General features: G+C 47.1%; 10 protein-coding genes, 4 long non-coding RNA genes and 1 pseudogene across 52 annotated transcripts in view; 9 read left to right on the plus strand and 6 right to left on the minus strand.

The window, feature by feature from the left end:
* Nucleotides 1-11,212: 11,212 nt before the first annotated feature.
* Nucleotides 11,213-100,732, plus strand: GPATCH8 (G-patch domain containing 8). 8 transcript variants are annotated; one of them, XM_070479660.1, is made up of 13 exons: nucleotides 11,213-11,453; nucleotides 24,094-24,230; nucleotides 32,124-32,198; nucleotides 33,156-33,190; nucleotides 38,130-38,147; nucleotides 40,233-40,305; nucleotides 59,256-59,323; nucleotides 60,715-60,801; nucleotides 80,059-80,202; nucleotides 82,878-82,914; nucleotides 91,483-91,532; nucleotides 92,687-92,817; nucleotides 95,881-100,732. In XM_070479660.1, the coding sequence occupies exons 7-13, from the start codon at nucleotides 59,297-59,299 to the stop codon at nucleotides 99,794-99,796; spliced, it is 4,392 nt and encodes a 1,463-aa protein (XP_070335761.1). In that variant the 5' UTR covers nucleotides 11,213-11,453; nucleotides 24,094-24,230; nucleotides 32,124-32,198; nucleotides 33,156-33,190; nucleotides 38,130-38,147; nucleotides 40,233-40,305; nucleotides 59,256-59,296; the 3' UTR covers nucleotides 99,797-100,732. The 8 variants fall into 8 exon arrangements, with proteins under 8 accessions (XP_070335761.1, XP_070335762.1, XP_070335760.1 ...); XM_070479661.1 differs by lacking the exon at nucleotides 33,156-33,190 and adding an exon at nucleotides 57,165-57,209; XM_070479659.1 differs by lacking the exon at nucleotides 33,156-33,190.
* On the plus strand, nucleotides 60,809-75,987 carry LOC139039145 (large ribosomal subunit protein eL33 pseudogene; annotated as a pseudogene).
* A 5,864-nt stretch (nucleotides 100,733-106,596) lies between the features above and the next one.
* ITGA2B (integrin subunit alpha 2b) lies at nucleotides 106,597-119,742 on the plus strand. The gene is made up of 30 exons (XM_020873389.2): nucleotides 106,597-106,794; nucleotides 108,219-108,340; nucleotides 108,430-108,527; nucleotides 108,634-108,802; nucleotides 109,056-109,105; nucleotides 109,182-109,227; nucleotides 109,321-109,446; nucleotides 109,813-109,860; nucleotides 110,014-110,057; nucleotides 110,184-110,237; nucleotides 110,372-110,424; nucleotides 110,634-110,845; nucleotides 113,029-113,211; nucleotides 113,453-113,498; nucleotides 113,596-113,700; nucleotides 113,788-113,843; nucleotides 113,939-114,090; nucleotides 114,248-114,373; nucleotides 114,944-115,011; nucleotides 115,213-115,360; nucleotides 115,919-116,011; nucleotides 116,252-116,331; nucleotides 116,644-116,724; nucleotides 116,849-116,945; nucleotides 117,045-117,197; nucleotides 117,299-117,415; nucleotides 117,884-117,997; nucleotides 118,220-118,321; nucleotides 118,515-118,631; nucleotides 119,434-119,742. The coding sequence occupies exons 1-30, from the start codon at nucleotides 106,607-106,609 to the stop codon at nucleotides 119,488-119,490; spliced, it is 3,105 nt and encodes a 1,034-aa protein (XP_020729048.2). The 5' UTR covers nucleotides 106,597-106,606; the 3' UTR covers nucleotides 119,491-119,742.
* A 5,213-nt stretch (nucleotides 119,743-124,955) lies between these two features.
* Nucleotides 124,956-135,124, plus strand: FAM171A2 (family with sequence similarity 171 member A2). 2 transcript variants are annotated; one of them, XM_070479666.1, is made up of 9 exons: nucleotides 125,172-125,238; nucleotides 127,996-128,107; nucleotides 128,577-128,804; nucleotides 129,031-129,123; nucleotides 131,602-131,760; nucleotides 131,855-132,034; nucleotides 132,137-132,253; nucleotides 132,381-132,507; nucleotides 133,118-135,124. In XM_070479666.1, exons 3-9 carry the CDS (start codon nucleotides 128,660-128,662, stop codon nucleotides 134,589-134,591), a joined length of 2,295 nt encoding a protein of 764 aa, XP_070335767.1. In that variant the 5' UTR covers nucleotides 125,172-125,238; nucleotides 127,996-128,107; nucleotides 128,577-128,659; the 3' UTR covers nucleotides 134,592-135,124. The 2 variants fall into 2 exon arrangements, with proteins under 2 accessions (XP_020729098.2, XP_070335767.1); XM_020873439.2 differs by lacking the exon at nucleotides 127,996-128,107 and having other exon boundaries at nucleotides 124,956-125,238.
* Nucleotides 135,125-135,235: 111 nt separating this feature from the next.
* On the minus strand, nucleotides 135,236-142,181 carry GRN (granulin precursor). Of its 2 annotated transcripts, XM_020873473.2 has the most exons (14): nucleotides 142,074-142,166; nucleotides 141,778-141,872; nucleotides 139,189-139,333; nucleotides 138,942-139,067; nucleotides 138,740-138,824; nucleotides 138,081-138,193; nucleotides 137,847-137,982; nucleotides 137,638-137,732; nucleotides 137,273-137,396; nucleotides 136,919-137,016; nucleotides 136,581-136,826; nucleotides 136,123-136,356; nucleotides 135,787-136,017; nucleotides 135,236-135,697 (listed from the first exon to the last, which is right to left on the minus strand). In XM_020873473.2, exons 3-14 carry the CDS (start codon nucleotides 139,324-139,326, stop codon nucleotides 135,560-135,562), a joined length of 1,764 nt encoding a protein of 587 aa, XP_020729132.1. In that variant the 5' UTR covers nucleotides 139,327-139,333; nucleotides 141,778-141,872; nucleotides 142,074-142,166; the 3' UTR covers nucleotides 135,236-135,559. The 2 variants fall into 2 exon arrangements, with proteins under 2 accessions (XP_020729132.1, XP_020729131.1); XM_020873472.2 differs by lacking the exon at nucleotides 141,778-141,872 and having other exon boundaries at nucleotides 142,074-142,181.
* A 17,208-nt stretch (nucleotides 142,182-159,389) lies between these two features.
* SLC25A39 (solute carrier family 25 member 39) lies at nucleotides 159,390-163,940 on the plus strand. 4 transcript variants are annotated; one of them, XM_020873421.2, is made up of 12 exons: nucleotides 159,390-159,506; nucleotides 160,367-160,466; nucleotides 160,599-160,658; nucleotides 160,767-160,811; nucleotides 161,062-161,195; nucleotides 161,762-161,829; nucleotides 161,978-162,102; nucleotides 162,277-162,450; nucleotides 162,762-162,871; nucleotides 163,087-163,168; nucleotides 163,255-163,335; nucleotides 163,427-163,940. In XM_020873421.2, the coding sequence occupies exons 2-12, from the start codon at nucleotides 160,382-160,384 to the stop codon at nucleotides 163,540-163,542; spliced, it is 1,080 nt and encodes a 359-aa protein (XP_020729080.1). In that variant the 5' UTR covers nucleotides 159,390-159,506; nucleotides 160,367-160,381; the 3' UTR covers nucleotides 163,543-163,940. The 4 variants fall into 4 exon arrangements, with proteins under 4 accessions (XP_020729080.1, XP_020729083.1, XP_020729084.1 ...); XM_020873424.2 differs by having other exon boundaries at nucleotides 161,086-161,195; XM_020873422.2 differs by lacking the exon at nucleotides 159,390-159,506 and adding an exon at nucleotides 159,580-159,689.
* Nucleotides 163,941-164,551: 611 nt separating this feature from the next.
* Nucleotides 164,552-173,952, minus strand: RUNDC3A (RUN domain containing 3A). 6 transcript variants are annotated; one of them, XM_020873431.2, is made up of 11 exons: nucleotides 173,846-173,952; nucleotides 170,133-170,248; nucleotides 169,656-169,789; nucleotides 169,384-169,469; nucleotides 168,145-168,234; nucleotides 167,940-168,020; nucleotides 167,589-167,754; nucleotides 167,317-167,474; nucleotides 166,409-166,546; nucleotides 166,181-166,287; nucleotides 164,552-165,141 (listed from the first exon to the last, which is right to left on the minus strand). In XM_020873431.2, exons 1-11 carry the CDS (start codon nucleotides 173,950-173,952, stop codon nucleotides 164,999-165,001), a joined length of 1,326 nt encoding a protein of 441 aa, XP_020729090.1. In that variant the 3' UTR covers nucleotides 164,552-164,998. The 6 variants fall into 6 exon arrangements, with proteins under 6 accessions (XP_020729090.1, XP_020729088.1, XP_020729094.1 ...); XM_020873429.2 differs by having other exon boundaries at nucleotides 169,656-169,804; XM_020873433.2 differs by lacking the exon at nucleotides 164,552-165,141 and adding an exon at nucleotides 165,347-165,763.
* On the plus strand, nucleotides 168,234-174,129 carry LOC110124773 (uncharacterized). Of its 2 annotated transcripts, none has more exons than XR_011492372.1 (3): nucleotides 168,234-168,336; nucleotides 171,365-171,434; nucleotides 173,791-174,129. It is a non-coding gene; the product is annotated as an uncharacterized lncRNA (long non-coding RNA). The 2 variants fall into 2 exon arrangements; XR_002309881.2 differs by lacking the exon at nucleotides 173,791-174,129 and adding an exon at nucleotides 172,313-172,861.
* Nucleotides 174,130-205,842: 31,713 nt separating this feature from the next.
* LOC139039146 (uncharacterized) lies at nucleotides 205,843-214,003 on the minus strand. Its single transcript, XR_011492379.1, has 3 exons — nucleotides 213,916-214,003; nucleotides 209,831-212,723; nucleotides 205,843-209,323 (listed from the first exon to the last, which is right to left on the minus strand). It is a non-coding gene; the product is annotated as an uncharacterized lncRNA (long non-coding RNA).
* Nucleotides 209,684-220,598, plus strand: SLC4A1 (solute carrier family 4 member 1 (Diego blood group)). Its single transcript, XM_020873440.2, has 19 exons — nucleotides 209,684-209,762; nucleotides 209,876-209,993; nucleotides 210,970-211,034; nucleotides 211,886-212,066; nucleotides 212,146-212,281; nucleotides 212,702-212,825; nucleotides 212,979-213,060; nucleotides 213,231-213,427; nucleotides 213,895-214,105; nucleotides 214,313-214,519; nucleotides 214,668-214,816; nucleotides 214,931-215,125; nucleotides 216,237-216,410; nucleotides 216,851-216,940; nucleotides 217,446-217,612; nucleotides 218,104-218,357; nucleotides 219,394-219,563; nucleotides 219,656-219,832; nucleotides 220,518-220,598. Exons 1-19 carry the CDS (start codon nucleotides 209,748-209,750, stop codon nucleotides 220,596-220,598), a joined length of 2,793 nt encoding a protein of 930 aa, XP_020729099.2. The 5' UTR covers nucleotides 209,684-209,747.
* On the minus strand, nucleotides 218,339-248,017 carry LOC110124777 (uncharacterized). 6 transcript variants are annotated; one of them, XR_011492376.1, is made up of 8 exons: nucleotides 246,904-248,017; nucleotides 239,430-239,551; nucleotides 222,576-222,728; nucleotides 221,591-221,734; nucleotides 220,493-221,301; nucleotides 219,866-220,092; nucleotides 219,023-219,124; nucleotides 218,339-218,913 (listed from the first exon to the last, which is right to left on the minus strand). It is a non-coding gene; the product is annotated as an uncharacterized lncRNA (long non-coding RNA). The 6 variants fall into 6 exon arrangements; XR_011492375.1 differs by lacking the exons at nucleotides 221,591-221,734; nucleotides 222,576-222,728 and having other exon boundaries at nucleotides 220,493-220,614; nucleotides 221,212-221,301; XR_011492378.1 differs by lacking the exon at nucleotides 222,576-222,728.
* Nucleotides 248,018-248,253: 236 nt separating this feature from the next.
* On the plus strand, nucleotides 248,254-264,993 carry UBTF (upstream binding transcription factor). 7 transcript variants are annotated; one of them, XM_070479671.1, is made up of 21 exons: nucleotides 248,254-248,342; nucleotides 251,944-252,068; nucleotides 253,577-253,752; nucleotides 254,318-254,401; nucleotides 254,493-254,648; nucleotides 257,028-257,092; nucleotides 257,363-257,483; nucleotides 257,840-257,950; nucleotides 258,296-258,429; nucleotides 258,596-258,737; nucleotides 259,028-259,069; nucleotides 259,208-259,321; nucleotides 259,424-259,579; nucleotides 259,983-260,117; nucleotides 260,276-260,386; nucleotides 260,802-260,890; nucleotides 260,993-261,182; nucleotides 261,942-261,989; nucleotides 262,311-262,382; nucleotides 262,478-262,621; nucleotides 262,708-264,993. In XM_070479671.1, the coding sequence occupies exons 2-21, from the start codon at nucleotides 252,011-252,013 to the stop codon at nucleotides 262,831-262,833; spliced, it is 2,274 nt and encodes a 757-aa protein (XP_070335772.1). In that variant the 5' UTR covers nucleotides 248,254-248,342; nucleotides 251,944-252,010; the 3' UTR covers nucleotides 262,834-264,993. The 7 variants fall into 7 exon arrangements, with proteins under 7 accessions (XP_070335772.1, XP_020729076.1, XP_020729077.1 ...); XM_020873417.2 differs by lacking the exon at nucleotides 248,254-248,342 and adding an exon at nucleotides 248,626-249,028; XM_020873418.2 differs by lacking the exon at nucleotides 248,254-248,342 and adding an exon at nucleotides 249,337-249,493.
* Nucleotides 264,994-268,671: 3,678 nt separating this feature from the next.
* On the minus strand, nucleotides 268,672-271,398 carry LOC139039147 (uncharacterized). Its single transcript, XR_011492380.1, has 3 exons — nucleotides 271,061-271,398; nucleotides 270,884-270,978; nucleotides 268,672-269,102 (listed from the first exon to the last, which is right to left on the minus strand). It is a non-coding gene; the product is annotated as an uncharacterized lncRNA (long non-coding RNA).
* ATXN7L3 (ataxin 7 like 3) lies at nucleotides 269,652-277,720 on the plus strand. 8 transcript variants are annotated; one of them, XM_070479673.1, is made up of 13 exons: nucleotides 269,652-270,313; nucleotides 271,670-271,780; nucleotides 272,080-272,212; nucleotides 272,416-272,587; nucleotides 272,784-272,881; nucleotides 273,069-273,091; nucleotides 273,411-273,477; nucleotides 273,621-273,706; nucleotides 274,007-274,075; nucleotides 274,331-274,392; nucleotides 274,656-274,727; nucleotides 274,820-274,977; nucleotides 275,091-277,720. In XM_070479673.1, exons 2-13 carry the CDS (start codon nucleotides 271,730-271,732, stop codon nucleotides 275,237-275,239), a joined length of 1,140 nt encoding a protein of 379 aa, XP_070335774.1. In that variant the 5' UTR covers nucleotides 269,652-270,313; nucleotides 271,670-271,729; the 3' UTR covers nucleotides 275,240-277,720. The 8 variants fall into 8 exon arrangements, with proteins under 8 accessions (XP_070335774.1, XP_070335776.1, XP_070335775.1 ...); XM_070479675.1 differs by having other exon boundaries at nucleotides 269,653-270,313; nucleotides 273,432-273,477; XM_070479674.1 differs by having other exon boundaries at nucleotides 269,827-270,313; nucleotides 274,349-274,392.
* Nucleotides 277,721-277,800: 80 nt separating this feature from the next.
* The window catches only part of TMUB2 (transmembrane and ubiquitin like domain containing 2), a 4,002-nt gene continuing 1,728 nt past the window's right edge, over nucleotides 277,801-280,074 (minus strand). For all 3 annotated transcript variants that reach the window (XM_020873411.2, XM_020873412.2, XM_020873409.2), the window contains exons 2-3: nucleotides 279,218-279,784; nucleotides 277,801-279,062 (exon numbers count right to left, since the gene is read on the minus strand). In XM_020873411.2, coding sequence (XP_020729070.1) covers nucleotides 278,699-279,062; nucleotides 279,218-279,759 — 906 coding nt within the window. In that variant the 5' untranslated portion in view covers nucleotides 279,760-279,784 and the 3' untranslated portion in view covers nucleotides 277,801-278,698. The remainder of the gene's footprint in view (nucleotides 279,063-279,217; nucleotides 279,785-280,074) is intronic.

The raw sequence follows: 280,074 nt of genomic DNA on the forward strand, positions 1-280,074 counted from the left end.
TGCTATGGCCTCTGGCCTCATAGAATCTCTTATAGAGTAGCAGGCTTCAGATTTTCATGGTCATCAGAATCATGTTTTGGGGGGTAGAGGTGCTGTTCGGATTTGGCAGAACGGGAGACAGGGGACACCGTAATCTGCATTTTAAACAGCACTCTTGCATTATTCTGACCCCATTTTGAGAATCTCCTCTAAACTCAAGATCCACATAGACAATTTCTTTTCATCTCCATTTTAATTCTTAGAGACATCTCAGGCTTATCACATCCAAAATGCAACTCTTGATACCCTCTAAATTTGTCTGCCACCCACCCAACCTTCCCAATCTCAGCAAATGACTCCACATTCCATTGGTTATTCATACCAGGAAACTGGAAGCCATTCTTGATTCCCTCCTTTTCTTATTAGCAACATCTAATCCATTATCTTACCAAATCTTTCTTCAAAATGCACCTTAAGTTGCCTTCTCTCCATATCTGTTGTTCTGTCAGTTGCTCAGTCGTGTCTGACTCTTTGCAACCCCAAGGACCGCAACTGGCACCTTAGTCCAGGCCATCACCATGTATCATCGCTCATGGAATTTACTGCAGTAGATGCATTTCTGTTCTTCCCACTTCCATTCTTGCCCCCTTACAAGCCATACTCCTTACAGGCAATGACGGAGCTTTTGAAAATGTCAATAGGGTCACACTGCTTTTTCCCTCCAGATCTGTCAAAGACCCTGCCCCATGTGGAGCTCCAGCTTCTTGCCATGACTTTGAGGTCCTCCTAGGTAAGACAGTCCCTGCCTCCCTTTCTGTTAAGAGGACCCTTGACTGAAACCACTGCCTTGGCCAGGCTTGATGATAACCACTTGCTTGAGTTGTCTCACAATTAGAGGTTTCTCCTTCCCTGGTGGCCCAGGCAGTAAAGAATCTGCCTGCAGTGCAGGAGATGTGGGTTTGATCCCTGGGTTGGGAAGATTCTCTGGAGAAGGGAATGACAACCCACTCCAATATTCTTGCCTGAGAAATCCCATGGACAGAGGAGCCTGGCAGGCTATAGTCCATGGGGTCACAAAGAGTCGGAAACGACTGAGCGACTCTTTCACTTCACATAAGTAACGTGGTGCTGCCACCCGAAACTAACCAGGAGGACTTGGGAGGGGCCCAAAGGAGGGAGCCCATAATATTGTCCTACCAACCTCCCAGACTCCTTTGTGCTGGAATCCATGTTGGCTGAGAGATATGCACACCACCAGGAAGGACCCTGAGTCAGACCAATATGGGCCAAGTGAGATGACTGGCCAGAGACAACCCAGAAACTAATGCCATTACCATAAAACCTCAGACTGTGAGCCATGTGGCAGAGCAGTTCACCTGGGTTCCCTTACCTTTCTGCTCGCTGCCTGGGAGCCTCTTCCCAATAGTCTTTTGCTTTATCAGCATGTGTGTCTCCTTGGACAGTTCATTTCTGAGTGTAAAACAAGAGTCTGTTCTTGAGCCTGGGGTCCCCCTTCCTGCCACATTTCCATTTCACCTCTGAAACCTGTTTCCCCACTTCTTGCAGTACCTCTAACCAGCCCTGGCTAGCTAACATGCAGGGCCCAGTGAAAAATGAAAATGTAGGGCCCTTATTTAAAAATTGTTAAGAATTTCAAGATGTGTTAGCAGAGCATTAAACCAAGCAAAGAGCCCTTCTGAGTACAGATCCTTGTGCGACTGGCCCTGTCTCTGTCTGGAACTGTCTGCCCCAGTTTATAACAGCCAGCTCTCAGCTCAAATGTCACCTCATCAGAGGTGTCACCTGATTGTCACTGAATTTAAAGTAGGCTCATCCAGTTCTTCTCTATCACATCACTGGGTATAATTTTCTTCCCAGCACCTGGCCATATCTGAAATGATCTCATTTGTTTACTTGAGTATTGTCTGTCTCTCCCCACCTTCTCCCCATGACCAGAATATAAGGTCAATGAAGGATCTTTCCTGCTGCACTCAGCTCTGCGTCTCCAGCAGATAGAGCAGGGCTACTTCAGACTAGGTACAGGATAAATATTTGATGAATAAAGGAATGAATATGCTAAGACACTCCAGGAAGCTGGTCTAGCATTGACCACCTATCATGGGGGAATCCAAAGGCCAACAGTGTTTCTTTATATATATATTTATATACATATATATATATAAATACATACACACACACATATATATATATAATTTTATTTATTTATATATTTTTGGCTGTGCTGGGTCTGTTTTGCTGCACAGGCTTTTCTCTGGTTGTGGAGAGCAGGGGGCCACTCTCGAGTTGTGATGCGTGGGCTTCTCATTGTGATGGCTTCCCTTGTTATGGAGCACAGGTCCTAGGGTTCATGAGCCTAAGTAGTTGTGACTCCAAGACTCTAGAGCACAGGCTCAATAGTTGTAGTGCACCAGCTTAGTTGCTCCGCAACATGTGGGATCTTCCTGGATCAGGGATCGAACCCGTGTCTCCTGCCTTGGCAGGTGGATTCTTTACCACTGAGCCATCAGGGAAGCCCCCGGCGTTTTCTTTTTATCCTTTGGGTATTGCGAATACCATAGGCTCTTTTTCTCCCACTGCCTTAATTCTATCCCAAGTCTCACACTTACGTTCCTATCTTTCCTCTGAGTGAGCAGGGATGAACAGACTGTGTTTGAATCTGATTAGCTGTGAGACCAAGAACAAATGATTTGACCTTTCTGAGCCTTGCCTTTTCATCCACCCAATGAGGATTTTGTTTTCATTTTAAAATTTTATAATATATATATAATTAAGTATAGTTGACTTACAAAGTTTCAGGTGTACACAAAGGTGATTCAGTTATACATATACATATATATAATTTTTCAGATTATTTTCCATTATAGGTTATTACAAGATATTGACTATAGTTCATAGTTCCCTGTGCTACACAGTACATCTTTGTTGCTTGTTGCATATATATTTATTAAATTAAAAATCTAGCATTCTACTCATGCTAAGTCAAACAAGTAGAGTCAAAATATCATAAAGTTTTCTAAGATGTATAATATGCATACTATTTATATTATGTACACAAAACTTTTCTACTATGCTTGATAAAGGCTTGAGAAAGAATTTTTTAAAAAAAGAAGAGATGGAGAAATTGGAAAGCAAACTAAATGAAATGGGAGCACTGAATATGAAATAGAAAAAATGGAACAAACTAGATAAAAGTAAACGATCATCATACAGTCCAGTTGTTTTTAAACATGGCTGCTCATTAGAAATATATCTGGAACTCTGGAGGAAAAAAGCAATAATTGAGCATTTGTATTTTTAAAAAAATTTCAAGGTAATTCTGATATGCATCTGGATTTTCAAAAGTGATTACAGGTTTTTCTATTAGATCCTAGTTTTGGTGCTATAGGGGCTTCCCAGGTGACGCTAGTGGTAAAGAACCTGCCTGCCAACGCAGGAGATGTGAGAGACACAGGTTCGATCCCTGGGTCAGGAAGATCCCCTGGAGGAGGGCATGGCAACCCACTCCAGTGTTCCTGGGCTTCCCTGGTGGCTCAGGCAGTAAAGAATCTGCCTGCAATGCAGGAGACCTGGGTTCGATCCCTGGGTTGGGAAGATGCCCTGGAGAAAGGAACAGATACCCATGCAGTATTCTTGCCAGGAGAATTCCATGGACAAAGGAGCCTGGCAGGTTACAGTCCATGGGGTCGCAAAGAGTCAGGCATGACTGAACAACTTTCACTTCACTTGTTGATACAGAGTTCTATCATTCTTCTGTTGACCAATCATGATACAATGGTATTAAGTGAGTAATAGTCACATAATCACAATAGTAAAAGATGTTTGCCAGTTTTCACAATCAGTAGCCAGACCCCCCCCCAAAAAAAAAGATAATTACAGTTGCAAGCCATAATGGGAACATGATTAACCTAACAATATAAAGTAATTACATACTTGGGGGCGTCAAGCAGAGTGATGTAGTAAGTGGAAGTGCATACAGGCACATGTTTTCATTTGCCCAGCCAGTCTATGTCTTTTGGTTGGTGCATTTAACCCATTTACATTTAAGGTAATTATCAATATGTAAATTCTCCAAGCCAGGCTTCAACAATATGTGAACTTCCAGATGTTCAAGCTGGTTTTAGAAAAGGCAGAGGAACCAGAGATCAAATTCCCAACATCTGTTGGATCATCGAAAAAGCAAGAGAGAGAGTTCCAGAAAAACATCTATTTCTGTTTTATTGACTATGCCAAAGCCTTTGACTGTGTGGATCACAGTAAACTGTAGAAAATTCTGAAAGAGATGGGAATACCAGATCACCTGACCTGCCTCGAGAAATCTGTATGCAGGTCAGGAAGCAACAGTTAGAACACGACATGGAAAAACAGACTGGTTCCAAACTGGGAAAGGAGTACGTCAAGGCTATATATTGTCACCCTGCTTAGTTAACTTATATGCAGAGTACATCATGAGAAACGCTGGGCTGGATGAAACACAAGCTGGAATCAAGATTTCTGGGAGAAATATCGATAACCTCAGATGTGCAGATGACACCACCCTTATGGGAGAAAGTGAAGAACTAAAGAGCCTCTTGATGAAAGTGAAAGAGGAGAGTGAAAAAGTTGACTTAAAACTCAACATTCAGAAAACTAAGATCATGGCATCCGGTCCCATCACTTCATGGCAAATAGATGGGGAAACAGTGGAAACAGTGGCTGACTTCGTTTTTTTGGGGCTCCAAAATCACTGCAGATGGTGATTACAGCCATGAAATTAAATGACGCTTACTGCAGTCCATGAGGTCGCAAAGAGTCGGACACGACTGAGCGACTTCACTTTCACTACTCCTTGGAAGGAAAGTTATGACCAACCTAAACAGCATATTAAAAAGCAGAGGCATTATTTTGCCAATAATGTTTGTCAATATTTTGACTAGCTTTGCTAGTCAAAGCTATGGTTTTTCCAGCAGTCATGTATGGATGTGAAAGTTGGACTATAAAGAAAGCTGAGCGCCAAAGAACTGATGCTTTTGAACTGGGTTGTTGGAGAAGACTCTTGAGAGTCCTTTGGACTGCAAGGAGATCCAACCAGTCCATCCTAAAGGAGATCAGTCCTGAGTGTTCATTGGAAGGACTAATGTTGAAGCTGAAACTCCAATACTTTGGTCACCAGATGCGAAGAACTGACTCATTTGAAAAGACCCTGATGCTGGGAAAGATTGAAGACAGGAGGAGAAGGGGATGACAGAGGATGAGATGGTTGGATGGCATCCCGGACTCAATGGACATGAGTTTAAGTAAACTCCGGGAGTTGGTGATGGACAGGGAGGCCTGGTGTGCTGCAGTCCATGCGATCACAAAGAGTTGGACATGACTGAGTGAATGAACTGAAACTGAACTGAACTGATGGTCCTGTTACCATTTTCTTAATTGTTTTGGGTTTGTTTTCTGTGGGTCTTTTCTTTGTCTTGTGTTTCCTGCCTAGAGAAGTTCCTTTGGCATTTGTTGTAAAGCTGGTTTGGTGGTGCCGAATTCTCTTAACTTTCGCTTGTCTGGAAAGCTTTTGATTTCTTCATCAGATTTGAATGAGAGTCTTGCTGGGTAGAGTATCCTTGGCTGTAGGTTCTTCCCTTTCATCACTTTAAGTATATCATGCCATTCTCTTCTGGCTTGTTGAGTTTCTGTTGAGAAATCAGCCGATAACCTGATGGGAGTTCCTTGGTATGTTATTTGTCGTTTTTCCCTTGTTGCTTTTTATATTTTATCTTTGTCTTTAATTTTTGTCAGTTTGATTACTATGTATCTTGGGGGGGTTCCTCCTTGCATTTATCCTGCCTGGAACTCTCTGTGCTTTCTGGACTTGAAGGACTATTTCCTTTTCCATGTTAGGGAAGTTTTCAATTATTATCTCTTTGAATATTTTCTCAGGTCCTTTCTCTCTTCTCCTTCTGGGACTCCTATAATGCGATTTTTGGTGTGTTTAGTGTTGTCCCAGAGGTTTCTTAGGCTGTCTTCATTTTTTTTCATTCTTTTTTTCTATATTCTGTCCTACAGAAGTGATTTCTACCATTGTTTCCTCCAGGTCATTTATCTGTTCTTCTACTTCTGTTATTCTGCTATTGATTCCTTATAGTGTATTATTCATCTGTTCTTTTGTTCTTATAGGTCTTTGGTAAACATTTCTTGCATCTTCTCCATTGTTTTCCCAAGATCCTGGATCATCTTTACTATCATTGTTCTAAATTCTTTTTCTGGAAGGTTACTATCTCCACTTCATTTAGTTGTTTTTCAGAGGTTTTACCTTGTCCCTTCATCTGGGTCATAACTTTCTGCTTTTTCATCCCGATTAACTTTCTGTAATGTGGTTTTTGTTCTAGATGTGAGATTGTGGTTCTTCTTGCTTCTTCTCTCTGCCCTCTAAAGAAGGAGGCTAAGAGGCTTGTGTAAGCTTCCTGATTGGAGGGACTGGCAGTGGGAAACCTAGGTTTTGCTCTGGTGAGCAGGGCCTTGCTTGGTAAAGCTTTAATCCAATTATCTGCTGATGGGTGGGGTGGCATTCCCTCCCTATTTTTTGGCCTGAGGTCACCCAGCCCTGGGGTCTATAGGTTCTATAGTAGGGTTAAAGGCAACCTCCAAGAGGGCTTATGCCAAAAGGGGCCTTCCAGGACTGCTGCCGCCAGTGCCACTGTCCCTGTGGTGAGCCCCTGCCAACCCTCACCTCCACAGGAGACCCTCCAACACTAGTAGGTAGTTTTGGTTCAGTCTCCTGTGGGGTCACTGCTCCTTTCCTCTGGGTCTTGGCATACACAAGATTTCGTTTGTGCACTCCACGACTGGAGTCTCTGTTACCCAGAGTCCTGTGGAAGTCCTATAATCAAATCCTGCTGACCTTCAAGGTCAGAGTCCCTGGGGATTCCCAGGCCCTTTGTCAGATCTCCAGGTTGGGAAGCCTGATGTGGGGTTCAGAATCTTCACAACAGTGGGAGAACTTCTTTGGTATTATTGTTCTCCAGTTTGTGGGCCACCCATCCAGCGGGTAAGGGGTTTGATTTTATTGTGACTGTGCTCCTCCTACCATCACTGCAGGTTCTTCTCTGTCTTTGGATGTGGGATATCTTTTTTTGGTAGGTTCCAGCATCCTTCTGTTGATGGTTATTCAACAGCTAGTTGCAATCTTGGTGCTGATATTTATGTTATCAGCTATTTAGATGATTTTGAGATTAAATGTGTGAAAATTAATGAAAGGTTGTTGTTATTGTGCAGTTGGTAAGTCATGTCTGAGTCTTTGCAACCCCATGGACTGCAGCACTCCAGACTTCCCTGTCCTTCACTATCTCTCATTGTTTTCTCAGACTCACGTCCATTGTGTCAATGATGCCATCCAACCACCTCATCCTGTCACCCCCTCCTCCTGCTCTCATTCTTTCCAGCATCACGGTCTTTTCCAGTGAGTCGGCTCTTTGAATCAGGTAGCCAAATACTGGAGCTTCAGTTTCAGCATCAGTCCTTCCAAAGAATACTCAGGGTTGATTTCCTTTAGAACTGACTGGTTTGATCTCCTGGCAGTCCAAGGGTGCAGTCTCCAGCACCACAATTTGAAAGCATCAATTCTTCGGTGCTCAACCTTTTTATGGTCCAACTCTCACATCAGTACATGACTATTGGAAAAACCATAGCTTTGACTATATGGACCTTTGTCAGCAAAGTGATACTTCTGCTTTTTAGTAAGCTGTCTAGATTTGTCACAGCTTTTCTTCCAAGGAGAAAGCATCTTTCAAGTTCATGGCTGCAGTCTCCATCCACAGTGATTTTGGAGTCCAGGAAAATAAAGTCTGTCACTGTTTCCATTTTTTCCCCATCCATTTGCCATGAAGTGATGGGACCACATGCCATGATCTTCAGTTTTTTGAATGTTGAGTTTTAAGCCAGCTTTTTTACTCTCTTCTTTCACCCTCATCAAGAGGTTCTTTAGTTCCTCTTGGTTTTCTGCTGTTAAAGTGGTATCATCTGCATATCTGAGGTTGTTGGTACTTCTCCTGACAATCTTGATTCCAGCTTCAGATTCATCCAGCCTGGCATTTTGTATGATGTATTCTGCATATAAGTTAAATTAGCAGGGTGACAATACACAGCCTTGATGAACTCTTTTCTCCATTTTCCATGTTTCCAATTGCCCACTGTTCCATGTCTGGTTCTAATTGTTGCTTCTTGACCTGCACACAGGTTTCTCAGGAGACAGATAACATGGTCTGGTATTCCCATCTCTTTAAGAATTTTCCAGTTTGTTGTGATCCACACAGTCAGAGGCTTTAGCACAGTCACTGAAGCAGAAGCAGATGTTTTCCTAGAATTCTCTTACTTTCTCTACAATCCAATGGATGTTGGCAATTTGATTTCTGGTTCCTCTGTCTTTTCTAAATCCCTTCAGGGCTCACCTAGGGGGGATGTAGTGGCTTGAGGGCTGCATTATCTTTTACCTGATATGGCAGGCAACGTTTTTCATTCACAATATGAACAAGGATCCCAACAGGAAGAGATGTACAGTAAACAAAGGATGTTGCATCCGTCAAGCCCACATTATAACCCCTAACAGTGAGCCCTAAGGGAATTCATGTTGTAACAGAATGTCCATGGCTGCAGCCATGCCCAAGGGTTCACCCTCAGGAAACTCAGGATGAGAAAGCACAGGATACTGGTGCCAGAAAGCTGAGGTGCATTATCAGTGAGCCCAGACTCTAGCATCTTCCCATACAAAGAAAAGTGCTAAATTCTTTAACTTGAGATATCTGGTTTTCTTTAATTAATGGTAATCTTTTGATGTCCTGACCACCTGGTCTTTACTGCAAAAACTTCTATAGATCCTGGCTCCTCCCTTCCCCCTCTCTTCAGAGAAGTTCCTCAGAGTGACCTGAGAGTCTTATCTCCCAGGCTTGAAGTCCTCAGAATATCTGCTGAAAAAAACACGCTGTGCTTGGTTACTCAGTTGTGTCTGACTGTTTGTGACCATAGATCATAGACCATAGACCATGGACCATAGCACGCCATGTTCCTCTGTCCATCGGGATTCTCCAGGCAAGAATACTGGAGTGGGTTGCCATGCCCTCCTCCAGAGGATCTTCCCAACCCAGGGAGCGAACACAGGTCTCCCACAATGCAGGCAGATTCTTTACCCTCTGAGCCACCAGGGAAGCCAGAATAAAGCATTAACTCTTAACTTTTAGGCTGTGCTTTTTTTTTTTTTCCAGCCTACAGATGGTATAGTCTCTCACTGGGAGAAGCCCAACTCTGTGATCAGAATGTTGCCATCTACCAAAACTTCCCATTTTCAGCATATCTCACTCTTTTGCTATCACATGAAGCCTCACTGGTTCAGTCTTTTCAGAGAAGAACCCTCCAGTTGTTACCTGGGTGGGAAAGGGATTTACAGTCTAACTGCTCCCTGAACTGCTTTGTAACCAGTCCTCTTGTTTTTAACCCCATTTACGCCCTCACCTTCAGTGGTACCTGGCAATTCCAATTCTTGAGCTTTTCTGCTACACCTTAGCCTCAATCAATTTGTTTCATTACTTCCCTACTCCAGGACTTTGTTTTCTCCATTCTGCTAAAGCCATTTCCATTTATCTATGCTCTCCAGCTTCCAAATGTTGTTGACATCGCTTGCTTGTTATTGTCCCTTCTTCAGATCTGTTTGTTCGTGGGAGCTTATGCCCTTCTCATCCTTTTAACTGTCATTTCAGTGGGGTTGGCAGAGGGAGAAGAGGTAAATGTGTCTTGTGACTGCATGAAATTCAATCTACCCTATTTACCCTCAAGTCTCTATAAACTTTCAGTTACGTGTGTTCTGCCTCTCCTTAAATAGGGAGCTCTTTTCACTGCTTAGCACTGTATTCTGCTTGGACTGGGGGTAACGTGAGGCAGAGGGTAATAACAAAGGAATAGAAGATACACACGTTCTCAAAACATTTCATTTGACTCTCTCAGGGTAGGGTAAGAGCCATTTTTCCAACGTGTGGTTTCTGTCAACTACTCTTTTCAAGGTGGCGCTAGTGGTAAAGACCCTGCCTGCCAATGCAAGAGATGTGGGTTCTATCCCTGGGTCGGGAAGATCCCATGCAGGAGGGTACTGGCAACCCACTCCTGTATTCTTGCCTGGAGAATCTCATGGGCATAGCAGCCTGGCAGGCTACAATCCATAGGGTTGCACAGAGTTGGACAAAACTAAAGCGACTTAGCACATCACACTCTTCTTTTAAAAGTCCTGCCACCTCTCCTGTTTTATGTATTTTGGTTAAGGGGGCTGGAGGCCTAGGTGGGGTGCTCAGGAAGTTCAAAGGATGGAAAAATCTGATTCATGAACCATACAAAGTCAGTGCTGGGCAGGGGCAGTAGAGATTACCGAATTCAATTTCCTTATTGTTTTTTCTTATAGATTTATTCATTTTAATTGGAGGCTAATTACAATATTGTAGTGGTTTTGCCATATATTGCCATGAATCAGCCATGGGTGTACATGTGTTCCCCATCCTGAACTCCCCTCCCACCTCCCTCCCCATCCCATGCCTCTGGGTCATTCCAGTGCACCAGCCCCAAGCACCCTAATTTCCTTATTTTTAAAAACGAAGTCCAGAGAGCTGTAGTTTATTTGGATCAACTGTGGTCTCTTGAGAAATACTCTCAAGCGATCGCTTGAAAATGCCAATGTTATTAGCAGTCTTGGTCCCAAAGTAGCAGGTCCCTTGCTGCTTCTTGGATCAAAGGTCGTTTCAGAGGTCGTTGCTCTCAACACCCTGTTCTTGTTTTTTTTTCCCCTAACACTCGTTAATTTTTAAAATTATGTAATTATTTTATTATTTATCTCATTTCCCAACTGGAATGTAGCCCTTGTGAAAAAAGGGATTTTTCCTGTCGCCTTCGACGATTAATCTTCAAGATAAACCAGGATTCTAAACTAAGAAGTCTGGCTCCAAAATCTGCGCTTTCGGCCACTACATTATGCTGTTGTTTGGTGAAGAAAGCAGTGGGTGGGCTTCTGTGTATTCAGGCAAACAAGCGGACAAAAAGGGATAAACCAGTAACAGAAGCGAGCTGAAGGAAAACATCCGGATCCAGGCGCTCAGCGTCCCCTGGTGACCTTTCTCTCCGGAAGCGCTTGCGGCCCTCTAGCGCGAGTACGCATGCGCGGCGCCGGGGTCGCTTTGGGTCGCGCGCGAAGCCGAGACGCGAGGGAAGGTTCCGCCTCCAGGACAGAAAGGCGCCTGCGCCGTCTGGGCTCTGGTCGGGATACGCATTCTCGCTTCCTCCCTCCCTCGCCTGCGCGCGCGGGTGGGCGTGGGAGGAGGCGGGGAACACAGAAGGAGAGCGAGGGGGCGGGTGTCGCGGGAGGGAAGGAACGAACCGGAGAGCGTCGTTCTGAGAGGAGTGAAGGCGGCAAAATGGCGGACCGCTTCTCCCGCTTCAACGAGGACCGAGACTTTCAGGTAAACACGGGCGTCGCCGAGGTCCGGGGAAGGCGCTGGCCGAACCAGAACCTCCTCATTCCCCACTCCCAGTTCTCTTTCTCTCGGGGCTCTGCTGTGGCTTCCGAACCTGCTCCCTTTTCTCCCGCCTCCGATTCCTCTAGGGGCCTCCGGGTTTGAGGCGAGGCCGCATCTTTTCTCACTCTATATCTTACGTCTTTACCTCAGGCCGCTGGGTTTGCGGCCTCGTCTTGTTTGGTCCGCGGCTTTGGGAGCCCCAGCCTGGCCGCTGGGTGGGGTGGCTGTGCTGCCCTCGGGTGTGCCCAGCGTGTGCGGGCGCTGGGCTGGCTCCCAGGGGAAAGCGGGGCGGAGGGGGGGGGCGGGGTGGGAGGTTTGGGGGCGAGTGTTGCTGAGACTGGGGCTCCTAAACCCCTGGATTTTGCTCGCACGGCTCTAAATGGGGTCCTTCTCCCTCTTTGCTCACTGTAACAAATCGCTTTCATTGTCTGTTTTTCCATTTCCTCACCCGGAAAAAGGGGGCTTTAGTTATCAGACGCCTCCATGGTTAGTCAAACATTTGAGATTTCCCTCAGCGTAAATGTTGCTGTTGTCATTACGTCGTTAAATGGGCTTGGAAAAAACAGTAAGTTACAGGAGGATGGTCGCTGTAAGCTTAGCCCCAAATCCTACCTTGAGAGCTTTGTAAAAAGCATCATGATAATGGACTTTACAAGCAGGTGATGACTGCTACCAACAGCTTGATTTTTCTTTCTTCAGTTGCAAACGTTTTATGGAAAAATGTCCTTGCCGTGGCCAGCATGATTGAGGAAAAAATTAAGGCCAAATTAGAACAACACGTCTTTCGGCTGTTTCGAGTACCTTCCTGTTGAGCATTGTTACCGCAGAAATCTCAGCGACTAAAAGGGATTTAGTAGAAATGGGCTATTTCTAGGGTAAAGGACGTCCTTAGTCTCAAAGAAACCCCAGCATTACTACCGCAGACCCTGGCAACAGCAGTTTAGGTCAAGGGATGAACGTCCGAACTCAAGTTATTATCCCGCTGCAGCTCTTTCTCAAAGTTACATAGGAATACTCTAGATAGGTTTAGGAAGGCAGTTTGAAGGTTTTGAATTCCCCTGGATGTTTGGTTTGGTAACTAAACAGGTAAAGCATTGAAGGCAACAATGTAACAATCTAGCACCTAGAACGCTGAAGAGAAGTTTTGCCAACAGACGATCCTAAGGCTGCTGAAAAGCCTTGTGATCATGCGCCTGCTGAATAGCTGCAGCACAATACAGGTTCTCAAGGTGTTTAAGGATAGAATGCAGGTCCTGGGAAGTTTAAAGTAGTTCTTATTAGCTATTTGATCCTTGGGAAAGGTGAAGTTTTTTCGTTTGTTTTTTAGGGAGCACTATAAAATAATACTAGGCTGCAAAATGGGGTTTTATTGGTAGTTTTTAAGGAAACGTTGATAATTAAAATCTAGTGCTTTTCAGAGAGAATTTGAAAGTCACTTAAATTTGAAAATAGATAATACGGACAAATAAGTTTTGTGGGAAAATGTTAACCACAGGATGTCAGCAGTGTTGAACAGGCAGGATTTTCAGGACCTTAAAAGATTTGAAAACGAGAGCAGAAGATGAATGCAGTCACCTGAATAAATTGAGGAAAACTCCTTTTTCAAGTAAAATGACTTTCTCTTCTCATGCTTTAGTTGTGTATATGATGTGCTTTTGGTTGCTTGGTAGGCCTTTGAAGACATTACCTATGTTTTACCTACTGCTTCTATATTGGTACAGCCAATTTCTGCTGTATTGTGTCAGCCAGGTAAATGTCCCAGCATTATGGATAAATAGGATATTAGTAATAAAAACCTATTAGACAATTACAGGATGTTAGAACTTCTGTAAATTATTGTGCTAACATTTTTTTAAATTATTCGTTTTAAAATATTTTAAGTACTATTTTTTCTGGGCGTTTCAGTAAAGGGGAAAATGTAGTTGAATTTTCATTAATGGTGTCATTTGATTTAAAGTTATTGGAGAGAAAACGCCCTAGGAAACCCCTGCATATAGCATATCTGAAACATTGTTCAAGGTCAGGTTATTCAAAATTAACTTGGCCTTTTAAGGCTTTAAGTGATAAATGAGGTGAAGCTACTGAGTGCTCTTGAAAACAAATCCAAAGTAGGTTTCCAGATACAGTACATAGATCCTGTTTCTTTAAACAGATCTAGCAGTGGAAATTTTTCTGTGCACCTTCTCTGGTAAGTTCTAGATGACTATCATTTTCTTTGCCTTTAATTTGGCAAGAGAATTTAGAGTTGTAGAATTTCATTCTTTACCAATTTACCATTAGGTGCAAATTTGGGGGCGTTTAAGTGTTGTCTCTTGAATGTAGTATGGAGTCAGAGGAGGCTTCACTATTAGATTTTGTGAACACTTAAAAGTTTCAAAGGTGTTTTATATAATATAGAGAGGAGCCTAATTGGCATATTACTTGAAGCACTTATGAATATAAAGAGTAATCATTATTATCAGGGACATGTTTGAAAACATTTGATAACTTTGTTTTAATGATAAACAGGTACTATTCTGTGGACTTTATATGTCTTGTCTCCTCATCTTCCAGTAACTCTATGAGGTGCGTAGTGTTACTCTTAGACTTTCAAATGAGGCAGCTCAGGTAAGATAGTTAAATAACTTGGCCAAGTATCCGCAGCTGGGAATGGCAGAAGCAGGATTTAGACTCCTGCTTTTTGACTTTTGAACCTGTGCTCATGACCAGTAACTTTACTGGCCATTGTATATTTTATATAACTGTAACTGAGTCATCAAATATGGGGGATAAACTTATAGGTCACAGAGAATAACAGAGGTTTCAGAGAGGTGATAAAATTACAGTTTCTACTCTGTTGCAGATTGTCCAGATCTGTTTCTTGTTGGTCTCCCAAGGGCTTCTAGGGAGGCTTCTGACAGTGATAAGTTACCCTTTGTCATAGAGGATATATTGTTAACTCTTAGTTCTGACATTATTTTAAAATACCCTCTTTAAGTGGTGTTTTATCTTTGGAAATCTTTGTGGTTTGGGCTCATGTATTTATTTTTAAAAGGTTTTAAGAGTTTTAACTACTTCTTTAAGAATCTGACCTCAATTTCTGAATGAGACATGACTTCTGCCTACATTTACCAGATTAAGGCATATTTGTTCACAGATTGAAATGTTACAGAAAGTAGTGGAAAATAGCATGATATAATTTGCAAATACAGATATATTTTCAACACTCTGAATTCCAAGTTCACCAAAGAAAGTATTTTTTTGTACTGTGATGTTCAGCGATGAGGTATATATACACACTGCTTAGCATTTAGTGGTTGCGCAGCTATTAATGATGATGCAGCTGAATGTTAGTGAGGAAATGTTCTTTAGCTTATGTGCTTGCAGAGGACTGGTGATTTTGAGTAGCTTCTCATTTCCTCTTGTTCTGAATGCATTCTGCCTGAGATTGCTAATGAAAAGGAGCTACAGTAATAGATCAGTGAGTGATAAAGTAATGAAAAAAACTATCTTAAAGGTCATAATAAAAGTGTAAAAATTACCCAAGAACTTTCTGTAACATATATAGTAATCATAGTGGTACACAGCAATAAGCTGTATTACTTTTATGTAGTATGTTTCTTATCTTTCATATGTGACACCAGGATGTGACTTTCAGATAATTCTTAATTGAGACCATTGTCAGGAGGTTTACAGTTTTAAAATATTTAGGTCATAGAAGTATATTAATATATTTTCTATGTGGGACTGTGTAATACAGTTGGCATTCTAATGCAGACATGCCAGAGATCACACATGGGCAAATGTTCTAACCTCTGTTTCCTATCATCTGAAAGATACCACTAGCTGTGAAAATCATTGTCAGCTTTGCTTAGAATATTGAAACTTACACAAAATCATTACTGTTTTGATTCCCATACACATGATGATAGGTGGAAAGGACTGGAATCAAGGCTGTACAAACTTCAGTGTACTCATGATGAATTGGTATGGTTATTAGCAAATGCACAATTACTGGTTAGTATATTCTCAAGGGATTAAGAGTGACCAAAGTCAAGTCAACATAAAGGAAGTCTCCCTGCTTGTGATTTGAAGGGTACAGGGTATATATTTAAGGCAAAAGGCATTTAAAAACATGAGACATATTAAGAAATAACATTTCTTAATGTTATTTCTCTTCTTAATAAGAGACATTGATTATAACCTGCCTCGAAGGGAGGATGGGGTTGGCAAGAACTGTGATCATAGGGCTTCATTTGATGGCAGCCTTACTTACTTCATTTTAAAGTAGGTATGGAAGACCAAGAAGAAAGAGACCTGGATAAATATATCATTAGGCTGAGTGCCAATAAAATTATGGAAAAATAAGTGTTCCTGGTGTAGTCCTTCCTTTTATTCTGTATGTGTCACAAAATTCTCATTAAAGTACTGCTAGAGATTTTTTTATCACATTTTCTCAAGTCTGTTTATAAGTTGAATAACCAGAACTATGTTTGTGACTTAAAACAATTTTAAAAGCATATATAACTGGCTACCTCTATTGTGCTGCTTCATCGCTGGGATAATTTACATATCAATTCAATCTATTTGGATAACATGATAAAATGAATAAAGGACAGTTTGTTTTCTTGATGTGGTCAAGATTACCATTTTCGGAAAAAAAGCAAAAGTTCATGAAATCTTGAACCCCCCCCCCCCCCCCCCAGTAGAGGTTTCACCTTTGCTCTTGTGACTTTAGAAGTTTTAGTATTTTATTAATGAAAATGAATTCCAGTTTGGGGTAGACATCCAGTTCTTGGATTCTGTTAAAATTCCTTCCCTGAAACTGCTTGATCCTTGTATGTCTGGCATTCTCTTTTCATACTAGCATTGCCATTTAGTGCTAAGTGAAAGCTGACTCATGGCAGTTACCAAAGGCAGTACAAATGACCACCACAAATACTGAAAGAAGGCATTGATTTGATATTGCAGTGAATACCAGAAGATGTTGTAATGATTTTCCAGTTATAAAAAGTGAATTGTCCATTTAACTGTGGAAGGCTAACCAGATGTGCTTAATACATATTGTATTAATCAGTGCAAAAATTAAATATGCCAAAGCTGAATATACTGTATTGTTATGCCTATACAAAATGATTTCTTTGAGATTGAACATACACTTAGTATTTTATATCTAATTTAAGAATGTGTGAAAAAAAAGTATAACTAAAGTTACTTTGGCATTGTACACAAGTTAATAGCACGTAATGTTTTAGTAAGTGCCATAGTGAGTAAGAAATTAAAATTTGAGCCCCAGAGTTTCCTGTTATTTGCCTTAATTCTTTTTACCAACAGTGTTAGAGTAGGGTACATCTTGTATTTTGTGTCACTCAAGCGACCAGAAAGTTACCTTTGTAATACTATGTTTACTCTTGCTTCATGAGTTTCCAATTATTTTCCTGATCCTTGCTAAAGCAATTACATTGATTTCAAGGAGGGATTTCAATTTATGTCTCTGTTTATTAGAACTGGAATACAAAATAGCTCTCCAGGTTTAAAGTTGTTATAGAGAAAAGTCATTGATCATGTTTTGTATCTGACATTTTAAATAATGATTGTTGGAAAAGTCAGTATTCCTATCTCATGGTTCATTCGATATTATTTTTCCAGAGCTGATGAGAGAGAGAGGCTTAATTTTTCACCCTTTTTATAGGCAGTACTGATAAAATCAATAAATTATTTTGATACTTTAGGTCTTGACTATAGAAGAAACTAAAGCTGATGCTTGTGGATTATATGCTGTAGTGTCAATAATTTATCTTGTTGCTATGAGTAAAATTATGGAGTATAAAAGGGACAAAAGTAGTTGAAAATCTAATTAATACTACTTTAGGGATTCATCTGCACAAGAAATACAAAAAGGTATATTTACTTCAGAAATATTTTTTAGAATATAAGTTAATTTTTTGAAAAGTTGTTAAAACAGTATTTGAAGTGTTTGTTTTAAGAATAGTATGTATGATTATGTCTCTGGGGGAGTTGATTAGGAAGTGGTGTTTTTCAGGGAGCTATTGTTAAAGCTGGAGAGATACCAAAAGTAAAAACAGTATGTATTATACACAAGACTAACATGATTATCAGGTAAATAGTATTACAGTAAATAAATGCAAAACCCTAAGGGAGAAAGAAAACCCTTAAAGTGGGATGAATAAGTGTGCCTTTAAGAAACATTTAAACTGGGTCTTGAAAGTTGGGTTTGCATCCTTGCAAAGGAAAAGATTGGGAGGCATTCAGCTGGAGAAAATAGCCAGGGTAAAAGTGTAGAGGTGAAACTAGCAGAATTGGTTGTGGTGGGGTTTTTTTTGTTTTTTTTTTAAAGGACAATGAATAAACCATTGGGAACAGGAAAAGGAAAAACTAGGGCTGCAAAAGTTTTATTTTAATGCTGTAAGCAGGCATGTACTAGCTATTTAAGGTGTTAAGCAGGGGAATAGACGTAGGAAGACTGATTTAGATACAGTTGTGTTCGATATGCTACACATACAGTTAAAGCTGTGATGACCGGTCTCTATTAATCAGAATTAATGTGAATGGGGGCAAGGGAGTAGAGTAGAGGGTGTATACAAGGGAATGATTATAATAGTGGGCTATGTGATTTTAAGCTTGGCAGAGAGACAAGTGAGGCCTTTGAGGGTGAAGGGTAGAGAAAGTTGGATCAATGGGTTGTAGGTTCTGATGAGCCTGAAGGATTCTTGGAGTGGAGGTTCTAGAGGAATTGAGTTGGAAAGACAGAAGGTTGTGGCTAGAGAGCACAGTGTTTGAAATAGAGATAACGGAGGAGTTGAAATCATGACCATGAGAGTGAAATGGCTACAGTAGAATGGTGGTCAGGATCAATTTAGGAAAGGAAGTTAGGAAACTGAGGCACCAGGATGTTGTAAAATCATGTAACTTGAATATTAGAATGGTAATATTGTGTATTAGCATACTGTCATGACAGTTTAATAACTTAATAACTGCCCTTGTATTCAGTCTTGTCTAATTCTCCCAGTAATTCAGCAAGGTAAATAGAGTAGGTAGTAAGTCTTTTATAGATGAGGAAACTGAGACTAAATTTAGTATTTGTCTAGTACAGACCTGAGTTTTGAACTTTAATCTTCTGATTTCTTTTGTAGCATTCTTTCTGCTGTTACTTATAGATTGGCCTCTTTGAGGTGATGAGTGTTGGTATCGTCTACATTATGCAAAGCATTGTTACTCTTTAACACTTGGCAACATTTTCTATCAGTTAACTAACTGGTAGGAAATAGTTGGTATGCTTATCGTTAATTTTTCCCCCCCAGGAATATCTCACCTTTATAAGCTTAATTGGTCATTTATGACTTTTTGCCTGCCTTTTTGCAAGAAATTACATTCCATCTCCCAATCATTTATTGAGTTCCTGTTTGTTGGCACAGCATCATAAAATATAAGAAAGGATAAGAAAAGGTTTTTAAAAAATTAGCCTCTTTTTTCATTTATTCCAGTAGAAGAGTAGATGGCAGAGAAGAGTGGTACTTCTACTGGATACTGTCAAAATAAGGTGTCAAAACATATCCATGACCATTATAGCATCAGAAGTTGACTGCTGTGGAAACTATCAGCTCCTGTTTGTTGAATAGTATTAAATGACATGCTGTGTGCCAAGGTGTTTTGGAGATATTTATCTAAGTACCATCCTAGCGAGGTGGTAGTATCCTTCACTTACAGAAAAGAAAACAGGAATTGAGGCCACACAGTAAACTCAGATTTGAACCTTGTTCTCTCCTAAAATATGACTTTTCCTGTAGTTCCTGATTGTTTCAAGAATAAAATCCAAATGCACTAACTTGGCTTTTGAGATTGTTAAGCATCTGGTGCCATTGTAACAGATGTATTTCTTTTCTTGCCCTGTCATTGTCTTGCCATCGTGTAGATTCTGTTTTTATCTGGACCTGCTAGGCTTTTTTGTTGTTTTTGTTTTTGCGTATGCTCCTACTTGTCTGGAATTCTTACACTCATTCTTCAAGACTCAATTTGTTGTGTCTCTGACGTCTTACCTAGGCAGTTAGTTGCTTATTTTCTTTGGTCATATTTCAGTAACAGCACTTTTATTAGTAATAGTAGCAGCTAACAGTACAGAGTGCTCTCTGTTGGGCACTGTTATGCTTATTATCTCATCCCAGTTAGGTAGGTTCTATTTTTATCCCCATTTTATAAATGAAAAACTTACCCACTTCACACAGCTAGTGAGTCAAAGAGATAGCTTTCAAGTAGTTTGGACAAGTCTCAGCCTTTAACCACTGTATTGTTTTTCTCTCTCCTACTGTATACTTTATGGTACTTATTATTTTATTATAATACTTAATAATTTATCTCATCTCCCTGAATGTAGAACTCCTTGAATGCAGATTCTTTCTTGTTTTATTCATTTTTCTAGAATTGGTTCAGGGTCTGGCATCTACAAGTTGCTCAGATACTTGAATGGTTAAGTAGAGGCACATATGTAGGAAGGAAAGACTTTGTAGAGTCTGAGGATTATGTCCATCTTGGGGAATCAACTTCCTGCTGTGCTGTGGATTATCTAGGTTGAGCTGTTCTGTGATATCCTGTAAAGCCAATTGAAGGATATTTCAGGAATGGAGGTTGTCTTATGGAGAGTTGTAATCTCACTTTATTTTATATTGTATATATTATAGCAGTCTTAGTTGTCAGTTTTCTTTTGTGTGACATATTGTATATACACATTATTTTTCTGTGGACTAGTGCAGAATTTTTGTCACACATCTAAATAGACATTTATCATACCAGTGAGTGGTGAAAGAAATAATAAGCATTTATGTGGATCCCACAGGACTTCTTAACTACTGTCTCCATATCTTTTTTTTTTTTTCTTTGTCTCCATATCTTTTGAACGCCTCAGAAATTGTTTCCTGATTTTGCTTGCATTTCTGAAAAAGGTCGATTTCTCCTGTGGGGTTTTTAAAAGTTACTAATTTTTCAGTGTAGTGAGTTTTTGGAAACCAGTCCTTTCTTGGTTTAGTCCAATTATCCACAAAATTTGATATGTCAAACAGATGTACATGTATTTTTAGACGAGGGTGTGATAAGCTCATACCCTTGACTCAGTGTAATGTGTTTTCAGGTTCTTAGATACTTACTGAGACTGCTTAGCCAATTATCTCTCCTACCAAATTACATAGAATTAAATTTAGTAAGTGGATTTATTTTTCTGGGTTACTGACTGGCCTCAACAATGTCTTGAAATAATAATTAATTACCTTTTTTTTTAACTCTTTAAATCTTAAAACCTGTGTAGTAATACTGTAGTGTCATCATCTGGATTTGATAGCTGGTGAAATAGGCCTAAGCCCAGGGAGTGGTTTGGTAATCTGCCTAAGGTTATAGATGGCTCAGCAGGTAAAGAATCTGCCTGCAATGCAGGAGGCAGAAGAGACACAAGTTCAATTCCTGGGTTGGGAAGATCCCCTGGAGAAGGAAAATGGCAACACTCTCCAGTATTTTTGCCTTAAAAAGCCCATGAGCAGAGGGGCCTGGTGGGCTACAGCCCAGGGTCACATAATTGGGCACAACTGAGTGACCACGTACGCACACACACACACACACACACACACACACACACACACACACACACCCCTAGCACATAATTGGGCACAACTGAGTGACCATGTACGCAGACACACACACACACACACACACACACACACACACACACACACACCCCTAGCACATAATTGGGCACAACTGAGTGACCACGTACGCAGACACACACACACACACACACACACACACACCCCTAGCACATAATTGGGCACAACTGAGTGACCACGTACGCACACACACACACACACACCCCTAGCACATAATTGGGCACAACTGAGTGACCACGTACGCAGACACACACACACACACACACACACACACACACACCCCTAGCACATAATTGGGCACAACTGAGTGACCACGTACGCAGACACACACACACACACACACACACACACACACACACACCCCTAGCACATAATTGGGCACAACTGAGTGACCACGTACGCAGACACACACACACACACACACACACACACACACCCCTAGCACATAATTGGGCACAACTGAGTGACCACGTACGCAGACACACACACACACACACACACACACACACCCCTAGCACATAATTGGGCACAACTGAGTGACCACGTACGCAGACACACACACACACACACACACACACACCCCTAGCACAACTGAGTGACCACGTACACACACACACACACACACACACACACCCCTAGCACATAATTGGGCACAACTGAGTGACCACGTACGCAGACACACACACACACACACACACCCCTAGCACAACTGAGTGACCACGTACACACACACACACACACACACACACACACACACACACACACACACACACACACACACACACACCAGCAGACAGTAATGATTTGTTTTCTGGTGTCTCTGACTTCAGAGATCTTTGGCTTTATAGTAATGTACTGAATGAAGGTCATTGGAAATCATACTATATGATGATGAAAACAATAGTGAAGAATTTGGGTTTTTGAGGAATTGACCACAGTGGTGTTTCTAAATTTAAATATAACTTTATTATACTAATAAAATGACATCAGTAATCCCCGAGGATGTTCATTTCCATGTAGCTTGTGGGATCTTAGTTCCCCGACCAGTGATTGAACCTGGGCCCTCAGCAGTGAAAGCCAGGGTCCTGACTACTGGACCACTAAGGGTTTCCCTGAATGTCTGTTACTTTTTGGGTATGTTTTTCATCCTGAGATGTTTTCTTTCTGATTTGAGACTATACTAGAATTAGTTTATTTGGCAGGGGTAAGGGAGAGGGAGACAGATGAATTCTCATTATTTGTTGTCAGAGGAGGATGGGTTTTGTTTATAGGCGAGATATGAAGCTGTTCTGTATGGCTCTATATGCTAAACAAAACCATTTTTAATCCATGGCAGGTGAAAGCAGCATCATTATATGTTTTGAATTTAGAAAGCCCATATTATAAACAAGTATATTATCTGAGTTGTGACGTAGGGCTATGATTAATGTGTCCACTTTGTGACTTTAGACATTCTCTAAGGGGGAAATGGTAAATACAGTAGAAAAGATAAATTTTGATTGCAGAGATTTGGAGCAGAGACAGGAACATCTACAATAGGCAGCTTAATAGCCAGAGCCAAGTGCTAAGATGGGTTTGCATGAGTGGTACAATAAAGCTGACAAAGATAAAACTTTAAACTTGGCTCATACCTAGTTTAGATAGGAAAGCCAGACAATATTTAAATTTTCAGTCTATATAATCCTCCTGTTAATAATGGATTTGATTCAAATTGGGAACTTTGGATATGCCGACTTTTACTATGAGTAATATTTTTTCATCAAAAAAAAAAATTTTTTTTTAGAAATGGTATGAAATTTTAATAACTATAGGAAGATGGAAGAAGTTCACCTCTTCAGGGTCTTAAATATTTTGTTTTGCTATTTGAAATTATGGGTTGTTGGTTGTGATCCTTAAAGAATGGTCCCACGCTTTTATTTCTCATTTTCCGTATTAATTACCATGTAGTTAATTACTGGAAAAGCTGTGGGATCATGTAGATTCCAAAATTAGCACTGCTTAGCAAATAACAAGATTCATTTATATGGATAAATTTAGAGTAACCTTTGTCTCTATTTATATTGAAATGATCACTACAGCTAAATTTGTAATAGAAAATTTCCACCTTTGTTCTGTGCTTGGAAGCAGAATCCTTGACCTGTAAGGAACTAGAGCTACTGTGTACTTCAGTAATAATGCAGGTCAGCCAGGTTCTATTTATTTGTAGTTAAGACCTACCCCAAGTTGATCCTTTTTTGAGAGAAGAGGCAGTTAAAAGAAAGTCAGCTGGCTGTATGTATACGTGGGTGTGCGTTTAAAAGTCTTTGACACATTGTGTGTGTGTCTTGACCTTTTTGAACTTATATTTCTGATCAGCATAAATGAAAAGCTATATTTCACTCTAAAAGATAATATTTAGAAAGAAAGAATTGATTTGGACAATGGAATAACTGTTCAAAGCAGTGATCATTGAAATCAAATTTTAAGAATGCCTTAATATTCACAGGATCTGTGGCTTTTCACCAGGATGACTGTGTGTTTAGTTTATACCTCTTGTCTAGGGGTAATTATGATGAGCACACCCTCTTCTCTCAGTGTGCCCTGGTTTGTATGATACAGTCATCCTAGGTCTAATGGGATTTCAGAGATCTAAATGTGGTTTTGAAAGCAGGGTAAAGCAGAAAAAATGACTTCTCTTCAAATCTCTGTTGAGGCCATCAGATAATCAGATGCTTTGCTGATTATTTTTAGAAAGAAGAATCTTACTAAATTCATCAGAATGACTTGAAAAAAATTTTTGTGGGGGAGAACAGCAAGAAATATTTTCATCAAAAAAAATAACAACAACAAAAAAAGAAATATTTTCATCATCACCACCGCTGCTGCTGCTATAGTTTGTGCCCTGGGAGTTTGAAATCACTTTTTATATTCCACCCTTCTTCATTTTGCTTTTCTAGTACAACATTCAGAAGGGACAGAAGGATTCAGAGTGAAAAGTTAAACCACTTCTTCTCAAAGACAACCACTGTTTAATTATACGTGGATTCTTTCAGAGTTAATATATACAAGCAGTCTCCATTCTACCTTTCCAAAGGTACATTTTTTAGCTCTTTGATTTTTTTCTCATAATATGCTTTCAATAATAATGATAACTAAAAGGTTTTTGTTTTTACTTTTAACTAATTTTAGACCTACAGAATAGTCCCCAAAATAGTGTAGAGGGTTTTGGTATACTACACACTCAAATTCTTCTGCTATAATATTTGTATAATAACCATAACATAATTATCAAAACTAGGAAATTATCATTGGTAAGATAATATTAACTAAACCATAGACCTTATTTGAATTTTACCAGTTTTTCCACTGATGTCCTTTTTCTGTTCCAGGATCCCATCCAAGTCTCCACATTGTTTACATTTAGCTGCTGCTTGGTTGTCTTCTCTCATCTGTAATACATCCTCAGTCTTTCCATGTCTTTTATGATAACTAAATTTTTAAAAATTTATTGGAGTATAGTTGACTTACAGTGTTGTTGGTTTCAAATGTACAGCAAAGTGAGCCAGTTATATATATATATCTCCCTCCACTGTTTTTTTTTTTTAAAGATTTCTTTTCCCATATAGGCCATTGCAAAGTATTGAATAGAGTTCCCTATGCTGTACATCCATCCATCTATACAGCAGGTTATTAGTTATCTGTTTTATATATTGATACTAAGTTTTGACTGTTTATGCTTTCTATAGAGAATATCATTTCAGAATTATGGAGGCAAGGTTATTGTTTTTTTAATCTTTGGGTTTTGTATAGTAGAATACAGTGGCAGGAATATGGGACTAAGAAGCCTTTGTGAATTTGTGACAATCTCTGTATCAGTTTCTGTATCAGTTCTCTTGTTTGTAAAATAGAGATGATAAAAAAAAAAAATCCCCTAAATTCAACTGGTGCCCAAATCCTGTATTGATTATAACAAGAGCTTATTAGGGTAAGGTTTCAGGATTTTATAAAGCTAAAGAAAGCTGTACATGTCTCTGTGTGTGGAATGGTATTGATCCTTCCCAAAACTTTAAAAAATAAACCTTTTATTTTAGAACAGTTTTAGATTTACAGAAAGTTTGCTAAGGTAGTACAGAGTTTCTTTTATACACCATACCTCTCATATACTCTGTGCCTGTTTCCCCCCTTATTAACATCTTACATTAGTACGGCACATTTATTTCTGCATTAATGAATGTCTGTCTAATCACCATGACCATCATGATGAATTTTGCCTTATGCCTTGACCCCTGCCATTTCCCATGAGATTAATACTGTGATTCTTTCCCTTTGTATTTTCTTGATAAGCCTTTACTGATCCATTTGCTATGAACCTTTTGTAATTTCCATGTGTCAGATGTTACCAGCTTCTAATTGGACATTGCCTTGGTACCCAGTCTAGGTTTCTGTCAACAGTATAGCTTCACCCGTTTGCATAGAAAAATGTAAAGTTAAAGCAATTAAAAAGCAAAAAGCAGAAAAAAACCCCCACTAGAACAAAGCAAGTAGTACAAATATAAAAGTGGATATTGTTAAAAGTTCAGGGTACATTGTAACAAAGGAAAAAGTGAAAGTGCTAACTTTATTTCATTTCTTAGAAATAATCATTGTTATCAATTTTACAATTTTGTAGTCAAGTTTTAAAATGAACACATTATTTTGAAGAAATGCCTTGGAAATTTCAACTACGGGTTCACTCAGATTATTAACTTTTTTGTTGTTTACTTTTTAAAAAATACATAGGTTTTATTTTTTAGGTCAATTTTAACTTGAGGTCAGCGTTCAGTTTCCATACATCCATTCCCTCCTTCACATCAACTGTAATCAACAATTCCCACCAGAGTGGTACATTTGTTACAAGAGGTGAACCAGCATTGACACCTAATTACCACCCCAGGTCCTAGTGTATCTTAGGCTTCCCTCTTGGTGCAGTTCTGTAGTTTTGACAAATGTAGTACAATGACATGTATCTGCCATCACAGCATCATAGAGGATAGCTGACTGTCCTAAACCTCTGTGTTCCATCGTTTGTCCCTGTTTTACTTTAAGCCCAACAGTCACACACTGTATGTGTATGTACCTGTAACTGTTGCCATTGTATTGCTTCTTCCAGAGTGTTGCTCACTTGGAGTCAAAATATGTTATCTTTTCACATTGACATCTCTCACTTAGTAATATGTTTTCAGGACTCCTCTGTGTCTTTCTGTGACTTGCTAGCTCATCTTTTTAGTGCTGAATAATATTCTGTTGCATAGATGTATCATGGTCAGTTAATCTGTTCATCTCTTCAGCATCTTGGTTGTTTCCAAATTCTAGCAGTTGTGAATAAAACTACTGTAACTGTCATGTACAAGATTTTGTTTGATGTAAATTTTAAACTCATTTGGATAAATACCAAGGAATTCAATTGCTGGATGGTATGGTAAGAGTATGTTTAGTATTGCAAGAAACTGCAAAACTGTCTTCAGAAGCAGTATTTTGCTTTCCCACCAGCAGTGAGTGAGAATTCCTGTTGCTTCCACATCCTTGCTCGCATTTGATGATGTCAGTATCTTGGATGTTAACTATTCTCATATGTAGTGGCATTTCATTTTAACTTGCAGTTCTCTAATGAAATAAATTGTTGAGCATCTTTTCATATAGTATGCGTTAACATGTATATTTTCTTTGGTGAGGTGTAAGTTTAGATCTTTTGCCCATTTTTAAATTGAGTTGTTTGTTTTCTTATTGTTTGAGTTCTTTGTGTATTTTAGATAACAGCTGTTTGTCCAATGTGGTTTTTTGCAATATTTTCTCCTGATTTGTGGCTTATCCTCTTATTCTCTTGACAGTGACTTTCACAGAGCAGAAGTTTTACATTTTAATAAAGTCCTTAGCAATTATTTTTTTTATGCATCATGCCTTTTGTGTACTGTGCTGTGCTAAGTCACTTCAGTCATGTCCGACTGTGACCCTGTGGACCATAGCATGCCAGGCTCCTGTCTATAGGATTGATTCTCCAGGCAAGAATACTGGAATGGGTTGCCATTTCCTCCTCTAGGGAATCTTCCCTACCCAGGGATCAAACCCATGTCTCCTGCATTGGCAAGTGGGTTCCTTACCACTAGTGCCACCTGGGAAGTCCCATGCCTTTTGGTATTGTATCTGAAAAGTCAGCACCAAACCCAGGGTCGCTTAGTTTATTTATTGCTTGCTTTTACTAGATTTTCATGTCATTATATTTATTTTGGTGTAGATGAAAAATGTTTTATGCTTTACCACTAGGGATTATTAGCTTTGTGGTTAACATTTTACTTTTGATAGTAATTAGGTGTTTGTAGTGGCAAATTTTAAATGTCAGTTTTTTTTTTCCCCTGTAGGATACGTTTAATTCACTTTAAATCTGCAAATTCATAGAATTTTAGGCCAAGAAATGACATGAGTGTCTAGTTCATTTTGTAAATTAGTACAGAGTGGATGAAAACTATAACATTTGTATGAGGCCAAATAGCAAGATAGTGATAAAAACAGGACGCTAATTGTTTGGTTTATTATGGCAAATCAGATACTCAGAATGTTGAGAAGTGATCTCTCTCAATTCTCTTAAGTTAGTTATGATAATTTGTAGGATATTTCTTTTCAGGCTGTTTAAATTCAAGTGCTATCACTAAAGTCAGCAGATACTTAAAAAAAAAAAAAAAACAACTAAAAACTTTAGATGTTGGTTGGGAGAAGGCAATGGCAACCCACTCCAGTTCTCTTGCCTGGAAAATCTCATGGACAGAGGAACCTGGTGGGCTGCAGTCCATGGGGTCGCTAAGAGTCGGACATGACTGAGCGACTTCACTTTCACTTTTCACTTTCATGCATTGGAGAAGGAAATGGCAACCCACTCCAGTATTCTTGCCTGGAGAATCCCAGGGATGGGGGAGCCCACTGGGCTGCTGTCTGTGGGGTTGCACAGAGTCAGACACGACTGAAGCGACTTAGCAGCATCAGATGTTGGTTAGTTTTTTTTTTTCCCAGAAATATTTGCCAGCTCCTGTCACATTTACATAACATTGCTTGTTTAATTTTTGTCCACATAGTTTCACACAATCTTTGTGAGTTCTTCCCTCCCATTTAACTTCAAGTTAATATACTTTTACATAGTTTTAAAACTTTTAAATGACTCCCTAATTGCATTAATAAAATAGAATTAAACTCTTCCCCTGTTGGACATTGGTCTCTACTTTTTAAAACAAAAGAGAAATGCTGCAGTATCATCTGCATTTTAAATTTGTAATAGCTGTGGAAAATGTGATATTCTTCTCTCAGTGTTCCCCCCATTACCTTTTACTTCTGGGAGAAAAACTCCCAAAGTAACACAGCATAATACGTAACTGTGTATTTTTGAATCAACACCATTTAAAATTTCTGGGGAAATATTTTAAAATTTAAAGTGATGTTGATTCGAAAATACATACAGTTTTCATTTTAAATATTCAGAGATAAAACACAAAGTGATTGTGATTTCTATTAGGATATTTGAGTATTGGGTAGTTAAGTATAAAATTCAAAAGAAAAAAGCATGTGCAGTTAAAAATGGCCTCCGTCTCATCTTTTGTCTCTTAAACAGTTAGGTTTCTGAGTTAACTTCTAGAATCAACCAGTTTTTAGGGGGCTGAAAAAACAACTAGTTGGTGTTTTCCTTTAGTTTTGCTTTTTTCGGAATGCTATGTAAATAGGATCAGGTAACTTCTTCAGCATGACTTCTTTCACGTAGCATAATGTGTTTGAAATTCATACATATGTTGCTTATATGAGTAGTTTATTCCTTTTATTGCTGAATATTTGTCCATGTGTGGGTGTACTATAGTTTTTAAATTCCTTTCCCAGTTGAGGGACATTTGAGTAATTTCCAAACATTAACAGGCAGGTTTTGCTTGAACATAAGTTTTTCGTTTTACTTGTGTGAATACCTAGTGACAGTATTGATGAGTTATTTGGATAAGTGTGTGTAAAGAAACTGCCAGACTATTTTCTTAAGTGGCTGTACAATTTTACATTCCTACCAACAAACTTTTGCCTACTTTAGAACTAGGTTTTCTTAATATTGTGTTTTGTGACTTCTTTATATATTTTGGATACAAATCTTTTGAGATTTGTGAATATTTTCTCTCAATTTTTCAATTTTTTCTTTTGTAAGTTGTGCTTTTAGGGTTGTATCTTAAATCCTTGTCTCACCCAAGGTCTAATTTTAGGTCTGTGATACTTTTTTTGAGTTATATTTTTATTATGGTGTACAGTGTGGATTGAGACTTTTTTGCATATGAGTACCTAGTTCTAGCGCCATATATTGAAAATACTTATTTCTCTAGTTGTTTTTGAACCTTTGTTGAAGGTCAGTTAATCGGTTGTCCTAAGTTAAAGATTTAGCTGCTTTAAAAAATAGTAGCCAACTATTGAAATTATTCTTTTATAATTAAATTATATCAAGCTATAGAGTAAAAGGACCCACTCAATGAACATGAGTTTGAGTAAACTCCGGGAGTTTGTGATGGACAGGGAGGCCTGGCGTGCTGCAGTCTATGGGGTCGCAAAGAGTCAGACACATCTGAGTGACTGAACTGACTGACTGACAGAGTAAAAGAGTATTATGAAATTTGGCCGGACATTGGTGTCCTATGGGCTTCCCTTGTAGCTCAGCTGGTAAAGAATCCGCCTGCAATGTGGGAGACTGTGTTCGATCCCTGGGTTGGGAAGATACCCTGGAGGAGGGAAAACTACACACTCCAGTATTCTGGCCTGGAGAATTGCATGGACTTTATAGTCCGTGGGGACGCAAAGAGTTGAACACAACTGAGCGACTGTCACTTTCACTTTGGTGTCCTATACTGTGAGATTTGGGTTAATCTAGTTTATCCGAATATTTATTATTTAGTAATTTAGATGTAGTTTGCAGTTAACAACTTTTAAGTAGCTGTTAAACTTAAAAAATAAATTTATTTATTTATTTATTTTTGCCTGTGCTGAGTCTTTGTTCGTGCGCAGTTTTCTCTAGTTGCTGTGTGTGGGCTTTAGTAGTTGTGGTGCTTGGGCTCAGTAGTTGTGGTTCCTAGGCTTACTTGCTCTGCAGCATGTGAGGTCTTCCCAGATCAGGGATCAGACCTGTGTCTTCTGCATTGGCAGGTGGATTCCTTACCAGTGAACCACCAAGGAAACCCCAACTATTAAACTTTTAAATGCTAGAGTAGAAGTTAAATGCCAAGAGGCAGGTGTTACTTTAAAGAGACCATTGGACGAAATATTGGAAATTAAGACAGACTGAAGATTAATGGCTATTTTTTTTTACATTATTTGTTGATGGTGGTTTTTTCTTCTTTTTTTGATGGTTGTTTTTTCATCATTCTGGGAAGGGAGAGTGGTAGTGTTCGTTGCTTAGTCGTGTCCTACTCTTTGTGACCCCATGGACTGTATGTAGCCTACCAGGCTCCTTCGTCCATGGGATTCTCCAGTCAAGAATAGTGGAGTGGGTTGCCATTCCCTTCTCAAGGGGATCTTTCCAACCCAGGAGTCGAAAGCAGGTCTCCTGCATCGCAGGCGGATCCTTTTACCATCTGAGCCCCATTGCTCTTAAATCCTGTTCCATTTTTAAGATTAGCTTTTATCTTTGGAAACCCCACTCCTATCCTATTACTCCTTTCTTCTTTCGGATAGACTCTGCCATACAGTTTTCTTATCTTTAACCTGGTAAAAACAAATAACATAACATTTTTCATTTTAATTAAAGCGCATAGTCCAGTGGCGTTAAATACATGGCCAGTGTTACACAGCCGTTATCACCACTGTCTAGGTCAGAACTTTTCGTCACCACGAGACCCATTCTAGTCCTTAAGGACTTCACAGTCTGGGGAGGAAACAGGCGGCCTAATGTTTACCATGTGGCGTGGCCGGTTACACGTCAGAGCTTGCTGTAATTAAGCTGTATTCGTTCAGCTAAAATTTTACTTTGAAAGAGCAAAGGAATTTTTGGTTAGGTTAACATCCAGGTTGTCCTACCACTCCATACCTGAATTAAATTTAGGCTAGACTGAAATCTTTAGTTTTTTTGGCTTAAATAAATTCAGGACGCACAAATCCTTGTGCCCTCTACTTTGTAAGATCATTTGAGGAATAGCTCTATTTGGGATGGTGAAAGAATTTGCCTGCAGTGCAGGAGACCCAGTTACTTTGTAACAAGAAGGAAACTGAAAAATTGATACTCTGATTTAAAGCTAAATTATGAACTCTTCCTTTTCTCATGGAGCAGAAAAAAACAGAATTAGAACTTTCTAGTTATCTGTTTCTATCCTCAATTGAGCTGTTTTGACTTAATCTAGTTGTAGTGACAGCTTCCTTGATTATGGTCAAATATGGCATTATACAGGCATGCTTGTGTCTATTGGCAGATCATTTGAGGAATAGCTGTATTTAGGATACTGTGTCAAGAGATTGTGTTTCTGAACTCCTTGAAGCTTTGGAGTTGGAAATTGATGATTTAAAGTTGAATATTTTAGCAGTGTTAGTGAAAGACAGTGTTAGCGACATTGAACAGTGTTGTAATACAGATTTTATTTGCATTCTGCTGTCAGGGTTTGTTTGCTGTAGCACAAGGTTGTTTTGGAAAAATAAAACACAATACAGCCCTTTGTTTTTAAGATTCTTCTGTCTTCCTAATATAGTCAGTCTCAGAAAGAGTTGCTATGCCAAATGATGGTTAATGTTTTAGTTAGCAATTTCAGTGTTTATCATAGGAAAACAAGTTCATATTACTAGATCTAGACTTCTAATAAATTGTGTTTACAGATTTAAGAAAGCCTGAATTTGTGACAGTTTTTGTTTTTTATTCAAAAAGAAGGAAAAATTAAAAACAACCCCCTAGTTTGATTAGTTTTACTAATAATTCTGGCATTTGCTTTCAGGAAAAATAACTGTAGTCTTGTTTTTTCAGGGTAATCACTTTGATCAATATGAAGAAGGACATTTGGAAATTGAACAAGCATCCCTTGACAAGCCTATAGAATCGGTAAGATCAGTGCTTAATTTGGGGTCATAGATAGATAGATAGGTAGTGTTCGTGTGACACTTGATGTGAATGAAGTTAAACTTATTAATTAACTTACAGTACAGTTTAGAGCTGTTTTCTTGCATGCCCTACAGTAATCAAGTAGAGTTTGAGTTGTAATCTAATATTCAATATGTTAGGAAATCAGTGAAAAAAATCTAGAAACATTTTTGAATTTGATGGAAAAATATCATTTTTGGCCCATACTGATATTTTGTTAAAGATAACAAGTTTAAGTTTAGTTGAAGTTTCTGTATAAATTGAATAAAGGAGTAAAATGTATTTTGATCCTTTAAAAAACCTTCACCTTTCCTGGCAACACAATCATGTGCGAAATGTTCCATTAGGAACAGTTAGGGGCTAATGTTTTTATTTACCAGACTCTTGTGAGACATGGTAACTTCGATCTCTATGGTTTAAGAGATGTCTGGTTTTTGTCAAAAGTTGATTGTATCTATTCACATGACTTAATTTTAAATATTGATACAACACAACAAAGAGATTTGTTTTCCTGACTCTCAATTTTTTGAACATTATTTTTATTTTGAAAAGCCCTTTATTTTCAGATTACACAGTCCATTGTTAAAATGTCTAAATTTGTCAGTATTGTCAGTATTTAATATTTGTTCCTAAGTGTATGTATGGAGTCATCGGAGAGAGAGTCTCTATAACAGTCAAAAGACGTTCCCCTTCTCCCTTTAAGAAATACTAGCTGCTTCTCCTCCCTCAGGAAAATAAGGCAATTTAGAGAATACAGATATTTTAACTTATAGCTTTTATTTTTATAGCTGTAGCATAGTAAAGGATCAACATATATTTATGTTCCTAACTAGGTTGGTGTTGTGTGTGTTTGTGTGTGTGTTTAGATGTTTACAGAAATTTACACAACTTGGGGTGTTCGACATTTTTCTTCCACAGCAGTTGGCCCATATTAGCTAAGCAGCCATGATCTGGTTTGTATTGCACGGTCTGCCTTTTTTTAATTTCTTCTCTAGGGTTTCTTTCTCCCCCACCTCCCCTTCTTATTTCTGTTCTTCTGGTCCAGTGAACACTGCATATAGTACCTTCTGTCTTAATGTGCTGGCATGATGCTAGACTTAGGCATGGCAGTAATTGATGACGCATGTGATAATGCTGCAGAGGGAGAATTCACATCTGATGTTGTGCTGAAAGCCCAGTCTTGTGTTTTGACTTAAGGATGAAATGCCAGGCCCACTTTGATGAGTTAAAAAATCTTTGAAGTTTTTGTCTTATTTTATATCGTCTTGGGAATTATCACAAGGTGGAATTTTACAGTGAAATCTATGGGCTAGCTAGGTCAGTATTTTATACTTGAAAAAGAACTTTTCCATATCATTTAAATGTTTCTTTGGGTCAGAGTTTAAGAATAGATAGCTGTCAGCAGAAAGACCCAGGTGGCATATTCTACAAGGTACAAGGTTGATTAATATTATACAAGCTATAATTCAGTGGGTACTCTGACTCAACAGTAGCAGGAAATTTAGCTGAACTAAATTTGCGGCCTAGTATTCATTATGACTATACTCAAGAAAGTTTTAATAAAAGCACGAAATTAAATGATATTTAACATTTTAAAAGCCTTCTTTTAGGACTGCATTTAAAGGTTTTTGGAAAGTTTGTTCCTTTGGCATGTGGGACTAGTGCTCTTTTTCCTCTCACAATGTCCAGGAATTTTCCCAGCATATATCATTGAGAGAACACTGTCAGAAGGCAGTCTGACTGAGTAATCTCAGCGAGTAGGAGTGGAATTGATATATGCCTTACTTATTAAATAGTATTATCTTCTCCACTAAAAATAGCAAGTGTCCTCGGACTGGATATTTAATTTTTTATGAATAAGTATATATTAAGAGATGTATAGTAGTAAATTGTACTTCTAGTGAACATTTACTCCTGAAACACATTAAAATATGCATTATTTGTGATGTGGTAGTTTAGGTAGTAATAGTAAGGTGCTTCATAGCCAACGTGGTGTTAGAAGTGGGGCGAAAAGAGAGGGGTTTTATTTCTGTTCCCCAGTCATTTGGGGGTAAATTTAAAGTTTTAAAAGAAACTAAATGCCTAAAATGATTGGCATAAAAATGGTGTAGTAACTTCCAAGAGCCCTATCACCTTGGGAATGCCCACCAAGTAAGTGTATATTAGTTACACGGCTGGCTGGCTATCTTGTTGAGCTATTGAGCTATCTTATTCTTAGGGGGAAATAGCAGTTGCTTCTAACACACAGAAAGAGTCTCTGCTGAATTAAAATCTTTCTCTGCAGCAATATCTATTGAGAGGTGCTGACTGTTTTGCTACAGCATGCAACTCAAAAGTGGCTGGAAATATGCAGCTTTGGGAGTCTACAGATCATTGCAGGAGCTAAAGGTCTAGTCATTTTTTTTTTTAAACAAAGGTAATCTGCAGCAGCTGGTAACCGAGGAAGTCTCTGCACAGGTTTGTGCCAAGAATATGCCCATGTGAAGGGTTATTGTGAGTATAGGATTAAGGGCTTTTTGTTTTGTAACAGGGTTAATGTGTTGCAAACTAGCAAGATGGGAAATGAGATACAAAGATGTGATAATACATTATGATTTTGATAAACTTGCGAAGCTTAGATTTGTTCCTGAGATGATACAGGTACTTCAGTTTCAATCTGGAAATGTTGAAAATACATCAAAATCCAACATTAATGAAATAGTTGGTTATCTTTGGTATAAATTTTTATTTTCCCTGGTTTATTTCAACCAACCAGATATCTTTCAGTGAAGTTTCTGGTCGACAATAAAAAACTGTTCCAAGAAAATTATTAAAGAATTGCCAGATAACTTGTTATCTGAATTAAAGAGAAGGTGGAAAGTATAAACATTTTGCTCTTATTACAAAAAACTTTTTAAAATTTATGTTTTAATGTAGCTGCTTTATGAGATTTTTAGGTCCCAGCTATAATTATGATCTCCACTTTATACTGAAAAATAAAGCATTTAAAAAACAAAAATCTTAAAACCATGACCCAGTCTAGAATTCCACCATAGATCCAAAAATTGGTTGATCTGACTTAAGGTATATGGTTCTTTGTGATCTTTACCATAGAAAGAAGATGAGAAATCAGATGGGAGAGTGATTATAAGCTATACAAAGGCAAAATCCCTGCACCATAGACTTAAAATATGTTGTCATTGTTGCAGTTGGAAGTGAAACTGCCCGTCAGCCAGTACTTGGTCTTTGTTCTACCTGACTGATTAAAATTCTGTCTTTATAGTTGTCAGGTTGACTGAGCAGTTTTAAAAAATTAATGTAAGTTTTCAAATTCCAGTTGCTGATGTTTACTTTGCATATCTAAGGATTTAGAAGTATATGTATAAGTGGGTTTTGTTATGTTGCATATCTGTTTAGATCTGTGGACTCCACTAGTTCCAAACTGTAATTCTATAAGACTGCTGATTTGATATTTAGCAGTGACCATATGTGGACTGCACTATAAATAATGTGCTTCTTGGAGCTGAATGGTGTAGCATTACTATATGGCTTTTCTCTCTAGTCTTCATTGTGTCATCTGTAGTGAGCTATAGATTTTTTTGTTTGGGGAATTTTTACAACTTGTTGTTTGCATGGGTTCACCTAGTAGCACTTGGTTTTTGCTTATAGAGTCTTTAATACACAATCAGCAAAGCTTACAATCCACTCAAGAGATTTGCCATTTTTGTCACTGTTGAAAATGAGCTAAATGGTGTAAATTGAATGTGGCTGTCGACTAAAAGAAAATTCAGTGTGGAATTAGTATTCATCTAGTCACTGCCATAATTGTAGTATAGTTTTCTCTTGAGACTTGGTATTCTGTTTCCTACTATTAAAAAACTTAGAATCAACCCCACACAATGAAGTGAATTTTAGTCTATATTTTGGCAGACTCCCATTATACAGATTGGTGGGGCTGTTTCCCAAATTGTTATTGTTTCTTTGACGGTATACAGTTTCAGGGAACAGAGGGAAGTTCCTAGGAAAGTTTTCTACTTGGTATTTAATTAAATTGTTGAGGAATGGCTGAAACAATAATGAGATGGTTTTTTGTTTTTGTGTTTTGGCTGGTATTGTGTTTTTAGCATATTGGTAGTTGTTTCTAATACACATTTCTTGCTATTACTGATGTTCCCATTTAAAAATTATATCCTCCTTTCTTGCACATTTAGTACAGAAGATTAAAATATAGCACTTTAATTTACATTTAAGTTTAGAAATAGAAAAACCATAAAGGCCAATTTAGGTAATCTAGATGAAAAAAGTTTTGAGTTTTTAGCTCAGCTTCATAGTTTAACCAGAATTAAGAAGAACTTCATTCCTAACCAAATAAAATGCCAGACTGCCACCATTTTTGAATGTTAAGGACAGAGAGTAATAAATAGGTCATGGGAAGAATTCCCTGGCAGTCCAGTGGTTAGGACTGCACTTTAACTGCCAAGAACTCAGGTTCAATCCCTCATCAGGGTACTGACACCCCACAGGCCGTGTGGCTCGGCCAAACAACAACAACAAATGGGTTGTGGGAACTCTTTATAAATGATCTGGAAAACCACCTTTTTGCTTACCTCCCTTGGGCAAAGTTAGTTGCTTTATTAATTGTTTAAAATTAGTGTTTTCCTGCATTTCTTCCATGTGTATTTAAATTATAAACAGCCTATCTCACTATACATGCCCCTTTTGTCAGTCACAAACCAGTCTGTGTTAAAAAAAATACATTTTCAGTTCTATAAGATTATAACTAAACTTCAAATGATTTATTTTGCTTAAAAATAAAAATGAAGTTTTTTTAAGTAACCATAATAATAAATTGTTATTTCAGGAGTTAAATAGTGCTCATTGCCCTTGTTATGTCTAGATTACCAGTTGAGGCTACAGATTACTGCAGCTTACTGTTACAAATGACATTTAGTTCTGTTAATACTTTGTTATGAGGTATTTTGACGTGCCTTTCTTGTGTTACCCATCATCCTTAAGCCTACTGGATTTTTGACTAGTCTTTATAAAACTTTTTTCTTTTGGTAGGAAAAGGTACCATAGTGAATACTAGTCCTTTCTGCAGAGTTGCAGAACTGCCATTTTTCCTCCAAAAACAGATATAATCTGAAATTATAGGAAAGGTTCAGATTTTCTGTAATCTAGGAGGTTCGTGAGTGGAAGACTTTCTGGGAGATATGCCTATTATTTTTGTTGCTTTTTGTTATAATTGCAAGGACATGGAGTGGCATATTAATAATATTAATACATAACCACTGACATTTCATTCCCTGTTCATACTTGGGGAAAGTGAAAGAAAGTGAAGTCACTCAAGTTGTCTCCGACTCTTTGCGACCCCATGGACTACCAGGTTCCTCTGTCCATGGGATTTTCCAGGCAAGAGTACTAGAGTGAGTTGCCATTTCCTTCTCCAGGAGATCTTCCCAACCCAGGGATTGAACCTGGGTCTTCCGCATTGTAGGCAGACGCTTTACTGTCTCAACCACCAGGGAAGTAGATTTAATTAAAGAACAGTTTTCGTTTAAAGATTTAGAAGAGAAGTACCACTGCCATTTTGTATCAATAGCTTTTTTTGAGAAGGTGACAGCCATCTTGAGTGGTTTTGTAAAAGTGATGCTAATGTGTATAACCCTAAATTTTTCTTTTTTCTCCCTCTCCCTTTAACATTTGCTTTTCCTTTCACTGTTGTCAGTCACAACACGCTGCTCTTGAATCTCTCAGCTGGTCTTGACTCGTGAATTTACTTATGCTTTCACTCTTCTTTAATAAATACATTAATTGCAAGCAGTGAATTGAAAACAAGACAAAAAAAAAAAACGACCATTAGTGATTGGACAGTTTCTTACTTTGTGTTACATTTAACTGTTCTTTTGACAGCCCAGTTTTTAAAGCCAGGTTCGTATGGAAATGCTTTCACTCCACTTGCACTGCTTTTGGAAATAGCATACTGCTTCATCTGTCTGTTTATTTTAGTGCATTCATAATATAACACTGTCAGCATAATGTCTCATCTCCACTTAGCCAAAAGATAGTTTTCTTAATTTAAAAAAAGGGACAACAGTTTTTGTCAGCATGGTTTTAATACCCTAAATCTGTGCCTAGTCATAAAATTAGCCTATTAAAAGATTTAACAATACTTTATTCAGCTACATAATCTTAGAGTCATTCTGCTATCCTTGTCCTTTCTGTAGTTAATTTAGTTGTAGGAGTTATGATATAAAACAAGGATTTTATGTACAGGTAAGTTTATTTCCACAGTAGTACTATAAAGGCCTCTCTCTTGATCTTCATTTTCTGCTAACATTAGTTGTATTAAGACTTAACAAAAGTGTTGTTTTTTTTGTTTTTACAATAAAGTTATTTATAAATAGTTAGGCATTCAGTACTTGGATTACATATAACCATAGCATTTTCTCATTCTCTCAATTCCTAGCAAAAAATAATCTCTAGTGACCTTTTGTGCACAGTAGTTACTGTGTATATGTATGTTTAAAATAATTGCATGTTTTGTTATAGAAACAGTTTTCATTATCATTTGCCCCATTTTTTCAAGTATCCTGATCTCCATTCCTCTAATCAATAAAATAATAAGCTGCTCAGTCCAGTTTTCTAGTTGGCATCCTGTCATAAACTCATAGAAGGAAGTTGAGCCTTTTTTTTTTTTTAAGCAGAGCATTGAAGAGACCTAATCTTCCTCTTGTAACTTACTATCAGAGAATATACTAGTAACATAATTTTTTCTATAATTCTAGAGCATTTTACCATTGAATATGTAGCTGGAAGATAAAAATCAATTTAATCTGAGATGTTTGTTTTTAATTCAGAAATTTATGGTTTAGTTGACTTCATAATTTCATTTCGAGAAATATGAGATTATTTTCAAGTGGTGATACACAATTAATATTATAAATTACATCTTAATGCATACAGAACACTTTCTGTTTACAATTTTTAAATGTTTTCCTTTTGATAAGTAACATCATTTTATCAGGTACAGTTAAGTGATTATTTTAGTGTTCTTTCTGTATTTGTAAAAAGCAAAGAACTGGACAAAGGTCTGCAGAGGTTTCTAAGATCTTGAAACCTTATGCAAAAGCTGACATTTAATTGTTGTTTCTAGTGTCTTTACATGTGGTTTCCATTGAAAGATCTTTTCCACTGTGCTCCTAGGAAGATGAGACATTATGTATATTGGTTTTTTTCCCCTACATGCACTAATGGTTCTTTACTGTTAACTTATTGCTAGGCCTGTTTCATTCTAACATTTTAGCATTTTTGTTAGATTACATGTTGAAATGCATCACTCAGTCTGTGCTTGAGCTCATTTTATTTTTCTGTTTAATCAATTTAATTTCTTGTTTTACTAACCTCACTGTTTTTTCAGTTTAATATTGGCTGCATGCTAGTTAAATATTTATATTTTATATATATGTATTAAAAAACCAATCAAGTCTAGCCTGGATTTTGCTCTGATTGTGTTTTCGTTTCTAGTGGTGGGGCAGTCTTACACTTACAACTTACTTTATATCATGAAAGCCTGACACATAAGCAAAATAACTAAACAGAATGTAGATTTTCTTTAAAAAAAAACAAACTCTTAAAGTGGTGCTGTCTAGGTGGTGGATATGATTGTATAAGTACTTTGATTTTATGCTTTTTAATGTTAGTTTTAAACTTCATAAGTGTATTCTTCCCCCTTTCCCCTTCCCTTTTTTCTCTTTTTAAAAGTGTTGTGTATAAAAATTGCCCAACACACCATCAGAAAGGACCCTTACCCTCTTTGGTCTTCTGTATAAAATACTAGCCAGTATTTCTTTTTACATTGATGCCCCCTTTATTGGGCACAGTTCCCCTATTAGCACCTTTTTTGCATGCATATATGTAGAATTATCTCTTGTTCATCACCTGTTAAATATCACTAGGAAGGGAAGAATATATTATTGGAATATTTTTGGTTTGTCTCTCTGTTCTGTCTGTCAGGATAATATTGGACATCGCTTACTCCAGAAACATGGGTGGAAGCTGGGCCAGGGATTGGGAAAATCTCTTCAGGGTAAGTTTTTTAAATATACCAAGAAAAAAGAAAGAAAAAATGTTTCTGATGCAGATCTTATGTCTGAATATATTTGTTGTCTTTCTTTAAAAAGTGTTTGGGCTCCCCCCCCCCCTTTTATCCCCTAGAGTAGTCTGTTTTTCCTATAACTGTATGTGAAATCACTATTAAGCTAATAATTTGCAAGAGTAAGCTGCTGTGTCATGAATACTTTCAGGTCAAACATACTGTGTATGGCTCAATCTGTTTTTAATTTCTTTTGGTGGAAGTGATGGGTGGGTAAAGTAAATGAAATACATAGTATCAGAATGTACTTTCTTTGTATCACTTAGTGATGTATTGTGGCTGCTGTATTTTAAAGAGGATTAATTTCAACAGCAGAGTTTAATTTTTGCCCTCCTGAATTCTTCCTGAAGCTGGTGATTGCCCTGGTTCTTTGTCTCTAATCAGACTCCATGCAATAGTAGAGAGAATAATTAATCTATATGAAACATAAAATGGAAACAGAGATTTCCTAGGGTTCTCTGAGAGGCCATTTCTCAAGTTCAGGTCAGTCTGTGGGAAATGTATGGTTTAAAGTTTACATTGCATGAATTTTTTTCTTTTTAACTATACTAATCATTTGGATAACAAACAATGTTAACATTTCTGCTTCTGAGTTCTTGCTAGTTGAAAACCAGTCAACCAACTCCATTCACTTATTAGCTCCCTCGTATTCAAGGGCTGCTGTTATCTGCAAATGTGAACAGTACCTCAGAAACGATGGAAATCATTGTACGTCTACATTTGGTCATGAAGGGTCTTGTTGTATAAAGGGATCTTTGGGGAGAGGTGCACTACTGTTGACTTAATTTTTTGAATTTGGGAAATGAATTTCCATAATACGAGTGGGCAGTCTATAATCAGTTCAAGTGTCTGTATTAACGGGCACAACAGGACGGGGCAAGAAACAGGATGTTTCAGTCTTTACATCCTTTGCTTTTTAAAGTATACATCCGCAGATTCTATTCAGTGCTGACATGAGAAATGCTCAGAAATACATTTCAAATTAATATTTATTACTAAGCATTAACCTGTCCTTTGGGGAGGTAGAAAGATTTGATCACCACTAAACTTGTTTTCCACTGGTGCAAGAACTCATTGTACACAGTATAAAGAATACTCAACAACTGAGAGCAATTTATATGGCATAGACCATAGATTTTGTAAGAGACCAGAAAAGAGCAGGGGTCATCAGGACTAAAGTAGAAATGACTTCTTGAGAGATTTAGTCCCAGTGGTTTGCACAGTTAAATGTTGGGTTGGGTTGAATGGAGGTAATAGTTCAGAATAAGGTCTGAAGATTGGATTTGATCTTTCCCCCTACTATTTGAAACCTCTCTTCCTATTCAGAGATTCCCAGGAGCATTGTTGATTGTTACTGTTTTTGTTCAGGTACACAGGGGAGTAGAATTTGGGGACATCACATGGGGGCTAGCAAATCTGTTTGAATCCCAGAGTTTTGCATTGTAAGCATTGGAGACTTCAGAGTTCAACTAGAACTGGCAGAGAATAAGAGTGAGAGAGACATATAGCAAGCGAGTTTCAGAAAGGTGCTCTGTGATGGTCTAAAGAGGTGGGATGGGGAGGGAGGTGGGAGGCCGGTTTAGGAGGGGAGGGACCTGTGTATACCTGTGACTGATTCATGTTGATGTATGGCAGAAACCATCACAATATTGTAGAGTAATTATCCTCCAATTAAAAATAAAATAAAATTTTAAAAAAGATTAGGTAAATGGGTACTTAACTATTTTTGGGTGATGGAAAATTATTGTTTCATTTTAAGAATACTTTCATTTTGGGTCTCTTTAAACTTTGAACTTCTCCTTGAAAAGAGAAATCAGATTTTATTTTTTTCTTTTTAATTGTGGCAAAGCCCACGTAACATATAATTGCCATTGTAACCATTTTTAAGTGTACATTTTGGTAGTGTTTACTAAATTCACATTGTTTTTCAAAGCCCATCTGTCTTGAATGGCTAGTACGGTCTCTACCCTTCAAAAAGAATGGGACCTTATTCTCCTGCCAGCATTAAGGGGTGACTTTAATTGTCTTGGAAATGGCTCTTTTATTTTTTTAGTGTCACATTCAACATTGTACAGACATTGAGTTGATTTCTTTTACATAGCTCTTTCTGTAATACCCACATAGTTTGACTAGAATATAGCCACATTTATGACATACTGAGATAATTCATGACAAATTTTTTTCATTGTACCAAACCTTTGCTACAAATAACCACTGAAGAAAGCCCTATTGCTTTGCAGAAAATCATAATGCCTTCTTACTACTGCATAGACTAATCACTGCAAATAATTTCTAGGTTCATGGCTTTGTAAGTTCTTTGTATTTACTTGTTTATTGTCAACTTTTAGTTGCTTTTGTTTGATTTTAGGCTCTAACATTTTTTAACATGCAGTCATCCACTGAATTTAAACCTGATCTTTTCAAGATTTTGTTAACATTTAAAAATTATTGCAAGCCCTGCGAGACTTTATAGAGTGCTAGTCTTTGGGGCTGCAGTGTATATAACTTGTCACTGGATAGGTTGGAGAATAGGGCATGCTAACTCTGAAACAGAATTCTTTGTGGCATGATAGAAAATTCAGCTTTATTAGGTGGGTTTAATTTTGTACTTGAATTTCCCTTATTCACCTTTTGTTCTCCCTTAATATTTATTAGGGCTTCCATAGTGGTGCTAGTGGTAAAAGAACCCGCCTGCCAATGTGAGTTAGACATAAGAGACACCAGTTGGATCCCTTTTGGGAAGATCCCCTAGAGAAGGGAATGGTAACCCATACTGGTATTCTTGCCTGGAGAGTCCCATGGACAGAGGAGCCTGGAGGGCTTCAGTCTATGGGGTTGCAAAGTTGGACATGACTGAAGCAATTTAGCACACATCACAGTGCTTATAAAAATATTTCAAAAGTTAAGATTTGTGTGTGGCAGATAAGTGATCGTTAGTATTAAGAAAAATAAAAGACTTGTAGGAAAGGTTTTTGACAAGATGCCTGAAGGAAACAACAATAAAGAAAGGCCTGCTGATGAGAAATACTATAAACGGTTGTGTGGTTTTTTTCTTAATGGAAGCAGAGAGTGTATTTAATTTGATAGTTGTATTTTGTGGGTGTTGAATTTGGTTCTTGAAATTGTTTTATGACCTTCTGGCAGCTTTGAAATAGAATGGAATGTAGCTCAAAATCTTTATTTTGTTATGAAATAGGTAAGTAGATGTAGCCCAGAAGTGGTTCCTAAACTTTCTTTGTTATATTGTCTAAGAGCTGTTTCATGATTTGACTGATTTTTTGTCACAAACAAAAGTTCATCCCCTGAGACAAATGAAGAGGTATGATATATTTCCTTTAGCGGGTTCAGTCAGTAACAGTCAACCAGCATTAGCTCAGCTATGAGATAATAATGTATTATTCTAGTTATACCAGTTGTAAGTCTTGCTTTTTAAACTTACGGTACACTTTTGAAGGTTTTTTGAGGCCAGGGACTGTGTTTTATATTTTTTAGTATGTGATCAATTGGATACTTAATTGACAAATGGCTTTAAGTTCCTTGAGAGTAGGGATTCTCTCTCAGATGTATAGAACAGACTTGTGGACTCTGGGAGAAGGCGAGGGTGGGATGTTTCAAGAGAACAGCATTGGAACATGTATATTATCTAGGGTGAAACAGATAACCAGCCCAGGTTGGGTACATGAGACAAGTGCTCGGGCCTGGTGCACTGGGAAGACCCAGAGGGATCGGGTGGAGAGGGAGGTGGGAGGGGGGACTGGGATGGGGAATACATGTAAATCCATGGCTAATTCATTTCAATGTATAACAAAAACTACTGTAATGATGTAAAGTAATTAGCCTCCAACTAATAAAAATTTAAAAAAAAAAGAGAGAGAGTAGGGATTCTCTTATTTTTGTTTAGAAGCACTTGGTATAGGGTATGAAGCAGTGTGAACAGCATTTGGAAACTTAGGGTTTAGGTTTGAGTTTGTCTCTGCCACTTACTTTAAGTAAAGGGACAAGTTGAATTATTTGTTTCAGCAATAAATGAGGATTAAAATCTTTGCCTATATTCTTGCAGTGATTATGAGGATAAAGTAATTAAGTGAAGTTACTTTATGCAAACTGTAAAACACTATATAAATGCTAATTGTTATTAACACCTCAATGTATGGTGTATATTTAGACATTTAACTGAATTTGAGTTAATCTTTAGGTATTCATCAAAAGCCTAAGTGTCAGAAAAATCATAGAGAAGCCTCTATCTTACTACTCTCTATCTCCCAGAATTTGTAGCAGTGGTAGCTAAGATACTAATATGTGCTGTTATTGGTTGGGTGGCATCACCAACTCTATGGACATGAGTTTGAGCAAGCCCTGGGAGTTGGTGATGGACAGGAAAGCTTGGTGTGCTCTTCCTCAGGGTCGCAAAGAGTCAGACACGACTGAGTAACTGAACTGAACTGAATATGTGCTAGATATTTGACTCCCAGCTCTGTGCCTTTAAATGCTATGTATGTTTTAGGGTCCTAAGTCCTTAATTTTGCTATTTGTTTCAGTAATTCTGAGCTCTTCAGTTCACTTCAGTCACTCAGTCGTGTCTGACTCTTTGCGACCCCTTGAACCGCAGCACGCCAGGCCTCCCTGTCCATCACCAACTCCCGGAGTCCACCCAAACCCATGTCCATTGAGTCGGTGATGCCATCCAGCCATCTCATCCTCTGTTGTCCCCTTCTGCTCCTGCCCTCAATCTTTCCCAGCATCAGGGTCTTTTTCAAATGAGTCAGCTCTTTGCATCCAGTGGCTAAAGTATTGGAGTTTCAGCTTCAACATCAGTCCTTCCAATGAACACCCAGGATTGGTTGGATCTCCTTGTAGTCCAAGGGACTCTCAAGAGTCTTCTCCAGCACCATAGTTCAAAAGCATTAATTCTTCTGCGCTCAGCTTTCTTCACAGTCCAACTCTCACATCCATACATGACTACTGGAAAAACCATAGCCTTGACTAGCTGGACCTTTGTTGACAAAGTAATGTCTCTGCTTTTTAATATGCTGTTTAGGTTGGTCATAACTTTCCTTCCAAGGAGTAAGTGTGTCTTTTAATTTCATGGCTGCAATCTCCATCTGCAGTGATTTTGGAGCCCAGAAAAATAAAGTCAGCCACTGTTTCCACTGTTTGCCCATCTATTTCCCATGAAGTGATGGGACCAGATGCCATGATCTTAGTTTTCTGAATGTTGAGCTTTAAGCCAACTTTTTCACTCTCCTCTTTCACTTTCATCAAGAGGCCCTTTAGTTCTTCTTCACTTTCTGCCATAAGGGTGGTGTCATCTGCGTATCGGAGGTTATTGATATTTCTCCTGGCAATCCTGATTCCAGCTTGTGCTTATTTCTCATGATGATGATGTACTGAGCTCTTGAAGTGAAGTGAAGTGAAGTCACTCAGTCGTGGCCGACTCTTTGTGACCCCGTGGGTTGCAGCCTAAGAGGCTCCTCTGTCCATGGGATTTTCCGGGCGAGGATACTGGAGTGGGTTGCCATTTCCTTCTCCAGCTGAGCTCTTAGTTACATCTAAAAGAGGTCACTAAGCAGTGGGGTTGGGACAACTGTATAGTAACCTAAAAAAAGAAGTTGGATCCCCACTGTCATACCTTACCCCAAAACATATTCCAGATGAATAAAATATTTAAATGTAAAAAATAAAATCATAAAATCGTTAAGATGAACAATAGGATAATTATTAAAGATAATCTTATAATAAGGAGAACTTTTCTAAGTTCAGCTCCAAACCCAGAAATCCTTAAAAGAAGGATTAATTTGACTATATTTTATCATAATAAGGTAAAAGAACAATAACTGAGCAAACTGGGGGAAATATCTGTAATATCTCACTGTAGACAGAGGATAGATTTTTTTTATGTATTTATAGGTATGTGAAATGCTTGTAACCTAAATAGAAAGGGGGAAATGCTATGAACACTGTTTACAGAAAAGTATTGCAGATGACCTTTAGGAATATGAAAATATTCTCATTTCTGTTCATATTAGAGATAATGCATATTAAACTATGAGATATCATTTTTTTACTTGTTGGCTTGGAAAAGGCTTTAAAAAAGACTAGCCTGGGTCAGATTTGGGGAAAATGGGTTCTTATAGCCAGTGAGACTGTAAACTGATAAAACCACTATAGAGAACAATTTGAATTACTTAAAGATTAAAATGCATGTACCCTTAAATCCAATAATTCTGTTTCTGTCTAACTTATTCATGAAATGCACAAAATAATGTATGATTGAAATTATTCATTATATCACTGTGATAAAAGATTGGAAATAGTCTACCATATTTCCTTCATCCTAAGACATTTTTTCATATTTTAATAAAGGTAAAATCAGATGTACCTTATTAATGGCATTAAAGTTATAATGGCAGCTCATAAAATTTCTTAGTGGCACATAAAACAGTGTGTTTCTATTTTCCATTATTTTAAATGGAATACACATCAACCCAGCTGCTAACCAGCTTCTAAAACATAGCTGCCTGTTTATTGATTTTTTTAAAAAAATTAAGATCAAAGTGTACATTTCTTCCTGATTACCAAATAATTACTATGGTTCTTGACAGTTGCTTTCTCTGTTGTAACATGTCCGTAGCTTTTGTTGATACTTAACGCAACTTTCCCAAGGTCCTACTAGTTGTATGTGAAATGTATTATATCTCCAGGTTTCTCACATATCTTTTTCTTTAAAATGTTGAATTAGATTTTTGAGACTGAAGCATAAAAATTTGATTGTATGAAATTGTTGGCTGGAAAATGTGTCAAGAAAGATGAACTGAAGCATTTCACTGTGAAACATTAAAAGGGTACATTCTGTGGGGTTTGTGCATATATTTGTTTCTTATTTGCTTGACTGTGCAGAGAAAAATCATTGTTAAGGCAGACTGTGAAGGGAAAGTGAGTTGCTTTTTACTGTATCCCTTTTAAAATTTGATATGATATACTATTATTACTTAAAAAAATGTAGAAAGAAAAGAATTGTTTTGAAAAAGACTCACAGTAGACAGAATTCAAGCAAAGTAGAGTTGGTTTCTTTAGTGTTTCTTTGGTTTTATGTATGTATCCCTCCTCCCACTCTAGTTTCAGTTAGCAAACAAATGGTAAATATTGTTGGGTAAACCCTGCATTAGATAAGCCCCAGCAGTGCTTATATTAATACATTTTATGACTAAAGAAAAGCTAGATTTGAATTCCATACAGTAGAAATATGTAGTGTTAAAGTTTGGGCTTTATTGTTAAGTTAGAATGTTGATTTTTAAAACCATACTAACTTCTAAGAAAAATCATTCTTTGGCTGGAGAAAAATAGGTTTCCTTTAATACTATGGTGACATAGATAAATGTTCTGGATAGGATATTTGTAAAAAGCTGAGTTGTTCTACTTCCTTAGTTTCCCTTTGAAATTTGTTTTCATGGATTATGTGCCAAGTCTAGAATCCAAACATTCTGCATGTCATTATGGATTGTCAGAAAGGCTTAGTTACACTTGCTGGTCTAGCTGAAGGAGCCTGGAATGATCTTTGTTCCCTGGTTATTAAATGAGCTGTGCAGTCTTTATGCGTTTCCAAAGGTAAGCATAATTTTTGTAATTCAGGTATCAAATTTAGTAAGATAGAGATTATATATAACCTCTGACTATCTTAATGGAATTTAGTTAATATAAACAAATGAGTTGAATCCAGTTAGTAAACAAAATTAGAATTGACAGTCTGTAGTAAAAAGTCTAGATTTTAGGGCTAGAGTAGAAATGAAAAGGGATTGGGGGAGATGAGAAGGGGAAATGGTGAACTCACATGCTGTATAGACTACTTGTTTCTCAGTATAGAGATTGTTGCATTTAAAGACAGACATTAAATATATGTTAAGGTGTTGTTTAATCAGAAGACATTAAATATATATCAAGTTCATGCAAAATAATTAGGAAGTAGCAAATTTTTCTAAATTTAGATCAGATTTTTTTTTTTTACTAAGAAAAGAGTAGACCAGTTATAGAAGCAGTTTGGACATTATCAAGGTAGATTACTTTAAAAGAAGCACTCAATAGTTGCACTTTTATTAAATACTATGTTCAGGAGAACATAATAAAGAGTATACATGCCATTGTGAGATACTACCCTTACTCTCATGAGTTTGCCATTTATTTTAGGAGATAAGTGGAAGAAACTGTAAGAGTAAATAAACTCTAAGGATAAATGACTAGGGAAGACCTCACAATGAAGTCTTAAGGAGGGAGGAATAGGTATTACCAAAGAAAGAGATACTGATATATACAAGGTGATTACAGTTGACGAAGAGTAGGCGTGGCTGGCTAGAGCAGAAAATGTCCATTGGGCAGTGAATGTCACACTTTAAACGCAGAAGAACTTATCAAGATACATATTTTTTAAATGTTGAACTTTAATATATAAAAGAAAGGATGGAAAAAACCACAATTATTTGGTTGAAGCAGGGTTCTGGGTGTCCAAGAGCAGTTGAGAAACCATAACTAGAAAGCAGTAATGGGAAATTGGTTCATACAGGCACACATCTAATATTATCTTAACTTAATAACTCATTTAATTCTTTTTTAAAATATTTTTAATTGGAGGATAATTGCTTTACTATGTTATGGTGGCTTCTGCCATACAACAACATGAATCAGCCACAAGTATATGTATGTCCCCTCCCTCCTGAATCTCCTCCCACTGCCTACCTCATCCCACCCCTCTAGTTTGTCACAGAGCATTGGGTTGAGTTTCCTGTCCCCATATAGCAGCTTCTCCCATTGTCTGTCTGTTTAACACATTTAATTCTTAAAGCAGGACTAGGTTATTCTGGCTTTGCAGAGGAAGAAACTGAGGCTTAAAGAAGTTGAGCAAGCTGCTCAAGAATAAACCGTCAGTAAATGACAATATCAAAATTCAAACCTTGGTCTTTCTGACTCCAAAACCCATGCTGCTAACTAACTGCCACACTGAATGTAGAAGGCTGCTCCAGTTTGGAACTTTATTTTGCAAACCAAAGGCAGTTTTTGATAAGAAGAGAGGTATAGACTTATCTAGCAGATAGAAATATTAAAGCTAATTTAATCAGAAATTCATTTTACAGATGAAGATATATAGGTTTAGGGTTCCACAATGTTGAAAGGCAGTCCCTAGTTCTCTTGATTTGTGATCTATTTTTCTTTCCATTATACCAGTTAGCACCTTGGTGGTAGAAGTTAAGTACGAATCTAGCCAAAGTATGACTGAAGATGAAGATGTAAAACCATTTAGAAAGTTGTCTAGATATGAGTTGATAAGGGCATAGAATAAAATGATAGCAGTGGAACTGGAAAGGAAAGTGTAGTTATGAAGGATGATAAATTAACTATGAAGCATAATATACAGTTGATTCATGTGTCTTGCTAGCAAGCCTTTGTTTACTGGATTTAGTGTTAATCCTTTATAATAGCTAGCACTTAAGTGTTTACAAAGTGCTTGCCACATGTATAGTCTAATTTAAGTCCTCTCTGGGGTAGTTACTCCTTTTTTACAGATAAGGAGATTGACATTTTAAGCAATTCTTTGCCCAGAATCTTACAGCACATAAGTAGTAGAATCATGTTGCCAAAAACCTATGCTTCTAATCAGTATGCTATCTGTAATGTACTTAAATGCTGTGTGGTGGCTTACTTCTGTCTTCTGGAGAAATGTGATGGTGGTGAGAAATAGTGTACTGCATAATTGAAATGTACAGTTGTTACTCTGGTTGGAAAAAAAGTAGGTAGCTTTGAATGTGATATTTTTTCTTAGAGCACTTGAAGTGGTCATTTATCTTCTTGATGATAAAATATAAATTTGTGTAAATTCACTGGAAACTTGAGGCTAGATGGAGTAGTAAGAACCTTGGCCACAGTTTTAAGAGTGATACATATTGATCTCCAAGGGTAAAGAGAATACTGTAATTTCTTGTCTCATACTATAATTTCCCCCTTTATTTTTTCTTACTATATTTCTCTTGTGGTATTTTTAACATTCTACCTTGAATAATTTGTATTTATGTGTCTCTTAACTCTCGTTAGACTATAAACTCCTAAATGATAACAATTACTAGGCATTTATGTGTTTTCTGTTGTTGCTTTTCAGTATGTTTTTTTATTCTGTATACAGTTAACTGAATCTGTAGAATGTGCCAGATCTGTACTGTCTTAAGAGTTAAGGAATGAATAAGATGTAGTTCTTGTCTCCAGAGGTTTATGTCTAATACAGACACAAGTGTAACAAATAAATGTAGTGCAGTATAATACCGTAGTTGTGAAGTTAAAGGTACAGTGGGGGCTTAATAGAGAATGAAAAACGTAACTTAGAATTTTAACTTATTTCTTGAATGATTTAATAAGTGAAAGATCTCATTGTGAAAATAAGGAGGCAAACAACTGTATTAGCATCTGCCCAACTATACTTGTTAGTTAATTGATACATGGAATCATCACATTCTTCCATAAGAAGCACTGGTATTTAAAAGTAGGACCAAATATAAACATGATAAGGACACAAAGTTTAAAAGTACAATTTGTGAGAAATATATTTTGATAAAGAAAAAAGCTAAAAACAAAAATATTTATTAAAATGGCTACCAAAATTTGAAGTAATGGATTGTACATTTAGAAAAGGGAACAAAATAATATTATCTTACATGTATAAATGTGGTTTATTAATTCAAAATTCAGCCTTTTCTATCTTACTGAGTCTTTTGAAATCTGTGATGTAGATAACTCTGTAACCAAATAAGTTAGAGAGAAAATCTAGCTGGAGCTTTGAAGGAAAGAGCAGAGGACAGTCTCAGGAGTAGGACTTGGAAGCTCCGATGCCTGTTGGGGCCAGGTGGTGACACACGCAGTTGAAGCCCACTGAACTTGAGACAGTAGGTAGGAAGTAGTGTGAGTTGTGCCGTGTCTGGAGGGGAATAACCACCACTCAGCTAGACCCTGCTCGTTGTTACTGTGTAGGAATATAGTCTCATGTGTTGCCAGACCTGAATAGGGCAAAACCAGAAATCCAGATATTCTGGTGAAACTTAATAATTGATAAATGTTGGCTCAAAGTTTAAAATAATCTGAGATAAGCAAACATATGTAAGGCCTGTATTTGATTCACAGGTTACTACTTTATTACCTCATTTGAAATTTGACCTGGGTTTAAATTCAAGCTCTGCAATCAGTAAGTGGTGTGACCTTTCCTCAGTATACTCAAATCTTTAAAAGATTTCAGAATTATTTGGGGAATTAAACATGATAGCATATAAGCTTTATACCTGTATCTTATCTCATTTTCCTCTCCAATAGTAGGGTGGGAGATAATGCCACTTTAAATAGATTGAGAAACTTAAGTGTTTATGCATAGTCAAACTGCTGAGGATAGTAGCTGTGTTTATAACATAAATCTTCTGACCTCTACTCTAGTACTTTTACCATTAGACTGGTGATTCTCAAGCTTTAGTGAGCAGTAGAATCACTTTGGGTGCTTGTTAAAAATGTAGATTCCCAACCAGTACAACTCAGCAGATCTGCAGTAGGGTTCAGGAAATTACATTTTAAATAAGCTCCCCAAGTAATTTGCTTTAGATCATATGAATAAAATAAGCTTCTGAGAATGTTACCCTCACTGTGCCAAGTAGGGGTAGACAATTGGTTCTTCTGCTCATCCAAAATAGATTAGTGATTTTTAGTCTGATTTAGTAAAATGCTATTTATTTTTCTTATAATCTTATCTTTATCCTGATTTACACTGTTTCCTACATTATTATTTATGGACTTCTTGCCCTAGATTAGTTTGCATGATTAAAATGAAACTGGTTTGTGTGGAAACTGGTTTCTCATATTTCTTACGAGAGTGGCATGTCCTAGAAACTTAAAATTAGCAATATATAAAATATACCAATATATAAAATTAGTATATAATCATCATGATTTCATTGTAATTAGAGTAGTCCAATCAGGTGGAAACAGTTGAAAAATATAAAATTTCACTGGTTAGCCAATATTTGAAAAATCAAAACTAAGAGGAGACAAAAATGCCTTTGAAGTTGTGTGGATTCATAGACTTTAGAACTGGAAAAGAAAATTTCTATGGATAACCTAGGATCTCTGGACTGTTTAGAAGAGACTCCAGAGGAAATAAAGGAGATTTTTCAGTAATTTCAATCTGTTTAACTTTCTGAATTTACTTCTACATTCAATGTGGACTTCATCTATTACAAATTTGGCATACAGTGGATTAATAACTTACTATTCAGTACACATTCATAGGTGTCAGTGTATTTCTTGGGTGACAGAAATAGTAAAGTAGTAATCATTTTGACAGTGTTCAAGTTTTTCTGTTTTGTTTAGGCTTAATTAATTTTCTTAGGTGATTTGTACCTAAGAAAATTGTTTGTACCTGATAAATGTACCTGAGAAATTTCTTAGGTGATCTGTTTTAATTTGGAGAAAGTCTTGCTAAAGTGTACTTGGTTCTTTTGCTGCTGCTGCCAAGTTGCCTCAGTCGTGTCCGACTCTGTGCAACCCCGTAGACGGCAGCCCACCAGGCTCCCCCGCCCCTGGGATTCTCCAGGCAAGAACACTGGAGTGGGTTGCCATTTCCTTCTCCAATGCATGAAAGTGAAAAGTGAAAGTGAAGTCACTCAGTCGTGTCCGACTCTTAGCGACCCCATGGACTGCAGCCCACCAGGCTCCTCTGTCCATGGGATTTTCCCAGGCAGGAGTACTGGAGTGGGTTGCCATTGCCTTCTCTGTCATTATTTTGGCTTAGATTTAGTATTTGTGTAATCTTTTCAAACTCAGTGGTCTCTCTTGTTAATGGAATGATAATATGGGAAGGATTTGGGGTAGATGATAATTTTCTCCTTCAGTAAATAGGACTGTTTCATTATCACCAAGTTGTTGGTAGAACATTAGAATCTACCACAGTTTCTTAGAGTATTTTTAATTTTAAGGTATTTTAAACTGCCAGTTTTGGAAATGAAAGAACAAATTGATTTTTTAATTTTCTGAGGCCTTAAGACAACAGTGTTAGAGTTTAGCAGCATCATAGTGAAATGTTAGGGTTTACAAAGCATCTTCTATTTGTTGTCTGTTTTGATCTACATGCCAGTCCTGAAAGTGGAGATAATGTCTCCATTTTGCTGGAGAGGCTGCAGAGACTCACGGGCTAGTTGTCCAGAGTGACACAAGTGTTTAGAAGTTACCTCTTACTAGAGAACTGAGATTTCGTAGCCACCTTTTTTAGGGACTACCTAGAAAAATATAGAAAGAAAATAAAAGTGAGTTGAGAAGGGTTTGAGGTGTATGGTTAAGGAAGAGCAGTTTAAATGGAGCTGGAAAACATTTTGGGGTTTAAGAGTGATCTTGGAATATTAAGGAATTCTCAGTGTAGTTATCTAATAACTTAATAAAGTGAATACAACTCTAAGAAAACACTGGGTTGTTGGATTATTACAATACCATAGGACTTGCTACTATACTATCTACATTGTTGTTTAGCCACTGAGTTGTGTCTGACTCTTTTGTGACCCCATGGACTATAGCCCGCCAAGCTTCTCTGTCCATGGGATTTACCAGGCAAAAATACTGGAGTGGGTTGCCATTTCCTTCTTCAGAGGATCTTCGTGACCCAGGGATCAAACCTACGTCTCCTGCATTGGCAGGCAGATTCTTTACCATTGAGCCACCAGGGGATTGTTTTGAGGCCCTGTCAACTGATAAAACAATGAAATAAATATATGTATGCTTAACCAAGAGAAGCAAAACAAAACTAACCTTTTCTTAATATATTAGATTACATGATTAAAATTGAACTACTTTGTCCTAGAAAGTAGCTCTGATTCTTTGGGAAGATGGAAGGATTTTTAGGTCATAGTTTTTTAAACTTGTGCCCTTAAAAAAAAAAACACCTGTGCCTGAAAATAAAAAAACCTGGTTGTTGTATACATCATTAAACAGTCTGTGGCAAGAATATGGTTAGTTTTTGTAGCACTAGAGAATTTGGATTCTATTTTGAGTAGAAATTCTTTAAAAAAAAAAACTTAAAGGGTATATTCATAGGGTATAATTAATATACTTGGTGTTTACTAAGAAGTAGGTATCTAAGTGATGCTGAAAGTGATCATTATTTTTATGCTGCTGAAGACTTATTTTAAGGAGAAATTTGCAGAAGTAAACCTTTGGTTCGGAAATAATATACCACTTTTTACCCAGGAAGTATTTCTGAAAGTTGTATGTAATCACTGTTTTTTTAAATGAATGAAATTATATTTAAACACACTAACATAGCTTACTATAGAGTCTTTTTTGAGTAGTTTTACAAATTAGAAAATAGTCACCATCCTAATTTTGTATTATTCTTGATTTTCACATATATATTTGAGTTGCTTAAAGTAAGAAATAAATTTAAGATGTTGGGTCAGATTCTTGGCTTTTATCAATTTAGTGGCCTTTTAGAAATAGAACTTGTGACTTTCTGATGGCTTTTATATTTACTTCTGCCTTATTAGGGTCAGTCTTTAAAAACAATTTTAGATTTCTTTGAAAGACATTAGACATTTTAAAGCTTTTTGAACCATACATGCATTGGGTCCACAATGTTATTTTCTACTCCCTCATGCCATAAGTTTATATTGGTAAGATTATCTTGCCTAATTATAGATAATCCATGGGGTATAGGACTTTGTTTTAACTACTGTCATAAAAATATGCCCAAAGCCTTCCAGTAATGCCTGGTATGTAGAAACAACTCAATAATTATTTGTTGTTGGATGAATCTCAGCAAAGGAACAGGCAGCAGAGGTAAATTGTAGCGTTATCTTATCTGCTGACTGTCCAGAAACGGTTTTAATCACTTTGGAAGCTTCTTCATTTCTAATTTGTTTCTGTAGAGAAGTCATGTGTCTTCTGTTTGTGAAATGTGCTGTTTACCAGATTATGGTTCTTCAATATTTTTACCCAGTTGTCCTTTTCCTGGAGTTTGTTTAAAAAAAAAGAAAGAAAATTTTCTCTATAGCCCAGTTCTTTGGGCCAGTTTTGTAGATTGGAGTATCCTAAAGTGTTTCAAAATCAAAACTGATTAATGGAAGGGCTCATTCTCAGAAACTGTGGTTGTAAGCAATCAGTGAATTTTCATATTTGGCCTTATTCTCTCTTCAGTTAAGATAAGTTATAATACTTTTACGTTTTAGCAAGAGATGTGTACATGAGTATTTTAGCACATGTGTCATTGTAGAAGTAAGCCTACCTTCTAAAATATAGAGTGTACAGTACCATTTGATCAATGAAACCTCATTAAAAGTTTTTTCCATCTCTTCAAAAAAATTTTTATTGAGGTGCAGTTGATATAGAATATTATTTTGGTTTCAGGTATACAGCATAATGATTCAATACTTGTATATATATATATTTAAAGTTTTTATTTAGAAAATATGAATATCAATTTTCCCCCCTCACATGAATACATTGATAGTAGAATTTTATATGAGTAATATGTTTTTTCTCCCACCCATGTCCCCTGTCAGCTAGATCAGTCAGAGTATCTATATATAGATCTTTGGCTGAAGAGGACAGTTTCTTCTAAGGAAAGTATTTAGTGTTCTGGTTGAAGTTGCTTCCTTTGAAATGAAATAAACAACAAAATGTTCTTATTTTAATGTATTTTAAGAAATACTTGTCCCTGTTAAGAGAAACCAAGAAATAAGAGAAACTGGATTTAGTTCAATTTGTATTAAAAAAGAAGTTGAGTTTTCTAGGGGATTATTAAATTAGCAAACATTCTTCTGCTCTTTACCATTGAAAGTCACCAGTATAGGTTGTTACTCAGGTATTCCACAGTAGTGTTCTTTATGATAGGATTTATCATTGGTCACAAATGAATAAATGAGGGGTTTTTTGTTTTTTAATACTGCAGCCTCTTCATGTATGTATTCTTCAGTATCTTTTCCCAGTGGGATTTTTCCTTGGTCTGGAACCTCTAATGAAAAAAAATTACTACTTGGCAGAAGCAGCAATGTTACCTTCAGATTGTTTTTAAAGCCAGACTTTTCTCTGAGTGGACTAATTGTAAATGTGACAGGCCTTTCGATGTCAATTTCTCTGGAGTTCTGGTGTTTTTCAAAGTTTGGCTTTATTGTGTGCAGAAAGATGTTGGTGGGCTTGGGAAGAGTTCGTTAAAAGGAAACTTAGTTCTAAGGAAGTCTACCTCAGAAGTTTTATTCATTCATAACAGAACTCAAATGTGCATGTTTTCCAAGCACTGAAAATCTAAGGTTATTTTCCAGACCTTTTATTTATTATAGTGAGGTCTTGATGATCCCCTCCACGAGACAGTCCTCTTAGAGTTCTTTTAGTGCAGCCAATGACTTGATAATCACTTGATGATCTGTTTTTGATGTTATTTCCTTAAGGATCAAGTCCCACCTTGGGCCTTGAGTATTGATTTAACAGAATGAGTAGTTAAATGAGAGATTGGAAGCGAGAGATAGTTCTCTCACTTTCTCCCACCTTCCCCCCAACCCCTGCATTGTTGTAGAAGAGGTTGTTCATGTTCTCAAGTAGCAGTACAAAAATCTCATACCCTGATTCAACAGGTTTGAAAATTGCGGTAGCACAAAGTGTCCTTCTTGCGTCCCCAGCTGAAATTGGGGGAGGGACAAAGCCCAATTTGTTACTTTACCCCATCCTGTCTGCCTGCTAGAAGGCCTGTTTCCTACCCTAATGGTTTCTGCCTAACAAATGGTGTTTCTTTTTTACAGCATTATGATCCTGGACTTGTTGTGGTGATGGTAAACTTAGCAGTGGTAATTTTTTATTTTCAGACTGAATTACTCCTTTGTCATCAGTGCACCAATATGTTAGGCTTACTTTCTCTGTTGTAGCCTTCATCCTTCTGCTTGGTCTTTTTCATTTTCCTTTCCTTTCCTTATGCAACTTGTCTGATCCTTGTTCATTAAAGGGTAATGTTAAGAAGGGATGTATCTGTTTGTGTTAGAATTGCCAAAAAAAAAAAAAAAAAATCAGTTAAAACATTAAATTCTGATACTGTAAAAACTTGATTTCCCCACAATATAATGGGCACTAGCACTTGCTACTGCAATTTATAAATAAATTAAAACAAACTTTGACTGCCTTAGAAGGCAAAAGTACTAATGCAGAGTTTATAACAGGGGTTTACAGAGGTAATGAATTTCTACCAAAATTTTCTTGATTCTTAAAGCAAATTCTGACAGATCAAAAAATATATCAAAACAAAAAAATAACTTTGACATTTCTTTTCAATTCTTTCATTGGACTGTTTGTTTTTACCAGTAAATCCCTGATTGAGACGTTATGAAAGTGATATTGCACCTAGGAAGTCATTTTTATAACCTGTCTTAATTTGGTCCTTTTGCTAAAGATTGCAGTCACTGCTTATTTATTATACCATTGGGCATAAGGTAGTAGTGCATTTTTATTTTGTTTAACTGGCAGTTTTCGATAGTATCTGAAATAAGACTGTTTACAACTTTGTTCTCTTTTCTCGTGTGAGATGTTCTTTATTTAGTTAAATTTTTTTTATGTGATAATTCTCGATTAGCTGCTTATTGTTTAAAAGCAATAATGGGAGATTGGTGATAAGTAATTAAACTTCTGAATTTGTTCTTCATTTCTTTTTGAAACAAAAATCAATCCCACAAATACAGAGCAACTGGATTCAAGTGGTTGCTGGTCACTTTGGAAACAGTTTTTTTTCCCTCTGGGACTAATCCTAGTCATGGGTGTGGCATTTACTGCTTTTTTTTTTTTACCCCCCAAATTCAGTTTTGCTAATATCTCAGATTTAGCCTGACAAAACTCAACTTTTAGCCCAAAGGTATAATATATATGTGTGTATAACCCAAAAAAAAACCAAAAATAAAAAAACAATTGTTTACACCAGCCTGAGTGAAATGATGAGGGAAGTAAACATTGTGTTTTTTCACTAAAGGTATGCAACGGATAAGGTAAGTCCTCTTTTCAGTGGGCTTACATCACAATAAACAGCGCAAGTTGTGATGTAAAACAGCTGTGGTAGTAAAGTGCTTGTCTGCCCCATTTTGCTTTGTTTGGCTGGTTATGAGTGGATTAAATATACATTTTAAAAAATCTCCAGCATAGATCAATTAGTTGAAAGTCAATTTTCTTCGCAACTAGTCCTTTTCACAGCTTACTGATTGCGCAGTCAGTGTTAAATCCACTCTGGAAAAATGGGACCTTAGAGCACCAGTTTAAAAGTAAAACTATTTTTTCCTCAGGGCAACTAACTGTTGCGTTCCTTTTAATTATTTTCACCCCTTCATTTAATTGTAAAGCATCTTTTGAATACAAAGAAATATTAAACACGCTGAGTTGCAGTTATTGAATTTTCCTGTGTCATATTTGAAACTATCCTCTTCCGATTTAAACATGTCAGTTGACATATTTATTACCAGTTTTAAAAGTGTGTGTGGGAAAATGTCAGTGAACAGTAAGCGTGAAGGGATTCTTGATGGAAAGTTATTTGGGAGTCTTTTTAAAAAGGAATTTCAGGTGTTTTTTATTTTAAATTTCCTGGTGCCGTTGCGTAGAAATGCTTTGCATTACTTATTTAATTTTGCTTTAGTAATCTGGAATCATCCCCCACTGGAAGGTCAGCCAAGATTCTTAGTTGGGCTTAAACTGGAGAGGTAGGTTTGGTTGTAAGCTGTGAGAATGGCTTGTGTTTGGTTCACTGTAGCTTTCTGGTCTCTGCACTCCAAGGCAAGATCTCTAACCACCCAAACCCAATGTGTAAAGTGAAATGTTGGCTTAGCCTTACATCTCACCTTGATTATATGTTCCTGTTACAGGGAGAACAGATCCCATTCCAATCGTCGTCAAGTATGATGTCATGGGCATGGGTCGCATGGAAATGGAGGTAAATTGATCTCATTGGTTGACTTGTTTTATGGGGTATTTAAAATGGATACTAATTCCAAAATTCAGGTGCAATATTAATATTTTTGAGGGAAAATTAAGATTTATTTTATATTCTCATGTAGTGCTGTCTTTGAGGTAGGTAGGTGGCAAATAATGCCCCTCTTATAAAGAAGTGAGTGATTGCCCCAGCATTATGCCACAGGACAAGATCAGACTTAAACCCAGGCCCTTATGCTCATTTCAGTAGGCTCTGTAGCTCAAATCTTAAAATATTTGTTGTGGTAGAAGCTTTGTCCCTACAGAGCTGTGTCAACAACCTCAGATACGCAGATGATACCACTCTAGTGGCAGAATGGAAGAGGAACTAAAGAGCCTTTTGATGAAGGTGAAAGAGGAGAGTGAAAAAGCTGGCTTAAAACTCACAGTCAAAAAACTTAAGATCATGGCATCTGGTCCCATCACTTCATGGCAAATAGATGGGGAAAAAATGGAAACAGTGGCAGATTTTATTTTCAGTGGGCGGTGACGGCAGCCATGAAGTTAAGAGAAGCTTGCTCCTTGAAAGGAAAGCTATGACAAACCTAAACAGCATATTAAAAAGAAGAGACATCACTTTGCCAACAAAGGTGCATGTAGTCAAAGTTATAGTTTTTCCTGTAGTCATGTAAAGATGTGAGCTGGACCATGAAGAAGGCTGCACGCTGAAGAATTGATGCTTTCCAACTGTGGTGCTGGACTCTTGAGAGTCCCTTGAACAGCACGGAGATCAAACCAACCAATCCTAAAGGATATCAACCCTGAATATTCATTGGAAGGACTGATGCTGAAGCTCCAGTACTTTGGCCATCTGATGTGAAGAGCCGACTCATTGGAAAAGACCCTGATGCTGAGAAAGATTGAGGGCAAAGGGAGAAGAGGGCGACAGAGGGTGGGATGGTTGGATGACATCATCAACTCAGTGGACATGAGTTGGAGCAAACTCGGGGAGATAGGGAAGGACAAGAAAGCCTGGCTTGCTGCAGTTCTTGGGGTTGCAAAGAGTTGGACAATGCTTAGTGATTGAACAACAATAGAGCTGTGTACTGCTCTCATCTGTGATACCTTCTTTTCATTGCTTGAAATATGCTCCATTTACTGCTAAGTCTTTGGCATTGAACGTTGAAGTAAAGTCTGTTATTATCAACTATGCCTGTTGAGAACCACCAGCATGAAAGGATTAATGAACTATTTTGCATGTTTTTTCTCTGTGGTGTGACAATAAAGCAAGAGGTAGTTGAGCAAATTGCAGTTTTTTATTTGCATATAGTACTGTAGTTGTATAAATGACTTTTTTATGGCTAGATGGGAGTACTGTGGCAATTAAGACTAATTGTACCTACTTTTGTTAAGCTTGATTATGCTGAAGATGCTACCGAACGGCGCCGTGTCCTAGAAGTAGAAAAAGAAGACACGGAAGAACTGAGGCAGAAGTACAAGGTACTTAAATGAAACCATTCTTGCCAGTGGGGCTTTCGCACTGAGATACTCATTTTGGTGAAAACAGTCCTTTGACAACAATATTTGTTTGCCATTTGGTATTGATTAGCCTTAGTCCTCAGGTTTCTGTTATTTATTGCTTCTGTAAAAACTATAGAGATAATAATAACAACCACTTTGTATGTCTGTTGTGGAGATTACATTAGTGTTTGAAAATGCCTAGAATACATTAGGTAATAATAGTAAGAATTGGTGAGTCCTTTGAGAGCTTGGTACCTATTGATAAGCCTTTTTTTCCTTTTTTAATGGATGAGGTGTTTAAACAATAACAATTGAGAACTTTAGTATCTTCCTTTTTAAGCTGATAGTAATAGAAAACTGTAGCTTAGAATATAAGTTAGCTTTCAAAATGACTCACCAAGGCATCCCCCTTCCCTTCTCTACCAGGAGGACAGAAATTAATCACCAGAGACAATTCTAGACCATAATCAGCCCAGAGATGGGCACCAGAGAGATCTACGTAGCAAACCTCTATCGTGCTGTGTGCTCAGTTGCTTCAGTCATGTCCTACTTTGTGCAACCCTGTGGACTGTAGCCTGCTAGACTCCTCTGTCCTTGGGATTCGCCAGGCAAAGATACTGGAGTTTGTTGCCATTTTTTCCTCCAGAGGATCTTCCTGACCCAGGGACTGAACCTGCATCTCATGTCTCCTGCGTTGGCAGGCAGGTTCTTTACCACTAGCACCAACAGGGAAGCAAACCTTTACTAACCCTTATCTTCCATTAGTTCCCCCATTTGCTGCTCTAGAAACTCAAAGTCCTTTTCCTTTGTCTTCTCACTTCTCTAAAAAGTTATTGTTATTTTGTTAAGATGCATATAAGCTCAAGTTCTAACCACCTCTTTTGAGTTAGCCAGCACATGCTCGGATGTGTATGCATGATGCCCCTGGTAATAAATTTCTGATTGTTTTTCTCTTGGAAATAAAAGACCAAGGTATTTGCCTTTTAAGATGTTTTAGTAAGTTCAGTCTCTGCTATGAAATAGGTAAATTTGAAGGTAAGAAGCAGATTTAGTGACAATTAAAATATATATAAACTGATTTTGGTCTTGGTATTTAAAGTGAGCAGAAAGAAAAGAGATTCATTTTTAAAAACCTGTTCTACCATTTAATAAAGTATAAAACAAAAACTGACAGAACTACAAATAGAAATGTTAAATCTATCACAGCAATGGGAGATTTTAATATATATCTCTCAGTAATTGATAAAAGTAGAGGAAAGAAATATCTGCAAGGATGTTTGGAAGATTGGAACAACACATTTAACAAATTTCACCTAATGCTTTTATAGAGCTGTGTATCTAATCACTTTGAAAATAGCAACTTTCAAATGTATATGAAACATTTATTTAAACAAAAAAAAAATTTTCTACCATGTTTAGTGTCATAAAGTATGAACAGATTTCAGAGAACTGAAGTCAAGTTTTGTTTGTGTGTGCGCTTTTTTTCTCATGTCCAGCACTTTGTGGCCCCACAGACTGTAGCCCTCCAGGCTCTTCTCATGGAATTTTGCAGTCAGGAATACTGGAGTAGGGTGCCATTTCCTCCTCTAGGGGATCTTGTGGACCCAGGGATCAAACCCACCTCTCTTGTGTCTCCTGCATTGGCAGGTGGATTCTTTACCACTAGCACCACCTGGAAAATCAAGTTATCAAGCCACAAAACAATTAGCTTTTAAAAGTTTTTTAAAACCTTTCAAAATTAAGATACACATTTTTATTTATCCTGCCAGTAGAAGCAGCAATCACAATAGTAATTGCAAAATATTTTGGACTGAAAGATAGAAATGTTACACATCAAAATTTGTAAGGTAAGCTAAAGCAATATGATATCTTATAGCAAATACATGCCCTTAAATGCTTACCTTAGAAAAAAGAAAGGCAGGAAATAAATGAAGTAAATGTTTCTCTTGGGAGGTTAGCAAAAGAATAGCAAAATAACCCAAAGAATGTTAAAAAAAAAGAAGTAATGAAGATAATGATAAGAACAAAAAAAGAATGAAACAGAAAACAAATATACAACAAATCCAAAAGTTTGTTCTTTGACATACTTGTGGTGATATTAAGAAAGAAAAGAACATAGAAAATCAATATCAATAATGAAAAGAGAGGATATCATTGTAGATGTGGCAGGCAGTAAAACATAAAAATAGTATGGATAACTATGCTTTGAATGTAAAGATAGTTTTAAGTAGACAAATTCTTAAAATATATAACTCCCTAAAATAGACTTGAATAGAAATGGAAAACCTCAGTAATCTTATAACATGTGTAAATTATATAAGTTAAATATGTAGTGAAAAACCTTTCCATACAGCCTAAATAACCACTACTGCATTCTATCAAAAATCGTAAAAGAAATAACTTCAGCATTGAACAGCAGCTATTCCTGATCTTCCAGGGAATTGAGAATGAAGAAAAAATCCTAGCTCGTTTAATGAAAGAGACTAGTACCATAGATCCCCTGGAGAAAGAAATGGCAGTTCACTCCAGTATTCTTGCCTGGGAAATCCCATGGACAGAAGAGCCTAGCAGATTGTAGCCCATGGGGATTACAAAAGAGTCGGACATGACTTAGTGACTATAAAAAACAACAGAAAGTACCACCTTGAAGATAAATCCTGACAAGGACAGTTAATTATATGACATATAACACAAATGCAGGTTTTTTAAATTGTTTTTCTTTTTTTAAACTTTTTTTAATTGGAGGATAATTGCTTTACAGTGTTGGTTGGTTTATACCATACAACAACATGAATCAGCCATAGGTACACGTTTGTCCCCTCCCTCTTGAACCTCCCTCCTACCTCTCACCCCATCTGACACCCTCTGGTTTGTCACAAAACACTAGACTGAACTCCCTGTGATACACAGCAACTTCCCATTAGCTAGCTATTTTGCACGTGGTAGTGTTTATCCTAAAGGAAATCAGTCCAGAATGTTCATTGGAAGGACTGATGCTGAAGCTGAAACTCCAATACTTTGGCCACCTGATGTGAAGAGTTGACTCATTTGAAAAGACCCTGATGCTGGGAAAGGTTGAAGGCAGGAGGAGAAGGGGACAACAGAGGATGAGATGGTTGGATGGCATCACCGACTCAATGGACATGAGTTTAAGTAAACTCCGGAAGTTGGTGATGGACAGGGAAGCCTGGCGTGCTGCAGTCCATGGGGTCGCAAAGAGTCGGACATGACTGAGTGACTGAACTGAATTGAATGTATATATCTCAGTGTTACCCTCAACTCGTCCCACCCTCTCCTTCCTCCACTGTGTCCATAAGACTGTTCTGTATGTCTGAGTTTCTATTCCTGATTCCTGCCCTGCACATAGGTTACAGATGCATATCTTAAAATACCAGAACTAATTTAGGATTATACCATAACTAAGTTATCCCAGGAATGTGAGATTGATTTAATGTTAAAATCAGTTTATATAGTCAACCATGTTAAGTGACTAAAGAGAAAAAATTATGTTATCATCTTAATAGATCATTCGTTCATGATGTAACGTCTTGTCTACCTGACCAAGAAAGGACCTTTTTTAACCAGATGGAATGCCTACAAAAACTATACAGGAGACATCATACTTAATATTGAAAAGTTGAGAACTTTCCTTTTGAGATAGGGAAACATGACAGGGATGCCTGTTGTCATTGTTTCCATTAAATATTGTGCTTGAAGTCTTAAGCAGCAAGGCAGTAAGGCAGACAGGTAGAAACAAAGATATAAGATGAAAGGGAGAGACAACTGTCTTTTGTTTGTAGCTATGACTATATTCAGAGATATCCAAGAGAATTTACAGATGAGTTACAAATAACAGAGTTTAGCGGTGGCTTGATACAAAATCAAATTTGAATTTGCATATGGACTCTAGCCTGCCAGGCTCCTCTGTCCCTGGGACTCCCAGGCAAGAGTACTGGAGTGGGTAGCCATTTCCTTGTCCAGGGGATCTTTCCGACCCAGGGATTGAACCTGGGTCTCCTGCATTGCAGGCACATTCTTTACCAAGAATCTGAGCCACCAAGGGGTGGCATCTGTCTATCAACAATGGAGAATTAGAAGCTGGAGATAACGAAATGTCATCAATTGTAATAGCAAAGAAGTATATGAAGCATTTGAGTATAGATCTAATGAGATATGGGAGACTTAAGAGAAAAATTCTGAAGCATTATTTTCAATGAGGCATTAAAGAAAATAGATTTTAAAAATGAGATTTTTTATTATAGTCATGAATTAAAAGATCCAGTATTATAAAGGCATTTGTTTCCCCTCAATCTTCCTATATATTCAAATCAGTCAAATAGAAATCCCAACAGAATTTTGTATGGAATTTGATAAGCTGATTCCAGAATTTATATGGAAGTGTAAAGGCTCAAGAATAGTCAAAGCATTCTTAAAGTATAAAATAGAAAGCTACAGTAATTAAGATGTGATATTGGCACAAGGATAGGCCAATGGAACAGAAAAGAGAGCCCAGATGCTGACCCTTACATATTAGACCATTTAATAAGAGAAAGGTGATATTGCAAATAAGTGGGGAAAAGAATGAATTTTTCAGTAGATGATTCTGAGACAGTTGGTTATCCATATGGGAAATAGTGACTTTGAACTTCTACCCCCATCAGTGTAGTTCACTCCAGTTGCTCAGTTGTGTCTGACTCTTTGCGACCCTGTGGATTGCAGCATGCCAGGCTTGGCTTCCCTGTCCATCACCAACTCCTGGGGTTTACTCAAACTCATGTCCATTGAGTTGGTGATGCCATCCAACCATTTCATCCTCTTTCCTCTTCCCCTCCTGCCCTCAATCCTTCCCAGCATCAGGGTCTTTTCAAATGAGTCAGTTCTTTTCATCAGGTGGGCAAAGTATTGGAGTTTCAGCTTCAGCATCAGTACTTCCAATGAATAGTCAGGACTGATCCTTTTGGATAGACTGGTTGCATCTCCTTGCAGTCCAAGGGACCCTCGAAAGAGTCTTCTCCAACACCACAGTTCAAAACCATCAGTTCTTCAGTACTCAGCTTTCTTTATGTCCAACTCTCAAATCCATGCATGACCACTGGAAAAACCATAGCTTTGACTAGATGGACCTTTGTTGGCAAAGTAATGTCTCTGCTTTTTAATATGCTGTCTAGGTTGGTCATAACTTTCCTTCCAAGGAGTAAGCGTCTTCTAATTTCACGGCTGCAGTCACCATCTGCAGCGATTTTTGAGCCCAAGAAAATAAAGTCTGTCACTGTTTCCATTGTCTCCCCATCTGTTTGCCACAAAGTGATAGGACTGGATGCCATGATCTTACTTTTCTGAATGTTGAGTTCTCAAGAGGCAGGTCAGGTGGTCTGGTATTCCCATCTCTTTAAGAATTTTCCACAGTTTGTTGTGATCCACACAGTCAAAGGCTTTGGCATAGTCAATAAAGTAGAAGTAAATATTTCTCTGAAACTCTCTTGCTTTTTCGATAATCCAGCGGATGTTGGCAATTTGATCTCTGGTTCCTCTGCCTTTTCTAAATCCAGCTTGAATGTCTGAAAGTTCACAGTTCATGTACTGTTGAAGCCTGGCTTGGAGAATTTTGAGCATTAGTTAGTGTGTGAGATGAGTGCAATTGTGTGGTAGTTTGAACATTCTTTGGCATTGGCTTTCTTTGGGATTAGGATGAAAACTGACCTTTTCCAGTCTGGCCACTACTGAGTTTTCCAAATTTGCTGGCATATTGAGTGTAGCACTTGGACAGCATCATCTTTTAAGATTTGAAATAGCTCAACTGGAATTCCATCACCTCCACTAGCTTTGTTTGTAGTGATGCTTCCTAAGTCCCACTTGACTTTGCATTCCAGAATGTCTGGCTGTAGGTGAGTGATCATACCATTGTGATTATCTGAGTCATGAAGATCTTTTTTATATAGTTCTTCTGTGTATTCTTGTCACTTCTTTTTTTTTTTCCATTGGAGGCTAATTACTTTACAATGTTATAGTGGTTTTTGTCATATATTGACATGAATCAGCCATGGATTTACATGTGTTCCCCATCCCGATCCCCCCTCCCACCTCCCTCTCCACCCGATCCCTCTGGGTCTTCCCAGTTGCACCAGGCTGGAGCACTTGTCTCATGCATCCAACTTGGGCTGATGATCTGTTTCACCCTAGATAATATACATGTTTCGATGCTGTTCTCTTGAAACCTCCCACCCTCGCCTTCCCCCACAGAGTCCAAAAGTCTGTTCTGTACATCTGTGTCTCTTTTTCTGTTTTGCATATGGAGTTATCGTTACCATCTTTCTAAATTCCATATGTGTGTGTTAGTATACTGTATTGGTCTTTATCTTTCTGGCTTACTTCACTCTGTATAATGGGCTCCAGTTTCATCCATCTCATTAGAACTGATTCAAATGAATTCTTTTTAACGGCTGAGTAATATTCCATGGTGTATATGTACCACAGCTTCCTTATCCATTCGTCTGCTGATGGGCATCTAGGTTTCTTGTCACTTCTTAATGTCTTCTGCTTCTGTTAGGTCCATACCATTTCTGTCCTTTATTGTGCCCATCTTTGCATGAAATGTTCCTTTGGTATCTTTAATTTTCTTGAAGAGATCTCTAGTCTTTCCCATTCTATTGTTTTCCTCTATTTCTTTGCATTGATCGCTGAGGAAGGCTTTCTTATCTCTCTCCTCACTATTCTTTGGAACTCTGCATTCAAATGGGTATATCTTTCCTTTTCTTCTTTGCTTTTTGCTTCTGTTTTCTCAGGTATTTGTAAGGCCTCCTCAGACAGCTGTTTTGCTTTTTTGCATTTCTTTTTCTTGGGGATGGTCTTGCTCCCTGTCTCCTGTACAGTGTCACGAACCTCCGCTCCATAGTTCTTCGGGCACTCTGTCTATCAGATCTAATCCCTTGAATCTATTTCTCACTTCCGCTGTATAATCAAGGGATTTGATTTAGGTCATACCTGAATGGTCTAGTGGTTTTCCCTACTTTCTTCAATTTAAGTCTGAATTTGGAAATAAGGAATTCATGATCTGAGCCACAGTCAGCTCCCAGTCTTGTTTTTGCTGACTGTGTAGAGTTTCTCCATCTTTGGCTGCAGAGAATATAATCAGTCTGATTTTGGTGTTGGCTATCTGGTGACGTCCATGTGTAGAGTCTTCTCTTGTGTTGTTGGAAGAGGCTGTACCCCCATACTGTACAGTAATCAACTACAGATGGATTAAAGATTTAAATGTAAAAAGGGAAAAACATAGAGTTTAGAAGACAGAATAGAGGATTTTCTCTTCTAGTTATACCTAATTTATCATTTACTTATTTTTATTTCAGTGACACTTTATAATGAAAATTGTTGAGCATACAGGAAAATTGAAAGATCTCTACACTGAATACTTATATACCTACTGTGTATATTCTAAAATTAATATTTATAAATAGTTTTATTATATTTCAATGACCTCTTTAAAAACAACTGTATTGAGAATCCATGCCTTTTAAAATATCTTTTTGATTCTTCTCCCCCAAAATTGCCAATTTTTTGGAAAATGAAACTTTTGCCTTTTGGTTACTATTTTTGCCTTTTTTTCTTAAAGCATTATAAATTTTCTTTATTTTATAATTTCTTTCAAGTCTCTATTATCTGTAGTACTTCATAAATGTTTTTGTAATTTGCTGTTTCTAACTTTCTCACAGTGATTTGTTTCCTTGTGTAGTTTGCAGTTTTGATTGTCATCTCATTTGATACACTGTCAGGAATATAAACATTCTAGAGAATGCATTTTTATTGTTTTTCAAGTAAAAGTTATCAAGTAACTATTACATGAAATATCGAGTAGTACACAACCTCCTTAAATTTTACATTATATTTTGAGACTCTTTCTCTCCTGACCAAGAAATTATTTCACTTTTGAACTTTGTGGAGATAGAACAGGAATTACTTATTCTCATTTTATTGATCAGATTTTTTTTACTCAGAAATCTGATCAACTTTGAATTATACAGCTCCTGAAACCCTCTCCCTTTCTTGATGTTTCACTCCTTTATTTCATATTTGTTCTTCACCTTCACATGACCTTGGAACCTTTACTTTAATAACTTAGCCACTCCTTAGTTTATAGTTCTTGAACACCACAGATTGATTTTTACCTCCTCTCAACACTTCAATTCCAGCTTCCTTTCTTCCTAATCCTTTTTGTCATGCCTGCTTACCAAGAACCTATCTCCACTCAGTACAAATACTTGCATCCTTCATTTCTCCATTATTGCAGTAGTATAGTCTGGGACTAGTGCCAACTCAGTGGACTCTCAGAACTGCCAAGGAATCCTGTCATGCTTTATCTTCCTCTTAGTCTGTTCGACTGTCATTCTCAAACATTGATCCTCAAGCTCTCACCTTCCCTCAGCTACCCTTGTCCTTCTTGCATCTTTTCTTACCCCTAGTAGGAAGCGTAGAGACAATTTAGACTATCAAATGAGAGTGCCTTCTTCTACCTATAAATCTGCCGTCAAACTTTGGTCTATCTGCTCCCATCCTTAAATGTTTTTCCCTTGTTTTCATCGTTTGTCAAATGAAGTTCTTACCTACATCTGAATTCTGGATCCTAATCCTCTCTGTCTTATCAAGAAGTCTACATCTTTTTTCTTATGTTGGCAAACTTACTCACTCATTTCCTATCACCAGTAAACATACTCACACATTCTTAGGGGAAAGGAACCACTAAAACCAAAATAAACTTCACTCTATTGACTCTTAGTCACTGCAGCTACTATTTTTTAGTCTACACTCACTGCCTTCTATTCTTTTTTTGTGTGTGTGTGAAAGTTGTACGTAGTTTTAAAGCCAAATAGCTCTACCACATTTTAAAGCCAAATACCTCTACTACATTTCTAATGGGGAAAAAAAAATGCTGTCCTATTTTGATACCCTTAGTATCAATATTGATAAGATTTAGCAAATATGTGTAAGATATAAAAAGCAACTATAGACACTTGGGTTTAACATTCTGCTCTATTTAAGAAAAAGGACATTATCAATAACTTTATGATCCCATCCCATTTCCTTCCTCTTCCTGAGGTAAGTACTATTCTGAATTTTGTGTTTATCATTCAGTTATGTTGTTTCAGGTAGATTTTTTTTGCTGCTGTTCACCCATATGTAATATATAGTTTAGTAACTTCGCTTATTCCCAGTGTTGTACAACTATCACCATTAATTCTAGAACATTTACTTTACTCCCAAAAGAAACCTTGTATTCTTCAGCAGTCATTCCTCATTCTTCCCCCCACCCCACCAGTTCTCCTTCCCCTGGCAACAACTTTTTGTCACTATAGATTTGCCTATTCTGTTCATTTCATGTAAATTATTAATAAATCATTCATTATGTGGTCTTTTGTATCTGACTTCTTTTACTTAGCATTATGTTTCCCAAGTTCATCCATGTAAATAAATAATATATATCAAAACACCATTCCCTTTTAAATAATAAATAATAATTATTATGTTTAATATTAAATTAATAATTTAATAATTAAATTATTTGATTTAACAACAGTAAAATGTTAAATTTAATTATGACTGAATAATATTACATTGTATGAGTATACTGCAGTTTGTTTAGTTATTCATCAATTAATGGCCATATGAGTTGTTTCCACTTTTTTGGCTATTGTGATAATGCTGCTTTGAACATCTTGTACAAGTTTTTGTGTGAATATATTTTTCAATTCTCTTTTGTGTATACCTAGGAATGAAATTGTTAAATAGTAAGTCAGTGTTTAACTTTTTAAGGAACCACCACTCTTTTCCACAAATGGTTGCACCATTTTGCATTCCCACCAGTACTATGTGAGAGTTACAATTTCTCTACATTCTCTTCAACACTCATTTTCTTTTTTATTATAGTCATTGTAGCAGGTATGAAGTAGCAGTATCTTCTTGTGGTTTTGGTTGAGCACTTTTTCATGTGCTTATTGACCTTTTAATGATGTTTTTTTGAGAAATGTCTATTCATATCTTTTGTGCATTTTTTAAAAATAACACTATTTCTTAAAATTTTAAAAAAAGTGTTTAGTTTGTTTTGTTTTTGGCTGTGCTGGGTCTGAGTGGGGGCTGCTCTGTAGTTGCAGTGGAAGGGCTTCTCATTGTGGTGGCTTCTCTTGTTGTGGAGCACCAGCTCTAGGGTGTGTGAGCTTCAGTAGTTGTGCCACACAGGCTTAGTTGCCCTGTGGCATGTGGAATCTGCCTAGACCAGGAATCAAATCTGTGTTGCCTGCATTGGCAGGATTATTAATCACTGGACTACCAGGGAGGTCTGTCTTTTGACTGTGTTTTATTAATTGTCATTTTATTGTGTTATAAGAATTCTGGAATGAGACCTTTGTCACATGTATGATTTGCAGGTATTTTCTTCCTTTTTTTATTGTCATTTCACTTGATAATGTCCTTTGTTGTTCATAGTTTTAAATTGTGGTGAAGTCCATTTTATCTTTGTTTCTTCCGTTGCTTGTGTTTTTTATATCATATTTAAGAACCCATTGCCTAATCCAAGGCCATGAAAAGTTACACCTATGTTTTACACCTTCCAAGAGTTTTATAGTTTTAGCTCTTACAGCTTTGGGTCTTTGGTATATTTTGAATTAATTTTTGCATGTCGAGATTAACAGGAAAGGGTCCAAATTCAGTCTTTTGCCTGTGCCTACACAGTTGTCCCAGCATTATTTGTTGAAAAGACTATTTTTTCCCCATTGAATGGCCTTGGCACCTCATCAAAAATCAGTTGACCATAAATATATGGGGTTTTTCCTCTCAATTATATTACATTGATCTACATGCCTTTGGAGAAACACAGTTATTGCTGTTGCTTTGTAGCAAGTTTTGCAATTGAGAAGTGTCAGCCTTTCTACTTTATTCATTTTTAGGATTGTTTTGGCTGTTCTTGGTCCCTTGCAGTTCTGTGTGAATTTTAGAATAAGCTTGTCACTTTCTACAAAGAAGGCAGTTGCCGTTCTTTCATTATTTATTTATTAAATCTTTTTACTTATTCTGTTTTTGGCTGCACCTTGCAGCATGTGGCATCTTAGTTCCCTGACCATGGATTGAACCCGTGCCCCCTGCATTGGAAGTGCAGTCTTTTTTTTTTTTTTTTTTTAATTAAAAAAAATTTATTATGTGTTTATTTATGGCTGTGCTGGGTCTTCTAGTTGCGGTGTGTGGGCTTCTCATTGTGGTGGCTTCTCTTGTTTCAGACCACGGGCTCTAGGGTGCACTGGCTCCAGTAGTTGTGGCACTGACTCATGGGCCCAGTTGCCCCATAGCATGTGGAATTTTCCTGGACCAGGGATTGAACCCATGTCCCCTGCATTGGCAGGCAGATTCTTAACTGCTGGACCATCAGGGAAGTCTGGAAGCACAGAGTCTTAACCATTCGACTGCCATGGAAATCCCCCATCTGGGATTCTGATAAGGATTATGTTGAATCTGTAGATTGGTTTGGGGGGTATTGCCATCTTGACATTGCTAAGTCTTCCAATCCATGAACACAGGATGTTTTTTCATTTATTTCGATCTTCTTTCTTTCAGTTTTTAAAAACTGAAGTATAATTGCTTTATATTCCACATGTATGCACTAATATATGGTGTTTTTCTCTTTCTGATTAATTTCAGTCAGTATGACAGACTGTAGGTCCATCCACATCTCTACAGATGACTCAATTTTGTTCTTTTTTATGGCTGAGTAATATTCACTTGTATATATGTACCACCTCTTTATCCATTCATCTATCTTTGGACTTTTAGGTTGTTTCCATGTCCTGCCTGGCTTTTGTAAATAGGGCTGCAGTGAACACGTGTCACTTTGGATTTAGATTTTCTCAGGGTATATGCCTAGTAGTGGAATTGCTGGGTCATATGGTAGTTCTGTTTTTAGTCTTTTAAGGAATCTCCATACTCTTCTCCACAGAGGCTATATCAATTTACATTCCCACCAACATGTAATAGGGTTCCCTTTTCTCCACTCTCCAGCATTTATTATTTGTAGATTTTTTGATGATGGTCGTTCTGACCTGTGTGAGATGATACTTCATTGTAATTTTTATTTGTATTTGTCTAATAATTAATGATATTGAGCATCTTTTCATGTGCCTTTTGGCCATCTGTATGTCTCCCCTGGAGAGATGTCTGTTTAGGTCTTCCACTCATTTTTTGATTGGATTGTTTGTTCGTTTTTTGATATTGAGCTCCATGAGTTGCTTATGTATTTTGGAGATTAGTCCTTTGTCTGTTGCTTCATTTGGAAATATTTTCTCCCATTCTCTGGGTTGTCTTTTTGTCTTGTTTATGATTTCCTTTGTCGTGCAAAAACTTTTAAGTTTAATTAGATCCCATTTGTTTATTTTAATTTTCATTGCTTTAGGAGGTGGGTCAAAAAGGTCTTGCTGTGGTTTATGTCAAATAATGTTTTCCCTGTATTTTCCTCTAAGAGTTTTATAGTGTCTGATTTTACATTTAGGTCTTTAATCCATTTTGAGTTTATTTTTGTGTAGGGTGTTAAATAGTGTTCTTATTTCATTCTTTTACCTAGAGTCGTCCAGTTTTCCCAGCACCACTTACTGAAGAGGCTGTCTTTTCTCCCTTGTATATTCTTGCCTCCTTTGTCATAGATTAGGTGACTGTAGGTGCTTGGGTTTATCTCTGGGCTTTCTATCTTGTATCATTGATCTATATTTCTGTTTTTATGCCAGTACCATAGTGTCTTGATTACTCTAGTTTTGTAGTATAGTCTGAACTCAGGGACTCTTGATTCCTCCAGTTGTTTTTCTTTCTCAAGAGTGCTATGGCTGTTTGGGATCTTTTGTGTTTCCATACACATTCAACGTTTAAGTTCTCTGTTTGGGGTCCTTTGTGTTTCCATACAAATTCAGTGTTTTAAGTTCTTTATTTCGCTTGTTAATTTAATCCTATGTATTGTGGTTTTTTGGGCTTCCCATGTAGCTCAGCTGGTAAAGTATCTGCCTGTAACGCAGGAGACCCTGGTTTGATTCCTTGCTTGGGAAGTTTCCCTGGAGAAGGGATAGGCTACCCACTCCAGTATTCTTGGGCTTCCCTGGTGGCTAAGATGGTAAAGAATCTGCCTGCAGTGTGGGAAACCTGGGTTCAGTTCCTGGGTTGAGAAGATCCCCTGGAGGAGGGCTTGGCAACCCATTCTAATATTCTTGCCTGGAGAATCCCAATGGACAGAGGAGCCTGGTGGGCTACAGTCCATGTGGTCACAAAGAGTGGACACGACTGAGTGGCTAGGCACACACACACACATTCTAGTTTTTTATGATGTTGTTATTTTTTATGTTGATCTTGTATCCTATCTTGTATCCTACAACTTTGCTAAACTCATTTAGCAGTGAAATGGCAAAAGCAGATAACTGTCTTAGAAGGGAACAGATGTCTCTTTCCTGATTTTAGGGGGCAAGCTTTTAGTCTTTAAGTGTGATGTTAGCTGGCATTTTTCATAGATAGCGTTATCAGATTGAGGAAGTTTCCTTCTATTCATAGGGAATGCATCTTTTTTCACCCTTTTTCTGTTAACTTTTGTAATCAGTGTTTAATTAGATTATTTAGGGGTGTTTTATCTAGTCAGTTTATCTTCTAATTTCTTTTTTCCTCCTAGACTGTCTTAATTGGAATATTGAATCTAGTAATAGATAAAGTGATTTCAAGTATACTTGGATTTAAATCTGCCATCTTTTTTTTGTCTTCTCTTTTTTCCCACCTTCCCTTCCCCTACTTCTTTTCCTCTTTATAGCTGCATTCTTTTGTTGGTCTCAGCACAAAATGTTGGACTGGAGATTTATAGCATATTGATGATGTTATTGTCATGAAAATGAATTAAATACCCAGGGAGAAAGGAAAAATACAGTATCAGAGATGAAGATTGAACTTAGCAGCAGACTAAACACAGCAGAGGATACAATCTGTAAAATTGAAAGCCAGTCCGTAGAAATTATCCAAACTGAAATTGAAAGAAAACATTAAAAAAAAAAAAAAAAAACAAAACAGAGTATCTAAGATCAATGGGGTAATATCCTAACAGTTTAATGCATATTTTCAAAATCCTAATAGGAGAAAGTAGAGATAATGACTGAGAAGTTTTTTTCTTTTTTAGTGGGACATAAAATAAAAAGTGGGACATTTTGAAAACAAATGAAATAAATGATAAAGTGATCTTAGGCCCTTGGGAAGAAGAAAATTCAAACTTCTCTGGAACAACTTAGGCCTCAAAGAACTCCTGTAAAGGAATTTACCTGATGGTGCAGTGGCGCTTTCACTGCTATAACCCAGATTCAGTCCCTGAATGGGGAACTAAAATCCTGCTAGTCACACACTTGAAAAAAGAACTCCTAGATAAAGCTTCCCCAAATAAGAGATCATAGTCAGACCATAAATCCAACTGAGAAACTAGACACTGTGGGATTGAACTAATGGAGGAAAAAAGAGAGACAAGTCAGACCTCTTAAGACTTAAGATACTAAAATTGTCAGCACAGATTAAAACATGTAAGACAAGCATATTTAGTATGTTTAAGAATAAATTGGGCTCTTTAAACCATCTTGGACTCTGGAGGCTTGCTGGGAATAGGACTTCTAAAACAACAAATACGTCTGGAAGGTTGTGGTCCGAGGCCATTTTTGCTGGCTGTAAGCGGGATCTATGGAACCAGAGGGAACCACACAACTCTCCTGAAAATTGAAGGTGTATATGCTTGAGATGAAACTGAATTCTGTCTAGGCAAGAGATGTGTTTATGTGTGCAAAGCGAAGAACAACTCACTGACTCCTGGTGAAAAACCTACCAAAACCAGAGTAATCTGGGGAAGGATAACTCACGCTCAAGGAGACAGTGACATGGTTCATACCAATTCCGAAACAATCTTTCCTGCTAAGGCCATTGGATCCAGAATCAGTGTGATGCTGCTACTCTTCGAGGATTTAAACTTACTGAAAAATAAATAAAGTATGGATTTGTTTAAAAAAAATTTTTTTTTAAGGAATTGAGATTATGAATAAGGAAGGGCACAAGACTTATGGGGAAGATTTAATAGCATTTTGCACAAAGTTGAATTTTGAATTGTAACACATCTGAAGAATGTAGCAAAAAGTGGAAAGAGGGAGGGCAAGAAAAAAGAGAAATGGAAAATACATGAAAAAAATGAGTTACATGGTAAAGAATGTAAAACTAATGTGTTTAGATAGAGTTCCAGAATGAAAGAAAAATGGCAGAGGCAGTGTTCAAAGAAGAGATCCCAGAATTGGATGAAAGACACAACTTACATATTCAGGAAGCCTAATGAATCTCTCGAGCAAGATACAAAGGAAGTGTACACATAGACACATCCTGGTAAAACTGTACAATAGCAAACAAAAGACAATCTTTGAAGAACTGTTACAAGGAAATCAGAATACGGTGTCAGTTCTGTTATTGATGCAATCTAATGGAATGTTGAATATGCTCAGAACAACCATCAACCTGTAATTGTACACCCAGCAAAAATATCTTTAAGAATAAAGATTAAAAATAAATTTTCAGATTAAAAAAATCAATTTGCCAGCAAAAGACTCATCTAAAAGAAATTTCAAAGAAATTACTTAGGAAAGAAGGAATGTGGTTCCCATTGAAAGACTTGAGATACAATAAGGAATCTCTTGTAATCAATATGCTTTTGCAGCCACCATTGTTAGAAGATGGATTCCACTTGGCACTTCTTTTTGTACGGCTCACTTTTGAATCAAAGTCTCATGAAAATACATTTCACAGGAAGAGATGGTAGATCATATATCTGCACCTTAGTTTTCAGGCAAATTGGGCATCATAATGTGCCACATATTCATTTTTCAATCTTAACTAGTCTGTCCAAACTTGTTCAGTACTGGCCTTCCACAAAATACAGCAACCTTTTCTTGCTTACTAATTAAGTAGCTCAACTTGAGAAGTGGTAGAGAGATGTTAGATGATAGAGACGCTTTGAAAGTGTCCAAAAGATACTAAACTGAATAAAAAACCGATTGTAGAATCTTTGCAGTGAGATTTATCTTTAGGTCTGTTAACTAGAAGGAGCTGCTCATGAGAGTAATGGCACCTACTCTGGTATAAAAGGCTAGCAAAGCAATCATGTATCATTCCTTTCCCCTTCTCACCCTTCTGTGTTGTTCAGTTCAGTTCAGTTGCTCAGTCGTGTCCGACTCTTTGCGACCCCGTGAATCGCAGCACGCCAGGCCTCCCTGTCCATCACCAACTCCCAGAGCTTACTCAAACTCATGTCCATCGAGTCGGTGATGCCATCCAGCCATTTCATCCTCTGTCATCCCCTTCTCCTCCTGCCCCCAATCCCTCCCAACATCAGGGTCTTTTCCAATGAGTCAACTCTTCGCATGAGGTGGCCAAACTATTGGAGTTTCAGCTTCAGCATCAGTCCTTCCAATGAACACCCAGAACTGATCTCCTCTAGGATGGACTGGTTGGATCTCCTTGCAGTCCAAGGGACTCTCAAAAGAGTCTTCTCCAACACCATAGTTCAAAAGCATCATTTCTTCAGCACTCAGCTTTCTTCACAGTCCAACTCACATCCATACATGACCACTGGAAAAACCATAGCCTTGACTAGACGGACCTTTGTTGGCAAAGTAATGTCTCTGCTTTTCAATATGCTGTTTAGGTTGGTCATAACTTTCCTTCCAAGGAGTAAGCGTCTTTTAATTTCATGGCTTGCAATCACCATCTGCAGTGATTTTGGAGCCCCCAAAAATAAAGTCTGACACTGCTTCCGCTGTTTCCCTGTCTATTTTCCATAAAGTGATGGACCGGATGCCATGATCTTAGTTTTCTGAATGTTGAGCTTTAAGCCAACTTTTTCACTCTCCTCTTTCACTTTCATCAAGAGGCTTTTTAGTTCCTTTTCACTTTCTGCCATAAGGGTGGTGTCATCTGCATATCTGAGGTTATTGATATTTCTCCCAGCAATCTTGATTCCAGCTTGTGCTTCTTCCAGCCCAGCGTTTCTCATGATATACTCTGCATACAAGTTAAATAAGCAGCGTGACAACATACAGCCTTGACATACTCCTTTTCCTATTTGGAACCAGTCTGTTGGTCCATGTCCAGTTCTAACTGTTGCTTCCTGACCTGCATATAGGTTTCTCAAGAGGCAGGTCAGGTGGTCTGGTATTCCCATCTCTTTAAGAATTTTCCACAGTTTGTTGTGATCCACACAGTCAAAGGCTTTGGCATAGTCAATAAAGCAGAAGTAGATGTTTCTCTGGAGCTCTCTTGCTTTTTCGATGATTCAGCGGATGTTGGATCTTTCTAACTCCAGCTTGAACATCTGGCAGTTCATGGTTCACGTACTGTTGAAGCCTAGCTTGGAGAATGTTGAGCTTTACTTTGTTAGTGTGTGCTGCTGCTGCTGCTGCTAAGTCACTTTCGTCATGTGTGTGAGATGAATGCAGTTGTGCAATAGTTTGAACGTTCTTTGGCATTGGCTTTCTTTGGGATTAGGATGAAAACTGACCTTTTCCAGTCCTGTGGCCACTGCTGAGTTTTCCAAACTTTCTGGCATATTGAGTTGCAGCAGTTCCACAGCATGATATTTCTATTTGTTACAGTCTACTAAATCAATGTCATGACCCACTAGTGGGTCACAACCTATGATTTCGAAAATTCTGCTTTAGGAAGGTCCTTTTTAATGAATCTGTTGGTAAATTCTCTTTTTATCTAGAAATGCCTTTATGTCATCTTTTCTCAACAAATTTTCTTTTGATATACAATTAAAAATGTTTTCTCTCACACCGAAGCATACTATTTTCTATCTTTTTTTTAATTGCTTTTGAATCTGCTATCAGTCTGATTATGGGTGATCCTTAATTTTTTTCTGTGTAGTTTTATGATTTCATTGTCTTTGATCCCATAACTTACAGTTTCACTAGTGTGTATTAGGTGCTTATTTTTTATTTAACCTGTGTGATTTACCTTGTGCTTCGTGTACTTGTGAAATCCTGTTTTTTATCACTTCTGAAAAGTTTTCAGCCATTGTATCAGTTGAGATATGGTTCACCTACCATGAAACTCATCCTTTTAAAATTGTACAGTTCAGTAGTTTTTAGTATATTCCACAAGGTCATACAGCTATTGCTGCAGTCTAATTCCAAAACATTTTCACCACCCCTGCTATATCTAATTTGAGCTGTTTCTTGACTCTCTTTTAGACCATCCCCTAAATAGTTAATTCATTAAAAAACTTTTTACAATTAGGTTTTTCAGTTATAAAAGTCTCATTTGGTTCTTTCTGCAATTTGCATAGCTTTTTGGTCTTGTTTTGTTTTTTATAATAGTGTTTTTGCTCATATTTGTAATTCCATTTTATATTTTAAACATTTTATAGTTACTTTATATTCTATAATAAAATATTCCAAAATCTGAGTTCTTGGGGGCTTAAATCTGTTACTTATTTTTTGTGACTCTTGCTTGTGATAGATTTATTTCCTTTTATGTGTGTAGTAATCTTTGATTATAACTCCTGTTTTGCTGATCCTAATCTAGGGAAAAATTTGGGACCAAAATTGAAGATGCTTTCTGAGAACAATTTTTATCCCTTCTGCCAAGACCCAGAGACGCTGAAGTTTCCAGCCCACTTCCAGGTTCTTTTTCTTGTTAGTGAGGCTTCTCAGGTTTAGCTGCACCACCTTGCTCAAACCTTAAGCACCATTGTCACACATGTGTCTTAAGGCAAGCCCTTGCCCATCACAGCTCTAATTTCAGTTTCAGGTCATAGCTGATTTTTAAATTTTGTTTTGTTTTTTTTTCTTCTTTGATTGCCCCTCTTGGGATTTACTTTTCTTTCTATGGTTCCTGCAATACAGTGAAAATTGTGTTTTATAATATCTGGTTGGTTGAGGGGCTTTTAGCCAGGGATAGGAGTAGGGGATGCCACAGTATCTAGTCCACCAGACTGCCAAAAGCGAAGGTGAAGTTAAGGTCTTTCAACTTTTGTTTATTTGAAGACAGCTCTTAGTATAACCACACACTAATTACCCCACCAAATTGCTACTTGTGTTCTATCTGACTTTAACCGGTACCATTAAATGTTACGAAAAGCCCTTTTTCTCTCTTCCATTAAGATGCTTTTTTATAACATTCACCAAGTTCATTTTTTTGTTTATTTTGTGGTTCCTGTAGGATTATGTTGACAAAGAGAAGGCCATTGCCAAAGCATTGGAAGACCTTAGAGCCAACTTTTACTGTGAACTCTGTGATAAGCAGTATCAGAAACACCAGGAATTTGACAACCATATCAACTCCTATGATCATGCACACAAGCAGGTGAGGAATAGTTATGAGTATACTCCCCAAAACTTGTTGACTGTGGTTTCTTGTATCTGCCTGTCTTTATCTGAGATTGTCTGACTGACTTGAATTTTTTTCAGTGACAGAAGTCCTGACATAGACCTCATCCTTCTAAGATTGTAAAGTGAAGAATTGTGAGCTTCATGCACAGAATTTTTGGCTTTGAATGGTTTCTAAATTTGCATTTAGTTTGATAATTCAGCTGAGGATCACTGGGAGATTTGTTTCCCTTTCACCCTGTTCCTGAATTTGTTCAACTTTGAACAGTTATCTCAGGCTTTGGTCATTTCATCTTCTGTTATCTAAGAATTCATGCTGTGTTGAGTATTTCCTATCAGTAAGTCATTTTGTTACTTGGTATACCTTGTAAGATAGATAAATCTTGAGAAGGGAAATAAAGTTAGATGCTATTTTAATTTTAACAAAAAATTCTGATGCTGCATGTTGAAGAGCTTGCTGAAAAATGAATTACACCTTCTTTATGGCCTTTTTTTCTTTCTTCCCATTCATTGATTTAGAAAAGTAAATTGTTCCTAACTAGTTACCAGCATAAAGAAGGTGCAATAATTTCCTTGGAGGATTTTAGAAAGAGGAAATGAGTCTTTAAACCTGTAGGACAATTCTGGCTTATTAAAGAATTTTGAGACATTTGATCGTAGGTGACTTCAGCAGAACTTGCCAGGTCTTTGGGGGCACAGTGGTTATATTTGATAAATTTGTAAGATTTATGAGCATTGATTGCTGAAGTGCTCTTATAAGCTGGACAGTTTGAACCGTTTTTCTGATCTTTGCTTCATCTTCCAACCAACCATTTCAGTGCATGTAAAAGGAAAGTTTTGACCAAGTTTTCTTTTACTAGCATAGGAATAGTTTATAAGTTTATAATGGTTGTGGTCTTCCACTTTTTTGCAGCAATCTGTTCTATAGTTAACCACACCTAACCAGTTTAAGATTTAAGAATCTGCCATTAATAGAGTTGTATTGAAGACAACTTTTCAACTTTATATGCAACTTTGGACATTGTTTTAATATATTGTCAGCTCTGCTTGATTTGAGGAAGAGAAACAGAGAGAGCATATATATGAACAAGACATATTAGCAATTACCGTACTATTTCAAAGACTCATATATCAGGAAAGACAAATGCTACAGTGACTGTTGCATCCAATTTATTGCATCCAAATTATTGTATCCAATAGTGTTTTTTTAGCTTTTTGGTGTGTGTAAGTCAAATTTGGGAGGTTTTTTTGTTTTTGTTTCATTTTCTGGAATTAACAAAGATATTTAGCATCTAAGTATATGTCTACCATTTTGGGCTCATGAGAATTTCTTTAAGAGATTTCTTTAAGAATTGTATTTGATAAATTAAAAGAATAGTTACATGTATATGTGTAACTAAATCATTTTGCTGTATACTTAAAACTAACGCATTACAAATTAACTATATTCCAATATAAAATAAAAATTTTTTTTAAAGTTAAGACTCCAGAAGAAACTTTAGACACCAAAAGAACATTAAGAAAGGTTACATTTCTAGTTGATAAGAAGTTTCTTGACTTCCCTTTCTTAGAAAAAAATGAACGAGGAAGTGTAATTCAAACTTGAATCTTGTGTTGACTTGCTTTCAGCAGGAAAAAAATTCTGTCAGAGCAAAACAGATTGGCAAAGTAAATCTGAGAAAACTTCAAAACTAATAAAATTCACATTGACAATAATTAATGTGATGGATGATGATTTTTAGTGATATGCTCTCAGTTTGAGAGTAGTAAAATTATTATAGCTCTGGTTCATTTGAATTTCACACGTTTGTTCTCCTGTGCACCTTGTGTGGACTCAGTTCTCTCACCACTTTTCTCTTCTGTAGTGATTCTTCACCTGGGAAGGTTTTGTCTCCCAGGGGACACTTGGCAATGTCTGGAGACATCTTTGATTATCACAACCAGATAGATGGTGCTAATGGTACCTAGTGAGTAGAGACTAAGGATGCTGCTAAACATCCTATAATTCACAGAAAAGCTCCTTGCAACAAAGAGCTACCTGGCTCAGAATATTGATCAGTAGTGCTGAGATTGAGAAACTCACTTCTCTTAAAACTATTGAAAAACTTTCAAGTACCCATGAAACTGTGTGGCTTTTGTTTGCTACAGACCAGTTTCTGTCATTTTAAGCCCCCAGCTGTAAACATTTATACTGTGCTCATCTAAATGATCTCAGATATTGATGTATTACTCTGTTAGAATATCATCAAAATGAAAATAAAAAATTAAGGATTTCTTATTTGAATTACCTTATCCATTAGTATAAAATATATCTGTGATTCCTGGTCTGGCAAAAAAAAATCTTTAGCTGGTGTGATTAATGAATTCATGTAAGTTGATTTCTTCATCTTGATCAAAAGCCCATCTTAGATATTAAACAAAGAACAGATGCAGTATAAGTTTGTTATTACAGTTCTACTTTTTCCTGCCTTTAGGATTTCTAAGGAGACTTTAATTGACCTTAGTACAAAACAGCTAGATAACTTCTGAGAAGAGGAGATAGGTCCTATTTTTCATTCCTCTTTGATGGACATGAACTTACCATACAAATGGACCTACCATTTTCCAAATTTATGCTCTAAAATCATAAAGACACCCTGTCTTGTCTTCCAGGCAGGCACACAGGATTATTATGAATCTGAGATAATAGGTAAGTACATTCAACCCTATATTAGTAATCCACAGTTTGCATCTTCTATCAAAGTTTCACCATTAAAACTTTCCAGAGAAATAATCTATTATGTTAGTGGTAAACTTCCTAGTATAGGTAGGATCCTGAACACGCCCTTATCTTTATTAAGCACAAATAATTGCTAGTGGTAAAGAACCTGCCTGCCAGTGCAGGAGACATAAGAGACATGGGCTTGACCCTTGGGTTGGGAAGATCCCCTGGAGAAGAATGGCTGTCCACTCCAGTATTCTGGCCTGGAGAATCCCATGAACAGAGGAGCCTTGTGGGCTACAGTCCATAGGGTCGTGAAAAGTTGGAGATGACTGAAGCAATTTAGTGTGCACATATACAATCTCTCAAAAAGGATCTATTTGGTCACCTTCATTTGTGGTGATTTTTTTAATCTTCCCCACCTCCTTGGTGCTATGTACATCTCACTATTTACTATTCACTAGTTTTTCTCAGTTTTCTAAGATAATCTTGTGAAGAGAGTCATTAATTCGTAAGTATTAAGACCCAGCTTGATTTTCAGAGATGAAAATCCTACTTAGACATTTTGGCTGTTTTTAGCAGTTTAACACTCTTTAATAGTGATAATTTTGTACATTTTGAGATCTCCAAGGATAAGCCTTCCATTTCTCAAGAGGTAATCCAATCTGTGATTCATTTTTAGGTAAGTTAGTTTAATATGCCTGAGTGTTCAATAAACATTAGTATTCATCTTCTACCTTTGTTGGCTTAGTTGTAAAAGTTAAAGTTGACTGTGAAGCAAAACATTTCTCCATCTCTACCTCTGTATGCCTTTTTATTTTACATAGCTTTTAAAAACACATATCTGCTAATGGATATACAGTGGAAACCATTTTCTTTAGCCTTGCAAGGTTTAAATTCCAAACTCCAAAGAATAGTCTCTTTCCCAGAGGTAAATTTGTAGCAGCACAGTGGTTGGTGCATTATTTTAACACTGATGTGTTTTAGTTTTGCTTTCTTAGTGCCTTGTTACTTATTCAGGATTCTTCCAGTCTTACTCTTTTATTTGTGCCACTAAGGGGCCCTCCTCACTAGCTTCCAGTACATAAGCTAGAGATCACAAATTCCCCCAGATGCATGCACAGTTGTCCCTTGAACAGCATGGGGTTACCCTCCATGCAGTCGAAAATCTGTGTAGGATTTGTTGTTGGCCCTTCATATCTGAGATTTTTCTCCCTATCGATGGTTCCATATCTTTGGATTCAACCAACCCCAGATCTGTAGTATTTATTATTGTACTATAGTATTTGCTATTGAGGAAAATCCTGTCATATACTACTGTAGTATTTACTATTGAAAAAAATCCACGTATCAGTGTATCTGCACAATTCAAACCCATGTTATTCAAGGGTCAGCTGTGTTTTGTCTGGTATTTGTGGTGGTAGTTCTTTCTCCTTTAATTTCAGTTGATTCCCAACTTTTTAAAATGAGATGTTATATAATTCAGGTTTTGACTTATCTTGAAAAATTGAAGCTTCTGAGAACACTGGGCCTACATAATCAACATAACAGTTGGCTAAAGCTGAAAGCTTACCTTCTCTTTAGAAACGCATGTGCTCCTTCTCCAATTATATGTGGTTTCCACTTCATCTTCTCTTACCCCAACCTGTATGACTCATTATGTTACCTGCCAAATCCCTCTAAACATTTAAGTTTGTGACCCAGGCCTATACCTTTCCCTCATCTTCACACAAGCTTCCACAGGTTGTAGTTGATGCTAGGAAAAGTAGCACATTGAAAAGATGCCTGCTTGTTCCTGCTTAGTTAGTGTTGGTATAGCTTCCTTGCAGTTTCAAAACCATGCGGTAGTACAATCCAATTATCAAAATCTGGTACTGTAAAGCAGCCTTGAGAAATTCCTTTAACTTGTTCAAAGAATCAGTATCTTCATCAGAGTAAAGAATGCTTTCAGCCCGCCTCTTCTTCTTGCTAAAATAGCTTCAGTATGAAAACCCCTGTACAATTCTACTTTTTTAAAAAAAGAAATACCGAGGTCTGTTTTAGCTGTAAAAATAATGGTTTCCTGAACTTTTTAAATGACTGAACTAAATTACTAAACCATTTAAGCCTGTAACAGGTATTAGTGACTTCACTATTCTGAACTGTACAGAGTAGACTCTATAACTGCTACATGATTTAAATTAACTTTGTCTAAACTGTTGACTTTCTGACAGCAGTGCTTGTTTTTAGTTAACTAGCACCGGTAATGTGTACCAAAATACAGAAATGTTAAAAGAGTTTTCCTCATCTCTCAAAAATAAAATAGGTTCTGAATTGAAGTATTTTCTGAGAAATTGTTTGGTGATGGAAGGAATGATCATTTTTGGACTTCACATGGGCTTCATTCAAGTTTGGTATACTCTCCACTTGAAATTTCACTACTTACTGGTCCAGTTTTTGCCAAGATACATTCAATCCTCTGTGCTTGACACTTATTACATCAGGTCAGTAAGCACACCAAAGCCAGTTGAACCTCTGGCAAGACACTACAGATTTGATGAAATGTAACTGTATTCCTTTTTCAGTGCAACTTATGATATTGAATGCAGGGGTCATGGTGGATGGGACACAGAAAAGTATCAATAAAAACAAAACTAAAAAGGCAAGGTGACAAAAGATAATTCTCGGACTAAAGTAAAAAGAAAAAGATCGTTCTAAGTGAAACCACTAAGATTAGCTACCATGAAGATAATTCATAGCTGCTGTGTATTTGAAGTGTTTATAGAAAATTAATTATTATAAAAATGTGAAAAAGGTTAGGAAAATCATACAGTATTCATGAATGCCAAAGCTTTATAAATATTGACTTAAAGAGCACAGTTCACTTCTGAAGAGATTTTTCTCTGAGAAGCAAAAGCAAATGTGATGAGAGGAATATATCTCAGAACTTAAGCGTATGGTAGTTGTATTTTAATAACCTACAGCAGAGAGGTGAAAGTTTTAGGTTCAGTTGTGTATTGTACTGCTGTGGATGCCATTTTCTTTGGGACTGTTTTAGTTAATAAAAGAATGACTTCATTTGGCCAGTCTCCCCAAAATTGAGCATGATTTGAGCCTTTTCACCTGTTAAATCTTAGCCACCACCTCTGCTTTTGTTGAAAATACTTCTTAAACCCTGCTATCACAGCATAGTTAATCTTGGAAAACTCTGTGTCTCTTCAGAGAATGTATCTGCTTTTGTGATCAGGGGTAACCCTAAGCAGACCTTTTAGGAGCTAAGGTTACTGGTAAACTCTGTATTCTAATACTGTTAGTATGTATTTCTAAGTCTGTTCTTCCTTTTGGCACTCAGTTCCAAAGTGAATAGAAGTGATTCTGCCTTATTTACATTCTGTAGCTTTAAACTGGTTTTCTGCTCCTGTAAACATACATTCATCACAGTGGTGCACCATGGGAGATTCCGGCATATGAGGCTGTATGTTCTGTTGTAGTCTGAAAAGTTAAAGCAACTTTAGGAATGATAAGTTTGTGAAAAATATTACTGAAAAGAGAACACTGAACTAGGATGTTGCTGTTTCATTTGCTTTGGGCCTAACCAGCTCTTCTGAATTATGCTCCCTTCAAATTTTACATAGAGGGCAGATCTTTGTTTTCAGCTATGATCTCGAGGATTACATAGATGTTCTTAAAACTTGTTATCTGCAAAACTGCAATGGTATACCATTTCATACCTACTCAGGTTGCCGAAATGAAAGAGAGAAAGTGCTAGAGAAGATATGGAGAAATTAGAAATTTTCTACACTGCTAGAGGGGTTATAAATGGTGCAGCCCCTGTGGAAAGCGGTTGATAGTTCCTCAAAATGTTAAATATAAAGCTACCATATGACCAATACATACTCCAGAGAAATAAAATGTGCACACGAAAACTTGTACAGGTTTGTTTCCAGCAACACAACATGAGCAAAACATGGAAACAATTGAAATATCCATTAAGTGATGGATGTACAAGATATGGCACAGCCATGCAATGAAATGTTATTCAGCAATAAAATAGAATGACTTACTGATAAATACAGCATGCATGAATCTTGAAAATATGCTAAGTGGAAGAAGGCAGTCACAAAAAAACCTTATATTGTATGAGTTTGTTTATATGAGAAGTTTAGAATAAGCAAATCTATGGAGAATGTAGTTTAGGTTTCCACAGACTGGGTAGAAAGGGACAATGAGGAATGAATGCTAATGATTGGGTTTTCCTTTGGGGATAATGGAAATATTCTAAAATTCATGCTACTAGTTGCACAACTCTGAAAATATGCTAATAAACCCACTAAATTTTACACTTTAAATGGATGAATGTTATGACATGTGAAATACATATTAATAGAATTATTTTTTAAAACTTCATTATCAAAGTTAACTTTTGGTAGTGATGATGGTGACTTCATGTACATAGATGTGTGTGTTTAGGTATGGGTGTGTGGAAAATACCTTAAAGCAGTATACACATGATGCTATTAATACCATACTTTTAAGGTTTTTGCTGAATTTCAGAGCATAAATATAATGCAGTGATTTTATTACAGATTAATTTGACATTACCAAATGATATTAAGTTACTGTGTTTCAGAGTAATTGTGCACAAATTACGTATTACCATAAATGACTAATTAGAATTATTTACTTAGCCAAAAAAATGTATAGTTTCTTTCCCCTCTGATGTTTTTTCAGTATCTGTAATCAGCCTTAGTTTTAGTTTTCTGTTACAAAACATTTGGGTTTCTGTGTTACTGAATAAAACTCATTTTCATCACTTACTGATACGCACGTGCTAAAAGAAGAATTACACCTAATGCCCAGTAACTTGGATTTCCTTAACCTTTCAACTCGAATCTTTTCTCCCTGAGTGGTTTACTGCTGAGGCGCTTTATGTTCTCTGCCGGGTCTTTTCTCTTCCTCACTGCACGGTGATTTCCTGGACTGGCTTATCCAGAGGCATCACACACACTGAATCTTGAGTTGGCCAAGTAACTGCAGCATGACTGCTCCAGTTTGGGAGAGGAGAGACGTTCTTCATTAATGTTCTGTCATTGGAGAGAGGCTGGGAACAGTGGGGAGAAGAGCCATGGAATTAGGGGTATGTGGGATCGTTGACAAAATGGAAAGGGAGTAGTTGAAGCTCAAAAAAGGCTGAATTATGTTTGGGCAAAAAACCAGATTGAGTTACAAACAACCACTGCTTCTTTGCTCACTATTTTCCATCTCTGTTCATGAACCAACAAATAACATATGAAAGTATGTGTTTATGTTCCCTTTCCCAGGAACTAATTTTAAAACTGAAGCCAGGTTGATAAGTGTTTATTGAGCATGTCTTCTGTACCATACATACGGTGTGTGTGTTGGAGGGTTAGTTATGAAGGAAGACTAAGAGCAGTCTGTCTTCTTGGAGAGCGGGGTTGCTGTCTGGTGAGAGAAAGAAATCACAGATAATCATCTTACCCCAAAACAGTTTCTCTAGAATTGCATGTGTATTGGAACATAAGATGTTTAGTGGCAATAGAAAATACTCTCTGCCTATTTTTTTTTTTTAATACTCTGCCTATTTTCTAATGCCTGAAATTCTCTTCACATGGAAATAATGGTTTTATTCTTTTAAAGTGCAATAATTTTAAATACTTGAGAAAGATAATAGATACATTCCTAGTGAAGTATACTCAATCAAATATACGCTTCTAGCATCGAATTTTGTTGTGGTTCAAGAGAGAAGTGTAGCATCAAAAGATATAAAAAGTATTTTATTAGATTGAGGTCCTTACTATCTTTTGTTGGTAGGGAAAACAGTGTGCAGAAGTATGTGGCTCATTCATTCCTGGCTCACATGCATCACCACTCCTTACTGTTGACACTCCACACTATTAATAATGTGGGCAAGTTTATCACCTGCACTAAAAACCTGGTAAGATACCAGATTCTCATTTCCCTGGTTTAATTGTTCAGAGTTGAAAGGTGGAGCAGGATTTTGTGTCTGGAGCAGATCGTTTTCTGCCAGTACACTGCGGTTTAGCCGGTTTTAAGAACTGGAAATGTCATTTACATTTGAAGTAGTCTTTAGCCCAACTGTGGATGGATATTTTAAGTACTGGGTTATTTGTTAAGTTCGTCCCTCTACTGGTCTTTTGGGAAATTTAATGGAAACGCCAGCTACCATGTTATTGAAATCAATGAGAAATTATGTGCTCTGCCACAAGTGTATATACTTTTTTGGACATTTGCTGTTGATTTTTTAGAAAAACAGGATCTTCAAACCCTTTCATTATGAATGGGGTTTGGTCTCCTTTATTTTGAATCAAATATTTTCCAGCTAAAATTGTGTTATATGGCTTAAATTTATATTAATAAGCATTAACAGTTCAATAAATAAGTAAATTTATTAGCAATTTTCTTCAGAAATTATACTTTATAATTTTAAGAGATAATATATAGGACATAGTAGCTTTGGAATCATCTAAATGATTAATTAGATCCATTCAGATTAAACTGTGTGCTAGTTTGAAGGTTTTAACTTGAATTTGTGTGTACAGTATGGAATTGCTCAGCCTTTGAAAATAGTTTTGGATTGATGACACATCTGTACTTTTTGGTTTCCTTACCTGAAACTCTGTCTTCTTTGACAGACAGGTATGTTGCTCCTCTTTGTTTAAAAAAAGGTTATCTAAAGTTGAGTCCCCCCTCAGAATTCAAATGGAAAGTAAAAATACAGGTCACAGGGGGAATTTCATATGGGTATTCAGTGACAAATGAACCAAGCTTGGTAGCCTTTTGAAATAAAATAGGCAACTTTGGAAAACTGACTCCGAATTAGGGTCTTATACCTTTATAAAAAATTACTTTTTGGATTGGAAATTGAGAAGTTTCTGGTCAATACCTTTTTTTGCCATTGGTCCAATTCTGTTCAGAAGTTAAGGGGCTTAAAATTCTGACCTTTTGGTTCTCTAAAGATTGAGATTCACCTGCCACAGATGCAGTCTATGGGTTTAGTGCTGCTCCTTAACAATGCAGGGTTGATTATAAAGATAAGCCATAGTTCCTGCCCCAAATACAGGGGAAGGGGCAGAATTGAACAGTTTAGACGTAAATAAGTGCTTTACATGTATTTATGTTGACACTTAATCTTGTTAATCTATTGCTATGCAGCCCTGTTTTTCTAATGAGGGATTTTGAGCTCAGAGAGGTGAAACTGAAATTTTATGCATACTGCCCTTCTGAAAGACAGGAATAAGTAGTCAGACAAAATGATAGTTGCTAGGTGAGCGCTGTAACAAAGTGCTAATAAGACAGTTCAGGAAGAAAAAGAATCCTGTCTTGTGTAGGGAACAATAGAAACTTTGTGAGGGGAATTCAGTTTGACCCTGAATAGAAAGAAGAGACTTGGGGTTAGGAATCCATTTTTACCATCGGAACACCCTTATCTAAGAGAGACCTCAAATACACATTTTGGGTTTGGAAAAGTTGCCAAGTCTTGCCTGTAAGATTTGGGTTAGAATTCTAGGGTTCCCAATTCTCATTTTAAAGCCCCAGACTTGACCATAGAGTTTATAGAGGTGATCTAGGAGTGTTGCCTATACCTTGTATAGGATTGGGATTTGCACTTGTTTTATTGATATCATTCTATTTTCTTCCTTCCCTACTTATAATTATTGTGGTGGGTGGGAATTTGAGATGGGATGTCTTCTTGATGATGTTGAAATAGTCTGTCCCTTCAAGTTTGTACCAAGTGGCTGCTGAATGACCGGAAATCATTGACTTGGCCTGGAGACTCAAGACTTGATAAAATGCTTATTTTTTTAGACAGGGTCCTGTAGTTTGGGAAATAACTCCTAAAAGTGTAAGAGGGAAGGGAATGATTGGGCATGGGGAGATTTTTCCAGGCCTATGAGGTGGCTGGAGAAAAAACAGTAGAAATAAGAAAACATACGACATTCTATTTAAATCTTGGCCAGAGAACCTGTTAAGTGTTTGGGTCAGGAAAAAACCTAGGTTTGTGGCCTAAAATAATCATTCAGTAGACCTGACAGATTGACTCTCTCTGCCCCTTTCTCCTTGGAAAGAGAAATTTGGAATTCATGTTTATTTAAAATAGTTGCTCCTTCATCTTGAAGTTTTTTTTTATAAAAAGCTTAATTCTGAGCAGCCAGCCTCGGTAAAACAATTTTGCCAGCTGTCAGTTACTTGAACATCCCCCAAATAAAGGTAAATGAAATAAGACTAACTACTTTTAGACTGCAGTGGTCTCTCCTAAAGTTCTATAACCATTTTTCCCAAAGGAATGGAGACGGTTCCATTTATCTAGAAGGCACTATTACTGTGTCAGTCTGTGTGTATGTACACATACATGTTTTGTGCAGGTGCTTCCCTCTCAGACGTTTTAGAGTTGATGGCTTTGTCCCTGATTGTTCAGTATAATAGTTTGCAGATTCACTAAGAGAGCTTGTGTAGTAATGCTTGCTTTATTTTTTTTCTCTTCCACTCTTGTTTTATTTTTTACTTTTTTTTTTCTTTGTGATGTGACATTTTCAGCTGATGTATTGAAAGCAAATCCTTCTAATTTGGGAGCCCAGATCACAAGAGTGAGTTTTTCTACTAGTGTCTCTAGCTGTATATCTTTTTCTGTGTGTGTCTTTCCACCCTTTTCCCTCTCCCAATTCAAAAATACTCAAAACACATTTCATAAATATTAGATAAGAAAATTCCTCTGTCTGTTCAGCATCATGCCTTTCCACAAAGCAATGTCCACTTTATATTGGGTCAGATTTCTTTTCTCAATGCTGTTGTAAAAAGCATAGGTCAATGTATGTGTTCTGTTTTGGTTTGTTTGCCTTTCTATTACCTCGTATATTGGAACTCACTTTAGTTCTGTCTTCACTGCGGATACGTCTGGACTCCTGTCATCAGTGTGTCATAACACTGTTAGTATTTTTTGGTGGTGGTTTTTGTTTTAAGGATAATTACATATAGTATCTTCTGAGAATAAAAGACCCATTCTTTCATCAGGATTTTAAGTAATAAATTCTTTGGCTTATCTATTCTCCCACCTCATTCCCTGGTTGTTCCTCTTGGGGCCATAAAGGAATGAAAAGCCACACCTATTACTTTCTAATTTCAGCAGACTGACCAGATGAAAGTGGTCAGACTGGTGAGCTCTGAACATGCAAGCATTGGAAGACGGTTTGATTAATTCACAGGAAAACTGTTCATGATGAAAAGAATAGCACCTTTTTATGGTGAAATCAAAGTAGGCTTTCTATTTGTTAGTCTGATTCAGATAACCTTCCCATGTAAGCTGTACATTGCTTTTTAAGATCTTACACCTGGGTAATTTTCTGTACTGGCTTAACCCCTTTCTGTTCTCTCTGGCTTGTGTTATTACAATTTAACTCATATTCTATTTGTCTAGTTTTGCATCCTGAAAAAGCAGGTGATTAAATAGTCCCTTTTCTTTTCTCCTAGTGTTCTAAAATTTGTTTGTTGCTTCTGAAATTATTTAATTTTGGCCAATAAAGCAAATGGTGTGCTGTCCTAATTAGGAATGCAGATACTCCAGGTGCTTTACCCAGAGTAATCAGCCATTGTGTTTTCAATTACCATGAGAGAGTACAACAATGTATACTCTACACTATGCTATAACCATTGATTATGGATAAAAATTCTGAAAGCCTTGCTTTCAGGATCCCTAGGTTATTCTAAAACACCCACTCCCTGTTCCTTTCTTTTGTTACCTCAGAGATTGAAAGATCTCAAGCAGAGAGAGTTTGCTCGAAATGTCTCCTCAAGATCCCGCAAGGATGAGAAGAAACAGGAGAAAGCCCTACGGCGGCTCCACGAGTTGGCAGAGCAAAGAAAACAAGCTGAATGGTGAGGACATTGTCTCTCTGAGGGCTTACAAATAATTAATAATCATTAAGATTTAAGAATTTAATAATCCTTTTTTTAAAAATTAAGGTATAATTGATATATAATCCTTAAATTTTAAATAGATCCTTCTTTCAAACTAAAAGAATATCTATACTTGGAGTATAATATACTGATTAAGAATATGCACTCCTGGAACTTCCCTGATGGTCCAGTGGTTAAGAATCTGCCTTGCAATGCAGGGGATATGGGTTCGATCCCTCATAGGGGAACTAAGATCCCACATAGATCAGAGCAGTTAAGCCTGCATGCTGCAACTAAGACCCAAGGCAGCCAAATTAAAAAAAAAAAAATGCTCCTGAGGCCGTATCCTATGATCTGTGTGACCTTAATTATCTAAGTTCTGTGCCTCAGTTTCCTTATCTGTAAGGTGGAAATGATAATAATAACTTAATTCTTACAGTTGTTGTGAAAAGTCATTAAGTTGTTACATCAAAGTGCTTACAAAAGTGTTCCTAGCACATAGAAGATGCTCAGTAAATCAGTAAATTATGCAACTGTTATTCCCATTCTCCATCTTTTTTTGCCTCTCTGCTTGTGGGATCTCAGTTCCCAACCAGGGATTGAACCCCGGGCCATGACAGTGAAAGCCCTAACCACTAGATCACCAGGGAATTCCCCTCCCACATTATTCTTATGTAGAAAAGCACATACCTTACAGTATTCTACTGGAGCACATATTTAAGTATTCTGTCTTTCCAAGTACTGTAGAGTTAGTACTAAGCAATAAAGCCTAGGAAATTCTATTCATTTCTCTACAGATTCCTTCCTTCTTGAGTTTTGTTTTTAATGTTCCTTCATGGTTCTTGATGATAAGTATGGAACTGGTATTTAGCCTTAGGTGAAATTAGCCCGCCTTAGCCCACCTCGGGCTGCATTCCCAAGCAACTAGTCTTTGGTGGAGATAGTCTTTGAGCATCTGAGAATTCATGAGGTATGTGCCTCAATCTGAAGGATTTAGGTCCCTCTGTTTGTTTTTAATGGCTGGCCAGGAACAAGAGGAATTAGTTACAGTGGAAAGAAAAACTGTGACTTTTAAAAGTTTATGGTGAGGTTGAGGCCAGAGTTTTCAAGATTGTGACCTTTCTAGATTTTGGGGTACTTGCTTACTTATTAACTTCTCTTGTGTTTTGGAAGAAGGAGGAAGGAGGAGAACACATATAAGTGTAAGTTTTGAAACAGAATTAACCCGTAAGCTCTAATATTGAGTTACAATGCCTGTAAACTGATTCTGATTCCTTCTTTAGCAGTTCTTTATGTAATAAATGCATTCCTCTCGGACTTGTTGAAAGGCTACTTCCTTAAAAAATACATACCAGACCACTTTTTAGTTCCAGACATATTTTAATACATGTTTTTCTTCATTGGTGACTTTTAGTTCTGTTTTATTTATTTATTTAGTCACACTGTGCAGCATTAGTTCTGTTTTAGAAATAAACAGTTAAAAGATGACCAAGTAAACTCTTGGGGAAAAGAAGGTTTTGACCCACCAATCAGGTATATTTCATCGTCCTAGGAGTAATGCATGACCCCATAGTATTGTTGGAGTTGCATGACAAATACTAAGCAAAAAGTCACAATAAATCCCTTATTTCAGTTTGAACGTTTCTTTGCCATGGCGGAGGGGGGGGGTTGTGACACAGTGAGAGTATCTCTTGCTACCCCAGTCGGGTGGGTTCCATCTTCCAATAACAAGAGTTCAGGTAGCAAAGGGGGGTTACCATATTATCTGACTATATTTGGTCCCTGACTTTAGGACAGCCAGTAGTTAGGGTTTAGATTAAGAGGACTTCATCCAAATAATTGTCTTCAGTTCTTGAGTTTGGCTTGAGAGATACCTGTATAACCCACACACTAAAAGTTTCAGACATGACAGGAGTTTAAAACACTGGCTCTGAGGCTCCTTGATGTTTCTGTTTTCAAAGCTGAGAAAGTACTTGGTAGAATAATGATCGTTGTATGGAGTGCCCAGAAGGTGTCACAAAACCAAAGCAAATTCTTGGACATGGTGCCAGGAGATAGACACAGACTGTTCGTTTCTGTAATAGACATGCTAACCTAACCGCAGACCATCAGAGAGCAGCACAGTGGAGATTTCTGACTGTGTTCAACTCAAGGAATAGGCACATTTTAAAAAATTGAAATTTGAAAGCAGAGAAGAAATTGAGGGTTGTGTTTTTGTTTTGTTTTGTTTTTTAGCTGTACAAAGTACAGTTGATCCTTGAACAATGTGAAAGTTAGGGGTGCTGATGACCCCAGCCCCCACACAAACTCATACACCTACACAGTCAGAAATTGTGTATAACTTTATAGTCAGTCTTTTGTATTTGCAGTTCCACATCCAAAGATTCAGTCAGCTGCAAATTGTGTGACATGTATATACTAAAAAAATATCTGTATAAGTGGGCCCTTGCATTTCAAACCTGCATACCCATATCATTCAAGGGTGAACTGTGCAGCCTTTGGGAATAAATTTTCAGCCGTATGTTTGGTAGCATACTGATGGGTAGGATGGTACAGTAAAGACATGTAAAGGATGGAACAGATACAGGACAGGTGGGCTATGCCAAATGGTAATGATCATGTATTCAAATTGTGAGGTAAAACTCAGTATTTAGACAGCTTAGGAAGAAACAGCAGTAACTGGCTATCCCTATGAATGTAACTTAGTAGATTAGCAGTATGAGACTTTGCCTTACCTTAACTGAGCAAGTTCCTTTCGTTAGCATAGGGCTGAGGAAGGACTACCATTCAGTGTCTTTAAGATCTGCCTGTGATGAATGGCCAAACATAAGAGATAAGAGTTTTAGAAGTATGAGGAACTTCCCTGGTGGTCCAGTGGTTAAGACTCTGCACCTCCACTGCAGGGAGCATGGGTTTGATCCCTCCTCAGAGAACTAAGATCCTGCATGCTTCATGGCACAGCCGAAAAAATAAAGTAGTATGAAATGTACCCCTAAACCTGTTTTTTTGTTTGTTTCTCATTTTTCTAAACCCATTGTGTAGTGCACCTGGAAGTGGTCCCATGTTCAGACCAACCACAGTGGCTGTAGATGAAGAAGGTGGAGATGATGAGAAAGAAGAATCAGCAACAAACAGTGGCGCAAGTACCACTGCCACTTGTGGCCTGGGATCTGAATTCTCCACAGATAAAGGAGGCCCATTCACTGCAGTACAAATCACTAATACCACTGGGCTGGCACAGGCTCCTGGGCCAGCCTCTCAAGGCATCAGCTTTGGCATTAAGAATAATCTAGGGACCCCACTGCAAAAATTGGGAGTGTCATTTTCCTTTGCCAAGAAGGCTCCTGTCAAACTCGAATCAATAGCATCAGTTTTCAAGGACCACGCAGAGGAAGGGACCTCTGAAGATGGAACAAAAGCTGATGAAAAGGGTACAGACCAGGGACTGCAGAAGGTGGGAGATTCTGATGGTAGCAGTAATCTTGATGGTAAAAAAGAGGATGAAGACCCTCAGGACGGAGGGTCCCTTGCCTCAACATTATCTAAGTTGAAAAGAATGAAGCGAGAAGAAGGAGCTGGGGCTACAGAACCAGAGTATTACCACTACATCCCCCCAGCACACTGCAAAGTAAAACCTAATTTTCCTTTTCTACTCTTTATGAGAGCCAGTGAACAAATGGAAGGTGATACTAGTACACACCCAAAGAATGCCCTAGACAGCAAAAAAAGTAGTTCTCCCAAGCCTAAAGTCTGCATCAAGGTGACAGCAAGCCAAGGAGCAGAAAAGACAGTTAGTGAAATCTCCGAACAGCAGATGGAAACCAGTGCGACTGAGCCCTCAGAGCCTGGAAGCAAAGCTGAGACAAAGAAGCCCTCAGTGGGGGATGTAAGTGAGCATAGTTTAGAGAGTCAGAGTCAGAGTCAGAAGGATTCAGAGATCCAAATGCGTGAGTCTGACCCTCCTAAAGAAACTTCTCAGCCTACTCCAGCAGGGAAAGAAAGTCGGGAGGGACCCAAACATCCAACCGGTCCTTTCTTTCCTGTTTTAAGCAAAGATGAAAGCACTGCCCTCCAGTGGCCATCAGAACTGTTAATTTTCACGAAGGCAGAACCCTCCATTTCGTACAGTTGTAACCCTTTGTATTTTGACTTCAAGCTTTCAAGGAACAAAGATGCCAGAGCAAAAGGGATGGAAAAGCCGAAGGACATAGGAGGCTCCTCAAAGGACCATCTCCAAGGCCTTGATCCTAGTGAGCTACATAAAAGCCAGGAGGAGGAAGAGAGTGTTCAACATTCTTCAGGAGGCAGAATCGATGCACCTGCTTCAGGGGCTGCCTGTAGTGGCCTAAATAAGCAGGAGCCTGGGGGTAGCCATGGATCAGAGACAGAAGACACAGGGAGAAGCCTTCCTAGCAAGAAAGAACGATCTGGGAAGTCCCACCGACACAAAAAGAAAAAGAAGCACAAAAAGTCCAGCAAACATAAACGGAAACACAGGGCTGACCCAGAAGAGAAAAGCTCTAAGGCAGAATCTGGGGAGAAGTCTAAGAAGCGCAAGAAGCGAAAACGAAAAAAGAATAAGTCATCAGCCCCAGCAGATTCTGAACGGGGGCCCAAACCAGAACCCCCTGGTAGTGGTAGCCCTGCACCACCAAGAAGACGGCGGCGAGCCCAGGATGATTCCCAGCGGAGATCCCTTCCAGCTGAAGAAGGAAGCAGTGGCAAGAAGGATGAAGGTGGAGGTAGTGGGAGCGCCCAGGATCATGGTGGGAGGAAACACAGGGGTGAACCTCCCACGTCATCCTGCCAACGAAGAGCTAGCACCAAACGGAGCAGCCGATCCAGCCATCGAAGTCGACCCAGTAGTGGAGATGAGGACAGTGATGACGCGTCATCACGCCGGCTGCACCAGAAGTCTCCATCCCAGTACAGTGAGGAGGAGGAGGAAGAGGAGGAAGAGGAAGAGGAGGAGTCAGGCAGTGAGCATTCCCGAAGCCGCTCACGGTCTGGCCGGCACCATTCCTCTCGCCATTCCTCCCGGCGCTCTTACTCCAGTAGCTCAGATGCTTCTTCAGACCAGAGCTGCTATAGTAGACAACACAGTTACTCTGATGACAGCTACAGTGACTATAGTGACCGGTCACGAAGGCACTCCAAGCGCTCCCACGACTCTGATGACTCAGACTATGCCAGCTCCAAGCACCGGTCCAAGCGGCACAAATATTCATCTTCTGATGATGACTATAGCCTCAGTGGCAGCCAGTCCCGAAGCCGATCTCGGAGTCATACCAGAGAGCGCTCAAGATCCAGGGGCCGCAGCCGCAGCAGTAGCTGTAGTCGCAGCCGGAGCAAAAGGAGAAGCCGCAGCACCACCGCCCACAGCTGGCAGCGGAGTCGGAGCTACAGCCGGGACCGCAGCCGCAGCACCCGGAGCCCTTCACAGAGGTCAGGCTCCAGGAAGGGGTCGTGGGGGCACGAGAGCCCCGAAGAGAGGCGTTCTGGTCGTCGAGACTTCATTCGCTCTAAAATCTACCGCTCCCAGTCTCCCCACTACTTCCGATCAGGCCGGGGAGAAGGTCCTGGGGAGAAGAAGAAAGAAGACAGCAGAGGAGATGATGGTAAGGGGATAGGCCCACCCTCCCAGAGCAGCAGCGTTGGCCCAGGAAGAGGGTCAGAAGGTGACTGCAGCCCTGAAGACAAGAACTCTGTCACCGCCAAGCTGCTACTGGAAAAGATTCAGTCAAGGAAAGTGGAGAGGAAACCCAGTGTGAATGAGGAGGTGCTGGCCACACCTAATAAGACCGGGCTCAAGCTCAAGGACCCCCCACAAGGTTATTTTGGACCCAAGCTCCCCCCTTCTCTTGGCAACAAGCCTGTCCTCCCTCTGATAGGGAAGCTCCCAGCTACCCGAAAGCCCAACGCCAAGAAATGTGAAGAGTCTGGCTTAGAAAGGGGAGAAGAGCAAGAACAGTCGGAGACAGAAGAAGGGCCTCCAGGGAATAGTGATGCCCCATTTGGACATCAGTTCCCCTCAGAGGAAACAGCTGGCCCCTTATCAGACCCACCCCCAGAAGAGCCAAAGTCTGAAGAAGCTGCTGCTGATCATCCTGTGGCTCCGCTAGGCACCCCAGTGCACTCTGACTGCTATCCTGGGGACCCATCCATCTCCCATAACTACCTCCCTGACCCCAGTGATGGGGACACCCTTGAATCCCTGGATAGTGGCAGTCAGCCAGGCCCTGTGGAGTCCAGCTTGCTGCCTATAGCATCAGACCTTGAGCCCTTCCCCGGTTACGCACCGCCCAGTGGGGAACCCAGTATTGAGTCAGTTGATGGAGCCGAGGATGCATCCCTCGCCCCCCTGGAGAGCCAGCCCATCACCTTCACTCCCGAGGAGATGGAGAAGTACAGCAAGCTCCAGCAGGCCGCACAGCAGCACATCCAGCAGCAGCTTCTGGCCAAGCAGGTGAAGGCCTTCCCCGCTTCGGCTGCCCTGGCCCCAGCCACTCCAGCCTTGCAGCCCATCCACATTCAGCAGCCGGCCACGGCCTCTGCCACGTCCATCACAACTGTGCAGCACGCCATCCTACAGCATCATGCCGCAGCAGCTGCTGCTGCCATTGGCATTCACCCCCACCCTCACCCCCAGCCACTAGCCCAAGTGCATCATATCCCCCAGCCCCACCTGACCCCCATCTCCTTGTCCCACCTCACTCACTCCATCATCCCTGGTCATCCCGCCACCTTTCTGGCTAGCCACCCCATCCACATCATTCCCGCTTCGGCCATCCATCCCGGGCCCTTCACCTTCCACCCTGTTCCACACGCTGCCCTCTACCCTACCCTGCTGGCTCCCCGGCCTGCTGCAGCAGCTGCCACTGCCCTACACCTTCACCCACTGCTTCACCCCATCTTCTCAGGTCAGGACCTGCAGCACCCTCCCAGCCATGGCACATGAGTTAGGGGGTAGGAGCCTAGATGGGGCCAGGGAAGGTGACCCATGCATCTTCCTTTGGGGTGTCGAGCCATTAATACCAGCAAGTAGAAGCTGGAATGGGCAGTGTCTGACAGCCAAAGAATTGAGTTTTGGCTTGCAGGGGTGGTTTTAGATTTGAGGTTTGCTTTGGGTTTACTATCAGGGATTTTTTTCCCTTTTTCCTTTTCTGTTTGTCCCTCCCTCTCCTGTGTTTCTAGGCTGGGAACACAGTAAGTGCTGCCCACCCCTCTTCGGCAACACCCCCAAACTGTTGAGTTTAGATTCTCCCCTCCTCCCTCTACTTTTTATCCTCTGCACTTCTGTGTATAAATTTTAAAACATTTTCCTCCTCTCTGGCTGGCGGGTTGTCCATCCGGTCCTGCCTTCTCAGTGTCTTTGACCTTGGTGACCTTATTTATCCCGGGTGAGGTGGAAAGGGAGTCTGACCTGGAACCAGATGCCACTCAGCCTGTCATTTGATCCACTTCCCACACAAACAGAGCCACACATTTGGCACTGTTGTCCTTGTGTCCCTCATCCCAGAAGAGACATCTGCATATCCCAGAAAAGAAGATCGTATCATGAATAGAAGCTGCGGAACAGAGAGGAGCTCATGTGTCTGAAGGGTGTATTTTCTTCTGTCATGTTGATGTTTCCTTCTTAATTTATAGGATTTTTTTAATGTAAAAAATTGCACTGAACTCTATAAACGTAAATGCTGCTTTTTGTAGCTCATATAAAAAAGGTTCCATATTTGTAGTATACTGCAATAATATTTTTTACATCCGGCTCTTTAAGTGATCCTTGTTCTGGTGGCTTTGTGTAAATATGTTTGCCCTAGTTGAATTAAGAAACTTTAAAGGTTATCAAATGAAAACAAACAAAAATAAAGTATTTGTTTTCTGCTAGATGCAAAAATGACTAAGCATGTATATTTTATCAAGCTCATGTATTTTTTGAAGTTATGAACCATAAAATGTTAAAAAGAGGAACATTGCTTAACATTTTTTTTTTTTTTGCTGAGACATAATTTGCAGTAAGTGGTGCTGCCAGTACTGGGAGTTTTGAACTAATGGGCTGCAGTCAGCTAGGAGTGTTGAGGAATAGTTTTGACAGTCTCCCTTATGTGGTTTGCATTTCATACAGAGAAACTGGTGGGCCCCACAGAGGAGGAGAGAGATTCAAGAGCTTTATTCTCTGGAAGCAGTGAGATTCAAAGTGATTGTCCTGGGGGATTCCTGGGTTTCCGCGGCGCCGTCCCAGGCAGTCCATTTGCCTTCCTAGTACTTAGCCCCCTCTGACAACAATTTTTAATGTGCCTTTTGGGTTGGCTAGAAACTGAAGTAGAAGTAAACCGGAGTGTGGCAGAGCTGGGACGGTCTTCCTCCTCCTCTTACTGAGAGGTGAGCACATTTTTAGATTCTGCAGATTTTTTTGCTTCATGGTTTCCATGCCTCTACCCAACTTGGTTTAAGCAGTAAAGATTCCTTTTTTCTTTTCTCCATGACCCTTAGCAGAGGAAGTACCACCTGAATTCCTCTTCCTCCTTATCGTTCACCTGGCTCTCAGTCCTAATTAATACAGTGACCCAAAGGTGTTCATCTTGTAGATCTCATCTTCTTTGATGTAGTTAGAACTTCCCTGTTGGGCATTTCCCTACCTACTCCTGTGGCTAGAATTGGTTGGGTGGTCACCTGACAGAAAAAACAAAACCCTATGTATGTGGGCCAGGGCTCCGTGTTCTGCCTTTCTTCAGTTTCCAAGACAGAAAGGCTTTGCATTCATGTCAAGCAAGTGCTGGGCAAATGAAGACTCTGTTGAGCCTTCTACCTGTTCAGTGCTCCTCATCTGATTCAGAAGCATCACTTTTTTGATAAATAGCACTGGAAAATGAAATCATCTGTTTGTGAAGTGAAGGGGCTCATTTTTTTTGCTTTCAGCCCATGTAAATATTTAAATAATACAGTATTAACATTTTTGTGCTGCTTCCCGTTAGCTTGTAGATTGAGCCATACTCTGGCTGCCTCTCTACCTTCCTGGGGGCAGTTTCCTTTAATTTCCACAATAGTGATTTTAAAACTAAAAAAAAGGAAAAACAAAATAATCTATCCTTACTTACAAGCATAACAGATTGTATTTAACTTTATCACATATGATAGAGACATATATGCTGTAAAATTAGGGAAAGGAACTTTCTAATAAACCAATGATTTGTGGAAACTTTAGAGTTTGTCGTGATTGTTGCCCCATCCACTCTGTGGGGAAGGGGTGGAGTTATGGGTCACAAATAACATCTTGTATGAAGTGGTCAAAGGGTAGATTTTTATGAACCAGCTGTTTATGATGTTTAGATTGTGCTTCTCAAAGCTCACCCTGCGCAAGTAGAGGGGAAAGGTTATGTTGTGGGAGGAAGTGATGGTTAAGTTTCTGTCACTTTTATGTAGATGTCTTGGAATGTATACCTCCTTTCCACCAACTCTCCCAGATTATTTTTTTTCCTTTTTGGCTGCATTGGGTGGCATGCAGGATCTTAGTTCCCTGACCAAGGATTGAACCTGTGTCTCCTACAGTGGAAGCACGGAATCTTAATCACGGCTACCAGGGAAATCCCTATTTGGGGGCTTTTGAGTGGACTTCAGGGCAGTGAGTTGAGTCACCTGCCTAGCCTTCCCCTCCAGAGTCCTGAGTCCTCCAGTACCAGTCCTGAGTTATTCTCAACCCTTTACTATGAGTACAGTGCTAGAGAGCTACCTGGTAAAAGGAAGCATGTGCCAATTGTTACTGAGCAGTTAAAATTCTCTATCTGCTCTTCTGTATGCAAAAGGCAGGGGAAATTGTGCAGCAAATGCTGACCATAGTCCTGTAGTGATGAATTAGTTTCCTCTTTTCTTCAGCCTTTCTGGAAGGAACGGCACAATGTGTATTTCTATTTTCCTACTCTTACATAGTTGTATTCTCCCTTTGACAAGCTGTTCAACTTGAACCTTGGGTTGGATGCTCAGATCTGCCAATTTCTCTAAAATAGCAAAATCCCCGCCCCCAAATAAAGGATGTTAGAAAATGAAAAGTGGAAATTCCCTGGTGGTTAGGACTCTGCATGTTCACCACCATGGCTTGGGTTCAGTCCCTAGTCAGGAAACTAAGATCACCCCCCAAGTCTTGTGGCACAGCCAAAAAAAGAAAAGTGGTGTTCTGAGCAGGCAAGGTATCAGCAAAGAGGCAGACTGACCTGTAGAGATCCTCCATGTGAAAGTCTGTGCGGCTGCCTGATTGCAGGCGGGGTTCTGCTACCTGCCTCAGCCACCTGGGCTTCACCATGGAAGTTCCTCCTCCTCTCCGCCCTCAGTGACTAATTCAGGCCTGTCAACCCTTGCCACTCTTGTTTGCCAGGGGTACCATCGCCTCCTTATCATGTGTCTGAATTATTGCAGCCTTTTCCTGGCTGGCCTCCCTGACTCAGATCTACTGGATTTTCAGCATTGTGGTTCATTTAGTACTCACTGCTTCCCAGTAAAATAGTAAACTCTTGAGAGGGCAGAGACCAGTTCTTATACTTAGATTTTTTTTCTTAATCCCTTAGACTAGTGTTTTATATAGGGAGTTGAACACTTTCAGTAACACTTTATGTGTTCAAGAAAGATAAAAGCAAAGCAAAATACTATTAATAACAGGATTATGCATCAGGATTTAGCAAGGAAGCATCAAAGATGAAGATTTTTCTCTATATCCTCCACATTGCCTAGCTCACTGCCAGACCCATGGTAGTTTAGTAATTGTTGACTTTATGAAGCCTTGACGTTCATTGAGAGATTCAAAGACTTAGGCTGATGAGATGGAAAAGTGAGAGCAGTGTGTCAGCCCTCCTCTGCCTACTGTCAGCCCAGCTGTGTCCCCAACAGAACTCCCACAAGGAATAGAATATTGAATATCAAAACTGTCCCGGAGTCTGATCCTATTTGAGTTAATGAGACTACCATCCTACCAGCCAGCCACCATAGCTCTTGAATTACTTTTGACAGCTCCCTACCACATGGCAGTTACTGATCATGTAAATCTCTGCCCTCTCCTTTGCTCCTGCCACCAGTACCCTGGTTCAGGCCTCATCACCTTTAACTCAGAGGATGGTAGGCACCATCCATCTGATCTTCCCACTAAGTCCTGCCTTTTTCAGTCCCGTCTACCCATAGGCAGCTAGTATAATTCTGATTAGAGCACCATTGATCATGTATCTTCTCTGATTTATTAAAGATATATGATTCTCCATCTCCTATGGATTAAAGTTCAGATTTCTCAGACATTCAAGGACCTGCAGCGATGAGACCCCAGCCTGCATTCCACCCTCATGCCCTGGCCCTCACCTGTGTTGACTACTTACCTTTCTCTATAACTGACCTCTGTGTTCTTCTCTCTCTTATTTCCTGTGTTGAAAAACCCCTCATTCTCTGACAAAAGGCAATATAGTACAATGGTTAAGAACATGAATTCAAGCACAAATGTGTTTGACACAGTTTTTGCCACTCTGTGTACACTTGGACTACCTAAAACTCTGTGCCACAGTTTTAGCATTTCTAAAATGGACATAAGTAAGTGAAGTTGCTCAGTCGTGTCCGACTCTTTGCGACCCCATGGACTGTAGCCCACCAGGCTTCTCTGTCCATGGGTTCTCCAGGCAAAAATACTGGAGTGGGTTGTCATTTCCTTCTCCAGGGGATCTTCCCAACCCAGGGATTGAACCCAGGTCTCCCGCATTGCAGACAGATGCTTTAAACTCTGAGCCACCAGGGAAGCCCAAAATGGACATAATAGTAGCTAATTCATAGGGTTGTTATGAAGAAGCTGATAATATAAATGACCTCAGCTAGGCATCAACCCTACCTTTTCCAAGGCATTTACTATTCTACTGCAGTTATATGTGTTCATGTCACGTCTTAACTTTCTCCGGGCTAAGTTTTTTAAGGACCCTTGACAATTGTCTTTATATCTCTTACCACTCAATGCCTTGAACAGAATGAGAATTTATTAAAAACCTTGGTGAAGTGTGAGTTAATTTGGGGCTACACCAGGTACACCAGTAATACAGTTCTACTCAGTTGAGGACGGGGAGGGTGGAAGGTTAAGTACAGGACTGAGTATTACGTGCCTGCCGTGAGCTTGGCACTGGGAATTCAGCAGTGAAGGAGGCCCAGGCTAAAGTTCAAGGTGCTTCTAACCTAGAAAGTGATAGGATTTTGAGCTGTGTGAATTTTGAGGAGGTGAATTATGAGGACAAAGGTAGTGCTGAAGGGATGCCAGAATAGCCTGGGGGAGTTGGGCAGGATAAGATGATGGTTATGTTTGATCAGAAAATGTAACAGCCCTGGTAGTCCAGTGGAATCCGCCTTGCAATGCAGAGAACTTGGGTTCGATCCCTGGATGGGAAACTTAAGATCCCACACGCCGAAGAGCAACAGTTCCCACACCGCAACTACAGAATCCGTGCACAAGGAAAGATCCCAGATGATGCAACTAAGACCCATCGCAGCCAAATAAATAAAATATTTAAAAAGAAAATATGAGCAAAAGCAATGTGACTATGTTCTTTACCCCATCAGATCTCTTAAATTTCCTTCTTGACAGCCTGCTTTTTTGGGAAGACAATGCAGCGCCAGTAAGACTTGCTTGGCACTCCTCTTCCTCTGAACATCCGTTTAAAAAATGCCCTTTCTGCTCAAAACTATTCCTTTTCTTTTCACTGTGTGAGCCTGCATTTGCATCTTCCAATCCTCAGTGCCTGCTGCTATTCAGTCTGTCAGCAATGCCTACAGTATGTATGCTGGGCTCTTGGCAAGGTCCTGGGACACCAGAAAGGAACCTCATTCTCAAGGGACCCGTGGACAAAATCCAGTGAACAGACCATGACTAAGCAGTGTGATCAGTGCTGCACCCCTGTGTGTTAACCCCAGAGTGCCAGCCCGAGGAATTGAGGGAGGCATCCCCTAGGTAATGACCCCACTAGAATCAAGTCTTAGTGATTGGACAAGAGCTCTGTCACCCAAGAAGGAGTTAGACCTGCCTTCACCTGAACAGCTGGTGCAAATCTCAGAGCCTGTGAGCCAGAAAACCCTGGGATGACTCCACTTTACCCCCATCTCCTCCCTTCAGCCAGGATCCATTCACCACCCCTCCCCCAGCACTGGCTACATTGCTGTGGCCGCATTAAGACTTGGCCCCAGATGAAGGATGAGTGAGGAAGCTGTTGTGCCAATATGACTGAGTGAAGCTGCCAAAGGTCCTAGAAGGAGGAAGTGGATAAGTGCCTTATCCTTTTAAGGATACAGCAGCCTCAGGTCTTATCAGGGGCCAGGACCTTCCTCACTCCTTCCCCCACTTCTGACCAAGTCACAGCGTGCCTTGGCAGCGCAGGGAACTGTGTGGGGGTAGGAGGACCTATAGAACTGGGCTAGAGTGGAGGCGTGTTGCACTATCCCAAGCAGGAAGCAATGGTGGTTTAGACTAGCATGGTGGTAGGAGAAACAGAATGAAGATTCAAGAGACATTGTTGAAGAGCAGAACCAGCAGGACTTGATGATAAAATATGTTCAAGAAAAGGGAAGAATTGGCTTTCAGCCATGAGCATCCACCCCCCAGGGTGGACTTACTCTCTTCCCAGCAACCCTAGAAACCATATGGCCCAGGACTCTGCCTACTGCTCAGCAAGTGGGTTTCAGCTTGATAAGAAAAGACTTCCTGTGGTGGAACTGAAAGAGGAAGCCACCAACCCATTAGTGCCTAGGAGGCTGTGGGAGGAGGACGATGGCCAGAGCTCTGCGTCTGCTTCGTGCCCTCTGGCTTCTGGAGTGGGTGCAGCTGCTCTTGGGACCTGGTGCTGTGCCTCCAACCTGGGCCTTGAACCTGGACCCAGTGCAGCTCACTGTCTACACAGGCCCTAATGGCAGCCACTTTGGGTTTTCACTGGACTTCTACAAGAAGAGCAATGGGAGGTGAGCCCTGGGAAACCCCCACCGTCGCTGCTTCTGTGGGTCTTGAGTTCCACATTTGTGATAGAGGTTGAGCAAAGTGATTTCCAGGGTCTATTTGGGCTGAATTCTTGTTAGGAATACTGGGGTGTCAGCGAGAGGCACCAGTGGGGAGCTGGGCAGAGCAAAGACAAAGGGGAGACCCATGTTGATACCTTATTTTTTCCTCAAGGGTCAGTTTTATGACCCACTCCACCCTTATCCCCTTGAAATACAGAAAGGAACACATGTCTTAAGTTGACCTGCAGAACTGTGAAATTGTCTATCTACTCCCACTTTGCTTTTCTATTCCAGTCCCCTCAACCCAGCAAAATGATTGATATTTGAAAAGAAGCAATAGAGCATTATTGGTTGGCATTGATCAGGCTGCAAATTCAGACTGCTAAAATTAGAGTCCTGACTCTTTCTCTCTATAGGAACAACCCTGAGCTATTCCTTATTGAGATGGACACTAAAGTCCAGCTTCAGAGTATCAGCACCTTGGGGAGTTGCCTCTGCTGAAGAGGGCCACCTCCCTCAAAGCTCCCCTCCTTCCAAATGTGGCCCAGGAACAATGACTAGTCAATGAGGAGTGTGGAGGGAGGGGAGAGGTTAAGAGTCTGACTCTCTCATCTCAACTCCAGACAGTTCTGAGGGTCTTTCTAACTCCATAGTTCCCAGGACATTGACCCATGGCTGTTACTCGGTCTGAATCTCAACTCAATGCCTCCTGCCCGATCCTGCTTCTTTCTCCTCCTTTTCACAGATACTGGTCTCATGGGCACTACTTAGTAAACATCCTGCAAACTAAAAAGATAAAAAAATTACAGCATTTTTGGAGCCCTCATTATGTAGTATTTGGCTGGCATTGGCATAAATGTTTCTCATGCGTTTATTTCATTTACTTCTGACAGCACTGAATCTAGATCTACTAGAGTCCTTAGAAATGTCAGCACCCCACCACCCACTTTAGAGGTGCCCACTAGCTTAATATTTCCTGGTTAAAATTGGTTCTCAGAAAGAGATCTGATGACAGTTCAGACAGGATTACGGTGCATGGCTCTTTGTGGAAAGTGTTGGGGAATGTAGACTGTGTACAGAGTTTAGGTCTCTTTTAGCAAGGCTATCAAACCCCTCGTGTTCAAATCAAACCTAATGGTTATATTCTCAGTTTTATCCTTAATTCCCTCGGTTACTGATGGGTATGTGACTTTCCTCGCTGGGAGTCAGTTTCACTGACCATAAAATGAAAAGGTTGGCCTCTATGGTCTGTGTCGTCTGACTGAGAAAAGATGATCCAGTGACCCTCGAGGCACACCGCCCTTCCGAGGAGGAGTGCTCCCACCACAAGCACTGGGACACGAGGTACCCCAGAATCCACGGAGCGCTCACCCAGCTTTCTTATGCAGTGTGTTCGTCGTGGTGGGCGCCCCACGGACCCTGGGCCGCAGCGAGGAGGAGACCGGCGGCGTTTTCCTGTGCCCCTGGAAGGCCGAGGGCGGCCAGTGCAGCTCGCTGCCCTTCGACCTCAGTGAGTCTCGCACAAGAAGAGAAAGGGAGGGGCTACGAGGAGAGCGGGCAGCCGGGCTTCAGCATCCTACCCCTTCTTCTGCCCTCCAGATGATGAAACGCGAAGCATAGGCACCCAAACTTTCCAAACCTTCAAGGCCGGGCAAGGACTCGGGGCGTCGGTCGTTAGTTGGAGAGACAGCATTGTGGTGGGCGCTACCGGACCGGGATCAGGGAGCAGACGGAGGGCGGGGACACATGGAGGGAGGAACCCGAGTCCCGCCCCTTCCCCATTCTCCTGTGGCTCTGCTTCAGGCCTGCGCCCCCTGGCAGCACTGGAACGTCCTCGATAGGAACGAGGAGGAGGCTCAGAAGACGCCCGTAGGTGGCTGCTTCGTGGCTCAGCTCCAAAACGGCGACCGCACAGAGTACTCGCCCTGCCGGGCCAACAAAATGAGCCAATTTTACGAGAGAAATAATTTCAGTGAGCTCCGTTTTGGCTCCTCCCACTCGCGGCCGTTATCCATTAGCCCCACCCTTCACCCGATCTCTCTTGGCCTCCAGCTATCCCAAATCCTGCTTGCAGTCTGGGGTCTCCCAGATGGCCCAGTTCTTGACTCCGCCCCCGCGCCCTGCCTACTGGATGTCAATGCTAAACCACGCCCCCATATTATCCTGTGACCCCCCACCCCGCAAAGCGGGCTTCTTCGCTGACCCTTCCATTTCGCCTCCTCTAGGGGAAGACAAGCGTTACTGCGAGGCCGGCTTCAGCTCGGCAGTCACTCAGGCGAGTAGGGAGCATAAACGGCGTGGGGGTGGCCCCCAACTAGGACCCCCTCTCACCTCCAGAGCTTCTATTTCAGGCTGGGGAGCTGGTGCTTGGGGCTCCTGGCGGCTACTATTTCGTAGGTACGTGCCCATCCATACACCTCCCTCCCTTCACTCGACTCGGACAGACCCCAGACTCCTGGGCGCCCACACCAACTGTCCCACGCGCCCTAGGTCTCCTGGCGCGGGCTCCAATCGCCAATATCATCTCGAGTTACCGCCCGGGCACCCTCTTGTGGCACGTGCGCACCCAGTTCACCTACGACCACAGTCACTTCCAGTACTACGACGGCTACCGGGGTAATGTGGCACCTCCCTTCGAGGCTTCCCAGCACTCAAGTGTCACCGCCGGCCCGGCCCTACCCCTGCAGGAACGCCCCATTGTCAACTCTGGCTGGCCAGCCCCAGGACTAAGGCGCCCCCAGTCTGCTCAAGCAGCTCCCTCTCCCTACCCTCTGCAGACCGCCCAGCTCCCAAAGGCGAGCACGTCGACTTCTCGCACTGAATTCGCTTCGTGGCCTCGGGCAGGTCTAGTCCTCTCGGTGGCCTCGATTTCCCCGTCTTCGCAATGCAGAGTTTGAACTGGGTGGTCTCTGAGTCCCCTCTCATTCAGGCCCCTTCCCTGCTTCACCCTCCCGGAAGGACTAACTCTCACTGTGCCTTCAGGGTACTCGGTGGCCGTGGGCGACTTCGACGGAAATCCCAAAACTACAGGCAAGAAATCACTTAGGGGTGCGGTTTGGGGAGTCCTGCCCAGAAAGGAGCACTTCCAAGACCCGCATTGAAATCTCCCTGGGATGCGGAACGGCGGGCGGGAGGCAGGTGGGGGTTCCAGAGACCTCACTTTCTGGGCCCGGCTCTCCCCAGAGTATGTCTTCGGTGCCCCCACCTGGAGTTGGACCCTGGGAGCGGTGAGTGCCCTCTGTCCACCCCTCACCGATTTCACTCTTCGCCTGAACCGCGCCCCGCCCCCCCGAACTTCCTGCCCTTCTGCGGTGGGCTCAGCTGTGACATGCTCCTGTATGTTTTCTGAGCAGGTAGAAATTTTGGACTCCTACCACCAGACGCTGCACCGGCTGCATGGAGAGCAGGTGAGGATCAGGTGGGGGAAGGATCAGAAGGGGCCAAGGCCAGGGAATTGAGACCCTGGAATATTCCACGAGACATGGTGGGATGGAAGTGTGAGTATGAGGACAGAAATTAAGGTGTGCCCCATTTCCTGCAGATGGCTTCGTACTTTGGGCACTCAGTGGCCATCACTGACGTCAATGGGGATGGGTGAGAAGCCAGGCGCCCCCACCCCTACCCACTTGGGTCCCAAATTACCAGAGGTGTTGACTGCCCTCGGTCTCTGGTCTCTTCCTTTCCCAGTCCTCACTCACACATGACCACCGAGGGGAGCGGGAGGGCAAGGATGGGTAAGCCTGGGCTCAGGCCCACAGCATCCCCCTAACCCATCCCCACATAACCGCCCGTTGGGCCTGCAGGAGGCATGACCTCTTAGTGGGCGCACCACTGTACATGGAGAGCCGTGCTGACCGCAAGCTGGCCGAGGTGGGGCGTGTGTACTTGTTCCTGCAGACTCGAGGCGCCCGAATGCTGGGGGCCCCCAACCTCCTGCTGACTGGCACACAGCTCTATGGGCGATTTGGCTCAGCCATCGCACCTCTGGGCGACCTCAACCGGGATGGCTACAATGGTAAGGCAAGAGAGAAGGGGTTTATAGCCATGACAAAGATCGTGGATTTGACCTGAGGGTAGCGGGAGCCAGGAAGGGCTTTGAGCAGGAGAGAGTTAAAGGAGACCAGTTGGGATTTGTTTGCATTAGTCCAGGCAAGATATAGTGACCACTGGGATGTGGGCTTTGGCAGCAGAGTTAAGAGATGAGGGTGATTTCTAGATAGTTATTACTTAGATTATTAGAACTTGATCGGTGACTGGAGGTGGGGCTAAGAGAGAGGAGTTGGGTGGGTGGTGGTGCCCTTCACTGCCTGAAACTCAAGTCTTGCCACAGGCCTGGAGGGAGATCAGCAGATCAGCTCTGCTCTCATTTTGATCATTTTCTTTTTCTTTTTTTGGCCACACCACACAACTTGCTGGATCTTAGTTCCCCAATCAGGGATCGAACCCCATACCCCTGGCAGTGAAAGTACGGAGTCCTAACCAGTGGACCGCCAGGGAATTCCCTGGACTTGTTTGATCATGAAAGGCTTGGGAGCCTTAGGCAGACATCCAGGGAACAGTTGGGTGTGACTTCCCCCATTTCCAGCAGAGAGGTCTGAATGGGAGACAGGGGCTTGGGGAGGGTTGATGAGGTCCTGGGAGCTTGCAGAGTGGGAAGAGGCCCAGGAGAGAGCCCTGGGGAACAAGAGCATTTAGGGGACTCCAAGAAAAAGTGGGTCTAGAAAGGAGACAGAGGGATGTTCAGAGGGGTAGGAGGGAAACTAGGAGATCTGATGGCCCAGAACTCAAAGGAAGAGTGCTGGAAGCAGAAGGAAGCTGGGTCGGTGGCTCCAGATGCTGCTGAAAGGTACAATTAGATGGGGCTGAAGAAGTAAGTATTCCTGGGCTTTAGCAAGAAGGAAGTCATTGGTGACTGACAAGAACCAATTCAGGGCTAGCTAGGGACCAAAGCCAGAATGTCATGGTGCAAGGTATGAATGAAGGTGAAGAATTGATGGCAGCCAGAGTAGACTGCTTTTTCTACCGGTTTGTGAAAGGAGAAAGAGAAAGGTGATTACTGAAAGGAGATGAGGATTAAAGGAAGGCTATTTTAATTGTAAAGACTATTAGTAGGTGGAATGTGGAGGAAAATGATCTTGTGGGGAAATAAGGGCAGGGAGTGAGCTGGAGGTGGGTCCCTGCAATGCCTGAGAGATGCAGGGCTGGAATGCTCAGGCTAGTGGCAGGTGTAGGAGGGAACTGTTCTAGGGTCAAGAGGGGAGAAGAGCAAAAAGCACAACAGTTTGGTTGCTTCTCTTTGTGAAGGAAGTGAGAGGCGGGGAGCTTGATTGAATGGAGAAGGTTTGAAACAGGTGCTGAGCAGAAAACTCTGAGGAACTGCTAGGCATACACTGAGGCCCGTGGTGATGGCTGGAGGTCAGAAATTCCCGGTGCCCAATGTGGTGGGGTCTGGCTAGGACTGGCCATGGGGCGGAATGGCTGAGGATATGGCGAGGGTAATCGAATGTTTAGAAAATAGGTGGAGAGATGGGGAAGCCAAAGATCAGGTGACTGGGTGAGACTGTGTTCTGAGCCTATCAGAAAAGTCAGTGCATCTTTAAAAGAAAAAACTGCACAGAAAACATACCATAAAGTCAGAAGGCAAGGGAAAGACAGTTACAACATATATATCAAAGATCTTAATTGCCATCACAAGCAAAGAATTCTTACAGGTTAGTAAGATTATTAATGATTGTTATTAATGATGACTACATTTTCAAGACTGGTCATTAAAGTTATGAGTGATGACAAGCCCATGGTGTGACCCTGGGTTTACATGGTGGGAGTAGAATACCCCAGCTGAAGAGGGGGCAAATATTTAGCAGGTCTTGGTTAGTTAATCTTCTGGGACTCTATTTTCTCCTTTAAAATGGGAATAATAATGCCTAGTTTTCAGGATTAAAAGAAATCATGACAATATATTGTCCTCAATAGATAGTGAGGGCTGTTAGACTGTTTTTACAATAATCTGACTTGATGGGTCTTCCTCCCACCCAATTGTAAACTCCTGGAGAGTGGGGCAGATGCTTCCTTGCCAGGACCCCTGCATTCCTCTCCTGCTCCCCTGGGGTCTGCCCAGAGAAGGAGCTCAGGGAAGTGTTATAGGGCCTGGAGCGACTGGATAAGAGATAGCCACTCCCTTTCTGTTGTTCTTTCCAGATGTTGCGGTAGCTGCCCCCTACGGGGGTCCCAGCGGTCAAGGCCAAGTGTTGGTGTACCTGGGTCAGAGTGAGGGGCTTAACCCATCCCCCTCCCAGGTCCTGGACAGCCCCTTCCCCACAGGCTCTGGCTTTGGCTTCTCCCTTCGAGGTGCCACAGATATCGATGACAACGGATACCCAGGTGCCCCTGGACTGCCTCCAGCTAGACAGGAAGGGGCCTTGGGCATTAGCTGGAGATACTGAGAGACACAGCAAGGGGCTTGAACCTGACCTGGTGCCCCCCTGAGAACTCTGTGGGGTGGGGGGCCAGATCAAACCTCCTATGGGGAAGGTAGTGTGGGAAACCCCTGAGAAAATGAGATGAAGACCCCATAAGTCTCTAACGATTCTGACACCACCCCTCCTTCTCACAATGTCTATAGACCTGCTTGTGGGAGCTTACGGGGCCAGCAAGGTCGTGGTATACAGGTGAGCGCTGGCTCCAGGGACGGGATGGGGAAGAACCCACCCCATCAGAGACTAGGTCAGGAGGGGCCACCAAGGCAAGCCTCCCAATTCCCACCAGGGCTCAGCCAGTGGTGATGGTCACTGTCCAGCTGATGGTGCAAGATTCACTAAACCCTGCCGTGAAGACTTGTGTCCTGTCCCAGACCAAGACCCCAGTGAGCTGGTGAGGAAACGGAGGGTGTGGGCCAGGCAGGATCTGGGACCTCAGCCAGGCGACCCTAGCCCCTGAGCCCCATTCATCTCCCTGCAGCTTTAACATCCAGATGTGTGTGGGAGCCAGTGGGCACAACATTCCCGAGAAGCTGCGTGAGTGGCACCCCGGGGAACAGGAGGCAGGTGGGCCTGGGCTCCCCTGGAGGCTGGCCCAGGAGACTCTGACGCACCCCGCTTGCCTGGGTCAGACCTGAAGGCTGAGCTGCAGCTGGACCGGCAGAAGCCCCGCCAGGGCCGGCGGGTCCTACTGTTGGACTCTCAGCAGGCGGGCACCATCCGGGACCTGGAACTGAGAAGCAGACACAGCCGCAGCTGCTACAATGCCACAGCCTTCCTCCGAGTATGCCCAGGCTGGGGGTGGGCAGGCCTGGGTATGCAGAGCCTGTTAATCCAGCCTCGGGGCGTGGGGCCGGGCGCTGCAGGGGTGGTCAGCGGGACACACAAGGTAGGTAGGGTACGTGGTAGCAAGACAGCCCGTCTCTTGCCCCCTTCCCTAGGATGAGGCCGACTTCCGGGACAAGCTAAGTCCTATCGTGCTCAGCTTTAGTGTGTCCCTGCCGCCCGAGAAGGATGGAGGAGCCCCTGCTCTCGTGTTGCACGGAGACACCCACATCCAGGAACAGGTAGGGGTGCGCAGGTGCAGGCAGGGGAGGGGGAGGACCCCTGCAAGATTGTCAAGGTTTGGGCTAGTGTCCATATTGACATCCGAATAGACATCCAAACCTGGATGTCACCTCTAATCTCTAATGTTTACTCTAAACCCTAATGAAAACTGCCAAATCTCAATACCCCCAAACCCTCATACAAACCTCAGATGTTGACATCACCTCTAAACTCTCATTTAAACCCTGATGTCTACCTGCTCATCTCCCACCTGAGAGCTTCCATTTCTCCACACTTTCGTTTAAGAGCCGTGATTTTTTTTCCCTCTTAATTTGGAAGAGGAGTATTTGCTGATGGCATCCAGTTCAAGAACTGAATTATAAAATCTGGAGATACATGTTAACAGGAAACTTCGCTAACGTTTGATGGATTTCCTTGTATCATCAAAGCCCTGACATCATCCCAAACCCTGAGGCAAACCCCAAAGCTCTGATATCATCACCAACCTTCTTTTTCTTCTCAGACCTTCTAATTCCCCAAACCCACTGTGACCCCCAAACCTACCCACCCACATGACGTGTCCCCTCTAGACCCGCATCATTCTGGACTGTGGGGACGATGACCTGTGTGTGCCACAGCTGCAGCTCACTGCCAGCGTGTGAGAAGACCGCCCACTGCCCCCCCACACCGCCCACTGCCCCCCAACACCACCCACTGCCCTCCCACTTCGCCCTGTCTACCCTGATGACAGCCCCTCCCCACCTGGATCCTGATACTCTGGCCTCAGCCCGTCTCCTCGTCCCAGACCCTGGGCTTGGACCCGGCCTCCTTGGCTTTACTCCCTTCTCAACTGCCACAGGAAGGGCTCCCCACTCCTAATTGGAGCCGACAACGTGCTGGAGCTGCAAATGGATGCGGCCAATGAGGGTGAGGGAGCCTACGAGGCCGAGCTGGCCGTGTACCTGCCCCCAGGCGCCCACTACATGCGGGCTGTCAGCAATATGGAGGTGAGCCCCCACCCGGGCGTCGATGGGGACCTGGGGAGTACGGGAGCCTTGATTCTCATCTCCCACCTGAGAGCTCCCATTTCTCTATGCTTTCCTTCAAGAGCTGTGATTTTTTTTTCCCCTCTAATTTGGAAGAGGAATATTTACTAATGACATACAATGCAAGAACTTGTATATAAAATCAGGAAATAACTGTTAACAGGAGCCACCGTTTACATTTGGTTTTGGATTTCTGTTAAATTTGGACTTCCTTGTGTTCTTTTTTCTCGACTTGGATACTTACATAGGTGTATATTTTTTTTACTTTACTGATGCAGTTTATAACAATGGAGTTACCCTCCATGTGATGTTTTGTGGTTTTCATTTTTTAAAAATCATTAAAAAGAATAAGATGCTACAGTAATACATAAACAGGAATGTGACAGTCCTTGAACTCCACCTCCCCTTGAAACCCTCCATTCCACCCTGGAATCCTCCCCACCCTGACTTTCCAAGGGAGCTTAAATATAGAACGGATGCTGTGTAACCGTCTTCTTCCTCGGGACTGCTTCTCCGAAGGGCTTTGAGAGGCTCATCTGTAACCAGAAGAAGGAGAATGAGACCAAGGTGGTGCTGTGTGAGCTGGGAAACCCCATGAAGAGTAACGTCCAGGTGAGGCCATTCAGTCCTAGGTGCTGGGTCTCCTCTACCAGGGGTTCATAGACAACTGGGTTTTGGCGGCTGGGTTTGAAGTGAGATGGCTCCAGACTGGAATCCTTGTCCTCTCACTCCCTGGCTGTGTGGTCTTGGGTGAGTGACTCCCTCTCTGAGTGGTCTTCAGGACGAGGACTGGCGGCCACATTCAGAGTAGGCGTCACATTCAGAGTGACTCTGGTCCTCCCCGTGTCTCAGATAGAAGTCATGATGTGGGTGAGCGTGGAGAAGCTGGAAGAGGCTGGGGAGCAGGTGTCCTTCCTGCTGCAGATCAGGAGGTATACTAGACTGGGGGGCACTCCCTCCCCCTGTCTGATCCCCACACAGAGACCCTCAGATGCCTGCCACACAGAAGGGTTCTCTGGGAGGCATGCTCTTTAGACTTCCCTGTTTCCTTACTTCCTCAGAGACTTATTTCTGGGTTTTGGAGCCCTAGAGGAACTAACTTTAGTGTGGCATGCTGTTTGTGGAGTTAGCTCTTCCTGAGCCCTCTGATATTCTGCCCCCTCTCCCCTGCCCCCTGCCCTGAGAGTCCTGATGTTCACTGGGCTGGTGTCCTGATCTGTTTCTCCTCGGCCCCCTTCCTACAGCAAGAACAGCCAGAATCCAAATAGTGAGATGGTGGAGCTGGATGTGCCAGTCCGGGCAGCAGCCCATGTGGAGTTGAGAGGGTGAGAGGCCAAGGAGGCAAAAGGGAGTTGTCAGGCACAGCCCTGAGGCTCACGGGGTCCTGGGCAAACCCCCACGGGCAAGTCAGGGGACCAGGCTCACTCTGGGGGTCTCGGACCCCTGCAGGAATTCCTTTCCAGCCTCGCTGGTGGTGGCTGCGGAAGAAGGCGATGGGCAGAACAGCTCTGACGGCTGGGGCCCCAAAGTGGAGCACACCTATGAGGTAGGAAGGAGGCTCCGGGCCCCAGGCTGGGGTGGGAGGGTCCCAGGAGCTGGTCTGGGTGCTGAGCCTTGTAACATCTTGCCACCACCGCCCCGCCAGCTCCACAACAATGGCCCTGGCGCTGTAAGTGGCCTCCGCCTCAACCTCTACCTCCCCAGCCAGTCCCAGTCCTCAGATCTGCTCTACATCCTGGATATTCAACCACAAGGAGGCCTTCAGTGCGCCTCAGAGCCTTCTCCCAACCCCCGCCAGGTGACAGCCCGCGTGAATCCCTAGCCCATCAACCAGGGCCCCTGTGGGAGGGCTGACACGTGGGCAGAGCATGAGACCTGAGGGCCTCTTTGCCTCCTCAGCTGGAATGGAGGCTGCCCACCCCCAGCCCTTCCCCAGCCCATCACAAGCGGGATCGCAGACAGGCCGTCCTGCCGGAGGAGAAGCAGCCCTCAAGGCTCCAAGACCCAATCTTGCTGGTGAGCAGGCTCTGTGGTCTCCAGCTGGGGCCGCCCTGGGGCCCAGAGGCAGAGGGGATGGGAGGCAGGGAGAGAGAAGGGTGTGGTGGGGACCTCATGTGGGTCACCTTGGTCTCACAGGGACCTCCAGGTGAATATGAAGGATTGTGCTCATCTTGTGTCTGGGGTGGGGGCACTTGTATGTTTCAAGGTATCCAGTACATTAAAGAAAATGAACAAACGCCAAAGCAGGGTTACAATAAGGCTTAGTACTGAACGCTGTACGATTGACCCACTTCTTCCTGCCCTTTCCCTGTATCTCTGGGACAGTCTGAGCAATCCCATTCAAAGATAATGTCCCAAGCTTGAATCTGAGGCCCTTCCCGACTGGCCCAAGCTCTTCGACCCCCCAGCCCCCTCTGACTTGGGTCCTATGATGGGGTGATGATGGGTCAGTAGGGGCTGGGGACCAATGACATGTCCCCTCAGAGCTGCGACTCGGCGCCCTGTACTGTGGTGCACTGTGAGCTGCAGGAGATGGAGCGCGGGCAGCGGGTCATGGTCACGGTGCTGGCCTTCCTGTCGCTGCCCATCCTCCAAGAGGTGAACCGGGATGCGGGTGGGCGGGGCCTTCTAGAGGCGGAGCCTGATGTGCTTGGGGGCGGGGTTTGTGGAGGGGGGGGCTTTAGGGGCGGGGAGAGAATGAGGGCTGGGTTTAATTTGGAGCAGACAGACAGGGCGGATCTTCCTACAGCGGAGTCCGAGGCCGGGACTCCTGCAACCAACAGGTCTCGTGTAAACGCCTTTCACCTCCACCCCATCCAGAGGCCCCTGGATCAGTTCGTGCTGCAGTCGCACGCTTGGTTCAACATCTCCTCCTTTCCCTACTCCGTGCCGGCCCTCAGCCTGCCCAGCGGGGAAGTTCTGGTGGGTGTGGAAGGATGGTGGCAGAAAGGGTCCCGCGGGTCTCCCATTGGTCTTCCCCTGAGTCCCTGCCCAGCCGGGACTGCCTGATCTGAGAGGTGGGACAGGTAGGTGGCTTGGCCGCAGGTCAAGTCTCTGAGTCTCTGGGAAAGGCAAGTGTCCCGGTGACTGAGGAGACCCGCGGGTCTCCCCTCAGGTGCAGACGCAGGTGCTTCGGGTCTTGGAGGAGAGAGAGATACCTGTGTGGTGGGTGCTGGTAGGCGTGCTGGGCGGCCTGCTGCTGCTCACATTCCTGATCCTGGCCATGTGGAAGGTGAGACGTGAAGCAAGGTTGAGATGGGGGGGGAGGGGTGTAGAAGTGAGGTGTGGGGGTCAGAGGTGAGGAGGGCAGGCAATCCCACAGGGAGGCAGAGAGAGATGGTGGCCCAAGTAGATGACCCAGGGTCCATCTGATTTCCATCTCTGCTATTAGAATGTCACCCTCCAGAGGATCTCTTCCAGGGCACAGGTCCCTGGGAGAGGTGGCACCTGAAATCCTAAGGCCTTTATTTTTTTTTAATCCTAAGGCCTTTAGATCAGCTCCCCCTGAGAGCAGGAGTCCCAGGGACTGAGTCTTGCCTTCTGGAATCCATTGACCCCTGAGAATTTTCACCTCCTCCCTGGTTTGTCCCTCCCCCAGAAGGACCCAGGTCTTTCTGCTCCGATGTGTCCCTGGTGGGTCACTCCCTCCTCTGCCCCTGGAGAACACCTGCACTGTTTTCAAAGTCGCTCAAGTATCCAAACCCTAGAAAGCCACAGTGCTTTTAGGGAAAACATACATTAGACTTATAATAATCAAATATATACCATCACAAGCTTGAGTCATACAGAGACATAATCATCAGTACTTAAGAAAAATTCAGGAAATGAAAAACAAAATGTTAAAAAAAATTTTTTTTTGTTCCATGCATTATCTCTAAATGGGAAATGCCTCCACTTGATCATATAGTGCAGATTGTGTTGGTCCAGAGTGAGGACCTCGTGGCTGGCTGGTTTCTAGCATACATTCTCCATTGCTGCTCTGGGGCTGAAAAATCACCTTTACACCCCATCCCTGGCCCCTGCACACCCCCCAGGTTGGCTTCTTCAAGCGGAATCGTCCACCCTTAGAAGAAGATGATGAAGAGGAGTGATGAGCCCACACATCTCTGTCCTGGCAGCAAGGCTGAGTGTGACGTTGTGTCCCTTCTCCAACGAGTGCCCCTCCCCCATCTCTGGTTGCCCGAGGCTGGGAGGGTGACATTCTACTAGTGGAGATGGAGATCAGATGGACCCTGGGTCATCTACTTGGGCCACCATCTCTTTCTGCCTCCTGATGTCCTCTCCCTCCCATCAGAGCTGAGTCACCCCCTCTCCTGCTGCCTAATAAAGAATTTGGACCCCAACTCCACAGCATGCTGCCTCTTCTTGGGCGTCAGAAGAGGAGAGGGGCCTGAAGTGATGTTTGGGCTGAGGAATCTAGGACTGGAAGAAGTGTGAGCAGAGAGGTCTCTGCCAGGGTTAGGGTGCAACTTACTGTCTTTGGAGAGTATCAGGAGCTAGAGAGTGGAACAAGGGAAAAGGGATGGCAGAGCCTCCAAGTGAGACTGGAGGGGGATGGGGTGTCTCAGGGTGGTTGGGTGAGAGGGGGGTTGGGTGCATCAGAAAAGGGAGGCTGAGTCCCTGGTGGGGGAATTTAAACAATGTTTTTTTCCATGATTTTGGAGGAAATAAACCCCAAGATGAATTGAGAGTTGGGGAAGTAATACGCTGTCCCCACTCTCATAAAAGAAGGTCCTTAAAGCTGTATTCAGGGATTTCCTTGGTGGTCAGTGGTTAACAGACTCACCTTCCAATGCAGGGCGTGTGGGTTTGATTTCTGGTGGGGGAGCTAAGAGCCCACATGCCTTGTGTTCAAAAAATCAAAACATAAAACAGAAGCAATGTTGTAACAAATTCTACAAAGAGAAAAAAATGGCCCGTATAAAAATGTTTTGTAAGATTTATTTATTATTACTTTTTATTTTTGGTTGCTCTGGGTCTTCTTTGCTACACATGGGCTTTCTCTATTTGCGGGGAGCCGAGACTACTTTTCCTTGCAGTGAGCTGGGCTTCAGTAGTTGTGGCACACAGGCTTAGTTGCTTCCAGACATGTGGGATGTTCCCTGACCAGGAATGGAATCCATGTCCCCTGCACTGGCAGAGGGATTCTTAATCACTAGACCACCAGGGAAGCCAGGCCCCCCAAAAATCTTTAAAATAAAAAAAAAAAAAAGATGTTCAGAGTGAGAAGGGGCAGAGCGAGGCTGAGTAAGCCCTCAGTCTGAGGAAGGCAGTTTCAGCAGGGACAGAAGAGCAGGCATTGCTCTCTGGCTACCCTGCTGCTTGCTGTTCCTTCTTCCCCACTAAGGGGAGGGGTCTTTAGTTTGAAATGAAGGAACAGGCAGGGAGCTCACAGGAGAGCTGGGGGTGGAACACAACTGTCTCACGGTGGAGGCTGGAGCCAGTGAGCAGTGGTGGGGGGTGGAGGGTCCTCCTGGAGTCCTGAGAGATGTGTTGGTTCATGAGTTCAGTTAATATTTATGGAGCACCTACCATGTGCCTAGTCCTGTTCCAATGCTAGGATGGAGCAAGGGATAAAACAAAGTCCCTGAGCTCATGGAACTTACATTCAACCATGAGGAAAGAACAACAAACTAATGTATGATCAGTGGGGGTCAAAATAAAGATAAGGAGACAGTGATCGAATAAGTGGTGTTGGGAGAGGGCTGACATTTTAGGGAAAGTGGTCAGGGAAAGCCTCTGTGATGAGATGAGCAGAGAGATGAATGAAGAGATTCAAGGGATTAGATCTGATAGAGTGCCTGAAGAAGGATGGATGGAGGTTTGTGACATTGTACAGGAGGCAGTGATCAAGACCATTCCCAAGAAAAAGAAATGCAAAAAGGCAAAATGGTTGTCTGAGGAGGCCTTACACATAGCTGAAAAAAAGAGAAGAGAAGCTAAAAGCAAAGGAGAAAAGGAAATAGATACCCATTTGAATGCAGAGTTCCAAAAAATTGCAAGGAGAGATAAGAAAGCCATTCTCAGTTATCAATGCAAAGAAATAGAGGAAAACAATAGAATGGGAAAGACTAGAGATCTCTTCAAGGAAATTAGAGATACCAAGGGAACATTTCATGCAAAGATGGGTACAATAAAGGACAGAAATGGTATGGACATAACAGAAGCAGAAGATATTAAGCAGAAGTGGCAAGAATACACAGAACTGTACAAAAAAAAATCTTCATGAACCAGATAACCACAATGGTGTGATCACTCACCTAGAGCCAGACATCCTGGAGTGCGAAGTCAAGTGGGCTTCAGGAAGCATCACTATGAACAAAGCTAGTGGAGGTGATAGAATTCCAGTTGAGCTATTTCAAATCCTAAAAGATGATGCTGTGAGAGTGCTGCACTCAATATGCCAGCAAATTTGGAAAACTCAGCAATGGCCACAGACTGGAAAAGGTCAGTTTTCATCCCAATTCCAAAGAAAGACAGTGCCAAAGAATGTTCAAACTACCACACAATTGCCCTCATCTGACATGCTAGTAAAGTAATGCTCAAAATTCTCCAAGCCAGGCTTCAACAGTACATGAACCATGAACTTCCAGATGTTCAAGTTGAATTTAGAAAAGGCAGAGGAACAAGAGATCAAATTGCCAACATCTGCTGGATCATTGAAAAAGTAAGAGAGTTCCAGAAAAACATCTACTTCTGCTTTATTGACTATGCCAAAGCCTTTGACTGTATGGATCACAACAAACTGCAGAAAATTCTTGAAGAGATGGGAATACCAGTCTACCTTACCTGCCTCCTGAGAAATCTGTATGCAGGTCAAGAAGCAACAGTTAGAACTGGACATTGAACAAAAGACTGGTTCCAAATTGGGAAAGGAGCATGTCAAGGCTGTATATTGTCACTCTGCTTATTTAACTTATATGCAGAATACATCATGCAAAATACCTGACTGAATGAAGCATAAGCTGGAGTCAAGATGGCTGGGAGAAATATCAATAACCTCAGATGTGCATATGACACCACCTTCATGGCAGAAAGCGAAGAACTAAAGAGCCTCTTGATGAAAGTGAAAGAGGAGAGTGAAAAAGTTGGTTTAAAACTCAACATTCAGAAAACTAAGATCATGGCATCCAGTCCCATCACTTCATGGCAAATAGATGGGGAAACAATGGAAACAGTGAGAGACTTTATTTTGGGGGGCTCCAAAATCACTGCAGATGGTGACCGCAGCCATGAAATTAAAAGACGCTTGCTCCTTGGAAGAAAAGCTATGACCAACCTAGACAGCATATTAAAAAGCAGAGACATTACTTTGCCAACAAAGGTCTGTCTAGTCAAAGCTGTCATTTCTCCAGTAGTCATGTAAGGATGTGAGAGTTGGAACATAAAGAGAGCTGAGCACAAAAGAATTGATGCTTTTGAACTGTGGTGTTGGAGAAGACTCTTGAGAGTCCCTGGAACTGCAAGGAAATCAAACCAGATAATCTTAAGAAAATCAATCCTGAATATTCTTTGGAAGAACTGATGCTGAAGCTGAAACCCTAATACTTTGGCCACTTGATGTGAAGAACTGATTCATTGGAAAAGACCCTGATGCTGGGAAAGATTGAAGGCAGGAGGAGACAACAGATAATGAGATGGTTAGATGGCATCACCGATTCGATGGACATGAATTTGCATAAGATCCGGGAGTTGGTGATGGACAGGGAAGCCTGGCATGCTACAGTCCATTGGGTCGCAAGGAGTCGGACACGAATGAGCGACTGAACTGAACTGAAAAGGCCTGAAGTGGGAGCAGGCTTGACGTAGTCAAGCAAAAGAAAGGAGACCCTTGGGCTGAAGGCAGGCGAGGAATCCATATGAAGTTAGGGGTGGGGGCAGGCATGCAGCACTTTGCAGCCATGGGGAAGAACTTTGGACTTGATGCGGAGTGCTGGGCGAAGCCATTGATGAACAGACTTACCACACAAGAGCTGCTGGCATTTGATTTTACCCAAAGGGGTAAAAGGTAAATTATGTAAAGAGAACAATTTGACATCCATGCATGGCAGGTTCCAGAACGGGTTTCTTCATGGGTGACTGTGACCATTTAGGAAAAGATTAAGCTGTGAACCTTGAATAGCAGCCAAACCCTCTCTTCCCACCGCCATTGTAATTGGATGGCCCCAGACAATTTATCTTGATCCAGCAAAGCATTTGGCATTTATCCTTATAAACAAGACAGAAATATGACCTGGATGATAGAGATGCGGATTTAAAATTGAACAATTTTGATAAAGCAGAGGCAATCTCTGTGGGGGCGTCCTAAAGCTCCATCCTTGGGCTACCTGGTATTGTCATGAGTCCTGTGAATGCAAGCAGCAAAGCTGCTTTCACCCTGCAGATGGCTGCTGGCTGAGAGGCAGCTCCAATACAATGGGTGATGAAGCAGATTCAAGGCAGCCTTGACAGATTGTGAAGTTGGGTTGAAACCAACAGGATGAAATTCACCAGGAATGAGTGCTAAATCCTGTGCTGAGGTTGTGGGGGAAAAAATGGTTACATAAGAATTAGACGGGGGAAATATGAATAGATGGAAATTTGTGAGAAAGAAAGAAAAAGGGATAGAGGGAGGGAGGGAGGGAGGGAGAATGAGAGACAGAGGAAGGGAAGGAGGGAGGGAAAGAGAGAAAGAATCAATCAGGTGGTTTTGTTCACAAGCTCATAATTATGTGTCCTTGTCAGGAGACCCAACAGAGGCACCTAACCAGGAAAAACGATTGACTTCTGAGGGACGGGAGTTCCTTGCCCTAAGTGTCCAGGCCCCTTCAGGGCACCATATTGTGAGAAAGCGAAGGTGACAAGCAAGAGAAAACCAGAAGAGGGATACAGATTAGATGAGGATTTGACCAAGTCGAATGATAAGGATGACCAGAAACTGGAAAGAAGGAGAGATTGGTGGGTGCCAGGGCAAGCTTCCAGTGTGGAATTCAAACGTGGGGTTCTAAGCATTTGGTTTGCCCAAGGATGAATATACTACTGGGCAGCGGTGAGCCTCACCCTGAGGGTGAACCTCACCCTGAGTCAACAGCAACATCTGCTATGCTTCAGTAAAGCACCCTTTACATCATTATCTCTTTTAATCCTTACAATAATCCTACAAGGCAGAGATTACCACAACTCTCATCTTAAAGGAAGGCTGTGGAGCAGAAGGCTAAGGAACTTGCTTAGAACTCAAGAGGAGGAAGAAGCTAGACAAGAACCCCGACCCGGGTTGTTCTCAACGGGACTGCGCCCTACCTTCCCAACACCGCGCAGGTTGTTTGTGCGGAGAGGACTGCGCAGTCCTTGACAGTTTTTGGAGACACTTGTGTTGTAAGCAACAGCAAGTCTCCCTGCCCAAATTTTGCACCCAATTTTGAGGGCTCTGGACCTCCGAGAACCCCAGGGGTCGGACCCTATTCGCTACACTCCCTTGCAGCCGGGGGTCTGGGCGCGCAGCAGGGGCTGCGGAGTGGGCTGCGGGCATCGAGGGGGCGGCGCCCGGAGGCCCGCGGGGTGGGGCGCCGCCTGCAGGGGGCGCTGGCGGCGGCTCCGGGCGGAGACAATCGCGCCGAGCGGCCACCGCAGCCAGAGCGGGAGCCCGAGCCGCGCGGAGCGGCGCTGAGCTGGGGCTGAGCGGGGCCGGCCGAGCGGGGCCGGGCGGGAGCCATGGGCCGCTAGGGCCGGGCCGAGCCCCGCGATGCCGCCGCCGAGTGGCCCCAGCGTCCTCGCGCGGCTGCTGCCGCTGCTGGGGCTGCTGCTCGGTGGCGCCTCCCGAGCTCCCGGCAAGTCGCCGCCGGAGCCCCCCAGCCCGCAGGGTGAGTCTTGGCCGGGAGGGGCACTGATCCTGGGCCTGCATAGCCCCCCTACCCCAGATCGGGACCCGCCCGCCAGCCCCTTCTTCGCGGCGCTTGTGAATTGAGGGGTATTCTATTCCCTGGATTTGGGTGGGGGGAGCTAGGCGACCTGGGGTCGTCGCTTACGGGGGAGAGGAGGGAGGGAGAGGGAGACCGCCGGACGGAGGTCTCGGGGAGGCACAATGGGGAGGGCCGGGGTCCCCAGGCTCCGCGCCACCGCCCCCTCCAGCCTTGTTTTTCTCCCTCCTGGTCCGCGAGGCGCTGCTGCCTGAGCCATTGTCTATCGGAGACACCCGCCCAGGGGCGGGCTGGGGCGGGCGCCCGTTCCGTGGCCCCCAGCGGGTTCCTCGCTCCCGATCCCCGCTGGGCTGGGGGCGCAGGCAGCGGCTGCCACCCTGGGCCCAAACGGGGGCTGGGCGCCTGGAGCTGGGTTTGAAGGGGGGAGGGGAGAAGGGGGAGTGGGTGAGGCGGTGGGCGGATTGGCTGCTCGAATGGGGTTCTTCGCCCTGGAGCCTGACAGACCCCGCCGGCCCCCCAGGTTCAGAATTTGGGGTGCACCAAAGAAACGCCGATTGGCCCGTGATGGAGGAGGGGCTGCAGTTGGGGGGCTGTCTGGCAAAAGGGGTACGTTGATTCCCAGCTCGAGGCGCATGGCAGGGCTGTGGTTGGTGGAGGAGCCATGCTGAGCTGGCTAACTGACTGTGGGCAGTGTCGGCTGGAAGGGCAGGTGCCTGGGTCCCTGGCCAGCAAGCCTCCAGCCACTCCTGTCCCAGCCTGCCCCCCGCTTACCCCCTCCTCCTCTTACCTCTCCAACGCAGTGAAGGAGACCCTCCCAGCGCCTCACGGGCCCAGGTGGGTGTGTGAGGTGGGGGCGGGGTTGGCTCCTGCCGCGGGAGAGCTAGACCGTGACTCCCTACCGACGCCAGGGTTCTCAGGGGCGTCCACCCCACCCCAGCCCTGCGTCTGCCTCCAAGCCCCTGACCCCACCACCCCAGCCACTGTCCCCCCACTCCTGCCTCTGAGTCCCATCCCTGCCTGACAAGCTGCTCTCTACTCTTCGCCTTTCCACCAAGGAGCTGGCAGGAAAAGCAGAGGGGTGGGTGGTGTCTGGATGAGGGAAGTAAGGTCCGGATGAAGGGAGGGGGTCGGATTTCCTCCTGGAATGAGGCAGGGCTGAAGCCTGGACAGGCGGATCCTGGGTGGAATGTCAAACTTTGAGGAATGGGGAAGGATCTCCCCGGCCTCAGTCTCCCCTGCTCTCTGCAGGGGTGGAGGCTTTGATGGGTAGGAAGGGGCCCTGTTTTTTCAGGAAGCCTCTTCCTCAAGAGCTGCAGGCCTGAGGAGGGAGCCCAGGGAACTGGCTGGAAATGAGCCAGAAGAGGGAGTTCTCCCAGGTTGCTGGCTAGGGGCCCAGGTTGAGGAGAAAGGGGGACTCTGCTAGGCACCTGCCCGCCCCCTCCCCAGCTTGGCACTGATGCCTCCTCAGGCCTTACCTGCCCACCCCTGTCTTATTCCCTAGGACCCCTCCCCTTTTCTGAGGCTCTGGCCCTTGAACCCAAGGCATTCCTTCAAATGACCATATTCCAGACTCCCAGGTCCCTTCTTCCCAGCTGTTCCATCCAGCTGCTCCTAGCCCGGGGTAGGGGTGGGGAGCCCGCAGGCCCCTCTAGCTTCTCAGAATTCCTGCTGGGTGGTGGTGGGGAGAGGGGGAGTGTGGACAGGCTGTCAGTACCCAGGAGAACCAGAAAGCAGGAAAGGGTTGAGTGCATGCACACCCACCCTCTGAGTTGGGCTCTGGCCTGGGAGGCGAGAGGGAGGTGGGCTCAGGCGAACAGCTGGACGGGATGCCAAGGGCAGGCGTGGCGCTGGCCCTGGGGTTGGCTGAAAGCCTGAGACGAGACACCTGTCGCTGTTGAGTGTCAGGCTCCACCCATGAGGCCCCATGACCTCGAGCCCTGCTGCCCTCAGTTCCGGCCTCGTCCTTCTGTACCTGGACTCTCCGAGGTTTGTGTCCAGCACCCCGCCCACTCCCCCGGGACCCCCACACTGAGGCTGCTGTACCTTTTCAGGCAAGACACCTACTCCCATTCTTAGCAACAAGAGAGGGGTGAGGATGTTCTTGAGGAAGAACTGCGCTGAGTAGGAAGGGGTAGTTAGCGCTGTGGGTCAGAGAGGATGCTGCAGAATCCATGAGAACAACTCTGGCCTGGTCCCTCCTCTGTCAGCCCCTCTGAGCTCAGGACACCTGCATCCTGGCCAGACCATCCTGGGGCCAGGGGCCAAGGTGGCTGGAAAGAAAGACTTCAACTTCGCTTCCCAGCCCCCTCCAAACACTGGTTACCCTTGGGCCTGTGTCGGCCCCCCCAGATCTCCTTCCCCTTGCCAGGGCCCCAGCTCGCTGCCCATCTCCTGGGAGGAATGAGGGCGTTGCCATGGCGACTGACTGTAGCTGACCAGCTGGGAGGGGGCTGGCAGTCCGTGTTAGGGGGAGGGGTCAGGGGGTACTTGTTGGTGCTCAGGGTTTGTGTGAGTCCCTAAATCTGAAGGGAGACAGGCTCATGCTCAGGATTCTGGGAAGAGGGTGAATGATGGGAATGGCCAGCCTGCTGGTGTCCCTTTATCAGTTTTTTTCTTGAGGACCCAAACTCTGCCCGAAGCCCTCTTCCTCCCTTCCAAATGACTGACTCTTGACCGCTCTCCTCTCCGCTCCACTTGCAGATCCCTGGTTGGCCGGTTACTCATCCTTTCTCAGCACTCCCCTCTCCTCTCCCTGACACCACCCCCATAGAGTCCAGTGGTTAAGGATCTGGGTCTAGAGACAGACTCCCAGGTTTGGATCCCAGATCTCCCACTTAACTGTAGGGCAAGAATCTAAACCCTTAGAGCTTCAGTTTCCTTACCTATAAAATGGGCTACAAGCATATTTTATTGGGTCTACTACATCACTGACTGTTAAATACACCATTATTTATTTCATGTGCCAGCGAAAAAGAAAAAAAAAGCTGCCGATTATAATTATGACATCATCAATCCTAGGCACAGCCTGAGTTCAGAATGTTAAAATGTCAAAATGTGCATGTGTTAGATTTGATGATGATATATGCTAATAGTACCACCTACCTCACAGGCAAATGTGAGGTTTACATGAGGGCTCTATAAATGCTGGCATAGACCCTTGTCTAGCCTGGGTCCCAAAGCCACTCCCAACCACAGCCCCCTCTTCTGATCTTGAGCCTTCCCCCAGGCCTCCCATGCCCTCCTCCCTCCTCCTTACTCCCCTCACCCTGTCTTGCCCACAGAGATCCTGATCAAGGTGCAGGTGTATGTGAGCGCGGAGCTGGTGCCCTTGGCTCGGGCCTCAGTGGATGTGTTTGGAAACCGGATGCTGCTGGCGGCCGGCACCACGGACTCAGAGGGCGTGGCCACACTGCCCCTCAGCTACCGCCTGGGCACCTGGGTGCTGGTTACTGCTGCCCGCCCTGGCTTCCTCACCAACTCTGTGCCCTGGCGTGTTGACAAGCTGCCCTGTGAGTGCAGGGGCAGCTGGAGGGGTGGGGAGCAGCTGACCCCATCAGCCCCTTCCCAAAATAGCTCTTGGGGGCGGAGGGGCAGGCTTTCTAGCAGTTGCTGCCTGGGCTGGGGTACGCAGAAGGGGCTGAGGAAGGATGAAGTCACTGGGATTCAGATGGTGGGAGTGCCCGGCCTGGGGGAGGGGGGGCTTTCTCTGAAGCTGACAGGACACCCCTTCTGCAGTGTATGCGTCAGTCAGCCTCTACCTGCTCCCTGAGCGGCCGGCCACCCTCATCCTCTATGAGGACCTGGTTCACATCCTCTTGGGCTCTCCTGGTAAGACTCTCCCTCTCCAGTTCCCTCCTCTCCACCCATTCCAGCCTCCCTTCCCTCTCCCTGACCTGGGTACAGAGTGCTCCCCTCTGCCACAGTTTGGCTGGGTGCCCTTGGGCAAGTCACTTAACCTCTCTGAGCCTCAGTTAGTTCCCTCAGTAAGATGTGAATATTGATAGTATCCATGCTGTCAAATTGAGGTAAGGATTAAATGGCATCAGGCAGGCGAACAACAGCACAGAAGGTGGTCAATAAATGCTTGCTGTTTTGGGGGCTTCTCGTGGTTTCTGTTCTCCCTCTTCTCCTACCATCAGAAATCCCACTTCCTGCCACCTTGTCTTCAGTGGATCTACAAGCACTTCTTGTGCACCTACTGGGTGCCTATGTTTGATACTAGGGTCAATCCACAGACATAGAACACCTATCAAGTGCGAGGCCTGGAGCAATCCCGCAGTGGACCTTGTCCACCCCTAGACTTCCGGTCTCAACCAGCTGATACTTCCTGCAGCCCTGCGCCATGCCAGCTACTGTGTCTGGTGCTGGGGGATAACGGTGAGGAAGAGCAGGCTGGCTCCATGCCTCGTGGAGCTCACTGACAAACAGAAAGACAGAACACTGCCAACCCTGAAATAACTACAGAGTAGGCAGGGCAGTGGAGTGGAGGGCAGCTGCATTCAATGCTGAGAGGACCCTCACGTGGGACCACAGCAGGGTGAGAGGATGGGCAAGGGAGCTGTGGGACAGTGGGCTCATGAGCGGGGAGCAAAGGCACCTTCACTGAAGAGGAATCAAGATTCAGGGGCAGGGACTTCCCTGGTGGTCTGGTGGTTGAGAATCTACCTTCCAATGCAGGGGATGTGGGCTCAATCCCTGGTCTGGGAACTAAGATTCCACATGCCATGGGGCAACTAAACCCATGTGCTCTAGAGCCTTCATCCTGCAACTAGAGAAAGTCCACACACTGAAATGAAGAACCCATGAGCCACAACAAGACCCAGGACAGCGCCCCCCCCCCAAAAAATAGGTGCAGGGGCAGGAAGGGACCGTAAGGGTGTTCTGGTCTGACTGTACAGGAGAGGTGCCTGGTGTAGACTGGTTGACGCAGCCAGGCAGAGGGTAGCTTCCATCTGGCTAGTACTGGGGAGCCAATGTGGGTTCTGGATGGGGTGCCTCCCCTCCCCAATTTATATTCTTAGCTTGAATCCTTGTCCCCACATTACTCTTCTTGTTTGCTCATCTCCTCTCTGATCCTGAACCAGAGGCTTCTAAAATGTCTTTGGAGGTTTCTAAAAGGCCAGAGGAGCCCTTTATTGCCCCTTAGCTGAAAGCCCTCCCACGGCTCCCACTGCTTTCAGTAGAAAGCCTAGACTCGTTCACAAAGCTGGCAGCACCCTCCAGGAGCCTGTGCGCCGCCAGCTGCCTTGCTTGCCTCCCTATCCAGTCACCCGTCTTCCCCCGACCAGCCAGCCGCCTCATGCCCCAGGCCTTCCTCCTCTCAGTCCTCTGAGAAGTCCCTTCCCACTTTCTTTCCTGCTGGAGTCTTACTCACCCTGCATGGCTCCACAGAATATTCCCAAGATGGGCAGGGCAAGCTCCCCTTGCAGCCTGCTATTTCTAGAGGGAGGCAGGATGTAATGGTGAGTGAGGGGGCCTGGTGCCCGATTGCCAGGGCTTCGATCAGGCTCCAGTGACCTTGGGGAAGTTACTGAACCTTTCCTGCCTCTAATTCTGCATCTTTAAACTGGGGCTGATAATAAAGGCACCTACCTCAGGGGCTGTTGTGCTAATTACAGGAGTTAATGTAAGTAACCTGCTTAGAACAGTGGCCAGCATATAAAGCTTAGTAAATGTTAGCTATTACCATATTATATTGGAATTTTATTTATACATTCCCTCTGCTTCAAGACAAACAGACACACACACATCCAAAACCTAAGTTGTCAAATGCAGGAGCCACATGTAGCTATTTAAATATGAATAAATTAAAAATTCATTAAACTTTTTATGGAGGTAAATAAATGCAGCTCCATAGTCCCACTAGCTACATGTCGAGTGTTTAACAGCCCTGTTTGTCTAGTAGTTACTTGAGCGGATTTCAGGTCCCTGCCCCTTCAAAGTTACCATTCTAAGCCTGCCCAGTTCTCTCCCCAAGTTACCACTCTCCCTGGCCTTCCCACATGTTCTGACCCATTGGTTCCCCTTCTCCTTAGATCAGTGGTTTGCAACCTTTCTGGCACCAGGGACTGGTTTTGTAGAAGACAGCTTTTCCACAGATGGGGCTTGGGGGTGATTTCAGGATGATTCAAGCGCATTACCTTTACTGTGCACTTTCTTCTTAATCTAACCCCACTGCTGATCTGATAGGAGGTACTGTCCGTGGCCCAGAGGTTGGGGACCCCTGCCTCATATATTTGCTTTCTGTTCTGGTCTCTGGGGCAGCTTGTCCCTGGCCAGGCCACTGCAGCCCTTCTCTCCATCCAGGTGCCCGCTCCCAGCCCTGGGTACAGTTCCAGCGCCGGGCTGCCCGCCTGCCGGTCAGTTCTACCTACAGCCAGCTCTGGGCCTCGCTCACACCTGCCAGCACCCAGCAGGAAATGCGGGCTTTCCCTGCCTTCCTGGGCACGGAGGCCTCCAGCTCAGGTATGCTGGGTGCCAGCCACGGAAAGGATTCCCACCCCCCGCACCCCGCCGCCACCAGGACTTAGCCCTCAGCCCTTGTTTCCCCTTCCTGCAGGCAACGGCTCCTGGCTGGAGCTGATGCCCGTGGCCGCTGTGAGCGTGCACCTGCTGGCAGGTAACGGGACAGAGGTGCCACTCTCGGGCCCCATTCACCTGTCCCTGCCTGTGCCCTCGGAACCTCGTGCCCTTGCCGTGGGCACCAGCATTCCAGCCTGGAGGTTCGACCCCAAGAGTGGTGAGTGCCTGGTGGGGGGCGGTGCAGGTGCTGGAGTTTGGGGAAAGAAAGTGGGACTAAAGCTGGGGACACTGAGTTTACTGAAAGCCCTGCCTCTCCCAGGGCTGTGGGTACGCAATGGCACGGGTGTGATCCGCAAGGAAGGCCGGCAGCTCTACTGGACCTTCATCTCCCCTCAGCTGGGGTACTGGGCAGCCGCCATGGCCTCCCCCACGGCTGGTGAGAGTTGGGGGGGCGGCAGGGACCGGGGGGGCGGTGGCAGAAGGGGAGGCGGGGAGAGTGGACTCCTTCTGAATGGCAGGAGGGACAGCCACCCCTGGGAACACTAAGCCCTCGCCTGGCACAGGGCTGGTCACCATCACATCGGGCATCCAGGACATCGGCACCTACCACACCATCTTCCTGCTCACCATCCTGGCAGCCCTGGCCCTGCTCGTGCTCATTCTGTTGTGTCTGCTCGTCTACTACTGTCGGTGAGTGCCCCCCACCTGCTCCCACTGCCTCCCGATGCCCAAGCCTCCTCATTCCAGCCATGGCCTGAGGCCTGCTCCATGCCTGGTCTTGAGCCAGGTGCTGGGGCCCCAGAGATGCATAAAACACCACTGAGATTCTTAAAGGCACTGCCAGGAAAGCCCTGCATATGCATATGCATAGGTAAAGCTGGAAAGACTGGTGGCTTCATAAGTGGGGGGAGAGGAGGCAGGAGCTGCAGGCCAGGCCCCTGCAGAGACCATCTGCAGCTGCTTCTACCACCCCGGCCCCCACTTCCAGGGGACCTGAGGCCACACAGGCCCCTGGTTGGCCTAGGTTCCTTCCCGGCTCTCACTGCACCTGCCATGAACCACGGAGTGCGGTTTACCCCGAGGGGGGACCCAGATGGATACTGCTGCCTGCTGGACCCCCCACAGACACTCCAATTCTGTCCACAAACCTCTCCCAGGTCCCACCTGGGCTCCCCAACCTCTCTCCTGAGTACCAAGCATTGTTAGGACCCCTCCAACTATACCCACCCCCATCTTCCAACTTCGGGGTCAGGGACCCCCACCCTTTCCTGACACCCCGATCTGCCCCCCGTGTCTCCAGGAGGCGCTGCCTGAAGCCGAGGCAACAGCACCGCAAGCTGCAGCTCTCCGGCCCCTCTGATGGTAACAAACGAGACCAGGCCACCTCGATGTCCCAGCTCCACCTCATCTGTGGGGGACCCCTGGAGCCCGCGCCGTCGGGGGATCCCGAGGCTCCACCTCCAGGGCCCCTCCACTCCGCCTTCTCCAGCTCCCGGGACTTGACTGCCTCCCGGGACGACTTCTTCCGTGCCAAGCCACGCTCCACCAGCCGCCCGGCCGCGGAGCCTGCAGGTGCCCGCGGGGGCGAGGGCGCCGGGCTCAAGGGCGCCCGCTCCGTCGAGGGTCCCGCCGGGCTGGAGCCAGGCCTGGAGGAGTACCGGCGGGGGCCCCCGGGGACCCCGGCCTTTCTGCAGGAGCCTCCCTCGCCGCCGCCGCCCTTCGAGCACTACCTGGGCCACAAGGGGGCGGCCGAGAGCAAGACCCCCGACTTCCTGCTGTCGCAGTCTGTGGACCAGCTGGCGCGGCCGCCGTCGCTCAGCCAGGCCGGGCAGCTCATTTTCTGCGGCTCCATCGACCACCTTAAGGACAGCGTCTACCGCAACGTCATGCCCACCCTGGTGATCCCCGCGCACTATGTGCGCCTAGGCGGCGAGGCGGGCGCAGCGGGGGCAGGCGAGGAGTCAGCCCCACCCGAGGGCGCGGCCCCCGGCCCCGCGCGCCCTTTTCCCCAGCCCGACCCCCAGCGCCCTCTGATGCCGGGCCACACGGGCGCGGGGGTCGAGGGCGGCGGGGGTGGCGGTGGCGAGGGCTGGGGGAGTGGGCGCTCGGCTCCGGTCAGCGGCTCGGTCACCATCCCGGTGCTGTTCAACGAATCGACGATGGCGCAGCTCAACGGGGAGCTGCAGGCCCTGACCGAGAAGAAGCTGCTCGAACTGGGCGTGAAGCCTCACCCGCGCGCCTGGTTCGTATCCCTCGATGGGCGCTCCAACTCGCAAGTGCGCCACTCCTACATCGACCTGCAGGCGGGCGGCGGCGGCCGCAGCACGGACGCCAGCCTGGACTCGGGCGTCGACGTGCACGAGGCGCGGCCGGCGCGCCGGCGGCCCCTGCGCGAGGAGCGGGAGCGCACCCCGGCGGCCGCCCCGCCGCCGCCGCCGCCGCCCCCGCCGGCGCCCCCGCGCCTGGCGCTCAGCGAGGACACGGAGCCAAGCAGCAGCGAGAGCCGCACGGGCCTCTGCTCCCCGGAGGACAATTCGCTGACACCGCTGCTGGACGAGGTGGCGGCGCCCGAGGGCCGGGCGGCCACGGTACCCCGGGGGCGGGGCCGCAGCCGCGGGGACAGTTCTCGCAGCAGCGCCAGCGAATTGCGGCGCGATTCGCTCACCAGCCCGGAGGACGAGCTGGGGGCGGAGGTGGGCGACGAGGCAGGCGACAAGAAGAGCCCGTGGCAGCGGCGGGAGGAGCGGCCGCTCATGGTGTTCAACGTCAAGTAGCGCCCGGCCTGGCGCCGCCTCCCGGCCGGCCCCCGCCCCCTCCGCCCGGGCCCGCCCCCAGGGTGCGCGCTCCGGGAGGCCGCGGGGGCCCTCGCCCTTAGCCCCCAGCCCCGGCCTGGAAAGCCCGGGGCCCTGCGGAGCTGTCCGGTGGTATGTGCTGGGTAATGTCTTGGGAGGGACCCGTGTCTGCCTCTGAGAGGGAGGTGAGGGAGGGGGGACTAGACCCCCGATGGGAGGTGCTGGGGAGGAGGGCTGGGTGGGGGGAAGCAGTGCCTGTATAAACGTGGCTGTACATAGAAAGCTCTATCGTGGGAAAGCAGGAGGGGCAACGAGGCCTCAGCGGCTAGCCTGAGGGCCGGGAAGGGAGGGGGCGTTCTAGCGGACCCCTGGGAGGGGAGGGGGTGCTGCTTGCTGACTAGCCCACCTCTGGGCTGCGATGTCACAGGGCTGGAGGCTGGGGCGGCTCCGGGGACTAGGGAGTAATGTGATGGGATCGCTGTGGGCAACAGCAAATATAAAACTGGTGAGATGAACTGCTGTGTGTCTTTCTGTGGGGGTGGGGGAATGTGGACACTGGATGGGGACCCTGGCTCAGGGGCCCCCCGGGGGAGGGCAGGCAGGGTGGCCAAATCAGACACTATTAAGAAAGTGTACAAACTTTATTGCAGCACGCACACGCACGCACACATACACACGCACGCACACCCGTGGATAGGAAGAGCACCTGGCCACAGGGTTGACAGAAATTGGGGGAGGGGATGGCAGCTTGAAACGTGGCTTCCGCCACAGCCCCGCCTCCACCTTGGCATAGGGGAGGCCTTAGATTCATGCCCCACCTCCCAGGGCGATGGGGGAGTCAGAAGGGGGTCTGGGAGAATGTGGCGGGGGGAGAGGTGCTGGGGAGGCCTGAGCAGTGGGGACCCTCTGAGCAGGGTCCTGAGGGCTGCCAAGTCAATCCTCAGGCCCCCTCACAGCAGCTGTCTCGGCCTCGGGTCCCTCCAAGGAGCGTCCCAGCGCAGGGCCTCCTGACGTAAACACTTGGTCCCCCTGGCTCCGCAGCGGAAGCCACGGGGGCAGCAGTGACGCCTGTCCGCACAACAGGTGCCCTTGATGGTCAGAGTAGGGGGCGAGAGTTGGACGTGGCAGGACCCAGCCCGGGCCCTTACCCAGCCCCAGGGCGGGGGGCAGCACTGACCTGGCGGTAGGGGCAGCAGGCCCAGCCCCCTCGGCTGTCTGCGCAGCAGGTCTGGTTATCACGGCAGAAGTGCCCCGCCCCACACGCCACGTTCCCCACGCCCACAAGAGGGCCGCCGGCCAGGCGGAGGGCAGGGTGCGCAGAGTCCACCTCCTTCTCACAGGATCGGGCCTTCACGTTGCAGGTGTAGCCAGCGGGGCAGCAGTGCTGGCGGTCCTCACAGCACACAGCCTGCGGGGGACAGAGGGGCCTCGCACTCTCACCCCCACTAAGGGGCCCTCCCACCTGAGACCGGGCCCCCCTGTCCTGACCAGGAGTGGGCAGGTGGACACTCACGTGCGGCAGCTGGCAACAGGCCCAGGCCCCCCTCAGGCTCGGGCAGCAGGTCTGCCCTACGGGGCAGCTGGTGTGCTGGTCACAGCCCGTGTCTCCGGGGTGGGACGGGGAAGCCCGGCGGGCAGGCACCTTGTCCAGTCCGGTCAGCACCTGGTTCCCCCTTTTACAGTGCCCTCCGGCCACACACGTGTAGCCCTTGGGGCAGCAATGCTGGTGGTCCGAGCAGCAGACAGCCTGGGAAGGCGGCAGGAGAGGGTGGTCTAGGCAGCTACTCTGGGCCGGAGCGCTGAGCCCCTGCAGCCCCCACCCTGCCTCTCCTGCTGGGCTCCTCCAGCTGGGCATGACTGTGACTGAGCTGGTGTCCCCCATGGGCTGGGTAGAAGGCAACAGGAGCCTGGCCATGTGCCCAGGCCAAGACACTGCCCCTCTCCCCAAAACTATCCCCCCGCCCCATGCACCTCTGGGGCAGGACAGCAGCCCCACTCCCCAGACGTGAGTCGACAGCAGGTGGTGGAGGAAGGACAGCTGTTGACGTTATCACAGGGGACGTCACTCTCCATAGCTCCGTGGTCCGGCAGGCTGAGGTGGGCTGGGACTTTCTCCATCCACGGCACCCGGTGGGTCCCGTCTTTACACACACCCTTCTCTGTGTCACACCGAAACCCGGACGGGCAGCAGTGCACGTGGTCCTCACAGCACACAGCCTAGGGCGGAGGGAGAGGGGACGGTGGGCCTGGGGGGGACTGGCTGGCGGCCACCCTCTGCTCAGCCCGGGCCACTCCCCACTCCTCGGTACCTGCACAAAAGGGCAGCAGCCCCAGGCCCCGGACTGTAGGCGGCAGCAGGTGTAGTCGTCTGGACAGCTCACCTCCATGTCGCACTTGACATCCTGCACTGTGAGAAAGGTGAGGCAGCGGGTCAGCAGGGGCACTGGGGACCCTTGGGGGTGCCCTCCCTCTGCCAGCTCCACAGTGAGAACCAGATGCAGAGGAGGGAGGGTACGGCTCAGGCCACCCCAGCAGTGATCCTAAGGCGAGGCCCAGTGGGGACGGAAGGGGACTGTCCCTGCTTTCAGCCCCTCCGTGCATGCGGCCGTCAGTCTCCACACCCGTGGTGTAGGTAGAATGGGGTCTGCGGTCTCCCCCAGTACCTGTGTGTGCGGGCAGCTTGGTGAGGAGGTCCGTAGCATTCTCCTTGGAGAGGCACTTACTGTGGGTCAGGTCACACACAGTGTTCTGCGGGCAGCAGTGCAGGTGGTCGGAGCAGCAGATGGCCTGGGTGAGGGCAGGGTGGGTCTTTGGGATTTCCAGTCTCCCTGGTTCAGGGAGCAGCCCGGCCGACAGCAGGCACTACCCCAAGTCTACCACTAGGCGGTGGCATGAGTGCTGAGCAGTCAGGCTCCCAGCTGCCAGCCAGCCAGCCCCACCCCCTGAAGTCACTGCCAGGTAGGTAGGTGGGTACCCAGGCCAGGTGAATGCCGGCACACAGTCCAGCTGACTATAGCCCCTCACTTACATGGGGCATTGGGCAGCAGCCATACTTTCCAGTGGGCAGCTGACAGCAGGTAGAACCATCGGGGCACTGGGACCTTCCATCTGGGCATAAGATCACTGGAAGGGGAGAGAAAGGTGAGGGGCAGCCAGGGTGGAGGGGACAGTCTCTCCAGCTCTCTCCAGCAGGAGTTAGAAAAGGCCTCTCTTCACCCCAGACTCATACCTCCTTACCTGAACTTTTAGTCTTGTGTGCAGGCATCTTCTTAGCCAGGGGGTGGGTGCCTGTGGCTGAGAGACAGCGGCCATGAGCCAGGTCACAGGACGTGCCATGGGGGCAGCAGTGTATCTTGTCTTCACAGCAAGAAGCCTGAGAAGAGATGGCCCTGTCTCTGTCTCTGCTCCCTCCATCCCTTCCTCTGCCCACACTGCCTTCCCTCGCCACCCTCCATCTTCCCGAAGTTGTACCTGGGGCATGGGGCAGCATCCCCAGGAGCCATCAGGCATGGTGCAGCATGTGGAGGAGTTGGGGCACTGGAACTGTTTGTCGGGGCACTGGACGGCATCCAGGGGCTTGGTATCTGTAGACAGGATGACCCAGGACTCCGCCCAGTCAGTGACGGTCATTCCCCCCATCACTCAAGGAGCTGCTGGCACCAGCGCCTTCCAGCCCAGCTACAGGAGGATTCAGGGGCTGGCACTAGAGCTCAGGGCTCCCCTGGCTCTCTTAATCCACTCTCCCCCAGGCCAGTCCTTGTACCAGCAATATGCCACAGGGCAAGGGCATCCACTGACCGGGTATGCATCAGAAGCAATATTGTAGCAAATTCAATAAAGACTTTTAAAATGGTCCACATCAAAAAAATCTTAAAAAAAACAGTTCAGCTTGGCCTATCCTCACCCCCACAGTGCTTGGTTCTGGGCCTGGGGTCTTGCATTCTCTTCTGACCCCTCCTCACCCCTCTGTCCAAAGCAGGGTGTGTGTGTGGGGGGTGTTGCTTAGTACAGATGTCATACAAATGAGGGCACAAAGGCAGGAATCAAGGTCACTCTGCTGGCTGGGCTCCTGGATGCTCCAAATTCTTCTGCTCCCACCTCCCTGCCCTCCGCCTCCACCTCTGCCGCACCTGATCTTTGGAAGCAGGACCGCCCATCAGCGCTGCAGTGGAAGCCCCGGGGGCAACAGTGGCGGCCATCCCCGCATGACACAGCCTATGGGACACAGAAGCGCCTTGGTTACCGAGGCCCATTTCCCTGGGGGGGTGGGAGAGTGCAGGAAAAGTGTAAATGCAAACCCAAGCTTCTCTGTAGACCTAATGGCACCCTCACCTCTGGGAACGGGCAGCAGCTGGAGGTCCCCGAGACAGTGAGGATGCAGGAGTAGCCAGGAGCACAGTGGCCGTTGGCCTGGCAGGGTCGGCCCAGACGCTGGCTCAGCACGGACGGCTGCTGGTCCTGGGAAGCGAGATGAAGAGATAAATTGAAGGACCCGAGCGAGCCTGGCCCGCTCCTCTGGCCAATCCAAGAGGCCCGATCCCAGGCTTCCAGCTCTTTGCCTGGGCCGTAGGGCACTCACCGGAACAGGATTGCAGCAGCTGTAGGTGGCTCCATTAGAGTCCAGGCAGCAGGCCACAGGGCAGAGCTGACCGTCTGGGCACTGCGTTCCAGCCACCAGCCCTGTCACTAAGGCCACCCAGCTCACCAAGGTCCACATGGTCCACCTGCAAAGTCCCAAGAGGCATTTGGCAACTGGCTTAAGCTGAGGCCACCCTTGATTCTGGGACCAGTCACTCCCACCTGCCGAAGGCCCAGGACCGCCTGAGCCTCCACAACAACAGCCTGTCCGGGCAGGAAGAAAGACAGAGGGCTTGAGGCTCAGCTTCCTACGTGTGTCCTGTGCGGGGTCACACAAGCACCAGCGAGTGTACACCTATACGCATGAATGCTCACATGAGTGTCTGAATCTGTGTCCCCAGTATGTGGCCTAACTGTTGAATCTCTGTGGCTGAGTGTGTGCAGATGTGGGTATGTGAGAGTCCGGAAGATTTGTGGGTTTTGTGGGCCTGAACTGTGGGGACGTGAGCCACCTCCATGGGGGTGGGAAAGACATCAGTTGCCCAGAAGACAGAACTGAAGTCTCCCCCTTGAAGAAAAGGCAGGGTTTCACTTCCCGAGCCAGCTCCTCCAGTTGCCTCCTCACCCAATGCTGTGTTCATACCTGCCCTCTGCTAAGGCCTGTTGACAGGGGAGGGGAGGTCACATGACGACATGAGCAACCACGGGGTTGAGAAAGTTGTGAAAAAGGAAGTATGATGTTGACGGAGTCTGGGCTGCCTTCCCCAAAGGTCAGCCACCACCTGCCCGCTGACTGTCCCCTCCCCATCCAAAGGAGACACACAGGCTTGGTCAACCTTTGGGACACCTGTGTTCCTTGGGCCCCCAATATCACCAGGCCCTTTCTTTGTTTAATTTTTTTTTTAATTAAAAAAATCTGGGGGCATGCCCATGCAACATGTTGGTTCTTAGTTCCCTGATCAGGGATTGAACCCATGCCCCCTACATTGGGAGCTCTGAGTCTTAACCACCAGACTGCCAGGGAAGTCCCACACCAGGCCCTTTCAGGATCCTCAAACATACCCACCATGCTTCCCCTCTTCCTCTCCCTATCCTGGCGCAGAAACCCAGCTGCCTGTAGACAGCCCATGTGTGCCCACCAGGCTGCCATTTGCATCAGCAGAAGGAAGCAAGTCTCATTCTCTGAAGGGGAGTGGCCTTTCACTTCCTGAACAACTCTTCCCCCAAGCTCAGCCAGCCCTGCTAGTTCAATGGGGCAGGCCCAGGAGATCTTACCCTGTCTAGAGGGGCCAAAACAGCCATGTGTGCTGAACCTTTTAGGAGCCAGTGACAACATTCTATGTTATTTTCTTTTTTTTCCTGTAACAACCATCCAAAATAGGAATTATTACCTTTAATTTTCTAAGGAGGGAACTGAGGCTCAGAGATAGGAAGTAACCCGCCCATATCATATATCAAGACACAGAGATGACAGGCTCTGATGGCACCAGAGTATATTGGACCTGGGTTCACAAGTGGCACCATGGACAGTGCCTGGGACTGGACCCCAAAACCCAAGGAGGATAGAGGCCTGGTGTCCAAGCAGAGAAGAGGGATAGAAATGTTTCTCTGGGCAGGTGGACTGGACCAAGACAGAAATGTGGGGTACAGGGGCTGCCTGGATACTGCACATGAGTGCTAGAATGAAGACCTCAAAAGTTGCTTCCTGTCTCTGGGCCTCCGTTCTCAGTGAGTCTATGTGTGGACACTGCACACTTTGTGTGGCAGGGAATAGCACACACAGGGTCACTCACATCCTCTCTCCCTCACCTGGCTTTCCTCACTGCCCTCTCCCCAACTCAAAGACCATCCCCAGGAGATCCCCTATACAGGTGAGGCTGAAGAAGGCTGGTCCTGGACCTCAGCCCCTTTCACTCTCTTCCCCAATGCCCGCAGCTCCCTGGAAAGGGAGCTGGCCGCCCTGCTTTTTAGGAGTCCAACCATAACCCTCCACAGGCTCGCTGGGCTGCCCTGGCCAGGAGGAATGTCTGTCTGCACACATCTCTGACTACTCAGCACCCTAGTGATTCATTTAGGTACATCCTTCTTCCTGGGTATCCTGAGGTTCGGAAGTAGTGTACGCTTCTACTGAATACACATGCACGCGCGCGCGCACACACACTCAGGACCAGAATGGGGAAGAGGGAACCCAATTCATCTCAGTAGGGTTCCAAGAGGTGACCTCTCACCCCCACCGACACTGCCACTACACAGAGGGAGGACAGGAGCTTCTTCAAGCCCCCAGCTCCGTCATCTTCCACTAGGTGGCAGCCCCCCACTTCGAGTGCCAGGAGAGAGATTTCCCAAAAGGTGAGCCAACCCAGCAGCGGAGAGAGCAGGAAAAAGTGGCCGGGGGAGACGGAAGTTAGCTCGTCCCACCCCTCCACGAGAGGAAGTTAGAGTCAGACACAACCCAGGGGTTCAATCACCACTCCCAAGTCCCTACTGTCTTTGAGGAGGCCAGGGTCTCAAGCCCCACTCCCAGCTCTCTGAGATCGGGGGCCAGGGGCGGGCGCCTCGCTTGCTCCCAGCCGCCGCGGGGACTACCCACCAGCACCACTACCAGCACCTGCCGATGGGGGCGGAGTCGACTCGAGAACAGAGTGATCTCTGCGTTGGGAGAAGGGGCTGCAGCTTCCAGGGGTGCTGGAGAGAAAGAGCCCCTTCTAATGGGGGTCACTGCAATTACTGTTTATTCCCACCACCCATAAAACTCCCTCCAGTGCATCGGAGTTTCTATAAGGGAATCTTTTTTTGTATCCCCGCTGAAACTCCAGAGGAGCCCCATCTCCCACGTCCCCCAGGCTGGGCCCCTGGGAAGGAGCAAGCGAAGTCCACCCTCCTTACCTGCGTCGGGGTCCGCGATCGCTGGTTAGCAGCAGTCAGGCAGCTCATCCACTTGGGCCACTCGGCTCGATGGCCCACCCACCTCAATTTCCATTGGTCAGCTGTCCGGGATGTCGCACTCCCATTGGCTACTCGTCGACGTAAAGGCGGGGCCAACCTGGAATCCTGTGTGTCTTTTCCTACTCAATTCACTCTCCTCCCTCCTTCCTCTCTCTCCCCAACCCCCCATTTCTAGGGATCATGTGATTGGGGAATCATGTGACGCCCTGGGACGGCTCAGCCTGTTTGCGGGTGCCCGCCGCCTGCTGTTGACCCATCCCGAGGGTCAGCTCCTTTCCGGGGACATTGAGAGCCAAGAGATCTGCCCCTTTAGTGGGTGCGTTCAAGAGCGTTTAAGGGGTGTCTCCTGGATTTAGAACATTTGTCTGTATTCTCTTCATCCCATGAAGATTTAAGGCTCGGCAGCCGGGCCCCAAAGGGGACTGAAGGAGAGTTGTGAGGGCAAGGATAAACAGACCTCGGGTCCTGTCCTCAAGGTGCTCACAGCAGAGGGTGGGGTGGGGGTTGGAGAATCGTGTTCCAGGTGCTCCGGGGTGTGTAGAGAAGAGGTATTGGTTAGATCTGAGCATGAAAAAAAGATTTAATTCCACCTTGGGGGCACTTTTTGGAGCTGAGTCTGGGAAGATCTTAAGTGGCAAGTGGGGAGGGGTTGGAGAAGTGGCTAGACAGGGGGTATTGGGAAAAGCATTAGAAAACCAGATGGGAAGGGCAGCCTTGGGCAGGGATCGAGTGCCAGGTTCAACGGAGTGCACGTGTGGAGTAGCTGGGTGTGTGGCACCAGGCTGGGCTGACGGTGTGGGTGCGTACCGGAAGTAGCTCCTTAGTTTCAGTCAAGCCCTGCCTTTCGGGAATTGACTTGTTGATGTGCGCAAGCGTGTGTATTCAGTCGTATCCGACTCTGCAACCCCATGAAGTCTCCTCTGTCCATGAAATTTTCCAGGCAAGAATATTGGAGTGGATTGCCATTCCCTTCTCCAGGGATCAAACCGCAGTCTCCTGCATTGCAAGCAGATTCTTTACCACTCAGCCACCAGGGAAGCCCAAAAGTGAAACTGTTAGTCGCTCAGTTGTGTCCGACTTTTTGCGACTCCATGGACTGTAGCTTTCTAGGCTCTTCTGTCCATGTAATTCTCCAGGAAAAAATGCTGGAGTGGGTAGCTATTCCCTTCTTTAGGGCATCTTCCCAACCCAGGGATCAAACCGGTGTCTTGCACATTGCAGGCAGATTCTTTACCATCTGAGCCACCAAGGAAGCCAGTGAGAGAGAGAAAATATACCACACAGAACAGATTCACCAGTAGCAGGAGCTAGACTGCTCGGTGCCCTTTACAGGGCCTGGCCCAGGCAGAGATGGGTGATGGGAGATGTACCAGGAGATACTGGAGGAAGCCTGATGCCGGATCTTGGAGGAAGGGCAGTGTTTGGTTGCCAAGTGGATGGGAAGCACTGTAGGTTAAGCAGAGAGCTTGGGGTGGGGGTGAGGCTGGGGTTGGGGACAAATAGGCAAACTCAGGGGTGGTGGGAGTCTGTGTAGGGAAGAAGTGGCAGAGTTGAGGAACTGTGTGACAGCGGTGCTCAGCCTGGGCCTGCAGAGGGTCCAAAAGGTGGATTAGGCTCCTGCTGAGAATCAGGACTGTTCTGTGTACTGGTGACTCTATGCTTATTCCCTGTCTCATATATCCATATGCTTCTATGGACACAGCAAGCACAGATACACAAATACCATGCAGTGTTTGGCAAATCAATAAATGAACCTATAATCATGACTACACAGAACCAGAAAAAAATTACACAAAGAGGAAAAAAAAACAACCTAGAATGACGGAAACAAATATCACAAAATCCATAATAGAGTGATTTGCCCACTAGGGACATTAGGCAGGGTTTGCAGACTTTCTAAATTGTCACAGTTGTGGGGCGATGCTACTGGCATCTAGGGGCAGGAGACAGGGATGTTGCTGAACAGCCTACAATGCACATGATGGCCCCCACAACAAAGACTGAAAGTGTCAGTCGCTCAGTCGTGTCCGTCTCTTTGTGACTCCATGGACTGTAGCCCACCAGGCTCCTCTGTCCAAGGGATTCTCCAGGCAAGAACACTGGAGCGAGTTGCCATGCCCTTCACCAGCGGATCTTCCCGACCCAGGGATCGAACCCAGGTCTCCTGCATTGCAGGCAGATTCTTTACGATCTAAGCCACCAGGGAAGAACAACAAAGATTATTCTGCCCAAAATTTCAGGTGTGCTGAGGCTAAGAAACCCTCTCTGAAGGATCATATATGTTCTCCATGAAAGCACTAGGTGACCCTCATGCAGTGCCTCTTTTATTTTATATATTTTTAATAAATGCTGTCACCTGATTTCCCAGCATCGGTAGATACTGAAAAATCAGGGGATTTATGCGTTGAAGTTTTTTAGAAGCAATCGCTTCAGTTTAGCGAGGATTAAAAGCATTCAATACGAAAAATTACGAAGAGCAGACTGAAGAACTTAGAAGCCAAATGTCCTGGGGACACTGAGTTTAGGGACAAACAGTCCTAGACAACTCAATGGATCTTAACTGCTTCTCTTAAAGAACAGTAATTAAGAGTTAAGGTGCGAGCCTGAGCTCGTACGAGTTAAGAAGATTTTAATCATGTGCAGTTACTTTGATTACTGTGGCAAAGGAATGTAAGATATTTACTAAAAGTCTTGTCAAAATGGATGCAGCGAACCTCCACTTCAGTGGAGAGGGTACAGTTCCACCAAAGAATGAAAAAAATCTCTCCCACATTCCTCAATAAGCACGCATGTCCTTAAACCTCCCAGGTCAGGAATCTCTCTCCTTCTGCTTTTTGCTTTTAAGAAGGAAGCATCATTTTGTGAACAGGGTAGACTGAGAAGAAGCAATCCAGAGTCACAGAAAGATTTGATATCAAAAGGCCCATCCCTTTTTGCCCTATTCCCTGACTCCTCCCAGGCTCCTTTGGTCAGGCCTTTCGATTTTTTATTTTGATAGAATCAACTGGCTGTAAATATGAGGAATGGACTCTAGACAATCAGTTTTATTGTATTGATGTATATGTCCACCCTTAAGGTCAGTATTGCACTGTCTTAATTACTATAGCTTTGTAGCTAATTTTAAAATGAGGAGAAGTAGGAGTCCTCTAACTTCTTTTTCAAGATTGTATTGGCTATTCTAAGTTCCCTGAATTTCTATGTGGATTTTAGAATCTGTTTCTGCAAAGACAACTGAGATTTTGACAGAGAATGCACTGTATTTGGGGTTTATTACCATCTTAACAATTTAAGTTATTAAGTCTTCCTGCCCATGAACATGGACTGTCTTTTGACTTATTTATCAGTTTGCTTCTGACAATTGCCAAGTATTCCACACTATAGGTGTTAGATGTTTATTTAACTAGTCTCTCTTTTTTTTTTTTGGCCACGCCATGTGGCTTGTGGGAACGTAGTTTCCCAATCAGGGATCAAACCCATGCTCCCTGCAATGGAAACACAGAGTCCTAACCACTGGACTACCAAGGAATTCCTTTAACCAGTGTTACTGTAGCCTTTTATGTGTTTCCAATTTTTGCTGTTACAAATAATTATACAATGAATATTTATGAACTTGTATCTGAGTACATATATGGGGGTTAAATTCCTAAAACTAACATTTTTAGGAATGTTAACTTGTTAACGTTGCTGGTTACCTGAGTATGCACATTTGAAATGTTTATGCCCAACTGCCTTAACATTTTTCCAGTTTACACTCCCAGGCTCAGTATTTGGGGGAACTTTTTCCCCATTTACTCACTAACAATGGACGTGCGTGCGTGCATGCTAAGTCACTTCAGTCATGTCCTTTTCTTTGAGACCTCAAGGACTGTAGCCCGCAAGGCTCCTCTGTCCATGGGATTCTCCAGGCAAGAATACTGGAGTGGGTTGCCATCCCCTCCTTCAGGGGATCTTCCCGACCTAGGAAATCTAAAAGTTTTTGCCAATCTAATGATGGAAGATATTTCATGATTGTTTTATCTGCATCTCTTTGATCTCTAGGGAAACTGAGCATTTTTATGTATGTTTATTCTGCATGTGTATTTCTTCTGTGAAATGCCTGTTCTTATCCATGTTAGTCAGGGTTCTCCAAAGAAACAGAACCAGTTGATGAGTGTATAGAAAAAGATTTATTAAAAGGAACTGGCTCACATGGTTCAGGAAACTAGTGAGTCCAGAATCCGCAATGTAAACCAGCAGACTGGAGATTCAGAAGAGCCGATGGAGCAGAGGAAGTCTGAAGACAGTTGCTGGAGAAATTCCTCTTGCCAGGAGGGGCCAGTCTTTTTGTTCAATTCAGGCCTTTACCTGATTGGATGAGACCCACCCACATTATGGAGGGCAAGTTGCTAAAGCCAAAATTCAGTGATTTAGATGCTGAAGTGAAAGTGAAAGTCACTCAGTCATGTCCAACTTTTTATGACCCTTTGTACTATACAGTCCCTGGAATTCTCCAGGCCAGAATATGGGAGTGGGTAGCCTTTCCCTTCTCCAGGGGATCTGCCCAACCCAGGGATTGAACCCAGGTCTCCCACATTGCAGGCAGATTCTTTACCAACTGAGCCACATGGGAAGCCCAGTTTAGATGTTAATCTCATCCAAAACACCTGCCATGTTGACACATAAAACTAATCGTCATACAATGGATTCACAGATATACAGAACAACCTAGTGGTTACCAGTGGGGAGAGGAAAAGGGAAAGGACAACATAGGGAATTACGAGGTACAAACTACTATATGTAAAATAATCTACAAGGATATATTGTACAACACAGGAAATATAGCCAATATTTTTAAAAATACTTTATTTATTTGGGGCTGTGCTAGGTCTGCAGGTTACAGAGATCAGGGACTTTTTCTCTAGTTCCAGTGCGCAGGCTTCTCATTCTGGTGGCTTCTCTCCTTGCAGATCAAGGCTCTTGGGCACACGGGCTTCAGTGGTTGTAGCGCGTGAGCTTTGTAGTTGCGGCTCCAGGGCTCCAGAGCAGAGACTCAGTAGTTGCGGCGCACAAGCTTAGTTGCTCCACCGCATGTGGGATCTTCCCAGTTCAGGGATCAAACTCGTGTCCAAATTTGATCAAACTCGTGTCGAATCCACATTGTGGTAGTCAGATTCTATACCACTGAGCCACCTGAAGGCCCCCGAATATTTCATAATAACTATAAATGAAGTATAACCTTCCAAAACTGTGAATCACTACATTGGATACCTGTAACTTACATGATATTGTACATCAACTGTAGTTCAATAGTAAATAAAAAAACTAACCATCACATTATCCTTTATTTGGTTTTCTCCCATGTTTCTCTTTTGCTCACTGAACTGTGGGAGTTTCGTATATAATCTGGATATTATATGCGTTGCACATATCTCCTCCCAATCTGTCATTTGTCTTTTATCTTTGTTTTTGGTGTCTTTTGTGGTCAGAAGTCATGTTGTTATGTCATCTGAAATCTAGCAATCGATCTTTTCCTTTGTGGCTTCTCCCTCCCCACCACCCCCCACTTGCTTAAGAAGTTAGAAATATGTTCTTCCTGCTGTGGTCCCACCTTGAATGCCAGCACTGCCCTGGATTGTGGCACCACAGGGACAGGAGATTCCTGCAGTCAGACACAAAGAGAACCCTGGATGTAACTCTGGCTAAGAAGTCCCTCCGGCTCAGCCCCAAGGCTGCTTGCAGAGATGGTCTGGATACAGGGTCGGACAGCATCCCTTTCTCTCCCTCCTTTTGCTACTCTCAGCCTCTCTCCAATTCTGTCCATCACTCCTTCAGGATTTTCTTCGTTCAGACTTCCAGTTCTGCCCTCATAGAAGAGTCATAGTTGCCCCAGGGCAGGGGCCTTTCCCCATAAGATCTATTTTTTTTAATTTATTAATTTATTTATCTTTGCTGAGTCTTTGTTACTCCTCAGACGTTTCTCTAGTTGTGATGAGCCGGGGCTAGTCTTTAGTTGTCATCTGTAGGTTTCCCATTACAGTGGCTTCTCCTACTGCAGAGCACGGGCTCAAGGGCGCGCGGGCTTCAGCAGCTGTGGCTCCCGGGCTCCAGGGTGCAGGCTCAGTCATTCTGGTGCAATGTTGTAATTGCTCCACGCCATGTGGGATCTTCCCGGATCAGGGATCAAACCTGCATCTCCCGCGTTAGCAAGCAGATTCTTTATCACTGAGCCACCAGGGAAGCCCCCCACCAAGATCTTGAGCTGTGCAATAAAACATCAGATGCCTCGTTAAATTTGAATTTCAGATTAAAGACACATTTTTTAAGCATAAGTATGTCCCATGCAATATTTGACACACGTGTGTGTGTATCAGCTGCTCAGTCAGTCGTGTCTGACTCTTTGCAAGACCATGGACTGTAGCTCACCAGGCTCCTCTACTCCTGGGATTCTCCAGGCAAGAATACTGGAATGGGTTGCCATTCCCTTCTCCAGGGGATCTTCCTGACCCAGGGATCTCCCACATTACTGGCAGATTCTTAACCATCTGAGCCATCAGGGAAGCCTTATTCGACACATATTTACACTTAAAAATCATCCCTTGGGAGTTCTCTGGGTTCAATCCCTGGTCAGGGAGCTGAGATCCCACAGGTTGTGAGGGGGTGTGGCTAAAAAACATTTTATCCCTTGTGTTTCTGAAATGCAAATTTGACTGGGCATCTTACATTTTTATTTCCTAAATCTGGCAGCCCTGAACAGTGAGGCCTGGGTGAGGGCATAGAAATGGCGTCTGCCTCACACACACCTACTGCTTCCTTCCCTCTGCTGTCTGAGTCACTTAGAGTGAGCAATTGTTGCCCAGTTCCTGCGGCGCCGGCCCTCGTCACGGGGCACCTGACTGGTGTCTGCGGGGCTCAGCTTGGCCCTCCAGCCTAGCTGGGTAGGTGTGGGGGAGGGGAGGCAGGAGCTGGCCAGCACCCAGGTCCAAGTCTGTGGCGGGATATTTGGCAATAGAGGCGCCAGATCTGGACTCCTGCCCAAGCAGAGGCCCTGAACTTGCCCAGGGCCACTGGGCAGGCTGCTTCCCTTGTTGTTTTTTAATCAATGACTATTTTTTAACAAAGTATAACATGCAAATAAATTATAGTCAAGTTATAACACAAAGCAGCACTGTTTTTTCTTTTTTGGCTGTGCTTCACACCTGCGAGATCTTAGTCCCCTAACCCAGATTGTCTGCAGTGGAAGCTCAGAGTCCTAACCACTAGACCACACTAGGCAAGGCCCCACACAAAACAGCATTGCTATCCTCTCTTTTCCCACACCTGACTTCCACTTTCAAATCCTCTAGCAGTTTCTTCTGTGACTTGCCCCTGTGAGCTTGTATGTGAGTTCTAATTTTTCTTTGGCCTCAATGTGTTCATCTGGGCAGTGAGTGAGCATTGTCCTGCCCTCCGTCAGGAGATTCAGAGTCTACACAGTGTGGTGGCTGCTCCACCTGACCCTGGGGTGGGGGGGGGGGGGTAGGACCACCCCTCTGTGCAGGCAGACTGATACTGGACGGTACCTTTAAATCTAGCTCTCGGGGCGCAGGATGCAGGGTAGGGATACAGAGAGAGAGAGAGAGAAAGGAAAGAAGCAGGAAAGGAAGGCAGCTACGGGAAGTCGATTACTTGGCTTTGCAGAGGCCCTTGATGGAGGGAGCTTCAGGGATCCTCTGGTCCAGAGTTTGCAGCTCGAGCGCCTGTCACTCACCTGGGGAGCTTCAGCAGCAGCAGAGGGCTGAGGTGCAGGTCTGGGAGCCCCTCATCTCGCCTGACCCCCTTTCTATGCAATGAAGAACCAGCGAGGACATTCCCTTCTAGTCCCATTTCCTCTTATAAGCTGTGTGACTTGGCTTAACCTCTCTGCCTCAGCATCATGGTCTGTACATTGAGGATATCGACCACTTCCCTCCGGATGAGGTATTGTCCAAGGAGCCCTCAGTGTGGGGCCTGAGCCATGAATATGCTCAGTTCACAAAGCTGCCACTGTAATGGAGACACTTCCCCTTGGACCCTCTCAGGACTGCCCTCCAACACACACACACCTTAGCGTGGGCAGCTGCCCACCCTTCCTTCAGCCCACCTCACCCTCTCCTTCCATGTATCTTCCTTCCCAGAAATTCACCTGGATCCCCCACGTGCCTGGCTGCACCCCATGGTATCCTCTTGGTCCAGGGTCCAGGACCCTCTCTGGTAGGGGCTCTTTGCATCTTGTCCATTTCAGACTCCTGAGGACACCCCTCAGGCTGAAACCATCAGGATCTCTCAGCCAGACCAGGATGGAGGGAGCAGAGGAAGTACCAACCCCTCAGGGACGGGGTCCAGGCAGAGAGACACGGGGTAGGGTGAGCTGGGCTGACTTCTCCCATCAGGACGTGGAGTCAGCACCCAGATTCTGAGAGAGAGGAGGACACCTTCCCAGGTAAAGTTTGTTTCTAATGTGTTGAGAGCTGGGGGGTGACCTGGAGAAGAACTTCCTGGTTGAGGCAAGGACTGACCCCCGTGACTCTCCAGAAAGCCAGAGTGGTGTCCAGGAGAGGCAGGGGCCTGGTGCCAGAAGATGGGAATTAGCTTTTTCGGGAAACCTGGGCGGTGGCCTAGGATCAGGGCGGCAAGACCTCATCTTTGCCTGTTGATCTCAAGTTCCAGCTCAGCCTCCTGCCAGCTGGGTGACTTTGGCTTATTTATTTGACCCCAAATGCCTTCATCTGTGAAATCGAGTAATCGTAATTACCTGGCAGGGCTTCAGGAGAATGGAACGTGCTCACAGACCTAAAATTTCCAAGCTCATAGTCGTCCTTTATAAGCTGTCATCTCCTTCTCCACAACTTCTATGCTTGAGAGAATTCTGACTAAAGCACATTTATTCAGGACTAAAATTCATTTATTCAAATAAAATGTACAAAATCACGGAATTCCCTGGCGGTCCAGTGGTTAGGACTCCATGCTTTTACTGCTGAGGGCCCAGGTTCAATCCCTGGTCAGGGAACTATGATCCCATCAGCTCCTCAGCATGACCCAAACAAGAAATCAAAAAAAAATTACAAAATCAACGATGTAAAAATCTGATGCCACTCAAATGAAAAAGAAAACATCCAGCCAAACCCAAGGCAGAAGCTAAGGTTCCACCAAACCCTTCCAAAGCTCATTCAGGGCGACTGCCCTGCACCCACATCTAAGGACACCCCGCCCCTCCCCTGGAAGGTTTGGGAAAGGCTGGGCAACAATGGTGGTCTGGCCAGAGTTATGCCTCCCTGTGGGTACAGGGAGAAAGTTTCCCCACCTGGTGCCTTTTTCTGAACTTGAGAATGCCCTGGGGGCAGCTGAGGCCTTGAGTGGTTGCTTCATTGCCTGTGGGTTCCCAGACTTGGTGCCTAGCTGTTGTCAAGGGGGGCGGGTGGATAGGTTGGGTCACGGAAGTGAAAGGACAACTTGTGTTGTGGGCACTGCTGACTCACTGACATCTAAGGCTGGAATGTTCATGAACTTGAGTGGGGGGAGTGGAGGGAAGAATCAGGACCACGTTTTGCCTGGCTCAACTCTTCCACATCACTGACATCCTTCCACATCCTTCCACATCCTTCTAACAACACCACAGAGTATTAGCTCCATCTCACAGATGTATGAGATACTAAGGGTCTTGTCCAGGGTCATCCAGCAAGCTGAGCAGTGGTGACTGTATCCGAGTTCAAGCTGATCAGACCTCAGAGCTTTTGCCAGCATCTCCAGGCTCTCCTGGATGCTGAGGCCAGTTCTACCAGTTCCTCCCCCCACTCCCTGAGCCCTTCCAGCCCACCTGAGTTCTTTGTCCCTTCTCTGGACAGTCCCCCTGGGTGTCAGGAGATACCCGCTCCAAGTCACTTGGACAGGTCACTTCACTCCTGCAAGATTGTTTCCTCATCTGTGAGCTGGGTGCACAGTAACCCCCACATGCTCTCTTACACAGTCACAAGTGGTTCACATGGGATGATGGATGTTAAGAAACCTTGTAAAGCAGCGCAGTAAATGGGAGGAGGAATTCCTTTTAGGACATCAAAGAGGTTCCTCTTGTTAATCTAATGATCTGCCTCTGAAGCATAGGGCCAGGGCTTCAGTAAGGAAAACTGCCTTTGCCAGAAAACTCAGAGAGGTCACGTCATGTCCAGGAACCCAAGGAAGAACAGAGAGGAGGCAGGACAGGAGGGAACTCCCTCCTCCTCAACCCCGGGTCACACTTTCCGGGTCACAAACCTCCTTCACACGCCTCATCTGTCTTCTTAAACCTCTCAGCAGTCCTGAAAGGGAAGTACGGCCGAGAGAATTATTGTTTCCATTTCAAAAATGATGAAAATGAAGCCCAGAAAAGAGACAAATTTCCCCAACAAGTTAGCAGAGAAATTTGTGCTCACATACACATCAGAGGACTTGATAATTCAATTTCTTACGTTAGGATGGTTACTGGTGTACTGGATTTCCTGTTTTTAAAAAGTAGTTCTGGCTAATGTTTATGGAGACTTATGATGTGTAAGGTTCCGTACTAAGCTCTCCTTTAATCTTTAACACAGCCTTGCGAGGGAGCTACAATTATCATTCCCATCTTACGATGAAAGGAGAAAGATTCAGAGAAGTTAAGCAACTTTCCTGGGGCTCTGTAGTTGGGAAGGGGTGAAACCAGAAACTGGACCCAGGTCTGGTCCGGAGCCTGTGTTTGTAACCATCATAGCTGTTCTTTCAGTGTAAGTTACTGAGACATCCGAGCCCTCACCCAAGCACTCCCCTTCACCCCAGCCTGCCCTGCTCTCCCCTGGCCTTCACCATGGGTTAATCTCCATCGTTGTTCCCTGACCCCCTCCCTACTTCTCCCTTTTTCTAGGCCATCTCGGGGCCTCTCCATCACATGACATGTTTCAGTCACTACACTAAGTTGCAGATGTCCTCCTGGTCTGCAGTTGTCTCATTTACTTGTTTGTGTGTGTCTCCTGCATTAGAAGTATGAGCAGGGACCCCAAGTGGCTTGTTCCCTGCTATATCCCAGGGCTTACAGCAGTACACTTAAACTTTTTTTTTTTTTTTAGGGGCATTTTGAGGCATATGGGATCTTGGTTCCCCAATCAGGAATCAAACCGACACTCCCTGTCTTGGAAGTGTGGAGTGTTAAACACTGGGAAGTCCCAAATATTTTTAAAGAGAGAAAAAGACAAACACTGAAAAAAAATCAAAGAGAGAGAGGGGGAGAGAGATGAACACAGGTCAGGACTTTGGTCCGGGCCCAGCTGGGACGGCACTTCCTCTGTTTGGGTCGCTGAGACATGAGCTCAGCCCTGCCATGCCCACCCTGTTCTGGAGGCTGACATATTCCCAGCAGACTCGGTCACAGTGAGAAGCAGAGCCTCAGCTCCCAGTAGGCAATGACACTACACGCCTAACACCAGTGCCTGGTTAGCTCCTGGTCCTTTCTGAGGTTCTCAGCAGAGTCAGATCCAAAGTCTTCTGGTAATATAGTTTTAAGTCTCCTGCAATACATTTTCAGAAGTGAAATGTACAGATAGTATAATTTCCTACACACATTAAAAAAAATCTGTATGAAATGCAAACTGTAATAGAGAGGAAAAATAAAAGAAAGTAATTTAGAATAAAATAATATGTATTTTCTGTGCGTGAAAGCTCAGGCTTGACTCCATGTAAGAAGAGAAAGTTTCAGATGCCCATGAATCTCTGGTGATGGAGAACCGGAAATGGAGACTGGGCTGGAGTATTGTGTCAGCTTCTCAGCTCACACCAGCCAGGTGGCCAACCAGACCAGACATTCTGAACGGTCAGTGATCTTCAGTAAAGTTCTAACGGAGACAAAGACATGTCTTCCTGGAGACTGCATGATCATTTTATTCCTGGGAAATTCAATATATTATAAAATCATTTAAGAAGATGTGGGTGAGGTGGCGCTGATGGTACAGAACCTGCCTGCCAATGAAGGTTAGATGTAAGACATGCCAGTTCGATCCCTGGGTCTGGAAGAGCCCCTGGAGAAGAGAATGGCAATCAACTCCAGTATTCTTGCCTGGAGAATCCCATGGACAGAGGAGCCCGGTGGGCTACAGTTCATAGGGTCGCATGGAGTTGGACACGACTGAAGCGCTTAGCACTTCATGGCATGGGTGAAATAGAGCCGGCTTCCAGGTCGGATAATTACCACTGGATTTTTTGAATCCACAGAGGTGAAACCCGCGGATACAAAGGGCCAGCTGTATTCACTCTCCTAGGCCATTTTATATAAGGAACTTGAGCATTCCTGGATTTTGGTATCTGCAGGGGCTCTTGGGACCAGTCCTCCATGAACACCAGAAAAGAATGTATGCGGTTGTCCAGAAACACAGAGGAAAGCTGAGAGGTGTATGGGGATAAAATCTTGTTATGTCAGTCTGTCCTATACTTTACAGGACATTGAGCATCCCTGCCCTGCGCTCTATCAAAATGCCAGGGCCTCGGGAACTTGTGAAAACCATAGCCGGCCCCTTAAATTCCCCAAACTTCCCCTAGGGGGCGGTAGAGCTCCAATCGAGAACAACTGCCCGCTTTTCAATGTAACACTTCCCTTTGAGGTGGTTTTACACTCGGAGATCAGCATCCCTCGCAGGGTGGTGTTTGTTATACGGGAATGTTGTCAGGCAGTCCCTTTCCACGGCTTTCTGCTGTTACACACAGGGCTACGGTCAAGGAGAGTTGCCGTGCACAGCAGCAAGCCAATCAGCAGAGGAATGCTCACAAGTGGCCTGGCTGAGTCCATGGGATCCTCCAGGCAAGAATACTTTAGTGGATTGCCATTCCCCTCTCCAGAGGATCTTCCCCATCTTCTAACTTGCATTGGCAGGCAGATTCTCGACCTTTAGTGCGAGGCTTGCGTATGTGGAATTTTGACAGTTATGGCTCAAAATTACCTCCTCTGAGGTAGATTAATCCACATTCCTCCAGCAGAGTCTAGAGAGCCTGTCCCAAGTTCCCAGCAGGATGGGGGAAGGAAATTTTACAGTCTTAGCCAGGACTATTCCCCTCTAGAGGCCACCGCCTCAGACCACATCCAGGTCCCCCTATTCAAGCCTTGGGTGTCCAGAAATTCCCCAGCCCACCTTCTCAGGCCAGGGAGGTCTGGGGTGGGGGGTCAGATAGAGGACTTTCCGCAGGCGGGCTGATTCTAGCTATTACACATTTATTTCTTATTTTTTTAACCTTCAAAAAATGAAAGACAGTTTTGTTGTTTTTTGTTTTTTCTTATGCACAGTTCCACTAACGGGGCTTGAACCCAAGCCCTCCACAGTGAAAGCAGAGTCCTAACCTCTGGACCTCCATCCAGGGGATTCCCAACTTCGTCACCTTCTGATTGTGTACATGTGTGCTAAGTCCCTTCAATCATGTCTGACTCTTTGCGACCCTACGGACTGCAGCCCGCCAGGCTCCTCTGTCCGTGGGATTCTTCAGGCAAGAAAACTGGAATTGGCTGCCATTTCCTTCTCCAGGGGATTTTCCCAACCCAGGATCAAACCCAGGTCTCTTATGTTTACCTGCGCTGGGAGGTGGGTTCTTAACCACTCGCACTATATATGTATATATGTGTACACATATACATACTTCCCCGGGCTTCCCTGGTGGCTTGGTAGTAAAGAATCCTCCTGCCAATGTAGGAGACGTGGGTTCAATCCCTGGGTCGGGAAGATTCCCCAGAGAAGGAAATGTCAACACACTCCAGTATTCTTGCCTGGGAAATCCCAAGGACAGAGAGGAGCCTAGTGGGCTACAGTCCATGGGGTTGCAAAAGAGTCAAGTTTGACTAAACAATACACAATACAATACTAGCTTCCCCACCCCTCCCTGCCCACTGGGCTCAATCAAAGCTCTGACCTGGCATTTAGCTGGGGGCCTAGAACTCGGCAGAGGAGCCAGGCGGGCTACAGTCCATGGAGTCGCAAGAGTCAGAACATCTTAGCAGCTAAGCCACCACCACCAGGGTTTGGATCTCTCTTCTCTGGTTCTGTGATCGTGCAGCCTGGGGACTGGCCTCCAGCAAGGCACTTCTAGGTGGGAACAGTTTTGGCTCTAAACTCAGACGTGCTGGTAGAGTCCCTGGGAGGGACCTGAGCCCTACTTCAGGGCCCTAAATGTCTTCCTAGGCCCTAGGGGTGCAAGCTGAGGCTTGCCCTGGAAGAACTGAGCCTCACAATAAACTATCTTTTGTTTATATCCCTTCCCCAATGCCAGGCAAGGACTTGTCCATCAGTCCCTGAGATAACCTTGGCGCTGGTACTGTTTTCTCCCCTTTTACAGTTGAAAGGAGTATCTGTTTTTTCCATCTGACGAGGAGGCTAGTGATGGCCACATGGGGCCACATGCTGCCTCTAGAAGGACCTTTGGGTGCCTGGTCAGTGTGAACCATGGCTGAATCAGCCAGGACAGTGGCCATCTCCTCCTCAGGACTCTAGGCTTGCTTCTCAGGGCAGGCCAGTCTAGCCAGGGCCCCGCAGTTATGAGCATCTCAAGCTGTGGCTCCACCCTGAAGTTGCTCTGATTGCCCTTGGATGGCCTCCATCAGCTCCAGTGGTAGATAACTTCTCCCAGCTACCCACACTGCGGCCAGTGTGCTGACCTTCGGTGCCCAAGGTTTTCCCAGCCTCAAAGCATTTACTTGTAGGGTATGGCAGTGGCTGTGATCTGCTCAGCTCTGGGCGGAGCCACAGAACTATTTGTCGGCTCTTTACTTAGCTTTTTACAGACCTGTCTTTAGCTAAGAGTCTGTAAATCAGCAGGCAGGTGACCTCATCTTTATTTTCAGTTGAGGAAACTGAGGGTAGTGACAAACCTCAAAGGCATCCTTTTGCAAGAAGAAACTCAGAAATGCAAGGAGTGCAAGCCCCTCCTTCTATTGTGAAGGAAACTGAGGCTCAGAGATCACCAGGTTTGATTCCTGGTTGAGCTACGTTGCTCTGGGGAAGAAGGCATGTGAGGAGTCATCACTATCGGTGCCTGCATTTAGAGGCAGAAGTAGGATCAGAATCCTGGTTGCTCTAAAGACACTTTCCAGAAATTTCTGTGCCACGGGGGAGGGGACAATGAATAATAATAGTGCTTATCCCAGGTGGCTCAGTGGTAAAGAATTCACCTGCTAATGCAGAAGACACAGGTTTGATTCCTGTGTTGGGAACATCCCCCGGAGAAGGACATGGCAACCTGCTCCAGTATTCTTGCCGGGGAAATCCATGGACAGAGGAGCCTGGCAGGCTGCAGTCTATGGGGTTGCAAAGAGTCAGAGAGGACTTAGCAACTAAACAACAGCAGTAATAGGTAACAGTCACTGACTGCTTGCCACGTGCCAGACAGGGCTCTCTCTACTTTAGAGCTATTAACTCATTAAATGCAAAATTCCTGGGAGGTGCAGGTATTTTGATCCCCATCAGCTAATTTTATAAATGACTTAAAGACCCCTAGATTTTTGCTAGATGTCCCACAGCTGCTGCAGGAGGCAGCTCAGACTGGAACCTGGTCCTGGCCTCCCAGAACTCTGATCTTGAGGCAGGTAAGTGGTGCGGGCCTGCACATGCTGTATCTTAGAGTTCTTGGGACCTAAGGCCTGAGTAAACCTTTGCAGGGAGCAGAGAGCCCTGGTTGAGAATGGCCTGGGGTGGGAGGTCCTCTGGACAGAGGAAGGTGGGGGTTTGAACTCTAGCTCTTGCATTCATTTGATTTTGATGCAACTTGACCTCTAGGGTCCTCATTTTCTCACCGTAAAATGGGAAAAGTGCATGGGAGAAGTCTGGGTTCTACTCCACACCAGAAGTCATTTACACACAAGGACTTGAGTTTCCTCCTCTGTAAAATGGGAAGAGATATCTCTTGGTTGATGGCTGTGAAACTGTTTTTAAGTCATGTCTTTAAGGCGGTAAAGGACCTTAATTGGGGCTGAGCTCTCTCCCTGACAGTTTATAAAATGATTTTTTGTCGTTTCAAAATTCACTTATATAAGAAGGGAATATAAATGGCTCCTTCTCTCGGGGCCCTTTAGACCAGCAGCACTTCAACGGTCACTCCCTGCCCCCCACTTCGGGCTTCCTAGCCTTAGAGAACCGCAAAGCCTTTTCTCAGGGAAAGCGCATGGTTGGCCCCATGGAATCCACGTGCTAATCCGGCGTGCACCGGCTGGCTGGGTTACTCCCTGCCGGGAAGCAACCGTTCTGGGGGTGAGGGGCGGGGAAGCAAATGACGTCAGAGTCACGGCCTACCCTTCTTAAAGGCGCAGGCTCATAGCCCGTGTTCGTTTTTCTGTTAGAATAAATAATCAGCGAACGAAAAGTTTTAAAGGCGAGGCAGTTGGTGGGGTCTCGGCTAATGGGGCTGGCCCGGGAGAAAAATGAGTCTCCTGAGAAGCGGGATCGGAGACGTCGTTACAGGATTTACGCCAACCTGTCACCCTGGGAAGGCAATTTGAGGGGAGGGGTTTGGTATTTGTCCAGTTCGAATTCCGGGTTCTTAACTTTGACCCTCATTTTCGTCTTCCGTAAAATGGGGAAGGCGAATAATAATCTATTTCTAAAACTGTTGAGACGTAGAAATAGGTTTTGTGAGAGTAACCAACACAGAAATGTCGGTCCCCACAAGGAGGTGGGACGAAGCCCAGGTTAAACCCAGATCTCCCGGGGGCTCCCGGGCCAGCTTGTCTGACTTCAGTTGCTTACTCGTTAACTCCATCGCCAACACCCGCGTGGTACCCCGCAGTTTGTCAAGTGGTTTTGGCGTTGCAACCTCGGTGGACTGTCTGTTAAACGGGGACGACCCTATTTGATACGGTCATCATGAAGTTGTAAAAACCTCAACAAAGAGCCGGGTGGGTTGATGTTTGCCATCACTGTCTGACCGCCCTCGCGATCCTGGAAGAATGGATTCAAATCTCTTCCGGCCCGCGAATGAAGAAGACGGGGAGAGTGCGTTACCCATGCTTGTCTGGATAGTTTGTGGGAGCAGCGCTCTGCCTGGGTACTGGTGGGGTGGTGTTGGGAACAAGTTTTCAAGTACAGCGCTGCCTCCAGGTCGTGCGCGGCGTGGAGGCACGCGACCTTGGCGCGCGGGCGGGACTGGGCATCGGCCGCGCGGGTTCGGGCTAGCGCGGGACGCGGAGGAGGCCGCGAGTGGGCGGGCCGGCGTCACTCCGGGCAAAAGGTCGGTCGGCCCGCGGGGGCGGGGCCTCACTGGGCCCACCGGGGGCGGGGCGAGCTCGGCTGCTTTCCGAGTCGGCCTCGGTGCTGAGTGAGCGCGCGCGGAGCCCGCACCGGCGGCTGAGCCGCTATGGGCCCGCCCGGCCCCGGGCACCGCGCCGCTCGAGCACCGGCCTAGAGCCAGGTGGGCGGGACTGGACCAAGGCTGAGGGCCAAGAGGGAGGCAGAGGCGGGAGTTGGGTCTCTAGGGGTCCGAGGGAGCCTGAGCCGGGCGGGCCTGGCCTGGAGGCCGGGAGTCGCGGGCCGACATAGTCGGCCCCACAGGGCGCTCCCTGCGCGAGGAGTCGGAACAGAATGTCTCTGAGGGGTGAAGAGCGATCTTGTCGTCCTATCCCTACTTAAAGCACTTTGGGCCTAGCCTACCGCCCCCGCTCGCGAGAGAGATTAGATAAATTTGTCTTTACCCTTCTGGCCTCGAGAGGACGGGTGCGGGGGAGGTCTGGGAGTCCTCACTTTCAGTCCCAGGAAAGGGGGTGGGCCCTTCTCCGCCCTCGGATTTGTTCCCTTTCCCTCACTGCCCGGCCTCACCTATCCACGCTGTGCGACTCGAGGCTCGCATGCACCCATCTCGGGCCTGGGAGCTGGAGTGGGGGGCGTAGGGGGGCGGCTCAGGCGCTTTGATCGTTGGTCCCCAGGCCTTCCAGGGCACCTGCACTGAACTGGATCACAGTATGCCAGTGTGGCGAGGGAGAGGGAATGGCGGTGGGCCGTTATTGTCCATTAACTGATGGGTGACTCTCCCAGTTTCCTTGCTGACTACTCCCAGTGTGACCTTGGGCCGGTCAACTCACCTCTCTGAGCATGTTCCCCACCCCCACGCCCCCAGCAAGGGGAAGCTGAGAATAACTGCTTTAGAAAGTGGTTGTGATAAACTCATACTCAGTAAGTGAATGGGGTGAGAGTCCCCGTAGTGTCTCTAGGCACCCCTGCCTTCTTTCTTCTTCCTGACTCTGGTTTTTGCTCCAGTTGACACTTGCTTTTCAGAACTGAAGCTACAAGATGGCTGACCAGGACCCAGGGGGCATTAGCCCCCTCCAACAAATGGTGGCATCTGGTGCGGGGGCTGTGGTCACCTCCCTCTTCAGTAAGACCTGGGGAGGTGGGGTGGGAGCAGCTGGGGGCTGGGGCACACCAGATGTTGACAAGTGACTTGGCTGTGGATGAGGGGTCAGGAAGGGGTCCTGAAGGAGCCTCCAGTCCTGCCCTCCTCCCCTAGTGACCCCCCTGGATGTGGTGAAGGTACGCTTGCAGTCTCAGCGCCCCTCAATGGCCAGTGGTGAGTGCCTGACCTTGGAGCCTGTGGGGGTGCAGGGTTCCCCCGGGATGGGGTGCCTGGGGGCAGGTGGGGGCCACTTCTGACTTGAGGTACCGTCTTGTGTTTTAGAGCTGATGCCTCCCTCCAGACTCTGGAGCCTCTCCTATGCCAAATGTGAGTGCCCGCACCACGGGGAGCCTGTAAGGGTTCAGGGGAGGGGGTGTCCCGGTCTCTCAGGGCACATGGGGGTCCCACAGCCATGGACTGGCACACACTTCTAGATCTTATCAGGCAGCTCTCTGTCCTACACTAGAATGTCCACCCAGGGACCCCAGGCTCCACTGGCCCTCCAGGGATGGGAGCTCACCACCTCCCTGTGAGGTCCCAGGGCCCTGTCTTTCTGACGCCCCCACCCCTTCCCCAGTGCCCTCCTCTCTCCGATCCACAGGGAAGTGCCTCCTGTACTGCAGTGGTGTCCTAGAGCCCCTCTACCTGTGCCCAAACAGTGCCTGCTGTGCCACCTGGTTTCAGGACCCCACTCGCTTCACTGGTACCATGGTGAGGAGCAGCTGTGCCCTGGATGGGTCTGTAGGCATTCGGAGGGATACAGATTGGTAGGGCAGTAGATCCAGAAAACAGTGGGTAGCCTAAAGTACATAGAGATGGCCAGTTCATTTTGGAAAGGGCTCCCCGAGGGGGCATGGTCTTCACAAGGTTTTGAAAGGTGATTAGGAGTCCCTCCTCCTGTTCCATGCTCAGTCGTGTCTGACTCCTTGAGACCCCATGGACTGTAGCCCACCAGGCTCCTCTGCCCATGGAATATTCCAGGCACCAGTATTGGAGTGGATTGCTGTTTCCTGTTCCAGGTTATCTCTTCCCAACCCTGGGCTCAAACCCATGTCTCATGTCTCCTGCATTGGCAGGCATATTCTTACCACTAGTGCTACCTGGGAAGCCTGAATAGGAGTCTGTTTGGAGTCAAATAGGGAGTTACATGTGTGGAGGCCTGAAGGGCTCCTGGGTAGAAGCGAGGGCATCAGGTGAGGGCCCAGCCTGGGCCAGCCCTGCCACAAGCTTTGTTCATTTCATCCTTCCTTCTTCTGGGCTGGTGTCTGCGTGACCAGGATGCTTTTGTGAAGATTGTGCGACATGAGGGCACCAGGACCCTGTGGAGCGGCCTCCCAGCCACGCTGTGAGCACCCCAGTTCTGCAGCTTTCCTCCCCCTGATCCCCCCCATTCCAACCTCTTATTCCCAGTGTTGGCTGGCTGAGTGGGGCCAGGGAACCTTGGGAGATTTGGGAGCTTTGGAGAGTCTTGGCTAACCTATACACACCCCCAGGGTGATGACTGTGCCAGCCACTGCCGTCTACTTCACCGCCTACGACCAACTCAAGGCCTTCCTGTGTGATCGAGCCCTGACCTCTGACCTCTACGCTCCCATGGTGGCTGGCGCACTGGCCCGCCGTGAGCACAGTCCTGGGCCCGCCGTCTCCCTTTGACCACCCCCCACAGTGCAGGAGCCCAGTCCAGACTCCCAAACTCTGCCAGCCTTGGGGTGGAGGGATGTTTAAGGCCCCCGGACTCTGGGACGGCTGCCTCTGGGACCTGTGAGCTGACCCATCCTCCCGTTCCCCACAGTGGGCACCGTGACTGTGATCAGCCCCCTGGAGCTGGTGCGGACAAAGCTGCAGGCTCAGCACCTGTCATACCGGGAGCTGGGCACCTGTGTCCGAGCGGCTGTGGCTCAGGGTGGCTGGCGCTCACTCTGGCTGGGCTGGGGTCCCACTGCCCTTCGGGATGTGCCCTTCTCAGGTAGGCATCTGGAGGGCAGGGGTTGAGGTGAGGGGCCCCAGGAGGTCTACAGCTAAGCCCCAGTTTTGCTACTACTAATCTATAAGTCATGTAACTTCTCTGAGCCGTGAGTATCCATCTCACATGTGAAGTGGGCCCCACATTTTCATGAGACACTTCCTGCCCAGGGCCTGTGAAATCCACTGGCACATAGCATGCAAGCTTCATAATTGGGAGGGAGTAGTTGTGATGTAGGTCCGTGGGAGATGGGAGGTCTGGGCCTACCCCACTGCCCTCCCAGTCTCTAATGAGTGCATCCCCGTGCCCCCAAGCTCTGTACTGGTTCAACTATGAGCTGGTGAAGAGCTGGTTGAGCAGGCTCAGGCCAAAGGACCAGACCTCCGTGGGCATCAGCTTTGTCGCTGGCGGCATCTCAGGGATGGTGAGTCGATCATGGTGGGAGTGAGGCCATTGACGTGTTCTTGAGGTGACCAGAGGGTTGTTGGAGATGCTCTGGAAAAGAATCTTTGTGTGCCTCTCCATGGGTACACACACTCCATTCCCCTAGTGATGTTCTAGCTAAGGCCAGGAGGCCCTGGTTGGATGCAAGGGATGGGGGTCCTGGGAATGGAGACAAGTCTGTTCCCACCCTACCAGGTGGCAGCCACTCTGACTCTACCCTTCGACGTGGTGAAGACTCAACGCCAGATCGCACTAGGAGCAGTGGAGGCTGTGAGAGGTGAGGAGCCCTGGCTTGTGTGGGGCAGGGCAGGCAGGGTTGGGGGTGCCCAGCGGGGTCTTATTGGGCCACACCTGAATTTGCAGTGATGCCCCCGCACGCCGACTCTACTTGGCTGCTGCTACGGAGGATCCTGGCCGAGTCAGGCACCAGGGGCCTCTTTGCAGGTGGGCATCTTTGTGTGTGTGTCCACACCCTGGTGAAGTTGGTGCTCCCTGGGGCTCGACCTCTGACCCTAGCCTCCCCCTCCCACTGCAGGCTTCCTCCCGAGGATCATCAAGGCCGCCCCTTCCTGCGCCATCATGATCAGCACTTATGAGTTCGGCAAAAGCTTCTTCCAGAGGCTCAACAGGGAACAGCTTCTGAGCCCTTGAAAGCGAGGGGACAAGGACCCCACCTCTTCTGTGGACAGGGTGGGGCAGGAGGAGACTGAGCCAAGTGCCTTTTCCTTCAGCACTGAGGGGAGGGGCCTCATTTCTCTTTCCTCCCCACTCAGCCCTAGGGGTGGGAGGAATGCCCCTCTGCACCCACCCAGAGCTCTTCCCCCCAAACCCCCTGACTACTTCCTGCTGTTCCCCATTCCCCAGCCCCGAGAATCATCACTCTCTTCCCTCAAGTTCAAGACCAAATCTGCTCACTTCTCCCCTCATTTCCCTGTGGGTTTGCTGTAAGTGAGCCTGTCTCTAGGAGCCACAAAACCCTGGGCCTGGCCTAGTCTGTACCCACCCCTGTTAATTTGTTGAGTCTAAAGATGATAAACCTCTTTCCAGTGCTTGTGACTGCAGGAGGTGTCTGGGGTGGGTGGGAAAGCAGGGCTTGATGAGCGATTTGCACAGAAGAGGCCTGGAAGGGACCTTGACGTTGGCTTTGGCTGCCCAGGTGGCATCCCTGTAGAGGAGCCCTCCTGCAATGTCATGAGAGCCGCTGGGGGTGAGACCTTTACCCAAGGGCACACTTAAGTGACAACCCAGGAAGGAAGGTGGCTTCAGTGCCAGGCCTTGGCTTAACGGAAGAGTCTGGACCTGTAGGCTGAAGCTGAATTGCTCAGTAATGGATGGGAAATGGGGCCGTGCCAGGGCTTGCCTTCTCCATCTCTGCCCCGCCCCCCAACTCTCTGCCCAGGATGTCCAGCATCGTCTCTGCCTGGGGTAGATGAGCCATCCAAGGGGCCCTTAACACATTTTGGGGTTTCCCTGGGCTGACCTACTATTTCAGACACTTCATACCAAGGCCACCTGCTCGCTGAATTACTCCAACCAGTCTGTTCCCAGGTTTTAGCAGGTCCAGCATCACCTGGTTATGGGCCCAGCACTAATTCCACCACATTCTGCCAACCTCAGGACCGGGCCCCCTGTCCCAGCCCCTCCACAGACAAGGCCGCCCTCAGTCCTCTGGTTTTTATTTGCCTGATACCCTCATAGCTGGCCCCCGCCCCCAGCCAGGGGGCTGAGGAGGGAGTGACTCCAGGGCACACACAGGGACAGACAGAAGAGGCATGGGACGTGGGGCTGCTGAGGCTGGGCCGCCAGCCCCCGAGGAGGGTGGGGCGATGAGCGAAGGAGAGTCCTGCTGGGAGCTAACCAGGCATCGGGGTCACCAGAAGAAGCAGCTTCCTGAGGGTCCCCGTGGCCTCGGTGCCCCTGCCTCGGCCCCAGCGGCCTCTCTCTGCAGCTCGGGCCTCCGTGGGCGAGAAGCTGAACTGGGCTAGAAGCAAAGGGTGTCTCCAGAGAGACTCCTGGCTGAGTGGGCAGCGTTCTCTGGAGGGTGGCCTGGGCTGGGGAGGCTCTGAGGGAGGGCGGCAGGTGGGGCTGGCGCTGCCCACGCCGCTCCTCAGCTGGGGCTCAGTGCCGGGCTGCCCTCGGGACTGTCGCTCACCAGGCACTCGTTGGATTTGAAGCTCGCCAGGGACTTGCAGCTGGGGATGGAGGCCAGGGAGCCGCAGAGGCCCAGCATGGAGGGCGTGGGGTCCTTCCCTGGGGAGAGAGGGCGGGTGAGGCCATGCCGACCGGCCTCCGTGAGTGAGTGGTGGGCGGTGCTCGGGTGCAGGCAGTGAAGGGACAGCCCTCGGGTCACCCGCCAGGAGACCCTCCTCATTCCTGGAGCACCGGCCTTTTGCAGCGAAACCGAAACCAGGGAAGAGCACCTGCGGCTGTCATGCAGAGAGCTGGGGACAGACACTGTATTGTAATCGTCAGTTTATGTCTCTGTCTCCCCCCGAGGGTTCATCCTCTCTTTGTCCATTTATTAAACACATGGTGAGCACTTGTTCGGTTCCAAGCGCGGGGGATACAGAGAGCGGACGAGACACGGTCCCTGCCCTCACGGAGCTCACAGTCTGGTGGGGAGACAGACACACAGACAATCACAGACACAGTGTGGCGGGGTTCCACGGTCCATAGCCTGCCTCGTCTCAGAGAAGTTCTAGGGTCATCCAGTGCGGTGTGGATTTTAGAAAGAAAAGACAGGTGGTCCAGGCACCAGGGAAACTAGGGTGGGAAAGCCAGGTGAAGCCAGGGAGGGAGGGCAACACAAAATGCATGCGTTGAAGTCCTGGACATTCGCTTGAAGGGAGCCACTAATTTGGTTCTGAGCTTCCTGGCAGCCAAAGAGAAGGGGGAAACAACGGTCAGGCAACTGGTTCATAGAGCGCAAGAAATAAGAGCAAAATAGTTAGGCAAAGAACTCCCAGAGGATCTGTGGGGCCTTTGAGGATGTCACGGAGCCCTCACCATTTGCCAACACTGGTGACTGTTCTAATCAGCATCCCCATTGTACAGATGAGAAGGGCTCAGCAAGGTGGATTCAATGACCAAGCTCCCACAACCAGAGAAGGCGTGGCTGAGATTTGTGCCAGGGTCTGCCTGACACCCCAAACCAAGCTCTCAGTTGCTGTGCTAAGCTCCCAGGCAGGGTTGATTGAACGAGGAATGTGGCCAGGGCCTGACTACAAGCCCCAAGGCCTGGCCTCAGCCCTTCTGGAGTGGGTACTGGGTGCTGGATTGGGGGGCTCACCGATGGGACCCCAGGGTTCCTCGTCCCGCTTGCCCTCTCCCAGGCGCTGGGAGTCCGAGCTTAGACTGGCTTCAGCAGACAGGGGCTCCGTGCTCATGAAACTGTGTCTGTGGCAAAGCAGAGAGAGCCGGTGGGCGGACAGAGGCCCACAGCCCCTAGCGCCCCTCTTCCGTAGGAGAGCAGGCTGGGGCCAGGCTGCTGGGGCCAGGCTGTCTGGCTGGGGCTTACCTCCGGTAGAGCTTGGGGTTGTTGGCACCCTCGGCCCCACTGAGCGTGCCCAGTGATGGCCATTGGTTGACCAGGCGTGTGGTGAGGTCCTTGGAACCCTGGGCCAGGGGAGCGTGGTCACCAGGGATCAGACCTGTCCTGGGATGGGGAGGGGGGGTCAGGCCTGGCTGGAAGAGGGAGCAGAAGTGGGGAAGGAGGGGCTCAGAGAGAGATGGGGGGAGGGGCTAGGATTGAAACCTGGGTGGCAGAAACGGTATGAATGTTGAGAGTCAGTGGAGTGTGCTGGGGGGTCACAGGAGTGATAGGAATTAGTGCAATTATGTTGGGGTTTAGCAGAATAATGAGATGTCAGGGTGGTGGGCAGGTCGGTGCAGAGCAATGCGGGGTTCATGAAGAGTAATGGGGTGTCGGGATCATGCTGGGAGGCCTCAGGGTAATGGAAACGTTTAAAGAGAAACTGTTAGAAGGATGGGCAGAGGTGAGGTCAGGGGTCACTGTGAGTGATGATGCTCAGTGGGCCTACGTTCACACGTGTTGAACAGAGGGAATGATGCAATCATGTTGAAGGGCGTTGAATACTATTAATTAGAGATGCTTGTGAGTAATACTGGGGCTGCTGTAGTGCGGGAATCCCAGGAGTACTGTTGAGTGGCCATTCTAGTGGTGTCGGGTAGCTGAGGGTGAAGTGGGGAGCCGGCTTGGGGCGGGGGTAGAGATGGGGGGTGGTGCGGGTTTTATGTTGAGAATAAAGTTAGGTCGCCCGGGGAGGGGGATCTCAGGGTGGCGGTACCGGGCTCAGTGGTTTGATGTTGGTGGTTGGTATCAGGAAAGGTGATGTTAGAGTCAGCGGGGGCGATGTGGTCGGGGTGGCGGGGGACCAGGGTCAGGGCCGCGGCGGCGGCACTCACAGCTGCTCCTGTAGCTCCAGGATCACGCCTTCCAGCTCCCGCTTCTCCCGCTGGTTCTGCGCCGCCGCCTCCTCCAGCTGCAGTTGCAGCCGCCGGTTCTCCGCCTCCAGGTCCTTCAGCTGCGATTCGCGCAGACGCACCAGCTCCTCCAGGTAGCCCTGCGGGGCGCCGGCTCAGCCCGGGCGGCGGGAGGAGGTGGTCCCCGCGGCCGCCCGCCCCGCCTCCTGCGGACTCGCCCCGCCCACGCCCCGCCCGCGCCGCGCGCCGCGCACCTTCTGCGCGTAGACAATGCGGAACTTCTGTTCCATCTTGTGCCACTTGCTGTACCAGCTGTCCTCGTCGGTGACGAGCGGCAGGTACGGGTGCTCGGGCGAGTTGTCCTCGCTCGTGCTGCTCTCGGCGCTGTGCCGCTCCTCCTCGTCCGTCAAGTAGTCGTAGCTTGAGGGAGGGAGCAGTTACACAGCCGAGGTTACACAGTTACACAGACAAGCCTCTTGGGCCGGGGGCGGGGGCCGGGGGGGCGGCATGATGCCCAGACCGCTTGCCTCCCGCCCGCCATTCCCACCCCTCAGGGCCGTCGTCTGTCAGCACCCGCCCACCTCCGCAACAATCGCGCTGCTCACCTCTGAGTGAACTTTAGGTAGGGCGTGTAGTCGATGACCACGGGGGTCTTCCCGTCCAGCACTTCGCCCTTTAGGCAGAAGCTGGGGGCAGAGCAGCCACAGGGTGGGGGGCAGGTATGAGAGGATGGGAGTGTGGACGGACTTTCGCAGAGAAACAACCCCAATCCCACCGTCACGGTGACCGCCACCGCCACCCAGACCCCACCTGAAGTCTATGGCGCTCAGTCCGATCAGCATCCCAGTGAGGACCGTGGCTTCCTCCCGCATCATGATGGCTCCTGAGTCGTAGAAGCGTCTGTGGAAGGGGGGAGGTACCGGCAATGTAGTCTTCCCAGGGGGCCCCACACCTCAGGGCTTCTCCTGTTGGCTTATCACAAACCTTGCCTGGAGGAAGGAGGTACCTTTTTTCCTGCTCACCCCTCACTGTGGATCTTGTCTCCCCCTCAGACTGGGGCCCACCGGGGATAGCGCCTTGTCTCTCACCTATTAAAACGCGTGTCCCCTGAGATTCGACCTCCATCCCTCTGAACTACCCCTTCTCCACCAAGTACAGAGTCACCCAGATCCTTAAAATCAGGAAACAAGTCCTAAACAGTGTTTGGCATATAAATGTTAGTCTCTCAGTCGGGTCCAACTCTTTGCAACCCCATGAACTGTAGCCTACCAGGCCCCTCTGTCTATGGGATTCTCCAGGCAAGAATACTGGAGTGGGTTGCCATTCCCTTCTCCAGGGGATCTTCCCGACCCAGGAATAGAACCCAAGTTTTCTGCATTGTAGGCAGATTCTCTACCGTCTGAGCTACCAGGGAAGTATTTTGGCATACAGTTGATTTTTAAAAATATATGTTAATGTGAATCCCGAAATGTGAGGACACAGCAGAGATACAGTGCAGCCACAAACATCAGTTTGGGCGTGACCACGTGAGTGGGGTAGTGAGGCACATGTCCCTACTGTACTCATTTACCCCTTTGGCACATCTTGCCTGTGACCCTGCCTCCCGGACCCAATATCTCTGCAGACCCACAATGTACAGACTGAAACTCTGTCCCCTGGGACTCTGAAGTCCATGGGTAGCAAGTACAGACTGCTGCTGCTGTTTGCAGAGCAGGTAGAGCTGTGTGCTATAGGTCATGGAATGAGGCCAACAAGTAAAATAATGCATAGTTGAGACTTGTCCAGAGCTATGTGCATGAGACCAGCACTGGAGGTCGTAGGGGTCAATGAATTTGACTTGGAAGAGATGGTGGTGGCGCTAAAAGTGTGTTCTGGGACTGGCTGGCCCAGCTGATGGGTGGACGGTCTGGGAGGGGAAAGCTAGCAGTGCATGCTGGTAGTTGTAGTCCAGATACCGAAGGTTGCAGCCACAACTTGAGGATCAAGTGTGTTTAGGCAATGAATGTACACCCTGGGACTTGTGGTCCACACTGATTGAGGGGGTCTGACCTGGTGGTCCGAGTGTCCCGCAGGGCTGTGGTGATGTATTCCGACATGCGCTTCTCCATCAGTGCCACCCGGATCCATGCCCGGCCCTGGAAAGCACGTTCACTTTTACTGGCTGCCCCAGAGGGACCTGTGTGTGTGCCCCTGGGTCTGGACCTCCTGTGGCCCTTCTTCCCTGTGCCTGTGGGCTGGGGTGAGGACCAAGGAGCAAGCAGCCCCTCTGTATCCAGAGGAGGGAGCAGCTGCCCTGGCCTTGCCTGCTGCAGGCAGCTCACCTTGGCCCGGGCGGTACTGATGTTTTCCATGTTCTCGATGCTGCTCACACAGTTGTTGGGCACTTTGCTGCAGGCCAGGCGGATGTAGTCCCAAAAGCCTCGCTGCCCGTCTGAGCTGAACCAGCTCACCGGACCTGCTGGGGCACAGGCTGAGCCAGGGCAGGGAGTGGGCTCAGCAAGACCAGGGAGTTTGGAGAGGGTCCATGTAATGGGGCATGCACATGCATAAATAAAAGCAGCCATACACATGCATCATGCCTACCCCAAACAGACATACCCACACATACATGTACACACAAGGCTCACTGCTGGGGCTTGTGGGTACCCCTGTATTGTGCCCCCCTTTCCCAACTCTGTGCTTGAGCTTCTGTGCATGATCTAGAATTGGGACCAGGGTCAATGATGGGGTTCAGACAGCCACAGAGTAGATCAGAAGGGGGTAGCTGGGAGCAATAGGGGACAGGAACCTGGACCCACCTTTGAAACGATGGCTGAGGATCTGCTCTAAGATGGCTGCAAAATTCACAAACTCCTCGGATGAGTCATCGATGGGCTCCGTTGTGTACTTCTCCAGCAGGGTTTTCACGGAGAACCTGGGTGAGAGGGAGGGAGAAGGGGCAGTGGGGTGTCAGGTGAGAAGACGGGGTAATGGGGGTAAAAGGCAGGATAAGAAGAGATCACCAGGAGCATGGATGTGGTAGGAAGGCAGAGGGAAAGAGGGTGGGGGACAAGAGAGGCTGTAGTGACCAGAGAGGGGCTGTGATGTGGGCGAGTAGGGTGGCATATGGGAGACTGACAGAGTAGGTGACGGAGAGGCAGAGAAGGGAAGCTTCAGGAACAAGTATGAGAGTGGATGAAACAACAGGTAGAAGGATGAGGCACCTGGAGCCAGGGGGCCAGCCCAGAGCCTCTTGCTGATCACCCGCCCTTTGGAGTTGTGTTCTGTCTGTCAGAGAAGGGTGGGGGTTGGCTCGGAGGTGGGAGTTGCTTTGTGCCCCTGTCTTGAGCTGCCTTCTGCTATTGCTAGAACATTCTCCAGTCCCTTCTGGGGTGGGGGTGGGGTCACCTGTGCCAGAGCATGTGAGTTGCACCAAGCACATGGAGCGTGGGCAGGCATGGGTGGCCAGGTGGACCCCCAGCACACGGATGCCCCCCTTCCCCCTTTTCCTTCCTAGCTCGGCCACCCACACACCAGCTGCCCAGAACCAGGCAGTGCAGAACTGGGCAGGGGGAGGTGCAGGGTGTGGGTCTGACACACACAGTGGGTGGGAGGGGGCATTGGCAGCAGATCTCTAGAAGGGGGCTTGAGGGCCCGGACACCTGGCCTCTCAGAGAGGAAGGAAGCCAGGGGAAGCCAATGGGGCTGAGAGACTGGAGCCCAGCAGCCCCCACCCTCCCTCCAATCCACCCAGAGCCTGGGCTCCCTCTACAGTCCCTACGCCTGCAGTCTCCACCTGCCATCGCTGCAGCGGGGTGGGGCAGGGATGAGGACATGGTTCCCAGCATCCCATCATGGCCCCTCTGTGGGTGGTACAGCAGGGGGATGTATCCAGGGATATGGGGGCTTCTTGGAACCATCCTTCTTTCTCTAAGCTCTCCATCCAGTCCTGTAATGTGCCCAGCGCTATACTCTGTATGTGTCATCTCATCTATCCTGACAGCCTTGGGAGGAAGGTCCTCTTAGTATCACCATTACCCCGATTTTACAGATAAGATAACTGAGGGTCTAAGAGATTGACTGGTCGGTTCGAAGTCACACTGCTTGTGAGGCGTCAACACGTATGTCTGATCCCAACGCCCTTGCTCTTTCTGGGGCCTCCTGGTGGATGTCAGGATCACTGAGGCCCCAAGCAGCCCCTGCCTCCTCCACACTCTGTCCTCCACTCCATGCTCCAGCCCTTGGACACTGGCCTCCAAGGCTCTAGGCCAGTGGCACAACTAAGCCCACAGACCTCACTCCCTTCCCTTTGAGTTGGTCTGGCCTGAGATAAGAGTCAGGTCAGTGCTGCGGTTGTACCAAGGGAGGCAGCCTGGGTGGACTCAAATCCTGTATCCTTGTGGTACCTTTGTGGCCTTGGACAAGTCACTTAATCTCTCCAAGGCCCATCTTCACCAGGTGCAAACAAGAATAATAGTACCTGTCTCATCAAATTTTGGTTCAAATTCCAGGAAAAGTGTGGGAGAAGGTGAGTGAGCAAGCCATGGGGCAGGGGTGGTAAGGAACTGGGCCATTAATGGCATGGCCAGAAGGAGTCTATGTTTAAGGCACTATCTGGGCTTTATTATACAGCCCTGCTCCTGTGTTGTCTTCTGGTCATTTGGGTCAGACCTCAGTGGGGGCCTGTGGCTGGTTTCAGCATGGCAGCCATCTGCCATCTGTCCTCAGGGGTGCTATGGAGCTGGTCATCGCCCCCGGGAGCCCCATGGTGTGTTCCCTGCTCAGAGGTGCAGTGGCTGCTGCAGGTTACCATGGAGACAGGGCAGCCAGGGCCCAGGGGAGCCCTCGGCCTGCTAAAGGGAACTGTTCCCAGAGCTGGAGGCGAACCACGTGATTGTGATGAGGCGGCAGGGGCTGGAGGGGTTTCTGAGCCTCTGTCATGCTCCCAATCCTCCCGCCAACTCTAACCCTCACATTCCAGCTCTAACCCCACTTTCAGTCCCCTAGAACATCTGCTTCTGCTGCTGAGGCCCAGGGGCATTCGTCCCTTCCCTACACTTTCAGCAGTCCCAGCTGTCCTGGCAGGCAAGAGAAGGAAGAAGAACCTAGGAGGTCAAGAGAGATGAGAGGGACAGGAAGGATGGCATCGGGATGGGCTGTTTTCATGTGCCAGGCGTCCAACATGCATCATGTCATTACCATTCCTTGGTGTGGCTATTACATCTACAATGGAGATAGTAAGACACCCAAGGCCCAGAGTGGTTAGGAGACTCCCACCAAGTGGTACAGCTAATAACTGAAGAAAAGCCTGAACCTAGGACCATCTGTGTTTTACACCACACTGGCAGGGCCTGGGAGGTGAGCATGGAGGCAGAGGCCTGCATTTGGGCTGGGCCACTGCCACTCATTCCTTCTCTAACGTTCCAGGCATTTTAAAGAGGTCATGTGTGCACAGCACCATGCTAGGCACTGGGGATACAATGGTATGAGACAGACGTAGTAGAGCAGGGTGTGCACCCAGGAACCTGGAAGAGTTGTAGGAGACAGACCCAGGGCATCAGGGGGGCACTGATTCCTGGGGGAGGGAGCAGGACCAAGGCTGGTATGCAGGCAGGTGGGGCTGGCAAGGGAAGACAGCTGAGCCCTCAGAGGTGGCGTGGGACAGAGGGGAGATTGCAGGTGGAGAAGGCATCTGGCAGGGGTTCAGAGGGGGAGAGATGAGTGCAGGTGGGGGCTGAGGACTGGTCATTCCTGGCTTCAGGGCAGGGAGAGTGAGCCACTGCGGGGCTGGGGAGTGGGAAGGTTCACTTTCTGGGCCCCAAGAAAGCGGGCAAGTCTTCCCAACACTGCGACAACCCCACCCTTGGGAACCAAGGGCTTGGCCCTCCCAATCTCCTCCGCTTGAGCCCAGGAGAACCCACCTTCTGCGGTCAGGCCCTCAGTCCTTCCCACCACAGGGGCAGTGCTGTGCCTTCACTGGATGGATTCAGGGACTTCACCTACATGCCCGGTTGACCCTGCCATGGGCTGTAACTGCCCAGAGATGGAGGAGGGCACCACCCCTGCTCCAGGATTTGAGCATTGCGAAATCTCCCAGAAAAGCCCTACCCCAGAGAGGCCAGGTTGGCAGGGGTGGGCGTGAGGACATGCTTGGAGGGCGTTCATTCCCCTCTCCCATCAGTTCTCTGCCCACCCAGCTCCCGCCCCCAGCAAGGGAGCCAGCCCTCCCCACCCCTCCCCCTCACAGACAATGTCACTTCCTGGTTCTCACAGGAAGCTGCAGTGCCAATTAAACACCCCTCACCCTCCAGGCCCCAGACTGGGCACCGGCCTGGCCTAGCCTGGCCTAGAAGGAAGGGTAGGGACCAGACCTCCAGACCCTCTCCAAGCCTGGGTCTGAGGATAGCGGACGCGCGCTGCTCTTAACCCTGTGCTGCCTCCCTTTTCTTCGCGTCTGCTGTGCATCCTCGCATCCAGCCGGCCCCGCCGCCTCTCCTTGACCACCCCACCCCCGCCCGCCGGCGGTGCCCACCTGCACACGGTGATCAGGTTCCTGCGCTCCACGGCCACATTGCGGGAAGACGCTTTCTTGGAGGACAACCCCAGAGCCATGGTGGTCTGGACAAAGCTCGCTTCCATCCAGATGTGTGGCCACTGCTGCCGCCGCCAGCTGCCCCTCACCCTGCCCGGCGCCCCGGCCCTCCACCGCCGGATCACCGCTGGGCCCTCTGCCCGCCGGGGCACGTCGACCCCTCCACGGCCATCCTCCAGCCGCTGCGCGTGTTGCCCGGCCCCCTGGCTCCCTCCCCCGGCGGCGATTCCGAAGCAAAACAAGGCCGGGGAGGGAACTCTCCGAGGTGCTGAGCCGGGGCCCGTCACCCCCTCCCCTAGCCGCCCGCCCCCCTCGGCCGGTGACGTCAAAGCCCTCGAGCCCCGCCCCCCGGCAGGCCAGGGACCAATCCGCAGAGGGTGCAGGATTTGGGGGGAGGGGAGAGGGCAGGGGCCTCAGGGAGCGCCGAGAGGGTCCCAGGGAGAGGCAGCGATTGGAAGGAAGAAAGGGGGCTTCTGGCTTGCCCTCCACTCCCTAGCTCAGAGCCCAGGACCCCACGTCTCACGTCTCTGCGTCCCGACGCCTCTACTCCCTTGTTTCTGCCCCCTGATCAGTGGTGTCTATCTCAGAAGTCTTCTCATTTCTCCTCACCTTTATCCCGGCCCCCTCCTCCCACCCGTTGTCTATCGGCATTCCCAGCGAGGCCAGGCCAGGTCTGCGTCCAAGAGCGCGGGTGGCCCTACGCTATCGACCCTGGAGACCAAGGAGCGGTCGGAAACCGTATCTGTCTGCCCCCGGGCTTGGTTCGTCTGCGCCAGCCGGCAGAGTCCACCGCTGTAGGGTGGGGGATGGGAATCCAGAATAAACCGTAGGAGCCCTTCTCCTGGAACCCCTTGGGACAGAGTGGAGAGTAGACTGGCAGCTGAAGGCCTGGGCTCTGTGGAGGTTCTTAATTTGGAGTATAGTTGATTTACAGTGCTGGTTGCATCTTTTAGGTGATTGCATCTTTTAGGGAAGGTGGGGGAAACAGACGGACAGTCTGGCTTCCATACTACCCGTTGCTCTCTCACATCACTGCTCCCACATGCTCCATTCCTCTATTTAGCCTGTTCTCTTTCAACCACTGAAATCCCCAGCTCCCACAGAAAGGCTTTCTGTGTTGATCACAAGAGCTTCACCCAGTTTCTCCATCTGGCCTCAGGAATGTCCATTCTCCAACTCTGCCCACTGCTCGATAGTGGCTGGTCAGTGTCTCCACACTGATCCGGATGGGGACCCACATCTGAAAATGACCAGCAGGCAGGGACCCTCCATTAGCACAAACAGAGGAGGGAGAGATGAAAGACCTGTAGAAATTCCCAATCTTGGTCTGACTCCCTGGGGACTGGGGAGGTCCTGACTCCAGCACAGATCTCCTGCTCACTCAGCCTCAGCCTCAATTCTTGGCTTCTCCTCAGAATTAGTCTTTTCAGCCCATCCTCTCTGCTTTTTCCCTCTTGCCTCACCTTAGTCTTCCTCCCTCCAGGCTCATTGCCAGGGGCAATCATGATGTTTGTTCTTTTGTTTTTCAATTGCAAGCTATATCAAATGCGTGAAAGAGCACCTAAATCACAAATGTGCAGCTTAAAGAATATTTACAAAGCACACAGCTTTGTCATAGCCTCAGTGATCAAGAAATAAGACATCACCAGCCCCACACGACTTCTCATAATGCTTTTCCCAGATCTCATCTTCATCCATCCCTGTGAGAGAGAACTACTATCCAGACTTTTGCAGTGAGCATTTTCTTGCTTTTCTTTATAGTTTTACCACCTACACATCCATCAGTAAAAAAATACAGTTCAATGTTGCCAGTGTTTAGGCTTAGAAGAAATGGAGTCACACTGTTTGAATTCAGTTGTAATTTGCTTCTTTCAGTACCACATTAGGGAGATTCATTTCCCCAGTATACTATTCCAGTGTATATCTCTACCGCAATTTATCTGTTTTACCATTGAGGGTCACTTTGTGCACCAGACAAGGCCAGGTCAGAAAAACAGAAGCCATATGAGGTATTTGAAATAGATGAGATTTGGTCATACTGGAAGAATAAAAAAGCGAAAAGAGAAAGCACAGACAACATGGAAGTAGTGGAACTCATAACTAGAGAAAGCAGCAGGGCTGAGAGAACACGAGGGAAGAGGTGGGAGCCCAGGTAGGGCTCAGACTCAGCCAGAGGCACTGGTGGGCTGCCGCTGGTGCCATCTACAAAAAGAGCCATCTAGAACGCTGGTTCTCAGAACACAGAAAAAAGCTGAAGGCTGGAGCCAACTTCCAATGACACAGTGACCCTGAACAAAACCCCTCAAACAGGAAGATGTCCCTTCTCTTCTCCTCCTGCCTTCCATCTCCCTCTAGTGCCTCCTATTAGAACCTAATGGGAAGTCAGTTAGTAATGAAGTCTGGGAAACAAATTTGCAGAGTTTTTCTCTCCCCTACCAGCATCAGTGAAAAGAGAGTCATGAAGAATGAATTTGGAGCAGAAAAGTGTTAGTGTTAGTCACTCAGTCGTGTCTGACTCTTTGCAAGCCCATGATTTGTAGCCTGCCAGGCTCCTCTGTCCATGGAATTCCTTAGGCAAGAATACTGGAATTGCCATTCCCTTTTCCAAGGGATCTTCCCAACCCAGGGATCTAACCTGGGTCTCCCACATTGCAGGCAGATTCTTTACTGACTGAGCCACCAGGGAAAGCAAGAAGTAAATAACCTGCACAGAGAAAGCAGGGACCTTCTGCTCAGCATGTGCGCACAACTTTTCTATACATGTTTGAACAATAACAACTTCATGCCTTTGCCCATTAAGATGCAATTGTCCAAAAAAAAAAAAAAAAGATGTAATTGTTGTTGGTCGTTGGTACAAGGGTCTGTGCTCTAGCGCCCTCCCCGCAAAGTGGAGTTGCAAAGTCTCTGCAGTAACAATATCCATCTCTGGGTGATGATAACACTTTTCTGAGTTCAGCCACATTTTCTCTTTTGTTGTTGTTTAGTCGCTGTCATGTCTGACCCCTTTGAGACCCCATGGACTGTAGCCCACAGGGTTCGATGTCCATGGGATTTCCCAGGCAAGAATACTGGAGTGCGTTGCCAATTCCTTCTCCAGGGGACTCTTCCTGGCTAGGGATCAAACCCACGTCTCCTGCATTGGCAGGTAGATTCTTTACCACTGAGCCACCAGGGAAACACATTTTTCTCTAAAGGAAACTAAAGGCTTAATAATAAATCTCACTACCAACAACAATCCTTTTATAAGATAATAAAGCAAAGGAAGGAAGGAAAAAATTATATACATATATATATGTATATATATGTATATATACACACGCACAGAGTATATAATATAAAACAAGCAAGCAAGAAAATACCCATAGCTTCTACAGTCCTTATTTCTGTAACTGGTTAGAAGTTGATGTTTAGAATTTCCTGTTCCATTACTCATTTCATTTTCACTTTGCCCTTAGCCAACAACACCTCAGTTGGCTGTTTTTTAAACCATGTCAGGTGACCACTTCATTTGTGAATAATCGAGATCCTCAGAATTGGATTGCTGTCAGATGAGTGGAACCATTGTTATATCTAGTGAAAGGATTCCTCCCTTGGTGTAGCAGATGTTATCAGCATCCCTTCCACACTCCCTAAGCACTGGGGTACAGTGGACAAACTTCCAGCTGCCAGAAAACTGCAACGCTACCCGAGGGCTCTCTCTGGCCACTGAAGCTGCACTAGTCAGATGCTAGGCAGGCAGAACATTCTCAGGAATTCTACTCCCATCTTCAGCAACCCTCAGGCAGTAACTGATGGAGACTGGTGGATAAACACCCCAGTTCTCTCAGCCATCTGGTTGGATAATCCTGAGGCTTCATCATTGCTGGCTTCCTGAGTCCCCAGCAGGACTAAGTTCCAGTCCACATGCTTAATTTCCTTGATAGTGCAGCCTTTACCAGCCTTCTTCTCTTTTCTGTGTCACTTTCTCACTTACTTGGAGGTAGCTCCTCATGTGTGTGCATGCTGAGTCAATTCAGTCATGTCTGACTCTTTGCAACCCTCTGGACCGTAGCCCGCCAGGCTCCTCTGTCCATGGGTTTCTCCAGGCAAGAATACTGGAATGGATTACCATGCCCTCCTCCAGGGGATCTTCCCAACCCAGGGATATTACCTCTCCTGCATTGGCAGGTGGGTTCTTTACCACTAGCATCAGTTCTCAAGTATGGGAATTCTCTGGTAGTCTAGTGGTTAGGACTCTGAACTTCCACTGCAGAGAAGTTGGGTTCTATCCCTCATCGGGGAACTAATTTTTTTACATGCCTCATGGCGTGGCCAAAACAAGATGAAAAAAAAAAAAACTCAAAAAATGTACATGCCTTCAAATCTTCAACTGAGGTTTTATTTCTAAGGGAACCTCCCTCCCCTGCCAAACCCAGTTGGTATCTGAAGTGATCCTAGGAAGCAGATCCCCTGCATGGGATTCTGGAATTGGATCACTCACCATCCAAATGACAACAAGAATTCCGTGGCAAAAAAAAAAAAAAAATTTTGTGGCTGGGGTAAGTAGAGTGCTGATACCCAGAGCACCAGCACGATTACTAAAACTCTCACCCTGGTGAATATAGGGACACACCACCTGTGCATATCTCTAGTAATTGTGATACGGGAGGGAGATGGGAATTAAAAGGATTGTGGAGTCAGTCAGTCATTGGTAAATGCCATCAAATTGCTAAAAGAAAAAAATACAACAGACTCACAATGGCTATTAACTCAGGATACAGTGCAAAACCCAGGAGTCTTCTAGGGCAGCACTCAAGGAAGTTCTCATCTGTAGCCAGTGTGGCTACACTGTGCTGAAAACCAATCCCATGATGCTGTGAAAGTAGCAGGAGGGAGGGAAGGAGTGGGACACTGAGATCGGGTATGGAAACATCTGTTCTAGAATCCCCTTATTATCCTGAACCAACAGGGCCGGTAGACGTGGCCTTTCTCCCTTGATGGAAGAGTGCAGTGTCTCCTTGCCAGATAAGATGCAAAGTCCTCACCTGAGGCAGATGCCTCACAAGATGATACTTGTTCTCTTCAAGATCTGGCCCTGATCCCACTCCAGGATTCTAGAGACATGACCATGGGCAAGTCTCAACCTGGAGCAAGTGGCGAAGTACTATCTTAGCTAAGGGGAGAAAGGGATTATTCACCAAAAAGTGCTGCAGGATCTGGCTAAGGTAGCAGCAGAAATTGGGAGAACATGCTTGAGAACAGTTCTTGAGGGTGCTGGCCTAGGGTCATGGAGTGTAATAAAAGGCTGGAGAGTGGAGAGTTTATATTGATCTGGGATACTCTACCATGACTAAGCATTTAATGTTTTAAAGCCCTAGCAAGGACATCTGCAGCCAGTTGCAATATGCTACTGGGATAGAGCATCAAAGTTTGGAGGAAACCATGTGTTACAGCAAATGAGGTGGAGATGCTAGCATTTCCATGACAGAGTACTGGGGAAAGGTCAAAAGGTTCAGAAAGATGAGCTCACCAGAATGAAATTATTATCATTATATAAGACCAGAGAACCCTCCAGCTTCTTGTGTTCCTCATGAGGACCCAAAGATACTCCCTTAAATAAGTGAGAAGACATATGCTTTATTGGAACTTTCCTAGTGGTCCAGTGGTTAAGAATCTGCCTGTCAATGCAGTGTACACTGGATCAATCCCTGGTCCAGGAAGATTCCACATGCAGTGGGGCAATTAAGCCCATGTGCCACAACTACTGAGTCCTTGTGCTGCAACTACTGAAGCCCAAGAGCCTAGAGCCCATGCTCTGAAACAAGGAAAGCCACGGCAAGGAGAAGTCCACGCCGCACAACTAGAGAGTAGCCCCTGCTCACCGCTCCTAGAGAAAGCCCACACACAGCAATGAAGAGCCTGTGTGCCACATCAAAGACCCAGTGCAGTCAATAATAAAATTTAACCAAAAAAAAAAAAAAAGAAATGTGCCAGTTGTTGGAGAGATACCAGCATCATTTGCCACTCAGGAGGGGCTATTCTCTGCAGGCCAAAGTTAATAGTAGTGGAGTCAATGGGTATGACAGGAACCCAGAACAGAGGCCAGGTGATGGCACTTAGTCATCAGAGTCAAAGTGGATGTAATTATCATATGTGCAAAAAGACCAAAATGGAAAACTAATCTACTGTGATCGCTAATGGTCTTCACATGGAAGACCATGGTCTTCCTAGGTAGGTGGACAGCTAATGAGGGTATTTCTGAATTTATATAACCAAAAATAAGTTGAGATTTCTATGGTGGTCCAGTGGGTAAGACTCCTTGCTCCCAATGCAGGGGCCCTGGGTTCAGTCCCTGGTCAGGGAACTAAATTCCACATGCCATAATTTAGAGTTTGCATGCATTAACTAGAGATTCCACATGCCTCAATGAAGATTGCAGATCCCTTGTGCCTCATCTGAGACCTGGCACAGCCAAATAAATAATTTTTTTTATATAAAAAGCAAGAATGTGTAAACAGAAGGCTGATGTCAGACACTGTGAAGGAAAAAATCACAATCCATCACCTAGTTTCCATACTCTAGCCATTTTTCAGCTACAGAATCCATTAATCAAAGGGGAGGACAGTGCCCTTCAGGAAGAATCTTGGAATGCCACAACAAGCTTATATCATAGTAATTACCTCACTCCTCCTCCAAAGCCATTTCTCAGGGCGAAAGACTCAGCTCTTTCAAGGCTTTTGGGTACAGGATCTGAGCTGACAGATATAAGGGGGATCAAAATGCCATCATGGGCATGTATTAGAGTGGGGGCATCCAGAGGCCAAGTGATAAAAGGAGAGCCATCATTCCCACAGTGGGTCCAATAGGCCCGGTGGTTAGTTTCCTGGTCCCTGAATACATAATTGAAATAGATGTACTTGGCAGAAGGCAGAACCCCTATATTGGTTTCCTGAAACAAGAACTGTCAAAGTAGAAAGTACCCCCTACCCCTGCCAAGATATTAAATCAGAAGCACTACCACATCCCAGGTGGAATGACAATGATCATAGTCAGCCACAAAGGATGCACTGTGGCACCAGTCACAGTGAAAGATCCCGCATGATGCAATAAAATCTCGCTTGCAGCAACCCAACGCAACCAAATAAATATTTTTTTTAAAAGAAGTCTTTCTTATTTTGAGGTTATGATCATTTTTTTCTTAAATTATCTTACAAGAGTTTTGTAGTGTTGTTTTACTTCAAAGTCTGTAATTTACCTGAAGTACATTTTGTGTATGGTGTGAGGTGGGGATCCAATTTCAGTTTGATCCAGCTCCATTCATGATTTTTTTTTAAAGTACTTTCCCCACTGCTTTTCTGTCTCTAATCAAGTATCTGTACATGTGTGGGTCTGTTTCTCAGCTCTGTGTTCTGCTTTAGTGGTCACTTTGTCTATCCTTGCACCAAATTATAATGTCTTACTTATTAAAACTTTATAATGAGTCTTGAGGAATGGTAGGGCAAGTCCGCTACCTTATTTATTCTTCTTTAAGTATGTCTTGTTTTTTCTTGGCCACTTGTGTTTCCCTTGTGTTTGGTGCAACAAAAACAAGCTTTATTGAGGTATGACTGACAAATTAAAAATTATAGATTAAAAACTAAATTAAATAGGATATATATTGGGATTGTGATTATATTGAATCTGTAGCTTAATTTGTATAAAACTGACATCTGTATAATTCTGAGTCTTCCAATCATTGGATACAGTATATTTCTCTTTTTACTTAGTTCATCTTAAAAATTTATCAATAAAATTTTCTCATTTTCTTCAAAGAAGCCTTCTACATACTTTGTTAGGTTTATTCTAGGTTATTTGTTAAGTTTTATGCTATTTTGAAATTTACTTTGTTAAATTTCATTTTCGAATTCTTGCTGGTATAGATGAGCAGTTGATGTTTTCTTTTTATTGTGCTAAAATATATATACAACATAAAAGTTGCCATTTTAACTATTTTTCAGTGTACAATTCAGTGGCATTAATTATACTCACAATGTTACGCAAACTATCGCCACTATCTATTTCCAAAATATTTCCATCACCCTTCATCAGGCTGCTATGAACATTTGGGTACAAGTATCTGTTTGAGTCCCTGTTTTCAATTCTTTTGAATTGCTGTGTCATATGGTAATTCTATGTTTAACTTTTCGAGGAGCAGCCAAACTGTTTCCACGGTGGCTGAACCATTTTGCATTCCCAGTAACATAGTCAGTCAGTCAGTTCAGTCACTCAGTCGTGTCCGACTCTTTGCGACCCCGTGAATCGCAGCACGCCAGGCCTCCCTGTCCATCACCAACTCCCAGTTTACTCAAACCCATGTCCATCTAGTTGGTGATGCCATCCAACCATCTCATCCTCTGTCGTCCCCTTCTCCTCTTGCCCCCAATCCCTCCCAGCATCAGGGTCTTTTCCAATGAGTCAACTCTTCACATGAGGTGGCCAAAGTACTGGAGTTTCAGCTTCAGCACCAGTCCTTCCAATGAACACCCAGGACTGATCTCCTTTAGGATGGACTGGTTGGATCTCCTTGCAGTCCAAGGGACTCTCAAGAGTCTTCTCCAACACCACAGCTCAAAAGCATCAATTCTTCAGCACTCAGCTTTCTTTATGGTCCAACTCTCACATCCATACATGACCACTGGAAAAACCATAGCCTTGACTAGACAGACCTTTGTTGGCCAAGTAATGTCTCTGCTTTTCAATATGCTGTCTAGGTTGGTCATAACTTTCCTTCCAGGGAGTAAGCATCTTTTAATTTCATGGCTGCAATCACCATCTGCAGTGATTTTGGAGCCCAGAAAAATAAAGTCAGCCACTGTTTCCACTGTCTCCCCATCTATTTGCCATGAAGTGATGGGACCAGATGCCATGATCTTAGTTTGAATGTTAAGCTTTAAACCAACTTTTTCACTCTCCTCTTTCACTTATCAAGAGACTTTTTAGTTCATCTTCACTTTCTGTCATAAGGGTGGTGTCATCTGCATATCTGAGGTTATTGATAGTTCTCCCAGCAATCTTGATCCCAGCTTGTGCTTCTTCCAGCCCAGCGTTTCTCATGATGGATCCAGTAACATAGGAGGGTTCCAATTTCTCTACAGCCTCACCAATACTTACTATCTTTCATTTTTCGTAATAGGCCTCCTAGAAGGTGTGAAGTGGTATCTCATTGTAGTTCAGATTTCTGTTTTCTTAATACCTAATGATGTTGAGGATCTTTTCATATTTATTGGCCACTTGTATATCTTCTCTGGAGAAATATCTATTTGTGTACCTTGACCATTTTTAAATTGGGTTGTTTGTGCAATTAATTTTTAAGTTGATTCTTTTAATTTATTAAGCATTCCTATAAATTGAAATAATTTATCTGTAACAATTTCTATTGCTACATGATCAGATTTTTTGCAAATAATAGGTATTTTCTTTTTTTTCTTTCTTTATTTAGGTATTTTCTTTCTCACCAAATAACAAGCATCTTTGTGTCCAGTTTCTGACCTCAGAGGGAAAAATTTCAATCTTAGATATGATATTTGCTATAGGCTTTTTATAAATATCTCTAATCAAGTTATAGAAGTTCCCTTCTATTCTTAATTTGCTCAAAATGTTAATCATTAATGGGTGGCAATATTATTGAATACTTTGTTTCTAAGATGAATATATGGTTTTAATTCTTCATTCCTGTTCATGTGCAGGATTAAATTAATTGATTTTTCTAATGTTACTAAACTCTATATCTGGGATAACCCATTTGGTCATGATGTATTACCTTTTTCTTTTATTACTGGTTTGTTAATGTTTTATTCATTTAGGACTTTTGAATTTATGTTCATGAGTAAGACTGACCTGTTATTTTTCTACCTTGTACCTTCCATGCCAGGCTTTGGTACTAAGAATACGTTAAATGATATGTTTTCTATAATCTGGAGTCATTTGTGACTGTTTGGAAGTATTTCTTTCTTGATTATATGATTGAATTTAGTGATGAAGTTCTCTGATCATGGAATTTGCTTTGTGGGAATATTTTTGACTGCTTATTCAATTTATTTTATGATTGTAGACTATGTAGGTATTCTATTCTTTTTCAGTCCTAGAAGGTTTTTGTCAGTTAATTTCTCCATTATAAAATCAGCATTACTGAAGTATAATTTACACACAACAAATGCACCTAGGTTAACTGGACCAGTCAGTGAGTTCTGACCAACACATATACCCACCATTGAAATGAAGTGAAATGAAGTCGCTCAGTCATGTCTGACTCTTTGCGACCCCATGGACTGTAGCCCACCAGGCTCCTCTGTCCATGGGATTCTCCAAGCAAGAATACTGGAGTGGGTTGCCATTTCGGCCTCCAATACCCATCATTAAGACAGGGAATATTTTCATCACTAAAGAGACTGGGGAAGTCTCTTTAGTGCCTCTTCCTAGTCAACCTTCTGCCCAACCCTGACCCCAGGCAACCATTTATCTACTCCCTGTTGTTGTAGACTAGGCTTTTTTAGAATTTCATCTAAAAGGAATCATGGATTTGCTACGTTGTGTGTGGCTTCTCATACTCAGCACAACATTTTGGAAATTTATTCATGTTGTTAACTCATTACTTGTGTGCTAAGTTGCTTCAGTCGTGTCTGACTCTTTGCGACCCGATGGACATTAGCCCATGAGGCTCCTCTGTCCATGGGATTCTCCAGGCAAGAAAACTGGAGTGGGTTGCCATGCTCTCCTCCAGGGGATCTTCCCCACCCAGGGATTGAACTTGCGTCTCTTACATCTCCTGTATTGGTGGGTTCTTTACCACTAGCACCTAGTGCTATGTAATAGCCTATTATATAAATGTAATGCAATTTAGTTGTCCATTCACTTGTTGCTGGACTTTTTTCAATTCTTTTTACTAGTGTAAGTTGCTAAAAATGGCATTGTATAAAATATTGTGTAATGAAGTGTTTTCATTCCAGTTGGGTAAATAGCTAGAAGTGGAATCACTGGGTCATGTGATTTGTAATACTCAAGTCACACGGGTTACATTTGTAAGAAACTCCCAGACTTGCAAAGGAGTTGTACCATCTTACATATTCATCATCAGTGTAGGGGAGGTCTAGTTATTTCACATACTCCCCAATATCCAGTATTTTTATTCTCTTTTTAAAATTTATTTTATTGAAGTCTAGTTGATTTATAATGTTGTATTAATTTCTGCTGTACAGCTAAGTGATTCAATTATACATATATATACATTTTTTCATTATGGTTTATCATAGACAGTTAAATATAGCTCCCCCTGTGCTATACAGTAGGACTTTGTTGTTTATCCATTCTATTTATTATTCTTTTTAATTTTAGTCATTTCAGTATGTCAGTGGTTCTTCTTTATTGAAGTGCAATTTACATACAGCAAAGTGTTTTGATTTTAATCACTGTAATTTAATCATTTAATAAATACATGCACTCATGTATCCCACACACCAATTAGGACACAGAACATTTCCATCACTTCCAGGAAATTCTCCTCTGCCTCTTCCCAGTCAATCCCCACCATCACCAGAAGCAGCCACTGATTTGATTTCTAGGAGCACAGACTTGTTTTCCTTATTCTAGAACTTTCTACAAATGTAATCATATAAATACTCTTTGGCACTGACTTTTTTCCTTCAGTATAAACTTTTTGAGATTCATTAATGCTGTAGTATGTATAAGTAATTTGTTTATTTTTATTGATGAGAAATGTGCCACAGTTTGTCCATTCAGTCCCTTATTGATAGACATTTAAGCTGTTTCCAGCTTTTTGGCTACTGTGAAAAAAACTTCCATGAACATTCTCATTAAAGATTTTTGTAGACATATATTTTATTTCTCTTAGATAAATACCAAGAGCGCGTGAATGAATCACAGGATAAGTATATGATTGACGTGATTAACTTTTAAGGAACTGCCAAACTGGTTTTCAAAGTGATTTTTCCATTTGTACAAAGTACACGCGTGTGAGATTGTTCCATCTCCTTTCTGACACTTAGTGTTCTCAATCTTTTTTTTGGCCATGCCGTGTGGCTTGTGAGATCTTAGTTCCCCAAAAAATGATTGAACCTGGACCCACAGCAGTAAAAGCGCTGAGTTCTAACCACTGGACCACCAGTCTTTTTGAATTTTAGCCATTAAGTGGGTATGTAGTGGTATCTCATTGTGGACTTAATTTGCACTTCTCTGATGACTAAAGATGTCAGCATTAGCCATCATTAGATGTTTTTTCATGAGCTTATTAGCCCATTGTGCATTTCCTTTTGCAAAGTGTTCAGGTCTTTCATTAACATTTTAATTGATCTACTTGCCTCTTTTTATAATTGAATTACAGGGGTTCTTTATGTATTCTAGATGTAAATCTTTTGTCAGATAAAAGTGTTGCAAACATTTTTACCCAGACCACAGTTTGCTGTAAGGACTGAGGTGTTGCATTTTGTTGTTTTCCAAGATACTGAACTTTGTTCTAACAGGCTAGTCTCGAAATTATTCATGATCAACTAACTCATTTGAAGTTTATTTTTAAGGTGTTAGGGAAGATCTAAACTTGCTATTGTTGTTGTTTAGTCGCTAAGTCATGTCTGACTCTGCGATCAGAGCAGAGTCAGCATGCCAGGCTTCTCTGTCCTCCTCTAGCTCCCAGAGTTTGCTCAAATTCATGCCCAATGAGTCAGTGATGCCACCCAACCATCTCATCCTCTGCTGCCCTCTTCTCCTTTTGCCTTCAATTTTTCTCAGCATCACAGTCTTTGCCAATTAGTCAGCTCTTTGCATCAGGTGGCCAAAGTATTGGAGTCTCAGCTTCAGTTCAGTCCTTCCAACCAATGAACATTCAGGACTAATTTCTTTAGGATGGACTGGTTGGATCTCCTTGCAGTCCAAGGGACTCTCAAGAGTCTTCTCCAACACCACAGTTCAAAAGCATCAATTCTTTGGCGCTCAGCTTTCTTTATAGTCCAACTCTCAAATCCATACATAACTACTGGAAAAACCATAGCTTTGACTAGACGGACCTTTGTTGGCAAAGTAATGTCTCTGCTTTTTAATATGCTATCTAGGTTGGTCATAACTTTCCTTCCAAGGAGTAAGCTTCTTTTAATTTCATGGCTGCAGTCACCATCTGCAGTGATTTTGGAGCCCAAATAAATAAAGTCTGCCACTATTTCCACTCGCAAGACAGCAAGTCCCTATAATTCCATCATGATGTGATATAATTCCCTTATTTCTTCTTGAGTTGGTTTGTGATATCATAACTTTCTAGGACTTTGTTTTATTGAAAATTTTAAATTCTTTGGTTTAAGATAAATGTATCCATGATATCCTTTTAATTTTTTTTAATGTTCTTAAATTTGGTAATGAAACTCTTTTCATTTCTGATATTTGCAGGGTGTGATCTTTTTCTTTCATGGTAGATCACACTAGAGATTTTTATGCTTTATTAATCTACTGAAAAAACTACCTTTGTCTTTATTAATTCCCTTTGTTGATATTTCATTCTATATTTTATATATTTTTATTATTTTTTTTCTTCTTTCTACTTTTAAGGGACTCGTTTTGTTTTTCTGCTGAGTTATGTGTGCATCTAAGTCACTTCCCTCATGTACGAAAAACTCTGCATCTACATGGACCGCAGGCTGCCAGGCTCCTCTGTCCATGGAATTCCCCAGGCATCCACTCCAGGAATACTGGAATCCAGGAATACTGGAGTGGGTTGCCATGCCCTCCACCAGAGGATCTTCCCAACCCAGGGATCAAATGTGTGCCCCTTATGTCTAACCTGCAATGGCAGGTGGGTTCTTTACCACTAGCGCCACTTGGAAGCTCCTGCTAAATTATAGAAATGGGTAATTTAGGGAATTCCTTGATCTGGTCATTAGGACTCTGCATCCTCATTGTAGGGGACACAGGTTTGATCCCTTGTCAGGGAACTAAGATCCTGCGGCGGTGGGGGTGGGGGGGAGAAAGCCCCAAGAAGTAGGCTGAGGATACAAGAAAGAATAAGTCTGGTTCCTCCCAAGGATTAATTCCAAATAAATATCTGAAGTAATTAAAAAAAAAGAAATGAGTAACTTAGATTGTCCATTATATACTTATTTTCTAATATATACAATTAAGGCTATAAATTTTTCTGTGAATATTGCTTTAGCCATATCCCACAATTTTATTAATTCATTTCAAAACATTTTATAATTTCCTTATGGTTTCTTCTTTAACGCATGAGAACCAGTAGAACAAATAGGTGGACACATATAGATATATAAACATCTGTCTCTCTCTATATATAGACATATATATGTAAATATAGATAGATATTTGTATGTAAATATAGATATATTTGTGTATTTCTAGATATATTTATAGATAAATTTTTACAGAGAAAGAGAGAAGATTGATTGATTGATTTACTGTTTTATTGCCAAGGAATCGACACAGTCAATTATGAGGGCTGGTTAGACAAGTCTGAAATCTGTAGGGCAGGCACTGACATTGTAGTTCACAGGATTTCTCCTTCCTCAAGGAACCCTTAGCTTTTCTCTTATGGGCTTTTAACTGATTGGATGAGGACCATCCAGAATATCCTTAAAGTCAACAGATTGTAGATATTAATCCCATACCTTCATAGCGATCTCTAGGTTAGTGGTTTGATGGAAGAACTGGGTACTGTGGACTAACCAAGTTGACACGTGGAATTAACCATCATGCTGTTGTCTGTCTGATGCTTCTCTCATGATTAGACTCAGTTATGAATTTTGAGGAGGAAGATCACAGAGTCCCATTTTCATCCCATCATCTCAAGTGTACATAACATCAACATAATATATGATTGATGATGTTGACCCTGTTGCTGGCTGAGCTAGTGTTTGTCAAGTTATTCCACTGTAATTTGCAGGATTTTTTTCTTTAAAGAAATCACTATGTGCAGCCCACACGTAAAGCAGGGGGAGTCATGGGACTTTCCTGGTCCAGTGATTAAGAATATACCTTCCAGGGCAAGGGGTACAGGTTCAATCCCTGGTCAGGAAGCTTAGACCCCACATACCTCAGGGCCAAAAAAACAAATCAGAAGCAGTGTCATATTAATAACAAATTCAATAAAAACTTTTTAAAATGGTTTAAAAGGGGGGTGAGGGGAGTCAAGCTCCTCGTCCTTGAGAGAGGAGTATCATCAATATATTGATACATTATTTGGAATTCTTCCACATGGGAAATTTGTCTCCTGCTCCACTTATTAATTTATGCAATTACTTAAGTATATCAATATGGACTCATGGATATTCTATTTTGTTGTTCAAATTATTCTAGCTTTGGCCACTGGAAACTGCATGGTATATGTATTTCCCATCTTTTTATCTTCACCTTTCAGCATACACGTTCAACAAACATTTATTGAGTACCTACTGTGTACCATAGCTTGTGCTAATCATATAGAATCTACATGCAGTTTAGTATATAAGTGTAGAATGAAGAGGAAGAATGAAACTCAAGGTTATAGAGAGCTACAGTATTTGAACATTAGCATTTTTAAAAAATATTTTTTGGCCGAACCACAGGGTATGTAGGATCCCAACCCAGGAGCTAAAGCCCAGAGTCTTAACCTCTGGACCACTAGGGAAGTTCCTGAACATTAGAGGGGTTTTTTAATTTTTTATTTTATATTGGAGTATAGTTGATAAACAATGTTGCAACATTCTCAAGTGTACAGAAAAGTGATTCCATTTTACATATACATGTATCTCTTTTTTAAAATTCTTTCCCCATTTAGGTTATTACATAATATTGAGCAGAGTTCTCTGTGCTATAAAGTAAGTCCTTGTTGGTTATCCATTTTAAACACAGCAATGTGAACATGTCAATCCCCAATTCCCTAACTATTTCTTCTCCTCTCTCCCCCACCCCCAACTGTGAGTTCTGAACATTAGCAAGGAGTGACAGGCTCAAAGTTTGATTAAAAAGGTCATTAGTTATAGAAAAGTCAACGGGCAGTTCCTTGGTAATTGGCCAGATAAGGTGGAGGCTTTGCAGTCACTTCCAGGTCACTGGCTGAGCTAGGTCACCTTGGATGAGGGCCAAGTTGCAAGAGCATGCAAAGTGGAGAGAGAAGATAGCCCAAGAAAGATGAACTTGGGGGAGCATCAACATGGGGGGAGATGATAGGAGGAAGATGAGCCAGCCAAGAAGATAGAGGAGAAACCATCCAACAGATAGGAGGGGAAGTGAGAGCAGATACCTCTAAGAAGGGAGCTGCTGCACATGTCAAATGCTACGAAGAAATCCAGCTGGGGAGCTGGGCAGTGTTCATGAGACTTTGACAACTTGCAGGTTATTAGTGGAAAGGGGAGATAGAGGAGAAGCTGAGCTGTCTTGGACAGAGGAGGGAATGAGAGGTGAGAGAATGAGGAGAGTACTATGCATTTGAAGGCAAGGAGAGCAACAGAGCAACCTCTCTAGGGTCAAGAGAAGCTTGTCTGGTTATTTCCATGGATAGACTTGAGCTCCTTTAGGGCCATGGGGAAGGAATAAGTTGGGGAGGGGGAGTGGGGAGGACAGAGGGAGGAAGTCCAGAGTGGCCTGTGCCTCCGGTGAGAGTGGGGTGCTCCGGAGAAGTTGAGTGTCCCATGGAACAGCCCGAGCCCCCTAGAGGATCGGTGGTGTCACTGCAGACCAGTTAACAGGCATTGTGGGAGGAGAGGTGGTTTATTATAATTTTCAACTTTTAAGAATCTTTATTGATGGAGAGAAATCCTATTACCTGAACTTTGTTTCCCATCCAGTTTACTAACCATCTGTATCTACTAAATAATTGACATCACTTTAAACAATCAAAAAAATAGAATAAATAAAATAAAAAAGGAAATTCCCTGGTGGGCCAGTGGTTAGGACTTGGCATTTTCACTGCTGTGGCCCTGGGTTCAGTACCTGGTCAGGGGACTGAGATCCACAAGCCACACAGTGTAGTCAAAAAATAAATAAATAAGCAAATAAAAATAAACAACCAACCTCTCTGATAGTCACCCAGGCACAAATTAACACTTAGGAATTTGACAAATTAAATTTCTTCTAACATTTTAAACATGAATTACCAGTACAATGATGATAAAAATTAGTAACACTGAATATTGTCTTTATTACACCCGAAGCACTGTTCGACGTGCCTTACCTATATTACTTCATTAATCCTCACAACAGCCCTTCAAGGAAGGTAGTTATGGTGGCTCAGATGGTAAAGAATCTGCCTGCCGTGCAGGAGACCAGGGTTCAATCCCTGGGTCGGGAAGATCCCCTGGAGAAGGGAATGGCTACTCACCTCAGTATTCTTGCCTGGAGAATCCCATGGAGAGAGAAGCCTGATGGGCTACAGTCCACGGGGTCACAAAGAGTCAGATACGACTGAACAACTAACTTGTTCCATTTTGCAGCTGAGGCGACTAAAGCCCAGAGAGGTGAAGTCACTTGCCCAAGGTCACAGAGTTGGTAAGTGTTAGATTTGTACTCAGTCACTTGAGCTAGAGAGATGTTACTATTAATACAATTACATACTATAATGAAAACATGGCTGACTTCTCTGAACACTTAAACGATTTGCAAAACATACACAGATATGATTATTTCCAAAAGTATTATGTCTGGTTATCAGGCAAATTGAGGGTTCTGTTTGGAATGGTCATTTCCATTCCAAAATGGAATGATGATCTAAACTCCGTGTTTTGTGGGGTTTGGGGGCTGCGCCATGTGGCCTGCAAGATTGATTTCCCTCACCAGGAATCAAACCCGGGTCCCTGAAGTAAAAGTGCAAAATCCTAACCTAACCATTGGATTACCAGGGAAGTCCCTAAACTCTGTTTTTAAAGTACAAAATGAAGAGAGGGAACGTACAGCCAGCAGGTAGAGGCATCTTATGTCCGTGCTCATTTTTTTAACTTCATTTTCTGCCCCCTTGGGCACAAGGAGGGCCATTTCTCCTGTGCTGGCCTGTCCAGTGCCATAAGCACGTTTTGACCCACAGGGCATCCTGTCTGCGGTGCCTTGCTGTGTTTCACACCTGGCTTATTTCAAGTTAGCCTAATTATATCTCTCTTTCTGATGCTTACCCTGTCCTTGCCCAACAGAAGGGCTTCTCAGTACAGCCCCTTGACATCCTTGAAAGTTTTCTGGCTACGCCAGGACATGGAAGCCACTATCACCCTGGGAATCATATCTCCTTTGGTCAAAGAACTTAAGTGCACTTGCCAACGCAGGAGATGCAAGAGACTCAGGTTCAATCTCTGGGCCGGGAAGATGTCCTGGAGAAGGAAATGACACCCATTCTAGTAGTCTTGCCTAGAAAATTCCACAGACAGAGGAGCCTGGCAGGCTACAGTCCATAGGGTCCCAAAGAGTCGGACACAACTGAGCAACTGAGCACAGACACAAAGACTGAAGAGCTTATTTGAGAGCCAAATCCAGGAGTCGGGCCACGTTTGATCTGAGTGATATCCTCCAGCACCAGAGCCTGGGGTATGAGAGGACGCCCTCTGGACATGCATGGCTTGGGATCTGTGGGCAGATGAGGCAGAAGGATGAGGGTGCCCATGCATTGCAGGAACTCGCAGGCCTTCTAAGCATCCACCCTCTAGGGCTTCCCATCTGAGATAAAGAGATGTTAGATCCCCCACGCTGTGGGCTCATTCCTTCACAGACACACCTGCTATTTTGCTTTGAGCGCATCTGTTTACCTCTCTGCTAAACCACAAGAGGGAATCCCTGCTCCCTCCTGGGGTTTACTGGCCAAAATGAAGTGATTTTTTTCACACAGGAGGCTCCCATGGGTTCTGGGCTGTTGCCATTCTCCGCAGAGTCCCAGGACTGCAGTCTTTACTCTCCCCCAGACTCTGAGGTTACCAGGCCTGTCTGCCTGGTCTTCTGTATCCCCAAGCACCTATCAAGGTGCCTGACACATTAATAGATGCAAAATAAATGCTGTGGACCTGCTTCTTAGATGAATAAGTGAACTAACTTCCTCATCTTCTCAAAGTTGAGGCTTAGAAAACTCCATCTCCTCCAGTTATCCAAAGGAAAACTGAGGCACAAGGGCTTCCCTGGTGGTCCAGTGGCTAAAACTCTGCGCTCCCAGTCCACGGGGCCCAGGTTCAATCCCTGGTCAGGGAACTAGATCCCACATGCCACAGCTAAGTGTTCACATGCCACAGCGGAAGCTCCCATGTGACACAAATAAGAGCAGGCATAGCCAGATAAATTAAATTCAGTAAAAAACTAAGGCACAGACTGGAAACCCTTCTCGCATCCTTCTCTCCCCTCAGGTTTCAGAGCCAGTGTTGTTTTCCTCCCAGACAAGATGAGTTACTGTGGTCCCCTCCCAATTCGCCCAGCTGACAACGCTGGATCCGGAGATAGGGGCCCAGGCCTGCGCAGACACTGCTTTGTACTACCCACCCTGCCCCACCCGGGACCCTTCAGCACCACTGGTCAGGCCCCGCTTGAAATTAACCAATGGAAGTCTAGAGCTGAGGCTCTGGTTCCTGATTGGCTGCTCCAGGTCTATTCGGAAAGAAACAAGGCGGGAGTTTGGGATGAACATACACACACTGCTGCTGCTGCTGGTAAGTCGCTTCAGTCGTGTCCAACTCTGTGCGACCCTGTCCGACCCCATAGACGGCAGGCCACCAGGCTCCGCTGTCCCTGGGATTCTCCAGGCAAGAACACTGGAGTGGGTTGCCATTTCCTTCTCCAACGCAAGAAAGTGAAAAGTTAAAGTGAAGTCGCTCAGTCGTGTCCGACTCTTCGCGACCCCATGGACTGCAGCCTACCAGGCTCCTCCATCCATAGGATTTTTCAGGCAAGAGTACTGGAGTGGGTTGCCATTGCCTTCTCCACATATACACACTACTATATATAAAATAGGTAATCAACAAGTACCTATTGGATAGCACAGGGAATCAATATTCTCTAATAACCTACATGGGGAAAGGATCAGAAGAAGAATGGATACATGTATAGGTGTATATACTGGATCACTTTGCTCTACACTTGAAACGAACACAACATTGTAAATCAACTTGAATATAAAATAAAAATTTTAAAGTGTACTTAAAAAAGAAATGAAACAAGAAGCAGTTTGCACTTTGGGGCTCCCTGCCCTCGTCCAGGTTCTCAGAGGGACAGTTGAGTTTATTAAGCTGGGTCTTCTGGAGCTGGCTGGCTTCCCCTCAAGGAAGACCAGGGGCTCACGGGAAGAACAGAGGTTTCCCTCCTGAGGTCTCCCCAGAGTTCAGCTTTCCTGCTGGGAGTGGGGGGTGGGCAGCTCAAGGTCCCCTGATAGGAATAGTTCCTGAAGGAGGAGAAGTGAGTGTCAGGGCTTGGGGGACACAGTGGCCTTGCTTTCCCCCTTCCCTATCAGCCAGGACTTTGGGCATCTACCCTCACCTGCCAGGAGCATCAGACCTCAGGGTCCAACATAAGGAAGGACCGTGGTGCTGAATGGGGTTTTCTCTTAACCACCAAACCTACCATTTATCAGACTTTACTATGTAACTGCAGCTGTGCTAAGCGCTTCCTGGACAACATCTCATTCCACCTGCACAGCCTCACCAGGAGACTGGATGTTATGGATGAAGAGTCTGAGACTTCAAAGACATCTGGAAACTTACTCAAGGTCACACAGCTAGTAAGAGGCCAGACCCAGCTGGTTTGACTCCAAAGCCATTGGTTTAACTACAACTCCTCCCACCACCACCCCCCTGCCCACACACATACACACAGAGACACATACCCAGTGGGAGACACACCCATGAGCCCAGGCCCCCAGAGACAGACTCTGCCATCAGCTGTCAGGCAGAGGCCCCACACATCTGGCTCAGCAGATAGGAGAGGCCAAGAAGGGGTGGAGCTGTTCACTGAGGGAGGGGCAGTCCCCCAAGTCAGGCTGGGCTCTTTTCTGAAGAAGCCATCTGACTCCTCCTCCAGCAGGGATGGAGAGAGAAGCTTTCATGGACTGGGGTGCAGGGGAGGCCCAGACTGACAGGGAGACCCACCTGCCCGGAGGAGGGATGGGTCCACCGTGGATCCCAGAGGATATAAGTGAGAGACGGGCCAGGGGCAAGACAGAGGGAGGGTGGAAGCTGATACCCTCCCACCTTCTTCCTCTCCCCCAGGGTCCACCAACACCTGTCTTGTCACACAGACACTCACTAGTGAACACAGACACAGCAGACACAAATCCCCCCACCCCCTCCCACCCCTTCCCACCCGTCAAAAGTGGTCGCTCCGTAGTTCTATTTCATTCCATTTTACTTTTTTAAATACACCACGCAGCATGTGGGATCTTGGTTCCCCGACCAAGGATCAAACCCAGGCCCCCTGCATTGGAAGCACGTGAAGTCTTAACCAGTGGACCACCAGGGAAGCCCCAGGTTCTGAGTATTTCAAAGCGTGAGAAAGAGGGAGGACACAGGCAGTTTCCAACTGGGTGGCTGGCAGCCTGGATAGCCATGGTCAGGCCCTGCCACCCCCAGTCCTGAGCTCCTATGGGGTGCAGGCCCGCCCTGAAAGCAGAGACTGACAATCACAGGGGGCCACAGGGAGGGAGGAGATCCCCGCAGGACTGGCGGTTGTCTGTGCTGGGTCAACCCAAGGGTAGCTGCCTGGACAGGAGAAGGGACTGAGCTCAATTTTAACCTTTAACCAGTTCAAGGGAGAGCAGGGAGGCTAGGACCAGTTCGGCAAGGCCTGGGATCTGGCGCAAGTTCAGACAGGAAGACCAGGCCAGGAGGTCAGAAGGAAGAATTTGGACTTTATTCTTAGGCACCAGGAGTGGCTGGCAGTAGGGGCGGGGTAGGTGTGCGTGGTCAGCGGGTCCCTGGAGCATGTGAGAAGGAAGAGAGGACCCTCTCTACAGGCTCTCTGCCCACACAGGGCTCCCCACGCCCGGATCCCTGCTCCCATGCACAAAGGCCCCAGGACATGTTGTCTCCCCCGTGGAGGCCCCCGCTCCCTGGACTCCAGCAGGTTCTCCCCCAGCCCTCAGGCTCTCTGCGCCTCCCCGCAGGTCCTTCGGGTGTAGAGCGCCCCACCCAGGCCTGTGTCTGGGGTCACCTGGGCCCCCAGTGGTGAGAGCGGGGTGTTGAGCCTCTCCCAGTGGATCCAAGGAACTCTGGCCAGCCCTCCCTGCAGGCCTGGGTCAGTCTAGTGGGCGGCAGTTTCCAGTCTGTTGCAGCCCCGCCCCTGCCCTGCTCCTGGGCCCTGGCTGGTGTGGCCTTGAACTCTCACTGACCCAGAAGAGATGCTTCCTTGAGAGGTTTCCCTCCCTGTCCCCACCCCAAGCTGTGGACCCTGGCTGTCTGTGAGCGAATCCTGCTCCAGGTGGCTGCCAATGAGCTGTGTGACCTCTGGTTACATGACCTCTTTGTGCCCTCCCTTTTTTTCCAGTTTTGTGAAGATTAGCAGTTGCGCAGCCTGTGAGTAAAGATAGCTTACATTGTGAAAGGTGGTCTTTATGCCCTGCAATCAAATTGCTGTCTGGATGAGGAAGCAGAGGGTCAGGGGTTGCTACTTAATGGGAAAAAGATGAGGTGGAGAGATTTCAGTGTCCCACCCTGGGCTGGGGCTTATTCTAAGATTAAACTCTTCCTTTTGTTTTTCTTTAAGATTTATAAAAATGTAGACCTGATACTGGGAAATACTGAAGGCAAAAGGAGAAGAGAGCGGCAGAGGATGAAATGATTAGATAGCATCACGGACTCAATGGACATGAATTTGAGAAAACTCCGGGAGATACTGAAGGACAGGAAAGCCTGGCATACTGCAGTCCATGGGGTCGCAAAGAGTCAGATACGACTTGGTGACTGAAAACAACAACAATTTTTTTTTAACAACAATTTTTAAAGTCTTTTTTTTAAGTCTTTATTGAATTTATTATAATATTGCTTCTGTTTTATGTTTTGGGTTTTTTTGTGGGGAGGCATGTGGGATCTTAGCTCCCCAACCAGGGATTGAACCCACACCCCCTGCATTGGAAGGCAAAGTTCTAACTGCCGGACTGCAAGGAAGCCCCCAGCTCTTCCTCATTTTGAAGCCCTGTGGTCTCTGGGGATGTATGAGCACCCTAGAGCTTCTGTCTCCACTTGTGGTTTGTGCTTTCACCCCTCGGGCTAGATGGTGGGATTAAAGATGGATGAGGTAGTCCTAGCAAGGGTGGGATGATGCAGGCTCCTGCAGACCAGGTTGGAAAAAAGTAGTGACCTCAGGGGTCAGCACACAGGGAACAGAGATAATACGGTGAAATGTTCCACACTAGAATACCACCTTTCAAGATGCCTCCTCCCTGGGCATTCCCTGGCCATCCAGTGGTTAAGACTCTGTGCTTTCAGTGACGAGGGCCCAGGTTCAATCCCTGGTCTGGGACCTGAGATCCCACAAGCTGGGAAGCATAAGGGGCTGGGGGTGGGGAGGAATGCTCCCTCCTTGAAGTCTTTCCTGACCACGTCATTCTCTTACTAGAGAGTTCTTGGGGCCTAAGAAGCTGCAGCTTAGCCTTGGTGAGCTGTGTTCCATGTTTCTGCATGTGGTAGGGGCTGACCATCTAGTCACCATGGAGTCTTTTTTAACGAGCTTTCCCATGTGTTAGCTCACTTAATCCTCCTAACAGCCCTGTGAGGGAAGGATGAAATGTGCTTAATTCGAGGAGGCATTTATCTCATGGATCCCATATAACAGCCTCACCTAGTGAGTAGCAGAAAGGTTACAGAAACTTACCCCAGCCATTTCTTGTGTTTATCCCATTGAGGCTAAAGGCAGTGTAAGTGAGAGTTTGAGACAGAATTTTCTAGGGAAATGGCATTTACAGACTCCAGGGGTTTGTGTCCTGGCTTCTAACTAATTCAGGGTGGAGCTGAAGGATCAGAGAAGCCAGCATGTGAGTGAAAGTTGAAAGAACACTGGAACCCCAGAGATCTTGGCCCTGTTACCTCCTGTGTGACCTTAGGTGGGTTACTTAATCTCTCTGAGCCTCATTTTCACTATCTGTAAAATGGGAATGAGAATGCATCCCTCATATAATTATTGTGGGGAGCCTTTCAACCTTTCATTTAATAAAAATTCAGAGCCTACCCTGTGCCAATTACAGTGATGGACAAGCCTAGCAAAGAATTTGTCTTCAAGAATCTACTATGTATAAAACAAATAGGCTACAAGGATAAATTATACTCCACAGGGGATATAGCTAACATTTTATAACTATAAAGGGCATATAGTCTTTAAAAATTGTGAATTACTATGCTATACACCTAAAACTTACATATTATTGTAAGTCAACTCTTACTACAGTAAGTTTTTAATAAGTATAAATATAAAAAGAACTTCTCTTCATGGAGTTCATGGTCTAGTGGAGAGAGAGAACAATAAATTGAACGGGAAATTATCAGCTGATAGGAAAAAGCAGGTGATGTGATCCTGGCTGAGATTACTGGGTGTTCTCTCATTTTCAATCTCTTTTTTTTTGGTTGCAAGATCTTGATCCCCATCCAGGGAATGAGTGGGGCCCTCAGCAGTGAAAGAGTAGAGCCCTAACCACTGGATCCCCAGGCAATTCCACTCCTTTTTCCTGTGTAACTTTGGACAGATGGCTGGCTCCCTTGAAGCTCAGTGTAGCCATGAGGTTAAGTCCTAATTGAAGGGATGTAAGCAGAAGCAACCCCCGGGAAATATCCTTAAAGAAAGGGGCATGTCTTCCTACTGGCTGGAATGCAGAAGTGATAGCTGAAGCTCACACAGCCATATTGGACCAGGAGGAGGAAAACACCCACTTGATAATGCCACAGATGGAATATACCTGGGTAGGGCTCCTGATACTATGAGGGACCAGCCTAGACTTCCTGCACTGTGCTATGCTTAGTCATACAGTGGACTGTAGCCCACCAGTCTCCTCTGTCCATGGAATTCTCCAGGCAAGAATACTGGAGTGGATTGCCTTGCCCTCCTCCAGGGGATCTTCCCAACCCAGGGATTGAACCCAGGTCTCCCGCATTGCAGGTGGATTATTTACCACCTGAGCTGCCAGGGAAGCCCAAGAATACTGGAGTAGGTAGCCTATCCCTTCTCCAGAGGAATTCCCAACCCAGGAATCGAACCAGGGTCTCCTGCATTATAGGCAGATTCTTTACCAGCTGAGCTACCGGGGAAGCCTCTAGACCTTCTACTCCCAGGCTTTCACATCAAAGAGAAATAAACTTTGGTCTTGCATAAGCCAATACGATTTGAGTTTTTCTCTCATACATGGCCCACCCTGATTTTCCTTGACGTGGGATAGAGTGGTTGGAGTTTTCTCTAAGTGGGTGATAAAAGATGTGGGGGTAGCATTTGATTTGAGACCTGAATAGGCAGAGGCAGGTTGGGGAGGAGCATCCAGGCAGGCTGGGGAGACCCAGGCAGGAATGATGCTGGTGCCCTGACAGAGCAGAAAGGCAGGCGGGACAGGAGGGCAGGAATAGCCCGGAGCAGGGAACGGGTGTGGGGAATTCATGCAGGATTTTACCCAGGGGAGTGATGTCTTCTGATTTCTGTTTCTCAAAGGTCACTCTGAATGCCAGGTGGCCCCTGCGTTGTAAGGGCCCTGAGTGGATCCAGGAGGCCAGGTTCCAGGCTCCTGAGGTGATGGAGGAGCAGGACAGCGGACCTGGGGAGAAACAGTAGCGATGGAGAGAAGAGGATGGGACCGTGGAGGTGGAGCCAATAGAATGAGCTGTGGTTGGATGCAGGGTGAGGGAAAAAGAAGAATCAAGGAAGTGCCTCGATTTGGGGCATGAGGAACCAAGTGAAGACTGGACGAGGCCCAGATTGTTTCTTTACCTATTTGTGTTTAGGGGTAAAGCTTAGAATTAAACAATACTGTGAAGGCATATCGCCCATATGGTCTTTTTCAAATAGTAATTGTCTCATCCATGCTTTCAGCAGTGGGCTAAGGTCCCGATTTTTGCACTGATTCCATTCAAAGTCAACGCATATGAACTATCCACTTCGGGCAGAGCTGTGGGCAGGGTTTAATGGACGGTGGAATGACCTCTGTCCTTAGGGCTTACAGTCTGTGGAGGAAAAAGACAGGGCCATGGATCATCCCAGTAGAGCCCAGATGGGCTGTGACATAGGTTGGCTTGGGCTGAGCCATTTCAAGCTCCCAGGGGTGAGGAGTGTGGGAGGAGGGAGGCTTCACAGAGAGGGGATGCAAGAGCTGAGCTCTGAAGCTTCAGTTCAGCAGATATAGAAAGAAAAGGAGCCTCAGGACAAGGGAACATCATGTATAAAGACCCAGAAGCCTAGGGAGTCCCCTGATGGCCTAGTGGTTAGGATTTCAGGCTTTCACTGCCATGGTCTGTGTTCAACCTCTGGTCATAGAACTGAGATCCCGCAAGCCAAGCCATGTGGGGAAAAAAAAAAAAAGACCTAGAAACCCAGAGAACACAGAACCTTCAGAGAAGAGCAAGTGTCAAAACTCAGAGAGCTCACAGCTCCAACTTGAGACCCCTTGAACAGATTTTATTCCCTGGGCTAGCCCTCATGCCACTCCCTACCCCGTGATCTCTGGAGAGCCAGGTGGACTTCATAGCTCTCCAAGGCTCCCCTTTGACCGCCCTCCTCCTCCTCTCTTGGAGAAATCCCACCCATCCTTCACGACCCTGCTGGAACCCTCCTCTCCCTGTTCCTTGAGCACTCAGCTCTCAGGGGATCCTGTTGATTCCCAGTTCATATCTCTGAGTGTCTTATATTTGCAAGATCTGACCTGGCTGCCCCCAGACAGACAGAAGCTTCGTTGCAGGATGCCTGCCCCCGCCCCAGGCCGGCCCAGGGTGCTGGGGATGCAAGTCAAGGGGTACAGGATTCCAGGAGAAGAGGGCTGGACCAGCTCATCTCTGAATGCAACTTTCCAGCTCCAGTCCGATTCCCCTGCTTCCCCACCCCCTCACCCCTCACCCCTTTCTGTAAGGATCACTGGTCTATTCACAAATACAAGGATTACTGCCCCACTTCCATTAACTCCCACACTGCTCTCAATCTCAATCCATGCTGTACCTTATACCTCTGTTCCCCCCACCTGAGAAGGCTTGCTTCCATTTCTCCCGATGGATGTTTCTTTAAAACTTTATTTTTTTCAGATTATTTTATTATTCTGCTTGTTATTTTACCCATTTCAATTTTTTTGACTGTGCCATGAGGCATGAGGGAGCTGGTTCCCTGACCAGGAATTGAACCTGTGCCACCTGCAGTGGAAGAGCGGAGTCTTAACCACTGGACCACCAGGGTAAGTCTCATGGACTTTTCTAAGACTCAGCTCAAAGGACTCCTTGGAGACATCTTCGCTTCATAAATTCCTCCTCCCTCGGGCCCCCCATTCTTTGTTCACACCCCTTGTTGTTGTCATACTCTGGTTATGTGCTAACACCTGCTGCCTTCATTGAACTCCTTGAGGATAGATGTGGTGTGGTCCCAGTCACCGAGCCACAGGTGACCCTCAATCTCCATGGCTCATTTTCCCCATTCACAACTCAGTCCCTCTCCTGCATCCAGAGCAGATTATGTTCTCAAGCCCCTTCCTGTCGTCCCATTTGGCCCACACGATGGCCCAGAGTGAAAACCAGCATGGGAGAGAGGAGGTGATCAGCTCAAGGGCACCCAACCAAGGGCAGAGCCACCTGCCGCAGCAGTTCACACTGAACCGAAAGGTCCTCCTAGCCATGGGGCATGTGCCTTTAGGGCAAAATCCCAGTGGTCTGAGTCCCCAGTCCGAGAAGGCACAGCAAGTCACATCTTCACTAGGCAATACCCATGAGTCCAGTCATCTGGTCAGAACTTGTCCCCTCTGCCAGTCCCCTTCAACTATCTGGACATCCCCATGCTATCTGGACATCCACTCACCTTAGCTACCCCTGCTCATCACGGCCACTTTGCTCTGGACTTGGGCCCAGACCCTCCCTTCCATTCCCACAGGGGAACTGTCCAGCAAGGCTTTCTTTGCTGGGTTTCTGGGGAGAGCATCGGAGGATCACCTGCTGGGCACTGAAGAGCAGGCATGGGATTATGAGGTGGGTCTACCTTTAGTGGTCACTGGCCCATCTAACACCTCACTGCCATGCCCATCGTAGGGGGCAGCTCATCTAACCCTCATGACCCCACCCCCACCCCCTCACAGAGTCTTAGCCTCTGTTCCTTCAGGCCAAGAGAAAGAAAGCAACCTTCCCTTCCTCAGTCCCCTGCCAAATCCTCACTTCTCACTGAGGACTGACCGTGTCCCAAGCTGATTTAAAATAAGAAGGACTCCTCCCTTCAGGAGAATGTCACAGTCAGTCCATAGGGCCTCCCTCAGAGACAACCTGCCCCAACCCATGGATCTGGACTGCGTGGTCTGGAATAACATCAGATGGGTCTGCAACCAAGTCACCAGGCAACTTCTACAGACCTGGCTAGGGGCTCCACCCTCGGTCCACCTCATTCCTGCCACATTTGACCTTGGCGCTGACTTTGATGAGCCCAAACTTTGACAAAGGCATCCATGGACCTTGGAGAGGGACCAGGTAAGTGCCTCCCTTCATGCTGCAGGAAATGGTGGGGTTGGGATGTCAAAAGGGGCTGCAAGTGATGAGGATAAGGGGGTTGCAGGGTGGACTAATCCGATGTCCTCTCAAGACGTCCTGGAGCTCTGCTCAGTTCCCCAGAGTCCAGGCCTCTGACCCGCTCCATCTAGCCCAGGGGCAGGGCCAAGGCCAAGGGGAGGGGAGCCTTGTCTTATTTCACCAGTGCCTGGCACTGGAACCTTCAGATGAATTGAACTGACCCGAGTCCAAACTGGGATAAAATGAGTGAGAAGAGCCATCACTTCTTCCTGGAAAATCTTTAAAACAAGAGAAATGTGACATTGGGCAGATTTGGGGGGAACATCCACCAAATTCAATCAAGGTGACAAGAATGATCAAGAGCACGTGGTATGAGGAGGAAGGACCAGAGGCCCATCTGCTTGATGCTGCCTGGATGACTGGTGGGCTGCGGGGGGCTGGTACCTGCAGAAGAGCTGGGTAGATTCTCCTCATAAGCCAGATATTCCTGTCATTCCCGATCTCCTTGCCTCCCACCCAGCTAGCTGCTTGTCCTTTCCAGCCCCAGGAGAGGTGCTCTCTGGCTGCCTCCTCCACTTGGCTGCCTCTTGGCTTCTGGGACAGGCAGAGGGCTAGGTGCCTGGGCCCCCTGGGCCATGCAGGGAAGGCAGGGCCTACATCTAGCATCCATTCACTGCCACGCACCACAGGAAACAGCCCAGTCTGGACTGGGCCTTGGGACACATGCCACTAGCCAGGAGACTGAGCACCAACGTGGAGCACTGGGAGGCATCCCCGTGCCCCTTCACCAAGACCTCTCTGCTTCTACTGGCATCAAGGCCAAGGGTGGCAGGAGGGAGCCCAGGGCTTGGCATCAGGCGGAACACCGGCGGAGGGGCCTAGGGGAGTCATCCACCTCTCCACCCTCAGCTTCCCCTTCTGTAAGGGGGAAAGAGCAGTAATAAACAGTGCCTTCCTCAGAGGGGCTTGCAGAGCTCAGAGAGACGATGTGTGTGAAGCCCTGGGCACAGGAACCTGAACAGAGCAGGTGCCCATTCATTGGTTGTTCTTTCTTTCTTTTTGTTTGACTGACCAGTGTGACATGTGGGGTCAAACTCATGACCCCTGCCTTGGGAGTGCAGAGTCTTAACTACTGAATCACCAGGGAAGTCCCGTCATGGGTTATTCTTTTTACTGGGAAGCTACGTTACCTCTCTGTCAAATGGGGGGTGGGGGGGTGGGAGCTGTAAGGATTAAGTGTGACCACCAGGTGAAGGCCCGCAGGGCAGTGCCCGGAGCAGATTCCTCGGCAAACAGGATTCCCTTTCTCCCTCTGCCAGGGCTGGGCACGTGCAGGCTCGTGGTGAGACCCAGGAAATGGCTGTGCAACTGCTGGGTATGCCACCTCTCTGACCTGGTCTCTGGGTTGCTATTGTTCAAATCCCAAGCAGGAAATCCCCAGCCTGGCGGCCAGGGAACCAGCACTCTCCTTTTACAGATGAGGTCACAGAAGCCCAGAGAGAGGCAGGCACTTGTCCCACGTCCCACAACCAGGCTGGTTCCAAGGGGGCTGGGACAGGGTTTTCTCCCTCTCTGCAGTGTCCAAAAACCCCCTTTCTGTCTGCTTTCAAACCTCTGTTCATCCTTGCCGATCCGAACTCATCTTTCAGCCCAGGAACAGGTGACCAGTTCCAGCAACACCCCCACTCTCCAAGAGCAGAGACTGCCCTGCTGGGGTGTGAGGGGAGGGCCACGGCGGGGGCCGAGAATGCGGCTGCTCTGGCCCGGGGGCCTGGGCCGGGCTGCCGACAGAGGAGCCAGTGTGCCCAGACATTGGGGCTTTGTGAGCTCAGATCACCGTGTGGGGACGTTGTTTGTGTTGACCTGAGATTGTTTCAGGTTGATGGAGGGGCAGTGTCTTAGCGTCCAGGTGCCAGTTCTTTAGAGCCAGTTGTGGTCTTGAGGAGAGGGTGGCTGGGTTGCCCTAGCCTGGGGCAAGAAGGGGAAGGGGCTGCTTGAGCTGGTTCCCCTGGGGGGTGGAAGGGAAGCCTACAGAGGAAGGGTGAGTGAGCCCCCAAGGGAGGGCACCAGGACAGAGGGAGGTGAAAGCAAGCACCCGTGCAGCTTGGGGCCTGAGCAGAGGGGCCTGGCCAGAGTGAGGATGAACAGAGGCAGGACAGGTGCATCCAGAGGTTGGGGCAGACCAGCCGGGAGGCTGGGCTCTACAAGAACCCAGCCATCAAAAGCTAGTTCACGAAGGAAGATCCAGGAGAATCGTAGAGGCCAGAAGGGACTTGGGAGGCCTTGGGGGCTGGCCAGTGGATTGGGTGGGGTAGGCCAGACTCACAGCTGTCCAGATGTAGGTGAGAGATAACTCTGTTTACCAGGCACCCAGAGGGAGCAGGGCAGGGGGGGTGAAAGGGGCTCCCAGGGCCCATGGGGCGGGCAGATTAGGAGGCGGGGGCATGAGTCAGGGGTTTGGGAGCTGCCCCCAGGGCCTGGGAGCCGGGACCTATTGCCGGCTGGAGCAGGTGTGAGCTCATCTGGGTGCAGAGGCCACCGGCGGCTGCAGGAGCTCGCCGAGGGACCCCCAAGGCTTGTGAGCAGGTGAGCAGGGTGGGGAGGGGCTGGGGTGGTCCTGAGGCGCCTCTCCTGAAGGTTTCTGCAGGTGCCCAACCTGAATCTGGGCCCAAGCAGGCATGGGCGCCGGCCCTCCAAGGGTTGCCGGTGGTGGGGAGAGAATGTTATGATGTGTGTTGTTACCCCTCAGGGCACAGGCCCATTGGCACCTGCAGCTGGGAAGAGTGGGGTGGCAGGTGTTGGGGGGAAAAAGGCTGGCACGTGGCAGCAGAGGTGTGTGAATATGCGTGTGGAGGGGCGAACCTGATTCCCCTCCAGGTGTGGGCCCTTGTCAGGCTCCTATTTACCAGCCCCTTGAATCACACAGGCTAGGGTCTCCCAGCCACCCAGTCCCCTTTCCTTCATGTATGAGGATCCGCAAGTCACTCTGTCTCCTGCCTAGAAGGGAAATTGTCAGCTGACACTGCTCATTTTGAAACATTTCCAGGGACTCTAGTCAAGGAGACCTGGTGCTGTCCCCATCTTCAAGGGTGTTAGGAGGGAAAGGAGGAGTCCCCCATCACCTGAAGGTCTCCAAACACAGGTTAATTCCATGGGAACTGAAGGAAAATCAGAAGGGAATGAAGACAGCAAGTCTGCCTTTCATCTCTAGGAGCAGCGCTAATGAGAGCAAACATTCAAAGAGAGCTCTTTATGTGCCAGGCACTACTCTTTTTTCATTTTAACTTTTTATTTTATATTGGGATATAGCTGATTAACAATATTGTGACAGTTTCAAGCGAACAGCAAAGGGACTCAGCCATACATATACATCTATCCATTTTCCTCCAAGTTCCCTTCCCATCTAGGCTGGCCAGGCATTATTCTGAGTGGTTTATATGTATGAACTTTCTTAATGCTGCAACAGGTCTATGGGGTAAATACTATTATGGTGGTGGGGGTTTAGTCGCTAGGTCGTGTCCTACTCTTGCGATCCCATGGACTGTAGACTGCCAGGCTCCTCTGTCCATGGGACTCTCCAGGCAAGAATATTGGAGTGGGTTGCCATTTCCTTCTCCAGAGGATCTTCCTGACCCAAGAATTGAACCTGGGTCTCCTGCATTACAGGCAGATTCTCTACCAACTGAGGTAGCATTATGATTACCCCCATTTTACAGATGAGAAAACTGAGGCACAGAGAGGTTGAGTTACCTCCCCAAGGTCACACAGTAAGTGGCAGGGCTGGGATTTGAACCCAGGCAGCCTGACTGCAGAACCCACACTCTTAGTCACTAATACTAAACCAGCTAATAGATATTTTATCTTCTGGGAGGCAACTCAGCACCATGGTTAGAGTAGTATCTGGAGGAAGACAGGCCAGGGTTTAATGCTGCCTCTGCTATTTACCTGCTAGGGAACCAGGGCAGATAAGCCTCTCTGAACCTCAGCTTTCTCATCTGTAAAGTGTGGCTAATGACACTGCCCACTTCACAGAGTGGTTTGCGGATCATCAGAGATAAGACAGCGCAGCTATGTATGTGTTGGGGTGATACACAAAGGTGGTGTCCTGTGCTTCCAGGGAGCCTTCCCCCTCATCTGGTTCGCGTCCCTCCCAGTCTCTTCCAGCTGTGTTCCACCTCCTGGGCCCCAGATGCCCTACTCCCCTTTATCTGCCTGGCCCTGGCTGGTGGGCTGGCCAGGTGTTTGGTGTACTTCCAGGTCCAGGCTCTTATCATTGCACACAGAGCAAGGCCTGCAGCTGGGGGGTGGTTGGGCCTAGGGCGGGCAGCAATCTGGGTCGTGGGTGCACCCTCTAAGGCCCCAGAGGAGCTCAAGGCACCTATGTTCTCCCCTCTTCTCTCTCACTGATGTCTCAGGACCCCAGCAGGAGGGCCTCCGATTGTACAAACGGGGTGACTGAGCCCTAGAGAGAGTCTGGGAGCTGCCAGGCAGTGGCAGAGAGGCAGCCTGGATGTTTCTGGGTGCTCTGGCTCTGGAGGGACCCTCTCTCCTCTCAGATGGGAAACTAAAACCACAGTGCCTGCCCGAGGAGGGCAGTGTTTAGCACCTCAGGGTCGACAAGGTAGAAGCGGCTAGAGATTTGAGGCCCAGAGAAGGAAGAGAGAGGTTAAAGATGGGAGAAGAGGAAGGAGAAGGGGACAGGGAAGGACAGAAGAGGGAGAGAAAAAAGGTGCATGAGGACTTCCCTGATAATCCAGTGGCTAAGACTCCGTGCTCCCAATGCAGGGGGCTCTGGTTTGATCCCTGGTCAGGGAACTAGAATTCACATGCTGCAACTAAGACCCAGTGCAGCCAAATAAATATTTTAAAAATAATAATAATAATAAAACATCATTCAAAAAAAAAGAAAAGGTTTTCTCTGCAATACCAGAGACCTCGAATGCCAAGTCCCCTGCAGTAGGGACACCCCATCCTCAGACTTTAGAATTCCCTGCATGGCCATCACTTGCCCTACAACCACCCCAAGGCAGGGACCCTTGCCTTCCTCAGTTTGGGTCAGGGGCTCGCTCACGCCCCTTCTGTAAGGACTGCAGGACTATCTATTCCTCAGAAACAGAGCTCTGCGTACAGTTCTTTCTGTATATACTCCCTGTCCTGTTCCCTTCCAGAGTGCCCAGGCTTCTCTGGCATGGTCTTCTCTCTGCCTCTTGCCACCATTCCTAACACCTAGGCTAGCCCTTCCCATCTCTCAGCCCTTCAAATCCCACCAGCGCTCTGGGGCAAGCGCCAGTATCCCCTCCTTCAGGGACACTCTGCCCCCCACCCCATCAGCAAGCCCTACTCTCCCTCCTGCCACAAACATCCTCGGCAAACAGCACAGTCCGCTCACTGCTTGCATTTGTTTGGGGCACGTGTTTTCTCTTGAACCTCTTCACCTGTCATGTGTTCCTGGCTGGTCTCCCCAGCCAGGGCTGTGAGTTTCTGGAGAGCTGAACAGTGTCTTGTTCATCTCAGCTTCCCAGGCTCTATGCCAGGTGTGGAGGGGCACGTTGTCAATCTGACTCAAATCCATGTCGCTACAACACGGCATGCAGCCTGCCGTAGGTGAAGGGGAGAAGGATGTCCCTCCACACCCAGTCTGGGCCATAGCAGGCACCCCTGTGTTCTCTTGGGCTGCTCCTCACATTCCTGGGGTGGGCGTCCTTCCTCTCCACTAGAGACGCAACTGAGAAAACGGAGGTGCAGAACTCCATGGCCTCCTGGCTGGGTCCTAGTCATCCCAGCTCCCCAGCCCCAGAGCCCCAAGCCTGCAAGGGGGAGCCATTCTTCCACTCTTTCAACATGCTTTTTTTTTTTTTTTTCTCCAATTTTTATTATAGTTGCTTTACCACGTTGCATTAATTTCTGATTTACAGCAAAGTGAATCAGTTATACATATATATATAGCCTCTCTCTTTTGAATTCCCTTCCCATTTAGGTCACCTCAGATCATCGAATAGAGTCCGCTGTACTATACAATAGGTTCTCAGTAGTTATCTATTTTATACACACTAATCAACAGGTATTTATTGAGCGCCTACTACGTGGCAACAATTCTGCTAGGAGTGGTGGATCTGGTGGGGATTGAGGCGTGCAGGATCTCAGTACTCATGTGGCCTCCCTTTTAGAGGCATCCTCAGACCATACATGGGCTTCCCTAGCGGCTTAGGCAGTAAAGAATTCACCTGCAATGCAGGAGACCTGAGTCGGGAAGATCCCCTGGAGAAGGGACTGGCTACCCACTCCAGTCTTCTCGCCTAGAGAACTCTATGGACCGAGGAAACTGGTGGGCTACAGTCCATGAGAGAATGACACAACTAAATGACTAATACTCATTCACTCAGACCATATATACACAAATGAATCAAGAAACCAGAAAATGACAGACTGGGTTAGTGATTGTTAGGGTGGTCAGGAAGGGAATCTGAAGAGCTGGCGTGTGGGCTGAGGAGTGGGAAGGGCTGAAGTCGGGGGAAGGACATCCAGGACATGGACAAAGCAGGTGCAAAGGCCCTGGGGCAGGAAAGGGCTTGGTAAGCAGGCCAGTGGAATAGATGGTGAGAGAGCAAGAGATGGAGTTCGAGATGGAGTAGGGGAGAGAAGCAAGGACACATCATCCAGGGCCTGTGAGCCACTCCTAAGGATACCACAGCCCTGTGCCCAGCAGGAAGCAGCCATTTCTGGGAGAAGACGGTGTTTTGTGGAGACTCTCAGCTAAGCTCCCTGAAAGAGGGACAGGTCATCTCCTGAAGTTAGCTGATTCCTGGGGAGGGGCAGAAAAGGAAGTCAGGTGAGGACTGGTGGATGGAGGAAGGATTTTATTTGAAGAACAACCCCCATCCTCCCAAACACCCTTAGATTGATGCCAGCCAAGTTTCGTCTTGCCTGCACTGTACTGTCTGCGTCCCCTGCACACCTGCCCTCACCCCTGCAAACCCAGCTCCTCCCCTCAACCCCCCACTTACACTTCTTTCCTCTAACCATCCCCCCACGCCCCCCTTGTCTCCTAACACTCGGGATCCCACTTTGATCAAATGCAGCCCCCTGGGGAGACGAAGGGGAGACCCCAGGTTGTCCCGTGCTTCACCCAGCCTGTACTATCCCCCCTACCCACCACAGGAACTCCAAGCCCGGGTTATGCTGGGGGCTCAGATCACTGCAGACAATTGAACAATCAAGACAGCACCATGGGGGATCCAGAGGTGAGTCTTTGGTGGTGTCTGCAGGGTTCCCACCTGGGGGCTCTGGGAACCCAGCCCTGGACACCCACCTTCAGAGCCTCCCACAGCCCAGCCCTAATGGCAGCTTCTCACAGGAGTATGAAGATAAACTGGAGGAGATTCTAGACAAAGAGGAATATGAAGACCATGGATCCATCACGATCACAGTGGAAGAGGCAGAAGGTGACACAATTCAGGAGGAGGAGGCAGAAGGTGAGCCCATCTTCCGCCCTCTTGTTGGGATGAGCTGCTGAACCCCATCATTGACAGCTGGGGAGCTTGTCTTTGCCTTCTTTCCCCTATCCACCGGCCCAGCCCCAGGGCCAGTTCTCCCACAATCCTGGCTGATTGAAGGATAAACAGTTTTGTTTAAAATGATCACAGGAGGTGACTGGGGGCGGTTGGGGGGGGGGGGGCAGGACCAGTCACCCATTACTGTGCCCCATAGATTTGTGAGCGGGCAGTCAGCCCTGTCTGGAACGAGGACATGAGTCCCCATGGCATTTGTACCCACCCATCTTCTGGGACAAGGTGCTGGGCCTGTTCTGAGAACATTGTTCTGTTTGGAAGTCCAGAAGTCCTGAGAAATGGGGGGCTACGGGGACCCTCAGGGCAGAGAGACATGAGGAAACCTTCCTGGGCTTGTCCAAGGTCTTGGTTGGGGAGCCCTGGGAGGGGACCTGTTTACTGTCAACTGGACTTAAGTGCTGGCAATTGATATAGGAAATAAGAGGCCCCTCTGGGAAATGAGGGCTGGGGGGGGTGTGGGGGCCAATATAAAGGCAGCCCCCACCCTGGCTCCCAGAGCTTTGCTTGGAGGTGGTGAGAAGCTGGGCCAGTGAGATTGTTGAGGCAGGTGGGAAAAAAGAAGGGAATCTGGTCCCAGAAGGTAGCAGGAGAGGGAAGGGAACTGCTGTTTAGGACTCCCCAACCCCCTTGGAGATGACCCTCCTGTCAGCGCGGGGGGCGGGGGGGGGGGGGGCGGGGAATGAGCCCCAGGGGTCCTCCACAGGGCTCAGATGGCGAGTGACAGTGCCATTCTGGGCCAGGAGCAGGCAGGATCCCAGCCAGGGGCAACGAGAAGGAGAGAGGCGTCATTCTGTGTGGTCTCCGCATCTCGTGGGGATGGGGCAGGAGGGTCTTGGGGGGATTGTCTGGGGGCATCGCTAACTGGCTTTGGGGTTTTCAGCTCGGGTCACCCAGCCGACAGACACAGACTACCACACCACATCGAAATACCCAGAAACCCACAAGGTGAGCACCCCAGCGCCCCCCAGCCTTCTTTCCTGTGCTGCCCTTGGGACCCATCATTCTACCAGGGGAGGGGAGGGACGGAGGGAGAGCTACAGCTTTGGGATGGGGAGACTCCACAAACAGAGAAGGAATGGGCATCCTGGGGAATAGGTAGAAGAGGACATCTCCCAGTGAAGGGGGAGACCTGGGCCTCCTTGCACTCATGGGGAGCTCCCTGGACAGAGGTAAACTGACCGCTGGAGGTCTGAGCCCCCAGGTCCGCTGGCCCGGGCCAGGGTGTCCGGTGCCCCCTGGAGAAGCACAGAATTACATGCATGCTCTCCTCAACCCAGATTTCCCTCCCCAGGCCCCCCCATGTCATTGCTGGGCACCAGCCTGTGTAGCCAGTTAGGAAATTGGGTCTACCCTCAGCTAGGACCCTGGGAGTGGGCCCCTCCTCATGGAAACCCAAGGGCATGCTGAGTCCACGCAGAAACATTAGAGGCAAGAGACAGACCCAGTGACTCCCAAGGCTTTCCTCTCCTCTCCCGTGCCCACTCTAGCACCCCTTTTGAGTATCTTCAAATGTCTCTGAAATGGGGGAGGGGCCTGGTCAGGAAGTTGGGGGACAGAAGCAGAGGTGGGGGACCCTCAAGCACCTCCCCACGTATCACATCTCACTCTACACCCCCAGGTTGTCGCCCCTGATGGTCCCCTCTGAGCTCAGGCTCGGTCCTGAGTGCCCCAGGACCCTGGGCCTCTGACAGACACCCTTCAGGGCCTGCGAAGTGCCCACCGTACCCTGGGCTGCCAGTCCCCCCAACAGCCCTGCCCTGGGCCTGAGGGACTAATTCAAGCCTGTGGGGCCGCAGGTGTACGTGAAACTGCGGGAACTGGTGATGGATGAAAAGAACCAAGAGATACAATGGATGGAAACAGCACGCTGGGTGGGGCTGGAGGAGAACCTGGGCAAAGATGGGATCTGGGGCCGCCCCCACCTGCCTTACCTCAACTTCTGGAGCCTCTTGGAGCTGCAGAAAGCCTTCACCAAGGGTAGGTGAAACCTCTGCAGCCCTGCATGTAAAAGGGAGCGGAGGCAGGGCCAGCCAGCTCACCCCTCCACTGCCTGCAGGTACTGTCCTTCTGGATCTGCCGGGGAAAGCCCTGGCCGAGGTGGCTGACCAGCTGCTGGACAGGTTTATCTTCGAGGGGCAGATCCAGCCAGACGACCGAGACAATCTGCTCCGGGTCCTGCTGCTGAAACACAGGTGCCCCTGCCTGCTGGGCCCTGGACCCCATGCCCACAGGGCCTACCTCCCCAGCCCGCCTGCCCCAAGCTCTCCCCGGGAGCCCCTCCCCACCAGGCTGGGTCCCACTTTTCTTGCACCATGTCTCCTGCCTCCGACACCTCTCAGGTGGTAACCATTTCTCCATGCCTAGTTTTGGGGGCCACGGGTCCCCAGGAGGACCGACTCTCAAAGTCCCTCCCTCCATCCATTCTTCTGGCTCTACCTAGTCAGTCCAGACTGAGGCCACCCGCTTACAACCACAACGTCCTTCGGAGGAGGCCGATTCTCCTTCCATCCCAGGGCCTCTCTAGTCTGGCCGCGGGCGAGTCCCAGTCTCCACTCTGCAAACAGCCTGGCCTGAGCAGCCTTCTCAGCCCATGTCCACTGTGTGTCCTGCAGCCACGCCAGCAACATGGAGGCCCTGGGGGGTGTGAAGCCTGTGGTCGTGACACAGTCTGGGGACGCTTTGGAGCCTCTGCTCCCACAGCATCCGTCACTGGAGACAGAGCTCTTCTGTGAACAGGTGAGGCTGTGCTGAGGCCGTGTGAGGAGAGCCGGAAGGCCCTCAACCTGAATGTGGTTCTAAAGGAGAGCGGGTGGGGGATAGGGGGTGGGACGCTCAGGTGTCCAGGGCCCGCAGTGGCCAAGGACTCCCCTCACCACCTCCTCCCAACAGGGAGAGGGTAGCACGGGAGGGCACGCATCTGAAATTCTGAAAAAGAGTCCCCAGGACTGGGAGGCCACCCTGATGCTAGTGGGTAAGTGGCCAGTGGGCCCCTTCCCTCATCCCTGCACACTCCCTGCTTCTGCCTCCTGCCCTGGCACAGCCCCTCCGTAAGCCTGGACCCCACCAGCACTGCTTGCGCCCTGCCCCCGTGCCCCCCACCTCCCCCACGGGCCTCAGCACCTCACTTCGTCCACCCACCAGGCCGTGCCAACTTCCTGAAGCGGCCGGTGCTGGGCTTCGTGAGGCTAAAGGAGCCGATGGAGCCGGAGCCAAAGCCAGAGGGGTCAGAGGAGCCGGCAGTGCCTGTGCGCTTCCTCATTGTGTTGCTGGGACCCGAGAGCCCCAACCTCGACTACACCCAGCTGGGCCGAGCTGCTGCCACCCTCATGTCGGAGAGGGTGAGGAGGGGCTGGCGAGGGCCGGGGGAGCCGGGGGCCCTGGGTGGCAGGGGAGGCCCGGCTTACTTTAATGTCACGAGTCTGGCCCATTCAGTTGGATCTATCCTGTCTGGCCATGGGGATCCAGGCCCGTATTTTGGCCTAGCCCTGCCTGATCAGGCCTGGTTTAGCCTAGCCCACTCTGTCTTGGTTCTACCTGGTTAGGTCTGGTCTGGTCTGCTCTTGTTCCATTTGGTCTGCTACAAGCCACTTGGTTCACTTTAGTTCTTTCTGCTTTCCCCCCTCAGGGCCCTGTCTGCCCTTTCTCAGTAGAGGGTGGATGGATGGAGGGACAGGGCAGGAAAAACAGATCCTAGCTGGCAGGAGCTGGGTGAAAGTATTCTGATCCCCAGAGGCTTTGGCTGTGGCCTCCTGGGTCCTTTTATCCAGCAGGTCCTAGTGGCTCTGACCTTCTCTCCTGCCCCCAGGTGTTCTGGAATGAGGCATACCTGGCCCAGAGCAAGGAGACGCTGGTCCAGTCCCTGGAGGGCTTCCTTGACTGCAGTCTGGTGCTGCCTCCCTTGGATGCCCCCTCTGAGAAGGCCCTGCTCAGTCTGGTGCCTGTGCAGAAAGAGCTGCTGAGAAGGCGCTACCTGCCCAGCCCTGCCAAGCCCGACCCCAGTCTCTTGAAGGACCTAGGTACCTGCCCTGCCCTGCCCAGCCCAAGTTTTTTGAGCCCCCAGACCCCCAGCACAGCCCTGTGAGCCCCTGGCTCCCCCTCCCTGTCCTCATCCCTCCCAGCTTCCCAGATGACCCCATTCCCATCCGGCATCTCCCCCTCGATTCCCCTCTCCCCTCACCTCCCCCTCCAATCCTCTGTGACCATGGTCCTGCCCTCCACTACAGATGTGAAGAAAGGTCCAGGGGACACCCCAGAAGACCCTCTGCAGCGGACAGGCAGGCTCTTCGGGGGACTGGTGCGTGACATCCGGCGCCGCTACCCCCACTACCTGAGTGACATCACAGATGCCTTGAGCCCCCAGGTCCTGTCTGCCATCATCTTCATCTACTTCGCCGCCCTGACCCCCGCCATCACCTTCGGCGGCCTCCTGGGTCAGTGCCTCCATGTGTCCCACTAACCCTCACCTCTGACCCTCTGGCCTACGTATCAGCCCCAATTTTGCCCTGATCTGACACTCTGGGCCCCTACATCAGCTTACCCGTGAAATGATCTTGACCTTGACCACACCTCCTCCCACAGGAGACAAGACCCAGAACATGATGGGAGTGTCGGAACTGCTCCTCTCCACTGCAGTGCAGGGTATCATCTTCTCCCTGCTGGGGGCTCAGCCCCTGCTCGTGTTGGGCTTCTCGGGACCCCTGCTTGTGTTTGAGGAAGCCTTCTTCTCGGTAACTCTATTCTGGCCCCACTGTGACCCTGTAACTGGCCCCCGGCCCCACCTGCTTAATGCATGGTGCCTGGGCCCATGTATCTGACCCCAGCTCCCTCTGACCACCCTACAGTTCTGCCAGACTAACAACCTGGAGTACATTGTGGGCCGTGTGTGGATTGGCTTCTGGCTCATCCTGCTGGTGGTGCTGGTGGTGGCCTTCGAGGGCAGCTTTCTGGTCCGCTTCATCTCCCGCTACACCCAGGAGATTTTCTCCTTCCTCATCTCCCTCATCTTCATCTATGAGACCTTCTACAAGCTGGTCACGGTGAGGGCTGCAGGAGTGTTAGAGGCGTGCGCATACACGTGTGTGTGTGTGTGTGTGTGTGTGTGTGTGACTGTGCACAAGTTATGCATCTGTGGGTGTCATTGCACTAGTGTCTGTTTGGCATTTATGTGGCCACGTTTTCACAGAATGTGACTGTGAGCACATACATGTTGACACCAGCTGTCTGTGGGCTGGTATTCTCACCATGACTATGCATGAGAGGACCCTTCTGCGTGCAAAGGCCCATGTGTATAATCACATACAGTGACTAATGGGCTTCCCTGGTGGCTCAGATGGTAAAGAATTTGCCTGCAATGCGGGAGACTCAGGTTTGATTCCTGGGTTCGGAAGATCCCCTGGAGAACGGAATGGCAAGCCACTCCAGTATTCCTACCTAGAGAATTTCATGGACAGAGGAGCCTGGTGGGTTACAGTCCATGGGATCACAAAGAGTTGGCTGCGACTTAGCACTTTCACTTTCCTGTGTGTGAGACTGAATGTGGGAATGAGTAGGCGTGGCATGGTAGCAGAGGTCCTGGAGGCTCTGAAGCCCCAACCCGCCGCTCCCTCTCCTGCTGTTGCCCTTAAGAACCACAGGGCCTGCAGAGCATGTGCCCTGACTCCTCATCTCTGTTACCTTGAACTATGCCTACCTCTGGGTCTGCATTTTATATGGAGGAAGGGTGAATACTGTATCTACCCCTGATTCTGCTGGTTGATGGGTATTTCTGTTTCCAAGTCTTTGGAGCCCAAGTCTCTTTGGAAACTTCCTTGGCACTTGTTTCCTGCCCTCCAGCCTTCTCATAGCTCCCAGGCCCTGCATGCATGCACACACACACACACACACAGACTCATTTCCTCTATGGTCTGCCCCACCCAAGCCTAGCTTGGTCCTCAGTCCTGAAAACCAAGCTGTGGAATCCCATTGCCTCTCTGTTTACACAACAATTGAGGAATAAGATAGGTAGATGCATGAAGGATTGGTGAATGGATGCTGAATAGAGAGATAAATGGTGAATACAGAGATGCATGGATGGATGATGGATAGATAAATGATGGTTGGAGGATGGCTGGATGGGAAGGAACAGGATGCCTTGGTTTTCTGCTGCAGATCTTCCAGGAACATCCACTGCAGAAGAACTATCAACACGATGTGCCGACAACACCGAAACCTCAGGCCGCCCTGCCCAACACAGCCCTCCTCTCTCTTGTGCTCATGGCTGGCACCTTCTTCCTCGCCATGATGCTGCGCAAGTTCAAGAACAGCTCCTACTTCCCTGGCAAGGTCAGCACACCCTCCCCACCTGTCCTTGCCTTTACTGTCCCATCCAACTCCAAGGCCTCAGCTTTCCCAGTGCCATCATTTCCCCTTCTTACCCTAGATTCCCATTTCCAATTCCAAGCTCCACTGGCCCCCTCATCACTTAGGATTTTACCCTTGAGACAATTCCTTTCTCAGCACATCCAGGCTGAGGACCCAAGTGGGGAGCCAAGGATAGTTCTTCAAAGGGGGTGGAAAAGCTGTGGGGCTGGGGTGCGGCGGGGCCAGGGGGACAAGAAAGGAGGCAGGTACGTAGAGGCGCAGGACAGGTTATCAGATGTTGATGGACCCCCTGAGAAGAGTGGGCGCCTCCTGGTGAAGATGGGGCAGGAGTGGGGCCACGTGGAAGGTGGGAGGTGGGAAGCCACTGGGCACTGACCGCTGGCCCCTCCACCTGCCCTCAGCTGCGACGGATCATTGGGGACTTCGGGGTTCCTATCTCTATCCTGATCATGGTCATGGTGGATGCCCTCATCCAAGACACCTACACCCAGGTGACCCTCTCTCCCCACCCCGCCACCTTATTTCATTCCCCAGCATGCCCCTTCCCCTAAACCGCCTTCCCATACTGGAAGCCAGCTAGAACTACCCCTCCCCCATCCCTGCCTCCCCTGGGAGCCCCGTGTTCTTCCCACAGCCCCTCAGGACCCTTCCGGCTGCATCAAGGGCCTGGGTCAAGTGGCCTCCTTTTACTCCTTAATCCAGGGCGATAGGAAAGAATCTGCTTTGGAGCCCAGGCTGTCCTGAGTATGAGTCTCAGTTTTGCCACCAAATAGCTGTGCGATGCAGAGCCAGCTGCATAACTTCTCTGATCCTGTTCCCTCATCCATAAAGTAGGGAATGAGAAAATGTATATAAAGGGCCTAGTGCAGTTATGGAGTACAAAGTAGATGCTCAATATAAGTAAGTTCCCAAGTGCCCAGGACCCTGGCTCCTTCGGTCCCCACCTTTCCCCATCCTCCTGCCCCCAGTGTTCTCACCAGCATTCTCCTCCCACAGAAACTCAGTGTACCTGAAGGCCTCACTGTATCTAACCCCACAGAGCGAGACTGGCTTATCCACCCACTAGGCATACGTGTCGAATTTCCCATCTGGATGATGTTTGCCTCTGCCCTGCCTGCCCTGCTGGTCTTTATCCTCATCTTCCTTGAGTCCCAGATCACCACGTAAGAGCCAGGGTGGGATGGGGCCTGGGAGGGTCCGAGGCAGAGAAAGGGACAAGCTCCCAGCAGGCAAAGGACTAAGCGCTCAGAGGAATGACGGGCGGGCAGGGGCTGGTCCAGATTTTGTGGGACCAGACATGACATTATTTGAGGGGTGCTTTTTATGAAAAAGAATATAAAATGAAAACTGTAAAATTAGGTGCTAGATCTTGGAAAGGGCCTGTACCGGTGAGGTTCTCTGAAGTGTACGCTTCTTCAGTTTCCGAATAGAACTGCTGCTGGGTGTTCTAGGCGATGATGAAGACATTTCTGCTCTTAGAGTCTCTACTGTCAAGATGGGTGGGGATTGGGGGGCGGAGCATGGAACTCCAAGGGAGAAGGGCAAAGAAGGACCAACTAAAGTAGAGGGACCCAAGTCTGGGGAAGAAAAGAGGGGTGAAGGGGGGTTAGGGTGAAGGGGAGCCCTGCTTACTCCTGACCTTCTGCACCCCCAGGCTGATCATCAGCAAACCGGAGCGCAAGATGGTCAAGGGCTCTGGCTTCCACCTGGACCTGCTGCTGATCATGGGCATGGGTGGGGTGGCCACCATCTTTGGGATGCCCTGGCTCAGCGCCACCACTGTGCGCTCTATCACCCACGCCAATGCCCTCACTGTCACGAGCAAGGACAGCACTCCAGGGGCTACATCCCAGATTCAGGGAGTCAAGGAACAGCGGATCAGTGGACTTCTGGTTGCTGTGCTCGTGGGTGAGTGAAGACTGGCCACACTCTCCAAACTTTCCACCACCCGCTGGCTCTGCCCCTTAGCATCCAGTGTCCCTCCAGCCCTGGCCCTGCAGCTAGGTCTCCCCAAACACCCACTGCCCACATCTCCCCAGCGTCAGTTATTCACATGAGGGAATTCTGGAGGAAGTGCCCCAGGCACTGAGATGATGGGCATCTGTGCAGGGCACATGGGGGGACCACTTGCTGGAACCTTCTCTAGATAAGACCCTGTAGTCAGAGCTTCTCCAACAGTTCAGTGAACTGTGATTCCAGCCCTGACTGACTGCTAACCAGGCATCCCATCTCATCTCTGGGCCTCAAGTTTCCCTGTCTGCACCATGAGAGGGTTCATTAGATGCCCGAGGTCTCCCCGGCCCAGCCCCTCTGTGACTGATACAAACAGCAGGGCTCCTGGAGCAGGGGATGGATGAGATGAAGACAGAGGCTCAGGGATCTGAGCTCTGGATCAGCCCAGAGTCCAAGGGGCTCCATGTGGGGGCAGTGCCACAGTCACTGTTGGAGAGGCATGGGAAGCTTCCTGAAAGAGGCAAAGTTGATGTTAGCTGGAGGAGAGCTGGGATTTGGGTAGGTGGAGGGTGATGGAGGCATTGTGGACTGGGGTAAGAGGAAAGGTGGGCTTCTCTGACCTCTGTGACTCCCTCGATTAAAGGCGTAGGCTATGACATCAGGCAGGCAGGAGTGTGTAGCCTCATGTAAGTTGCTTCACCTCTCTGCGTCCGTTTCCTCACCTGTAAAATGCAGATAACATCTATCAAGAGGATCCAGGGGCTTCCCTGGCCATTCAGTGATTAGGACTTGGCACTCTCATGGCTGTGGGCTCGGGCTCAAGTCTCTGGTAGAGGAACTGAGATCTTACAAGCCATGTGGCATGGCCAAAAAAAAAAAAAAGAGGATCTACAGAAGGAGTTCCATATAGTCCCTGTGATTTCATTCCTCAGCCCCTGCTGGTGCCTATCCTTGATCCTTGGGGGCTAAGAGTGCGTGGTTCTCCCTGCAGGTGTGTCCATCCTCATGGGACCCATCCTCCGCCACATCCCCCTGGCAGTGCTCTTCGGCATCTTCCTCTACATGGGGGTCACATCCCTCAGTGGCATCCAATTGTTTGACCGCATCTTGCTTTTGTTGAAGCCGCGCAAGCACTACCCAGACGTGCCCTACGCCATGAGGGTATGTGGCCGACCTGGATGCCTAGGTTGGGGTGGGGTGGGGGGTCTGGGTGCCCAGGCCGGGCAGGCGATGACCCCAGCCTCCGCCCACAGGTGAAAACCTGGCGCATGCACATGTTCACGATCATCCAGATTGTCTGCCTTGTGATACTGTGGGTAGTAAGGAGCATCAAACAAATCTCGCTGGCCCTCCCCTTCATCCTCATCCTCACGGTGCCCCTACGCCGCTTCCTGCTACCACTCATCTTCCAGGACATGGAGCTCAAGTTTGTGAGTCTCTGCTCCCACCCCTATCCCCCTCACCCATTTCCTCTGACCAGAGGGCACCACTCCAGGGCAGGGGGTAGAGAGGGGTCATCTGTGACTCTGGGAGAATGTAGTGGCGAGGGGTCTGGGAACTAGGGAAGGCAGAAGAGCGCCATGATCGACGTCTGAGTATCCAGGCCTGCCTCCTCGTCCCGGCCCCACCACGTCCTGGTGGGTGACCTGGAGCAAGTGGTCTCGTTGCTCTGTACCTCAGGCGTTCTCACCTGGAAAGAGGAGAACAGTGACAGGGCTGGTGAGAGGGCTAAGAGGCTCGTGGGATGTGTTGCTAGTGAATTGTCCTGACCACTGAGAGGCTAGCCCTTGGTCTTCCAAACTGTCTGGCTAGTCACTGCTCCAACAGAATGCTTCCACGACGAGACACAGGTCACCGCTTCATTGCCCACATGAAGGGGCCTCCTGCCTGCCTTCTGGAGGCCCTCCCCCACCAGGGACCAGATTCCAGGGCGTTCCTAACCCTGAGGAAACCCCTCATCTAGACCATCCCTAGGGGATGAAAGGACAGGACGGGAGACTTGACCCAGGTTCAGAGAGAGACAGGCTCTGCTGACTCCAGAAGTGCCTCTGTGCAGTGGGGAGGGCTCACGTGGCCCCTCAGCCGCTCACCCTCTGTCCTTCCTTCTTCCCACAGCTGGATGCTGACGATGTCAAACCGATCTTAGATGAGCAGAATGGTCAGGATGAATATGATGAGGTGGTCATGCCTGTATGAGGGGAGAGCCTGGGCCCTAGAGCCCCCTCCACCATTTCATTTCCCCATTCTCCCAGGAAAAGCAGAAGTTCCTGCCCACCTCCACTGGGCAGCAGTGGAGGTCCCAGGGACATGGGTGGGGGAAGGAGGGGGTGTCTAGGAAGCTTTGCATGAAGGGTAGACTGGCTTTTCTGAATGGAAATGACCAGTGGAGCCCAAAGTAGGGGATTCACTATGCAGCCCCTCCTGGGCCACACTGCTACCTGAGGGTCCCAGCCTGGAAGACTGAAATCTAAGTCCTACCTCCTCAAGGCACAGACAGGGGCGGTAACAAGGTGGGAGTTGGTGGGGGGGTGGGGATTCAAATTCCTGCTTGCTATATGACCTTGGGCAAGTCCCTGGATCTCTCCAACCTCTGCTTCCTTATCTGTAAAATGGGTATATTGATAATCCTACCCACATTACAGGATGGTTTCTGAGGACCAAAGATAAATGTGAAAAAAGGGCTCTGTAAAATCTGAACAGACTATTAGACAATAGTCATCACTCTTCAAGCCTGCCCAAGGTTACCCAGCTCCTGAGCCAGGCAGCTGGAATTTGACCTCTGAGGCCAGAGTCTACTTCAGTCACCCACCTTTCCAGGCTTAGAGATGTGCCTGCTGGTCCCTCTCTTCCCCTTCTCTGCTTGTACTGGGACCCTCTTCCTCTGGGCAGAGGAGGTATCCTGGTAACGGCAAGGATCAGGTGAGGACAAAGTCAGGGCTGAGACTCAGGACTCCTAAGTGCTTGCTCTCTCTCCCATGCTCTCATTCATTCACTCATTCATTCATTCCACAAACTTGTACCAAAGGCCCTGGACCCTGTGGCCACAGAGGTGACTGAGACAAGACCTTGCCCTGGGGTTGGGGGTGGGGGGCAGGGTACAGTCTTTTTGATTTGGAGGGGGGTGGGGGGAGGATGGGAAGATAGGGAGGAGATGGAAAGGGGGAGAGAGGGAGGTTTGTAATTTATACCTTGTATATTCTCAGAGCTTCCATTGTTCTTCACCTACGCACATGCACATGCATATACGCATACCCTGATTGTCCTCAACTCCACTTAAACCAAATCTTGGGGAGAATCCCAATTCGACCAACTGGGGTAGGAGACAGTGGTGGCTGCAAAATATGGGCAAAATCTATTTTTTTTTTTTATAAAAGAAAAATATAAAAAGAGTTGAAAGAACTGGAAGCAGTGAGAGATGGTTGAAACTGGGGATTGGGGTGTGACAGAAAAGAAAGGAGGCTGAGAGAGGACTCTCGGGTACCTCTTGAAGGCTGACAACTGCTTCCCACCACTTCACTGTTCTATGCCTCAATTTTCTCATCTGTAAAATGGGGACGATAATGGTACCCACTTTGTAGGATCACTATCAGGATTAAAGGAGACAGTGCCTGTAAAGTGGTTGCTTAGCACAGACCCCTAAGCAAGAGTTCGGCAGAGTTAGCCACTGGTCTTGTTATTCTGAATGGGATGTCCCTGTCCCCACCCTTTGCTCCTTGATCACTGCCAAGTGGAAAAAGTCACTCTGCTAACATCCTTCCCCTTGAAGGTGGGAAATAGGTTTTCCTAATAAATGCATATATGGTAGAGCGAGGGCTGGGCGGGAATTCCCCTCCCAGAGTTGGGGGGCTCCCAGGGGTCTGGGCTGGATTAGTCACACAAGGAATGTATGGTGTGGAGCTGGGGCAGGGCTGTGGCCCTGGGAGGAGGGTGGAGTTGGGGGGGGGCGGGGAGGGGGGGCGAGGCGGGCCATGCTGGGGGAGGGGGAGAGGCTGGGCTGTTGGGGAGGGCCAGAACCCAGTGAGGGAGTGGGAGAGCAAAGGAAGACCAGTTTATGCCCCGATAACCCGCCTCTGCAAAATAAGCAAGACCCATGGAGGTGGGGAGAGGGGCTTTCAAGGGGCCTTGCCCCCTACCCCTTGCACTGTGAACCCCACGTCCCTTTGGGCCAGTTACCTCCTAGCTGGGACTCATCAGGCTGGACAGCACCTCTAAGGGAAATTGCCAGAGAGGGACTTCCCTGGTGGTCTGGTGGCTAAGACTCCTTGTTCCCAATACAGGGGGTCCAGCTTGATCCCTGGTCGGAGAACTAGATCCCACATGTCACAACTGAGACCCAGAGCATCCAAATAAATAAAAAGAAAAAGAAAAGAAAAAAATTGCCAGAGAGAAAACACAATTTGCCATGGGTCACAGAACAGCATCTCTTGACCACCTTCTCACCAGTCCCCAACTGTGATCCTCTTGGAGGCCCTGTCTCCTCCCCTCCCCCAGCCACTTCCAGCAATTCCAGGGGGCTGCTGGGTCAGGGGTTGCCCATCCCCAGAGAGGAAGATGCTAGGACATAATCCCTCCCCACCCCCACTCCCGCAGCCCTCCGACCTTCCCAAGAGAGGTCAGCGCAGGGTTGGGCCGCCTGGCTTCCTTCCCCGGATCTATATTTACATGCTGCCTATCCCCAGCTGACCCCTCCCAGGCTGGCCAGGGCGGCTGCCAAAGGGCCAGAGAGCTGCCGTGACCCCAGGGATAGTGATCACAGGCACTCCCCTCCAACACACAGCAGCTTCAGGTCCCACAGGCCTGCCCAGTCCCTGGGGCTGGCCAGAGACCCACCCCCACCCCCACAACGTGAAGACCACAGAAATCAATCAGGATCCAACTTCCTGCCTGGCCTAAGACCTCACCCCCCACCCACCCCGTACATTTCCTGCCCTCTCTCCTCACAGATGCCCTGCCTCCATGCCTGCACTTCCTCTCAGGAAAACTACCTCAATGTGAATTAACTGCCATAATGAGGTCTACTGTGTGAACACAAAATAACCTAACCCTCACCCACTCCTGGTAAGGGAATAATGCCACAGAGTCCAGAAGCTTTATACCCAAAAAAATTCCTTGCAGGACTGTCAATGAAAGTAAAAAACTAGAAAGAGCCCAGATACTCAGCAATAGGAGGGCTGTTAGTAAATTACAGGGAGTTAGAGCAATATAATGGACTATTAGGCAGGCCCTAAAAATAATGGGCTTCCCTGGTGGCTCAGATGGTAAAGCGTCTGTCTGCAATGCGGGAGACCCAGGTTCCATCCCTGGATTGGGAAGATCCCCTGGAGAAGGAAGTGGCAGCCCACTCCACTACTCTTGCCTGGAAAATCCCATGGATGGAGGAGCCTGGTAGGCTACAGTCCATGGGGTAGCAAAGAGTTGGACACGACTAAGTAACTTCACATTCATTCATTCAAAAATAATGGTGATGATGAAGAATCAATTGGATCACCTTAGTTTAGTCAAGGGATCCTGAGCATCTGAGACCAAGCTGTTTGAAATTCCAGCTAAGAACCACAATCCTGGGCTCAGTTTTCTGCATCTGTAAAATGGAGACCAGGACACGGGACTGACCTCACTCACAATGTTACTGAGAGGATGAATCGAGATCACACACCAGTGAGTCCTAGCTCAGTGCTGGCACTCAGTAAGCAGAAGGGCATTCCTGTTTCTAAGGGAGGCATATGGTGATGTGGCCATCATGGTGACAGCCAGGTGGAAAAGTAAGGTGGGCACAGGAAGGAAGGGGAGAGGCGTAGACAGAAATAATTAAAATGCCATAGTGGTAGAGGTATCAGTTCAGTTCAATAAGGGGTATCAATTTCTTTCTGGTTTTTTTTTTTAATTATTTGTTTTTGGCTGTGTTGGGTCTTTGTGGCTGTGTGCAGGCTTTCTCTAGTTGCAGCGAGTGGAGGGGCTATTCTCTAGTTGTGGTGTGAGGGCTTCTCATTGTAGTGGCTTCTCTTGTTTCAGAGCATGCGCTCTAGGATTCAAGGGCTGAGTTGCCCCGAGGCATGTGGGACCATGCCAGACCGGGGATCTAGCAGGCAGATTGTTAACCACAGGACCACCAGGGAAGTCCTCCTCCTTCTATAGGACTTTAGGTGCAAAAAGTTAATTATCCTCCTGAGGACAAATGGGATTTTCATTGATCACTCTTGTTTTCTCTCTTCTATCCTTCCTTCCCCTTTGTCTTCATTTTCTACTTAAAAAAAATAAAAGGAAACCATGGCAGGTTTTTTTAAAAAATTAATAAATTTGTTTATTTTTATGTCTGTGTTGGGTTTTAGTTGCAGCACAAAGAATCTTCATTGCAGCACATGGACTCCCTACTCGTGTGTGCTCAGGCATAGCTGCCTCGCCGCATGTGGGATCTTAGTTCCCTGACCAGGGCTTAAAACTGCGCCTCCTGCACTGGAAGCAGAGTCATAACCACTGAAACGCCAAGGACTAGGTGAACACAGTCTTGAAAATACATATCAAAATTGATGCCATTTTGTTTTACTATGAAATTTTTACTACATACACAAAAACAGAGACAATAGTACAGCAACCCCCCATATATTCATCTCTCAGATTCAAAACTTATCAAGATTTTACCTTAAAATCTTGCTTAAATCCCTGCCTATAACGCATTTGTTTCATCTTTTTCCCCTCTGCTGAACCACTAGAAAGTAAATTTCATACATTGTGCCATTTTACCCCTATATTTTTCAGCTATGCATACCCCCAACATTATACATTTTCTTGCCCAACTGCACCACCATCATCTCTATCCAATCCAGAACCAGATTCTCAGAATGTCTGTTTTCAGTTGGTTTGGGGTGTGTGTGTGAGTGTGTGTGTATATGTGTGTTGGGCTGCACCCTACTGGGCTACACATGCTCTGCTTGCCCAGCTTCAATTCTAGAGAAAGAGTCTGGAGTCAGCAATAGGCACATCAGTGGTTTAATGGATGGGGGAGCTTACACGTCTGAAGCAAAGTCCTAGAGCAACACCCTACCATGTATAGCGGACAGTAGGCAGGACTTGGCTGCAGTCTTTGTCCCAAAGGGGAAGAGGAGATTGCCAATTGTGGGGGGAATTGGCATCTGGTTTGTCGTTAGTTACCAGGGAAACCAGCAGAGAGGCATGCCCCTCACTGCCCTTTTGATAAGCTATCACTAGCTGGGCCCTGGGGCAAGTACGTAGGAAGGTCAATCATGTGAGTAGGGTGCAAGTGAAGCAGGCACTGGTCGGGCAGGGGATGTACACCAGGCAAGAGAACAGCCTTGAGTGTTGGTGGCCTGACCATACAGTGTATGTATCTCTATACATCACTGTTGATGGGGTTCTCAAGGCAAGAACACTGAAGTGGTTTGCCATTCCCTTCTCCAATGGACCATTGCCATTCCCCTGACTCCAGTGGTGTCAGAATGTTTAGTCAGAACTCTCCACCCTGACCTGTCCGTCTTGAGTGGCCCTGTATGGCATGGTTCATAGTTTCATTGAGTTAAACAAGGCTGTGATGGACAGGGAAGCCTAGTGTGCTGCAGTCCATGGGGTCACAAAGAGTCGGGCACAACTGAGCGACTGAACTGAACTGATCTCTATACATTACCAGCACTGTGTTCTAGGCCTTGTTCTGTTGGTCCTCCTTTCAGCCAGCACTATGGTTTTAAGATCCAGTCCGGTTGCCCTGTGAACACTGAGGTGTTTTCATCGCTGTGGGAGCAACCCCCCACTTTGGCCTCTCCACTATCCCAGGGAGGGACATCCAACTGCACCCAACTCCCCTCCAACAAGCAGAGGTGCAGTGCACACCCTCAGCCCTGCTCACCTATGGATTCAGTGAGAATCTCTCTGGGTTATATACGTAGAAGCTAGAAGTGGACTTGCTAGGTCATAAGCTATAAATATACGTCTCCCTTTGACTAAGTACAGACATATTTTTCTCAGTGTCTGCCCCAGTGCACACTCCCACACACAGAGCAGAAGATTCCTATATTCCCATATGATTGATGTTATCCAGCTGTCTGATTTTTCCTACCCTGACTGAGGTATTATCTCATTATTGTTTTATTTGCATTTGTCTGGTCACCCGCTAAAGAGTTTGAGCATCTCTGCACTTGACGTTTAGTCTTTCACATTTCCTCTTACATAAACAGTCTTTTTATATCATTGTGTTATATTTCTACTGATGCCTTTTTGGAGGTTGATTTGCAGGAGATCTGAAAGAGTCTATCCTTTGTTAGTTTTGGACCTTGCAAATATATTTTCCCATTTTGTCATCTCTCTCTTAACTTTGTCCACCTCATTGAACAGAAGTCTTTAATTTTGATGTAATTAAATATACATAAGAGGAAGAGTTTGGATTTGATTCAGTAGGCACTAGGGAGTAATTGCAGGTTCTAGAACCAAGGATGACATGATTAAAGTGATTTACTTGGGAGCTGTATACAGGAGGAGTTGCCTGCAAAGAGGTAAATTGGGACTCTTTCCATGTAGGTGAGTCAACAGCAGAAGCAGGTGGATGCCATCCCAACCCTCATAGGACTTCCGGTCCATATGGAGTCAGGGTTCAAGAGTGATCTGCATTCTACAGGGAATCTCCTCTACAGCAGAGGAGACAGGGGTTTGGAAAGGCTACCTGGAAACATTTACTCTGACTGCTGAGAAAAAGTAAGCGCTGGGCCAGAGATGAGAGAGGGGAAATATCTTGAGAGAATAAGAGTCTGGAGAATGGAAAACACTGAGACATAATCTGAAGATAGTGGGTGAAATTTGCTCAACAAAGTCAAGTCACATGGTGGAAAGCCAGCTGGGCTGGCAGGCCACATGGTGACCTCAAAAAATTGTTTCTTTCCCAGGCACCTGGGCCCAAAGCCAGGTGACAGGAGGTGAGGAAGGAAGGGCTGACAAGCAAGAGAAGCAGGAGGTAGAAGCCATGGTCTGGGAGCTTGGCAGGATGGAACAGGCAGAGAGCTCCCTTTTTTCTGAGGTGGACCAGAGAATGCTTTGTAGGCTGGGAGGACACATTTGTGGGCACCTTTATATTTTCAAATTTCAAAAATAATACATGTGTTGCAGGAAGGGGGACCCCTTCCAGGCCCGGAAACTGGGCTCTTGTCTAACACTCGGAAATGAATCATCCGAGGAGACACATGTGACAAAGCAAGAAATTTTATTGGGAAAGGGTGCCCAGGTGGAGAGCTGTAGGGTAAGGGAACCCAGGAGAACAGCTCTGTCACATGGCTTGCAGTCTTGGGTTTTATGGTGATGGGATTAGTTTCCAGGTTGTCTTTAGCCAATCATTCTGACTCAGAGTCCTTCCTGGTGGTGCACGCCTTGTTTGGCCAAGATGGGTGCTAGAGAGGATTCTGGGAGGTTGTCGGACATGTGGTGTCTCCTTTTGACCTTTCCTGAACTCTTCCAGTTGGTGGAGGCTTATTAGTTCTGTGTTCCTTACCAGGACCTCCTGTTGTAAAACAACTCATGCAAATGGTTACTATGGTGCCTGGCCAGGGTGGGCGGTTTCAATCAGTGTGCTTCCCCTAACACATGCATATCATGAAACATTTAAAATTACAGAACTATTTAACATTGAGAATAAAAGCCTCCAATACCCTCCTCCAGTAACCACTGTTAATAATTTAGACTATTTCCCTCCAGATTATTTATACGTGAACTCTAGTTTTGTTGATGTTCTTCAGTAGCTAAGTTGTCTGACTCTTTGTGACCTCAGAGACTGTAGCATGCTAGGCTCCTCTGTCCTCTGTTGGTATTTCTTCCAGCCATCTTGATTTCAGCTTGTGATTCATCCAGCTCAGCATTTTGCATGTTGTACTCTGCATGTAAGTTAAATAAGTGGGTGACAATATACAGCCTTGCACTCCTTTCCCAATTTTGAACCAGGCTGTTGTTCCATGTCTGGTTCTAACTGTTGCTTCTTGACACACATACAGGTTTACAAGCTTTAAAAAAAAATCATAGAGGCTGAAAGTGGAATGATGGTTGCCAGAAGGTGAGGGAGGAGGAATAAGGAGTAATTGTTGAATGGGTATAGAGTTTGTTTTACACAATGAAGAGTTATAAAGATAAATGGTAGTGATAGTAGTGCAATATTATGAATGTATTTAATATCACTAAAGTACACACTTACAAATGATTAAGACAGTAAACTTTATGTTATACATATTGGGGAAAATAATGAATAAAATAGTGTAGCAAAGGAGAAAACAAAAGAACAACAAAAAGAAGTAGAGGACTTCTGGTTTCTGGTCCAGCATATAAAAAGACTAGAAATCTTCATTCTGTCCTAAAAACAAGAGAAGAACAAATGAAAAACCAACAATTCTTTGATCTGCCAGAGAAATAAGGTCACAAGGCAAACCATTGTGGACCCCCCACCCCAAAAATTGGAAGGACAGACAGGCAGATACAGAGAATCGCAATTTACCTAAGCAGAAACCTGCACTGGAACCAATGTCAGAAGGAAAACCTGAACTGTGATTGACAAACTGCTGGAAGTTTAGTGTAGACATGTCTGGGAGTTGAAAACTCCAAGGGAACCCAGTTATAGTGGGACCCAACCTTTTGTGAGTTTTATATCCAAGGGCTCTACCAGGTCCTCACAGTGAATATCAGAGAAAAATCCTCTCATGCTTCTGACACGGGGAGGGGAAAGGAACCAATTCTGAAATATCCTAGAGCATTCCTTTCTTTTTAACAGGCTTGCCCTTAGGAGAAACTATTTTCTGAGATACTAACCTGCTGGGAGAGGGGGAGGCAGTTGTTTTGTTTTTTAAAAATATTGATGTATTTGGGTTCACTGGATCTTAGTTGCAACATGAGAACTCTGAATTGTAGCATGTGGGATCTTTTATAGTTCCCAGACCAGGGATGGGACCTTGGACCCCCCGCATTTGGAGCAGTCTTAGCCCCTGGACCACCAGGGAAGTCCCCCTGCTGGGATTTTACCAGAGACTAATTTAAGAGAGAATAGAACAATTCCAGCCCCCTGTAGTCATCCTGCCCCACCTGTGGGGAGAAAAACCTGAAAAGTACTGGTGAGGTTCATAATCTAATAGGACAGGCTCACCGAAAGAGGAGACCTAATCACAGACCTACAGAATGCTTTCCCACGTTCCTACCACATTACTAAAGGCCTATTTACCATAATTCCTTTTACCCAGCACTTCATATCTGCCTTGCAGCAAATAACTACAAGGCACACTAAAAGACAAAAAACACAGTTTGACGAGGCAGAACAAACTGGAGTCCGGTAGGGCATGAATGTTAGAATTAACAGCTTAGGATTTTTTAAAATTATGATTAATATGCTGATGCAAAGAGCTGACTCATTTGAAAAGACTCTGATGCTGGGAAAGATTGAAGGCAGGAGGAGAAGGGGATGACAGAGGATGAGATGGTTGGACGGCATCACCGACTCAATGGACATGAGTTTGAGTAAACTCCGGGAGTTGGTGATGGACAGGGAGGCCTGGCGTGCTGCAATCCATGGGGTCACAAAGAGTTGGACATGACTGAGCGACTGAACTGAACTGAACTGATGCTGAGGATTTAATAGAAAAAGTAGGTGCCATGCAAGAAAGATGGATAATATAAGCAGAGGGATGGAAAGTCTAAAAAAGAATAAAAAAGAAATGCTGGAGATCAAAGACACTGTAACAGAACTATAGAATGCCTTTGATGGTCTCCTTAGTAGACTGGACAGGGCTGAGGAACAATCTCTGAGCTTGAGAATATGACAACAGAAATTTCCAAAATTGAAAAGCAAAGAGAATGATGAGTAAAACAGAGAGAGAAAGAACAGGATATCCAAGAATTGAGTTTAACTACAAAAGGTGCAATATACACATAGTGAGACTACCAGAAGGAGATGAAAGAAAGCAACAATATTTGAAGCGACAATGATTAAAAATTCAGACTTCCCTGGTGGTCCAGTGGTTAAGAATCTGCCTTGAAATACAAGGGGCCACAGGTTCAAGAGTTTTATCCCACCCACCAGGGGGCAACTAAACCGTGTGCTATGGAGCTCAGTGAAAGATCCCACATGACAAAGATCCTGCATGCCGAAACAAAGACCCAGTGCAGCTGCAGCAAGATAGTAAATGTATACGTGCGTACGTACAGACTGAGAATTTCCCCAAATCAATGTCAGTCAACAAGTCTCAGATCCAGGAAACTCAGAGAACATCAAGCAAGATGTTGATGTTGCCAAAAAACAAACTCAACAAAACACACATACACACAAAAGAACCCAGGATTAGGAACAGGTATATCCTGTTCAAACTTCAGAAAATTAAAGCTAAAGAGAAAAATCTTGAAAGCAGCCAGACGGGAAAAAACTCCTGATCTATAGAGGAACAAAGAGTTACATTTGACTTTTCAGAAGCCATGCAAGTAAGAAGAGAAGTGTTTAAAGTGTTGAGAGGGAAAAACTACCAACCTGGAATACTGTATTCTGCAAAATTACCCTTTACAAGTGAACAAGAAGGCTTCCCTGGTGGCTCAGAGGTAAAGAATCTGCCTGCCAATGCAGGAGACACGGGTTCAATCCCTGATCCAAAAATATTCCCCATTCCAAGGAGCAACTAAGCCTGTGCACCGCAACTATTGAGCCTGTGCTCTAGAGCCCGGAAACTGCGATTACTGAGCCCACCAGCCCTAGAGTCTGTGCTCAGCAACAAGAGAAGCCACTGCAATGAGAAGCCTGCATGCTGCAACCAGAGAGCCCCAACTCGCCACAACCACAGAAAAGCCTGAGCAGCCATGAAGACCCAGCACAGCCAAAGATAAATAAATAAATAAAATTATTTTTTAAAAGCGAACAAGAAATAAAGATTTTTCTCGGACAAACAAAAATGGGGGGAATTTGTTGTCAGTAGATCTATCTTGTAAGACGCGTTAAAAGAAGTTCAGCAGAGAAAAGGAAAATGGTAACTCAGAAATTCAGATCTACGTAAAGAAAGGAAAAGGACTGGAGAAGAAATAAGTGAATGTAAAAGGAAAACATTTATTTTTCTTTTTTTTTTTTAGAAAAATTATTTTTCTCATTCTTAAATAACCTAACATAACAGTTTGTTCAAAATAATAATAGAAACAATGTATTTGACTATGTATGCTTGTGTGTGTGTGTTAGTCGCTAAGTCCTGTCTGACTCTTTGCAACTCCATGGACAGTAGCCCACCAACCTTTTCTGGGTGTGGAATTCTGTCTCTCTTTTTTTTTTTCCATTTATTTTTATTAGTTGGAGGCTAACTACTTTACAACATTGCAGTGTTTTTTGTCATACATTGACATGAATTAGCCATGGATTTACATGTATTCCCCACCCTGGTCCCCCTTCCCACCTCCCTCTCCACCCTATCCCTCTGGGTCTTCCCAGTGCACCAGGCCCGAGCACTTGTCTCATGCATCCAACCTGGGCTGGTGATCTGTTTCACCCTAGATAATATACATGTTTCGATGCTGTTCTCTTGAAACATCCCACCCTCGCCTTCTCCCACAGAGTCCACAAGTCTGTTCTATACATCTGAGTCTCTTTTTCTGTTTTGCATATAGGGTTATCGTTACCATCTTTCTAAATTCCATATATATGTGTTAGTATACTGTAATGGTCTTTATCTTTCTGGCTTACTTCGCTCTGTATAATGGGCTCCAGTTTTATCCATCTCATTAGAACTGATTCAAATGAATTCTTTTTAATGGCTGAGTAATATTCCATGGTGTATATGTACCACAGCTTCCTCATCCATTCGTCTGCTGATGGGCATCTACATTGCTTCCATGTCCTGGCTATTATAAACAGTGCTGCGATGAACATTGGGGTGCACGTGTCTCTCTCAGATCTGGCCTCCTCGGTGTGTATGCCCAGAAGTGGGATTGCTGGGTCATATGGCAGTTCTATTTCCAGCTTTTTAAGAAATCTCCACACTGTTTTCCATAGTGGCTGTACTAGTTTGCATTCCCACCAACAGTGTAAGAGGGTTCCCTTTTCTCCACACCCTCTCCAGCATTTATTGCTTGTAGACTTTTGGATAGCAGCCATCCTGACTGGCGTGTAATGGTACCTCATTGTGGTTTTGATTTGCATTTCTCTGATAATGAGTGATGTTGAGCATCTTTTCATGTTTTTGTGTCATCTGTATGTCTTCCTTGGAGAAATGTCTGTTTAGTTCTTTGTCCCATTTTTTGATTGGGTCATTTATTTTTCTGGAGTTGAGCTGGAGGAGTTGCTTGTATATTTTTGAGATTAATCCTTTGTCTGTTGCTTCGTTTGCTATTACTTTCTCCCAATCTGAGGGCCGTCTTTCCACCCCGCTTACAGTTTCCTTTGTTGTGCAAAAGCTTTTAAGTTTCATTAGGTCCCATTTGTTTATTTTTGCTTTTGTTTCTAAAATTCTGGGATGTGGGTCATAGAGGATCCTGCTGTGATTTATGTCAGAGAGTGTTTTGCCTGGCTGTGGAATTCTCTAGGCAAGAATACTGGTGTGGGTTGCCATTCCCTCCTTCAAGGGATCTTCCCAACCTGGGGATTGAACCCCGGTCGTATACTTATATACATATATATGTATGCCTATGTATCAGTGAAATGAATGACAACTATGATAGGAGGGACAGAGGAGGGAGGGAGGAATTAGGAATATTTTGTTATTATAAAGTATTTGTACAACCCATGAAGTGGTATAGTGTTTTTGAAAGTTGTAAACATATATTGCAAAGTGTAGGGAACCAACTAAAAAACATAGGGGCAGAAAAGCATGGTATGCCAAGAAAGGAGAGAAAATGAATTCATATAAAATACTTAAAACCACAAAAGGCAGAAAATGTGTGGAAGAAACAAAGGAACAGAGAACAAAGGTAACAAATAGAAAATAGTAACAAATATGAGTGCAGCTATGTCATTAATCACCTTAAACATGTATGGCCCAAATACACTAATTAAAAGATAAAGATGGAAAAAAAAAAAAAGATAAAGATGGTCAGAGAGGGTAAAAAAACAAGACCCAATTATATATTATCTACAAGAATCTCACTTTAAATATTATAAGTACACATATAGATTCACAGCAAAGGGACAGAGAAAGATATATCACGCTAACACTAATCAACAGAAAAGTGGAGGGAGTTCCCTGGTGGTCTAGTGGTTAGGATTCAGCGCTTTGACTTCTATTGCCCAGGTTCAAGCCCTGGTTGGGGAACTAAGATCCCACATGCTGCAAAGCATGGCCAAAAAAAAAAGTGAGGATAGATATATTAATTTCAGACAAGGCCAATGTCAAAGCAGGCAAAGTTATCAGGGATAAAAAGGGCATTCAGTTCAGTTCAGTCACTCAGTCGTGTCTGACTCTGCAACCCCATGAACTGCAGCATGCCAGGCCTCCCTGTCCATTACCAACTCCCAGAGTCCACCCAAACCCATGTCCATCGAGTCGATGATGCTATCCAACCATCTCATCCTTTGTCATCCCCTTCTCCTCCTGCCCTCAAACTTTCCCAGCATCAGGATCTTTTCAAATGAGTCAGCTCTTTGCATCAGGTGGCCAAAGTACTGAAGTTTCAGCTTCAACATCAGTCCTTCCAATGAACACCCAGGACTGATCTCCTTTGGGATGGACTGGTTGGATCTCCTTGCAGTCCAAGGGACTCTCAAGAGTCTTCTCCAACACCACAGTTCAAAAGCATCAATTCTTCAGCACTCAGCTTTCTTTATGGTCCAACTCTCACATCCATACATGACCACTGGAAAAACCATAGCCTTGACTAGACAGACCTTTGTTGGCCAAGTAATGTCTCTGCTTTTCAATATGCTGTCTAGGTTGGTCATAACTTTCCTTCCAGGGAGTAAGCATCTTTTAATTTCATGGCTGCAATCACCATCTGCAGTGATTTTGGAGCCCAGAAAAATAAAGTCAGCCACTGTTTCCATTGTTTCCCCATCTATTTGTCATGAAGTGATGGGACCAGATGCCATGATCTTAGTTTTCTGAATGTTGAGCTTTAAGCCAACTTTTTCACTCTCCTCTTTCACTTTCATCAAGAGGCTCTTTAGTTCTTCTTCACTTTCTGCCATAAGGGTGGTGTCATCTGCATATCTGAGGTTATTGGTATTTCTCCCGGCAATCTTGATTCCAGCTTGTGCTTCCTCCAGCCCAGCGTTTCTCATGATGTACTCTGCATATAAGTTAAATAAGCAGGGTGACAATATACAGCCTTGACGTATTCCTTTTCCTATTTGGAACCAGTCTGTTGTCCCATGTCCAGTTCTAACTGTTGCTTTATACTCCAAGAAGATGTACCAACCCTTAAAAAAAAAAAAACCTATTTAGCTGTATCAGGTCTTAGTTGCCAAGTTGCCCCATGGCATATGGGATCTTAGTTCCCCGACCAGGGATTGAACCTGCATCCCCTGCATTGCAAGATAGATTCTTAACCACTGGACCACCAGGAAAGTACCCAACCATCCTTCACTTGTATGGGCCTAGCAACAGTGTCAAAATACATGCGGCAAAAACTGATAGATCTGCAAAGAGAAATAGATGACTCCACTGTAACAGTTGGAGACTCTAACACTTCTCTATCAGAAATGGACAGATCCAGCAGGCAGTAAGGACATGGTTGAACTCAACCACACTGTAAATAAACTGTATATGATTGACATCTATAGACTACTTATCCAACAACACATTGGTCTCAAACTCACACATGGAACAATCACCAAGGTATACCATATTTGGGGCCATAAAGCACACTTTAGTAAGTTTAGAGGATTAGAAATCATACAGTGTCTATGCTCAGACCACAATGGAATGAAACTCGAAATCAACAACAGAAAGATAGCTGGAAAATTCCCAACTACTTGGAGACAGAGCAGCATATTTCTAGTAACACATGGGACAAAGGAGAAATTTCAAGAGAAATTTTCAAATATTTTGAAATAAATGAAAACAAAAACAACTCCAAATTTGGAGGATTTAGCAAAACCATTGCTCAAATTTATACAAATGCAGATAGTATTAGAAAGAAGAAAGATCTAAAATCAATAATCTAAATTTCCACTTTAGGAAACAAGAACAAAAAGGGCAAACTAAATCCAAATTCAACAAAAGAAAAGAAACAATAGGAAAGAATCAGAGCCGAAATCAATGAGGTTGAAAACAGGAAGTCAACAGAGAAAATCAACAAAACAAAAAGCTGGTTCTTTGAAAAGATCCATAAAATTGGTAAACGTCTAGCCAGGGTAACTAAGGAAAAAAAGAGAAGAGAAGGCACAAATTACTAATATCAGGACTTGTCTGGTGGTCCAGTTGATAGAAGTCTGCCTGACAATCCAGGGGACACACGGGCTTCGATTCCTGGTCTGGGAAGATTCCACGTGCCGCAGAGAAACTAAAGCCCGTGGGCCGCAAATAACTGAGCTCATGTGCTGCAACTGCGGAAGCCCCTACACCCAGAGCCTGCGCTTCGGAACAAGAGACGCCACCAAATGAGAAACCTAAGTACCGCAACGAAGAGCAACCCACACTCGCCGCAACCAGAGAACGCCCACCTGCAGCAACGGAGACGCCACCAACAATAAATAACTTCTTAAAAACTGCTAATACCAGAAATGAAAGAGGGGACAACAGTGCAGCTCCCATGAACATTAAAAGGATAATACAAGAACATCATAAATGGCTTTATGCCCATAAATTTGATAACCTAGATGAAATAGACCAATTCCTTAAAAGATACAATCTGCCAAAATTCACACAAGAAATCTGAATAGGTCTTTTACCTGTGAACGAAATTGAATCAATCGTTAGTAACCTTCCAAAACAACAAGCAACAACCTTCCAAAACAACAAGGCCCAGATGGGTTCATTACTGATCTCTACCAAATGTTGAAAAAAGAAATTTTAACAATTCTCTGGTCTCTTCGAGAAGATAGAAGTGGAGGGAATACAGTCAGCTCTCTGTATCCCCAGGTTCCACTTGAAATCCAGATTTCAATTAACTGTGAATTGAAAATAATCCAAAAAATAATTTTCCAGGAATCTCCAAAAATCAAAATTTGAATTTGCCGTGTGCCAGCAACGATTTCTATCGCATTTACAACGCATTTTCAACCATTTCCATAGCATCTACATTGTATTAGGTATTATAAGCAATCTACAGGTGATTAAAGTATGTTGTTGTGGAGAAGGAAATGGCAACCCACTCCAGTACTCTTGCCTGGAAAGCCCCATGGATGGAGAGGCCTGGTAGGCCACAGCCCATGGGGTCGCAAAGAGTCAGACACGACCGAGCAACTTTGCTTGCTTGCTTGTTGTTTAGTCAGTAAGTCATGTCCCACTCTTTTGTGACCCCATGGACTGTAGCCCGCCAGGCTCTTCTGTCCATGGGATTTCCCAGGCAAGAATAGTGGAATGGGTTGCCATTTCCTTCTCCAGGGTATCTTCCCAACCCAGGGGTTGAACTCATGTCTCCTGCATTGGCAGGTGAATTCTTTACACCAAGCCATCAGGAAAGCTCATTTTAAAGTACATTGAAAAAAAAAAAAGTACATCGGAGGGTATATTCATACATAGGTTTTATACAAATACTAAGCCATTTTATATAAGGGACTTGGGCATCTGTGGATTTTTATATCTGTGGGAGTCTTGGAACCAATCCCCTGTGGATACCAAGGGACAACTGTACTTCCTAACTCAGTCTATGAGATCCTAATACCAAAACCAAAGACATTACGAGAAAGAAAGAAAAAACCCTACAGATCAATATCTCTCATGAATATAGATGCAAAAATTCTCAACAAAATATTAGCTAATCAAATTCAACAATGTATAGAGCTTCTCTGGTGGTTCAGTGGTAAAGAATCCATCTGCCAATGCAGGGGACACAGGTTCGATCCCTGCTCCAGGAAGATCCCACCACATGCTACAGAGCAACTAAACCTCTGCACAACCACTGAGCTTGTCTGTGCTCTAGAGTTTGGGAGCCACAACTGCCGAGCCCACGCGCTGCAATGACTGAATCTCAAGCGCTCTAGAGCCCATGCTCCACAATAAGAGCAGCCACCACAATGCGAAGCCTGCGCACTGCAACTAGAGAGTAGCTCTCCACTTGACGCAACTAGAGAAAAGCCCATGCAGCAACGAAGACCCAGCACAGCCAAAAAAAAAAAAAAAAGAATTCAGCAATGTTTAAAAAGAACTATACACCACAACCAAGTGGGATTTATTGCAGATATGCAAGGATGGTTCAACATTTGAAAATCAATGAATGTAATTCATCACATTAATGGGCAAAAATCACACGATAACATCAATAGAGGCAGAAAAAGCATTTGACAAAATTCAATACCCATGCATCATAAAAACTCTCAGCCTACTAGGAATAGAGTATACTCCTCAATTTGATAAAGAACATCAACAAAAAAGGTACAGCTAACATACTTAACGGTCAGTATCTTGACGCTTTCCCATTTATTTTTTATTTATTTATTTATTTTTTACCTGTGTGCTGGATCCCAACCTCCTTCTCAGAGAGATGGTGATCCATCAGCTAACCAGTCTCTCTCCCCTTCTCCCTCCTGCACTGGATCCCTTCTAGCAATGTCCAACAATCTTCAGACTATTTTCTAACTTAAAAAAAAAAAAAAAAAAAAAGGATGCCACCATCCTCCAATCCCAAAGTCCCACCTAGCTATTCTCTTTCCTCCCCTTCACAACAAAATTTCTTTCTTTTTTATTTTTATTTTTTTTGCCTCACCACACAACTTGCAGGATCTTACTTCCCTGAAAGTGAAAGTCGCTCAGTCCTGCCTGACTCTTGTGACCCCATGGACTATACAGCCCATGGAATTCTCCAGGCCAGAATACTGGAGTGGGTAGCCTTTTCCTTCTCCAGGGGATCTTCCCAACCCAGGGATTGAACCTAGGTCTCCCGCATTGCAGGTGGACTCTTTACCAGCTGAGCCACCCTGACCAGGGATCAAACCTGTGTCCCCTGTAGGGCAAGCATGGTGTCCTAACCACTGGACCACCAGGGAATTCTCTCAAACTCTTAATAACAATGAACAGAGCAGATAATTCTTTTAAATATTTGTTTACCTTCCATCCACTTCTTTCTTTCTTTTTGGTAAATACCTTGTATGTTGCTCCTTCTGGTTTTTTGAACTCAGCACCTTTTATATACAGGGTCACTTCCCACTTAAAAACTTTTTTTTATGGCCTCTCCATTATTCTTAAGACAGAATCCCAAATCCTTACAGATCTACCATTCCCTTTAGCATCTAGTCTGGTCCAAGACCACCTCTCCACCTCTCATTTTTCTCTGGGTTTCAGACACCCTGTCTTCTTTACCTCCCCAGAATATACCATGATATCTTTATCAGAGGATTTACAAAAGCATCTCATTCTCCCAGGAATGCTTTTCCCTCTGCGTTACCTTTCTGCGCTATAACTAGTCTTAAATTTTGAAAATCACTTCCTCTATTTCCTCCTGGGTCCCGCCTCCTCCTTACAGGTAGGTTTCTCAACAATCCAGCTGTTTCCCCCATGGCACTTAGCTCCGGAGGGACGTAACCGGCCACCTAAGGGCTGCAGTCTCCTCGTCCAGTTTCCCAAACGGTTCCCTGGATATGCATTTATCTCTATTTATATGCATTTATCCCTATTTATATTCGGAATAGACCAATTCCTGCCCTGCAGGGACGTGCCCAAGCCTGGTCCCGGATTCCCTCCCCACTCTGGGGTTCCAAGAAGACCTCGCTCGGTCCGGGATGGGCATTCCGGGGCTGACAGGAAAAAAAACAAAAACAAAAACGAAAGTTCCCGCATGGAAGGGCCTGGAGCGGCTGCGAGAAAACAGGCACCACGTCCATCCCTGGGGACCTGGGTCCAACTTAGGCCTCCGGGGAGATGAAGACAAGCAGCCATAAACAGCTTGGTTCAGACATGATCACTGAGGGAAAAAACCGGAACAGCTGAAAAGCACTCTCACCTACGGGCCAAACGCGTCGTCCCCTTGCTTTCCAATCCGGAAGTGACGCTTTCCCATTTAGATTAGGAACAAGGTAGGTATGTCCCTTCTCACTACTGCTTTCAAAATCATACATAGAAATCCTAAAAAAGGAGAAGAGAAAAAGAAAAGGAAAAGAAAGATTAGGAAGAAACACAGATTAGGAGGAAGGAAGTAAAACTATCTCTGTTTGCAGATGACACAATCATCTATGTAAACAATCTGAAAGAACCAACAAAAAACACTCCTGGAATTGATAAATGATTATAGAAAGGTTGCAGGATACAAGGTTAATATACAGAAGTCAATTGCTTTCCTATATACCAGTAATGAACAAGAGGAATTGTAAATAAAAATCAGTGTTATTTATATTAGCACTGAAAAAGAATGAAGTACATTAAGTATTCATATAAATCTAACAAAATATGTATAAGAACTATATGAGGAAAACTGCAAAACTCTGATGAAAGATATCAAAGAAGAACTAAATAAATGGAGAAATATCCATGTTCGTGACTAGGAAAACTTAATATTGTCAAGATATCAATTCTTGCTATTTTCATCTATAGATTCAAAGCCATCTGAACCAAAATCCCACCAAGTTATTTTGTGGATATGCGTGTATGTGTGTGTGCTGTGCTATGCTCAGTCATGTTAGACTCTTTGCGACCCCATGGACTGTAGCCTGCCAGGCTTCTTTGTCGACGGAATTCTCCGGGCAAGAATACTGGAGTGGGTTGCCATTTCCTACTCCAGGAGATCTTTCCTGCCCAGGGATCGAACCCATGTCTCTTGCATCTCCTGCATTGGCAGGTAGATCTTTACCACTGCACCATCTGGGTCAACAAACTATTCTAAAGTTTATATGGAGAGACAAAATACCCAGAATAACCAATACAATATTGAAGAAGAAGAAGAAAGTTCAAGGACAGATAGTACTCCAGTTTAAGATGTATAAAAAGTTACAGTAATCAAGACAGTGTGGTATGGTTGAAAGAATAGACAAATAGATCAATGGAATATAATAGAAACACCAGAAATAGATCCACATATATATAAATCAACTGATTTTAGACAAAGGAGCAAGGCAATACAAAGTGGCAAAGATTGTCTTTTCAACAAATGGTGTGTGGAATTCCCTGGTAGTCCAGTGGTGGTTAGGCTGGGTGCTTTCATTGCTGTGGGCAGGGGGTTCAATCCCTGATTTGGGGACTAAGATCCCACAAGCTGCATGGAAAAGCCTCTCCTGCAAAAAAATGGCGCTGAAACAACTGGACATCAACATGCAAAAACTTCAAAAATCAATCTAGACATGGATCTTACATCCTTTACAAAAAAACTAACCCCAAATGGATCACAGACCTAAATCTAAATCACAAAACCATAAAACTATGTATCTTCTATGTGTAGAAGATAACATAGGAAAAAACCTAGGTGACCCTGGGTATACTGGTGGTTTTTTAGGTGTTATACAACACCAAGGGCATGAAAAGACATCATTAATAAACTGGAATTTATTAAAATAAAAAACTTCTGTTCTGAGAAAGACAAGGTCATAATGAGAAGACAAGCCACAAACTGGGAGAAAATACTTGCAAAAGACACATCTGATAAAGAACTGTTAGCCGAAATATATAAAGAACTCTTAAAATCCAACAATGAGAAAACAAACAGGGACTTCCCTGACAGTTCAATCTCTGGTCAGGGAACTAAGGTCCCACATGCCCTGTGGCACGGTCAAAAAAGAAAATGAAAGGAAAACAAATTGATTTAAAAAATGGCAAAAAGATCTGAACAGACATCTCACCAAAAAAAAATATTCAGAGGGCAACTAGGCATATGAGAAGATACACAACGTCATGTCGTTAAGGAATTTCAAATTAAAACAATGAGATTAAAACAAAGAACACACTTCTTAAAATGATCAAAATCCAAATAATGACAACATTATTTGGCAATATCTAATAATGTCCAATACATTTATACCCTATGATAAAGGAAATCTACTCCTAGAAATCTACAGGAAAAATGAATTCATATGTCTACCAAAAGATATGCACAAGAACATTTGGAACTTTTACTCATAGTAGTCAAAGACTGGAAATAACCTGTATGCCCATGAAGATTAGAAGAATAAGTTGTGGTATACTTATACAATGGAATGGGCTTCCCAGGTGGTCTAGAGGTAAAGAATTCATCTGCAAATGCCGGTGACATAAGAGACAAGGGTCGGTCAGGAAGATCCCCTGGAGGAAGGCATGGCAACCCACTCCAGTATTCTTGCCTGGAGAATCCCATGGACAAAGGAGCTTGGTGGACTACAGCCCACGGGGTCATAAAGAATCAGACAGGACAGAAGTGACAGCACGCACGTATGCATACAATCCAATTTTCTGTTGATGGAGGGGGCTGTGTTCCCTCCCTGTTGTTTAACCTGAGGCCAAACCAAGGTGGAGGTAATGAAGATAGACCTTCAAAAGGTCTCGTGCATGCACTGCCACATTCAGGGCCTCCGACCTTGCAGCAGGCCATCATCGACCCACACCTCCGCCGGAGACTCCTGGACACTCACAGGCAAGCCTGGGTCAGCCTCTTGTGGGGTCACTGCTCCTTTCTCCTGAGTTCTGGAGCGCACAAGTTTCTGTTTGTGCCCTCCCAAGAGTCTTGTTTCCCCAGTCTTGTGCAAGTTCTGGCAGCTCTATGGTGGGGTTAATGGCAACCTCCCCCAAGAGGACTTACGCCACACCCAGGCCTGCTGCACCCAGAGCCCCTGCCCTTGCGGCAGGCCACTGCGGACCCGTACCTTCACAGGAGACACTCAAACACAGTTCTGGCTCAGTCTCTGTGGGGTCTCTGGGTCCTGCTACGCAGAAGGTTTGTTTGAGGCCTCTGAGCATCTCTGGCTGGTAAGGGGTTTGATTCCAAACATGATTTCGCCCCTCCTACCATCTTGCTGGGGCTTCTCCTTTGCTCTTGGATGTGGGGTATCTTTTTCTGATGGGATCCAACATTCTCCAGTCAACAGTTGTTCAGCAGTGAATTGTAGTGTGGGAGTTCTCGCAGGAGACTCCTCCATTTTACGCCACAAATGCACCTCGTTATCAGAAGTCGTCTTCTCCTTGCTCCTCTTTCCCTCACTGTGATCCGATCTGGAGACAGAGCAGGCAGAGGAACAGCAGCAGCACCAATGGGGCAGGAGACAGCGGCGGGGGAAGGGGGTTCACGAGGGCAGCGGCTCAGGGCCCCCACCATGGTATATGCCTCACCCGGAACAGTGCCCCCCACAGCCGGAAACCCTGCTGAAACAAAATTCTCCAAGCCAGCCTTCAGCAGTATGTGAATCGTGAACTTCCAGATGTTCAAGTTGGATTTAGAAAAGGCAGAGGAACCAGAGATCAAATTGCCAACATCCATCAGATCATCGAAAAAGCAAGAGAGTTCCAGAAAAACATCTACTTCTGCTTTATTGACTACGCCAAAGCGTTTGACTGTGTGGATCACAAGAAACGGTGGAAAATTCTTAAAGAGATGGGAATATCAGACCGCCTGATCTGCCTCCTGAGAAATCTGTATGCAGGTCAAGAAGCAACAGTTAGAACTCGACATAGAACAACAGACTGATTCCAAATCAGGAAAGAGTACATCAAGGCTGTATATTGTCACCCTGCTTATTTAACTTATATGCAGAGTACATCATCGAAATGCCAGATTGGATGAAGCACAAACTGGAATCAAGATTACTGGGAGAACTATCAATAACCTCAGATATGCAGATGACACCACCCTTATGGCAGAAAGCGAAGAAGAACTAAAGAGCCTCTTGATGAAAGTGAAAGAGGAGAGTGAAAAAGTTGGCTTAAAACTCAACATTCAGAAAACTAAGATCATGGCATCTGGTCCCATCAGTTCAGTTCAGTTCAGTCATGCCCGACTCTTGCAACCCCATGAACCGCAGCACGCCAGGCCTCCATGTCCATCACCAACTTCCAGAGTCCACCCAAACCCATGTCCATCGAGTCGGTGATGCCATGCAACCATCTCAACCTCTGTCGTCCCCTTCTCCTCCTGCCCTTTCCCAGCATCAGGGGCTTTTCAAATGAGTCATCTCTTTGCATCAGGTGTCCAAAATATTGGAGTTTCAGCTTCAACATCACTCCTTCCAATGAATACCCAGGACTGATCTCCTTTGGGATGGACTGGTTGGATCTCCTTGCAGTCCAACGGACTCTCAAGAGTCTTCTCCAACACCACAGTTCAAAAGCATCAATTCTTCAGCACTCAGCTTTCTTTATGGTCCAACTCTCACATCCATACATGACCACTGGAAAAACCATAGCCTTGACTAGACAGACTTTTGTTGGCAAAGTAAAGTCTCTGCTTTTCAATATGCTGTCTATGTTGGTCATAACTTTCCCTCCAAGGTGTAAGCATCTTTTAATTTCATGGCTGCAATCACCATCTGCAGTGATTTTGGAGCCCAGAAAAATAAAGTCAGCCACTGTTTCCACTGTTTCCCCATCTATTTGTCATGAAGTAATGGGACCAGATGCCATGATCTTAGTTTTCTGAATGTTGAGCTTTAAGCCAACTTTTTCACTCTCCTCTTTCACTTTCATCAAGAGGCTCTTCAGTTCTTCTTCACCTTCTGCCATAAGGGTGGTGTCATCTGCATATCTGAGGTTATTGATATTTCTCCTGGCAATCTTGATTCTAGCTTGTGCTTCCTCCAGCCCAGCGTTTCTCATGATGTACTCTGCATATAAGTTAAATAAGCAGGGTGACAATATACAGCCTTGACGTATTCCTTTTCCTATTTGGAACCAGTCTGTTGTCCCATGTCCAGTTCTAACTGTTGCTTCCTGACCTGCATACAGGTTTCTCTAGAGGCAGGTCAGGTGATCTGGTATTCCCATCTCTTTCAGAATTTTCCACAGTTTATTGTGATCCACACAGTCAAAGACTTTGGCATAGTCAATAAAGCAGAAATAGATTTTTTTTCTGGAACTCTCTTGCTTTTTTGATGATCCAGCAGATGTTGACAATTTGATCTCTGGTTCCTCTGCCTTTTCTAAAACCAGCTTGAAGATCTGAAAGTTCATGGTTCATGTATTGTTGAAGCCTGGCTTGGAGAATTTTGAGCATTACTTTACTAGCATGTGAGATGAGTGCAACTGTGCGGTAATTTGAGCATTCTTTGGCATTGCCTTTCTCTGGGATTGGAATGAAAGCTGATCTTTTCCAGTCCTGTGGCCACTGCTGAGTTCTCCAAATTTGCTGACATATTGAGTGCAGCACTTTCACAGCATCATCTTTTAGGATTTGAAATAGCTCAATTGGAATTCCGTCACCTCCACCTCCAAATCCATCGTAGTGATGCTTCCTAAATCCCACCTGACTTCACATTCCAGGATGTCCGGCTCTAGGTGAGTGTGAGTGATCACACCTTCGTGATTATCTGGGTCCTATCACTTCACTGCAAATAGATGGGGAGACGATGGAAACAGTGACAGACTTTATTTTGGGGGGCTCCAAAATCACTGCAGATGGTGAGTGCAGTCATGAAATTAAAAGAAGCTTACTCCTTGGAAGAAAAGTTATGACCAAATTAGACAGCATACTAAAAAGTGGAGACATTACTTTGCCAACAAAGGTCCATGTAGTCAAATCTATGGTTTTTCCAGTAGTCATGTACAGATGTGAGAGCTGGACTATAAAGAAAGCTGAGCGCCAAAGAATTGATGCTTTTGAACTGTGGTGTTGGAAAAGACTCTTGAGAGTCCCTTGGACTGCAAGGAGATCCAACCTAAAGGAAATCAGTCCTGAGTATTCATTGGAAGGACTGATGCTGAAGCTGAAACTCCAACACTTTGGCCACCTAATGCAAAGAACTGACTCATTGGAAAAGACCCTGATGCTGGGAAAGATTGAAGGCGGGAGGAGAAGGGGATTACAAAGGATGAGATAGTTTGTTGGATGGCATCACCAACTTGATGGACATGAGTTTGAGTAAGCTCTGGGAGTTGGTGATGGACAGGGAAGCCTGGCATGCTGTAGTCCATGGGGTTGCAAAGAGTCCGACATGACTGAGTGACTGAACTGACTGATGCGTACAATGGAATACTACTGTATGGCAATGAAAAGGCATGAACCACTACTACATGCAACATCATAAATTAATCTCAGACACAATGGTGAGTGAAAGAGGCCAGATGTATAAATATATATACAGAATGATTCCGTGTATATGAACTCCAAAAACAGACTAAACTTATGGCAATAGCTCAGAATGCTAGTGACATTTGGAGGGGAATACTGACTTTGAGTGAGCTTGCTCAATGCTAGAAATATTCAATATCCTGATCTGGGTGGTAGTTACATTATATATATGTGTGTATGTATGTATATATATATGTATATGTATGTATGTATGTGTATATATATGCACATATGTTACATGTATACTATGTATACATATGTAAAAATGCATCAAGTTGTATTCTTTAAGATGTGTGCAGTTTACTATCTGAAAGTTATACCTCAATTAAGAAAGAAAAAAATAAAAGAGGACAGTAACTTCCTCACACTCAAACAAGAAGCAGCAGCTTTATGGCACTATCTTTAAAAAAAACAAAAGAAAACAGAACATTCCCAAATACACATTATGATACATAACTTTGAAAACAGTATGTTCATCTGTATACCATCTAATATTACTCCATGTACACTAGGAATTGAAGTGTCACACTTTGCTTAATGCATTCCAGGCACAGCAGGGATTTTATATGAACTAGTGCTGGGATACTGGCAACCCAGGGAAAACCTGGGGCCAAGTGGAGAATGTGTAGCTAGGATTATGCCTTGTCACCAGCCTGGCTGGGGTTGTGGAATGCTGAGGCTCTGCTTGGAGGCACAGGGCAGAAAACTGGGAGCAAGGGGGGAATGAATTGGGAGAGGGGGGTAGGTAGGTTCCCTTATGCTCTGGGCCCATAGCCCATAGCTCGTGGGCCCATAGCCCAAGTCTAGACTCCTGACCTCACCAGAGACGCAGTAGATGTAAAACAAGCCAGTCAGTTTCCAAGTGGGAAGAGTGCCAGCCATGATTTTTGCTGCCCAAGGAACGAAAAATCAATAATAATCATTCTTATGATTCATGTTCACCCTCTTTTATTCCAAAGCACTTTACCGAAATGCTCCTTGGCCTAGCCAAGAAGTTCAGGGCCAGGAGCCAGGACACCTGGACACTAGATCTGTGTGGAAGACTTGGAACTTTCTTGGGGTCTAAGTGTCTCCCATTGTAAATGTTGCAAGTGACATTGTGGAGTATTTTACAGTTTTACATACATCATCTTACTCAACCCTCCAACCCTTGGCAAGAAAAGCAGAGAACATAGGACTGCTATTCTAATTTTACAGACAAGAAAGCTCGGATCAGATGAAGAGATTTAATCAAACTCACACTGTTTAGGTGGGAAAGCCCAGAGGCTGGGAACCTGGGACTTCTGACTCCAAAACCTTTGCTGTTTTGAAGTCAAAACAAGAAAGTCATTCCCTGCAGGTTTTAAGTTGGAGAAGGAAATGGCAACCCACTCCAGTGTTCTTGCCTGGAGAATCCCAGGGACGGACGAGGAGCCTGGTGGGCTGCCGTCTATGTGGTCGCGTAGAGTCGGAAACGACTGAAGCGACTTAGCAGCAGCAGCAGCAGGTTCTAAGTACAGTGTGACATGGCTTGGTCCTTCACAAAATGCCCTCTTTGTAGGTTCCAAGGGCAGAACTAGGTTTGTGGGGACGGGGAGGGGGAAATCAAAAATAATACCAAATGATGAATCAAAAGTAAAGACAGGGCTTGCGATGAGGGGCCTGAAGCTTAAGCTTCATGAGCAACAAGGTAAACCGGCCCCTCCTACCCACTAAAAAATCCAGACACACCAGATCTTGACAAGATTTTCCTCCCGGTTTGTGAAACGTGGCAGATGTGGGCTGTGGAAGTCCTGGGAAAGGACTCTCAGTTCTCCCAGGAAACAAGAGAAATTACAGCAGCAGCGAGGCCGTGGTGTGCGGATGGAGAAGGCTGTGTGACAGGGGAAGAGTCCAAAGGGGTCGGCGGCCCAGCTGGCAGTGCCGCTGTGGTAGACTGGCATCCCTGGAGCCGGGGGCGATGGCGCCGCCCCGGAGCGAAGGCCCAAACCGTAGGCTCGCCTGATGGAAGCAGGCGTTCTTCAGACTGTCTTCGGGCTTCCTGCGTCCAGATGCACCTTTCTTGGTGGAGAGGCAGAGACAGACAACCGCAGCCGACGGCAGTGGGAGGGTAGACGGTGGTCGCGCCCAGGCCGTTCGATCTCCGGCCCGCAGGATGGTGGAGACCGAAGGCCTACGGGGAGGCTGCCCCGCTGCGGCTCTGGCGGCGAGGCCGGGGTGCCAGGCTCCCCTCGCGGCTCCCCGCCGCCGCCGGGGGGAGGAGGGGCAGGGGGGGCAGCGCCCGCGGCCTGCTTTCCCAGGGCTGGCCAAGCCTTTTTGACAAGCTGATAGCGTGCCGGGGATTGGCTGGTCCGGGCGTGACGCCGGTTAACAACAAAGGTGGAGTTGGAAGAAATTAGATTAAAGGAGAGGGGGGGGCTAAAAATTAAAGGGGGAGCAGGCTGGGGACTGGAGGCAGAGACCGAAGGGGAGATGCGCGAGATCTCGCGGCTCCGCTTCGCCCCGGAATCCCCTTCGCCTAAACCCACCGGGATTTTTGCTCTCAACCCAGACTCCCGCGGCCCAGCTACCGACGAGGGGGTGGGACGGATGGTTGCTGCTTCTTGAAAACTGCCCCCAACTCTCACCCTGACACCCCCTTGCTATGGCCCTGGGGGAGAACTCTTTGCTCGGACTCCTCGGATCCTAAACTCGGAGGAGGTGAGGGGCATTGAGAATAGCGAGAGGTTCTCTCTAAAACCCGGAAGGCCCTCGCGGGGCACCGAGAACGGACGAGGCGGGGCACTCCCCCGGTTTTCCAATGTGTTGCAAACCTAAGAGCTTTTCTTGCTTGCTTTTTTTTTTTTTTGGTAACACCCTTCCCCCCCTTTTCTCTCCCCCCCACCCTGCTTTGGCTCCAGGGTTGCAAAAGCAAAGAGCAATAAAAAAAAAAAAAAAAAAGAAAGAAAGAAACCCGCGCATACACTCAGACACACACCAGTGGCGACAGGGGAGAGTTGGAAAGACGCAGGAGAGAAGGAGGAGGCAGCAGGGAGGGAGCAATGGGAGCGGGAAGCCGGCAGGTTCCCTCGCAAATCCCCCTCCGGCCCCACGTCGCCTCGCCGGCCCCGGCAGGGGAGCGAGGAGCCGGGCGAGCAGATGGAGGAGTGGAGCTCGCTCTAGGCAGCAGGCTTGGCCGGAGAATGGAGGAGCCGCCAAGCGATCGGCTGATTGGAAGAGAAACGCAGAGCGATGGAGGCGGGGGTAGGAGGACGATTTCTCTGCGGGGACTGGCGGCGGCGTATACGCCCGGGTCGGGCGCTGCAGAGCTTGGCTAGCTTTCAACCCGCGCTCGCCGGCTCCAGCCCCGCGCGCCCCCACCCCCAGCCCTCCCGGCGGCTCCGCAGGTGAGTGCGAGCTGGGGGCAAAAAGACTCGAAAGTCTCAACACGCCCGCCCTGCCAAAGGGAGGGGGAAAAAAAAAAAAGAAAAGCATTTTTCCTTTTCTTTTTTTTATTTTCGTGCAGCCCCCAGCGCGGTGGGAGGGAAGGGGTGAGGCTGAGTCGCCCGGAGGAGGCGGAGGGGCCAGGCGAGGCCGGGGTGGCCCGGGAGGCGGCGGCGCCGAGGCGGCTCTGACGGGCGAGCGCTCGGAGCGGCGCTGCGCTGCGCCGAGGCGGGCGGGCGGGCGGGCGGAGCGGGGCGGGCGGAGCGCGGCGCGTGGGGCTCGCCATTAGCCGTCGCTCCGCTTCGCCATCTCGGGCTTTGTCTGGCGGCTTGCTGCCCCGGCGTCGGCTGCGGCGGAGCTGCGGCTCAGCTCTTCGGCCCGCCGCACCCCTAAGGTGCCCTTGGCCCGTGCTCCCATTCACACGCTCGGTAAGTGAGCCCCGGCGCCGCGGATTTCGGGGGAGAGGGGTTGCTGCGAGTGGCGGCGGCGCCGATCTCCATGCGCCCGGGCAGGCCTGGGGAGCCATGCCGGGCTGGATTGAACCAGCTCCCACAGCGGCTCCTCCGCCGGAGCCCGTCGCTTTCTCGCCGTTTGCGGGATTTAAAGAGCAAAGAAGATTTTTTTTTTTTTCTGTTTTAACTTGCAAAGAGGACATTTTTTAGGGATTTCTTTTTTTAAAGTTTCGTGTGTGTGCTGCTTAGCAGCGAGGCAGGCTCCGAAGCCTGGCACGGCGATTGGCTTGCGTGCGCCCCAAGCCGGTGGCTACGCTCCGGGGATAAGGGTGGGCGCGAACTGCCCGCTCCAAGAGGCGGGCGAGGGCTGGAGTGGAAGCCCGAATCTGAGCTGGAGGAGAGAGCTCTGGAGCCGGGCTGCAGACACCCCCGGAGCCTCTCCAGCTGCCGGGGGGCCCTCCGGGCACCCTCTCTGCGGTCGCGCCTCGCGCCCTCCCTCCCGCGCCGGCCGAGCCTGCTAGTTCCCCGGCGGGTCTGGCGAGGTCGCTCTCGGCGCCCGCCCGTCCGCCTCGGCTCCGAGCCCCGCCGCCATCCGGGCGGCTGCGTGTCTCCCTGCCCCGACCCCCCCCTCCCCGGCGGCAGCAGCAGCCGCCGCCGCCGCCGCCACCACCACCACCACCACCACTACCCCCCTCCCCTCCTTCCTTCCCTCCGCCTCGGCCGCCCGGGTCCCCCCAGCTCCCGCCCCTCCTCCCAGCTGCCCCCCGCGGAGCCCGCCCGGGCAGGCTGTGGGAGGGAGCGGAGCCGGCGAGGCGGGCGGGCTGGCGCTCGCTCCCCGGGGGTCGGTGTGCGCTCTACGGGGAAGGACGCGCTCGCTGCCCCGCTTCTCCCGCCCCCCCTCCCGCTCCTCCTCCTCCCTTCTCCCTCCTCCTCCCCGCTCCGGCGGCGGAGGCTGCGGCGGCGGCGGGGGGTGTGCGAGCTGAGGCCGGGGCCGGCGGGCGGGCGGCGGGCGGGCTGCCTGCAGGCGGAGGGCGCTGTGCTTTGTGCTTTTCGCCGCGAGGAGCAGCAGGCAGCAGCCACAGCCGCAGCCGCCGCCGCCACAGCAGCAGCCGCCGCCCCAGCGCCGCCGCCGCCGCGCCCGGAGGAGGAGCCGCTGCCGCCGCGGGAGGGAGCTGCGGCTGTGCCCGGCCGAGCGGGGGAGGGCGCCGCCGCTCAGAGCCGGGGAGGGAGCCGCCGGAGCGGGAAGCCCGGAGGCCGCGCTGCGCCGGGTAACCGAAGCGGCTGAGGACGCGCGCAGGGTCGGGGCTGGGGCCAGGCGGCGGGGAGCGAGCCGTGGGTGCGGTGGACGCCCGGAAGAGATCCGGGGCGACCTCCAGGCAGAGAACTGGGCGAGAGAGGACCAGGGCAAATGGAAAGGACGCCTAGAGCCGGGGGAGGGGAGGGCAGGAAGCGAGGCCCAAGCCGAGCCCCGGCCGCGGGCGGAGGAGCCCGCGCTTCTCCGAGCCGGCAGGCGCAGTTCTCGCCGGCCGCCGGAGGGGGCGGCGGGGCCGGTGAGCGCTGCTCCCCCGCCTCCCGGCCGCCGTCCTCCCGCCCTCTCCTTGGCTCGGCTCCCCGGAGGCCCGGGCGGGGGCGCCGGCGGGGCTGGGCCGCAGGCTCGGGGGAGGAGGCGGCGGTTCCCGCCGTGGTCGCGCCTCTGCGCCGGGCTCCTCCGTGCGCGTCGGGGTGGCTGGGCGGTGGCGGCGCCTCTGGCCGGGGTGGGTGGCTCGGGGGCGGGGGGCAGGCCAGGCCGCTTCTCTCCGGCTGCTTGCCCGCCGTGGCGGGTGGGAACGGCGTCGGGTGCCCGAGGGGGAGGGCGTAGGGAATCCGGATCCGGTCCCCGGGGGCGGTGCGGCCGCTGCGCTCCGGGGCTGGCGGCGGCTGCGCTGCGTCCGGGTCCCCGCCGGGTTGCGGAGGCGGGGGGAACCGGCCGGGGGGAGCGGGAGGAGGAGACTGCGGCGCGTGCCCGCTTCCGCGGCCGCGCGCGCCCTTTACCCGCCCTTCCTCCTCCCCCGCCCTCCAGCCTGGGGCCTCCCCGGGGCGGGGCGCACAGAAGAGGAGGAGTTTTTTTTTTTTTTTTTTGGCCGGGGTGGGGGAAGGAGGGCGGAGGGCGGGCGCTCGCTGCGCGCTGGAGCGCGAAGCAGTGTCTCGCGTGGGCAGCGGAGGGCGCACGCCCAGGAGCGGGGCTGTAGAGGCTGCAGGGGCTGGGGGTGGGGTTAGGAGCTACAGGAGTGCACTCTTACCCCCACCAACTCATCAAGTCTTCTGGAGTCTTGGCTGGGTCCCTCTGAGAGTGTGGGGTTATGTCCCCCTCCCCTTTCGGGGAGGGAGTGATAGACAGTCCCCCACCTCTCAGCCCGCCTGAGTGGGGACTGGTGTCTCTTCTAAAGGGTGAGGTGGCTTTGACCCCGGCTTGCCTGGCCAGCACGACCGAGGAGGTGGCTGGACGGCTGGAGAATGAACGGAGAAGCCGACTGCCCCACAGACCTGGAAATGGCCGCCCCTAAAGGCCAAGGTAGGAGCCCCACCCTCAGCCCTCTTTAACTTAAACGCTCCATTCTCACGTAGGTCTGCGAGGCCCACTCCCCTTCTAAAAGTTTTCTCCTATTCGGGTTCACTGAACTGAAATGGGAGGAAGCCGCTTGACTGTCAGACACCCCTCACACTGGGTGTTTGGCTAAACCGAAATTATTTGGCTTTGAACCTACAAACTATTTTTCACACTCCATTTCCCCCCCAGGTTAGGGAGGAGGAGGCCTGTTCAAGTCTTCCTTCTGGGGTTCCCAGTCACCTCGAGTGTGTCCTCAGCAGTGTCCTGGAATGAGAGGAGAGACAAGGGATATGGGAGGAAGGGGGAGATAAGAGGGATTGGGAAGGCTTTTCAGGGTTGTTGTTGTTTTTTTTTTTTTAATTGTTATTAAGAGGGCATAGTTTTTGGTGAGGCAGGTTGGAGAGAAAGAGTGTTTTGATGGCTGGAGACCTCAAACATACTTAACTATACTCTACCCCATCCAGTGGGGATCCAGTTGTAGGGTGGCAGGGTGGGTAGGATGAATCTGAGCATCTGGCAATGCCTGTGGGGCACTGAGAGGAGACAGGATTATGGGTTCATGTGACCCTCCTGCAAAAACCCTGACCCAGGTGACCAAATGTGAATGCAAGAGCCCTTTTGACTCCTAGCCTTGGATAGCTATCATTCCTAGCTCACCTTCCCCAGTCGCCCCCTCCAGAGAGCCCTCAATGGATCTGTGTTTCAGTGGCTGGAAATAGCTGGTCCAGACTCCTTTTTTTTCTTTTTTGCTTCCATGGGGGATTGGGCTGAGAAGGCAACTCAAAATTCTAGGGGTGGGGGTGGCCCTGGAGCAGGGCCCACCTTTTGCCCACCTGCTGGCTTTGCCTCATAGCTGCCTTGTATGGCTCTACCATTGTTTTACTTGCCCCAAAGTCTCCTTTGGTCCTTTCTGAGAGGATAGGATGGTGGAATACTCACGTCTCTAATGTTAGTCTCCATCTATGCTAGAGCAAAACATTGGCGTGGGTTTTCCTTACAGCCCACACCCCTGCCTCAGTCTGCACATTTAGGATAGCCATGTAGAACTGGGACTGAATTTAGCTTCACGTTTAGGTGTGTGGCCTCCTTGTTTCCCTTTCTTCTGCAGTAAGCTAGCTGTTCTCCAAAAGGGTCCCAAATCACTGTAGCTCCCTTCCCCTCCCCTCTTCCCTATGATAAATTGTAACCTGTGGCAGGCTGGCACGTTAGAAATGATAATAGCTTTGAAGTAAGCCAGACTTGAGTCCAAGTCTGGTTTTCTAGGCGTGATGTTGTCTGGACTGGAGTCCCTGCTCTAATCTGTATGGCCACAGCTTTTCCTTAGGGCCAGGCCATGTTTTGTCTGTGCCTTCAGATGGGAGATAACCATCTGAAGGGTCTGAGATGCTCTGAGAAGGGTTGAGTGCTTAAGGACTGGGACGGATTGGGGCTGGCATGAGCCAGGCATAATGGCCTTTCTTACCCTTCCCCAGACCGCTGGTCCCAGGAAGACATGTTGACTTTGCTGGAATGCATGAAGAACAACATTCCATCCAATGACAGCTCCAAGTTCAAAACCACCGAGTCACATATGGACTGGGAAAAAGTAGCATTTAAAGACTTTTCTGGAGACATGTGCAAGCTGAAATGGGTGGAGATTTCTAACGAGGTAATGGATTTCCCCCTCCCTCCCCAACACATTCGAACACACATCTCCACCTACCCTTGCTTCAACCTTCTTGGTTGGGGAGATGAAACAGAAGTCTATAAACAGGAAGGAAAGAGACCAGGCAAGGTGCTCGTGTGGTCGCCTTTGTGCATTTCGGGAGTTGGCACGGTTGACAGCACTGGCCAAGACTTCTCAGTTCTGCTACTTTCTAAGCTATGTGGTCTTGAATACTTACCGTCTTAGAGCATCTTAGAGCATCTGTCACCTGAGCTGTTCTGGGGATTGAATGAGGTGCTGACATGGACAACCATTTTGAGGTCAGGTGGTCACTTTGTTGCTCTCCTACGATATGTACCGACTGCCCGGATCTCTACAGTAAACATGGGCCAGTGCCTGGGTATCAGCGCAGCCTGAGCTGTGTCGCTCTTGACCCCAGCCCTTCTCCTTTGATAAACTTCAGTCTAGTGGAAAATAGAGAAGGCCTATTGGAAAGCGAGGCTACGCTCCTGGGTGGCATTCCCCTCTTCGGCGCTTCCCCTTACCCTCACCTTCTTTCTTCTTCCAGGTGAGAAAGTTCCGTACATTGACAGAATTGATCCTTGATGCTCAGGAACACGTTAAAAATCCTTACAAAGGCAAAAAACTCAAGGTGAGTTTCCAGGTGGAGGAGCACGAGAGTTCAGAGAAGCAAGGCCCAAAGAACAGTCTCACCTAGACCGTGTCCTTGTCCCTCCTTCCAGAAACACCCGGACTTCCCAAAGAAGCCCCTGACCCCTTATTTTCGCTTCTTCATGGAGAAGCGGGCCAAGTATGCTAAACTTCACCCGGAGATGAGTAACCTGGACCTGACCAAGATTCTGTCCAAGAAATACAAGGAACTGCCGGAGAAGAAGAAGGTGGGGGGCGGGGGGCTAAGGCACGGAGGGAAGAGGTGGGGAGAAGCTGGAATGGTGTAGGTTATCTGGCCGGGGGGGGGTGGGGGGGTGGCAAGGGCTTAGACTGAGGGACCTGGAATCAGGGGCATGGGTGGGTCAGCAGAATAGAGTAGGGCCTTGGGGAGCCCACCTGATCATTGCCTCCTGGGCCCACACACCCTCAGGTGTGGGCACCGCTACAGACGTAACCATGACCAAGACAGACACCCATAACATTCTTTCACACGCATGTCCTCACTGTTAGGCCTCACAGCTGTTCACTTCTGACGTTTCCCCACATGGTCTCATTTGATGCTCATAGAGGTGACTCCAGGAGACTGAGTGGTCCAGATTTTGTGGTCAGAGGAACTGGGGTGCAGGAGGGCGTCGTGTCCCAGGACCATGGTTTAGTGCGCAGGCTCCCTGCCTAGCCGTCTTCTCTGGGCAGGTAACAGGCGCATCCCCAGGTTACATGGACTTCCTCCCCCTTACACACATTGTCCTTTGTGGCCCCGTGCTGTCCCAGATCGTCAAGCCCATTAACCTTGGGCAGAGGCTGCCCCAGCCTCCCAGGCAGGGGTGGACATGGTCAGCACAGTGAGGTCCTGTGGTCCTTGGGAGAAACAGGCAGCACAGCATCAGAGGAGCCTGCAGGTAGGACAAGAGCCAGAGGCGGTGGGCAGAGAGAGACGCACAGGAGATACTGTGCGGTGAGATGGAGCCAGGGAGAGATGCTAGTGAGGGGCAGCAGAAGAGACAAGAAGGCACACTCGCTGGAGAGGAGACAGTTGTAGGCAGCCGGCTCTCGGGAGGGCACCAGCCCTGGGAATAGCCCTTGTCCTAGTCTGCACACCCTGGCTTTGGGCTCACATGGCTTGGTCCTGTACCCAAAAAAGGAGCTCGCTTGACTGGGTCCATCCAGCTGTCTGCAGCTGCTGCCTGAACCAAGCCGGAGTACAAATCGCTGGAGCTATTCTTGACCCTTCCGATGGGGCCATTGCAGAGCTGACTGTATACATAACACCTAGACGTTCCCACAGGGTGAGAGGGAGAGGCAGAGGGTCTTAGGACCAGGGTGGGACAGGGGAAACTCCGAGGTCCAGTGGGCAGGGTGCCGGCCTAGGGGACACAGTGGGCCTGTTCCCCTGACTGCCACTGCATCGCCGTGTGTGTGCCCTTCGGTAAGTCGTTTCCATCCTCTGGGCCTGGTCTTGATCTGAGGCGTGGAGGGTGAACCTGATCTGGGTGCTGCCTTCTGGCTCTGAAAGCTGCCGTTTCTGTGAGAGGAGAGCTGAGACTGGAGTGAAGGAAGCAGGGCTCTGCTCTCGGTTTTTTTGTGGACACCTCAGAGGGAAGTAGAGCTGCCTAGCTTCTCGCACCTGATGAGAGGCAGAGGTTGGGCTCAAGCAGCATGTGTCCCTGGCCGCCTCCAGCGCTATTCTGGTTGTGAATCTGGGAAGAAGAGGGAGAAAGGAAAGCGGGACGTTGAGCTGGGGCAAGAAGGGGAGGTAGAGGAGGAAGGGAGAGACAGGCTGGAAAAGAAGTCCAAGAGGGAGGGGTGTGGGGAGGCAGGAAGGATGCAGGGATGGAGACGGGATGGTGGGAAGGGAAGACCAGGCTGAGAGAAGGAAGGGAAGCCAGGCCGGAGAGGAGAAGGACTGGGCTGGGGGAGGGAGGGCACAGGGAACCAAGAACCTGGAAGAAGGCATTGGAGGCAGGGAGAGTGGTCATGACAGGGTTGTGGCGGGGATGGCGTCAGGATTGCCAAGGACAACCAGGGACCCAAAGGCAGCAGGTGGGGGAAAAAAAATCCAGATTCAGGAGACAAGAATTCACTCGGCTGCGGTCAGTTAAGTCTCTCCTCAGTGCCTTAGAAATGGGACTCAGCCTGCCCCTGGCCCTGTGGGCCACCTGAGAGGGCACACTACTATTGGCTGCCACAGACAGAGAAGGAGCAAGTGACAGGCAAGGCCTACACCCTCCCCTGACTCCCTCACTGGGGGTTTCCTTGGTGTTGGGGAAAGGCAGAGGGGGGAGTATCTCGGGGAATCCCAGCACTGTCACTGCTTAGCGAGTGACTGGGTAATGCCACGTGTCCACCCCCGTCCTGGGACTCTCCCTTTCTTAAGGGAAGGGATGGGATGTGTCCTGGGAGACCCCTGTATCTCCTCGTGTCTGGGCTACAGAGTCACCCCCACCCCCACCCCACCGGAAGGCAGGCCACCACCTTCCCCCCCCCCACTCATGACATCCTCCATACACATCACCAACAGGGAAGCAAAATAGCTAGCAAGGAGGACTTGGTGGGGTTTGTGGCTCAGCTCTTGGGTCATGGATGACCCCATCGCCTCCTCCCCCCAGATGAAATATATTCAGGACTTCCAGAGGGAGAAACAGGAGTTCGAGCGAAACCTCGCCCGATTCAGGTAAGGCAGAGGAGGCCACAGGGTGCTGGGTGTGGCAGGAGAGGGGGGTCAGATCCTGGTGCTCACCACCCTTGAGGAATGGAAGATGGATGGGTCACCTGTAGACCCTAGTGGTTCAGGCTCAGGGGCAGGGACTGGCAGCTAACCGCTGGTCCACTTGGCCCCAGCTAATGGGCTAAGGAGCCTTAGCGAGGGGGCCAGCTAGCCGGGGTCTGCCCTGGCAGGACCCCCTCCCCCACCACTGACTGTCGCTCCCTGCGCCCTGGCTAGGGAGGATCACCCAGACCTAATCCAGAATGCCAAGAAGTCGGACATCCCCGAGAAGCCCAAAACCCCCCAGCAGCTGTGGTACACCCACGAGAAGAAGGTGTATCTCAAAGTGCGGCCAGATGTGAGTGTCCGGCCAAGGGGTGGTGGGGAGGGCGCACGGTGGTGGCAAGGGGGGAGCCGCGCCGGGTCGGCCGGGCACGGTGCCGGGGAGCAGGAGAGGAGGCCCCTCCCCAGGGGTGGGCTGCATGGACAGGGCCTGGGCCAGCTGGCGTGTGAGTGCGTGTGTGTGCGTGTGCGAGCCTGTCCCCTTGCACCCAGGCGGGACTCTCCGCCTCTCTGCCTTCCCCTCCTGGCCCGTGGGGGACACTCGCGTGACCTCCTGTGGCCTGAGGGGGCGGGGGCCTCTGTGTCCCCCTCCCCTTCCCCTCCCCCCTCCCCCTGGCTGCCTGCGTGTGTCTGACGGCTTTTGGTTTGCAGGCCACTACGAAGGAGGTGAAGGACTCCCTGGGGAAGCAGTGGTCTCAGCTCTCGGACAAAAAGAGGCTGAAATGGATTCATAAGGCCCTGGAGCAGCGGAAGGAGTACGAGGTTAGGCTTCCGCTGCGCTCCTCCCCGTCCGGCTCTTCACGAGCCTCTGCCCTCTGACTCTGCGGCCTCCGCACTCTGCGGGAGGCGGTCACTGCCCCTCTCGTCACTGAGGGAGGGGCCTTCTGGGCCCCTCACCTCTGCCCTTACCTTCCCCGCCCCACCCCCCCCATGAGATCTCAGGCTAGGGCAGGGCAGGGCACCACGTCTTGTGTGACACAGCAGATGCACGGCCACCCCCCAGCTTGGCTCCCTGCCTCCCTTCCCCAGCGGCTCTCCCCCACCCCCCCGGCCCCGGCTAACCCCACACCCCGTTGCCCTCCGTCCCCCTCCCACCTCACTCTGCAGGAGATTATGCGTGACTATATCCAGAAGCACCCCGAGCTCAACATCAGTGAGGAGGGCATCACCAAGTCCACCCTCACCAAGGCCGAACGCCAGCTCAAGGACAAGTTTGATGGGCGACCCACCAAGCCACCTCCGTGAGCGCTGCCCTGGGGTTGGGGGATGGGGGAGCGAGCCGGCAGGCAGCTAGGGAGCCGGGCTGATGAAGGACCTCGGCCCTGGCTCTGCAAGTAAGGAGGCCGCTGCCCTGGGCCTCCCCCGTCACTCACAGGCACGCTCTTCCCTTGCTGCCGGTTGTGACAGGAACAGCTACTCGCTGTATTGCGCAGAGCTGATGGCCAACATGAAGGACGTGCCCAGCACAGAGCGCATGGTGCTATGCAGCCAGCAGTGGAAGCTCCTCTCCCAGAAGGAGAAGGACGCCTACCACAAGAAGTGCGACCAGGTGCGCTGGGGCAGGAGGCAGCCCTGGGGCAGGGGGACTCCGGGAGAACCTTGGGGTTGTGCAGCACGAAGCCTGACCCTGGGCCCTTGCTTTCCACGCGGTGGTGTGCTCGGTTTAGCGTCTGTGCTGCTTAAGGCAGGTCTCGGGGCTCATGCCTGCCAGCTGTGGAGGGAGACTGGGCCTGGCCGGGCTCTGGACGGTTTGCTGAGAGGCTACTGTTTGTCCCTGGAGCATAGGAGGTCTCCAGCGAGGCTGCCCCCGACTGACCTTGACTCCCCTTCCTTTCCCAGAAAAAGAAGGATTATGAGGTGGACCTGCTCCGTTTTCTAGAGGTAAGTGTTCCTTCGGGGAGGGCAGTGGGCAGAGAGAGGGCAGGGGGTGGTTGGTGAGCAAGGCCCCTAGGACAACACAGACACAGCCTGGGGACTACACATTCAACCCCGTGCTGCCTCCTCTTTTTCCCTGATCAGAGCCTGCCTGAAGAGGAGCAGCAGCGGGTCCTGGGGGAAGAGAAGATGTTGAACATCAACAAGAAGCAAGCCACCAGCCCAGCCTCCAAGAAGCCCTCCCAGGAAGCGGGCAAGGTGGGCAGGGGACATGACCAAACAGCAGGTGGGGTGGTAGGGAAGAGGCGGGGCTCCCCGTGAGCACCCCGTGGACCCCGACCCTCTTTGCACATCTACAAGGGCGGCTCGGAGAAGCCCAAGAGGCCCGTGTCAGCCATGTTCATCTTCTCGGAAGAGAAGCGGCGGCAGCTGCAGGAGGAGCGGCCCGAGCTCTCAGAGAGCGAGCTGACCCGCCTGCTGGCCCGCATGTGGAATGACCTGTCGGAGAAGAAAAAGGTCAGGCTCGCCAGACCAGAGGGGGCTGCCAGGCAGAGTCTGGGCCGCTTCTCCCCTGGGGGCTAGCTGCACTTCCTCAGCCTGCCCCGGGTGTGTGTGTGAGGTGTGAGCCACACAGCAGCCTGAGCGCAGATGGTGGGGCTGGGAACCCAGCGAGCCGGAAGGCGGGAAGCTGTCAGCTGTGGGCTGTGGGCTCCCTGGGGAGCAGGGCCGCTGGCGGCTTGAGCCCCTGGCTGGAGACATCTGCACCAGCCCACGCCTCCGCTCGCCCCACCCCACCCCACCCTTGCCGTTGGTGGCGGCTGCTGGTGGCGGCTGCGGGGAGAACCTTCCATTGCAGGACGGGCCGTGCGCGCCCCCTGGGGGTGGTCGGAAGGCTGACGCCTTTGCTGTCCCTCCGCAGGCCAAGTACAAGGCCCGGGAGGCGGCGCTGAAGGCCCAGTCGGAGAGGAAGCCGGGCAAGTTGCCGGAGTCGCCCAAGAGAGCCGAGGAGATCTGGCAACAGAGTGTCATCGGCGACTATCTGGCCCGCTTCAAGGTAGCAGGCAGTGGGAAAGAGGTCTTCCTTTTCTTTCTTTCTGGATCAGTAGTTGCTTTACCATAAATCTCTTCAGAAAGGGGTTGTTCTGCTACTGCCCACACGGTGAGCAGCCCCAGGTGACGCCTCCCACTTCTGACACCCTTCTCTGTCCCCAGAATGACCGGGAGAAGGCCTTGAAAGCCATGGAGATGACTTGGAACAACATGGAAAAGAAGGAGAAACTGATGTGGATTAAGAAGGCAGCCGAAGACCAAAAGCGATACGAGGTGGGAAAGGGGCTTCTGGTTAGCTCAGTGGGGCAGGATGGAGCTGGGGCCACCTCCCCCCACTTAAAAACTCAGGAGCACCCTCTCGGGTGGGCGGCTTTCCTTACTGTGTGGGACTTGGAGCCAGAAGTCCCGGCTTGGGTTGTGTGACCCTGAGTAAGTCTCTTAACTTCCTTCTCTGAGCCTCAGTCTTGTATCAGTAAAATGAGGGTGAGGATACCAATCACGTGAGTGCAATTATGAAAGCACTTTCAGACGGCAGGACCTACCCGACGAAGGCCTGAGTTGTTAGGAAGTTGCTCCCTAGCTGTGCCTCAGTTTCTCCTTCTTCCTGGCACTTAAAAGGAGAGTCAGCTAGGGACTGCAGGTATGGGGCAGGAGAGAGGATAAGTGACCTTTCTGGATGTCCTCATAGAGAGAGCTGAGTGAGAGGCGGGCACCCCCGGCTGCTGCAAACTCCTCCAAGAAGATGAAATTCCAGGGAGAACCCAAGAAACCTCCCATGTGAGTCTGGGGGCTAGAGTCCATCCTCGGGGTGGGGAGGGTGAGGGTGGAGGGGCTGCTTGGTTGGTGTCCTGACCCTCCTGTGACACCCACACCTCCCAGGAATGGTTATCAGAAGTTCTCCCAGGAGCTGCTGTCCAACGGGCAACTGAACCACCTGCCGCTGAAGGAGCGCATGGTGGAGATTGGCAGCCGCTGGCACCGCATCTCCCAGAGCCAGAAGGAGCACTACAAGAAGCAGGCCGAGGAGCAGCAGAAACAGTACAAAGTGAACCTGGACCTCTGGGTCAAGGTGAGAGGGCAGGGGACCCTAGGAAGCATCATGCTGGCTGGTCTGCATTCATGATTTCATTCAGCGTCCCAGCAGAGATAAGGAAACTGAGGCTCAGAGAGGTGAAGTAACTTAGCCCAGGTCACACAGCCAGGGAGTAGGATGATCCAAATCAGACTGCCTTTTCCGCCCTCCAGCTGGGACCAGGGGATGTCTCCAAGACTCTGGCTCAGCCCCTAGCCTCTGAGCTCCCCTTCTGTGCCTTGCTTAAGCAGTCAGATCTGTAAAGTGGGGAGAGTCACCGATGTCCTCCCCAGCCACCCAGCTGGGTTGGCCAAGGTCCCAGGGGAAATAGCAGGGTTTAAGGGTTCCAGACATTTGGTGAGCCCCAGATTGCCTTGGCAGAGCCCAGTGGCTCTGGGCTTGGCTTCTGGGGAGAAGTGATTAAGCCACGCTATGGCAGTCATCTGGGGGCGCTTCTCTGAGTTGAGGAAGGCCCTGACTCTGGAGCCTCTATTTGGATAGAGCACAGGACAGACATGAAAACAAACAGTCTTGGGATGGGGTAGCTTAGAATAGGCTTTGGAGCATCTTAAGCAGAAATACTGAGCTGTGTTCTCAGGTCCTTAGGGTTCTCTGCAGAGACCCAAGGAGACTGGGACGGGTGCAGGTGGCATGATGGTCAGAGCTGAGCCCACTGCCTGGCGCTTGACCAGTGTGCTCAGTCAGCAGTAGTTTGGGTCATGTTCCTGCCCTCACCTCCTCCTCTGTCTCCCCCAGAGTCTGTCTCCCCAGGAACGTGCAGCATATAAAGAGTACATCTCTAATGTGAGTCTGGGAGCAGGGTGCTGTTGGGATAAGGAGGGAATTTGTGGCGGGGGTGGGGGCTAGGGGGTTGCTCCCTGGTGGCTCAGATGGTAAAGAATCCGCCTGCAATTTGGGAGGTCTGGGTTTGATCCCTGGGTTGGGAAGATCCCCTGAAAAAGGCAATGGCTACCCACTCCATTATTCTGGACTGGAGAATCCCATGGACAGAGGAGCCCAAGTCCATGGGGTCACAAAGAGTCGGACACGACTTTCACTTTCTGGGGGGAGCAGCACAGAACTCCTGGCTACTCCCTTTGCCCATGTCCCCATCCCCTCCTACAGAAACGTAAGAACATGACCAAGCTGCGAGGCCCGAACCCCAAGTCCAGCCGGACTGCCCTGCAATCTAAGTCGGTAAGGAGCCCCTCCCAGGAGGGGCTGGGGTGGGGGTGTTCGAGGTGCCTGGAGTGGCATAGCAGGGACCACTGATGTGCTTCCATCCCTCCCAGGAGTCTGAGGATGAAGATGAAGAGGATGAGGATGAAGACGAAGAGGATGATGAGGAGGAAGATGATGAGAACGGGGACTCCTCTGAGGATGGTGGGGACTCCTCCGAGTCCAGCAGCGAGGATGAGAGCGAGGATGGAGATGAGGTGGGGTGGATGGGGCATGGCAGAGAGGGTGGGGGGGCGTGCTGCCAGGACGGCCCCCTGGTGACTGCACTTTCCTTGTCTCCCAGAATGAGGAGGACGATGAGGATGAGGATGACGACGAGGACGATGACGAGGATGAGGACAACGAATCCGAGGGCAGCAGCTCCAGCTCCTCCTCCTCGGGGGACTCCTCGGACTCTGACTCCAACTGAGGCTCAGCCCTACCTGGGGCTCCCCTCCCCGACTGATCACCTTTGTTTCTCCCCCATGTTCTGTCCCCTGCCCCTTGGCCTCCCCCACTTTCTTTCTTTCTTTCTTTCTTTTTTTTAAAAAAAAAAAAACAAAACACGGTGGGGGGGAGGTAGGCGCTGGAGGCGCCCAGGCCAGAACTCTGCGGCCTCAGAGACATCAGCCCTGGGGGGCCCTCCAGGGAGCGTACCCATCAGACTGAGCCACCACCGGACTGGCCCAGCCCACCCCTCTTCTGCACTTGCGGTTTCCGGCATGGACAATGGACCCGGGAGTGGGACGGGGGTCCCAAAGAGTTCAGTGAGGCCCCCTACACCTGCAGCCCGACTCAAGGCAGGGTGGAAGCTTGAGGAAGACCCCTTTCTTTCCAGAGGGGCTTGCAGCCTGGACCCCTACATTGGAACTGGAGGCAGGGAACATGGGAGAGGAGGGTGGGCGCCTATGAGAAATAGGCCTTGCCCCATGGCCCTCTTCTTCCCTGCCCCCTGCGGGAAGGAGCTGCCTGGACCCACTTACGGGGGCGGGGGGGAGGGGGCAGAAGTGTTTTTTATATATGTGTATATATTTTTTTTTTAAGCTCTGAGCTGTCAACGAGACGTTTCCTACCGATCTCGGCTGCCGTCTCTGTTGTCATTTCTGGGAGAGGGAGGGTTTAGAGGGTAGGTTTGGGGCTTTTTAAAAACGGTCTTGACGTGTATGGAGAAGTGTGTGTGCGTGCGCGTGCGGGCATGTGTGTGTGCGTGTGGCCTGTACATAGCGTGGGTGCACCTGTGGATGTGTGCAAAGGCACGTGTATCTGTGCGTGTAAGAGAATGTAAAAGGGTTTGAGGGTTATGGAGACACTGCCCCTGGTGGGGATGGGTTGGCGTGGCCCTTTTCTCCATATCTTCTGCTTTGCCTGATCTCTGATTCAGTTCGGGGTACTGAAGCCACTCTGGTGCTTCCTCTGCTGGTTTCCCTCAGCCAGGGCCACTGGCGCTACTGCTAGTCTCCAGTATCCATCAGGACAGTGGGGAGGGGGACAGGCCAGGTGAACCTTAAATATTGGATTTGGTGGGAAAGGCCTCTCCAGCTCATCTGAGGGGTCACCCAGCCACTGTCAGCTCTGAACCTGGGCTTCAAGAGATGTGTTGGAAGCTCTTAACTTATACACCCCTCCTGCCTCCCCCGCATATCCTCCAGCTACCCCACCCCCATTTCCTTTGATTTCTCAGGTCAGCTCCCTTCCCTACCCCATCTCTCCAAACCCACAGCTGAGGGAGAGGTCTGCAAAAGCTGCTTTGACAGCTGTTCTAACCCTTCCCAGCCATCCCCCAGATTTTGGAACCCTGATTCCTACTCTCAAAAAGCCAAGCCACCTCGTCTCTGTGGGTTTAATTTTTGTTGTTGCTTTTGATCACAAAATGTTTAAACAATCATGTCAGTGACCTATTTAATTGGGGGTTTGTGCTTTTCCACCCTCCCCCTCTGAACGAAAGGCAAGAGGGAAGAACTCTTGTCTGGGAGGTGTGGTGGGAAAGGTGGGTCCTGCTCACAGAGGAAGGCAGATAGATAATCTGCTTTGCCTCCGATGTGGTGCTGGGGGTGGGAGGAGCTAGTGGGGAATACTCCCTACTCCCCACTCCCCTTTCTTTCTCCTGCTCCTGGAATTAGGTACAGGGGTTCGTAGGTTCTATTTCTTCCCAAGAGCCCCTGCAGAGAGCCCCATTTCCCTGTTCCTGCAGAGTGCCCCTGCGCTGTTGTGTTTTAGTGGAATGTGTTTTTCATTTAAAAACAACTTTGAATGGGGCAATTCCCCCCCCCCCCCCCCCCCCCCCCCCCGTTTTAAAAATTGACAAATTCTTACAGTACAAACAGGGCTGTGGGGGTGGGGGTGTGGGTGCTGTAAGAGGTCACTCTGAGTGCATTTTGGCACTGGGGTGGGAGGATCCCTGCTCTTCCCCCCACCACCCCGTTTTTTTCTAATATTTAAGAAGTGTTTTTGTAGGTTTCAACAACAACCACAACTTGAATTTGTATCATGGGAGGTGGGAGGGAATGGCTTAGAGGTGTCTGCCTAAGCTTAAGGCCAACTGTGGAAGTTTTGTTTTCCCTTTTTTTGTACAATAAAGTAAAAACACAAAGATTTGACTGCTGTCTGATCAATGGACTCAGTAAGTGGGAGTGGTGGCAGAGGTGACCCAACAGGCTCAGTGTGGTAAGACCCTTGAAGGCAACTTGTTTGCCTCTTCTTTCTAGAACCATCTTCCTCATTCCTGAAGGCTCCATAGCAACCTACTTTCACATTGTTTTGTGCTACTGTTCTTGCACTTTCTCACTTCAGTTTGTTAACTTAGGTGGTTAGACCACTAAGGACTGAGAATTTGGAAAACAAATTTTCTCCCAGCATGCACTGCCTTGAAAAATGGAGGTGATGAACCATTAGGGTCAGGGGTTCACCCTGGTCATGCAAGGGCTTATCATTGAGCCCTCAGCCTCACCAGGGTGAGGAAAGACTTTCCTAAATGACCCAGACCTCTGATGGGAAGTGGGCTGGGCCAAGATGACTCACTCTCTGAGGTTAAGGAAGACAGCCTTCCCTCCACAGGCCTTGGCTGGATTCCCAGAACCACCAAGGGCTAAAGACCCAGGCCCATTGAAGACCTTTCCCTTTACCCCACACCCCTCTCTCACTCTTTGCCAAACTTCTGAAAAGCTCCTTGCCCCTCATGGCGTTCTATTTCCTCACCTTCCATTCACTATTCCCCTGAGGAGAATATGTTCATAATTACACCCAGTGGACACTTACATGTCTCTTGACTTCTTGGTCTACTCTGCTGGCATTGGCTCCTCCTCCTCATTCTATCACAGGTGTTCAAGTCAAGTCACTCTATGAATTTCCAGTTATCACCCATAGTAACCATTCCAAAAAGTGGCCTCTATAGAGATGTCTCTTCGAAGCTGCAGACCAGTACAGACTTCAGTGTATCCTCTGGGATATCCTGCAAAGCAGATATCCTCTGGGATATCTTGCAGGTACCTCAAGACCCCAGATTAGCACTAAACATCTACTCATTAGTATCAGCCTTAACTCTTCTCCCTATTTCATCTCTCAGTGAAGGGAGGTGAAATTTGCTCACCGAGACCTGTTTGTTCCACTTCTTGTCTCTCTCAAATCTGTCAAACCTGCTTACATCCCCATCCTATTCAAGGCCATCACCATTGCTCATCCTCTGCAAAAACCTAAAACTCATCTTCCTGCTTGCATTCTTGCCCCCTACAGTCCATTCTGCACACAGCAACCAGAGCTATCATTTAAAAACAAATTGCTAACTTCTGCACTTCTAACTTGCCTTGTCTTACCATGACCCTTCAAGGCCTGGCCTCTGTTTTCCCTCTCCCTTCCCTCACTCCACTCTCCCTAATCACTCACAAGGATCCAACCAAGGGATATGTCTTTCGCTGCTCAAACATACCTACAAGACCTTTGGATTTGCTCTCTCTGCCCAAAATGCCATTCCCCCAACACTACAGATAGTTTGTTTTTTTCATCCTTCAGACTTAGGCTCAAATGTCACCTCACAAGCCTTTCCTGACCACCCTCTCTAGAGGGGCCTTCTCCTACGTCCCCTTGTTTCTGTATTTGTTTACCTGTTCACTGTCTATCTCCCCAAACCAACACATTCAGTTTGAGATATGTTGGAGTTATGATGGGATTAGCTGGTGGAGACAACTTATGTGTTCATTCATTATAGTAATCCCAGAACCTATTCCCAGGTAGCTCAGTGGTTTAAAAAAAAAAATCCGCCTGCCAATACAAGAGATGCAGCAGATACAGGTTTGATCCTTGGGTCAGGATGATCACCTGGAGGACGAAATGGCAACCCACTCCAGTATTCTTGCCTGGACAGAGGACGATGGCAGGCTACAGTCTGTGGGGTCACAAAGAGTCGGACACAACTGAGCGACTGAGCATACATAACATACATTTGACAAATCAAGAAATGTTCATTAGGGGACTTTCCTAGAGGTCCAGTGGTTAAGACTTCTAACACAGGGGGCCTGGTTCAATCCCTGATCAGGGAACTAGATCCCACATGCTGCAACAAAGATTTCAAATGCTGCAACTAAAAGGTCCCACATGCCACAATTAAGACCTAGTGTAGGCAAATAAACAAAAATATTTTTAAAAAAGATCCCGCATGCTGTGCAATACAGCCAAGGGAATAAGAATGACCCATAATAATGTCATATATATATATATATATATATATATATATATATATATATATATATATGTATTGTATATTATATATAGCCTCTTTTTGCCAAGTCTAATTGCACAAACCATCCCAGACTCAAACACACCACACTCTTCTCAGGCCTCTACGCATTCTGCCTATATACATAACTGTTCCCTAGAATGCTCCTCTTAACCTCTCTTTCTAGTTAATTCAAGGCTCCACTTGAAAGATCACTTCCTCTAGGGAGCCTGCCCTGACGTCCTGACAAAAAGATTTCTACTCATTTGTTTCTTTGGCTGCCTGAATGCCTCCACATTGAACGTTTTTTCCACATCAGGCTTTGCTGGGTGGTAAGCTCCACTAAGACAAGGTCTGTGTGTCTCTCTGGCTTGCTGCTGTAACCCCAAGGCCTCACCCAGAGCCTGGACCAGTGTAGTCCTTAGTGTTTATTGACTGGTGCTAACTGTGGAGACCGGGCACGTGCCCAAAGAGGTCACCACCACAGAACCACTCAGGCCAAGTGCCAAATGAAGAGTACAATCCAGTTTTAAAGGAGTTTGTTTTGACGGTGGCCTGGGTGGAGAAGTGAGGAAGGATTTAGGTAAACAGCGAGGAGACAGGAAGGCTTCCTGGGCATATGTAAATTCTTAAGGCAGGGTATATTGGACATATTCTGAGACCAAGAAACAGATCAGTATCGTCGGAGGATTTCTGATTCACACTAAGACACTTGAAGTACTGGCCTCCTTCTTGGCTCTAGACTCAAATTCAAATACCTTCTGAGAGTCTCCACCAGCTAATCCCACAGTATAACTCCCAACGAATCTCAAACAGTGAGAACTCATCATTCTCCTGTATCCTCACATTGCCCTTCCAGAGTTCCCCATCTTGGTTAACAATGTCTTCAGGCCCTCTCTCTCCTTCACCCCACACATCTCAAGCTATGACAAAAACCTACTATTTTTAAGCTATCCAGACTCCCCACTCCAGAGCATCTGCTTAAGTTTGGTCAAACAGTTCCCCTTGAGGACTTCTGACAGCCTCTAGGGTTAAATCCCACTAACTTCTCAGCACACCCTTAGTCCTGTGTGGTCTGTTCTGCTTACTTCCTCACCAATTCCTATGTTTCAGCCAGTGCAAGAAACCTTTCCTAAGAAACTCTTTTACATCATTTGATTCCTCCTCCTAGCCACCTCTGTCCCCTATGGTGTTTGTTTGTTTGTTTTGCCAAGCCACACAGTGTATTTGATCTTAGTTCCCCAACGAGGGAGGGATCAAACCTGTGGCCCCTGCAGTGGAAGCATAGTCTTAACCACTGGTTGGCCAGGAAAGTCCCTAGCTCTCTTATTTTTATCACACTGTTGGGCAATTACTTTCCTACAGGTCTGTCTACCCCACAAATTGTGAACTTCTTGAGGAAGTGTGTCTTATCTTTACATTAACACACAAAAACAGCTAAGATTCACCAAACACTTACATTGAACTAAGTTTCTCATGTACTGACTTGTCAATTCCCACAACCTAATAAGTACTGTCATCATACTCAGTGACAAGAGAGAAAAGCGAGGCAACAGAGAGCTCATTTGCTCAAGTTCATTTGTCAAGTCCACAGATTTGAATTCAGATGATTCCTGGTCTTAACCACTTAGGACCAGGGCCTCAATAAATGCTTGCCGAAGATTAAAGAGTCAATGATGGTCCCAAAGCAAAGATTTAACGCTTTCTTCATTTAAACTCATCTTCTGCGGGAAGAGGGCTGTCATACACCCGTTCCAGGACTCCAGACACAGAGTAACCGAAACGGTAGCGCCAGTCTAGGCATCTACTGCGGCTGGGAAAGGCCCTTTGCTCCAGAAGAGGGACTGTGAGAGCGCGCGGATATGGGTACACACAGGGGAGAAGAACTGGGTCGGAGGAAGGGTCTGGCCACTGCCTGGCAGGCTGCAGAGAGGAGAGGTGGGGGGTCCAGCGTGGGTTCCGGAAGCAGGAAAGGCGAGCAGGTGTGGGATCTAAATTAGGATGAGGGCGGGGAGGGCACTCCGCTCAGAATGGCACAGTTCAGCCTCCGCCCTCAGCGGAGGACCCTCATCTAGGGCGTCTGTTGGTTCTGAGGCCCGGAGTGGGCTGAGATCAGCCCAGAAACACGGGGAACCTAGGCTCGGACGAGGCCCCTCGGTTTTCTGCCCTGAGGTGATAACTGCGTCCCACTTCAACTCTGGCTTCTCCACATAAGTAAACTCCGGGGTGGTGGCGCTGGGGGTAAAAGAGCCGGGAGCCCGGAGGGAAGGGCGGGGGAGCCTGGGCCGGAAGGCGTCCCAGGCGCGGCTGGAAGCCGGCGCTCTCTTTCGACGCCACCCGCTGCCCCCGCCCCGGAGCCGGCCGGGACGGCACAACGTCTCCGCCCCCAGCGCACCGCGCACCTCACCTTGAACGCCGCTCCACCCACCGAAATCCTATTGGGCCGGCCGGGCCTAGGCAAGACGGCGATTGGCCGAGGTGGCTCCCGAAGGCCCCGCCCATATCCCCGCCCCCGTCCCCGTCCGCCGGTACTTTGGACGGCGGCGTGGCGCCCCTCCTCCCCGCCCGGTCCCCGCCCCCTGGAGCAAATGCTGCCGAGCTGCGGCCGCCGGGCAGATGCACGCGCTCGGGCCCTTCTAGCAGGCGCGAGCAGTCGCTGGGCGCGCGAAAGCGAAAGAAGGAAGAGGAAGGGAGGGCGGGGGCGGGGTGTTGAGGAGGGGCGGGAGGAGGAAGAGGAGGAGGTTGGAGCGCGCTCGCGCTTGGCCTCGCGCCCGCGCGAAGGGAGGGGGAGAGGGGCGCGCGCGCGCACGCTCGCGTTCTCGCTCGCTCCATCCATCCATCCTCCGGTCGCGGCACGCGCGCGCGCTCCGGGCTCGCGCCGCACCCCCCGCCCGGGAGAGGCGGGCTGGAGTGGGGGGCGGGGGGAGGGGCGCGCGGACGGCGCGCGGACTGCGCGCGGGCGGGGTGAGGTGAGGAGGAGGAGGCGGCGACGGGACGAGAAGGGAGGGGAAGGGGCCATGGCCGCCCGGTGAGGCGGCGAGGCGGGGGGGCGGCTCGACCCCCCGGCCCCGGGCCCTGGGCCCCGGGGAGAGGCGAGGACGGACCGACGGACATGGGGCTCCGGAGCAGCCGCCGCCGCCGCCGCCGCCGGAGGACGCGGCCCTGAGAGGCCGCCGGGCCCCGGCGCGGCCCCCCAGGCGGGGTGAGTACGGGACGGAGACGGGGACGGGGGAGGGGCCTGTGGGGGGCGGGGGGCGGGGCCCGAGGCGGGGCTTGGGCCCCCTCCCCCCAGGTCTGGGTCAGCGCCCCTTCCCCTCCCCCCGGGCCGACGCGGAAACGCCCGGCTTCCCCCGGCTTCCCGGCCCGGCCGGGGCCCCTAGCTCTCCCCCTGTCTGGGTCCCCCCTGGGCGGGGCAGGGCCGGCCGGGGAGGGGGCGCGGGGCCTTTGTTAGGGAGCCAGGCCCCAGCCCCCGGGACAATAGAGACACCCTCCCGGACTCCTCTCCCCGGCCGGCCGGGGCTGTCGGCGGGCGGGGAAGAAGAGGGGCCGGGACGTGTCCCACTCTGCCCACTCTCTAGGGGTCGGTCTGTCCCGGACCGGCGCCGGCCTCCGGCGACTCGGCTGTCCTCCCCCCAGTCGGTATGATGCAGCAGCAGTGCCGCAGGGACGGGGGAAGAGCCGAGGCCCGGCCTCCTACCCTCCCCAGTGCCCCCGGCTCGTTTGTCAGTCCCCACCCCACTCTAGGCCGGCAGCTCCTTAAACTCGTACCCACCGTTCAGAGGGGCCCCGGACTGTGTGCTCTGTTTCTGAATCCTTTGGTGGGGATTCCTGGACTTTGGGGCTCTTGGAGAGACTTCCGGGCTGGTCCTGAGGGAGGGAGGGTGGTTATCTCAAAGAAGAACAGGTAAGGGGAGTGCCCACTCCTGGCATGCCATCCACCAGATTCTACCTCCTCTTTCTTGCTCATGGTGGCTAGGATGCCCTTTTAGCTCTAGGTTTCTGTGGGCTCTGCTCTCCGTCTGCAGTGGCAGGCTTATTTCAAGGGAAGACAGAGTGGGGTGAAGGTTGTAGGGTCCTAGGGCCATTCTTACTTCTGGTAGCAGTACCCCCCCAAGTGGACATCCTGGCTGAAAGCAGAGGTGACTCTGAGGAGAGCCTGGAAGGGGGGGGGGGGAGTGTATTTAGGAGTCTGTGCAGTTCTTTGCCACACCCTGTGGGTTTGCTTTGAGGCCTTAGAGTTCCTTCTCCTCCCCCTGCTGCATTGCACCATGGGTATGGAAGAGGGGTTTGAGTTTTGGGAACCTGGGGTGAGCTGCTGCCTCCTGTAGACCCAGACTCTGATTGGCAGTAAGAGTCCAGGGCCTGAGTTCAGGCCTGGGAAGGACTAGGCCACCCTTGGGTTTCAGGCCCTGCAGGACCATCCAGACTTAACTGAGGCCTTAGGGAGAGGTAGATCCTGATGCCACCATTAAGCTCTGGGCAGCGAGGTGCGATGGGGAGGTGGCAGCCATTGGAGGTGCCTTGGACTCACACCAACATCCCCCCCCCATGTGTGCAGCCGTGTTGCCGCCCGCTGTGCTATGAGCAGTCAGAGCACCGTCTCCACAAGAGTTCACAAATGAAAATGGAGGAAATGTCTTTGTCTGGCCTGGATAACAGCAAATTAGAGGTGAGGGCTCCCCCACGTGTGCCTCCAGTTCTTTCTCTTGATGTCTCTTCTTCGCTATATCTGGCATCCACACCAGAGAGGAATTTGGGTAGTCAGCCTTGTTCTTTAAAGGGAAGAGCCAGCTAAGAAGGCCCAAGGATCCAGAAGAAGAAAGAACTCAAAGTCAAGATGGGGAAAAATGGCAAAGGAAGCTTTATTTTTGGCCAGAGCGAATTGGCAGGAGATTTGGTTGGTGAGAGTTGCCCTCTGTCCATGGGACTGTGACTCTCGTGACCCTGGATGTTCTCCCCTGGGCCCAGGCCATCGCTCAGGAGATATACGCGGACCTGGTCGAGGATTCTTGTTTGGGATTCTGCTTTGAGGTACACCGGGCTGTCAAGTGTGGCTACTTCTTCCTGGACGACACGGACCCTGAGAGCATGAAGGATTTTGGTGAGCGTCAGGGTTGAAGGAGAGCAGCCTAGCCCTGCCCTGGGAGTGCTTGGAGGGTCCTCCTCCAGCAGCCACACCAGAGGTAGAACCTGGAGCTCCTGGGAGCTTAGGCAGGGGCTCTGAAGAGGCCACAGGGCTGTGGGTGGTAATGAGAGGTGAGCATCCCTTGCCTGCCCTGATCGCTACGTCTCTCCTGTCCCCAGAGATCGTGGACCAGCCGGGTTTGGACATCTTTGGACAGGTTTTCAACCAGTGGAAGAGCAAGGAGTGTGTTTGCCCCAATTGCAGCCGCAGCATTGCCGCCTCTCGTTTTGCTCCCCACCTGGAGAAGTGCCTAGGAATGGGTCGGAACAGCAGCCGAATCGCCAACCGCCGGTGAGGGCTTCTCCTCCTGCTAGAACCAGAGTGCCCATCTTTCACAGCCCATCCCATGGTGGACATCCCCCCCGCCCCGGGACATTTGGAGGATATAGAGGGTGGGTCGTGCCTGGCCCCAGACGCTCCCCTGTATGTCTGAAGTCAGGGGCAGAGAGAGATGGCAGCCTTGACCCTTCCTTTTCCCTCTTGGCAGGATTGCCAATAGCAACAACATGAACAAGTCAGAGAGTGACCAAGAGGATAATGATGACATCAATGACAACGACTGGTCCTATGGCTCAGAGAAGAAAGGTGTTTGGGCATCTGGGGAATTGGGAGGGCCATCAGGGTGAGGCAGGCATACAGGAATTGGGTGTGTAACAGTCACAAGTTGTTATCCTGAATGAGGGAGGAGAGTGTAGCTTTGTAACTTTTCTTTAGGTGCCCTTAGATTGGGAACTTAAAGTGACCCTGCCCTTTACCCTTTTGTCCTACACAGCCAAGAAGAGAAAATCAGACAAGGTGAGAGCCGGGGCAAGCATGAGGGAGATTTGGGCCAAGGACAGATACCCTCCCCTTTGGGCAGGGAGTCCTCGGGTGTCTTGACTCAAGTCTGAGGTCACTGGGTACCTCTCTGGGTTCAGGGCTAAGGGTGTCTGGTGGGCAGGAGGGCAGCAGAGGCTCGGGGTGGTCGGGGGGGGGGGGGGGGTGGGAGGAGGGAGTATGGGTGAAGGGCCTCTTACTGGTGGGGAAGAGTAGGAATTTGAGGATGTTTCTTTGTCAAATCTTTTTTCCTTCCCTGGGTTCTCGGCTCCCCCTTATCGTTACCCTTTCCCCAAAGCTATGGTATCTCCCATTCCAGAACCCCAATTCCCCTCGAAGATCCAAGTCTTTAAAACACAAAAATGGTAAGTGGGGCTGGAACAATGGGAGTGATTCTAACTATGTCTTCTGGGACTTGTTGCTGGTGGGTGGAGGTGGAGGGGCAGGGGGATCGAGGGAGGGCCTGTGATCCTTCTATCACCCCCACTTCCTCTCTGGTTATTTTCAGGGTTCTCTGTCTGTACCTCTGCATCAAACACCCTTCCCCTTCTTTTTTCTTCTTCAGGGGAACTTAGCAATTCGGATCCTTTTAAGGTGAGTAGGGGCTACCCCTCGTAGGTTCCCTCTCAGTATTTGCCTTGTTGTGAGTTGGGTGGGCTTGGACAAGTGGGGATCAGAACGCTAACTAGATGGGGTGTTTAGATCTTGGGTATTCATGTTCTTTGTGGGTCCTAATTCCTTACCCTGGTGCAGTTGGGGTGGAAGAAACTGTTGGAAAACTGCCGGCAATCTTAAGGCCTTGTGACTGAGGGAGGGCCGAGAGGGACTGACTCCACACCCCCACCCTCCCTTTGGCCATCCCTCCTCTAACCTGTACCTCTGGTTCTCACCCAGTATAACAACTCAGCTGGGATCAGCTACGAGACCCTGGGGCCAGAGGAGCTGCGCAGCCTGCTCACCACGGTGAGGGATCAGAGAAGGGGGGAAGCCCTTGGGAGCAGGCAGAGCCACAGGCAGTGGTCGAGGCCCTGGAAGAGGCTGGTGACACAGCAGTGAGGGCATCTAGGTCTCTCTCTTGAATTAGGTTTCCTGGCTAGTGTGGTCTGGGATCGTCTGCCATGGACGCCCTGGGGCCATTTCTGAGCACACAGTCTAGCATTTGTACAGAAAAGAGTGTCTAGTGGCTATAGAATAGGCTTCCCCTGTCCCTCCTTTCAGCTTATATTCCTCTTCCAGCAATGTGGGGTGATTTCTGAACACACCAAGAAGATGTGCACAAGGTGAGCTCAGAACCTAGGAAGGGGGCCAGGGGGCCCTCCAGCGCCCTCACCCTGGGCACGGGTCGGGAGTACCTTGGACTTGAGCAACGGGACTCTCACCCTCCCCCTCCCCTCCTCTAGGCCTTAGGCCACAATCTGGGGCCTCTTCATTCATCCCTTCCCTGTCTGTCCATCCCTCCCGCCTCTGCTGAGGGGAGGGGCTCCACCTGTGTTCCTCAGACTCTCCCTGCCTTGTCAGGGTCTGATCCTTCTCTCCCTGCCAGGTCCCTACGCTGCCCTCAGCATACAGATGAGCAGCGGCGAGCCGTGCGGATTTATTTCCTTGGACCCTCAGCGTGAGTGACCCTCCAGGAAGGGTGGTGGGTTGGGGAAGGTGAGGGTGATGGCTAGCATCCCTGAAGCCCTTCTCTGACCTCTTCCTGCCCAGTGTCCTTCCAGAGGTGGAGAGTTCCCTGGATAATGACAGCTTCGACATGACTGACAGCCAGGCCCTGATCAGCCGGCTTCAGTGGGACGGCTCCTCTGATCTCTCACCCTCTGATTCAGGCTCCTCCAAGACGAGTGAGAATCAGGGGTGGGGTCTAGGTAAGTGAGACAGCCGGGCCCCAGGGGCTCTCTGCCTGAAGCGGCGTGCGGGGGAACTTTGCGTTCCCCCGCCACAACCCTCCTCTCAACCCTTTTGCTGCCTTCTTTTTCAGGTACCAACAGTTCCGAGTCAAGGAAAACCAAGAAAAAGAAATCCCATCTGAGCCTGGTAGGGACTGCCTCCAGCCTGGGCTCCAACAAGAAGAAAAAGCCAAAGCCACCGGCGCCCCCAACGCCCAGCATCTACGATGACATCAACTGACTTGGGTACAAGGGGATAGCCTTTGGCTGAGCAGAGCCGTCTCTCCCAACCCCCACCCAGGTGGCACAGCCTGGCAAATGGACGGCTGCTGGGGGTTTGGGCTTGGGAAGCTTGGTGGGCGAGGCAGGCAGAGGATCCAATTATGCACCCCTGGGGGGTGTCAGGGTCTTCTGCGATGGAGCACGAGCCCTCAGCGTGCAGGACTCAGACCTGGACATATTATGCCTTGGACATAAGTTTGGTGGGGAGGCGGTTTTCCTATTTATTCTGTGAGTTACTGGATGTCCAGCTAGGCCAGGGGCCTGACCTGGGCACTGTGCCAGGGCACTGCCGCCCCCCCACCCCAGGAACTGGACTAAGCCCTGCCGAGGAGCATCGTGGCTACCCGGGAGGCCGTGGGTTGGAAGCTGAGCCTGGAGGGGGCCTCCCCAGCTGCCCTCAGCAATGTGAATGGGTCCGGTGCTTGGAGCTGAGGGGCAGGGCTGGGCGTGTCCTGTCTGTGTGCAGAATCCTATCAAAAGCCCCCATCCCAGGGGGAGGCAGGCATGGAGAGCTGTCTGCTGAGGTAGGCGTCCTGAACTAGCGCCGCCTTCCCTGCCCCTCACAGGGGCAGCCCTTTCCCCTCAGTCCCCGGGGGCCTCCTTGGCAGCAGGAGCTGTCCTTTTGTTGTTGGGTGCCAGGAAAGGGCCTCCAGCCTCTACAGCTTCAAGGAACGGGCACGGGGAGGGTAGGAAGAGGGAGCTGTGTATCAGGATGACTCCCCCCCTACCTCTCCTCCCTGACCCAGGGCTGGCGAGGAGTGGGGCCCCAAGGTGAGGTGCTGCTTTATTTGAAATGTTTTCTTACCTCATTCCCTGCCCCAGGAAGGGGCCCAGCCTCACCCTCCTGGGGTGGCCCCATGTTCCTCCTGCCTACCCTGCCCCACTGCCCTCCCGGGGCAGCCCAAGTTCCCAACTGCTGCTTGCCACCCCTCCTCTTTCACCTTGACCAGCTCCAGTTCCTCTCTCGATGCTCCTGCCTCCAAAGCCTGCCCTGTCTCCCCTTCCTTTTGCCGCTTTTAAGTTATTTATTCTGTACTTGTGGTTTGGGGCTCTGAGGAAAATCCTGATCTTTTACCTCTCCCCCCTTGCGAGGAGTGGGGCGGGAAGAGAGGGTGGTCTCTGTGTTCTTGGCTGTCAGCGGAGGGGGCGGGGTGCCATGCCTGGGCAGTGCCCCCCTGCGGGACTGTCGTGCCAGTGTGCCCACCTGCCTGGTCTACATCCTGAAGAGATGTATCATTCAACCTCCACGTGGGCACCATCGCTCCCAGGAACCGAGCTGGAGGACTGCAGTCCAGGTTGGGAGCAGAACTGATGGCCCCAGGGATGGAGCTGACCCTGAACCGTGTTCTCTGGCACTCGCTGGACGTGACCCCTGCCCTCCTCCCAGGAGGAGCCATCCCATATTTGGGTAGTTAGTACCCAGGACTGACTGGACTGATCTGGGTTAGGGACCCTAGAGGGTTAAGGGAACAAGAGATGGGGCTGCAGTACCCTGTCTGGAACCCCAATCTCCCCCTGGGGTGGCTCTGATTGTGGCTGACGCCTGGTTACAAATTGATTTTTAACCCAAGAATTAATGATTATTTTTTAAAAAGCCAAACAGATTTTGGCAGGAGTTAGAATAAAGCCTGGGGCCTGGGCTCCTCCGTTCTCACCCCTCCACAGCCTTCTCCCTCCACGGGGAGGCCAGAGGGCAAGGAGGATCTCAGCCTCCAGCCCGCTCCCAGATGAAGACCTGGGAGCGGGCTGGAGGTGGAGGGAGGAAGGCCGCAGGCCACTCTCCCTTTTGAGAGGCAGTTGCAGCTCAGGCCCTAATACACCCTTTCCCCTCTGGCCTCTCCGTTTCCCCCTTCTGGTTGGAGGAGGGAGAAGTGGGAAGTAGTTTGGGAACTGGTTTGTCCACATCCACTTCCCCATTGTTCCTTGGCCCGCCCTCAGGGCAGAGCCCCCTGCCCAGGCTGGGTAAGAGATGGGCTTGGTCCAGCAGGGACCCTGAGGGAGCAAACCCCCTTCCTTCTGGGGAGAGTGTGCCCCCCTACCATGTAGTTGAACAGGGGCTAGGAGCTCCCCACTCCCTTCCCTCTAACAGCAGGCTGTGTGGGTTTCAATTCCCATCCTTCCCACCCCGGCTAGGTGTTGTCCACCCTGTATCCTATCATGTGTCTGAGTGTGTGGGGGGGGTTCTGTACTAATTTCCATGGCCGGTGGCTTTTCCTTCCATGCATCACTCCCCCCCGCATGCCCAGGGGCCACCCGCCTGGCATTACCGCATGCTGGGGTCATTGGGGGAGGGGGGTGGGGCTCACGCTGTCCTGTGGTCTTGAGATTTTTATTTTTGCATATGTAATCCATCCTGTACAGGTAGCTAACTTTGTAAACGCTGTGTATTCCCCCTGCCCCCATGGCTGCTGGTGTAAATAAACTGCATCTCCCGTTGGTAGCCCGGCCTGCCCACCCTCATTCCCATGTTGCTGTGGGCAGAGCAACCAGCGTTTTCTTCATGTCACAGCAGACTCCAGAGCCACAGAATGGAACTTTATTCAGTCACAGATACTGACCCTCCATCCAAGAGCCCCAGAGGCAAGGGCCTGGGGCCCAGTGCTCCCTACCCAGAGCTGTCCTTGGGGCTGGGCAGGGTAGGACACTGGCTGGCAGCCAGAACTGCCTCTTGCTTACAGCCTTAGGCCTAGGGTAGCAGCAGCTGTGGCCTGGCCTCTCCTGGTGCTGGGGGCTTGGCTTTGTGCCCCAGTCCCCTTCCTGACAGCTCTATAAAGGACTATTAAAAAAAAAGAAAAAAGAATATAAGCAAAGTGCTTTGGAAAAAAGGGAGAACACTGGAAACTGTCCAGAACACAGAGAACACCCTATTCCTGCTAAGGGGTGGAGGGAGAACGTAGAGGCGGCCAGGTGCCCACAGGGAAAGCTGACACAAACTTCACTCCTGCCTGTATGATTTTAGGCTCAAAAGGAGGATGTTCCACTAGGAAACCCAAAGAGACTCCAGGTTCCATACAGAAATGCTGGGGCCATGCTGAGCTGCCCTGGCAGGCAGCCCTGGGGGCAGAGGAGCAGACATGCAGGATAATGGAAAGAGCTAGGGCCATGGCTGGGAGGGAATCCTCAGAGCCCTGGCTCCCTATTGAGCTGGGTGACCAGCTCAGTTCTGAACTTTAGGACCTTAGAAGTGAAGGAAGATGACATTCTCATTTCTACCTGAGTTGTGCTTGCACAGAGGGAATGTCTGTCCCCTCATGGACGTGAGGGGAATGCCCGTGCCTACCTCCTGAGTCCTATGGAGGAGGGCCCACCACATCCTTTCCACCCCTCCCTCCCAGGCCCTTGGGCCCAGCTCTGGCCAGGAATGGGGGGAGGCCATAAAGGAGGAAAACCATGCCTTTCATTTTTCTCCCTGTGGTCCTTATCGTCCATACATCCCAAATACTAGGAAGCTGAAAAAGACAGTGACCCCCACGAGGGAGACTGTGGCAGGTGCTGTGAAGAACTGGCGGTAATTGATACGGAAGTACCAGACCACACCCAGCAGCACCACAAACACAGGCACCATGAGGCTGCCCACACTGACGCCGAGGCTGGGTGGCTCAGTGGCCGAGGGGGCCAGGGAGCTCGAGGGGCCTGCAACAGCTGACCCAGGGGGTGAGCGGTGACAGTGAATCACACAGTTGTCGGTAATGTTCAGGGAACGCAGTGTGCGGGCTGGGTCCTGCAGCAGGCGACCCTGGTAGATCAGTTTCATCTGGCTCTCCTGTCCAGGAAAGTATTTACTGTGAGGGTGAGACAGAAGGAAAGAGGGCGAGGAATGAGAAGGCCGAAAGGCAAGGTGCTGGGGGGTGGGGGAAAATTGCAGGGTGGGTTTCTAAGGAAGGATTCCCCCACCTGCCCCATAGGGACCGCACTTGACGCTTCCCAGCCCACGTACCTCTTCAGAGCACCCACGGTATCCTCTGGCCTGGCCACAGCCAGCTCCTCCGTGTCATTGAGGAATTTGAGCCGCACGCTGATGAGGCTGGGGCTGGGAGGCAAGCAGGTGCCATCCTCTGATCTCACAGGTGCCTCCAGACTGCTGTTTCCTGGGCCTGCTTGTCTTTTGGGCAGGCCTTGGATGTCAAGCAGATGCTCAAGGCTGGGCTCAACACCACCCCCGGCTCCAGGTTCCCCTGTGGGGTCTCCCCCACCTTCGCCAGCCTCTTCAGCCTTCTCATCATTACCCTCTGATGGATGGGGGAGTTCAGTTGGCTCTGGGGTGCCTTGGCCCGCTACCAGATGGTCCACATGCCCCAGGTGAAGGACGGATGTGTCGCCAGCTGACACAATAGTGCCCAGGAGCTGGTTGCTACCGCTGTCTGCTACGTAGGTAGAGAGCCAAGCTAGGACCAAGGCTAGAATCAGCACCACCACACCTGCCACCACAGTCACCTCATTACCCACACCCTCAATAAGGGTGACATCAGAGAGCTCCATGGCCTGGTTGCTGACTGGGTCCACACTGCAGGAACAAAGGGGGACAGTATCAGCAGGGCATGAGAGGTTGCAACCAGGTTTCTTGTTTGTTTAGGTTCTAACTGACCTGGCCCTGAAAGAAAATGCAGTTCAGTATCCTAGAGACACAAACCTAACTCTGAGACCCCAAATCTATAGCTAAGGATTTACTCTTCGCCTCTATTGTGAAATGCTGGCTTTCAGGTTCCACACCCTTCTTCTCACATTCCAACCCCCCAATAAACATGGATCATCAGGAAAATGTTACAGCTTTGTTGCTGCTGCTGTTACTGTCTG

The sequence above is a fragment of the Odocoileus virginianus genome, chromosome 17 (genome assembly GCF_023699985.2).
Source record: "Odocoileus virginianus isolate 20LAN1187 ecotype Illinois chromosome 17, Ovbor_1.2, whole genome shotgun sequence".
NCBI classification, from domain to species: Eukaryota; Metazoa; Chordata; class Mammalia; order Artiodactyla; family Cervidae; genus Odocoileus; species Odocoileus virginianus.

Coding starts and splice junctions, on each gene's coding strand:
- GPATCH8 (XM_070479658.1), top strand. CDS start 11,409: ATGGCGGACCGCTTCTCCCGCTTCAACGAGGACCGAGACTTTCAG. Junction 11,454..32,123: donor ACGAGGACCGAGACTTTCAG/GTAAACACGGGC, acceptor TTGTTTTTTCAG/GGTAATCACTTTGATCAATA. Junction 91,533..92,686: donor TGGGAGCCCAGATCACAAGA/GTGAGTTTTTCT, acceptor TTGTTACCTCAG/AGATTGAAAGATCTCAAGCA.
- ITGA2B (XM_020873389.2), top strand. CDS start 106,607: ATGGCCAGAGCTCTGCGTCTGCTTCGTGCCCTCTGGCTTCTGGAGTGG. Junction 108,528..108,633: donor GTTGGAGAGACAGCATTGTG/GTGGGCGCTACC, acceptor GCTCTGCTTCAG/GCCTGCGCCCCCTGGCAGCA. Junction 109,228..109,320: donor TGGCGGCTACTATTTCGTAG/GTACGTGCCCAT, acceptor CACGCGCCCTAG/GTCTCCTGGCGCGGGCTCCA.
- FAM171A2 (XM_020873439.2), top strand. CDS start 125,121: ATGCCGCCGCCGAGTGGCCCCAGCGTCCTCGCGCGGCTGCTGCCGCTG. Junction 125,239..128,576: donor GGAGCCCCCCAGCCCGCAGG/GTGAGTCTTGGC, acceptor TCTTGCCCACAG/AGATCCTGATCAAGGTGCAG. Junction 129,124..131,601: donor CATCCTCTTGGGCTCTCCTG/GTAAGACTCTCC, acceptor CTCTCCATCCAG/GTGCCCGCTCCCAGCCCTGG.
- GRN (XM_020873472.2), bottom strand. CDS start 139,326: ATGTGGACCTTGGTGAGCTGGGTGGCCTTAGTGACAGGGCTGGTGGCT. Junction 138,825..138,941: donor GCTGCTGCCCGTTCCCAGAG/GTGAGGGTGCCA, acceptor TGTGTCCCATAG/GCTGTGTCATGCGGGGATGG. Junction 136,827..136,918: donor GCTGCTGCCCTTTTGTGCAG/GTACCGAGGAGT, acceptor CCTCCGCCCTAG/GCTGTGTGCTGTGAGGACCA.
- SLC25A39 (XM_020873421.2), top strand. CDS start 160,382: ATGGCTGACCAGGACCCAGGGGGCATTAGCCCCCTCCAACAAATGGTG. Junction 161,196..161,761: donor CTCGCTTCACTGGTACCATG/GTGAGGAGCAGC, acceptor CTGCGTGACCAG/GATGCTTTTGTGAAGATTGT. Junction 163,336..163,426: donor CACCAGGGGCCTCTTTGCAG/GTGGGCATCTTT, acceptor CTCCCACTGCAG/GCTTCCTCCCGAGGATCATC.
- RUNDC3A (XM_020873429.2), bottom strand. CDS start 173,952: ATGGAAGCGAGCTTTGTCCAGACCACCATGGCTCTGGGGTTGTCCTCC. Junction 169,470..169,655: donor TCAGTACCGCCCGGGCCAAG/GTGAGCTGCCTG, acceptor CGTGCTTTCCAG/GGCCGGGCATGGATCCGGGT. Junction 168,235..169,383: donor CGGGACACTCGGACCACCAG/GTCAGACCCCCT, acceptor CCCCTTCCACAG/ACGCTTCTACGACTCAGGAG.
- SLC4A1 (XM_020873440.2), top strand. Junction 215,126..216,236: donor CCTTCTACAAGCTGGTCACG/GTGAGGGCTGCA, acceptor TTTCTGCTGCAG/ATCTTCCAGGAACATCCACT. Junction 216,941..217,445: donor TCCAAGACACCTACACCCAG/GTGACCCTCTCT, acceptor CTCCTCCCACAG/AAACTCAGTGTACCTGAAGG.
- UBTF (XM_070479671.1), top strand. CDS start 252,011: ATGAACGGAGAAGCCGACTGCCCCACAGACCTGGAAATGGCCGCCCCT. Junction 259,070..259,207: donor ACCTGCTCCGTTTTCTAGAG/GTAAGTGTTCCT, acceptor TTCCCTGATCAG/AGCCTGCCTGAAGAGGAGCA. Junction 260,118..260,275: donor ACTATCTGGCCCGCTTCAAG/GTAGCAGGCAGT, acceptor CTCTGTCCCCAG/AATGACCGGGAGAAGGCCTT.
- ATXN7L3 (XM_070479673.1), top strand. CDS start 271,730: ATGAAAATGGAGGAAATGTCTTTGTCTGGCCTGGATAACAGCAAATTA. Junction 272,882..273,068: donor CTATGGCTCAGAGAAGAAAG/GTGTTTGGGCAT, acceptor TGTCCTACACAG/CCAAGAAGAGAAAATCAGAC. Junction 274,076..274,330: donor TGCGCAGCCTGCTCACCACG/GTGAGGGATCAG, acceptor CCCTCCTTTCAG/CTTATATTCCTCTTCCAGCA.